The sequence below is a fragment of the Lissotriton helveticus genome, chromosome 10 (assembly GCF_964261635.1).
Source record: "Lissotriton helveticus chromosome 10, aLisHel1.1, whole genome shotgun sequence".
Lineage (NCBI taxonomy): Eukaryota > Metazoa > Chordata > Amphibia > Caudata > Salamandridae > Lissotriton > Lissotriton helveticus.
The window spans coordinates 996,026,627-996,314,984 of record NC_136071.1 but is presented as its reverse complement, the minus strand read 5'-3'; positions in this window follow the sequence as shown (position 1 = coordinate 996,314,984).

The following is a 288,358-nucleotide window of genomic DNA, read 5'->3' as shown; positions in this document are numbered from 1 at the left end:
TCCATGTTTTTTGACATTCTTTTCATTGAAACTTCCACTGCAGTCTCCACAGAATTATTAATAAACTTATTCAAATCTTTCCTGAAGGACTGGGAGTCCTGAGCAGGAACTTCTTCAGAGGAACTATCGAGTTCCATTAGGAGGCTGAGACAGCAAGAACAAAGGAGGTAGGCGAGGGTTAAAATGTGAGCAGGGGCGTGTGAGGGGGCGGGCCGAGCAGAAGCGTCAGGAGAAGGCTTCACACGCAGGTTAGACAGAGCACCAGAGCTGAAAATATCGAAGCGCAGAGGAGCCGGGAACCAGAGGAGCCCTGAAGAGGTGAGGAAGGTCGGGGAAGACGCGCGAAGCAGCGCGCGCAAGGAAGGAACCAAGCGAGGCCCAAAACGGGGGGGGGGAGCGGGGGAACAGCGCACCGGAGCCGGCCAGAAATACACGCGGAGAGCGTGAAAGCAGTAGCGCGAGGTCGCGCTTTACCAATAAACAGATATGAGAAGAAAACGGGCACAATAAATGTAAAAGCAATAAATATAAATAACTGTGAGCAAAGATAGACACTTATCTGACTGCGAGCAGCAAGAAAAGAGGAAGCTGCGCAGTCAGTTAGGGTGTTTATCTAATAGGTCTACTGTGATTGGTTACTGTATTCTCGTTATTTCTCGTTCCCATGGCCCAGTGTGTTCCTGGCCCTCTGGGAACTGTAGTTTTTTTACTTATCTTGGCTGCTGTTAAAATAAATGCAAGATAAGAAAGCATAATAGGAGCCTCCGGTCTTGCCATAAAATTTAGCTGCACTTACATACATACCTCTGAATAAGTACACAACAGTACCTCTGTAGTTAGCATAATTTAATAGTTATGAAGCAGACAGACAGACAAGCATCTCATGTGACTCTTTCTTTATTCCCAGATCATGTTGTAAATTCACATGATGGTGATGGGGGGCAATCCTCACAAGAACATATTACAGCCTCAGAAGAAGTAAATGTCAATGATGAGCATGAATCATTGTCTTTTGTGAGAAGAAAAAGAAAAGCAGTTGCTCAACTGCAACCTTTTGAAGAATCTGATGATGAACCTGAGGGATCAACAAATAGCATACATGTGTCAGAACAGGAAGTTATACATCTTGACACAGTTACTGATTCTGCTGCAAGAAGAACATATTCTATTAATAGTACCAGAAGAAGCAGGGGAGAAGTCACAGAGACAGCAAATGTTTTTGCTGGTTTGGAAAACAACATGCTTTCAGTGCAAGAAAAACAACATAAAGCATTAAGGTAAATTAATGCCCAACTGCATAAATTAAATAAGAGTAACAGTAAGGTGGGTGATGGTATGAGGCGCATGGCTGACTCCATGGACAGACTTTGTGTAGCATTTGAAAGATCAGAGTCAAACAGAGTGAGAGATTCTCGCAGTCATAACATCAGACTACAGAAGTACTATTCAGCAATAAATAGACTGTGCACTGTGACAGCACAGAGTAATAGGCGTAGCATTGCCATGCAACGCATGGTTGGTGAATGCACTAGAAATGTTGCCAAAGGGCTGGATAAAGTATCCAATTCTTTTGAATTATTAAAAACTTGTCAGAAAGGGGCAAGTGCGTTCTTTGAGGCCATTGAGTCTGAGGACACTGGCAGTAGAACCAGCAGTAACCCTACGCCCACTTTGGACACCCCTGAAATGAAGAGTGGGAGCCTTGGGAGCCTTGGGAGCCCACACACATCTGTGAGGAGAAGTGGGCCAGGCCAACGCAGGAGTAGCAGAAGGGGAAAAAATTAAAAAGATATTTCCACATATATTTTAAGAAAAGTGAATGTCACTGTGAGCAAACATTCTCAGATGTATGTCATGTGGATTAACAGGTTTCAGATTTCTGTTACCCTTGCAAGTTTAAATAATTAAAGGTTTACATAATCAAAATACAGTTGTTGTGTTTTTATTTCTTACCTAGAAATAATTGTTTGTAATTTCTGCACGCCTTTGTCGACCAGCCACAGCTCCTAAACCTGTAGCACATCTTCTTGGTGGTGGGACATCATCATTGTCTGAAGATTCAGGGTCACTAACTTCACATTCTGTTCCTTTTCTAATAGCCATGTTATAAAGCATAGCACAACTTGTAATTATTTTGCAACACAATGATGGTTTATATTGCAAGGATCCTCCACTTTTATGGATTCTTCTGAACCTCCTTTTCAAAATTCCAAAAGTTCTTTCAATAACTCCACGTGTAGAACGGTGTGCCTTATTGTACCTCCTTTCATGAATGTTGCTTGGATTTAGATAGGGGGTCAAAATGAAATCACGAACTGCATAGGCACTGTCTCCTAAATGGTAATTTAAGAAATGTGACAGTTTTAAAAATAGATGACAATAGAACTTATTAATTGGATTTTGAACTAGCACTTACCAAGCAGAAATCCATCTCCAAATTCACCAGCACTCAAACGTCCATGTAATCCACTGTGTCTAAATGTATGAATCATGAGTGCTTCCTGGAAATTTTGCAACAATGTCAGTAATAATATACTTAGCATTACACACCATTTGAATGTTTAAAGAGTGGTAACTTTTCCTATTCCTATAAACATGTTCAGTTGCAGCTGGAGGAGTAATGGCAATGTGTGTCCCATCTATACATCCAATAACATGTGGAAAATGAGCAATTTGATAAAAATCAAACTTTGAAATTTGGATATCTTGAGGTGTGCTGGAGAAGTAAATATGATGTTGCAACCTGTTCATCATTGCATCCAAAAACACCCTAAAAAACCTTGAAAAAGCACTCTGAGATACTCCTCCCACCTCTGCAATCACTCTTTGAAAAGATCCTGAGGCAAGAAGGTGCAGGGAACATAAGACCTGCACATGAGTTGGTATAGAATATGTCCTGTGTGTCTCATGCTCCAAAAAAGGCTTCAACTCCTCAATTAGGTCCAAAATGGTATGTGGATGCAGTCTATAGTTCTCAAAAATGTCTTCTTCAGTCTGTTGAAATAAGGTAATCCTCAGTTTGAAAATCCTTTCCTGCCTCTGTCTCATCTGTGCAAGAGCTTGGATGCGCAGTCTCCTAGCTATCAGGTAAAGTCCAGCCATGGTTCTGTTGAAGAAATCAGTTGGGGCTGACTTTTAAAGATTCAAAAAAAATTACACCTGATGTGAGTTAGTGTTAAATGCAAATTCTTATTTTGCGATTTGCCGTTTTTCGCTAATTGCGATTCATTCATACATTTTACAGCGACTTCTTAACATGCGATCATGCTAAATAGAGAATCGCAAAAAAATATTTGCAGAAAAATGAAATACGCAAATAAGGAAACGCAAAAAATTGCGAATTCTTATTTTGCGCAGCGAGAAAACACATACATCCCGAAATATGCAAAATGTTCATTAGCGATTCGTTATGGTCAAAATTCTGCGAATTTCGGCCATAACGATTCGCAAAATGCTTGATACATCTAGGCCATGGTAAAGTAAGCCTGAATCCGATTAGCATTCCTTGGGCATTACTTGTGCTTATTTTATGATGGTATAGTTTATGGATAAAATCTGTTGCTTTCTGGTCATACAAATACACTGTCATACTTCCACTTCATCTTTTGAATTTTATATTCTGAGCTACATTCCATACCCTTTTTAACAGTGAGTCTTTCTTTTACTTGTTTGTATAGTCTTAGATATTTTATTCATGTTAACTGGAACTGTTATGTATTTATGGTCTCTTTGTAAGTCTTTGTATTTATAAAGGTCTTTGGTATAACTGTTTTTACTTGCGTGCTTTTATTGCCTTAACTGGCCGAATAAAGAATCTTTTGATTTATTGATTGAGCTGGTGTAATGATGGAGGTATGTCCTTCTATATGGAAACCTGCCAGGTTTCCTCCAGGCATACTAATTGACATTTTTTTTATCATATCTAACCATTCTGCATTCCTCAGTTTATTTTTATTACCATCAATATTCCATGACCTAATGACTAGTTTTTTTCTCATATGGGTGCTGCAAGGTGGCTCGGTTTGAACCACTAATAGGGGTTTTGTATCCTTGTTTACGCTGGCATTCTGCCCTAGAATGGAAATCTCCGGTAGTCAGTCCTGCTCTCTACAACTTCTAAGTGGTTCACATTTATTAGAAATTGGAAGGGATGTGTGCACTCTAGGTTTAGATAGAGAATGTCTAGAGGCAGGTATATTTTGGATGATGTTGTTCAAGGGCATTTTATAGATAAAAGCTGAATGGTACAGCTGTAATTGCCCAAATTAGGTTGCCTCCAAGGTGTTGCCTGAGACAATGATCAAATAGGAGAGATTTTACCACAGAGGGGGAACACAAATTTGCACCAATACTTTATCCCTGGCACAGTTTTCTAGTAGAACCAACCCAATTTACCCTTCTCACCATTATTATTTCATGATATAAAAAGTTTGTGTCACAGATCTGGTTTGAAATCCAAACTACAACCTTATTTCTTAAGTCTCTCTAGGTCTCAGACACATATGAATTTAATTTTGGTACAACTTTCAAAATGATAACATATGGAGTAGCATACAGGAATAGATGCAAAGAGGACTCCAATCCAGGTGTGCAGGTGCTGTCTCCTGTGTTTTTGGGCAAGGGGTAAACATTACTCTAGCATTTTCAATAGGAGTGGTGCTAATTATCTTGCAACATGGTGGACCAACTGCTATCTGATCATTGATTCCTGAGCCCCTAAGTTGGATAATAGAGCCTAAGGTAGTCGGTAACTTAATTTGGGGTTCATTAACATTCTTATATAGAGCTAAGAGAGCATTTTTTTTTTGAAGACCTTTATTGCACTTATTACAAGAACACAGCGTTTGGCCTACAACCCGACAATAGGGCCGGCCGCAAAGCATTTCGTGTACATACCTCAATTATCGTAAGAATCGCAACAGTGGAGATCATAGGCAATGTGTACGGCATGCCAAATTGATGAACCTGAGTCTTGTATATTATTATGCAGATTATAAGCAGTCTCAGTTTTAGATATACTACAATAACAGTTTAATACTTCAACATCCCCCCACCCAAACACCCCAGGGATCAGATCATGTCAACGTTGAATGTTACATAAAAGCATAAGGTAAGCGAGGTATACGGAATACGTAATGTATCGCAGCCTTGGTTGATGGTTTGGTTAGGCCATGCATACTGCAGAAGGCTGTCCTATTGAGAAAAACCGTGCCACAGACAGATGGATGCTAGGTCAAGGGTCTACCCACATATATCCTATAATAAATATTCATATAGTGAGGAGAAGAACATCAGCACCATAGTCACATCCCAGAGGTGAACAACTGCTCAGCCAATACTAACCAGGGACCCCCTTGTCCGCCACTGGCGTCTTATGTTATTCTATATATCAATCATCATCAAGCTTAGACAACATATACGCTGTGTATGGGCCCCAGACATCACGTGGCCTCGAGGTAATAGGCAGTTCCTCATAATAACAGGTCAGCTGATCCCGACAAAATGCCATGTCTTGCAACCATACTTTAACATCTGGCGCTCGCTTCCCCCCCCACGAAACAGCCACTCTACGCTTAGCAAGCTGTAGTGCCATCACTACCAATCGTCTCATTTTGGCAGGCACTCCAGAGGCTATGCCCAGCAAGCACAGGCGCGGATCAGCAGCAATTTCAAGTGATGTCATTTCAGAGAGCGCTGCAGTCACAGCAACCCAAAACGCATACACTCGGTCACACCCCCATGCCAAGTGAATAAAATCAGCACCCTCTACTCCACAACGCACACAATTGGACATGTCACGAAGACCATACTTAGCTAACTGTGCAGGCATGTAATACCATTGTTGTAAGAATTTATAGTGACTGAGTCGGAAATTTCCATTAGCCGCAAATCCACCAGTCATGGAACAGCACTCAGACCATTCATCATCAGTCAGCGGTTCCGGTAAACATGCATCCCACCTAGCTCTAGGTATCACACTGCCTCCTCCCTTATCCTCCTGTGAAGCCCGGTATAATCGCGAGATCAATTTCACTCGATTTGTCGTTGTATATAGTAGCTGTAAGGCGCCCAACACCGGTGGTTCGTCCGGGAAGGAAGGATATAAAGCATGTATTGCAGCGCGGAGCCTGACATAAATAAACGTGGCCATAGTGGTATTAGTCGTCTGTTCCAACAAGTTCTGCAACGGTATGAAACTGGCATTCGGAAATACATCTCCCATAGCGTTAATCCCTGCACCCTGCAGCAACTGTACCGAGATCTCGGCATGATACAGCAATGGCATACCTGGGGCATATAATGGCAATCTGTTCGATCGTTTGCCTAACTCCCGCCAAGCTCTGGAAGTACAGTGCACCGTATCCACTTCACCCTTGTTAAATATTGAGTGTGGATTCACTATTATCGCCTTGAGGGGCAGCGGAAGTACTGCGCTTGCCTCAAGTGCCACGTGTGGCGTATATGGTGGGGCTGTTATCCAGTAAGTAGCAAAATGAGCCTGAGCACAGAGATAGTACAGTCTCATGTCCGGTACAGCGAAACCTCCCAACTCGTAAGGTTTTGTCAATACATCCCACTTCACTCGTGGTTTCTTCCCGGCCCAGGCTAATGTAATTAACAATGATTGCAGTTGTGCAAAAAAATGGGACGTCAGGACAAGTGGTACGTTAACAAAATAGTACAAAAATTTAGGAAGAACCACCATTTTGATCAGAGATCCCCGATCAGCAAACGAGAGTGGCAGCCGAATCCAACGTGTGACCTGATCTTCCAATTTCGAAATAGTGACTCCGTAGTTAGCTCGAATTGTTTCCTGGCAATCCCTGTGCACCCAGATCCCCAGGTAACGTACTGGCTCCGTCGCCCACGCCAATGGAAATTCCAATGGGAAAGGCAGCGTGGTGTCCGTGAGGGGTAACAATATGGATGTATCCCAGATCATGGATAAGCCCGAAAAGCACCCAAATCTAATGAATTCCCGTAATACTTTTTCCAAATTTTGAGCAGGTTCCCTTATGTACAGAACCATATCATCGGCATGCATGGATACCACCAGGGACCTGAGAGGGAATCGTAATGCCGTGTCTGCATATCTCTGTCGCAGAATACATGCTAGGGGCTCCAACATGACAGCAAATAGTAAAGGTGAAAGGGGACAACCTTGCCTAGTCCCCCTCTGTATGGGGAACGGCACCGACACATGACCGTTAACCCGCACTCTCGCTATCGAGTTTGTGTAGAGCAGAGTGATTAAGGACTTAAAGAAAAACGGCACTCCCATGCGATGCAGCACTGCTATCATGTATCGCCAGGCCACGGAATCGAATGCTTTCGCAGCATCCAAAAGCACCGCCACCGCAGCAAGAGCTGGCTTGAGAAGATGCAGAACTGCGAACAGAGCTCTCAAATTATGAGTCGTGGATCTGAGTGGGATACAACCGGACTGATCCGGCAGAACCATAACCGGCAATATCAGTCGCAACCGTGTTGCTAGCACCTTGGCAATGATCTTAACTCTATATTCATCAGGGATAGAGGCCGATATGACTCGCATTGATTCCGTGGCTTGCCCGGTTTCGGCAAAGCAACCAACAATGCCTCCCTCATCGTTGCCGGTAATTGTCCCCGCTCTAACGCTTCTTCCAGAACCATCGCCAAGGGTGGCAAGAGCAAATCTACATACTCTTTATAAAATTCAGGTGGCAAACCGTCTGTCCCGGCCGCCTTGCCATTCGGCAGAGCCGCATTTGCATCTCGAAACTCCCCCTCAGTAATGCAATGCATTAGGAAATCTTGTTGTCCCTTCGAAAGCCAGACCAATGCTATGTCCTCTAAATATTGCGCTAATTCTTCCTCCCCTGCCGTCTCCCTATGCCCATACATCTGCTCATAGTATTGTACAAAACAATCCAAGACACTAGTCACGGTGGCGTCCCCATCCACAATCTCCCGTACTCCACAGTGCCTAGCCCATGGTTCTTTAATTCTGTCTGCCAGCTCACGTCCCGCGCGCCCCCCCCTCACTGTAATACCGTGCCCTGGTGTGTTTGGACAAGAATTTAACCTCTTGGTCTGCTAGCTCATTGTACTCAGTGACTTTCATCCGGATTTCAGCCAATAGGGACTCCTCAAGTAGTAGCTCTTGCCGGCGCTCTAAAGATAACAATTCGCCCTCCAGTTTGTCCATGGAATCCCTCAGCGACTTAAGCACTCCCGATTGCAGTCCTATACACGCTCCCCGTATCGTCACCTTAAAGGCTTCCCACACTGTACCCATGTTCTCAACAGAACCAACATTTTTGTCAAAGAATTCTTAAATAATTGTCCTCAGTTCTTCACGGAATACCAGATCTGTCAAAGTACCCGGTGACAAACGCCATGAAAAGGGAGCAGGAGCATGCGACGGCAACCCCACCTCCATGATCACAGGAGCATGATCGGAGAGCGTTCAGGGTAAGTGGCACGCTTTCATGACCCAGCCGCTAACATCCCGTGTCACCAACCAATAGTCCAGCCTCGACCACTTGTCATGCGCTGATGTATAGCAAGTACCTTCTCTCACTCCCGGATGCCCCAGCCGCCACACATCCACCAATCCAAGCCCATTCATACCATCACGCACCGCATCAGCTGCCCTCCTGTGCATATAGGGTCTATCATCCTTCCTATTTAGCGCAAAATCCAGTGTCACATTCAAATCCCCTCCACAGATTTTTGCCAAGGGTGGCAGAGCATATACCTTGTTCCATAGAGTGACATAAAATTCAGGATCATCAATATTTGTGTGGTAAATAAATAAATAATACCTCTCTTTTTGAATGCATAAATGAATAACAGATAGCTCAATAAATAAGAGTCAAGATTCGAGGTAGTAGGAGTTTTGCAGGTTTAATACAGCATAAAGGACAGGAACAGGACAACCTGCACGGGAACAGAATGGTAAGCCCTGGCAGCGCTGCCAGGATCTGGACAAGAAGGCTAGGAAGGGATAACTTTTATTAACAGTACATGAGCATATATACATAGCGCAAGCACATAGCATTACATTGCAATAGGCGTAGCAGTGGGTGGAGCAATAGGTGTGACGCGTAGCAGTCGCGAAAGATAAGGGTGAAAAGAGGTGCAACAGGGCGTATACATAGACATGTGATGCAAACGTAACAGAATATGTCATGAATGGGGCGGAAACCATGGAGGGGGCTACCTGAGGAGCCGGGACCTCTAACCTGATGGTGCGCGCCAACTGGCAATGACGTGTTACTAGGAGAAGCTGGGGGCTATGAACTCTGTGCTAGGAGCAGAGACTGAAGTCTGGAGAGTCAGGGCGACATGTACCTAAACCCTATCTAGTATCTGATGTTTAGGGAACATGTTGATATAAACTAGAAGTCAGGAGGGGAAAAAGCTAACAGACTCTAAGACTGGAGCATGCATTATTCTACATGTAGTGCGTGATGAAGAATATTAAATGACCATTAAATGCAATATTTCTCTTACATGGAGACGTAAAGGCTAGACAATGACGGAAACTATTGATGAGATTCAGTAGCTTTAGGAATGCAGAGGAGGAGGACTGAACTGATAACTGGAATCATAACATACTCTTGGCAGACTCAGAGGCAGAGCCAGGCTGAACCGGGCACTGCGAGGCAGGAAGTAAGTGAAGGGTCGAGGATACAGGTGGGGGCTGTATCGCTCCTCAGCGAGGCTTCAGGAGACAGGAGCCGAATCTGGTGTCCAGGCCCTTTTGAGGCCTAGAAACGGGGACTTTACAATGGAATAACGTGCACACTGAGAAACGTGGCAACGTAGCTTTACATAGGCCTGATATTCGTAGTATTCACGAGAACTGGAAACTGGCATACTAGAGGTGGACACAACTATAATTGCGTCTTTAATCGAACATGGGGAATAACATATGCATATTAATCATGCACAGATAACATATGATGGAGGACGCGTAGGGACACAGAACATGGCAAAATTTACTTTTCCACATTCCCTCCTTGTCACTACGTTTCCATCAGGAAACATCAATATTCATGATACCATCTACTATTTCATACAGTATCATTTGCTCGTCTCGAATTTTCTTGGAACGGGTTTTAGAACGGGGCTTGGGACTAGGAATACATGATGTAGCACAAATGCCGCAAATCGCAGGGCCACATTGTATACAGAGGCAGCAGCTAAATATGATCGCTACTGCAATACCTAGAAAGGACAAGACTTTCCATCCCCAGGCGGAAATTATATTCCAGAACCAACCGGACCATGTCCAGGTGCCTGGATTTTGATGTAACAGATGGGCAATTTTATGGAGTCTGGTTATAGCTGAATAAACAGACGGCGCGTTATTTGGAATGAAAATGCAGCAACTAGATCCGATGACTCTACAGGCCCCGCCCCTATCGGCCAATATGACGTCAAGGACGAGACGATTCTGGAGCACGACAATTCTCATAAAGGATTGTTCTTCGGTTAAATTACTTAGAGCAGAAGTAGTCTCAATTACTACTGCTTCAAGGGTTCTGGTTAATCTACGTATCAGTTTACTATTCACGACTGTACCTAAATAAGGGAAGACACCTTTATTGATATCTATATATTGTTCTAGAGCAGTTTCAGTATAATCGACAATCGGGAGGTTTCTCTTGTGTCTTGTATGTACTAGGTGGGAATTCCTATGGTAGTCGGGTGGGGCTAGAAAAACAGGTGGCAGTAGGAAGGCAATGTAACAGGTTCCCTCCCAATCGAGGGGCAGACGAACATATGCGGTTTGACCACAAATAAAATAAGAATGACGTGAAGCTTTGAAAATAGATTTCCCACTGTCACTATACTTGACAATAGTAGTACAATCGCTATGTCCTACGTGTACGGAACCATTATTTCGGACACATAATTCGCCTTTGACTGGTAGTACTGAAATAGCAGGTAAGTCTGGAGTGGAATCAGACTGAACATTCAGGACCATGAAATTCGAAGAATAATTACCTAAATTGTACACTTCATTTTCTAGATCTGACCCTGTTCTGTGGGGGAGACCTTGCTTGTCTGGAAAACATGTACTGTTAAGAAAAGACATATCTGTTGAGGATGACGTTAACGTGGACCATGCTCCACACGAACCATTATGTGAAAAAGGGTAAGGAAAGAGTGGCAGAACTCCCTTCGGTGTCTGGAAAGGGGGGAGTCGACCACACACCCAACAATTAGTGGCATTGCTGGTCTGGTGTGAATAATGTAACATGCGGATGAAAGAATTATTTCGCATAGCGAGGCGGTAAGAGAGTTCATGAGGAGGCAGATCACTAAACGTATGCTCTACTGTAGCATTGGCAGGCTTATTTACATGAGAAACTGGAAAATACAAGTAGAATGCATAACTGGTGCAGGAAATCATAATACTGAGAAATAATATGAAACATAGAAAAACGATACATCGGATTGAGTTTTGACTAACTCTCTCACTATGGGGGTCTATTTTATACATGTCAGAAACAGTCTAACCGTTTCACCTAGGGGAGGACTTAGACAATCAAACTGGCTGACTTATTTTACTAGACCGGAGTTTCAACTTATACTCCTGTTGCGGAGTTTTCTCTAACGGGGAGGGTGCAGTATCATTGTTCTTTGCGGGACAGTCCTTGAGAATAGTACTTTGGTAATCCTTCAAATCCTGGGAAATGTTCTTTGAGACGGGTTTCAGTCCATAAAATTTCTTTACGTGCGAAAGATGCACCCAGCCTTTGCGACCCTCCAACTTCACGGCTGTACGGGTGGCGAGGAGGACCTGTCGGGGTTCCTTCCAGCGAGGCTCTAGCGGACTTGAGCGGTCAAAATTGCGAACCAGGACCATGGATCCGGGAACGATTTCATGCGGTGCCACCTCGGTATTGTCTGGAAATGCGGCGGCAACCTGTGAACGACAAGAGTTGAGGGCAGACATCAAGGAAGCTAGGTAATCTGTCAGCATATTACTTGAAACATCGGTAATACTTTGGGGTCTAGGAGTACCCCACATGTTAGGGGGGTGGCCGAAAACGACCTCATACGGGGACAGACCTGATCTGGAATGTGCGACCATGCGCATATAGAACAAAGCGACTGGCAGAGCTACTAGCCAGTCCACACCTTTCTCCTTACATACTTTGGCGATGCGGATTTTCAGGGTCTGGTTATGTCTCTCTACGAGACCTGCTGCTTCAGGGTGGCGTACACAATGGAACTTCCACTGGTACCCTAACAAAAGGGAAACATGCTTCATTAACTCTGATGAGAATGGCTGGCCGTTATCAGAATATACGACCCTAGGGAGTCCATAACGGGGGAAGAACTCACGAACCAACTGCTTGGCAGTGGTCGTGTCTGTGTAATCTGGGACTGGATATGCTTCTGTCCACCTGGACAAAGCGCATACAACTACAAGGACATACTTGAAACCTCGACATCGCTCCATCTGAATATAATCCATCTGGAGGACTTCAAAAGGGTGGTCAGGAGGTTGGAATCCCCCTTGTTCCACCGGGACACTTTTACCTGGATTAAACTGACAACATATCATACAGGTACGGACTTTCTGCTTGGCTGCAGCTCGTAAATGCTTGTTGAACCAAATGTTCTGGATACTGTCTAACATAGCTTTTTCTCCTAAATGTGCTGGACTATGTGCGGTATTGATAATGACTTGAACCATAGAGTCGGGGAGAAACCAAGTGGCTCTTCCTTTCGTTAACCATCCTTGATCTGTCTGGACCCCTCCTTGTTCGGACCATTTCTTGATTTCATCGGGAGTAGCATGTAACTGGATATCTATGACATCTTGAGTAGGGTCCTTAACTGTCATACATGTAGTCGGATCTGGAGTGTGTATCATGTTAGCTGGAATGTCTGGAATCTGAGCTGTGAACTTGGCTGTGCGATCTGCTAGATCATTACCCTGGGAAATAATGTCAGTAACTTTCGTATGTGCTTTGCATTTCATGATAGCAATGGATGTCGGTAAATGTATTGCATCTAACAGAGCTTGAATAAGGAGACCATGCTGAATCTTGGTTCCATGAGAAGTCATGAAACCTCTCTCTTGCCAGAGCACTCCAAAGTCGTGTACGACTCCAAATGCGTAGCGTGAATCTGTGTAAACATTAACTTTCCGGTTCTTAGCGTGTATGCAGGCTTGTGTCAGAGCAACTAGCTCTGCTGCTTGAGCGGACAGGGTGTCAATACGGTGTGTCTCAATAACTTCGGTGTCGGTAGTCACTGCATACGCGGCGACTAGTTCTCCTGTACTTGTTCTCATACATGAACCATCCACATAAAGTGTCAGGTCGGGATCTGGTAATGGAATATCTGTCAGATCTTGTCTTGGCTTGGTCGTGATGTTGACTACTTCCACACAGTCATGTGTGGCAGGATTTGGATTAGCTGATGGTAACAGTGTAGCAGGATTGAGAACGTTGCAGCGTCTGATTTCTATGTGTGGCTGAAACAGTGTCAATTCATAACCTGTTAAACGTGCAATTGTCAAGTGCTGGGTCTGTGTTCGGTTTAAAAGAACTTCCACGGAGTGTGGGACTTGTACTGTCAAGGAATGTCCTAATACTATGGAATCACTTTGTCTGATAGCTAGTGCTGTGGCTGCAACTGACTTGAGGCACGCAGGCAGAGCCTGGGCTACAGGATCTAATGTGCTCGAAAAATAAGCACATGGCTTGTATTGTCCTGCTTGATCTTGTGTGAGAACAGATAATGCTGTACCTTCGCGTTCTGTGACGAAAAGTGTAAAAGGCTTACTGTAGTTTGGTGTAGCTAGAACTGGAGCTTGGCATAAAGCTTTCTTTAACTCATTGAAGCTAAGTGTATGTTCAGATGTCCAAGGGAGGACAGTCGGTACGGCTGCCTCCTGTGTCGTTAACTGTATCAGTGGCTTGGCTAGAAATGCATACTGAGGAATCCATTGTCTACAATAAGAAGTAAGGCCGATAAAAGCACGTACCTCCTTCTGGGTCCTGGGCTGAGGAAGACTCGCTATTAACTGAATACGGTCTGGTGTCAACTGCCTACCCCTCTTGGACAGTAAGTGTCCTAAGTATACCACTTGCTGGACACAGAATTGAAGCTTAGAAGGGGACACCTTGTGCCCCATCTCGGCTAGGAAATACAGAACTGTGAGGGATGCTCGCTCGCAAGCACATTCAGAACGGGCTGTGATCAGTAGATCATCGACATACTGGAGCAGGGCAGTGTCAGTTGGCATGTGAATGTTGTCTAGTTGTCTCTTGAGTGCTTGACTGTAAATACTAGGACTTTCTGTGAAACCTTGAGGAGCGCGTGTGAACATATAGCTCCTTCCATTTAAACAAAATCCGAAAAGGAACTGGCTGTCTGGATGAATGGGAACACTGAAAAATGCGTTCTTGAGGTCGATTACAGTAAAGAACGTGGCTTCGGAATCAATGGCTGTCAATAGGGAAGAGATATCTGGGACAACTGGGTACTGAGGAATAATACATTTATTAAGTTCTCGTAGGTCAATCACTAATCGATATACTGGGGGTGCATTTGGATCAGTACGTTTCATGACTGGAATGATCGGAGAATTGCATACATTGGAGTCAGTTTCTACAACCACTCCTTGAGCGATGAGCTCGTCAATAATTTTGGATAAGGCTGCTACAGCCTCAGGTGGCAATCTGTACTGTCTGATTCGTGGTAACACTACACCTGGCTTGAGAGTCACACGATGGGGTGTGATTTGCATATAACCAACATCAGTTGGACCTTGCGCCCATAAATGCTGCGGAACATTAGACAATCTAGGATCAAAATCTCGTAATACATAGTGACCCTTGAAGTCACGTAGGAACAATCGTATTCCCTCTGGGGAACAGCATATAACTGCACCTAATTCTTTCAGTGTTTTAATGCCTAATAGATTTTCTGGACATGACTTAGTAAGTAACAGATCAGTAGTACGGGACAATGGACCTACTTCTAGAGTAACTGGCTTTGATATTTCATTTACAATGGGTTTTCCTGAAAATCCAAGGGAAACATTTCTTGAGCCTGAGAGCGGAGCCCCTGGAACTTCGGCGTGACTTATTGTGGTCCTACTTGCCCCTGTATCAATCAAAAACTTTCTGTCTTTCCCTAATACTTGACTGTGAACATAGGGACCTTCTTGATCTACAGGTATCTCGATGAGAGGCAAGCCTACCTCCCTCTCTAGGCTGTTTCATGAATACTGCTGGTACTCTGGATACTCAGACTGTGCATACTGATACATTTGCTGTGTAACATGCTGTGTTGCAGCGATGGGCTGCGGTGCTGTAACTGTCTGTGGTGCATTCTGAGACTGAGGAGTCTGTGAAACTTGTTCTTGTCTAGGTGTACGTGGTCTTTCTTTAGTCTTACCAGTAGCTATGTTGTGTTTCAGAACTGCACACTCGTTTATAAAATGACCTGGCTGTTTACAATAATTGCAGTTCCCTTTAACGGGAGCTGCAGGATGACTGGCTTGATTCGGACCCCTCTTCTGACTGTCTTGAGGAACAGATTGTGCAACTAGTACTTTCATTTTCGTGTCTTTCATACGCTTTCTCTCATGATCTTGCTCTTCTCTGATTCTATTCTGGTGGTATTGGAGCATCTGTAACATCTGGGACGGGGTATTAGCTTGCCAGGTACTTTCGACTTTCAAAACTCGATTTTTAATTGGTGGACTTGAATTCTCGACTAATTTAGTAACAAAAAGATGAGGGTATGACTCACTACTTGTCTTGAGGCCACTGTTGATGCTAAAACATTTCTCAAATCTAGAATAAAAATCACTAATATCTTCATCTTGTTTCTGTTTACAGGCTGAGATTGCATCCCAGTCTTCCTTTTTCGTTGTTAACAATCTGGGTAAAACTTGAATCAATAATTCAGGTAATTCTTTACATTTCGCTCCAAGACCGGTACCTGGTACTCGTGCCTTATCTTCAGCTTCTAGAACTGCCCAATCGATCTTTTTCTCTCCCACCTCCCATTCTTTTTCCTTGAGCTTTTCATACACCCCTGCAGGCAACAGAACCTTTAACATTTTAATTATATCTGGATACGTGTATTCTCCCATACGGAGCATGTCTTTTAATTCTCGATGGAACCCTGCTGGATCTTTATCATGACAGGGGATTAATTTTTTCATCTCTAAGAGTTCCATCTTTGTAATCGGAGTGTAAACAAACACTCGTTCTAGTTCGCCACCCGTTCCTCTAACTGGGTGGACTTCTCGTAACGGATTCTGTCTCTCCATGTAAAATGGTTTACTTTCTGGGGGTGAGACATGAACAAAATGCGGGTTCAAAAACGCTCTATATTTGTGACGCTGTTCCAGAATGACACTAATTAAATCGGTACCTAAACCTTTCCATCTATACTGGAGTAACTCGTTCAGGATATCATGTAACGGGCCTGGATCAGAGTGCTGACCCTCATACAATGTAATGAGGTGCTGAATCATATACATACCCGCCAGTCGTTGCTCGGCTGGGGGCATCTTCAGAAACATTTGTGCCACTATTTCGTCTGGAAAAGTGGTAGAATCAGTAGTCCATCGGACTGCTGATCGGGCTAGTTCTTGTTCATGCATAGTACTTAACTCACCGTAACCGATTCGTGATTTCAGAATGTGATCGGTAGCTTGAAACACTTGTTCTAGAGAACCTTGTTCTGGTGCTGGATGATGGAAAGTAGACTTGTGTTCTAGGCGTAAATGGCGATCTGGAAATCTAGATTTTCCTACATACGCTATTCTGGCGGGATTCTCGTCGTCTACCTCTTCAGTATCAGAGTTACTTTCTTTCTCGCTTACTTGTGCTGCTTTACGCTGTTCGTGTACCCTTATTATTTCTTTACGGATTTTCCTGTACATACTCTCCATAGCACCGACGGTCTTGTGCTTACCCTCGGCTATATTATCACTCCACCTTGTCAGGGTTCTCATTTCGGCTTGATCTTTGGTCGGATAATCTTGTTCTCTTATTAAACAATTAATCAAAAACTTTAGTATCATGAGCTGGATCTCGGCTTTCCTTTGAGACATGACTTCGCCAATGCTTTCTGGATCATCCCCTGTACGGATGAAACGATATATTCTGTCTAGGTCTTCTTTCATATTCGGTAGGGTGACTAGATACTCGGCCACCTTTCTTACGCGGAATGAATATAAAACCATATTATCCTCGCCTGGGACTGGATCATAGCCGCATTCATTAAGGGCTTTTCTTATTTCTGCTACGGACTGATGTCTGGGCGTACGCTGTGACGCTTGTGCATGTAATTCGGCTGACGTTAAACGCTTATGTGGTGGCGGGGTCTGAGGAGTACCTCCTCCTGCGGCCCCTAAACTAGAATCGTCGACTGATCCTCTTCGTACTAGTGTGGCAGGAAATTGAAATGCGGGCTGAACTGGTATGGCGGGCTGGACCGGGGGGACCGTAACAGGTACTGCAAGGGGTACCCCGGTGTCTGGAGGAACGGGAAGTGCCTGATTTACAGGGACTGGCGGAGCGCGAACAGGATTTGCATATTCTGGGACTGTGTCGTCCAAATAGGACGAAATAAAAATATCAGCTGCGGTCGGTTTGTGACGTAGCTTGGTCGGAACTAATGGTGGCGGGAAATTACTGGATGCCTCCGGGGTCGCTTTTGGCAGGCCCTCGGCAAGAAGAGGATACATACCCTTAATAAGAGCATGCCTCTGTCTGTCTGACTGTTCGGTTTTAACTCGTTCACCAATCTCGATTAATTCTTTTTCATGTGCTCGTTCTAAGGATTCTCTACTTAATTCAGACTTTCTGATTTCTTTTTCGGTTCTTTTATGAGATTCTTTGCGCCATAACTCGATGGCATCTTTCTGTGACTGTCTGGCTTTCTTTTTCCATAATGCTTCTTCTACTCGCATGATGCACTCGGCATCCCACGTACCTGATACGGGCCATCTATACTTTTCTTCTAACTGTTTGGTATACTCTACCCATAAATCTAGATACAATATGGCGCTTATGCCATGCTTCTGATACATAAAATGACCTGGACTGTCCCTAGGCGGGACAGGAACTGCTGCTTCCAGCAGACCCTTTCTAGTTTTTAACTGACGTAACTTAGAAAACAAGGGCATGACTGAACTGTAACTGAGACACAATACGTAATTACACAATAAACACGATAACTACTTCACACTCATACCACAACATCAAAATACATGAAGAACATTTAGAATAACAGTTCGAACAGAATACAACCTGGAATACGGAACACAGAATACATGAATTTTCTCGAGAACAGAACTGACTAGAACAGAAACTAGATGCACTGCTGAAACAGTACGAAACTTACCGGTCTCATAAAGAGACACGTCAGGACCCGCATCCACCGAAGTGGACACTTCGTTTGTGGGTCTGTGTACCACCAACCCACGGACCAGAGTCAATTAAATTGACCCTGTCTAGATACTACCCCAGTAACGGTACTCACCGGGCAGCAAGAACGGAAGGCCTCGGACTGGACTGGACTGCTACGACGACGGACGACGAACTTCGGACTTCAGTTACGGGTGGACCTCCGGATACCTCGGACCTTGGACTCTCGGCTTGGGCTCTGGTCGGGACTCGCCGCGTTCCTCCACCGCCTCGTCTGGATGCTGGACCGCCTCCTCCGTCTCCTCCGTGGGCCTGAGGGATACTTGAAGCAGAAATATCTGCACGAGCACGGTATGGTTCCGTCACGGCTGCAGAGGGTCAGGGGGCCGGCGTGGCTTCACCGGCGCGTGGGGAAAGGGCAAGTCCCTGTTCGGGCGCCATTATGTGGTAAATAAATAAATAATACCTCTCTTTTTGAATGCATAAATGAATAACAGATAGCTCAATAAATAAGAGTCAAGATTCGAGGTAGTAGGAGTTTTGCAGGTTTAATACAGAATAAAGGACAGGAACAGGACAACCTGCACGGGAACAGAATGGTAAGCCCTGGCAGCGCTGCCAGGATCTGGACAAGAAGGCTAGGAAGGGATAACTTTTATTAACAGTACATGAGCATATATACATAGCGCAAGCACATAGCATTACATTGCAATAGGCGTAGCAGTGGGTGGAGCAATAGGTGTGACGCGTAGCAGTCGCGAAAGATAAGGGTGAAAAGAGGTGCAACAGGGCGTATACATAGACATGTGATGCAAACGTAACAGAATATGTCATGAATGGGGCGGAAACCATGGAGGGGGCTACCTGAGGAGCCGGGACCTCTAACCTGATGGTGCGCGCAAACTGGCAATGACGTGTTACTAGGAGAAGCTGGGGGCTATGAACTCTGTGCTAGGAGCAGAGACTGAAGTCTGGAGAGTCAGGGCGACATGTACCTAAACCCTATCTAGTATCTGACGTTTATGGAACATGTTGATATAAACTAGAAGTCAGGAGGGGAAAAAGCTAACAGACTCTAAGACTGGAGCATGCATTATTCTACATGTAGTGCGTGATGAAGAATATTAAATGACCATTAAATGCAATATTTCTCTTACATGGAGACGTAAAGGCTAGACAATGACGGAAACTATTGATGAGATTCAGTAGCTTTAGGAATGCAGAGGAGGAGGACTGAACTGATAACTGGAATCATAACATACTCTTGGCAGACTCAGAGGCAGAGCCAGGCTGAACCGGGCACTGCGAGGCAGGAAGTAAGTGAAGGGTCGAGGTTACAGGTGGGGGCTGTATCGCTCCTCAGCGAGGCTTCAGGAGACAGGAGCCGAATCTGGTGTCCAGGCCCTTTTGAGGCCTAGAAACGGGGACTTTACAATGGAATAACGTGCACACTGAGAAACGTGGCAACGTAGCTTTACATAGGCCTGATATTCGTAGTATTCACGAGAACTGGAAACTGGCATACTAGAGGTGGACACAACTATAATTGCGTCTTTAATCGAACATGGGGAATAACATATGCATATTAATCATGCACAGATAACATATGATGGAGGACGCGTAGGGACACAGAACATGGCAAAATTTACTTTTCCACATTTGGACCATAGACATTGACCATCGTTATCAGCGTACCACACAGCTTCCCGTGCAATATAATATATCTACCTTCTTTGTCAATTTCCTCATGTATTGAAACAAACGGTACATTTTTCTTAATCAAGATCTTAACCCCACGAGCATATGAGGAGTAGTTTGATGCTAATCGGGTGCCCGCCCATTGCCTAGCCACTGTCTCCACCGCCCTTCCTTTAAGATGTGTCTCCTGAAGGAAGACCACCTGTACCCCATGCCTGTTAAAAAAGGCCAACATCTGTCTCGTCTTCTGTGGTCGGTTCAGTCCCCTTACATTCCATGTGATCCAACTAATCTTGTCCCCCTTATCCATATGGTCTTTTCTCCATTGAATCCTGAAACATATAGAGGGAGCCCGCCGCCCAGCATCAATAGCTGAATACAAGGCAACAAACCAAATACCCATCTGCAGGAATCGTCTGAAAAGCAAAGTGGCATGTCAACCAATAGATCCTATTCCCATTGTCCGCCCCTCCCGACCTCCCACCCATGAAAATTGAGTAAACTACCCAGATCTGAAATCCCTGGTAACCATTTGCCCTCCCCCCACCCACTTCAGCACCCCCAACCTGCCAAAGCCTTCCCCAACCCCCCAGACTCCAAACTCTTAACTCTGCACCAAATATTTTGTGGGGAACTCCCATATGCGGGGGCGTAGGGGCGCCCATCTCCCGCCAGTGAACTAAGCAGAAGAGGACCGAGCTATTTATATGAACATCCAACCCCCGCCACCCCAGCGCTGCGGCCTACCTCATAGCGTTCCTGTATTTCGCAAATTGAGAGGCAATATTCCGACCATCGTCCTGTGCCGCGCCATCATGCAACCATTAAAACGCCAAAAACATTGCAGCAAATGACATTCCCAGCAAACAGCCAACCCCTAGACCATATCTTCCCGTTAGTCTTTTCCCTTACATCAAAAAGTGGTCCCGGAAGGTCAGCTGCATGACCTCAACAGTGTTCAACTCAATCAGTGCATAAGTCGTGAAACAGTAGCCGGGGTACGTGCATTACCGTTGAATTGCAAAGATGCACAAGCCCACCTCCCACCAGCTTAAGTGATATATTGCTGAATCGTCAATTATGAGAGTGGACCGTCCAGGAGCAGCAGCACCCCATTGATGATGAACAAGAATTACTGAGTTGCTGGAAGAGTCCAAAGGCTCATGCAACTTCGTCTTGTAGGTCTTCCTCCCTATCCTGCGCTGTATTTGAGTCTCGTTTTCTCTTTTTCTGCTTTTTTGCATAGTCCATGGCTGCCTTAGTAGAGGTAAAGATTTTGTTATCTGATGGTGCCCCAATCCGGAGACGGGCCGGGTACAGCATGGCATACGATATATCCTCCGCTCGGAGAAGTTGCTTTACTACATTAAATTCTTTCCGCGCTGTTTGCACTGCCATCGTGAAATCGGGGTAAAACTCAAGTTTGTTGCCCTGATATTCTATGGCGCCCTTCTCCCGTGCCAGACACAAGATCACATCTCTGTCCTTATAATTAAGTATGCGGGCAATGATGGGACGGGGCGACGCTCCAGGCACTTGCCGTTACGCTAAGGAGCGATGTGCTCGTTCCACTATGAATACTCGGGACAGCTGTTCCGTCCCAAAGATGTCAATCAATAATCGTTCCATGAATTCTTCCATTCTGCCAACATTTGTGGATTCCGGCAGCCCCGTGACGCGGATGTTGTTGCGTCGGGACCGCCCTTCCAACTCGTCGTTTTTGGCCTGGATAACCGCCAAAACACGTTCCATGTTGAAAACTTTATTAGTCACGGTGGCTAGACCATCCTCTGTGGCAGATACCCTTTGCTCAACTTCTCCCATCCGTTCATACTGTCTGTCGAATTGTGTAGCCATATGGTCAAGTCTGTGATTAACTGCTTCCATGGTGCCTTCAACGGACTGCAATGTCTTTTGCATAGCCACGAGCGTGGCCTCTAAATTCGGCGTCCCCCCCGATGCCCCGGCAGAATCAGCGTCCGTTGGCGCCTGCGATGAGGACATTGCGGTTTTTCTAGTGTCAAAGTTTAATTTGGGCTGATTTCTCTCAGGCCTGTCCATGCTGCCACCAGTTCGTTATAACCAATATCACCGGCAGCAGTGCGCAAGTCAATAGGGATTAGGCAATGCCAGCAGGCCAGACCCAGAGCCAAATCAAAGAGTGTGATCAGTTCCAGCTCCCAAGGAGAGGAAGCTCCAAGAGCCACATGAGCACCACCACCGGACTATAAACAGAGTCTAAGCTAGGCCCATTCCAGGCCCCCTCAGGACGCCGACCTCTCCCTCTCAATGTGCCATCGAGCCCAGCAACAGTTCCCAGCCATAGTCGTGTGCACTGCCCTAGGCACCACAGAACCGCCAGTCCGCTATGCCCAATAGCACTGGTAGTAGTGTGCGATCTTGCAAGGATTAGGCAATGTCAGCAGGCTAGACCAGTATCCGTATCCAAAGGTGCAATCAGATCCAGCTTCGGGGGGGAAAGCTCCAGGCGCCACACGGGCACCACCACCAGCCAACAAGCAGCGACGAAGTTAGGCCCAGGCCATACCCCTTTTAGATCGCCGAGCTCCCTTGCTCAGTCCACTATCGAGCCCATCACCAGCTTCATAACATAGTTATCGGCAATGCCCCAGGCACCACGGAGCCTCCATCATGCTGCTGTCTCCTCGCCTTCACCCCCATCCGCGCCCCGCCCCCGCCGGCCGCAGTGCGCGCAGAGCGGCCCGGTGCGGCCTAGTGCCACCTCCGCAGCCCCGGGCTTTCCTAGGCCGCTACCCCACTCACTGCCACCAGCAGAGACCGGCGCCAGCCCTGAAGACGTCCGCTCGCCACTGCTACAGACCGGAACTCCCCCGCTGGCCTCGACGATCCTCTCCGGTCGCTCTCACTGCCCCTATCTCAATGCCAGGTGTCGCAGGGGTCCACCACAGCCGCCAGGCTCCAGTCGCAGCGATCGGTCCCGAACACCACGATGCCGAGTCCCAGCGAGAAGGCCAACTGCCAGTATCCACCTCCGAAGAAGGGTCGGAAATCCAGAAACAACGCCAATCAGCACCGCATCGCTTCACTCACGCATAGCCACCACGCTGGTAAGCTGCAAAGGCAGGATGTGCAGGATTTTGGAAGGATTTTAGCTCGATCTGGCGGAGCCTCACATTCGTGCGGCCATCTTGCCTGGCGCCCTCTAGCGCCCCCCCAGAGCTAAGAGATCATTAACAGAGTTCTGTAGTATAGAAACTCTCTCCTTTGTCTCTTTCATCTCGAGGTATGCATATAAATCTAAACACAAAATGCCTCCTGAAGGAGTAATTTAACAACAAGATGCTTCATTATTATGTGAGTGGTGCTCACAGTTCCCAATCACTGTTGGCATTAGACAATCCAAACAAGCTTTTGCTATGTTTGAAGAGGCATACTCAATTATATAAGTAGATCTTCAATTTATTTAATATTAGTTAATTTACAGAGAAACAAAGATCTGCTGACCCAATAGACACAACAGATCCATTTGAAGTACAATGAATAGTGACTGTAGTCAGCCAGAGAATCCACTTAACCAATCCAAAAAGTATTTGAAATCCATATTCACTATCCTTGTAAGCATATGCAATTTGGTCTGTTGAAGAAGAGTTGTAGTGGATATGATTTCAAAGTGTTGATCCCTGTTGTCAGCATGAAGTACATGAGACCATCCTCAGGACACAGTGTTCACAATCAGTTATTATTGCTACGTCTGAATCTAAATAAACACATCGAAAAAGGTGCCTCACAAATAGACATACTGGTCTAACATTTTCTGTCCTTTGGAAAGTGAAACAGCTCTTCTTGAGGCCATCTTTCATTTCAGTTAATCACTGTTGATTTGATGACCAATAAAATGACATTAAACAAAAAATGATAAGCAAATATAAAAATGTAATTTATAAGTAAAACTCACAAAAAACATGTTTATCATATTAATAATTTTAAACTAAGTTTCTAAACTTTCAAAAAATAAACAATAAATAAACATTCAATTTCCAATTTTTTTTACTTTTGTTCAGAAATATAACATTATTCATGTCAAATGTTTAAAAACAATAACATGTAACAACTAATAAATAAAATATAATACATTATATTTATAACATTAACAGAAAAATAAAATGTTGAATATGTAAAAACATTGCAATTTAAAATGTAATAGCAATGATTAGTAAATATTTCTTGATTAAAATATACATTTAAAATGTGTGAATAGAATGCACCAAATTTTGAATACAAAAGAAAAAGAAAATTAACATAAAACATTAATGAAAAATAACAGAAACATTTAAAACAACCCAATTCACTTACCAACCCAACAAACCCATATATAAAATATTAACAATCCAAAATCACATGAATATTTAAAAAAGTTAAATCAAAAAAATATACAATCACTTACATAAATGTTAATAAAAGCATAGTATAAACAATATTTTATGCAATAGTATTTAAAACAAGACATTGACTCAAACAATTAAAAAAAATAATAAAAAAAATAATATTTGTACCGGTGATAAAATCTCCCACGATATCAATGAGATCATATTAGTACTGTAGCTATATCAAATGCTGACAATGTTTTTGACACAATCTTGAAGTAGAGCACTTTGTCACATGGAGGTAAATGGGCCCAGTTAAGAAACGCCATCTTTACATGCTTACGTTCTTAAGTTGCCTTCTCTCCCCTTAAACACAATGGCATTTGACACACATTCAGTCGTTTCCTTGCAAACATAGGATAACATTCCTCGAACTCAGTTTGCTTGCAATACTACTTTGTAGGCACTCTATCAGAACACCTTGAACTTTCTGTACAAGGGCTAAGTTCAGCACGTAGGATGCTATTTGTTTTGGGGCACGCAGCTATAGAACTATCACAATAGAATAAACAAAAGTGGCCTGACTGGGACTTCGGCAGGGTAACATGGAGGATGTTATTACATATAGAACATCAAGCCTTTGTTTATTTAAAGGAGCATTTTGCTGGCACTGAGAGGTCGGTCCATGCTGGTATTCCAGCTCAGCTGATTCCTGTCACCTCATGCAAGGGATGCTGTTCAACTCTACACCAAGATGGGCAACTTGCTGACACTTACCCACAGTTAATGGGGAGTTAAACCACCCAACCTGGATTTGGAAGATCCACTCACCTTAGTCACATAGGCAAACATATAGTAGTCTGTAATCAGCAAAATGGTTCAATTGTTCATCTTTTTTAACATTCTTGTAATGCTAATCACTTTATTCTGTTTCCTTATATTAATCAAGCATTGCAGTATTTTACTCAAGAACCACAATGTTCAAATAAATGTCGACTGTTGGGGTCAACTTGTTTTTATATCCATCAATAAATATTGAAACTGCATAATGTGTATTTCTTGTGTATTGCTTTGGGTGTATATAAGTGGCTGAGCGAAATTATTCAAGATCTGTTACTACAATTTCCTTGGGGGATCAGGGTTGTCATGTTCCGAGGATTCATATCCATTTGTTACCCTGTAAGGGTAGGCGTAAAGGTGGTGTAAAGTGAGCCAGCAGGACTGCAGTCCAACATATCCTGAGGGGTGCTCAAAATCAGTCTCAAACCAGTTCAACGTTTATGTTGTCCAACAAATGCATAGTTTTACTTGAGGAAGTATAAGCTATACGACAATTTCAGCATGAGCGTGCCAGCAAACTAAGCTGTTGGCACATATGTTTATTCTGTAGCAGAAGAAGGGAGTTTTCTCATATTACAAAGGGCTTGTATGTTTGACTAGTTTCTGAAGGATAAACTTCAGGCCCTGATGGGTGGACTAAAGTCTCTTGGCGTTGAACTTCGAAGTACTGCACTATGATCCCATGCATACTTCTGAACCTTTTTATTTATTAACCTTTCTAGTGTTAAAAAGGGACTTCTATAACATTGACCCTAATTTGACAGCTCTAAGGACTTAAAAGGTCACACCTTTATTATAGGAAGGGTGTATAAGAGACTCTGGCAAAAGTACGAGCCATACGTGTGTTTTCCGACAGACTCGTACAGCTGTACAAGTGAGCAAGTACCATGCGAGAAACGCGAAATTGCCAACCGAATCGTTTCCGGGTCCGACCCACTCTGTACATCTCATCCATAGCAAACCATGCCCTGCAATGGAGGCGTTTTCAGACTGAGCCAGTATGATGCATGATTCCGCTTGGGTGGGGAGCCCAGGGAAGGGGGCCACCAGGAGTCGTCCCAGGCGGAAGTGGACGGGCCGAGGATGAGAACTTCCATCTTGTCTGAGTTCAGTTTCAGACGGTTGAGCTTCATCCAGTCTGCGATGTCTTTCAAGCCGTCCTGAAAGCTGGCTTTGGCGGAGGCGGGGTCATTGGTGAGGGAGAGGATCAGCTGGGTATCATCGGCGTACGAGATGATGTTGAGGTTGTGCTTGCGTGCGATGGCTGCGAGGGGGCTCATGTAGACATTGAAGAGGGTGGGGCTGAGCGAGGAGCCTTGCCGTACGCCGCAGATGATCTTGGTGGCTTCTGCGCGGTACGGCGGGAGACGAACTCTTTGGGTTCTGTCGGCAAGGAAGGAGGTGATCCATTCCAGGGCCTTTCCATGGACCCCGGCGTGGTGGAGGCGGGTTGCTAGGGTGCGGTGGCAGACCGTGTCGAAAGCAGCCGAGAGGTCGAGGAGGATGAGGGCGGCAGTTTCTCCGTTGTCAAGCAGGGTCCTGATGTTGTCGGTGGCTGCGATGAGGGCGGTCTCTGTGCTGTGGTTCGCTCGGAATCCGGATTGCGTTGGGTCGAGGGAGCCAGTCGTCTCGAGGAAGGCTGTCAGATGTGTGTTGACGATTTTCTCGATGACTTTAGCGGGGAAGGGGAGAAGCGAGATGGGGCGGAAGTTCTTGAGGTCTGTGGGGTCTGCGGTGGATTTCTTCAGGAGGGCGCTGATCTCTGCATGCTTCCAGCTCTCCGGGAAGGTGGCGGATGCGAAGGAGTTGTTGATGATGTCCCGGAGTTTGGGTGCGATGATGGAGTTGGCCTTGTTGAAGATGTGGTGTGGGCAGGGGTCGGTAGGGGAGCCCGAGTGGATGGAGTTCATCGTGTGGGTGGTGTCTTCCGTGCTGACCTGGGTCCAGGTGCAAAGGGTAGTGGTGGGGGGCGTAGGTTCGGTGACAGGGTGAGGGTTCTGGGCACCGAAGCTGTCGTGTATGTCGATGATATTACGGTGGAAAAACGTGGCGAGAGAGTTGCAGAGGTCTTGCTTTGGCGTGATGTCGTTGTTGCTGGCGTTGAGGTTGGAGAGCTCTTTCACAATGGCACGGTAGGATTTCTTGGAGTCTTTGAGATCGTTGGTGAACCATGCGACTTTCTTGCTGTCGGGATTTTTTGGAGGGTTCTTCAGTGGAGCAAGGGCATCCACGCAGTCGGTGATCCATTGTGTGAGGTTGCGGGCTGCTTCGTTGGGGTCCGTGGTGTTGGAGGGCGGGTTTTTGCTCAAGGAGGTGGTGAGTTGGTCGGTGGTTATCTTGCTCCAGTACCTTCGGGGAGTTTGTTGCGGGCGGTAGTCGGTCGTTGTTTTTCTGAAGTTGAAATGTACGCAGCTGTGATCGGTTCAGTGGAGCTCGGTGGTGTGGCTGAAGGAGATGTGGTTGCTGGAGGAGAAGACGGGGTCGAGTGTGTGGCCGGCGTAGTGGGTGGGGGTGTTCACTAATTGCTTGAGTCCGAGGTTGGCGAGGTTGTCTAGTAGGGTGGTGGTGTTGTTGTCCTTGTCGTTCTCCAGGTGGAAGTTGAGGTCTCCTAGGAGGATGTAGTCAGGGGAGGCGAGGGCGAGTGGGCTGATGAAGTCTGCGATGGCTTCACTGAAATGTGGGCGGGGTCCCGGGGGTCTACAGATGAGGGTCCCTCTGAGGGTGGTCTTGGGGTCGGTGTGTATCTGGAAGTGAAGGTGCTCTGCGGCGGTGAGGGTGTCGTTGGTGTTGGTCGTGATGCGGATGGTGTTTCTGTGGACAATGGCGATGCCGCCTCCGGTTTGGTTGACGTGGTCCTTCCGGGTGATCTTGTAGCCGCCCGGGATGGCTATGGCGATGTCGGGGGCTGAGGTGGCGTTCATCCAGGTTTCCGTGAGGAAGGCGACGTCTGGTGCTGTTTTGTCCAGGAGGTCCCAGAGTTCGACGGCGTGTTTGTGGACGGAGCGGGTGTTGAGCAGGATACATTTGAGGTGGTTGTTGCTGGAGGTTGTTCTGGCTAGCGCGGTGCAGGATCGAGTGCAGGTGAAGTTGCAGGCATGGCAGGTGAAGGCTCCATGGGTGCATTTCGGGGTGGCTTGGTAGCAGGCTGGCTGTCGGCCGGTGTTGAGTGCGTGGAGGTTGGCGGCGTCGTATTTCCGTCGGGTTGGCTGGCTCCGGCGAGGTCCAGGGGTTCTGCCGCTGGGCGCAGTCTAGGCGCGGACGGGCGTAGACGGGCTTGCCTTTGGTGCGCATTTGGCGCACTCGCTGCACGTGACCGCTGCACGTACGCGCAGTCCCCGCCATATATGGCGAAGTGGGAAGGGGCGGGGCCGCAGGGGAGCAGCGGCGGGGAGCGAGGGGGAGAAAAGGGCGGGAAAACCAGACGCGGGGGAAGCGGCAAGGGGGCAAGCCTGAGGGCAGAGGCCCAAGCAGCACCTGCAGCCCACAGGGGGGAAAGGCAGCAGGAGAGGCGGCAGAAGGCAGCAGCGGTGACCAGGGCACCCGGGGGCCGTACGGTGAGTGGAGTGAACGGGTCAAAGGTCACAACTCACTGCCGCGCGGTTCCCGCAATATATGGCCAAGTGGGAAGGGGGCGGGGCCGCAGGGGAGCAGCGGCGGGGAGCGTGGGGGAGACAAGGGCGGGAAAACCAGACGCGGGGGAAGCGGCAAGGGGGCAAGCCTGAGGGCAGAGGCCCAAGCAGCACCTGCAGGCCACAGGGGGGAAAGGCAGCAGGAGAGGCGGCAGCAGAAGGCAGCAGCAGTGACCAGGGCACCCGGGGCCGTACGGTGAGTGGAGTGACCGGGTCAAGGGTCACAACTCACTGCCGCGCGGTTCCCGCAATATATGGCCAAGTGGGAAGTGGGCGGGGCTGCAGGGGAGCAGCGGCAGGGAGCAGGGGGAGACAAGGGCGGGAAAACCAGATGCAGGGGAAGCGGCGAGGGGGCATGCCTGAGGGCAGAGGCCCAAGCAGCACCTGCAGCCCACAGGGGGCAAGGCAGCAGGAGAGGTGGCAGAAGGCAGCAGCGGTGACCAGGGTACCCGGGGGCCGTGCGGTGAGTGGAGTGACCGGGTCGAGGGTCACAACTCACTGCCGCTCGGTTCCCGCAATATATGGCCAAGTGGGAAGGGGGCGGGGCCGCAGGGGAGCAGCGGCGGGGAGCGGGGGAGACAAGGGCGGGAAAACCAGATGCGGGGGAAGCTGCGAGGGGGCAAGCCTGAGGGCAGAGGCCCAAGCAGCGCCTGCAGCCCACAGGGGGGAAGGCAGCAGGAGAGGCGGCAGAAGGCAGCAGCGGTTCCTGCATTTGCTATATCGTGTATCCACTTTCTCTTCCTTAGCTGTAATGTGGTGTAAAACACGATATTGAAGTCCTTGTTTTTGAGGTCAATTTTCTACTCAGCTGCCTCTATCTCCGATTCTGTGGTGATAACGGCCACCATTTTGTATGATGGCGTGAATGTCCATTGTTATTCATTGGTCTATTACCAAGTTTATTTTGTTTGGTGGCTATTGCTGGCATAATCGATTCCTAATGCATTCAGCATATCACGTGTCCACTTTTCTTGAATTTCCAGCAGTGTGATGTAAAACGTGATGTATCCAAGCTTTAATGAATGGCAATTCTGTCTTCAGCCACTTCTGCACTCCAACAGTGATATCACCCGTCGCTATCTTGAGTTTCTGACTTAAATGCTTGTTGTTACCATTATGAAGTTTCTGTTACTCTGTTTGACACGCAAATGATATGGAGTATACTTTGAATGGTACTTATTTCTGACTATTGCTCCAATACACTTTGGAAGATATGTGACTGATCATTATTTCCTTTGTTAGGCAATCAGATTATACTACTTGGTCTCTCAGCTTTCCGTCCCTGTTTGCCTCCTGTCCTTCCTGTACTTACATCGTACTTACGCCTACTTATCTATTCTGCGTTTTTTGGGGATTTGTTTTGGACAAGACTGATTGTGCCAATACTTTCAATTGAAGATTTAAGCATGTCTCATGAATCTGGCAATTCGAAGCATTCTGTCACTGGAACTAAAGTAAAGAGACCAAAAAATGACCCTCCGTCTCCCACTTCTTCAAATCCTGTCCGGGATTCTATCTTAGAAGAAGTCCGTGGTCTTCAACCATTTATGTCTGCTACAAATGTCAAACTTAATCAAATTGAAGCAAAACTGGCTTTTATGGATGGTAAAGTTCTAGAGTTGGAACAGCGTGTTAGTGATATCCAAGATGTCTCCTCCAAGATCCCTTTATTAGAACAAGAGATTCACAAACTGAAACTCCACACTGAGGACCTTGAAAATCGTAATTGGAGGAATAACCTACGCCTTTATGGTCTTCCAGAAAATGTTGAGGGTCTGACATGGTGTCTTTTGTACAGAAATTCCTGATGGACCTTCTAGAGCTTCAACCTACGGCACATCCTCTTAATATCCAGAAAGCCCATCGTTTAGGTCGCCTTCAACCTAATGCTTCTAAACCCTGCGGTATTATTATGCTTTTTCTTGGATTTACTGAATTAATGACTGTGTTGAAGGCTGCTAAACTTAAACGACGTCTTATATGGTCTGGTCACAATATTTTTATCTCTCAAGATCTCTCTACTGCAACGAATGCTCGACGCAAAGAATTTTTGAATCTTCGTCCTCAGATGAGACAATTGAATATCCAGTATGGCATCCTTCATCCATGCTATTGTAAAATTACGCATAATGGTTGTACTCGCTCATTTGATGACCCGCAGAAACTCCAGTCATTTTTGCAGAATTTGTCACCTTCCGGCGTGGACACTAATGATTAATATTTCTTTTTCATTGTTGTCACCTTTCCGGTCTGGACAGTCATGAGTTCTGTGTTCTATATTTTCCTCTACACTTCTTTCTTCTTCTGTACTCTCTGTTTTCTTGAGGTTCTGATTCCCCTTTTACCCTCTGTGCTGCTCGTGGGGGTTCGCTTCCTCCTTGGCGTATCCATGCTCCTCCTACTTCGGTGTTTCTCTCCTCCTCAGACCAGGCTCTCTTGCCTTGATCTGTTCACTTTTATCTTGCTATTCTTCTATTCTTTCTTACTTCTTTTTCTTTTCTCTCTCCCTTTCCTTTCTACCTCTCCTATCATTCTTATTCTCTTTTTGTGTGCCTCTCCTCAATTGGTGTGTCTCTTTACTGGTTGGACTTTTCTTACGTGTATTTTTTCTTGTCCTGCAATGTAATTCTTTTTTAGATATTTCATGGAATTTTTGGAAGTTTTGGTATTCTTTGTAATAATAATTGTCTATCCTCTCTTTACGTGGTTTGTTTTTTCTTTCAGATGTTTTCCTGAAGTGTTTCACATCCCTTCGTGTACTACCTTCCTTACTCTCCATTATGTGTAAACTTGTTACATGGAATGTTCGTGGTCTTGGGAACCCGATTAAGCGTCAAAAGGTACTGTCTCATCTATCCAAAATTAATTCCCATATTGTTTTCCTTCAAGAAACGCATTGTACTGAATCTGAATCTCTTAAGTTAAAGAGACAATGGGTTGGTCGGGTTGTACACTCCTCTACTTCCATCAAAAAAGGTGGTGTTGCCGTATTATTTTGTAAATCTTTGTCTGTGCAAATTTTATCTACTCAAGCTGATGAAAATGGTCAATGGGTGATGGCAAAGATTGTCTTAAACAATAAAACCTTTGTTTTATTGCATATTTATGGCCCGGTTAAACCTGACCCTCAATTTTGGAATAATATCAAAATTTTACTTTCCTCACTTGATTGTCCTAATGGGATTGTTGCCGGTGATTTTAATCAATGGTTAGACCCCTTTTCTGACAGGTTATCAAAATCTAAATTTATCCCAGACAAAACACACAAAGCCTTTCAGTCTGCCATCACCTCTCGTCCTTTATATGATGTTTGGAAGACCTGTAATCCTGATTTGCTTGAATATACCTTTTATTCCAATGTGCATCACACGAGGTCTAGAATTGATTATATTCTTTGTAGTAAATCTTTGTTGCCGTCTATTCTAACCTCTGATATAGGCTCTATTTTTATTTCTGACCATGCCCCTGTTCATGCCGTATTTGATTTTTTCCTTACTTCCTCTCAATTTAGTCGGTGGAAATTAAACACTTTCTTATTATCTGACCCTGTTTTTGTTAAAGAGGCTACCGCTCATATTAATGAATTCTTTACTTTCAACAACCCTATAGATACTAATATTCCTAATAATTGGGATGCCTTCAAGGCTTCTTTCCGTGCTTTTACCATCTCTTATGTCTCTCATAAAAAGAAGGCGACACTGAAAAAATATGAGGTTCAACTTAGTCATATTAAGTCCTTGGAACATACTTTTTTACTTCTAAATCGTCATCAGCCCTTCATCAGTCGATCAAAGCTAAGTCGGTTCTCAATAAATTAGCTATGACTGAAGCTTGTAACATTCTTCTTAAAATCAAATCCAAATACCATGGTGGTCAAAATAAAGCCGGTCGTATGCTAGCCAATTATCTAAAGATCAAATCAGAACGTAAAACGATCGGTCCTATCCTAAATGAATCCTCTAATAAAATGGTCTCATTGGATGAAGATGTTGCTGATGTTTTTCATAAATACTACCAATCTCTTTATTCGGATGATACCTTCCCCTCTACTCAAAATGTACATAATTTTTTTTCTGGCCTTCCTTCTCCATCTTCCCTGCCCGACGAATTTAATGCTTTAGAAGTTGATATCTCTTCTCAAGAGATACTCAATGCAATAAAATCACTAAAAAAATCCAAGGCTCCGGGTCCTGATAGACTTACCACTGAGTTTTACACTACTTTTTCCTCCATTTTTGTCCCACAACTTCTTGCGTTGTTTAATTCTTTTATTTCTGATGCTAAGGCCTCATCCCTAAACCGGACAGAGACCACTCTTACTGTAAGAATTATCGTCCAATTTCTTTAATAAATTATGATTGTAAAATGTTTGCAAAAATTCTTGCCACCCGTCTAGAGAATATAATTCCTCTATTAATTAAAACTGATCAAGTAGGCTTTGTCAAAGGTAGATTGGCATCAGATAATGCAATAATGTTCGCTAATGTTATTTCTTTTGCCAAAAAAGATAAATCTCCCCTTGCCGCCCTCTCTTTAGATGCCGAGAAGGCCTTTGACCGTATCAACTGGTAATTCATGTTTGCTACTCTCCAGTGGTTTGGTTTCGGGCCCTCCTTTATCTATTTTGGTAAACTATTTTACTCTTGTCCCAGAGCTAGTATTTTTGTTAATAATCACTTTTCCAAATTCTTTCCTTTATCAAGAGGTACCAGACAAGGTTGACCTCTCTCCCCTTTACTTTTTATCCTCTGCCTTGAACCTTTTTTAGAACATATTCGTGTTAATGCACAAATTAAAGGTTTTCAGCATAAATCCCATGAAACAAAAATGTCTGCCTATGCTGATGATATATTAATTTCAATGTCTAATCCCATTAACTCCCTTCCTCCTTTTTTGAATGAAGTGCGGCTTTACTCCAGCATTTCTGGTTATAAATTGAATCTCTCCAAAACTCAAGTGCTACCCTGGAACTCCTCTTGCTACCAGTTTATGTTTGATGATTCTGAATTTGCATGGTGTCCCTCCAAAATTAAATATCTTGGCATCTGGTTCGCCCCTCCTTACATGATACCCTTAAGCTCACATTCACTGCACTCATCTCCAAACTTAAGTTACTCTTACTTTATTGGTCTCCCTTATTTTTATCATGGTGGGGTAGGTTAGACACCATAAAAATGATGATCTCTCCTCATGTTTTGTACACACTTTCCATGCTCCCTGTTAAAATTCTCCTTTCTTACTTTTCTCAACTCAATTCTATATGTTCAAAATTCCTGTGGAACAACAAGCACCCTCGTATTGCCATTGCCAAGCTTAGTCGTCCTAAGGGAGAAGGTGGGGTACGTTTTCCTAATTTCAAATTGTATCATTCTGCTTTTTTACTTAAACAATCTTTTGCATTAGCTTATGATTTTGGGGATATTCCCATTCCAACCTGGATTGTTTATGAACGCTCCCTCCTTAAGGATTTTTCTTTCCAGGATGTAGTCTTCATGTCCAACAGTACCTTTATGTCCACAACCCCTATCTTAAAATACTCCAAATACCTGTTATATAATGCCTTTTCTGTTGGTTTTACACCACTTCAATGTTTTCTATATTCGTCTTTATGGTTTAATAAATTCCTTAAATATAAGGGTAAATCTTTCTATTTCAAGTATTGGAAAGAAAAGGGTATCCTCTACGTACATCAACTGGTACATCTTGGTTCTCTTATCCCTTTTCATACCCTTCAGGCTACCTATCATATACCAGACTCTTTCCTTGCTCAATATACCATTATTTCCAATGCTTTACATTCTCATCTAGCCACCATTGTTATACCTGATGATACACCCTCTCTTACTCCTTCTTCTCCTTTATTCTAGCTTTTCCCAACTCATAGACCTAAGGCTGCTCTTGTTTAGTTAGTTATTGCTGTCTAATGTTGATGAACGACCTAAATCCCTATTGAACTTGCCTGGGAAACTGATTTAGCTATTTCCTTTTCTATTTTCACATGGGATAAGTTGTGGTCTAAATTGTTCAAAATTTCTCCTGCTGCACGTATTACGCAGTCCATGTATTTTATTTATAATAGAGCCATTATTACTGTTTGTATTTCTAAATTTTCCCCTTCTTCTTCCCAGCTGTGTTGGTCATGTTCTACTGTTCTACTGTTCTACTGTTAAAGGTACACTACTGCATCAATTATATGAATGTTCTCATGTTGCCTCGTTCTGGAAATCAGTTTGGGATATTTGTATGAAAGTTTTTCATTGTGCTATTCCATTGTCATTTCAAAATGTTTTTTTAGGATCTCTATCATCTGATATCAATGCCACATCTCCTATTTCCTTGTTATTTGACCTTTTTATTGCACTTGCTTTTAAAGTTATTCTATCTTCTTGGAAAGATACTTCAAACATTTCTATAGTAACTTGGTGGAATTTTGTTTGTGATGAACATAGGATTTCTACTGTCTCTTCTCTTTCCCTCTCTAACAAAATTAAATCTGACCTTCTTTGGTTACCTTTTACTGCATATCTTTCTAATTCTACCCCTGTTTTCTAGCTGCCTTTCTTTTGTTATCTTCAAGTTTCCTCTTCTCCTTTTTTCTTTTCCGTTTTTTCTTTCCTTTTCCCTCTTCTCTATCTTCTTTTCTCTTTCTCCCTCTCTCCTCTCTTCAAAATATTTTTCTTTCTTTCTTCATCTCATCATTTTAGTATTCAGTTGGTCCTCTTTAGTCTTTACTTAATCTCTGACTATATTTTGAATTTTTTGCTTTCAATTAGTATTTGTATTCCATTGTACTATTTCTTGTAAAACTTTAATAAAACTCTCTTAAACAAAAAAAAGGTATATCTTGGAGCAGGCTGTCCTGGTTTGTGTACAAACCATAGGCCTTTAAGCCCAAGTAACATTAGGAACATTAGACATCTGTTTCTGGCCAGGCAGTAGGGGGAAAGGGAGGGCAGGGAACTTGCTAAGCCTTTTGTGAGAAAATGTATCAGACTAAGTTCAAGCCCACAGGTGCAGCCCTAATTGTTAATGCCCACCATTACTTCCTGCTAGTCAGATTTAGATTTAACCTCACACACTGGTTATTAGCCTCCCCTAAAGGCTTCCCGAAGCCTGGTGCTTCAAAGCCATGTCCATGTGACAACTTCTCTGATCAGGACACTCTGCATTTTAGATTCTTTTGCGAATTCTGTGACCTTCTGCAGAAAAAAATCATCCTTTTGCTCCTTAGATCTGGCCAATCTGTTCAAGTAAGACTAGCATTATTGTATTTACAAATGCTTTCCTCCCCTATGGTTTGCTTTGGGGTCACACATTTCTTTTGAGAAGCCTTAAGGCTCAGGAAGAAGAAGATCATGGTAAAGTAAGCCTGAATCCGATTAGCATTCCTTGGGCATTACTTGTGCTTATTTTATGATGGTATAGTGTATGGATAAAATCTGTTGCTTTCTGGTCATACAAATACACTGTCATACTTCCACTTCATCTTTTGAATTTTATATTCTGAGCTACCTTCCATACCCTTTTTAACAGTGAGTCTTTCTTTTACTTGTTTGTATAGTCTTAGATATTTTATTCATGTTAACTGGAACTGTTATGTATTTATGGTCTCTTTGTAAGTCTTTGTATTTATAAAGGTCTTTGGTATAACTGTTTTTACTTGCGTGCTTTTATTGCCTTAACTGGCCGAATAAAGAATCTTTTGATTTATTGATTGAGCTGGTGTAATGATGGAGGTATGTCCTTCTATATGGAAACCTGCCAGGTTTCCTCCAGGCATACTAATTGACATTTTTTTTATCATATCTAACCATTCTGCATTCCTCAGTTTATTTTTATTACCATCAATATTCCATGACCTAATGACTAGTTTTTTTCTCATATGGGTGCTACAAGGTGGCTCGGTTTGAACCACTAATAGGGGTTTTGTATCCTTGTTTACGCTGGCATTCTGCCCTAGAATGAAAATCCCCGGTAGTCAGTCCTGCTCTCTACAACTTCTAAGTGGTTCACATTTATTAGAAATTGGAAGGGATGTGTGCACTCTAGGTTTAGATAGAGAATGTCTAGAGGCAGGTATATTTTGGATGATGTTGTTCACGGGCATTTTATAGATAAAAGCTGAATGGTACAGCTGTAATTGCCCAAATTAGGTTGCCTCTAAGGTGTTGCCTGAGACAATGATCAAATAGGAGAGATTTTACCACAGAGGGGGAACACAAATTCGCACCAATACTTTATCCCTGGCCCAGTTTTCTAGTAGAACCAACCCAATTTACCCTTCTCACCATTATTATTTCATGATATAAAAAGTTTGTGTCACAGATCTGGTTTGAAATCCAAACTACAACCTTATTTCTTAAGTCTCTCTAGGTCTCAGACACATATGAATTTAATTTTGGTACAACTTTCAAAATGATAACATATGGAGTAGCATACAGGAATAGATGCAAAGAGGACTCCAATCCCGGTGTGCAGGTGCTGTCTCCTGTGTTTTTGGGCAAGGGGTAAACATTACTCTAGCATTTTCAATAGGAGTGGTGCTAATTATCTTGCAACATGGTGGACCAACAGCTATCTGATCATTGATTCCTGAGCCCCTAAGTTGGATAATAGAGCCTAAGGTAGCCGGTAACTTAATTTGGGGTTCATTAACATTCTTATATAGAACTAAGAGAGAGAAGACCTTTATTGCACTTATTACAAGAACACAGCGTTTGGCCTACAACCCGACAATAGGGCCGGCCGCAAAGCATTTCGTGGACATACCTCAATTATCGTAAGAATCGCAACAGTGGAGATCATAGGCAATGTGTACAGCATGCCAAATTGATGAACCTGAGTCTTGTATATTATTATGCAGATTATAAGCAGTCTCAGTTTTAGATATACTACAATAACAGTTTAATACTTCAACATCCCCCCACCCAAACTCCCCAGGGATCAGATCATGTCAACGTTGAATGTTACATAAAAGCATAAGGTAAGCGAGGTATACGGAATACGTAATGTATCGCAGCCTTGGTTGATGGTTTGGTTAGGCCATGCATACTGCAGAAGGCTGTCCCATTGAGAAAAACCGTGCCACAGACAGATGGATGCTAGGTCAAGGGTCTACCCACATATATCCTATAATAAATATTCATATAGTGAGGAGAAGAACATCAGCACCATAGTCACATCCCAGCGGTGAACAACTGCTCAGCCAATACTAACCAGGGACACCCTCGTCCGCCACTGGCGTCTTATGGTATGCTATATATCAATCATCATCAAGCTTAGACAACATATACGCTGTGTATGGGCCCCAGACATCAAGTGGCCTCGAGGTAACAGGCAGTTCCTCATAATAACAGGTCAGCTGATCCCGACAATATGCCATGTCTTGCAACCATACTTTAACATCTGGCGCTCGCTTCCCCCCCCCACGAAACAGCCACTCTACGCTTAGCAAGCTGTAGTGCCATCACTACCAATCGTCTCATTTTGGCAGGCACTCCAGAGGCTATGCCCAGCAAGCACAGGCGCAGATCAGCAGCAATTTCAAGTGATGTCATTTCAGAGAGCGCTGCAGTCACAGCAACCCAAAACGCATACACTCGGTCACACCCCCATGCCAAGTGAATAAAATCAGCACCCTCAACTCCACAACGCACACAATTGGACATGTCACGAAAACCATACTTAGCTAACTGTGCAGGCATGTAATATCATTGTTGTAAGAATTTATAGTGACTGAGTCGGAAATTTCCATTAGCCGCAAATCCACCAGTCATGGAACAGCACTCAGACCATTCATCATCAGTCAGCGGTTCCGGTAAACATGCATCCCACCTAGCTCTAGGTATCACACCGCCTCCTCCCTTATCCTCCTGTGAAGCCCGGTATAATCGCGAGATCAATTTCACTCGATTTGTCGTTGTATATAGTAGCTGTAAGGCCCCCAACACCGGTGGTTCGTCCGGGAAGGAAGGATATAAAGCATGTATCGCAGCGCGGAGCCTGACATAAATAAACGTGGCCATAGTGGTATTAGTCGTCTGTTCCAACAAGTTCTGCAACGGTATGAAACTGGCATTCGGAAATACATCCCCCATAGCGTTAATCCCTGCACCCTGCAGCAACTGTACGGAGATCTCGGCATGATACAGCAATGGCATACCTGGGGCATATAATGGCAATCTGTTCGATCGTTTGCCTAACTCCCGCCAAGCTCTGGAAGTACAGTGCACCGTATCCACTTCACCCTTGTTAAATATTGAGTGTGGATTCACTATTATCGCCTTGAGGGGCAGCGGAAGTACTGCGCTTGCCTCAAGTGCCACGTGTGGCGTATATGGTGGGGCTGTTAGCCAGTAAGTAGCAAAATGAGCCTGAGCACAGAGATAGTACAGTCTCATGTCCGGTACAGCGAAACCTCCCAACTCGTAAGGTTTTGTCAATACATCTCACTTCACTCGTGGTTTCTTCCCGGCCCAGGCTAATGTAATTAACAATGATTGCAGTTGTGCAAAAAAAGGGACGTCAGGACAAGTGGTACGTTAACAAAATAGTACAAAAATTTAGGAAGAACCATCATTTTGATCAGAGATACCCGATCAGCAAACGAGAGTGGCAGCCGAATCCAACGTGTGACCTGATCTTCCAATTTCGAAATAGCCACTCCGTAGTTAGCTCGAATTGTTTCCTGGCAATCCCTGTGCACCCAGATCCCCAGGTAACGTACTGGCTCCGTCGCCCACGCCAATGGAAATTCCAATGGGAAAGGCAGCGTGGTGTCCGTGAGGGGTAACAATATGGATGTATCCCAGTTGATGGATAAGCCCGAAAAGCACCCAAATCTAATGAATTCCCGTAATACTTTTTCCAAACTTTGAGCAGGTTCCCTTATGTACAGAACCATATCATTGGCATGCATGGATACCATCAGGGACCTGAGAGGGAATCGTAATGCCGTGTCTGCATATCTCTGTCGCAGAATACATGCTAGGGGCTCCAACATGACAGCAAATAGTAAAGGTGAAAGGGGACAACCTTGCCTAGTCCCCCTCTGTATGGGGAACGGCGCCGACACATGACCGTTAACCCGCACTCTCGCTATCGGGTTTGTGTAGAGCAGAGTGATTAAGGACGTAAAGAAAAACGGCACTCCCATGCGATGCAGCACTGCTATCATGTATCGCCAGGCCACGGAATCGAATGCTTTTGCAGCATCCAAAAGCACCGCCACCGCAGCAAGAGCTGGCTTGAGAAGATGCAGAACTGCCAACAGAGCTCTCAAATTATGAGTCGTGGATCTGAGTGGGATAAAACCGGACTGATCCGGCAGAACCATAACCGGCAATATCAGTCGCAACCGTGTTGCTAGCACCTTGGCAAGGATCTTAACTCTGTATTCATCAGGGATAGAGGCCGATATGACTCGCATTGATTCCTTGGCTTGCCCGGTTTCGGCAAAGCAACCAACAATGCCTCCCTCATCGTTGCCGGTAATTGTCCCCGCTCTAACGCTTCTTCCAGAACCATCGCCAAGTGTGGCAAGAGCAAATCTACATACTCTTTATAAAATTCAGATGGCAAACCGTCTGTACCGGCCGCCTTGCCATTCGGCAGAGCCGCATTTGCATCTCGAAACTCCCACTCAGTAATGCAATGCATTAGGAAATCTTGTTGTCCCTTCGAAAGCCAGACCAATGCTATGTCCTCCAAATATTGCGCTAATTCTTCCTCCCCTGCCGTCTCCCTATGCCCATACATCTGCTCATAGTATTGTACAAAACAATCCAAGACACCAGTCGCGCTAGTCACGGTGGCGTCCCCATCCACAATCTCCCGTACTCCACAGTGCCTAGCCCATGGTTCTTTAATTCTGTCTGCCAGCTCACGTCCCGCGCCCCCCATTCACTGTAATACCGCGCCCTGGTGCGTTTGGACAAGAATGTAACCTCTTGGTCTGCTAGCCTATTGTACTCAGTGACTTTCATCCGGATTTCAGCCAATAGGGACTCCTCCGGTAGTAGCTCTTGCCGGCGCTCTAAAGATAACAATTCGCCCTCCAGTTTGTCCATGGAATCCCTCAGCGACTTAAGCACTCCCGATTGCAGTCCTATACACGCTCCCCGTATCGTCACCTTAAAGGCTTCCCACACTGTACCCATGTTCTCAACAGAACCAACATTTTTGTCAAAGATTTCTTAAATAATTGTCCTCAGTTCTTCACGGAATACCAGATCTGTCAAAGTACCCGGTGACAAACGCCATGAAAAGGGAGCAGGAGCATGCGAAGGCAACCCCACCTGCATGAGCACAGGAGCATGATCGGAGAGCATTCAGGGTAAGTGGCACGCTTTCATGACCCAGCCGCTAACATCCCGTGTCACCAACCAATAGTCCAGCCTCGACCACTTGTCATGCGCTGATGTATAGCAAGTACCTTCTCTCACTCCCGGATGCCCCAGCCGCCACAAATCCACCAATCCAAGTCCATTCATACCATCAGGCACCGCATCAGCTGCCCTCCTGTGCATATAGGGTCTATCATCCTTCCTATCTAGCGCAAAATCCAGTGTCACATTCAAATCCCCTCCACAGATTTTTGCCAAGGGTGGCAGAGCATATACCTTGTTCCATAGAGTGACATAAAATTCAGGATCATCAATATTTGGACCATAGACATTGACCATCGTTATCAGCGTACCACACAGCTTCCCGTGCAATATAATATATCTACCATCTTTGTCAATTTCCTCATGTAGTGAAACAAACGGTACATTTTTCTTAATCAAGATCTTAACCCCACAAGTATATGAGGAGTAGTTTGATGCTAATCGGGTGCCCGCCCATTGCCTAGCCACTGTCTCCACCGCATTTCCTTTAAGATGTGTCTCCTGAAGGAAGACCACCTGTACCCCATGCCTGTTAAAAAAGGCTACCATCTGTCTCGTCTTCTGTGGTCGGTTCAGTCCCCTTACATTCCATGTGATCCAACTAATCTTGCCCCCCTTATCCATAAGGTCTTCCCTCCATTGAATCCTGAAACATATAGAGGGAGCCCGCCGCCCAGCACCAATAGCTGAATACAAGGGAACAAACCAAATACCCATCTGCAGGAATCGTCTGAAAAGCAAAGTGGCATGTCAACCAATAGATCCTATTCCCATTGTCCGCCCCTCCCGACCTCCCACCCATGAAAATTGAATAAACTACCCAGATCTGAAATCCCTGGTAACCATTTGTCCTCCCCCCACCCACTTCAGCACCCCCAACCTGCCAAAGCCTTCCCCAACCCCCCAGACTCCAAACTCTTAACTCTGCACCAAATATTTTGTGGGGAACTCCCATATGGGGGGCGTAGGGGCGCCCATCTCCCGCCAGTGAACTAAGCAGGAGAGGACCGAGCTATTTGTATGAACATCCAACCCCCGCCACCCCAGCACTGCGGCCTACCTCATAGCGTTCCTGTACTTCGCAAATTGAGAGGCAATATTCCGACCATCGTCCTGTGCCGCGCCATCATGCAACCATTAAAACACCAAAAACATTGCAGCAAATAACATTCCCAGCAAACAGCCAACCCCTAGACCATATCTTCCCGTTAGTCTTATCCCTTACATCAAAAAGTGGTCCCGGAAGGTCAGCTGCATGACCTCAACAGTGTTCAACTCAATCAGTGCATAAGTCGTGAAACAGTAGCCGGGGTACGTGCATTACCGTTGAATTGCAAAGATGCACAAGCCCACCACCCACCAGCTTAAGTGATATATTGCTGAATCGTCAATTATGAGAGTGGACCGTCCAGGAGCAGCAGCACCCCATTGATGATGAACAAGAATTACTGAGTTGCTGGAAGAGTCCAAAGGCTCATGCAACTTCGTCTTGTAGGTCTTCCTCCCTATCCTGCGCTGTATTTGAGTCTCGTTTTCTCTTTTTCTGCCTTTTTGCATAGTCCATGGCTGCCTTAGTAGAGGTAAAGATTTTGTTATCTGATGGTGCCCCATACCGGAGACGGGCCGGGTACAGCATGGCATACGGTATATCCTCCGCTCAGAGAAGTTGCTTTACTACATTAAATTCTTTCCGCGCTGTTTGCACTGCCATCGTGAAATCGGGGTAAAACTCAAGTTTGTTGCCCTGATATTCTATGGCACCCTTCTCCCGTGCCAGACGCAAGATCATGTCTCTGTCCTTATAATTAAGTATGCGGGCAATGATGGGACGGGGCGACGCTCCAGGCACTGGCCGTTTCGCTAAGGAGCGATGTGCTCGTTCCACTATGAATACTCGGGACAGCTGTTCCGTCCCAAAGATGTCAATCAATAATCGTTCCATGAATTCTTCCATTCTGCCAACATTTGTGGATTCCGGCAGCCCCGTGACGCGGATGTTGTTGCGTCGGGACCGCCCTTCCAACTCGTCGTTTTTGTCCTGGATAACCGCCAAAACACGTTCCATGTTGAAAACTTTATTAGTCACGGTGGCTAGACCATCCTCTGTGGCAGATACCCTTTGCTCAACTTCTCCCATCCGTTCATTCTGTCTGTCGAATTGTGTAGCCATATGGTCAAGTCTGTGATTAACTGCTTCCATGGTGCCTTCAATGGACTGCAATGTCTTTTGCATAGCCACGAGCGTGGCCTCTAAATTCGGCGTCCCCCCGATGCCCCGGCAGAATGAGCGTCCGTTGGCGCCTGCGATGAGGACATTGCGGTTTTTCTAGTGTCAAAGTTTAATTTGGGCTGATTTCTCTGGGGCCTGTCCATGCTGCCACCAGTCCGTTATAACCAATATCACCGGCAGCAGTGCGCAAGTCAATAGGGATTAGGCAATGCCAGCAGGCCAGACCCGGAGCCAAATCAAAGAGTGTGATCAGTTCCAGCTCCCAAGGAGAGGAAGCTCCAAGAGCCACATGAGCACCACCACCGGACTATAAACAGAGTCTAAGCTAGGCCCATTCCATGCCCCCTCAGGACGCCGACCTCTCCCTCTCAATGTGCCATCGAGCCCAGCAACAGTTCCCAGCCATAGTCGTGTGCACTGCCCTAGGCACCACAGAACCGCCAGTCCGCTATGCCCAATAGCACTGGTAGTAGTGTGCGATCTTGCAAGGATTAGGCAATGTCAGCAGGCTAGACCAGTATCCGTATCCAAAGGTGCAATCAGATCCAGCTTCGGGGGGGGAAAAGCTCCAGGCGCTACACGGGCACCACCACCAGCCAACAAGCAGCGACGAAGTTAGGCCCAGGCCATGCCCCTTTTAGATCGCCGAGCTCCCTTGCTCAGTCCACTATCGAGCCCATCACCAGCTTCATAACATAGTTATCGGCAATGCCCCAGGCACCACGGAGCCTCCATCATGCTGCTGTCTCCTCGCCTTCGCCCCCGTCCGCGCCCCGCCCCCGCCGGCCGCAGTGCGCGCCTAGCGGCCCGGTGCGGCCTAGTGCCACCTCCACAGCCCCGGGCTTTCCTAGGCCGCTACCCCACTCACCGCCACCTGCAGAGACCGGCGCCAGCACCAAAGACGTCCGCTCGCCACTGCTACAGACCGGAACTCCCCCGCTGGCCTCGACGATCCTCTCCGGTCGCTCTCACTGCCCCCGATCTCAATGCCAGGTGTCGCAGGGGTCCACCACAGCCGCCAGGCTCCAGTCGCAGCGATCGGTCCCGAACACCACGATGCCGAGTCCCAGCGAGAAGGCCAACTGCCAGTATCCACCTCCGAAGAAGGGTCGGAAATCCAGAAACAATGCCAATCAGCACCGCATCGCTTCACTCACGCATAGCCACCACGCTGGTAAGCTGCAAAGGCAGGATGTGCAGGATTTTGGAAGGATTTTAGCTCGATCTGGCGGAGCCTCACATTCGTGCGGCCATCTTGCCTGGCGCCCTCTAGCGCCCCCCCCAGAGCTAAGAGATCATTAACAGAGTTCTGTAGTATAGAAACTCTCTCCTTTGTCTCTTTCATCTCGAGGTATGCATATAAATCTAAACACAAAATGCCCCCTGAAGGAGTAATTTAACAACAAGATGCTTCATTATTATGTGAGTGGTGCTCACAGTTCCCAATCACTGTTGGCATTAGACAATCCAAACAAGCTTTTGCTATGTTTGAAGAGGCATACTCAATTATATAAGTAGATCTTCAATTTATTTAATATTAGTTAATTTACAGAGAAAAAAAGATCTGCTGACCCAATAGACACAACAGATCCATTTGAAGTACAAAGAATAGTGACTGTAGTCAGCCAGAGAATCCACTTAACCAATCCAAAAAGTATTTGAAATCCATATTCACTATCCTTGTAAGCATATGCAATTTGGTCTGTTGAAGAAGAGTTGTAGTGGATATGATTTCAAAGTGTTGATCCCTGTTATAGAACTATCACAATAGAATAAACAAAAGTGGCCTGACTGGGACTTCGGCAGGGTAACATGGAGGATGTTATTACATATAGAACATCAAGCCTTTGTTTATTTAAAGGAGCATAAAGGAGCATTTTGCTGGCACTGAGAGGTCGGTCCATGCTGGTATTCCAGCTCAGCTGATTCCTGTCACCTCATGCAAGGGATGCTGTTCAACTCTACACCAAGATGGGCAACTTGCTGACACTTACCCACAGTTAATGGGGAGTTAAACCACCCAACCTGGATTTGGAAGATCCACTCACCTTAGTCACATATGCAAACATATAGTAGTCTGTAATCAGCAAAATGGTTCAATTGTTCATCTTTTTTAACATTCTTGTAATGCTAATCACTTTATTCTGTTTCCTTATATTAATCAAGCATTGCAGTATTTTACTCAAGAACCTCAATGTTCAAATAAATGTCGACTGTTGGGGTCAACTTGTTTTTATATCCATCAATAAATATTGAAACTGCATAATGTGTATTTCTTGTGTATTGCTTTGGGTGTATATAAGTGGCTGAGCGAAATGATTCTAGATCTGTTACTACAATTTCCTTGGGGGATCAGGGTTGTCATGTTCCGAGGTTTCAAATCCATTTGTTACCCTGTAAGGGTAGGCGTAAAGGTGGTGTAAAGTGAGCCAGCAGGACTGCTGTCCAACATTTCCTGAGGGGTGCTCAAAATCAGTCTCACACCAGTTCAACGTTTATGTTGTCCAACAAATGCATAGTTTTACTTGTGGAAGTATAAGCTATACGACAATTTCAGCATGAGCGTGCCAGCAAACTAAGCTGTTGGCACATATGTTTATTCTGTAGCAGAAGAAGGGAGTTTTCTCATATTACAAAGGGCTTGTATGTTTGACTAGTTTCTGAAGGATAAACTTCAGGCCCTGATGGGTGGACTAAAGTCTCTTGGCGTTGAACTTCGAAGTACTGCACTATGATCCCATGCATACTTCTGAACCTTTTTATTTATTAACCTTTCTAGTGTTAAAAAGGGACTTCTATAACATTGACCCTAATTTGACAGCTCTAAGGACTTAAAAGGTCACACCTTTATTCTAGGAAGGGTGTATGAGAGACTCTGGCAAAAGTACGAGCCATACGTGTGTTTTCCGACAGACTCATACAGCTGTACAAGCGAGCAAGTACGATGCGAGAAACGCGAAATTGCCAACCGAATCGTTTCCGGGTCCGACCCACTCTGTACATCTCGTCCATAGCAAACCATGCCCTGCAATGGAGGCGTTTTCAGACTGAGCCAGTATGATGCATGATTCCGCTTGGGTGGGGAGCCCAGGGAAGGGGGCCACCAGGAGTCATCCCAGGCGGAGGTGAACTGGCCGAGGATGAGAACTTCCATCTTGTCTGAGTTCAGTTTCAGACGGTTGAGCTTCATCCAGTCTGCGATGTCTTTCATGCCGTCCTGAAAGCTGGCTTTGGCGGAGGCGGGGTCGTTGGTGAGGGAGAGGATCAGCTGGGTATCATCGGCGTACGAGATGATGTTGAGGTTGTGCTTGCGTGCGATGGCTGCGAGGGGGCTCATGTAGACATTGAAGAGGGTGGGGCTGAGCGAGGAGCCTTGCCGTACGCCGCAGATGATCTTGGTGGCTTCTGCGAGGTAGGGCGGGAGACGTACTCTTTGGGTTCTGTCGGCAAGGAAGGAGGTGATCCATTCCAGGGCCTTTCCATGGATCCCGGCGTGGTGGAGGCGGGTTGCTAGGGTGCGGTGGCAGACCGTGTCGAAAGCAGCCGAGAGGTCGAGGAGGATGAGGGCGGCAGTTTCTCCGTTGTCAAGCAGGGTCCTGATGTTGTCGGTGGCTGCGATGAGGGCGGTCTCTGTGCTGTGGTTCGCTCGGAATCCGGATTGCGTTGGGTCGAGGGAGCCGGTCGTCTCGAGGACGGCTGTCAGATGTGTGTTGACGCTGCTTCGTTGGGGTCCGTGGTGTTGGAGGGCGGGTTTTTGCTCAAGGACGTGGTGAGTTAGTAGGTGGTTATCTTGCTCCAGTATCTTCGGGGGGTTTGTTGCGGGCGGTAGTCGGTCGTTGTTTTTCTGAAGTTGAAATGTACGCAGCTGTGATCGGTCCAGTGGAGCTCGTGGTGTGGCTGAAGGAGACGTGGTTGCTGGAGGAGAAGACGGGGTCGAGTGTGTGGCCGGCGTAGTGGGTGGGGGTGTTCACTAATTGCTTGAGTCCGAGGTTGGCGAGGTTGTCTAGTAGGGTGGTGGTGTTGTTGTCCTTGTCGTTCTCCAGGTGGAAGTTGAGGTCTCCTAGGAGGATGTAGTCAGGGGAGGCGAGGGCGAGTGGGCTGATGAAGTCTGCGATGGCTTTGCTGAAATGTGGGCGTGGTCCCGGGGGTCTGCAGATGAGGGTCCCTCTGAGGGTGGTCTTGGGGTCGGTGTGTATCTGGAAGTGAAGGTGCTCTGCGGCGGTGAGGGTGTCGTTGGTGTTGGTCGTGATGCGGATGGTGTTTCTGTGGACAATGGCAATGCCGCCTCCGGTTTGGTTGACGTGGTCCTTCCGGGTGATCTTGTAGCCGCCGGGGGCTGAGGTGACGTTCATCCAGGTTTCCGTGAGGAAGGCGACGTCCGGTGCTGTTTTGTCCAGGAGGTCCCAGAGTTCGACGGCGTGTTTGTGGACGGAGCGGGTGTTGAGCAGGATACATTTGAGGTGGTTGTTGCTGGAGGTTGTTCTGGCTAGCGCGGTGCAGGATCGAGTGCAGGTGAAGTTGCAGGCATGGCAGGTGAAGGCTCCATGGGTGCATTTCGGGGTGGCTTGGTAGCAGGCTGGCTGTCGGCTGGTGTTGAGTGCGTGGAGGTTGGCGGCGTCGTATTTCCGTCGAGTTGGCTGGCTCGGGCGAGGTCCAGGGGTTCTGCCGCTGGGCGCGGTCTAGGCGCGGACGGGCGTAGACGGGCTTGCCGTACGCGCGGTCCCCGCCATATATGGCGAAGTGGGAAGGGGCGGGCCGCAGGCGAGCAGCGGCGGGGAGCGAGGGGGAGACAAGGGCGGGAAAACCAGACACGGGGAAGCGGCAAGGGGGCAAGCCTGAGGGCAGAGGCCCAAGCAGCACCTGCAGCCCACAGGGGGGAAAGGCAGCAGGAGAGGCGGCAGAAGGCAGCAGCGGTGACCAGGGCACCCGGGGGCCGTAAGGTGAGTGGAGTGACCGGGTCAAGGGTCACAACTCACTGCCGCGCGGTTCCCGCAATATATGGCCAAGTGGGAAGGGGGCGGGGCCGCAGGGGAGCAGCGGCGGGGAGCGTGGGGGAGACAAGGGCGGGAAAACCAGATGCGGGGGAAGCGGCGAGGGGGTAAGCCTGAGGGCAGAGGCCCAAGCAGCACCTGCAGGCCACAGGGGGGAAAGGCAGCAGGAGAGGCGGCAGCAGAAGGCAGCAGCAGTGATCAGGGCACCCGGGGCCGTACGGTGAGTGGAGTGACCGGGTCAAGGGTCACAACTCACTGCCGCGCGGTTCCCGCAATATATGGCCAAGTGGGAAGGGGGCGGGGCTGCAGGGGAGCAGCGGCGGGGAGCAGGGGGAGACAAGGGCGGGAAAACCAGATGCAGGGGAAGCGGCGAGGGGGCATGCCTGAGGGCAGAGGCCCAAGCAGCACCTGCAGCCCACAGGGGGGAAGGCAGCAGGAGAGGTGGCAGAAGGCAGCAGCGGTGACCAGGGCACCCGGGGGCCGTGCGGTGAGTGGAGTGACCGGGTCGAGGGTCACAACTCACTGCCGCACGGTTCCCGCAATATATGGCCAAGTGGGAAGGGGGCGGGGCCGCAGGGGAGCAGCGGCAGGGAGCGGGGGGAGACAAGGGCGGGAAAACCAGACGCGGGGGAAGCTGCGAGGGGGCAAGCCTGAGGGCAGAGGCCCAAGCAGCGCCTGTAGCCCACGGGGGGAAGGCAGCAGGAGAGGCGGCAGAAGGCAGCAGCGATGACCAGGGTACCCGGGGGCCGTGCGGTGAGTGGAGTGACCGGGTCAAGGGTCACAACTCACTGCCGCGCCGTTCCTGCAATATAGGGCCAAGTGGAAAGGGGGCAGGCCGCAGGGAGCAGCGGCGGGGAGTGGGGGGGAGACAAGGGCGGGAAAACCAGACGCGGGTGAAGCGGCGAGGGGGCAAGCCTGAGGGCAGAGGCCCAAGCAACACCTGCAGCCTACGGGGGGGAAAGGCAGAAGGAGAGGCGGCAGAAGGCAGCAGCGGTGACTAGGGCACCCGGGGCCCGTGCGGTGAGTGGAGTGACCGGGTCAAGGGTCAACACAAAGGCACAGGTTCTCCCATTTCCACCAGTAAAATTCCAGTAAATATCTTGCGGCGCTAATCAAAGAAATCTGATTGACTCATTGCTGAATTCTATAAGAAAATGATTGAGACTGTCTCCAAATAAGTATTACACAATTGTTTGGGAGTTCTTTTGTAAATTATAAAAATCTAGATGTCTCTCTATCTTCATCAATTTATAGAGACTCAATCATTACTCAAGGTTTTCCTCGATATGTTGGTATGCAATAGGCTGCATTAAATATCTGATACTCATGACTCCAATTGCTTGATTTGAAATTGATCAAGCGCAGCAATTACCCAAGGCCATCAAGGTGCTGTCCAGAAGAGGTCCACTGGTACACCAGCTTCAGAAGGAACATTACACAGAAAATAGCAATGTCTTAAGAACCTTCCTAACGGGCAGGAGCTGAGGGATGGCCCTTATATTTAGTGGAAGGGTGCTCCAAAGTTTGCTCGCAGCCGTCGCTTCCCTTAGATGATGTTCTATGAGAAATGCTATATTAAACATCAGTACAAGGTGTGGCCATCCATAAAAGACATCAATATGGGGCCACATCATTGATAAAAAGTGTTTCATAAATACTCAAATGCAACATAGTACAATATGTATGTATGTATGTGGTAAGGTTCACGGACAGAATATCGAGTGGTAATATCAAAGTACCATAATATCGAGTTTTAAATTTTGTGGCACAAGAATATCGACTGGAAGAATATCTTGGTACAGAATATTGACAAGTAAGCTAGAAATATCATTTTTTTAAATTTAGAAGGCAGTAATATTGTATGTAAAAATATCATTGTTAATAATATCGATTTTTATATTTGTGTTATTTATTTTAGTATGTATTTTTAAAAGTATGTGATCTAACTTTTTTTAAGTATTGCTTTTTTTAATGTATGTGTAAAATATTCAGAAGTTAATAATTTTATGTTAAATACATTTTGCATTTTTTAGTTCTGTAGCAGGTTTTGGGTTTATAGGAGAATGGGGTGGGAAGTAATTTAATTATAATAAAGTAATTCATCATTTGTTTTTATTAGTATTTATATATAATTGTTTAATTAATTAATTATTAATTGGTTATTAATGTTTACTAATTAATTAATTGATAACTAAGTGAATTATGTTATTTTTTTTAAGAGTGGGTTGTGGGTCTATAGGGGAGTAGGGTGGGAAGTAATTTAATTGTAATGAATTAATTAATATTTTGTATGTATTCGTATTTATAAATATTGTCTTAATAATTATTTATTAATTGGTTATTAATTTGTATTAATTTATGAATTGATAGTTAAGTTAATATTGTTATTTGTTTAGGAGTGGGTTGTGGGTTTATAGGGGAATAGGGTGGGAAGTAATTTAATTTTAATAAAGTAATTACTTTTTCATTATTTGTATTCATTTTATAGAGTTATTTGTGGTAATTCATTTATTAATAATTATTTATTAATTGGTTGGTAATTATTATTAATGTATTGGTAATTCTGTTAATTGTGTCAATTATGTAGGAGTGGTTTGTGGGTTTATAGGGGAATAGGGTGGGAAGTAATGTATTTAAAATAATTAATAATTAATTGTTGATTAATGGTAATTCATTAATTAAAAATTAAATATGGAAATTGTGTAATTGTGGGGTTTATAGTGGTAAAGGGTGGGAACTAAATTAATGTCATTAATTAAAAAAAATGTTAATTGATAATTTAATAATGCGAAATTATTTTTGGAAAATGTGTAATTATTTGTACGTGTATGTTGTGGTGTTTGTTGGGGTAGAGGGTGGAAAATATTTAAAGTTTTATGAATTAATAAATCACTAATAATTAGCAAATACATTTTTAGGGTAAATGTTTTTGTTTATTTTGTGTGGGGAATTTGATGTTTAGGGGTAATGTTTGGTGAGTAAAATAATTTGTATATGTTTTAAATTGATTTATAATTAATAATAATTGTTTATTTGATAATTAATTATATTATTTATGGAGGTACACTTTTATAGAAATGTAGATGTGTGTTGTGAAATGTGTGTTATAGGGTAGGAAATACAAAGTATTGTTTTTATTTAATAATTCATGTTTTGATGATACTTAATTTATATAAAATATAGGTATTTATTGTAAAAAAGATATTTGTTAAAATGAATGTTTGTAGTTGTATTCTTAAATTTGTTAACATTATAATATGTTTCTAGCGGTTGTAATTTTAAAAAATGTTGATATTTAAAATGTTTGTGTTATTGACAAGTGTTGTATTGTAGTTAATCATTTGTTTGTTTTCTAAGTTTAATTTATTTTTGGGGAAATAATAATTTTAACCCTTTGCTATCCAACACTTTCCCTACTGTTGCACTCACTAGAATGGTAATAGTAATGTTTCACCCCTACCCTATCCAACACTGTCCCTACTGTTGCACTCTCTGGAGTGTGAATAGTAATTTGTACCTCTCCACTATCCAACACTTCTCCTACTATTGCACTCTCTGGAGTGGGAATAGTAATTCTTACTGTTCGCTATCCAACATTGTCCCTGCTATTGCACTCACTGGAGTGGGAATAATAAATTTTTCACTTACGCTATCCAACACTTTCCCTTCTGTTGCACTCTCTGGAGTGGGAATAATAATTTTTACCCCTCCGCTATCCAGCAATTTCCCTACTGTTGCACTCACAGGAGGGGGAATAGTAATTTTTACCTGTCCGCTATCCAAAACTTTCCCTAGTGTTGCACTCTCTGGAATGGAAGTAGTAATTTTTACTCCTACGCTATCCAATTTTCTCCACTGTTGCACTCATTGCAGTGAGAATAGTAATTTTTACACCAGCTCTATCCAACTCTTTCTCTACTGTTGTACTCCCTGGAGTGGGAATGGTAATTTTTACCCCTACGCTATCCAACTCTTTCCCTACTGTTGCTCTTAATGTAGTGTAAAATGTAGTATTAAAAATGAATAATTATTTTAATATTTTAATTTATTATACATATATATTTTGTTATGTTAGAGGTGTATGTATGTATATATGTATTTATAATGTTTAATATAATTCTAACATTTTATAATGAATTACAATTATTACTTACAATATCCAACACTTTCCCTACTGTTGCACTCACTGGAGTGGGAATTGTGATTTTTCCCTTACGCTATCCAACACTATCCCTACTTTTACACTCTCTGGAGCGGGAATAATAATGTTTACCCTTCGCTATCCAACACTTTACCAACTGTTGCACTTACTGGAGTTGGAATAGTAATTTTTCCCTCACGCTATCCAACAATTTTCCTACTGTTGCACACACTGGAGTGGGAAAAGTTATTTTTACCCCTCCGCTATCCAACACTTTCCCTACTGTTGCACTCTCTGGAGTGGGAATAGTAATTTTTACTCATTGCTGTCCAACACTTTCCCTACTGTTGCCATTACTGGAGTTGCAATAGTAATTTTTCCCTTACGCTATCCAACACTTTCCCTAGCGTTGCACTCTCTAGAGGGGGAATAGTAATTTTTACTCCTACGCTATCCAATTTTCCCTACTGTTGCATTCATTGGAGTGGGAATTGTAATTTTTACCCATCGCTATCCAACACTTTCCCTACTGTTGCCATTACTGGAGTTGCAATAGTAATTTTTCCCTTACGCTATCCAGCACTTTCCCTACTGTTGTACTCACTGTAGTGGGAAAAGTTATTTTTACTCCTCCACTATCAAATAATTTCCCTACTGTTGCACTCACTAGAATAGGAATAGTAATTTTGAACCCCTACCCTATCCAACACTGTCTCTAATGTTGCACTCTCTGGAGTGGGAATAGTAATTTTTACTCCTCCGCTATCCAATACTTTCCCTACTGTTGCACTCTCTGGAGTCTGAATAGTTATTTTTCACTCCTCCGCTATCAAACACATCCCCTACTGTTGCAATCCCTGGAGTGGGAATAGTAATTTGAACCTCTCCCCTATCCAACACTTCTCCTACTATTGCACTCACTGGAGTGGGAATAGTAAATTTTTCTCTTACGCTATCCAACACTTTCCCTACTTTTGCACTCTCTGGAGCTGGAATAATAATTTTTACCCTTTGCTATCCAACACTTTCCCTACTGTTGCACTTACGGGAGTAGGAATAGTAATTTTTCCCTTACGCTATCCAGCACTTTCCCTACTGTTGTACTCACTGGAGTGGGAAAAGTTGTTTTTACCCCTCCGCTATCCAGCAATTTCCCTACTGTTGCACTCCCAGGAGGGGGAATAGTAATTTTTACCTGTCAGCTATCCAAAACTTTCCCCAGTGTTGCACTCTCTGGAGTGGAAGTAGTAATTTTTACTCCTACGCTATCCAATTTTCTCTACTGTTGCACTCATTGCAGTGGGAATAGTAATGTTTACACCAGCTCTATCCAACTCTTTCTCTACTGTTGTACTCCCTGGAGTGGGAATGGTAATTTTTACCCCTACGCTATCCAACTCTTTCCCTACTGCTGCTCTTACTGTAGTGTAAAATGTAGTATTAAAAATGAATAATTATTTTAATATTTTAATTTATTAGATATATATATTTTGTTATGTTAGAGGTGTATGTATGTATAAATGTATTTATATTGTTCAATATAATTCTAACATTTTATAATTTATTACAATTATTATTTATTAATTATTATTAAGTAAATATATATATTACATTTTATATATGTATGTTTAATTTATTTTTACATTACATTTATTATTCATAATTTTTAACATTTTCTAATAATTATCAAAAAAATAAGTTATATGTATTATTTAATTTATTTTACGTTATTTTTTATGCATTAAAAAAACATATTTTGTACTTCGATATTTCTAACAACTATATTTTTTGCCGATATTTTTTTACATACCATGATGTAGGTAGGATGTCGATATTCTTGACATCGATAGTTATGTTCCGATATTGTGGCCGTCGATATTCTGTCAGTGCTGACCTAGCTCAGACCTGAGCAATGTAGATATTCAAAGGTAAACACACAGTCAACGAGTGAGAGGAGAGGTAGGTGGATTATGGAAGCAGAGGTGTGAATCTGAGCAAGACAAGTTTATCTCAGTAGAAGTGCTGCACCATGCACACACATAACTGCAATAGTATCAAAATAAAATATTAACAGGTGTATTGCTGGATGCTGAAAAAACAATCAAGTCTTTTGACAATTGCTATGCAGTATGACAAAAATGGGGGTCCTGTCTCATCTTTGTGGGCTGCATATTAACACTCATGAAGTCCGGCATGATCAAATATGTGGACTGGGTGAGGCTTTCTGTTTTCATAATGAGCTGTGTGAGAGGCATTGCTGCCCACTCTTAACAGCCTCTGCTAACCTTACACTATATTAGAAGAAGAAAACAATTGAGCAAGAGAGGTCAAATCAAATCAATATCCTTGCTTAATGCTCTCATCATACTGACATCGGCTCTTGCAAATGTGAGCTATCTAAAGAATTGCTGAGTAGCTTGGCTGTCATTCAAGAAAGAATTGAACAAAGGCAAAACTGCTGCAGTCATCTCACAAGGTAAAAAGGCCTCCTCGCTTTTGATTTAGGAAAAGGCTCCGTACCTGAGAGTTACACCACACTCTAAAATATAAAATAAGTCTACTGGTATATGATTCTCTAACACAAGAAACAACAAAGACTGAATTAGCAGCTGTGTTTCCTTTTATTTATAATCGGTACAATTGCACCTTCTTTCTGGTGTCATTCTAAATAGGCTTGGTTTTACTTGTGCAACAAGATTGAGGTCATGAACCCCGAGCTCTGGGGAGTGATGGAAGTACAATCTGAGCCCTAGTGTGTCCCTACAGGATCTTTCGGAAAATATTTCGGCAATGGTGTGGTGTGCATCCAACTTGCTGTCATGGTATACTGTGAACCAGCATTAGAACTCATTTTATTAACAGGAGGATACTCCCTCTTTGTACCGGTCCTATAATGCTTGACTTGTACAGTTACCTACCTAACCGTTTCCATAAGTCAAGTACCCTAAGCTGAACTCACAAGTAGAAGACAAATTGAGGCCTTTTCTTCTGAGAGAATGCCTTCAGTTCCAAACATGGCTGGCTAGTAGATAGTTACCCAAACAACACAGTAACTGTTGTGCAGGTGTGAGTTGGTTACATCTTGCATAGTGCGAACTCTAAGGGGCCTATTCTGATGTCGGACGGACCTAAGTCCGTCCGACATCGGCCGGGGCTGTAACCGACCGATCTGCTGTCGTCGACAGCCCTGGTTGTACCATACAATGCAAGCATGCTTTCCGACCGGAAAGCATGCTTGCATTGCTGAAAGCAGGGGTGCAGTTCATCCCTGCACCCTGTGGCCGGCACCCCAAGGTACCTGCCACTGGGTGCAGGGATCTACGGAGGGCACCATAGGTGCCCCCAGGCTGCCAACAGGCGGACTCACACCCATGGGGGCCCTGCTGGGGGCCCCCAGAGAAAGCTTCTCTCTGTCCGGCACGAAAAGGCAGTGAAAAGCTGCCATTGTACTCCCTCGGTCGCATAGAGGTGACCGGGGGAGTACCGGAGGATTTCCAGACTGTGGACAGGCTCTCCGAGCCTGTCGTTCGTAATCTGGAAATCCTAGTCGGATTCCTACCCGACCAAGCCTATCGGAATGGCTCGGTTGGGAACATGGTTCAGAGCCCTTCCGGCTGAAATCGGAATCGGCCCCTTAGTAGAGATAACCGAAGCTTGTGAAAATGATCAGATGTTTATATTTCACAGACTTGAAATATCATTAATAAAAAAAAAGGCACATCAACCAACCTGTCCAATAATACAGTTTGGAATGTATAAATCCCCCTCCATTTGCACTGTTACCTCCTTTCCTTTCTTCAATAAACAGCACTAACAATTGCTTTAAAGCTGCTAATTTTTCTGCCTCCGACATTTAGCTCCCCACCCACCTTTAAGTTGCTTTAATGCCATTTAACTGCACCTGACCAAACCCTCCAGTAGGCTGGCAGATTGTCTTCTTAATTATCCACTTTAAAGACTGTTTCAGCTGAGATCGCTACTACTAGCTCATGAGCTTCACTATGACATCATTCATCAAATAGGCTTTTGTTGTATATTGCCTTTGATCTATTTATACTAAACATGCTAGAGTTCTGTGTTTCTTGTATTCCTTAATATATTTTGCCTACTTAGCACAAAAGCATTGTGGTTGATTTCAAAAACATACGTTGCAGCATGGGAAGTAGTAGTACTACAGCTGTACTATTTTATGCACTGCTACATGCCATTGTGAATCGGCCAGTTATGTCCAACTCTGTTAGTAAAAGTGCAAAGAGGGAACAGTCCTATTTGCACAATTTGTATATAAATATTCCCTGAATGTTCCCATTTCATTCCCATTTAGTTTGAGGGCCAATTCGTAAAAGTGGGTAAAAGAATACACCAGGCATGCTCCATCACACACTCTTATGAATCATCCTCATTGTATATGTATAGGAATTTTGACTGGTGCTATGTCATATCTTTGGTGGTAAGTTAAGGCTCTGCTTGCTCCAATTACCTTTTACCACTGCATTATGAAAGAAGGATTCTGGGAGTGGTGTAACATAAAGGTTTGTATGCATTTGTTGAGTGGCATTTTGTTGTGGCAGTGATCTGTTCTGTTGTTTTTTTTGTGCTGTGGTAGTGCTCCTTTTTGACAGTTTTTTTGTGATCTGCCATTTTGGGCCCTACCATGATGTCAAGCAGACACAACACCATATCAGCATGGGAACCGCCCGACCATTGGTTGGTGGTTCCGCATAACGAATTACAATGCAACTGCACAGGGCGCGGTTGCAAACTCCCTTTTCCCCACAGGAGCTTGTGTTGCGGCCATAGCCATGTAGCACAAGCTCCTATAGAGTAATGGGAGTTTGTGTGAATCCCTGCACCTCATGGTGCCTGCCACATGGTGCATGGATTCACAGGGGGCATCATATGTGCCTTCTAGGCCCCCAACAGCAGGCTGCAGGGTGAAGGGGGCCCTGCTAGGGGCCCCAAAATTGCTTTCCAAAAGGTTTTCCATGTCGGAAAGCCCAGCATGGAAAGAAAGTTGGAAACCAACATCATAATCCCAAAAGCAGAAACGCCGTACGCAGGGATTACGTTGTGGTCTCCAACTGTCCAACGGGTTTCCTGGAGCCTGTTGGAATCCAGTCGAAATGACCGGCCAGTTTCACTTTCGACCACCATAATCGTAATACGGCGGTTGAAAGTGAACCGACGATGAGACTTGGAAAGCATCCAACTTCAGGTCGGAGGCTTTCCGTGTTTCATTGTAATTGGGCCCTTTATGTTTGAATTGTGTTATGTAATTTTGTATGTGTATGTTCTACCGTTGTATTGAGATAAATCAACAGATGCTGCTGCTTTTCCAGCCTAAGGAACACTTGCTTAGAAAATTCTTCTTACAAGCAACATATTTACCACTGTCTCGGTTAATAAAATTGTGCTGATCTAGCTCTCTAACCTCAGAAGACACCAGTCAGTGCCCAAAGAAATGGCGAGACAGAACACAAAACATTTTTTAAAGCTGCTAATAAGGTAGTGCTATAGTAGCCATTTGTTGAAAAAGAGCATTCTGCGCCAGTTGGCCCCTCTCAATACACTAAAGTTTAATTTATTTAACGTTTTCCAAGTGTTCAAAGATATATTATGTTTCTCATGTTCCTGCCATTTTTTGATTGCTTTTATACTGAGGTCTTTCTCAATACTTTGTGCGAGACAACGTTTCCATTCCCCCGGCTTTCTAGATAGTGAGGTTACAAAGAGGTCAATCCATATCATGTTCATGGTTTTGCAATAAATCCATGTCCTCTACAGGCTATGAAGAGAGGACAATATGGGACAGGTGGAGAAAATGTATTGTACGGCCAACACACACAACAAGATGTTGGGAAACTAGTTTCATATTTTCCATAGTTAGGTGGAGGCAGTGAGGAAACTCTTAGTCCCAAATATAGTGAGCCCTAGAGTAGTCTGGCTCAAGAAAAAATGGCCCGACGGGAAGCTGCCATTGACAAAGTACATCTCTGTTTTCAATATTGAAGGGGAGTGGGCTGGGGGATGTATTTCATAGTAATCAAGGAAAATCACCCACCGTCATACACCCACTGCAGATGCTTATTTTTGCGAGGTGTGGCAAGTGTTTGTGAGCCTGAGACGAGGGCCCAGCTGGGCGCTGCTGCTCAAAAAATACAATTATGATTGTTCATACTTAGTGAGGAGTGAGCTTTAGTGATAAAAGACATGCACCTCCTTCAAATATTGTTAAGCACATAGTATGGCATGCTTTATTTGTGCATGAGGAAAGCACTTCCCCGGATGATTCCGGACTACTAAAAATTACCCCTTAGTTCTGAAGGGAAACGACACATGGCGCCTAGTAGCGTCAGAAGACCAACAGGCTACACACCATGAGCATACATGTCCGTGATCAACACAAGTAGTGCTTCCGTTGTACTAAAATGTTGTTAAACATGCACCCAAATAGGTACGCCTAGAGCCCACTCTCACCACCAGACCACGCTCATCAGTCCAAAGGCGATCTATCAGCGGTACTCCCACCTCCACACACACATTTTCCTGACTAGGAACATGCATAGACCACTTACTACATCAAAATTAACATCGTGCCAGGGCACCTAAATCAGGCCCCTCTCCGCTGCTGGTACAACAATCAGAAGGCAAGCAACTAAATTTAAGGAGAGGCTGGCTGCCAGTGAGACCCAGCTTCCGGCGACTGGCAGAAGTGAGGCCTCATGACCTCATTCCTGGGGATTGTGGGAAATGAAGTCACAGAGGGCATTCAATTCCTGAACGGTCTCACAGCCACTCGATTTTGCCTAACTAAAACCGGGGTAGTGGAGGGGACCTATATGGAAATGAATAGGGCTATTCTTGCCACAAATAATCTGTAGAAGAATGGCATAATCACTTGTGAATAATGAAAATAATTGCTACATATGCTGTATAGGACATCAAGGAAGGAGGGTATCTAGTGAGGCATATAAGCACTTTTAAGGAAAGATACTATTGTCGAGAGTGCACAGCTGACATGGGGAGAAGTCACGTCACCACCAAACGAGGGCATATAAAAAAACAACTTTTATGAAGGTTGCATTTGAGGTGTGCGCTTATTTGTTTGTGGGGGTGATAATCAAATTCTGGAGGGACACCGTATATACGGGGACATATATATATCAGAGTTATAGTGGGGGACCGTTATCGCCTCACACTACTCCACAAAATCTCATTATTCAGCCCAGGCAGTCAGTTCGAAGTCTGTAAATCCTTCATTGTTTGAAAAACAACAGATGTCCAGACAGATAAGTGCATGATTTATTCAGTTATTCAAGCACAACCCACTCCATCCCATTCTCCACGTGACCTTTCTCTATGTAGTGCCTCATGAATTTTTTTGCGTCATGTCTACATCTGATAGAGCTCCGATGCTCGGTGATACGAGTGTGGTCATAATGATGTACATTAAGTTGCATGGGCATCTGATCATGTAGATGACATCCTTGGTATTGTAGTTGGTCAAATTGTTCATATGCATCGGTTCTGCTGGGACCACAGTTGAGCTGGTAGTGCACCACCAGGCCAGCTTAAAAGGTTCCAGGACTGGGGTGCCACCACTTGGGAGGGTAGGTCCCACATCTAGCAGAGTCTAGGTACAGGGTTCAAGATGGGAGAAGCCTGTTCTGTCACTGAGACTTCTGATCAGGGGGCCAGCAAACTAGCCCTTAGGGCGACTTTGGTGGTCCTAGGTTCAAGATGCAGGGCCATGTATTGCTTCACCTTCCCAGACAACAGAAAATATTGCCCTCTCACACATAGACTTAAACACGACGAAGCAATAAAAACAAAACACCACCTGGAAAGGAATTTCACATTTATAAAAGGAGAAACAAAAACACTGTTTTCAGAATAAGGCCTGAGGTTTTAATATGAAACACTCTCTAACAAAAAGGCTTTCCCAGATGTCAAATGAACAACATCTCAATGTATATCTATAGACTCATGAAGGGTGCTGCGTCAGCTGAAACACGTATCTATGCTGGGTCGGAGGAGGCTTATTTAATAAAAAGGCCTTAACCCAAATGGTCCTGGTGTGCATGCTCTGTTCCTGATGGGGAGTAGAGGTTTTCCTGTTTGATATATATATATATAACAGAGGACCCGCCTCACAAGTGGCCAGCAAGTAGTAAAGGCAGCGTGGCAGTCGGCATCAAGGGATTGATAGACTGCTGGCCCACCAAGGGAGCTTTGTGGACAAGTAGGCTGCTGCTACATGCAGTCTGTCATTGACAGGGACGCTGGCTCACTGCAGCACACCATCACGGCCCTGCCTGCAAGAGCGCCTGGGGTGGAGGCGTTGGGGACCCGAGGTGATCGTTGTCACCAGGATTGCTGGGAATCTCTGGGCGCATACCTGCCCTACCCTCGGTGAATATGGTACAGCAGCACGCATTGAAGCGCTACATTGCTCCGCTTTTTGGATCACCGGAAAATGCATGCTGGGATGTTGAGTCCAGGGAACAATAGGACCGCAGCTGCAATTAATAAAAGGCGGAGCTTGCTACACTCCAACCATTTGGAGCACCATGTGACTTCTTCTAAGAGGGACATAGTGAATTCTGGCGCAGCTAAAGGCATCTGAGGAAGGCGAAAAATGCCAAAATGCATCATGCCTGCTCTGTGGTGAAATAAATGATTACCTGGTACCCCCGCTGTCTCCTTTGGTCCTTTCGGCGAAAGGACTTAGGCAAATGCAACTGTTAACCCCTTGCATGCTGCGCAAATTTTCGCGCTGTGCGGATGATTTAAATAGTGGGCGGGATTCGAATGGCCCCTCGCCGTCCTCCGCACATGCCCACCATGACATCGGATGGTCGGGGGCTGTCCGAAGCATGTAAGGGGTTCAATGATACGCAAGCAGGCTAGATGACAGAATTCAAGATGGCATGAGGGCATGTCTTAGCCAATAGTAAGAACTTCATACTACCTCCCAATGTTCAACAAAATGCACATTTGTGCACCATTGCCTATAGCATCACACACTTCATTTCCCAATGTACAAGATAATGTACATTTGAGAACCACTGCATATAGCATTGCAATTCGCGACCAAGAAGTTAATTCAACATCTCTCTCTCTCTCATGCTTTCAAATGCACATCCCACTCGTTCGGTTCCTGGCAAGGCTGTCCTAGACTGTGAAAGCTCCCACTCTAAAACTACAAAGAGACATGAAAGAAATCCTCAAAGGAATGTGCACGTGCAGGACATTCAAGCTAGGATAATGCAAAACACCAAAAGTGAATTAAAACAATGGTAGTCAAAGGTCATCAAATGGTTTCAATACATAGGAGTGCCTCTAGCACTACAGGCCAATCCTTCTCAATCAGGCAGGAGGGCAGCAGGGCAGGAGGGCAGCAAAGCAGGGCAAGAGAGTAGAAGTCCTTCTCGCAGCAAGCAAGGAATCCAATATTTATACCAGGCACCCACTTTGAATTAGGAGAAGCTTCTTGAGGTTTTCCACCCCCGCAGACAGGGTTTGAATTTCCTGCCACCTTGCCCAGGCCCCAGGCCCCAGACTAGTGTCAAACACCTTTGTTAGAGGTCTCAGGCAGGGCCTTTGTGATGTGCAAGTGTGGTAGGTGACAGCTCTCCCCCTCGTTAACTCAGAGTAGACCATCCTGCCAACACTTATCTTCTCTTTGTCTCTCTTTCTGGGAGCAATACTCAAAGACTAACTGCCAGTTACACCTAGTCATACAACCCAGAAACAGGCTGCTGGCACCAAATGGTTGGGACAGGAAAAATACAACTTTCTCAAAAGTGAAAATTTCAGAATAGTGATTAAAAAACCAATTTTACCACTGAAGAGGGCTTTTAGTTACCCATTCCATAGACACCAAATGCGACTTGTCTACCTGCTCCCAATTGCACATTAGCACTTAATAAATGTAATCAGGTAGCCCAATGTTATCCTATGGGAGAGATAGGCCTTTCAGTGGTGAAAACAAGTTTAAGAGTTTTATACTGCCAAGACATGCAAATCTTAAAAGTAGGCATCCAACTTATTAAATGCAATTCACCCTGTCCTCTGGGCTGTCCTGAACCTACCTTGGGGGAGACTTATATGTATTAAAAAAGGAAGGGTTGGGCTTGGCAATAGATTTATTTTGCCAGTTCCAAAGGGCAGTTTAATACTGAGAACACAAGATGTAATGGTAAGCCTGAGACATGTTTAAATGTTTAAATGTCTATGCAAGTGGCTGGCACAATCAGTGCTGCAGGCCCATTGTAGCATTTGATTTATAGGCCCTGGACACATTTACTAGGGACTTACAGGTAAATTAAATTTGACAGTTGGGTGTAAACCAATACTACCATGTTTAGAGGAGAGAACACATGCATTTTAGCACTAGTTAACAGTGGTAAAGGGTACAGAGTACTAAGGCCACAAAACAGCAAAAAAGTGGAGGATAAGGACAAAATGTTTGGGGGTGATCCTGCGGCGAAGGCCACGTCCAACAGCTACCTAAATGGGTAACACAATCAGTGGTGGAGGCCCACTACTTGATTACAGGTAGTAGCACTTTACTAGGGACTTACAAGTAAAGTAAATGTATCAATTGGGTGTAAGTCAATTCTACCATGTTTAAAGGAGAGAGGAAAAGAACTTTAGCACTGATTAGCAGTGACTAAGTGTGCAGTCATAAAGACCAACCAAAACGATTTCAGAAAACAGAAGGGTGAAAGGAAAAAGTTTGGAGATAACCCTGCAGAAAGGGCGAAGTCCAACAATCTTTATACCTCCTAATTGCAGAATCCTGTACATGTATGCACCCTTGCCAGAGGTAGCACCCTTGCCAGAGGTAGCACGCACTCCTTTCAGAGCTTTGTGAAAGCAAAAGAAGAAACATGGGAAGAAAGGTCTGTTTCCTGGAAATGAGTAGGTGAGAGCAGAATTAAAGAGGGTGAATGTGCACGGCGTCCTGCCCTGAGACCTGGGAGAGGGTCCTTGTGAAATGCAAGCTGTTTTCAGACTGACTTTCTCTACCAGAAGGTGAACAGAATGAAGCTCGCGAGGAGCCCGGAAATTATAGCTTGTATTTAATGACGGGGGAGCCTTGCAACTAGCCCTCACGTTTTCTTTTCACTCATGCTCACTGTAGAATTATTGCTTCATTCTTAAAAATGTAAAATGGTGTATGGGGAGAAACCTTTAGCATTCTTTAAATCGTCAACCATTATTGACAAAATACGAAAAAAACACTCACCCAGAATAAAGCCTTATTACTGTGAAATTTCAGCTTTCGAGATTGACTCAAAGAAAAAGAGATGCACAAGCATGTGATGGATATGCATGTGCTACACATCACTGCTCTGCAGTAAAAGTACAGGCCACTGATGCCACAAATTTGTGTTATTGAATATACATGGTGTACACACTCTATTATGTGCTGGTTTAATAATATTGGCACGTATGTACTATCGCACTTTCCCATTGACACACATGGGAAAAATAATACTTTCCCACATCAGGCCAATTGTGCCTGTCTTTGACAGCCGATTGGGCACAGAATTTGTAATTGTTTATTTGTTTTTTTATTTTGCAGTTTTATGTAACTGTATTAAATCACTTTACATGCAAACATTGCAGTCTATAGTTTACATTAGAACAAATTGCATAGGTTGCACACATTTTACATTAGAGTAGTTAATACACACACATATAAACTGACCACAATATCAATAACTGATTAATGTGCAATAATCAATATTTCAGAATGATGAAGGGACAACAGATCAGTTTAGTCGTCTTAGTAACACTCACAATCATTAAGTGCATCATTATTGAAGAAAACAACAAATGGTTCCAAACCAAACAGTGCTCCGGATCTTGCGGACTTTTTCCTGAGAGACAGAAAAATTGTGACTGAAAACAGCATTCTAATTGTAGGATCGTCTAAAGGACAAAGATGGCTGAATCCTGTGGGTTGCTGGTTGGTGATCCGCCTATTGCATGGCTGTATCTGAACTCCATTAATGAAAGCAGGGGGGTTATTAGGGTCTCAGGGAATTTGTTTAACGACCGCTCACCACTATACTCCCCGGGGGTAACCAAGCTAAATACAAATAATAGTGGTGGGTCAAGAGGGAATTTCTATGTACTCGACTATGTGTAGAAAAGAATATTCAGTGGCAATAGTCCACTAGCCAGGACACCTCATTCATGATTGATGAAAATACCCATCAGTAGCTGTTCCTGGGCGCCCTTTTCATCATGTGGGTTCCTTCAAACCATGAAGGATGGTTGTTTTACTCCAATGTGATTAATTTTTACTGGACAAGGCCCAATGATAGTCTAGCTGGGTCTCAGGAAGCTACTGTAAAGCAGTGCGTGGGGTGTGGTTAAGTGCAAACAGTGCAGGATTGTGATTAACGTGAGTATAAAATTAGATAATCATGAGGAAAAATTATTTATTACAGACCTCAATGTTTCTAAGGATTAAAAGAGTATTGCGAAATTGGTAGTTTTAACTAATAACTACCAACAGGTTTCGGTCGACATGTTTCAGCAGATTTAGGGATCACAAGGGTATCCACTGCATTCCTCAGGACCTGTGTCGCTACTGCTTGTGATGCGTGAAAATAAAAAGGAAATTTTTCACCTGGGTTCTATTGAAGAATCATTCTCCCGGCATTTAATGCAGGAGAGTACCGCCTCACCTCACCTGGCTCACAGCGCAGGTAATTGAAGCACCGCTCTGTCCGTCGGTACTTCCAGCGTCCCTCTGGCTGTATGGGGAGGTGTCTGAACTCCATCATCATGGAGCGAAGGGTAATCGCATTATGGAATCCATAACCAGGGGTATCCAAATATTCAGCGGAATCCAGCAATTGAACCTATCTGCCCTGCCAGGGAGGGGCGCTCACACCGGCGCTCCTGTCACACATGGTCCCATCAGCGGGTGGATTTTGGGGTGGTGTTTGAGTCAAGCCCCCATCATATCAGAGCCACTCACCTCACTCCGCGGCCGATCTGAGCTTCCAAAAGTATGGAAGAGCTGTGGGGCACCCAGGGAAAAATGCAGTGATATGTGGTGGGGAGTGCCTTAATCATCTGCGTAACCCTTCAGCACAATTTTAGAAGGGCCACCCACATGTATCAGGGGCCCTCCATCTTTCTGCATGTCTTCCCAATATACCAGCAATAGTGGGGTGCTGTAGGTAGGCGACAGGCAGCCTCTGGTTGAGTCCAGGCTGAGTAGCTCTGTATAGTCCCTCTTGTACCTGCCATCTTGAACAGCGAACATGTCCCTCACCATGATGCTGACCTAGAAGAGAAAAATGAGTGAATGAATTGTTCTACCTGGATGGGCTGGGATGGGAATGGGGCTGGATGGAAGTGCGATCGTTAGAGCAGCTACACAAGTACGTCCACATGCATCAACGATATTTGCATTCGCAAACGGTGCGATTCGCTAAAATCGGCCGTTTGCGAATGCAATATTATGTTTTGGGATGCATCAATTTTGTAGTCATTTCGCAATTTTAGGAATCGCAGATATGGTTTGCGAATTCCTAAAATATTCGCATATTTTAAGGTATCGCATTTTCAAGGTGCAAAACTGCATGCATCAAAATTCGCAATTTGCGATTCCTTAAGATATCGCAAATTGCATTTCTTATATTTAGAAGCACTGTGACCAGGTGGTATTTTTTTTAACAAACAGGAAATGAGGTGAAACTAATTTCTAGTGTATAAAAGGTGTTTGACAATGCAGGTTACACTTTTTCACAATGGCTGCTGTCATTGCATTTGCATGTCGGAGGAGGTTGAGAGCTGCTGCAAGGGGGAGAAGGATGATCAATGACAGGATTTTTAGAGTGCGCATTACTTTGTTTGGGCAGACTGAGGCAGAAATGTATAGCAAATATAGGCTTAATGGGGATTCTATTTTGGAACTGATAGCAGATTTGGAACCATTACTGCAAAGACAAACCCTTAGAACCCAAGCCATTCCCACTCATGTCCAAGTACTGTGTTCCCTTCACCTTCTTGCCTCAGAGTCTTTTCAGGGTGTCATTGCTATTGCTGGTGGAGTCTCCCGGAGTTCCCTATCTAGATTTGTCATTAACTTTTTAAATGCCATGTTACATAGGTTCAGGCATTACATTTCTTTTCCAAGTACACAACAAGAATTACTGCAAACTGCCTGGTCACACGGGAGGAACATGGCGGCAGCGGGCTAGCTGCCGCGGTACTCTGCCCCTAGCCTCAGCAGAGTGAGGAGCCAGCACTTCAGCGATTCTCCGTTTCTGCATTAGTAACAATGCAGTATGAAATGCAGGCAGGACCGCTTTTCTCATGAGCAAAAGTTTCTTTCTTCCCCTACTTGCCCTCACCCTCTACATTTTGCTGGAATAGCAGGTTTTCTGGCTTTTTCTTCGGCGTCCGCGGTTCTTCTTCTTTCCCCCATGTGCCTCCCCTCTGGGGGCGTTGAACGACCTGGGCCGGCGGTTCCTGGCTGGCTACTGCTGCAGACGGGTCTACGTCCTTGGAGCGGGGCCACCCTGGAGCCTTCTTTGGGATCCACGAGCCGCAGCTCGAGGAGCGGCCGCTTACACTAACACGTCTGTTAGCGCCTTGGTGGCGGCGGCTACAGCGGCGGCACCGGTTGGAGCAACAACGCGAGCAGCAGCAGCAGCACTCAAGGAGGAGGTGAAAGGGAAGGAGGTGGGCGGCAAACCCAGCGAAGTCACAGGGGCTGTGGCGAAGTTTGGAGGTCCTTTGGGGTCCTTTAGCCCAGCGACTACCAGCCAGTGGTCAGGGGGGACAGGGGAGGTGGTTTCTCTTGGACATACAACCGAGCCCCTTGCAGTATTTGTAGAGCGACCCCTTACGTTGTCACACATTTCAGACACGCCTGGGTCCACAAGCCAGGGGGAGCTGGGGAGGGCAGTAAGAGGGGGCCAGAGTCGAAAAAAGAAGGGGGTAGCAGGGGCTTGATGCTGTACCAGCCTGCTTATATCTCGGCGCAAGGTGGCGTTCCACATGGCAAGTTTGTACCCCAAGAAGGTCATACCCCCATCAAAACCTCTTCCTTTCTTTCCAACGAGGTGAAGGCTAAACGGGCGAAAAAGGGCAATAAGGCTGCTAAGTCTGTGAAGCTTATACACAACTCTGGTTCTAGGATAACGCCTTCCCTGCGCTCGTACTTCAAAGCTGTCCCCCAGGTACTTAAGCTGGACCTAAATTCCACCCCTCTAACCCCTCAAGTAGGTGACCTTCCAGTGCCTGGCTCTTTGGGTAGCCCAGATTGCTCTGCGGACTTGGGCTGTGAAATGTGATGTAAATGTACAGGAATTTATATAGCGCAAATCACCAAGCGGTTTCTAAGCGCTTGCTTAGGGAACCCGTCCTGGTATTCCCCTGTGAGATAACCCCGGCAGGGTATCCGCAAGGTGAAAGCCAGGCATCCCGCCGCGAGGGGCCGTTGTGGAGATTAAGCAAGCTATTGCCCAGAGTCGCAGAGTGTGAACCCGTGAATCGAGTAGGCACCGGAGCGAGAATTGTCGAGTCCATGGACATTTTAGGACTCAAGACCCCGCCGAGCCGGGAATTGAACCCTGGTCCCGGGCTGACCTCTGCTTCCAGGTCTGCCTCCTCTAACCAGTGAGCCACACTTCTCCACTAGATTCTACTAACACTGTGACACCTCTGTGCCCTTCGGTGGTTTTTCAAACAAGTCCATCTTCAAGTTCTCCTTTAACTCTTCCTCTTGAGGAAGGTATGGAGGAGGCCGTACTTGCCATTTCCGCTACAGTGGGCGGTGAGGGGGGAGTGCCTGGTTCTACCTTGAGCCCAACGGTACAGGGCAGTGGTTCCGCATTGCCAACACAGGTATTAACATTACTTCCGGGACTGAACGAAGAAACATCCTTAGTAGGGGTCTTACGGGATTCCTTGCCTGAAGAAGTGGGCGATGCGGACTGCCCTATCAGCTCCGGTGGTGGTCACATATCTCCGACTGTCTTAGTCACCACCCTTGATCCGCGTAATATGGAAGTTTCGGAGCAGCAAATAACTAATCAGAGGGGTAAGGTCCAGCCCCAGACTCAGGTTCAGGAAGAATGTATTCAAAATAGTACACAGCAAGTCTCCCTTGTTTCTCCCCCTGTGCTAGAGGACAGTTCTCTTTTCAGCACTGCAGCGGGCACTCCTGCCTCCTCTCTACATCAAATGTTTTTGACTTTGTCAGCTGACATTAAAAGGGGGTTTGAAGAATCTGCGGTAACTCAGAGAGAGATCAAGAGTTATTGCGAGGCCTTGGGCAATAAGATAGATGGACTCACCTCAAGAACAGGTATACTGAAAGAGACCGTGGGTTTGCTATCTATGCAGTTAGATAACGCAAGGGAAGATATTTCGAAACTTAAGAAGGAAGACATTGCAATAACGGAAAGGATGGAGATTTTGGAAAATCACGCCAGGCGCAGCAACATCCGAATCCTCGATGTACCAGAGGGCAGCGAAGAATCTTATTTAATCAGATATTACGGGAGGGGGCCTTTCCACCATCTTCTTGGAATAGTGCATCCATTACACTTATAATAAAACCGAATAAACCTGCTTCTAACTGTGGTTCCTACCGCCCCATATCAATACTAAATGCCGATCACAAAATCTTCGCATCTCTATTGGCAAAGAGGTTGGGCCTGGTTGTTCCTGAAATCTTACATCCTAACCAGAAGGGTTTTGTCAAGGGTCGCCAACTTTTTGAGTTAACCTACGATTTAATAGGCGCCATTGATATGGCGACCTCAGACGCTGCCCCGTTGGCCATTCTAACGTTGGACGCCACCAAGGCCTTCGACAGGGTCAACTGGTTGTATCTGTTGAGGGCCTTGGCTAAGTTTGGTGTGGATGAGGGTTTTCGTAGAGCTGTGAAATTGCTATATCACAGTCCAACTGCATGTGTACTTGTTAATTGGGGTTTGTCCGAACCGATCGCTGTTACTAGAGGAACTCGACAGGGTTGCCCTTTATCTCCCCTGCTTTTCCACATCTATATTGAGCCTTTTGCTCAAAAACTACGAGAGGATAACAACATCAAGCATTTTATATATAGAGATTGGGAGAAGAAGGTTGCGCTGTATGCGGACGATGTCATGATCTTAACATCTGAGATCAGCTCTGCGTTTCCGGCAGCTATTAGGTTGGCAGAGGAATTTGGAGAAGTTTCCGGATACGAAGTAAATGCTTCAAAGACAGAAATAATGGTATGGAATGATGAGGCCAGTGGCCTCAATGAACAACTTAGTACCAGCTTGCGTTACTTAGGGCTGAACATTCTTAAAGATATCAATCTGATTGCGTCTTCCAACTTTTCTTTAGTAGCGAAAGAATGTCGAAAATTAATGGGAGCTTGGATGCATCTTCCCCTTTCCTTACTGGGCAGAGTAAATCTGGTGAAAATGTCCATCCTACCGAAGGTTTCTTTTTTATTTAATACAATCCCCCTTTGTTTTGACTCCTCCTTGTTAGCCAAGTTACAGGGTGAGATAACCTCATTTATCTGGAAAAATAAAAATCCAAGGATAGCTTGGAAAAAGATTAGACTCAGTAGGGAGAAGGGGGGCTTGGCCGGTCCAGACTTGCAGATCTACGCGTGGGCATTCCAGATATCCCATGCGCGTATGCTCCTAAAAACACCTACAGGAGAGGGCATTGGGAGTATGTTTGAAGCACTATTGAAGGGCAAAGGAATCGGCCAGTCAGGATTCTTGTTTAAGTTTGGCGACCCCAAATTCTTTAAAAAGGTGAAATTGAAGGTGCTACAGGGCTTGGCAAAAACTTGGGCTAAGATAAGATCTTCAACACAACTGGGGTATTACTCTAGTAGAGCACCATTTTGGGATCTTCCGGGGGCCCCAGGTTGGGTGGGGGATACCTTGGCAGTCCCACTCAGAGAAGCTGGGATAGTAGTTTGGGGAGATATCTTTGTGGAAGGGACTCTGCTCCCCAGGGAAGATTTAGCTTGTAAAACTGGGCCCAACCTTTCAAGATTTAAATATCTACAAATATCTAGTTGGGCTCAAGCATCAACAACACAAGCTACACGCTTTAATAAGTTTCCAATAGGGAGAGGTAGTTATTTTGAATCTCTTCTAGTAGATCAACCACCTGTAAAAAAAGAGATCTCTCTCTGGTATACACTAATAATGGATGAAATAGATGGGGAACTTTATCTCTCAAATCAATTGTGGGGCTCCTTGACCTCAGATCTTAATGCAAACGATCTCTGGTCTATGTCCTTCAAGATATTGTGGGACTTAGTTAAGCCAGCTTGGCTTCGTAGGAACCATCTGTTCACTCTATATAGGGCCTACTACTCTCCACAAAGGATTTCTAAATTCTCACTAGGGGCCCCAGTGGCTTGTGCACGTTGTGGTCTCTTAGAAGCCCCGGATACAAATATGTTTTTTGAGTGCCCTCAGTTAACTTCTTTCTGGGATTCAATAAGCAGCAAGCTCTCAACTGCTATGGGATGCACAGTAGTGATAGATCTGCGTCTTGTATTTTTGGAATAATGGACCTGACTCGCAGCACTACGAAGAATCTCCTGTTCTATTCCATTCTGGTGGCCCGTAGAGAAATATGCAAATGATGGAAAGAGTCTTCTGCGCCTACATTTCATGATTGGTACACTGCGCTTCTACAGATCTCAAAATTAGATCTTGCCAGGGCAGGGAAACAAGATAAGAGAGCCTTTTGGCACCTACTAGACTGGTCTCATTGAAAGAACTGTTTTTTTTTTATCCCCAGTTCCAATGATTATGTTGCCATGGTACAACCTCCCTGCTACTTCACCTGGCCGCTCTCCCTCTTCCGCTCGGTACATGGTCTGTTGTTAGCAATCGAGGCAACCAGAGATTGGTCAACATCTGGCAACTGGACAATAGGGGTCAAACTAAGGGGGAGCCAGTCGTTGTTGTTGGGATCGGGCACCCACAATTCGTCCTCCCTACCAGTCTTGACTGAGGCAGCACGGTGGCACCCTTTTTCTTCTCTCTCCTGTCTAAGTTGTCAGTAGTTTGGAACCATGGCGATAAATGAGGATAAAAAACAAAAAAATTACTGCAAACTAAGTTAGACTTCTACAATATTGCTAACTTCCCTCATGTAATTGGCTGTATAGATGGCACTCATATTCCCATATGCCCACCCTATGAAAATGAGTATATATTTCGCAATAGAAAATGCTACCATTCCATGAACATACAAGCAGTGTGTAATGCCAAAACAATTTTCACAGATATAGTGGCTAGCTACCCTGGTAGTGCCCATGACTCTTATATTTTCAGACATAGTGCCATCCATAGGCGATTGATTGCTGGAGAGTTTCAAGATGGATATTTGCTTGGTAAGTAAATCAAATTTTTCTCACATAAGAACATAGCAAGTTACTATAGGGTCATAATCATGCATTTTGTTTTCTGTTGCTTAAACCCAAAGGTGACAGTGCATATGGAGTGAGATCATTCATACTTACACCCTTTCTAAATCCATCTACCCGCAAAGAGCAGCAGTATAACTATGCCCATATTGCCACTCGTAATGTCATAGAGAGGGCTTTTGGTGTCATGAAATCCAGATTTCGCATTCTACATAAAACAGGAGGAGCATTGCAATATAGACCAGATGTATGCTGTAAGATTATTGCAACATGTGCCATGCTTCACAATGTAGCTACCAAGAGAGGCCTGGATCTTGATATTGAGGAAGATTTGCCCAACATTAACAATCAACCACAGCAACCTCTAGCAAGAGCACATGGACCAGACGCAGCAGAGGGTAGGAGGAGGAGGGCGGAGATCACACAACATTATTTTTAGCAGAGGTATGACGCTTGCAATGTTTACAGTGTGCTTAAATGTTTTGTTTATTAAGTTCATAAACAAAAGTAATTTTTGAAAAAATGTTAACATTTGTTTTGTTTCTCCACAAACCAAATTATAAAGCATTACTTTTTAAATTGTCAGGAATTCATTACTTCTCATTCAGTTATCAAATGAACTGGAAAGTTCAGAAATTTCATTTTTTTCTACCACGCACCCCTAAAGCCTTAGATGTTGTAGTAGCTGTGCCAATGTCTTTAGAAATTGCTGTGTCACATTTTCTATTGCTACGACGTTCCCCAACTTTACAGGTACTTCCTTCAGAAATATTGCTTGCATTTGAGTCAATGAGAGAACCTTCCTTGAACAATCTTTTAGAATTCCAAAGTTGCATGTCATTTGCAATTGTTTCAAGTGCATTCATTCCTCTGGATATGACCCCACAGCACTGTGACACATCCTTGTGCATGTCCAGGATTTGTTTAATGAGCTGAGCATTGGTGCGGCACATCATATTCATTGACCTACAGCATGCCTGATTACTTATCAGTGACCTAATACATCTTTTGGCATTTGCAATTTGCTGAGCCTGCATTGTGTTTGCACATTGCTTCCATGGCAACTGCCATGCGGTCCAGTTTGTCTGATGACACCAAATGTGCTTTTTCAAATACCTTGGTCATGTGAGAGAGACTACTGCTAATGGCACTGATGTCCTGAGTGACCTGATTAAATTTACCCTTTATCACCCTTAGGTCTTTACCCTGCAGACGTTGAACTTTTAGCAGCTTCAGCTCAACTATACTGGCACTTCTGTCTCCATCTGTGGCTGTTCTGCGCATTGAAGGACGTGCCCTCCGCCTCACAAATTTCTGGATCCTATGTCGCCTGCCAAGTTGACTTTGAACAGGAGCTGGGGTTTCTGATGAGTTTTGCACTTCAACTGGGACATTAGTATCCTCATCACTATCTGACTCTTGAATATGACGCACTCTGCGCTGTGAAGTTGTAGGCTGCACTGTGGGTGAAGGTGATCCTGAATTCATTCCTGCAGAGTTCAGTAAATTCTGAGTAAATGACTCAGCGTACTCAATGAAATCAGTGTCCACTTCTGCATCTAAGATTTAAAAGAGTTGACATTTTTCAAATTACTAAAGTGTTGCACTTGTGTTGTTATTTAAAATAAAAAACCTTTAATTAACAAACTTTTGTGTCAAGCCTAATGATTTTTTACAAATCAATCATGTATGATTAATGTTTTTGATGTTTTAGAAAGAAGCATTTCTGTCAGGTTATTTTAATGAAAACTACAACTCCCATGATGCACTACTTCTAGCACTACAAAAAACATTAAATAAACAGAAATCCTGTGAAAAGCACAACTGCAGCACAGTTTTTAAATATTAAAAATTTACAGAACATGTGTGTCATACAAACATCAAACACACTTTAAAAATTGGCATTTTCTTACCTTGAGATGGTCCAGGTTGATCTGAAGTATCAATGTCTATAACTCCAATGACCGCTTCAGTGGAAAGGGTTCCTTCTACCAGGTCCTCCAGAGGGGTGTTTGGTCTGTCCCTGGGGGTTCAACCTCCAGTTTTCTTTGAAGACTTGATGCGTGTCGCAAGTTTTTTCTTTGGCACGACTTCGCAGGTCATACCATTGCTTTTGAAGGTTGTTAATGTCTCTGTGTGCAACACCAACTGCATTTACTTTTGATGTATGCCAAGCCAAAGTTTCCTTTTTACCCCTTCAGGAACCTTCAGGGACTGCTTCCCAAAAAGCTGTTCATTGTGCGCAGTCACCTCTTCAATCAGAATCTCCAGCTCTTGCTCACTAAATTTCACTTTCCTTTTCCTACCATGTGCTCCTCTAAAAGATTTTTTGCCATTTCTCAACACACCCTCACAGAGAGCCTCTTACTACTCCAGCAGACTGAGAACAAACTGACAAAAGCCACTCCAGCAATTCAAACTGGGCCTCAGGTGGGTCTAATTGGTTTATTTATTTATTTATTTATTTATTGTAAAGTTTTGTATAGCGCGAACAAGACCCGTGGGTATCAGAGCGCTTTACATCAGAATAGTTAATCAACATCAGTGTTGACATTAAAAGAAACAAACGGATATGAGATATATAATAAAATGAATATGATTATAAGACAACATGTGTGCAGACAAAACACATGTGCAATTTGCATTAATATGTGGGGTAAGGCTAAGCTTAAATCATATGCCCATATTCCCCGCCAAGGTGAGGTAGGCGATGGTACGCGTTTGGCATAGCAAAGTGTTAACTTTTCTATGGACAAAGCCGTTATGAGGTAGATAATAGTAAGGCTATGATTGTGTGAGACAATATATATGAGAAACAGATACCATGCAATTCGTATTAAGATGTGGGGTAAGGCTAAAATTTATATCCTATGCCATATACCCTGTCAAGAGTGAGGTAGGAGAGGGGAAGGTTTAGGCTGAGCGAAAAGGATATATTAACACATTGTCCTTCAGTACATTAGGAAAGAGTACCTCTGAGTCTCTATCTATCGCCAGTCTTGCGACAGTAATTAGCTTCAATATTATTCAGGTTGGAGCTTCTCCTTCTGAGAGCAGCATTAGATCAGGGCGGCGTATCTATGCAAGGTATTTGCTCATCATGAGACTCTTCACTTCCTGCTTAAATGATGCAATATTGCGAATCTTCCTAATGCATGGAGGAAGAGAATTCCAGATTCTAGGGGCAGCTCCAGAAAATGCTCTGTCGTAAGTCTTTTTCTTTTGGAATCTGGCTGGCCGCAATAGCAGTTCTTCGGCGCTCCGAGCTGGTCTGTCACCGCCCGATATCTTAATTTTCTTGGCTAGATATCTAGGCGTGTTGAAGTGAAGCGCTTTATGGGTGATGCATGCTAACTTCATTTGGATTCTGGCTTCATAAGGTAGCCAGTTTAATGCTTTCAAGTGTGGGGATATGTGGTCAAATTTCCTTGATCCTGTGATCAGTCTTGCCGCTGCGTGGAGGCAGGCTTTTAGCGGAGCCGTTGACATTTTTGGTAAACCTGCTAAGGTTGAGTAGCCGTATTCAATCCTAGAGATAACAAGAGATTGGATAGATAACTTTAGATCAGCTTCAGAGATGTAGGGTTTCATTTTCCTTAAGTAGTTAAGGTGGAAGCGGGCACTTTTAGCCATTGCATTAATGTGAGCTTTCATGTCGAGGTTCTCGTCTACGGTGATTCCAAGCGATTTAGCTGATTCGACTAAGGTTGGGGTGCAGTTTAGTGCAGTCACTAGTTTGGTCCATTCCCTTATTTCCAACTGGCACCTTGGTGGCGAAATTAGTAAGAACTCTGTTTTGTGAGCATTTAGCTTCAAGTGATTGGAGGATAACCATTGCAGTGCCCTTCCTAAGGACTCGTTCATCCGATCGATGTCTTCAACGGAGGCGACCTTTATGTAAATGTGCGTATCATCTGCATACATGTGGTAGGATATCTGTGCTTCTCGGAGAATTTCTGTGAGTGGTTCAACATACAAGTTAAACAGGTCTGGAGAAAGTGTCGATCCTTGTGGGACTCCTATTGTGTTAGGACATGGAGTTGAGGTGGAATGATTGACCAGGAATCTTTGTGTCTTGTTCTTTAAGAAAGAGTCGAACCATTACAGCACAATTCCAGTTAAACCCATCCTATCTCGAAGTCTGGACAGTAAGGCTTCGTGATTTACCGTGTCAAATGCAGATGACAGGTCCAGGAGAATCAGTAGGCAAGCTCGATTTTGGTCTAGGGCTTGTAGCGCGTCATCTACAATATGTAGTATAGCCGTTTCCGTGCTATGTCCTGCTCTGAATCCTGATTGGCAGTCGTCAAGTAAGGAAAATTTGGTGATATGTTGGCTTAATTGATCCTGCACACATTTCTCGATTAGTTTGGCTAGAAGAGGGATGTTAGTCACTGGGCGAAAGTTATTCGGATCTGTTGCATCCGCTGTAGGCTTTTTGATTATGGGAACCACTTGACCTGTTTTCAGGCAGTCAGGGAGGATCCCTTGGGATAGTGATGCATTTATTATATTAGTCCATATTGGAACCAGAATGTGGTTAATATCTCTTACGCATTTTCCGGGAAGAGGGTCTTGGTAGTGGTTATTAGGTTTAATTTCTGACAGCGTTTTGGCGATCTTATACTGGTCGTATAGTTTGAATGTGTCCCAGTTTGCCTCGTTTTTGGTCTTGGTACATTCTAATGACTGGATGTCATCGTTCGGGGGCAAAGGATGTATAGTGGTTGCCGCATTTGTGAGCTCTTCTTCTAGCGCTTTAGCCTTCTCTGTAAAAAATGTGGAGAATTCTTCACAGCCTAACGGAGTAATTGTGTTCTCCTGGGAGGATTTAGCTAATTTGTTTGATTGCTGTTTAAGGAGTTCAAAGAGTTTTCGCGGTCTGTTTTTGGCATTGTCCAGTTCTGATCGGATAAATTCCTTTTTGGAAGTGATGATCTTTTTGTTATACTGGCTTCTGACTTTTCTGAGAGCTTTCAGCTCCGGGGATGAGGGGTGTTGTCTCCATTTCCTTTCGGCCATTCTCAGTTTCCTTCTGTCTTCATTCAGTGATCCACTAAACCAAGGATTTTTTGTCTTCTCTGTGACTCTTTTCAGTTTTAGTGGCATGGTGTTGTTGACGATATTTTCGATTGACGTAATGTAGTGATCTGTAAGCTCATTTACATTCTGTAGATGGTTAGGTGGCTTTAAGTCTCTCTCACACATCTTTCAACCAGTAGCTCAATATTAGCCTCTTTCGTGTCGCGAGTCCATTTTTTGAACTTGGAGGGTTGCACTGTCGTTCCCTTCCTCACTGTGGGTATCGCAAATGATATTGCATGATGATCAGACCAATCGCAGGGGTCTATAGAACGGATCGAAGCATTTTTGTCTCTTGCAATAATCCAATCTAAGGTCGATCCTTTCAGGTGTGTAGGAAGCGAGCATGCTTGAATTAGGTTTAACTCGTCAAGGAAATCTTTAAGCTTATTAACCAGTTTATCATTGTGGTCGTTCCAATGTAGATTGAAATCGCCTAGGAATATGTTATTGACATCAGTACTGTGGTAGGCAGTTATGATCTCCATTACCTGCTCTGTGAACTTTACGTTGTCACCTGGTGGATGGTAAAATGCATGCAAGTTGCATGTTTGATTGCTTGCCGCTTTAATATTAAGCCCTAGGTATTCACATGATTCTAAGGGGTCAGCTTGAATTTCTTTGATCTCAATCTCCGATCGGTGAATGCAGGCTATACCTCCTCCTGTTTTTCTTGGTCTGTCTCGTCTCACAATATTATATTGAGGTGGTACTAACATATCCATGATTGGAGCAGATGATTCCGTTAACCACGTTTCCGTTAGGATTGCCAGATCAATTTCCTTATTGATGATGAGGGCTGCTATATCTGATGCATGATTTGTTGCTGATCGACAATTGAGTAGAAGGCATGACAGAGGTTTCTCAGAGTTACTGAGGTCCCTATCAGTAGATTCAGTTGTTGTTAACTGGACTTGTTGTAGATTGAGGAGGTTGGGTTTTCTGTTGTTCTTTCTGGATGTTCTGTTGGGATCGATTGCTACTGTTTTGATTATCTCCTCACTCCTGGGGTCAGAATGTTCGTATGTTTGGAGTAAACCAAGTATTTCCTCTTGCGTCAAGGATTTCGTCCTATGTGGTTGATTCAATTTGTTAGCTAGTGCCAAGGCCCTCCCATTGAACATTATATTTGAGGAGTGTAGGACATGCTGGATATTCGCGATCTTAGAGTGGGTGTTTGCCGTTATCTCGAGGATTCTTCTAATTGCTTGGGAGGTGTTACTAGTTTCTAGTGCTAGGTTGCTAACCAGATTCTGAAGCTCTTTAATATCTTTCTGATTTCGTGCCGATTTCTTCGGTATGTTTGTCCTGGATATCCGGGGTTTGCATTCAGTTCTTCTCTGTTTTGGATCAGTACTCCTAACCACAGTCCTTTTCTTTCTCTCTCTTGATATATTGTTAGTTCCGAGATTATATGGGTTGACAAGAGTGGTATCAAGTTTCTGTGAAGCCCGTGGCGGTATTTTTGTTGGGGAGCGTCTACGACCTTCCATTACTGTGCTTGGTATATGTGGCAGAGTGATGGTTTCTTCTATTTCCTTCAGTTCCTGGTTCACATAGAGTGCATCCCTCTGGGTTAATGGACAATCTAGCCGTGATGTCTCATCCTTTGATGGTGAATCCAGAGGTGATGTTTTAGTTGAATCGAATCTACAAACCTCCAGTATTGTGCTTGAGGTATGTGGCAGAGTGTTGGTTTCTTCTGTTTTCTTCAATTCCCGGTTCACATGACGTGAGACACTCTGGGTCAGTGGATGCTCTAGACGTGATGTTTCATCTTTTGGTGGTGGCGTTTGTTCTTCCCTTCGGTGTTGGTCTTGCTCAACAATTGCATGATTAATGGTTCCTTCTGTCCCTTCAGCCTCATTCTCAGATACACTCGAGTCACATTCGATAATATCTCTCTGGCTATTGATTTGTTCGTGGAGGCCTACATAACTATTGGCGTCCTCGATCGTATTAAAGGCGTTATTGTCCCGGGTGTCTCCTACTGGAGACTGGTGTTGTGGATATCTTGGCCCCTCCAGGGATTCTTTAACCATTTGAAATATCTTTTCAAACTTCTTTAGTTCGTTGTTCCCAGCTTGTATTAGCACTATTCCAGTTTTGTAGATGGTTATGCATTGGTCTGCTCTGCATCTTAATGACGATGCGGTCATTATTTTTGTGCCATGTGGGATGTTTTTCGTAGATTTTATGATGAGTATTTTTGTAATGGCATTACGCCATTGGGCCGATTTCTTAGTGTAGAATATCAGGTCGTTCAATATTATGCCTTTGGCTATATTAAAATAAGGGTTGTAAAACAGTTTGTCCGGATTTTTTCTTAGGGTGTTGTGTTTGAATTTTTTTGCAGCACCTTTGGACATTTTAGAGGGGTATTCTATGTTCAAGGCATTGGAGCCAGCTTCAGCTAAGTGCCTTTCCTCCATCTTAATTCCGAGTTAAGTGGTCTTAAATGCTCCCGTGGAGGTAGTGATAGTTATCCTCCTTTTGGTAATTATTTCCTTCAGTTATTCTTTCAATAATAATGGTGTTTCCTACTAATGGTCGTTAAATTAATTCTCTTGATAACCTGTGTCTTAGGTATTTTGATAAAACTTTAGTTATTTCAATATGTCCACTGATTTCTATTGTCCTATCTCTATTTCCCTTAATTATAATTATAAGCTTCAATAGTCCTTTCTCTATTTTCCTCAATTCTCAGCTTCCCTTTCCTCCTCCAATAAGGGACTGGGACATTCCTTTCTCTGTTTTGTTGTCTTTCTGTGGTAGTCTCCAGTTGCCAGTTCGCTGTTCGTCACTTTTTGTCCGATCTGGCCGCCATCTTAGGGTCAGGCAAGTCGTGGCAATCTCATAGCTTCGGTTTTTATAGGCATATTCCCCTGCAGCCGTGTGTAATCAGATCAGATGGGGACCTTTCCTGTCCTGCCCCCCATTCAGCTGGAATACGGACTGGGAGATCCAGAGCCTATATAGTGGCTCTTTTCTCTCACCTCGCCATCGCTTGTCCGTCCTTTATGTTCATGCTCCTCTCCGGTGCTAGATTCCCGGTATCGCAGCCTGTATTACTCACGTCGTACCAATGGCGCAATCGCGGTTCCTCGCGCCGCTCCCCTGCACCTACGCCTGTTCCCGCACAGCCGGTCCAGTGACGAGCCCAGCTTCAGGTCCCCCGTCGCGGCACTCTCATGCTGTAATTCCCCCTACTGATAGACTGATCTTTTTCTGATCTGGTTGCAGAGCAGGCAGGCTGCAATTTAGATGAGATGCATCATGTGCGTCAAATCGCAAATTGCAAATTCGCAATATGCAAATTCGCAGTTAAGAATTCGCATTTTTCCTGCGATTCGGTAAAAAATGCGATTTTTACCGAATCGCAAAAAAATGCGAAAAAGTTGATGCATAGCTTTTAGCGATTTGTTATTTGCGATTCCTTATTTATCGCAAATAACGATTTGCAAAAAAGAACAATGATGCATGTGGCCGGTACAGTGCTAACTGCACTCACGGAATGTTTCAGGCACTGGTTTTGTGAGAATGAACCACATACAAAGATAATAGGGAGGAAACATTGGCCACTGCTGATCAAGTATTGAGTACAGGAAGCGATTCACTTTGTACTAAAACATACTAAGTAATACTAGCAAAAAAATATTAGTTTAAGATTGTTCTCAAGTCGTATTTTTCACAAAAATTCTGTGCTCTCTACGTTTAATTTAGTGTTCATTTACACACAAACACACATTGAAAAAGTAGCGCCTGTGAAATGTTATACTGCAAATACACACTTATCTAGAGCTAAGATTTTGTTGCTTTTAGTGTGTGACTCCTTCTAGCACTCCAGAAAACCCCGACATCTTTCAGTCATGCAGTCTGACTCATCCATAATATCTCAAGCAGGCAATGTATGTAGGCAACTTACTTGGAATCACGTATTGGCATTCTCGTTCCTTGTATGAACCAAAGAGAAATAACTAGTGTGTTGCTTTGACCAATGCATGCAAGAATTCTTCCCACACGAGATAAACTATGTAAAAAAATATTTTTGTGCTCCTTTGCTTTCTGCCAATCTTAACATTACATAAAGAACATGTCTGTAAGGCGAGGCAAGATGGCCGCGGGTGGGTTGTGGTGAGCAGTCGCACCAGAACCTCTCTCCTATCTGGCATGCTAGCTTGAGAAAGTTGGCGCTGGCGCTGGAACGATAGTATTAGCCCCCCTCGGATGGCTCTGATCTTTAGACTTTGTTCCTAACTCTGCACGGGACAGGAATGCAAGGCTGGATCCCATTAATCAAGGTGATGGGATGCTAGAGACTGCACGGACAGATATCAGGTACCCGGGCGACCTCGGAGACCTGGTGGCAGCCGAGCTTGGGAGGCTGGCAAGGAGATTAACGTGGAGATTGAGAGTTTTCGCAGCCAGCCTGCTCAAGCGAGCAGTGAATAGCGCAGTGAATAGCGCGGTGAATAGAGCAGCGCTGAGAGTTAAAGAGTGGAACGATTTGTACACAATGCCGCCAAAACCTGTAAAGCCTGATAAGAAGAAAGCGAAAGATCCCAGCGAGGCGAGCAATCTAACTCCCGCCGCTGCAGCGACTCCTAACATGCTGAAATCGCAGTTACCGGCAAAGAACCCTGGCGCCATAAGGAAGGTGATCGAGCCCGCTGTCAGAAAGAAGACGGATTTAAAAGGAAATCAGCTGGGCAGAGAGGAGAGCGCTACGGCGAGAGAGCGCACCAAAAGGAATGAAAAGCCTGGGATGTCTAAAAACAAAGGGACCCCTTCCAGACAGCCCACCTTACCAGAATCTTTCACCCGCCCAGGCAATCCAGGCAACCCAGAAGGATTCACCAGCAGAAGTCCATGCGTCTCCGGTGCCCGCAGTGTTACAGGAGCAGAAGGAGAGCCTGAGGTTGTAGGATGTCAACAGAACGTCCTCGTGGACGCAACAGCAGCGCCAGCAGCGGAGGCAGGAACAGGAGCTGAGAGCGTGAGGGACGCTGAGGCAGTGGTTGCCAAGCGACCGGTCGGGCTGACTTCTCCGCTTCCCACGAGCCCCGTGCAGGACGCCAGCAGAAGCAACCAGGAGGCAGCAGATGGAGTGGAGATGGGCGCTGGAAAGAGGGGATTAAAGGAAATGTCTCTGAGGGGTCTGCCCACAGAAAAGACTATCACGGACAGTGAAAACGGTAAGAATGTGCAAAAAGCGACAAGTGGGGCGAAAGGGCAAGAAAATGCCGACATGCTACAGTCTATAATGCAGGTGGAGGCAGAACTAAGGGCTAAATCCCCTAATCCCACATGGGGGAGCTCGGTTAGCTTGGTGGCAGACAACTTAACATTTGATCACCCCACGGAGAAAGAGAGGGAAGATCTATGCTCGGTGGAGGGGGAACGCTTCTTTTCAGTGGGCGAGGACTCTGACTCCACTCAGCAGGAGAGGGAGATATCAGATTCAGAGGAGGAAGGAGAGGCGGAGAAGGAGGAGGTTGAAGAAGAGGAGGAGGATGAATCTTGGGCGGCCTCTACCTCTTCTGAGACTGACATAGACAAAGACAAAGAGTCTACATTAAAAAAGAAACAGTCTTTGCGACGAAGGCACGAAAGAGGTGCTGAGAGGAAGCTGGACTGGGATTATTCGGCGACATCACAGACGTACCAAGAGGAGTCAGAATCAGGTCTAAATCAGGATGATGCTTTGGGGAAAGTATTTAGTATGCTGAAACAAATACAATCCGAAGCAAGATCCACAAGTCGTAAAACGAGACAAGACTTCAAGAAAATTCAAACGACGCTTAGGAAGACAAATAAACTGTATGAAGGTCTGGCTGGGAGAGTTTCTGAGGTGGAGGAGAGAACAGGCAAGATTGAGGATGACTTTCGCAGTTTTAGTGAATTCAAAATACAACAGGAAAAAAAGGCGGATGATATCCTCTGGAAGATGGAGAATTTCGAAAATCGCCAGCGGCGCAATAACGTTCGAATTTTGGGAGTGGCAGAAGGGCTGGAAGGGCAAGATCCAAGGGGTTTTGTGGTCAAGCTACTAAGGGGTGCTTTCCCGGAGTCCCAGTGGCAGTGGGAGGCAGAGGTACAGAGGGCACATAGGTTCCCCTTTGTCCAGCGAAAACCATATGGAGCTGAAGGAGGGTCTAAAGTGCCACTCCCCCGAGCAATACTAGTGAACGTTGGAAACTTTCTACTCCGAGAGGAACTTATCCAGAAAGCCAGACCAGACAGCAGAAGAACGGCGGAGGGTGTTACTTTTTTTACTAGGCCTGACTTTTGTCACGTGACGGTAGAAAGGAGGTGGAGGCTGAGGAAAATGATTTCAGAGTTTCAGGCTTTAGGATCTGAGGCGTATTTGTTATTCCCAGCCAGGTTGAAGGTTGTCGCAAAGGGCAGGGTCAGGATGTTTATGTCAGAAGTGAAAGCACAGGAGTTTATTCAGGAATTAAGAAGGGCGAAGAAAGAGGGGCACTGAGGGGAAAGGCATTGCTATGCGATTTGAAAGTTATTAGGTTGTAGAGAGGGGGGGCACACTGGAGATGATGGGAGAGGGGTGCGACTAACACAACCAGGAAGCGTCCACACATAGGTCATTGCTGACCTATTTGCCTGCAGGGGGAAGGGAGGGGGGGGAAGACAGGGGAGGGGGGAGAGGGGGAAGGGGGGAACCAAAAAGCAGCTGAAATGTATGGTTTGGATATGGCAGTTAGCACACATTGATTATCTATTTTTTTCATTGACTATATTTCTGAGTAAAGGAAGAGGGAGAAAGTTCGGAGGGGGGGAGAGAAGGAGCGAAGGAACAGTTGGGTTAGGAAGGGATGGTTTTGTTTTCTTTAATACACAATGTCATGTAGGTTAGTCTCTATAAATGTATGTGGGCTGAATGATTCGAGGAAAAGGGCGAATGTAGCAGCTTATATAAAAACCTTGCAAGTGGACCTAGTATGCCTACAAGAAACGCATATAGAGGAAAAGCAGATTTACCTGATGAATCAACTAGGGTTTGATGTACTTGCTGCCAGCAGGCAAGGATCTAGGACAAGAGGTGTTGCGATACTGGGGAGGAGAAGGGATGTGAGGGTTAGAAGAAAGAAAGAGGACCGGTGGGGGAGATGGGCTATGGTGGAGTTAAGTATTAAAGGCCTCAATGTAACATTAGTAAATGTATATGGTTCCACCGAGGATGATCCGGAGATATGGCAGTTTTTAGATACAGAACTACCACAATGGCCCGAATCAGTAATATGTTGTGGTGATTTTAATATGCATGACCCTACAAGCTCATTTACGGGTACAGGAGTGGCATATAATGGCAGGAAAAGAAAAGTAAATAGGGCTATTGCAAACATGGTTAAAAATAATCTCTTGGAAGACCCCTGTATAATGCAGCACCCACTGTTAGATGGGAGCACTTTCTTTTCGGCACCTCATCAGGTGTTGGTGAGATTAGATTATTTTTTAGTCTCAAGGTCTTTGGTTTTGGGGACACAGATTGTAAAGCAGCCAAGGATTATTTCTGACCACAGTCCGCTAATACTGACAGTTAAGGTCCCACAAGTACAGAGTAAGAGGCCCACTTGGACATTTGAGAGGAGTCTTCTTCAAGACCTCGAGTATAGGAAACACATGGAAGGGTGGATCAGGTCCTTTTGGGAGATCAATCACGGAACTGCGTCTGTAGGGCAAACCTGGGATTGCTTTAAAGCAGGTGTCAGAGGGGAGACATTGAGCTATGTGTTGACCAGACACGAGAAAGAGAGGGTAAAGAATGAAGCTATCCGACAAAGGATAATTACTGAGGAAGCAAAACTAGTTGCTGCAGTGCAATCCAAATCTAGCTTGGAAAACATATTATTAGCACTAGTAGAATTGAGGGCAGACGCAGTAGAAAGTTTCTCGAAAAAACTTGCGGAAAAATACCTGGCTAAGAAGGAAGAGGCCTTTGAGTGCAGTGAGAAAGTGGGCCACATACTTGCGGTTAAAGTTAGACAACAGAGGGCAGCTGCGGAGATAAAAGAGATAATGGATCCAATGGGTGTCATTGTCACAGGCTCAGATAAGATCAGAGATGTCTTTAGAAGTTTTTACGAAAAATTGTATATACAGGAAGATACAGAGGGAATAGTGGAAATAAGGAAGAACATGTCTGTAAACATATTACTGGTTAATGTGATGGTATAAAGTGATAATAGTAGCTAAGTGGTGTGAAGCCAGGATGGCCCATCAGGAGTTAGCTATTCCTACATGGCTCAGGATAATCCAAATTAACTAACTACATACTACCTATATGACCCCCCATGTGTCCTCATCAAGTTGGCAGAATTTCTCTGGCCAATTGCTTTTGATGCTTCTCACCGGATGCCAGTTTCTTTCATCTGACCTGGTCCTGTGTCTGAGGGTGGTTCCTGAATCGGACCCTGGGTTTCCCTGCTGGGGTTGGTGGAGGATGTGGGTGGGTACGGAATGGAGCGTGTCTATATTGGGGTTGCAACATTGGTCGCCAAGCATGAGATTACACGCAAATGGAGATCTCTGGACCCTCCCACAGTGACGGATGGAGGAGGGTAGGCTGGTGCGCTCCGCAGGAGCATCCCATAAATGGAACATAGAGCTACCAATGGAACCACAAGTAGATATGGGGCAAATGGTGGAACTATCGCGGGCTCAATGCAGGGAATACTTAATCCCCAAATATACACTGTGACTTCCTGTTAATCACAACAGGGGCAGCCAAACCGACCCAGGATCAGGATCATTGAAATCTATATGAACAACAACGGTTCCAAGTAAGGAATAACTGTTACACAGTCAATAAATCCGAAATATACCACAAAAATCATAATATATTGAATGTTATTATTTTAAGTAACATAAATAAGATATAAAAAATGGAAAATTGTGGGCTTTAATCCCTTCCAAATTGTAAGAAGCATTGACGTTGTTTCAACCCCAAAAGTGAAGGGGAAATTTGAGCAAACCATAAAATCTGCAAAAAATAATATACAAGGGGCACCTTAGTAAGTATGAAACGTAAAGAAAAGTAAAGAGACCAATATTGAAAATGGGAAAGTTGCTGCTTACATCCAAACAATCTTAGAGTGAGCTTATTAAATTAGAAAAAACAAACTGCCACACTAAAAAATGCCACCTACACAGCTTCACGAAATGGCCCTTAAGAAAAGATCATGGCGCCAAACAGTCAATGTGCATATCTCCTCAAAAGGGGAAATGCTATTTAAATGTAAGATGTTAAATTGCAACTCTTAGATAATGTGGTCACAAGGCCTTCACAAAAACCTTTACTCCACCTGGGGCCGTATTATACAAGTGCTCCGGTGACGTAACGGGCGGTTGCGTCGGATTTGTACACCCCCGGGGCCCTTTGTATTTCAGAAGGAGCCGCAGACGCTTGTGCGTCCCCTTCTGTAATACAGGTAGTGCTGGTGCACTCAAAGCGCCAGCGCTATCTTCAGAGGGTGTTGTCTCATTTGCATGGGGTCTTGCCCCATGCAAATGAGGGCATCACTTTGACTCTGTGCCCGCACTGTATTACAGACATGAGCGCAGATGCGAAGAAGCTCTCAGGTGCCGCACTGTCAGTGCGCCCGCTGATTACAGCCCTCTGGCGGGGGAAAGGGGGGCCCTATGGACCCTCCAGATATCCCCTAAAAGTGCAGGCAGGTGCAGTCATCACTGCACCCTCCTGCAAGGGGATCTCTAATTTGCTAAACGTGCAGGCAGGTTGCAGCCTTCACTGTGAAAAAATAGAGCAGCTTTAACATGTTGCGTGCTGCCGTCAGCCATTGGCCGACGCGGCTCCGCCCACCTTTTAGAGCACCCGCACTGCGCCTAAATAACAGCCGCAGTTAAGGCGTTAGAGCAGCTCCTCCATTTCTCACATGAATGAGCCGCCCCAGGGCAGCACGAGTTTACGGCTACACTAGGTACAGTGCATTCATCATAATTCATCGCATTTTCCTGGATTGCGCTGGGCGCACCTTATGAAAGGTGCTCCCAGCGACATACAGGAAAATGTGCTGTATCCATAATATGGCCCCTGGTAGCACCATGAATGCGCTATCCACATTGTCCACTCCTGATTGAGAATTGCTTCGGTGACACGAAGCATGCTTGCTGGGTGTCCCTAAATAAGGGTGTGATGGGCGGCACTGGCAATAGTAAACAAAAATCAAAAATGCTTCCAAAATTAGAAGAGTCATACAGCTTTGCATCGTAGCAAACCGGTGATAGCAGTAGTAAACATGAAAGAAATACAATATTACCAAGTTAGAATAGTACCAGAGCAATGGGCCATAGCAATACATGAAAATGCGCCTTTCTCAAAGATGCCATACCCGAAATTATCCCGACCTAACAACGTCTGCCCAGGCAGGAAATCCACCTTCAAAAATTTGTGAATTATCATGCTCCATCATGGTGATTAACGAAAAAGAGAAGAAGAAATTTGAATGGAAAGAACATTTTACTATGAAGATGTTCTAAGCATCAAAACAGAAATTTCACATTTCGTACATCCTCTTTCAACAATCAACATTCATGTTAAAATTAAAGCTGAAGTCATGCAGCAAGACAGAAAAATATAGCTTAGTGTCACAACCGCATATATTCAAATTAGATGCAAATATGTAAAACATATAAACACCTTAGCAGCATCAAAAACTCACAGTCCTGCAGAGTAATAACAATATAAATATTCATATTGGAACTAAGGTCATTCGGTGAATACCACTACCTGAATGAATATACCATAAACCAATAATAATATATGACTTAATGTAAAGCCTTCATGCAATAATAGACAGAGGTATGGACATTTATATTCATCATAGCAGCATCATAGAATTACATTTCCTGCAGTAAAAGGACTCAATGCAGAGGTGAAAGTATGTTAAAGTATATGAATCAAGGCAGCATCACATAATTATTTTCCTCCATTGTATTAAGTCCCTTTAGAATGCTGTCACACCTCAGGATCCAGCAACATTCAGCCAGATTGAGAATAGCCTGGGTGTCACCACCACATGGGGGTCTCTTAATCAGTTCCATGATTTGCTATTTGATGTCATTGACAGAATTATTTAGTTCCACAAAATGGGAAACCAACGGGGCCGTAATGACCTTGGAGCCAATTCAGCATTTATGTTGTGATAGACATGATTTCATCTTCTGTGTGGTTTCTTCAATATAAATCAAATAACACGGACACCAAATAGCATATACAAAATGTTGTGAGTTACAATTGGTGTGATTTTCAAATGTATGTGATATCACAATGAATAAACTGTTTGGTATTGTTAGTCGATGCACACATTAGACAATTACCATACTTAAAATGGCCCACAACTTTATTCTGGACCCACATTGAGGCTAGTTCAGATGATGATACTTTGGGAATATCAGAATGGACCAAATGACCCCAAATGCCCTCTCATATTCTTCCCTTCCGTAAGGGAAAACAAGAGTATGTCATCGGTAATACAAATTAATCTAGTCTGTGGCCAATGTTTTTTCACGATCCTGGTAATAGTATCGCTCTGAGTACAGAAAGTAGTAACACATACAATTGTATCCATACTTTTATTGGCCTTGGGGTTCAATAGGAATTCCCTATGGTAGTATCAAGTGCGTTCAGGGTGCACTTTATCAATCTGATGGTATGAACTTGAGCCTCTACTTTTTCAGCGAAAATGTTGGCTTCACTGAAGTAGTCATCCTTAAATTACCAATTCCGTCAGATGCAGAGATATTGACCAAATTGAAAGCTACCTTTAAGGCCTCCTGGGTGATGCCTAGTGGACTGAGTAAGGTGTTACGAGCAGTAAGTTTGGTGTTTAACCTCGTGGCTATTTTACCTTCATAGGTAACAATAGTAAGGTCCAGAAAGTCAATGGAGCTGTTGCTGAAATGTGATGTAAATTTAAGGGCCAACGACAAAGAGTTTAGACAATGTACGAAATCAATAACAAGGAAAAAAAATGGATGACAATCAAAATAAAGAAAATATCATGCATGTAATGTTTCCAAAGATGTATATTATCAAAAAAGTGATTTTTGTCTGGATCATAGTTGTGTCTCCTCTCAAAATCAATAACAAACAGAATTGCATAGTTGGGGTGAAAAGAAGCCCCTACAGAATTGCTCTTTATCTGCATACAAAGCAGCCAATCAAATTCAAAATAGTTGTGCGTGAGGGAAACATTTAGCATGTCAATTATAAATTCCGTAGGGACAATCACCAGGCCAGGGCGGCTATCCAGTGTATCTCTTATCACCCTGAAACCGTCCGTGGAATGTTGGTATGTAAAGATGCAATATCAAAGCAAGCCAACAAATATTTATCAGGATTGAAACCTCTGCCCTCTATTTGATTAATCATGTCACCACTGTCATAAACATAGCTCTTGTTATGTTCAACAAACTTCTTGATGAGAAAATCAATATATTTGCCCTGGGGCTCAAGAACAGAGCTGCACCCACACACAACAGGTAGTCCAGGTGTACGTTGCTGATCCTTATGGATTTTTAAAAGAGTGAACAAAATCAACGACCTAGGATATTTTGAGTTGAGACAGTGGAACTCATGAGGACTTACAAGCCGCCATCTATTCCTTTGAAAGTGATATCTTTTATTCTTTTATGAATATCTGACAAGGGACTGCCCCTAGGAAGAAAGTAGTTGTTAGGGTTAGCTAGTTGGTGTTGTATCTCCTCTTTATGTGCAGCCACTTTCTGGATGACTATACTCCCACCCTTATCGGCCGGTTTTATTTTTAGGATTGTGTTCTCCCTCAGAACCAACAATGCCTGCCTCCCCTCCCAAGTGATGTTATATGGAATATAATTGAAGTTGGTTGTTAAAAAAAGTGTCCCTTCTTTATGTACAAAGCTCAGACACTTGCTTAATAAAGAGACTTCAACAGAACATAAAACATGATCTGACAAACTATAAATGGAAATAAGCTCAAAAGAATTATCTTTAATTAATGGGGAGGTCCCCATTGGTAGAACCTACTTCTTGTTTGTCTCTCCCCTGGCTGAAAATTCCAATGTTGGGCCCGAAGCCTCCCCTCCCCTCACTTGATTGCCTGAAATACAAGGGAATTCGGGTGTCTGCTGTTGACCAGTGCTAGTGCTAGTGCCCTCTCCGAGATCAAAATCCTCCATAGAGCTTCAGGAGGATTCAGATAAAGTGATTGCTTTCTGTTGATTAAATCTACCCTACAGACAAGGGTTGTCGAAGTATTGTTGTTTGGGTTGGATGTAGAATTTGTCCAGCAAGTAGGGGTGAGCCTTTTCCTGGCTAAATTATTGATGGCCTTCTGAATTTTGTTTATCTTTCAATGTCGGTCTATTGTCTCAAACTCTGAAATAATCTTGCTCATTTTCTCACTCGCAGATTTAGCATCAGCGTTTCCATTGCCTTCCAACATTTTGTTTTTTAATTCAGCAATAATCTCTATTTTCTTCTTTCTATCTTCCAGTGATGTGCTATTGTTTAAAACTAGCCAGTGACGGTAGCATGTGACAGCAATATGACTAAAACCTTTGAAGAACCTGAGGTCATTGTTGAAAACCCCAGGTGCATTACGTAAATGTTTAAAATCCGCAATTTTCCATTTTCATTTATGGATTACCCAAAAAGGTCACTGTCGCAATGCCATTGTTTGTTTACCTGTAAAACATATTGTCTAAAGAGTCTTTGTTGTGCAATAAGGTGAGAACTAATTATTTATGTATCCATTGTTTATGTCTTGTTTATTATGTTGTATTTAATTTTGCTTACAATAATAACTTACAATCATTTTTGGATTTTTCTTTTGGCACTTTATTGTTGTTATTTTTGTGGTATCTTTAACATTTATTGACTGTGTAACAGTAATTCCTTAACTGAAACTGTTTTTGTTCAAAGTGTGACTTCGTGTGGCACAACTTGGTGGGCTGTGGTCTTGTATTTGCTGTGTTTGTGAATGCACTTAAAAAACAATAACAACTGTTTATCAAAAAAATGATAATAATAACTTATCGCTACCTTTTTAGAACACATACATCCTCCTACCTTTTTAAAAAAAAAATGCAATCAGCCTTAAGTGACATTGTTTGGGAGCTAGAAGATACTGCTATGTTCAAGGACCGTGGTTTTCACCTTGTTAGCAGCAGCATTCCCAATTCCCAGGAACACTGAACTCATACCACCACAAGGTCACTGAAAGAGAGAATTACTTCCACTGGGGAACGAGTTGAAAAGGATTGTAAAGGGTTCAAACAAGTTAAGAAAAAGTGACTGAGAATCCACATCTGTCTGTTTAACATAGACTAGGGTTACTGTAAAGCACTTGTTCTCATTGTCATACTCCTAACACTGCCATCTACAATCATTTCACCACCTGAGTTTCATAATTTTACTGTAACCTCTGACTTCCTAGGACAAGCTTCATATAGGCCTCTATGGAGAAGCATCTGCAAAATTGGAATACTTACACAGATCAGGAGTGTTTTTCATACTGATCTATTGTTTGACATCTAAAACATTAACCTTTGCAGTGATAAGATGTAAACAGTTAAACTGTTCAATCTGTTTGTTTGGGCCATGTTTTTCATAGGTGCATTTTCACAAGAAAACTCAAGCTCAAAGTTTAATTTAAGCTCTTGAACATATGTGTGAAAATATCTCTAACTTTAATATGTCAAATGGCACTCCTTATGACTCTTCACCATGTAAGCAAGCCAGTGTCTTTCCTATATGTCTTTGGGGGAAACCTTATGGAAAATAAGCTGTTCTGTGATTTGTATATATGCTTGTGAAGGAAACATAAATGTCAAAAGATTTCCACCTATTCTTTTATTGGCTTGATATAGATGTCAAATGATTTGGTTTGATATACCATCTGTTTCCCAAACATGTCTAGTTATAAGATGATTTACAGCAGGACTTTCATTTTACTACTCTCTCCACCAAATATTTCCACAAGGAAGTACTTCAAACTATATTATCCCCATCTGCACAAAATAATGCTCCACTTCAAAACCCACTAAGTGACTTCCTATGCATGTTGCTCTTCTGTAAACATGCTGACCATTAACTCATCAAACACTGAGTCCATTGTAAAGTTGGTAGCTGAATCCTACCATGAGCCAACCGTGCTATAAACCTTAGTCTCCTTTAGCAATTGCTGGTAAAACTAGTGCAAAACCCATCATGTAAGTCAAATCCCACCTACAAACAATTTCACAACTCAATAATCCATAAAGCATTCAATAACCCTTGTTCCGCACCAACCATCATTGACCATAAAAGTTTCTTATAACCCTATTTTTCCCATCTGCGTGGGACATCCCCTGTTGAATTCCACCACCTACTAATATGATTAATTGCCGACACCAGTCTAGGCTCCCCTCTTGTGTCACCATTATCAAGCCTTCTAAGTCTAAGAGACCGTTGCTCAATTCATGGAAAGCTACCATGACAATATTTCCAATTGCCAGTCCATCCTCGATGCACAATTTTTTAGAAGAAAACCTCACCAAAATCAGGGCATTCTCACACTTCAATTCAACATTTACTAAAGCTGGGTCTGCATCCCAGCAACAATACTGAAACTGCATATATGCATGTAGATGTTATACATATCACAGGTAACCAAACGGTTTCTCTCAATGTTGGACGTGCAATCAGCTTTGACATCATATACCACCTGGCATGCCTAGACAAAACCATCAAATATATTTACATCACTCCACTTGCTCGGAGGGTACATCTCATTTTTCTCTGGTTCACAGCAGATCAATCAAAAAAGAGCTTGCGATACCCCTACACACTCAAACAACTGTGGATTTCAGCAGGCCTACCGCCTGACACCAATATTATTTGATGTTGAAATTAAATGTGTTGGGGCTTCCATGACCAAAAAGAGCTTAAAGCTTCATTATTCTTTGATATGTGGATGAACCCTACATATATCCTAATGTGTCATTGCTACACTTCCTCCACTACATGGAGTTGTAGATCTCCCTCTACCAGTTACGGATGCTGCAAAGTAAAATCAAAAATGAAACAATTCAAGGAGTGCAGTTGAAAAGATATTGGGCCATATTATCGAGAAAGGGCGATAAGCAGGAAACTGCCGCTAAAGCGGCGATAGGGGGCTGGTGGGAAGGACATCAAACCTGGGCTTCTATTGGAATTCTCTAGGGCATATTATCAAGCCCCTTATCGCTGCTTTAGCGGCAGTTTCCTGCCCTTAAGGGGCGATAATGTTACGCCTGTTCTTGATAATATGGCCCCATGACAGTCTTTATGCACATTGTGACTGATCACTGACATTTAAGCTACTTTCTGCGTACAAGGAGGCAGTCTGAAAGTTAAACCAGATTCAATAATTGGAAGCTTAGGTAGCAACGTTGAACTGGCCTATGGGCAATCAGGCAGCACTTGCAGGCTGGTTTGACAGATGAGTGTATGGTATGATTTTTTGCCTGTTTATGAGCATGCTGGGCTGGTTTTTACTATTGATTTCCCTGATAATAAAACAAACATTGCCTACAGTAAGCTCAAACACATGCAATCTTTCATACCTTGTAACACACTTATACAGCATGCCTTTGCTACTTCAAACCTGCCCCACTTTGCAAACATGGTACACTTCTTTAGCTATTTATTTCACTAATGGGACTACTGTTACTTTGTGACTGGTCCTATTTTCTGTCCCAGTCGGACACCGATACTATACATAGGCTGGCCAGAACAAAACATCAAATCTTTGCAGAAATGTTTGTAAGATATATTTGTAACATATGTAATGAGGCAACAATACAAATAGATAAATAAATGAATGCACTTATTAAAGGTTTAAGTAGAATTTAGAAAAAATAGAATTACATGTCGTAAACATTGAAAAGGCTGGATAAGATGTTCTAATGTTATTGAACCCAAACTAACTGTTCCAGGATGAACAATGTGAAAGATTTTTATAGTAAAAGTCAGTTAAAGCAGTAAAACTTCAGTAGGGACTGTAGTACGTCAAGAGCACGTAGGGAGCAACTAATACAAACCTGTGAGTGCATGTGTCTGGCGGAATTTGGTATTTTGTTTTAGTAAAATTTGACTTTCTGGCTTTAGAATCCTTTCATGAATATGTCTGGAAGTTGAATCTAAGGGTCTGTGTCTAACGAGGACTTTTTAAATGCATAAGAATGTCTTCTAATGGGCTGTAGACGTAGATAGGGTCAAGAGGGAGACCTCTAGCATGTTGGGCTGTCTTTCCACATCTGAGGTCATTAAAGCGATCCAACACTTTAAGTTGTTTTCATTTTCAAAGTTACATTCAGCAGGTGCTGCAAATAGCCTACAGGTAATATACAGGTGAACCAGGTTCCAAAATGTCAGATTGTAGTTATCGAAACTTCCACTGGGAAGTTTAACATAGATGAAAATTCTCATAGGAATACAAGGTGCATCTAAATATGGCGAGGTTGTACGTTTTCAAAACCAGTGCCCCAGTGTTCCCTTGGTCATCTAATAGATGTCTACAAACTTATCAAAATTTTACAGCTAGTAATAAAATATTAAAAATATGATAATGGCAGCTTTACTGGTTTGAGCTACTGGTGATTCTTTGAGAGAGACTCTAACATTTAGTATAGCGAAGTGATCCCTTTTTAGGTCGAGCATTCTTTAGTATATACTTATATCTGTATGCACTTTGTGGGCTCTGGAGATCAGCCCTAGGACTTGTCTTCTTCCGTTTAGGGATTTTTTTTCTGTTCAACTGCCTCTATTTAACTGTTTTGATAGAAAACGACCAACAGAGGTCAGTAAAATACCAGAATTGCTTTGTGCTTGTTCAACTGTCTAGATTTAACTGTCTTGATAGAAAACGACCAGTAGAGGTCAGTAAAATACCAGAATTGTTCTCTGCTGAGGGACTTTCTTTTTTTATGTTTCTGACACCAGCCTCTATTTAACTTTCTTGATAGAAAACGACCAGCAGAGGTCAGTAAAATACCAGAATCCCTTTAGCATTCTCTAGATTCCAGTCCATAGAAATTGTCTTCCACGATCACCCGTAGACAATAATAGTTTGTTTCAAATTTTGTAGTTTCAGTGATACAACCACTAAAGGCCCTGATTGTATATGGAATACATAGCTTTGGACTATACCATTTCCTGCTGAAAGGTTATTATATCTCTCCACGTGTTCCCATACCTGACGTGTCATGCAGTTTGGTGCTTACTTTCCCTCCATCTTAAAGAACAGTAGATGTTTCAACACCCAGGCTAATGTGCTGCACAGCTAAATACATATAAGGCCCCAAAGGCGAGACTGATTGCATTGCAAATACTTGCTCTTCTCTCTGCCACAATGACTGTGTGCGTGCAGTAGCATAGCCCGTGTCATGGGCCCTAGGATAAGGGTAAAATAGTCCCCTGGCTGCAGTTTGGGTCCAGGGACCACTGCACATACTGCACCAATGGCAGCTACACCCCTGTATACACATTATCCAAGATGACTTCTTTCGTTGCATTTCCAGAAGCAAGATAGAACAACTCTGTTTTGTAAGAGTGAGTACCAAATTCGACTAATGCCACTCAGTCGCAGCCACTGCTTGCATGGTCTCAGCACATAGACTGCTTCTCTGAGAGGTAACGGTATCATTTTCAAATTGGGAGCAACTCGAATGGAGGTAGGGACGATTTCCGCATGGATGAGCTCCTGCACCAGGTTACTATGGATGTTGTGGAAGTAACAGGACAATAGGTATTTTTTACTATTTGGTGTGGAAGGGTAATGTATTGATGAGACTGTTGGGGAACTTGGCTGGATATTATGATTTTAGGGGGCGTTCTATGGTTGGTATGAAGGTTTTTTCAAGGGGGAGCATCAGGGAGATGGAAATGGAGTGAAGATGGGAATTTATGTTGTTTCTACTGTGGTAGTTTTCATGGGGGAGCCATGCACAACCTGATACATTTGGCCTCAGCTACATTGGGTACAATCTAGAAAGCTCTCCGTTACCTCAACTTTCAAGGCATTCCCATTTGTCCCAAGACATCTTCTGTATAGTATTGAGCCCGCTTTTCTTCTTTCCCTATCTGCCTTAATGTAGAAAAGTTGACTGTGTGCAAGGTGCTGTAGAAGGTAAACGAACAAACATTAATGCATTAATGTCTCCTTCGATTCTATTTAAGGATTGTGAGGAAGAGAGGGAGACACAAAAAAAAAAACTAGTCGGGAGGAGATTGCCTTCCTGTGGGAAAGAGGGCCGGTGCCAACAATGTTACTATGTACATTTAGTGGGGTTGAGAAGGGTGGCAGAAAATATTCCAAAGGCAGAAATCTCCCAGAAGGTGTAAATAGGATGAGGAACAATATTTTGTAGTTAGCTCCTTACAAGGAGGTCTAACGGAGACTACACATGTCCATAAATTATCGAAATGCAAATTTCAAAAGTAGGGAGTCTAAACCTAAGGTTTTCAAAGGAAAATACAGTCTGCTTGAGAATTGCTCTTATTGTCTATTAGATGTACTTATCTGCAAAAACATTTCCGTGGGTCGTGTGGGTAAAACAGAAATGTAAGTAAATAACTATGGAAAGTAAATTAAAGTGTCATAGGTTTAGAAACGTAGAAGTCAGAGTTGAGACGATTTATCAACAGCAATCTTTATAATTATGAAATGCACTTTGGAACAAGCAAAGTAACTGTCTGTGTGAGGAGACAGCTTGATGCCACGGTAAGAAAGAGAGTTGTAAAATTTAGATGTCGTTTTCTCAAGAACATTGAATTAATTTCAGAACCTCTTGTTTTCATGAAAGATTTTGTAGATGAATACATGAATACATGAGTATGTGATAAATAGAATGATTAATAAGAAGACAAGCAAGGCGAAAGAAGAGAACAGGTATAAAAACAGAATGGAAATATGAAACAAGGTAAAAGATGAAATATTGTTGTCCTCTTCTAGTAAGTTTATTAATCGTCAATAAAATCAAATTTATTGGACACCTGTTTAGAATACCTAATCACATTCTTTTGAATGTTTTTATTGCTACATAATATTGATGTTGGACAATTTTGAGAAATCTAGAAATCCTTTATGCTTATAGTATCCCAAATATGTTACAGTTAGTAATGTACGGTGTATCTCTCATAGTTACAAATTGGGTTTCAAACTATGGGGCTCATTAGGATGGCGGGCAGAGGCAAAATGTCATTTTCCGCACTCCAGCAGCAGTCCTCACGGCCGCCATATTACAATGGGCAAACATACGCCCATTTCCCATCCACCGCGGTGTGTCGTGGCCCACCAGAAAAATGCTCCCGCCACCGCGGTGGTGGGGTCCAATGTAGACCCACCGCCGTGTGGAATGATGTCCCGTCCGCCATAAAAATCAGGATGCCCCAAACAGCCCGTCACACTGCAGCAGAGAAACCACCCAACAGGAGACGGCGGAAGCACGACAGCGGAGCACCAAACCAGACTCCCGGTCCCCTCCACACGGTCCGTACCGCAATGGATCCAGCTTTACAAGCCTTTCTGGTGCTGTACCTAATCCACTACCAGCAAATAATGGACCGTCGCGGACAATGCCACAGGTACGCAATCACACAACTCCGCACACAAACACAACACACAACTCCTGACCTGATATATGGTTCATGTCCACATCAGACACTCTGGTGGGCACAGGAACACTTATCCAAGTGTACCCACACATGTTCTACCTGTCATAAAGACATCCCTCCGCATCCGGGTCACCCATCAACCGCGAAATCACTGCAATCTCCCGGTCACATCACCGCTGCGGTGCAGACGCGGGAAAACCTGAAAACAATGTAGTAGGCATGGGCAGCACAAGGCATGGACAGTCCACAAATATTCACAGTGCCCCACCTCCACCCATCACACACTACGTCCCCCACAGCCACATGGGGACATGCTGTGTGCTCCTCCTGTGCCCCCCTGTGCAATTAACCAGCCAGGTGTACCCAGACCCTACACCAAACAACCAGGGAGCCTATCTCAGAAGTTGGAGGTGAAGAGGGAAACCCTGCACAGAAGCGCAGTGGCAGGGCATTCCTCATTCCCCACCAACCCTCCACCCATGTCAAGCAAACTGAGTCCAATCACAAAATGAAGACTCACACTGCATGTGAACAACCACTGAACTGTCCACACTGCCTGTAAAGTGACACACAAACACCCAACCCTGACACCCAGACACATACTCATACCATAGGGCAGCAGCAATGGAGGTCAATAAATGGGCTAGACCAAAGTGAAGTGGATAGTGCTGGAAAGCTAAGGAGCAAGCCATAAAGCATCTGTACATCACATGCAAGAGAAGGAACATACCATACCACCCTGTAGTGTAGTTCCTATATTCCCAATAGGCTCTGCGCATTGGAATAATATATCCTGTAGAAAGGACGTAGGTCAGTAGGTCTCTACCGAATATACTAAACTTAATTGTGAGTGCCAGCTAGCTCAGAGGTCACTAGAAACTTTCTCGAATACACAAGAAGGGATTCGTTTCTTACAACCGTATAAACATGACAACTTTGTTTCCCTAGGACTGGAAAATATCTTCAGAGTCGTACAAACAATAGATGACTATTTTAATCAGTCAATCGTGCATGCTTGGTTTCTACAGAAGGTGCACAGGAATAGAGAGACGGTGTAGCAGGGTTTCCTATCTCCCACAGAACTGTGCATAGAGATTTGGAACCTCGGCGAATTAGGGTGACCCAAAACTCACCTCAGTACCCAAAACCCCTTACCAGGCTAGCTATAGTGTCTCATTGGTCATAACAGACTTCCAATGATTTAGACAAACCAGAACATGAACTTACGATACCTCAGGTCACGTGGAACACATGAGCACTCTTTCGTTATACAATCATTTCAAACCAGAACGTGGAGTAAATGAGGACACATGCACATTTGAAATATTTATTTACTAATGCCGTTTTCTCAATCACAATATCTTAGATAATACAAGGAAACATATTATCAAAAGCAAAGTTATCAGCATAGTTACTAGTCCATAGAAAGCAAAAGGTGACAGCATGTTATTATGCTGAAATGAATAAGCGTTAACAACACCTACTTCTCACTCTCCCTTACTAGCATATTATATTAATATCTAAGAAGGTCTCTTTGGGTTTTAGCAGCGCGGGCCCATACCTCAAGTATGAAGAAATCACATCTGCTTCCACCAGCTCTCTGCATGCGAACCACATCAAGTGTGTATGTGTGCTCTAAGCAAAGCAATATAAAACGCGCCTAAAGCCAGAATTTGACAGGAACTGCACTTATGTTATGTCTATGAAGGTGCGGAGATCAGTTCTCACAACAATTCTGTGTCGTGTTATCCTTGTAGCGCAGCACTCACTGTACAGACATAGTTTATTAAGCAAAGCTGATATGCGAGCAATAACATATTATTCTCATGTAAATCACGACGCACCTCTAGGTTGAAAGCTAAATCAACAATTATGTATCGTGTGCAGAAGCAGCAAAAGGAAAAATGGCGTTTAAACATTTAATAAGCCCATGCTAACTTAACACAGTATTTGGATAAGCAGTAGCTATATGATACCCCCCCATGATCCGAGCACGGACAAGATAAGACAAGATAAGGGCCTCCTCATGATAGCAGAGTTCAAGAACGATGAGCAAAGTTCCTAATTTAAAACCTTTGGGTAAAAAATTATATGACTCAATGAAACAAATTGAAAAAGTCAAGTTTTTGTTCATTTTTGCTCAAGCCAATAGGTCAGGGAAGGTAAAAAGTCTTTACAAAAATTACCATAATTATGTCAGCTGAAAGCAAAATGGCGGGATTTGAAACATGAAAAAGATTTCAGGGCAAGACCGAATATGCAAAATATGCAGCAACAGCCCCCAACATGAAATCACCGTCTTAATCCGAAAACAGTTCAGCCATCCAATTCAAAAGTGGAAAAGAACATATACGTGTTCCTCTAGTACCGGAGCCTCTATCACCATCAGAGGACAATTCGGTGGGTTCTCAAGGAAGCTCAGTGCCAAGAAATGTTGCACTGCTGCGAGTATGTTCCACAGACCCATTAGTCCATGTATCGCTGCTAAGGCCATAATCCTTTCGCCAGTACAAACCAACTCGTGAGAAACGACGGGACCCATCAGCTGATTAAAATCGACGTCAGGAGAAACCGGTCGGCAGAGACACAAATCAATGGCCCAGCCAAAATCACAGCTCAGGCAATGAAACACAGGCTGGACACAGGTGAAGTAGGAAAATCGAAATGATAATCCATATGCCGTGCTTAAAGTCGCAAGCGGCAGTGTGCCATAGTATTCAAGCATCCGGTTGCGAAACAGCGCCAGAAGGGGCTGAGCGGCTTCTTGCACATGAAGGGCATCCATATTTAATGAAACAAAAAATCACCAGAACGCCTGCCGCTAGTGCCAGTAAAACCGGGAATCCACCAAACAGACTCGAAAAAATAGAATGGAAGAAAGCAGGAATGACTCCAAATATTTTCTCAAATGAAGTCACGAGACCGCTGCTAACTATTTTAAAAAAGTGCGCCAGCCCAGTTGTGGAGGATGCGTTAAAGATAGAATGAACCAGCTCGCTGAAATGCAACGGTAAATCAGTATTTAAAAGGGCCTGAACCTCTGTACGGGTGTTAGCTATGTGAAGCACGAATGTTTCTCGAGCCGAACTCAAGGCCACTTCTTTTTGGGACAATAGAGCTCTTATTCTGCTCATGCCATTGAACTCCGTTGTCAAGGTTGGGATGCGTGGCCAGATGGTAGCATCCCCGTTCCCATGCGTGGGTGGGTAAAGTACATTTCTGCAACACACTACACGTTCAGTTACAGTTACCACATAAGCAACATCTTTAATTAACCCGCAACAATCTTCATTATTTAAAAGCAAATAACTTCCGTTCCCCAGTAAGGTAAAAGTTGGGATGATTGCAGGAACTGGCGTCCCTTTTAAAACACAGGCTAAATTTGGCCGGTCCTGGTTACAAGAACCATGCAATTGTATGTGCCTACACATTAATGAGTGATCTGGTGTCTCCGTACACTCCTCCCCATTCAGATAAACTTCCTGTTCGTCTTTTAAACATCTGTAAGTAAATGGGAGGGACCAGACTTCATGGTGAAACGCACTACCTAATGGTTCATATCGACCTATTGCAACATATCGCATACAATTTGTGCATTTATACAAAGCAAAAGGCAACGTTATTAAACTGTGGATAAGCCACGTTGCAGCAGTGGCCTCTGCCACAGAAAAAGGAAAGGACTCTAATCTCTCAATATGTAACATTGAAAAAGATGCATCACGCATGGAAAGCAAGCGCTGCTTGTCAGTCAAATTAAAAGGGGCAAAGAGAGATGAAACGTTCATGTAGGTCCATGGCACCTTGCCAGCTTTCAACGTCTGTAGTGTCCATGCAAATTGAATGGTTGAACGCAATTGATTTTGACCATGGTATAATGCAGACACTTCATCTTGTACAATATCCACAACAGAGGACACAATATTATCTAACGTGTAAATGCGGGAAGAAAGCATGTTAATACTATTATCAACTACTGCAAGCACTTTCTCAAGATTAGCTTGATCAATTGCCCTAAGGCGTGTCGCCGCCGCAACCTGTGATGTTTTCCAGATTTCATTGTAAATAGCATATATCCATCTTTTTGATCTACCACTAGCCAGGCCTTTTATGAAATCATTTAAATCTACATCTTCATTCAGTTTCGAAAGATGAAGTTTAACTGCAGCCAATGTAGAATGTTTCAGCCAATTCCGACATAACTTGCCCACTGAATAAGTCGTGACAGAATGTACAATGTCAAAACGGGGATCAGGTCTGACCTTTTTAAAGCCATCAGATAAACCCAGAAAACGGTGCTGGCATGAATCAGCACTCCGGTGCCCCATCAGCCAACCTTTTGGATCCATACTGGATATGTTAAAGGATGAATTAAGCAAAGGGGTCTGCAAATCCCTAATGGAATACTGAGTAAAATTACTCCAGCCAGAATATTCCTCCAATTCAGGTATTGTAGGAGCATTTAATTTTTTAGAAGTAGCCAATCCAAAGCATATTGTTTGCGAAATTGATGCATTCAAAAACAACATATGATTCGGGATGAGACATGCACGGTGCAAAGCCTCAGTGCCTTGCACCTGCCAGGCTTTCGAACCCCAAACAGATTTAAGGTCAATAGTTTCCTTCCACAATTCGTAGCCTTCAATAGCTAACTGATCAAGGAAGGACTTTGAGTACAACAATTTGGTATCGGTAAGTCTAATCTTGGACATCGGCTTCTGTGACATATTAAAATAAAAAGACTCGGGATTGTACTGATTGAAGTCAGTGAAATAAGTGTACTTTTTCAAAAAGGTATTTGAACTGCCTTGTTTAGGAGCTGGGCAATGCTCCCATTGTGTAAAATTAACAGCATTCCTTCTGGAGGAAGTTTTATGTAAGAAGTGATTGCCAAAATGTTGGAAGCAAAACAAATCACCATAATTAGCAGATTCTAAATACAAATCCTCAGCATCAAAGGCAGCATAGTATTTCAAATCAGAAAACAAACTCTCCACGGCCTGAACATCCCAATCATCAGAACGAATGTTTTGTTTCACCACATCCCCCATGTTAACTCTAAGGACATTGGGGACATTAACAACCTCTGTAGGGCCACGAATTTGAAATCTAACTGCATCCCACACAAGTCCATCAAGGACTGGCCAGGCAGTGATGTTAACAAATATCAAGTCTCTTTTCAATCTGTGTGCAGAATGTGATGAGGAAAGGGGGGCCAAAGTTCCATGGAGATGTGGAATGCATGTTCTTTCCTCGACATAGTGTCCATTGATGAGTCGAAAAAAATAAAACACAAAACCAATTGACATAAAAAGGTAAATCGAAAAAAGTACCAGCGAAATATATGTCCAAGGGGGAATCAAAAAATGTTTTTTAAATAAAGTGGCATAAACTGCAAACTGCGAGGGTTTCTTCGAGGCAATGGAAACAGTGTCAAATGAAAACCTTGATTCAGTGGCCAAACGGGTTTGTAGGTCAGGCATAGATAAGTCAGTTGGGTAAGTGTAATCGATATCATCATGGTCCGTACCAGGCAAAGTACTTAATAAAGGACTGGAAAGTGCAGGTAATTCGATGGCCACTTCAGGTTCAGGATTAGATGTAGTGGCCAAAACTGAATTTCTCACAATGGAAGGACAGGATACCGCTGGTGTCATACTAAGAAGAATCGGCCACTCTGTGTACCCTGACATTGTCAATGGAGATAAACCTGTTTTCCTTTCGACCTGGAAGAGGGGGTAGAATGACTGTTCTTGTGCCTTTCAAGCCAAGGACTGGGACCGGAGCTCGATAGGAAGGTCCAAATTCTTTCTTGTTATCGATCTTCTCTCGAACCAGTTCTCCAACTTGGGGTAGCCAGCCAACTACCGGGATCTGCAACGCAACATCCGATGTGGAGGGCAAATGTTCCTTAGCAAGACTGTCTCTGGTCTTTTGTAGATCCTGTAAAACATTGCAATGTTCATCTGCGTCAAAGGTTGTGGCGCGAACCACCCAGTCTAGACCATCAAGGTCAGGGACGTACATCTTGATGCCAAAGAGCATTTCGCATGGGGTCCGCCCACCCAGAGACCTTCTAGGGAGATTATTAAGAGCACGCTGCACGCCATTGAGGTGGGCCAGCCAGTTTCTGCTAGTGCCTATAACTCGAGCTGTCAAAGATTGCTTTAAGTCACGGTTCATTCGCTCTACTACACTATTACCCTCAGGTCTGTAGGGAGACGAAAACTTGACTTGGACCCCCATCGAAGTCATGGCATCCTTGTACGCCTTAGAGGCGAAAGCCGGACCCTGATCCGAATGGAAGGTACCACAGGCAAAAATTCCCACAAAGACACGCAAATCTCTAATGACAGTCCGTGAATCAGCGCTGCGATGGGGCCAAACCCATACAAAGCGTGTGTATGAATCAACTGCTACTAAGATGTACTTATACGCAGTATCAGAGGAAAAAGGACCGCAGTGATCTAAATAAACACAACCTAGTGGTTTATTCGATTTGTACAACTGTGTCTGCGGCGGACACGCAGCAGTCGAAGGCTTAATCTGCTGGCAAATGTTACATTGAAGGACATAGTCGCGCGTCTGTTTGTACAGCCCCCGCCACCAGAAACGCTGTTGTAATTGAGTTACAGTGACCGAGACGCCCGCATGCGCAGACGCCACACCTTCATGAGCCGCTGTAATCAAGTCAGACCTGCGATCCGAGTTGGGAATTAAACGTTCGCCAACTTCAGGTATTTTCACAAAAGGAACCTTTTCGGGACTTAAGTGGTATGTGTACTTCGAAGGGAACCCCGCAGGATGTTTACCTCCCTTCTCAGTGGTAGCAACAGCCGCCAAGATGTTATCATCAATCTTAATTTTGGACCGTGTAACTGCTGCAACTAAATACTTAGACACTGCTGACTTCGCTGCTTCATCAGCAAGCGAATTACCGACAGCGTGAACTCCCACACGCTGATGGTCGAGAGTATGAATCACAAAAACAAGTGGCAGATTAGCCTTAAGCTCAGCCACTCGAACCCAGATCATCTTGTGTTTTATTGTGCTACCCTTGGAATCACGAAAGTCATTCTGAAACCAAAAGAACAAGTTCTCATTGTAAGACTGTACACACTAGTAAGAATCACTCACAATAAGAGTCGTCACACTAGGATCTGCGTACTCCAACGCTAGTAAAAGAGCACAAAGCTCCGCCAATTGTGCAGTGCAGTCCCCTAGAGTCTGCGAATGTACGACTCTGGACTTGAACTCATCGTTCACCATGGCACCGACCACAATGGCGCATGCGGAATCGTAGGCGTGTTTTGAGCCATGCGCAACCTGCGCCGAACCATCAGTGTAAATGATGCAATGGAAGTCCTCCAAAGGTCGCATTGCTAGAGGAGCAGGGTAAACGAATTCATACTGCAAGTACTCCTGCGACCGTAATGAGGCATCAAAAATAAACGTGACATCCGTGGACGTCAAGGAAGCAGCCCATTGAATCCACCGAGGGTTTAGAATTTGGTACACTGGCTTTTGTAACTGCCTCTAAATGAGGGCAGGGTGTAACAAGCAATATGCGTTTTCCCTGTGACAGAGCACGTTCCTTAAGAATTGCCATCTGCACAGCTGTTAAAACCTTCTCCACAGTGGAAAACCGCATTTCAGCCGAAGTGTACAAGTGTGACTTGTAAGCAATAGGTACTGTGTCTCCTTCATTAAAAGTTAGGTACGTGAAACCCACCGTCCCAGGAATGATTCTTATCACCAGGTTAGTGTGGTTATCACGAGTCAGTAAGAATTTAGACGCGAGCAGATCAGCCTGCAAGGATTACAAGATGACTGAGTGCTCAGGCAGCCAGCATGATTTGGTAAAAGTAGGTTGTATCAAAGCATACAAAGGCTTGATACGCAGGGCATATTCCGGAATGTATGTTCTCCCGAAATTTAGAAAACCCAGTAAAGACTGTAATTTTTTCAGTGTTGTCGGAGCGCGCAGTTGTGCGCATTTCTCCAGGAAGTGAGGAGCCAAACCTCTACCCTCATTGTTGAGCTCATAGCCCAGAAACAACACTGTGTACTCTGCAATGTGCGATTTCGCAAAGTTAAATTTGTAACCCATGTCTGCAAAGTTACAAATAATGTTATTGACTCGACACAGATGCTCCCAAAGTTCGTCGTCCGTGAGATAAATGTCATCCACATACGAGCAAGCATCCTGATCGAACCTCTCTGAAAGAGAGACTATGCGGGCAGTGAAAATCCCAGGACTATTCTTATAGCCCATCGGGAGACGCCGAAAGTGTTTTTGAACCCCGGCTGAAGTAAAACTGGTCCATTGGGAACTAAGACAATCTAATCTATGGGCATAAAAACCGTTGGAAATGTCAAGCGTGGTTTTGAAACGCTTACGCACAAGACTATCCACTAAGGCAGAGCCGTGAGTATTCTGTACTGCACAGTTACGGCAATCCGTGTTTAAATGCCTGTAATCCAAAACCAAACGATACGTTCCGTCTGGCTTGTTCACAGTAAAAAGGGGATTATTCATTGGAGACACACATGTTTCAATCACTCCCTGATATTCCAATTGTTCAAGGATAGCCGCGACGGAAGCCTTGGCTTCTCGCCGAATGGGATATTGAGGTTGAGGCTGTGGCTGAGACCGCAAAGGAATCTCGTGGCTTGGGGACAAGTTATCTCAACCACACTGGTTGCGGTACAGAGCCGGCGCTAGAGCCTTAGCCCACTCTTCTGCAAAATGTTGCGCATGCTCTCTCGAGACAGTGTTCGCGAAACTGGGGAGGATTACCTCGTCCCCTCGCGGCGCTGCGAGGACAAAAGGTGGGGGCCAGTCAGCCTCCGAAAGCAAAATGTCATACGTAGACGTAAGATTTTCCCAAAATACCCCTTTTACAGTACGTTGTATGTCTCCTTCGATTAACAGGACAATTTGAAAAAGTCTATCAGGGGTAGCAACTCTAGTATCCGCTGTTTCTATCACAACATAAACATCAGTCGCTGTCACCTTCAGTAGTGGACGCAGGGCCTCTCTCACAATGCTAATCTCCGCCGCGCTGTCCAGCAAGGTCAGAGCCCACGTCAGATTCCGAAGCCGCGTTCTCACTATCTGTGGCATATCGATGCGCTGTCAAAGCTGCGACTTTCTTTTTGGCAAACTGCGGTCTTTTCGGCGTTGAGTCCTCCTGCTTCCCTGCACTGTCTGTCTGGCGGGGTTGGTCACGTCCTTGCTGACCACTCCGACCTCTTCCGCCTCCTCCACCACCGGTCTTCGGGGCCGATGAGTCCTGATAGGAACGAGGAGAGCGTTGATCAGAAACCTGAAATCTATCAGGTGATTTAATCGTTGCGCGATCGCACAAGTCATAAACACGCTCAGTCTGTGCAGGCATTGGATTCGCAGGATAAGATTCTTGAGTCTGCTGTTGTTGCTTACCCTGTTTCTGTTTTTTAGGCCAATTTTGTTTTTTGGACTTGGGCTGAACTTCTGTCTCAGAAGACTGCCCCTGTGGTTGTTTTTTCTCCTTGACTGAAAAAGGCTTTAGACCCTTACTTGTGCGACCCACTGTTTTATAAGCAGCCACAACAATCCTCGCTAACTGACAGGGTTTTTCGGCATCGGGGATAGCAGCCAAAGCATTAGCCACCTGAAAGTTCACTGCCTCCCCCTTGACATTAGCAAGTATGAGATCGCAAACTATCTCAAAAGAGCCACATAGGCGCATACCCAATTCAACCGCTGCTTCCGGTCCGTGATCATCTTGAACACGTTTTATGATCGTAGGCAGTACAGCCATAGATGGGGTTCCATAACACCTCGCATAAACAGCCGCAAAAGTTTTACCCCAGGTCTCACAGTCAACGAGTTCGGGTGCTAAATCCTTTGGTAAACTAATCGTCAAGATTCTATGTTTATCACCAGGAGTCGTATTAGGAAACACTGCTTCCAGCTGGTCAAATTTCTCGGCAAGCCAGAAAGTAAAGTCATCCTTTTCATCGGGGCGCTTACCAAATACATCATTGACCATAACCGAACTGAGCTTCAAACCGCCCTGTCCCGCTGGAAGAGCCGGACCCCCCGGGGGCCCACCCGGGAGATGACGACCTATGTATTGCACTAATGCACGAATTACGGCAATTGAAACTACATGCAGTCTGCGAACCTCCGCTAGGGTACAATTGCCGTGTTGAGGATGAGGAGAAAATCAAGCTAAAACAGGCCAATTTGCGCCTGGAAGGGACTAAGGACCTAACCTCGGAGCGGTTATGGAATGGGGCAGGGCGCCACCAAACCAAACGCGATGCTGCCAATGATCAATAGGTATCTCCAGTGCCCTGTACGGAGTATATTCATTCGGTACGGGAAAGGCAGTGTAGTTGTGGAACACACCATAATTAGCGTCCACTGCCGGAAACGTTACCCACGAATAAAACAGTTCATAAGGGTAAGCTGCATCCGCACTCACCACCAAAATCACAGCCAAGCCTTCAAATGGGACTTGGAAAGTCTGTAAATGGTTGCGCACCACAATGCGACTATCCTGCGGAATGTCCACAGGCTGGGCCATGATTACACAGGAACTTAGAAAAACAAAGTAAACTTTGTAGCACAACTGGGTAGTAATTCAAGGAAACCGTTTTAGAGAGATTCAAGCTTGAAAAGACCTATTTCAAAAATAGGTATGTTTGTCCGACACCACCGTTTTCCGGAAACGACAGTGAAGGGGTTAAGGTTTGAATGATATACCCTGAGTGTCATGATATAAGACCACCAACGTATGGGCACCATGTAGCAGGGTTTCCGTTCTCCCACAGAACTGTGCATAGAGATTTGAAACCTCGGCGAATTAGGGTGACCCAAAACTCACCTCAGTACCCAAAACCCCTTACCAGGCTAGCTACAGTGTCTCATTGGTCATAACAGACTTCCAATGACTTAGACAAACCAGAACATGAACTTACAATACCTCAGGTCACGTGGAACACATGAGCACTCTTTCGTTATACAATCATTTCAAACCAGAACGTGGAGTAAATGAGGACACGTGCACATTTGAAATATTTATTTACTAATGCCGTTTTCTCAAGCGCAGTATCTTAGATAATACAAGGAAACATATTATCAAAAGCAAAGTTATCAGCATAGTTACTAGTCCATAGAAAGCAAAAGGTGACAGCATGTTATTATGCTGAAATGAATAAGCGTTAACAACACCTACTTCTCACTCTCCCTTACTAGCATATTATATTAATATCTAAGAAGGTCTCTTTGGGTTTTAGCAGGGCGGGCCCATACCTCAAGATCCTAGTATGAAGAGATCACATCTGCTTCCACCAGCTCTCTGAATGCGAACCGCATCAAGTGTGTATGTGTGCTCTAAGCAAAGCAATATAAAACGCGCCTAAAGCCAGAATTTGGCAGGAGCTGCACTTATGTTATGTCTATGAAGGTGCGGAGATCAGTTCTCACAACAATTCTGTGTCGTGTTATCTTTGTAGCTTCAGCACTCACTGTACAGACATAGTTTATTAAGCAAAGCTGATATGCGAGCAATAACATATTATTCTCATGTAAATCACGACGCTCCTCTAGGTTGAAAGCTAAATCAACAATTATGTATCGTGTGCAGAAGCAGCAATAGGAAAAATGGCGTTTAAACATTTAATAAGCCCATGCTAACTTAACACAGTATTTGGATAAGCAGTAGCTATATGACAACGGGTGTTTCAATAAAAGGGTTTATTAAACAGTCTTCTTTCTCATGCAAGAGAGGTGAACTGCTACAATCGTTAGACAGAATGCAAAGTATAATGCGTACAGCAAGAATAGTATTATAAAATAATAATGTAATAGAATTGTATAGTTTCTAAGCCATATAAAAATACATACATAAGTAACACAGGCTAAAATACTTAACTGGTGCTTCTAAAATACGCCTACCCCAGTGTACCTAACCTAGGTCTAGTAAGAGGGAAGAAGTAAATATTGTTTAGCATAAGTTTTTAGTTCTGCCAAGAATTGCCAAATGTTTCTCTAGGTTCTAATCAGCTCCATACCTTAGAATGAAGGAGGTTGGTATCTCTGTCTCGGGACTCGATTTCCCAACACCCCGCAAGGGGAGTCAGAAAACCTGGAGCTGGTTTTCTCTGCAAAGGAGGGCAGCTTCCTGATCAGTGCGTCAGCTTGGAGAGTCGGCTTCCTTCGGCACTTGCTGTAGCAAGCTGCGTCAGGCAAGTATGTCCTCGAACTGCATCGAGCCACCGTGCTTTGCTATAGCAAGTGAAGGTATATTTATACCTTGAAGGTGTTTAGGAATGTCAGCTTTGACGTAAAATCGGGCATATGAACGTCATGGATGAACCCCTAAGGAATAGATGTTCATGCATAATAATGAGTTTCTTAGAAAATTCAATATCCAGGTTAGGGGAAGTCCTTTCTGCTTAAGAGTCTGGTTTTCCACGAAATCGTTGTGACGTTTGATGAACGGATGGAAGTATCCATGGCTGTATTTGGGTAGCATGGGCTATGCCTAAATAAGGGCATGAGTTCTATACCTATATAGGGCAACGCAAATTGTACCTACATAAGGGTATGAATCGGGAAAATGTATACGGAATTTAAACGCCACACAACGCCCACTCCACTTTCTTATATTCGACATTACTGAGTTGTGAACACGTTAAACATATCTAAACATGATGTATTAAAACCCACCCAAAACACATAAAAATGCAATGGTACTGGTTGTACACAAAAGCGCATTGGTGCTGTATGCATTAAAAGCAATGTTTCATTCTATGCATATAGTTTACTTTTTGATGCTAAATGAATGAATCATGAAAATATACATTTATGAAATGGCTCGTTAATACAGAATAAATAAAGGTCCGAAACCATTTCAAGTCATATTACATGAAACTGTTTGTGTATGTGGATATGTTCAAATATTGTAAGTCCAAGTCCGGTGCTCACGTATCAAAATGTCAGGTTCTAGTGTCAGAAACCAATGAGTGGGATAAGATTCATGCAGACAACATAATGAAGGTCAAAATCCAGAGTTACGTAGGGAATATGTTTATAATACAATCTTGATCAGTACAAGTGAAAACCAGCCGACACGTGTTTCGTCATATCGTGTAGAGGATGTGACTCTTCAGGGCTGCGAAGGACATAACATGAAAATAATAAATAATAAGTGACGGAAAAAATAAAATGCATCTAATGATCACTGAGATTGAACCGTATTTGACTGGTGATAAGGTGAAAACTGGAAGCCACCTGGTAGACTGTGGAAACCCTATAGTGTGAAATGACATGGTAAAGTGACATCAAAGATGTAGACAGACCAATTATTGTGTGGTTGATGTAACGTGTCGAAAATATCAAACGGAAAATTCAAACGCGAACAAAAGTCTTGACACAAGTAAATGAATAATCAGTACACAATTGCAAGTGATCCAGGGCTTGCTCTAAGAGAAAACAAAATGAAATATGCAGACACATGGGCAATTCGTGGCAGAATGCTGGGTTACAGAGCAGTGAACACTTGCGAAGGAATAAAACTGAATACAAAAATGATTTTAGGAAAAAAACTCCACAATAGATAGCTCTATGTAGTGATACCAAAAGGGGGAATCGATGTGACGAAACACGTGTCAGCTGGTTTTCACTTGTACTGATCAAGATTGATTAATAAACATATTCTCTACGTAACTCTGGATTTTGACCTTCATTATGTTGTCTGCATGAATCTTATCCTACTCATTGGTTTCTGACACTAGAACCCGACATTTTGATACATGTGCACAGGACTTGGACTTACTTGTACGGTGAGGGACTTGTCCTCCACTTTCACAGGGGCTGTTTCATGTTTGGGTTTGTTGCCCCTGACCTGTTGGCACCGTGTAACTTGAAAATACCAATCTAACTAATAATCGTATCCGCTAGAGCGCCAGAAATTCCTGTCCTTTAACTCAAACCCATCCTTCTCACCCACATGGACAAATATTGTCTCTGGACGTTTTCAAAGAATTCTTGTTTTCTATGAATAGTTCTACTTTAAGCAGATTACTTTGTGCCAAAAAGGGGAAAAAATACAAATTAATCATAGGAAAAAGAGTCCCAAAGTTAGAACTTTGTTTTGAAAAATGAAGGTCGAATTCAAAGTCTCTCAGAACACTGTGTGCCAAATCAAAAGTCAGTGTTATTGTTTGGAGAAAACATTAAATCTTCTAAGTCTGTAAAAAAGTCATCTATCATTGTAGGTGAAAGTTGGATTACCTCGTGTAGAAGATTAACGGCACATAGATGTGAAGCATCGCTGTCAGTATTGGTAGCATTAGCAATGTTCGTAGTGGATGATACCTGTGTGCTTGTTTCCTCTCGTACCTCCATGTCAGCATTTGACGTCTGTGAGATCTCAATGAATGTCCTCATCAGAATTGGTAACCGCTGGGGACAACACAGACTATGGGCCGTTACTGGTTCAAGCAAAGTATCAACATCTGTTGGCTTGACTGATGGGAGTGTGAGACATAAATCTAACACGCATTCTTCTCTGCAAAGCAGGCAGCGTAGAACAGGTAAGATGCAATCTTGACAAATTGGTCTGAATGATAGAAACCATGTGGTATTCAATTCTCTAAGATAAGGTAGTCCCAAAATTTGGACGATGCGCTCACGACACTTCAGCGCCAGTAGAGTTGTCACCGTGGAGAACTGGGTGTCGCTGGTGAATTGGCTTGCCATATCGCAGCAGTAGGAGCAAAAATAGTATCCCTGCACCGAGTCCCAACATGAGAGGCAGTCCACCAAACACTGAGTGCACGAAGTTTGGAAATATTCCCAGGGCTGCTTCAAACGGTCCAGAAAATACGGTCTTAAATACATGTACAATACTGCTCGTATCAGACATGTTTAAGATACGACTTAACATTTCTGAGAAATGTACAGGGCAGTTTGTAGTTAGGGGGGCTTGTATTTCGGCAAAAGTCCTTGCGACTTGCAGATAGGTCTCTTTGGCCGAGGTGAGTGGCACAGTTTTTTGCAAAAGAATGGCTTTCATTCTGCTTAAAGTATCAATTCGTATAGAAGAGATGTTCAGTAAAGGCCATAACGGCGACTCCCTGTCTGACTTGGTCTGTGGAAACAATACTTGCATACAGCAAGTGACACAGTTACTAGATAGGGTAAACCTGGCAACATGCCACAGCAGCTGTGATCGTTCAACATGAGGTAAGTTCCAGTGGAAAGTTGTCCAAAAATTGGATCAATCACCGCAGCTGGTGAACCTTGCAGGATAAGTTGGTAGAAGAACCATCGCAGGCCCCGTGTAAGTTTATACCCTGACAAAGGAGAGAACCGCTTAGTGCGTTTTCACAATTTTTACCACTAAGAAACACTTCTCTTCCCCCACTCCAACATCTGTGTGTGTATGGTAATTCCCAGGATGTCTTGATGTATTCTTTACCCAACCTTTCATATGTGCCTACTGGTATATGTTTAAAGCAATACTGAAAATGGAAAATTGTAACAGGCAGAGTGATTGTTCCATGTATAATCCATTCAGTGGCTGGCTTTTCAGCGACTGTAAATGGAAATCTTTCCAGTTTTTCAATGCTCAGCACCATATAGTCTGCTCCCCTTTGTGCCAGTTTGGTCTGTTTATCAATGAGATTGAATTTTGAAAACAGTGACGTAGTATTGATTAAACTGCAAGACACAAAGCCCGAATGTAGGTTTTGTAACGTCCAGCCTAATAGCATGATAGAAAGTAATTGCGACTGACCATGTTGCAACATGACCAAGTCCTGTTCCATGATGTCTATGGCAGAAGATACTATGCTGTCCAAAGAATATATCCTGGACGACAGAGTTGTTGATCCATTGTCAACCACAGAGAGAGTTTTCTCTAAATATATACAATCAATTTCTCGTATTCTTTCTGCAGTCTCTGCTTGCGTAATCTTCCATGCTTCATTATAAGCAGCATAGATACCGGCATATATAAAACGTTTATGACGCGATGTCCTTGGTCCTATCAAGAATTCCCTAAGATCAGCGCCATCTTTAAGTAAAGATAAGTGTTTCTTTACATCCTTAATCATAGATCTATGTAGCCAATCAAGGCACAGTTTCCCTACACTGTATTTGTTACTATTCCTGGATGCTGTCTTTGTACATATCTTGGATCTGGCCTAGTGAATGTGAAACCCTGTGTCTTATTTAGGAATCTATCTTGACAATTGTTTGTGTCTATGGGCCAGATCAACCATTTTTTACAATCTGGATCTGTTCTGTTGTGATGCAAAATAGTATGTACGTCGACCTCCCCCTCTGAAGTGTTATCACTAGCAGGTGTAGATGTATTGGTATGGTAGAATTGTGCAGGTCTTTTATCTTGGACAGTGTCATTCAAAAACATAATTTGCTCAGGGATGAGACAGGCTGTAAACATAGCTTCTATCCCCTGTGCCTGCCAATCTTTTGTGCCCCAGACAGTTTCTGTGTAAATTTTTTCTTTCCAAAAGTCTTAACCTAGTTTAGACAATTGAGCATAAAAGGTTGCAGAATAAATTTGTTTTGTATTGGTCAACATACTTTTCATTCCTGTTTTGTTTACATTTTTAAAGTAAAATGATTCTGGATTGGATACATTAAAACCTGAATAGTATGGAAACTTATTGGCAAACGTTTTTTAGCTACCCTTTGGTGGTGTAGGACAATGTTCCCATTGATTATACATAAATAGATTTCTAGGCATTGTCGATTTGTGCAAGAAATGGTGACCATAATGATTATAACAATACATTTGTTCACAATCTGATGAACCTTCTAAGTAGTCATGATTTGTAAAAACAGCAGACTTTTCTAAGTCTGACATCATATTATTAACAGTCTCGAAGTCCCAATCATCAGAAAAGGTACTAGATGAAACAAAGTAATTCAAGGAAATCTTGAACATGGGGCCCTATTATGATGGCGGACGGACTTGCGTCCGTCCGCCACCCCTGCGTAAGAGGGACCGTCCGCAAGGGCAGCGGCGGTCCCTCCATGGCAATTAGGATGTGACCGCCACCCTGGCGGTCACATCCTGTATTTTTTACATTGCGGCGGGTGCTGCTTGAAGCTGCATCCCCCGCAATGTAAAAAATGAAAGCAGTGAATTTGCATGCACATAGCGACAGGCACCGCGCGGTGCCTGCCGCTTCGTACACGCAAAGGCAGGGGCCATATGCACCCCTCACCCCCTTCACCCAGGGGGCCCGATACGGGCCCCCGAGGGGAAGATCCACATGCTTTTCTTCGGCGGAGAATCCGCCGTGGAAAAGCATGTTTGCACAGCCATCCTAATATGTCTGGCGGTGTCTGAGAGACACCGCCACCATATTAGGCCTTTTCCGCCGCGGTTGTAAGCCAACCGCGGCCGAAAAGCGGTGGACAGAAACCAGGACCCTTCAGCCATCCTAATGTGGCGGTGCATCTTTGGTGGGTCCGCAGAGGATTTTCCGCATCCTCCGGGCCAGCGGTGGCTTCCGCCGGCCCGAAGGATGCGGAAAATCCTCCATCGTAATGTGCCCCATGGTGTGGAATCTTTAACAGCTCTGCAGGGCCAAAAATGTCATAGTCAGTTCTGTCCCAAGCTATACCCCCAGGTTAATGTTAATGTTAATGTTAGGCTGCATTTATAAAGCGCACTGACACCGGAGGTTTCCTGGCGCTAAGATTGAAATTAGGGTAGGAAAGAGAGCTAGTGGGAGTTCGAGAAGAGCCAGGTCTTTAGGCTCTTTCTGAAACTCAGCAGGGTGTCAGAGGTTTTGATGTGTAGAGAGTTCCACAGCTTGGGTGCCAGGAAGCTGAATCTCCGGCCACCCAGTTTTTTTAACTTGATCGTTGGGGAGGTGAGCAGGTGGAGATGGGCAGATCGGAGGTTGCGGGTCGGGCAGTGTGGGTTAATGAGGGATTTCAGGAAAGCCGGGCATTTGGTATGCCGTGCTTTGTAGATTAGGCATCCAATTTTGAAGGCAGCCCTTTGTTCAATGGGCAGCCAGTGCAGCTTGGCCAGGAGGGGTCTAGCAGATTGCCATTTGGGGACTTTACAAATGAGTCTTGCTGCCTGGTTCTGCTTCATCTGGAGGCGGTGGAGCAGGGACCTGGGTAGGCCCCAGTAAAGGGAGTTGGAGAAGTCGAGGCGGGAGAGGACAAGGGAAATAACAATTTGCACCAAGGCCTCGTGGGAAAGCAGGTGAGAAATTTTTCGAATTTTGCGTAGCTGGAACATGCTAGCAGAGATGATGGCTCCGACATGGGATTTCAGGGAGAGGTCCTTGTCAATGGTGACACCCAGACTTTTTACTGCACTCGACGGAGTAGGGGCAGTGCCCAGCTCGGCTGGCCAAAATTGGGGTCCCCAGTGTGCAGAGCTAGTGCAAGGCAGGATGAGTTCCGTTTTTTCCGGATTTAATTTGAGCTGATTAGAAATCATCCATTGTTGGATGTGCAGCATTACTGCCTGGAAATTAGATGCCGCATCCGGGGTGTCTAAAGGAAAGATGATCTGCATGTCATCTGCGTAGTTGAGGACAGTGCAGTTCCAGTTGCTGAGTGAGTGAATTAATGGGCAAAGGTATAAATTAAAAAGTAGAGGTGAGAGGGAGGATCCCTGGGGGACTCCACAGGTGGTGGGTACCTGGGTTGCAGTGAAGGGGCCTAGATGGACTGTTTGCACTCTGCCAGAAAGGAAGGACTTAATCCAATCCTGTGCAGGGCCCTGGATGCCTGCTTGTCCGACACGGTGGAGGAGGATGTCATGGTCCACCTTATCGAACGCGGCCGAAAGATCCAGAAGGATAAGTGCCTGAGGGGACCCTCTATCGGCATTCTCCCGAAGAGTATCGATGACTTTTAGAATAACTGCCTCGGTCGAGTGAGCTGGCCTGAAGCCTGCTTGATTAGATACTAGAAAGCCAGAGTTCTCTATGAACGCCGACAGACAAGTTGTCACATGGGCCTCCAACAGTTTAGAAGAATAAGGTAAGAGGGAGATGGGCCTGTAATTGGCGGGGTTGGCAGGGTCGGCTCCGGCTTTTTTTAGGAGGGGAACCAGTATGGCCTGTTTGAACACAGAGGGGACCGTACCAGTACTTAGGGAGGTGTTCAGGAGGGGGAGAATACTGTCGGGTAAAGCTGAGAAAACTGCCCTGAGGACCGGGGGGGACAACAGTCCTTGGGAGAACCTGATTTAATACGGGTTGTAAGCTCGGTAAGGGTACTGGGAGTAATAGCTGGGAACTGAGTGAAAGTGAATGGGTTGAGAGGGGAGGAGTCTGAGGAACTAGAGGGGATAGACGGAGAGATGGCGTTCTTGATGTCAGCGATTTTCTGGACAAAATAAGTATTGAGCGCATTGCAAGTGTCTTGAGTTGGAGCCTGGGAGGGGAGGATTCTTTGATCAGAGGAGAAATCATTCATGATTTTAAAGATTTCTTTGGATTTGTTAGAGGCTTAATTGATTCTTTCGGAGATATGTGAAGCCTTAGCTTTTATGATAGCACTTTTGTATTCATTGCGGGCTTTCACGTACTCCGCGCGGTCCTCCGTGGAGTAACCCCGTCTCCATTTGCGTTCAAGGAGGCGTAACTTCAATTTTTGAGCATTAAGTTCCTCAGAAAACCAGCGTTGGGAATTGCCACACCTCGTGTGAGCGAAACTAGTAAGAGGGGCGAATTTGTCGCTGGCCGCTTGCAGCCAGGTGGTAATTACACCTTCCATAGAGTCGGTACCAGATGCTAGGTTAATGATGGGGCAGGTGTTGGCTGCAAAGTCGAGAAACCCCTGGGCGTCATAGGAGTTCCATTTTCGACATTGTCCACCAGGAAGGGTAGGGGCCTTGAAGCTCCCTTTAATGGTGATGGTAACCTCTATCAGGTGATGATCTGACCAGAGACAGGGGGAAATGTTGGGGCGGGACAGGGCAAGGTTATGGGTCCAGACATGATCAAGAATATGGCCTTTGGAGTGGGTAGGTGAGGTAATATGTTGAGTAAGGTTCAGACTGGTCAGGGTTTCAAAAAGCTCCATAGCATGAGGCCCTGCAAAATAGGTGTCGTACCAATAATTGAAATCGCCAAATATGGCGATTCTTGAGTTGTGCGTGAGCAGGTCAGCTACCTGTTCACTCAAGGATAAAGGAAAAGATGGCATCGACAGGGGGGGACGATAGAGAAGTACCAGTGCAAGGGCACCACCTGTGGTTTCCAGAGTGATGACTATGTTATCGGTCCCAGGCAGAGTGAGTGAGGCGGAGGTTAGAAATCTGAACTTTTTAAGAATGATAGCCGCTACTCCGCCTCCAGGGCGGTTCAAAGGGCGGTTGACATTGAGGATGTAATAGTCTGGAGGGAGGGCAGCTAAGATATCAGGATGGGAGTCCAGAGTGAGCCATGTCTCGGTGAGTAGCAATACATCAGGTCTATCCGTGGTGAGCAAAAGGAATAGGTCAAGCTGATGTTTCACCATGGAGCGAGTATTGAGATAGAATATTAGGAGGTGAGTATCAGTACTTGATACCAGTGGGGGCGCTGTAGAGTGGGAGTAGCTGGTACTATGGTCAGTTCGGGTATGAGGGCCCGATGGATGTTTAGAGATGTCGAGGAGCGCAGCGCGTTCAGACACTCCTGGTGGGACCGGGGGGTAGGAAGCTGCAGTTCCCTAAGTGCAGTTGCTGAGTAGGTGATAAGTTGGCCAGGGTTCCTGGCCCCTGGGCCCGGGCGGGCGCGGACGGGCGAAGACGGGCTCGCGGCGCGCCCGCTGCGCCCGTCCGCGGCGCCTCCGGGATATGAGCTCCATTTTGTAGGTATAGGAACGGTTGTGATGTTCACTGATGACAAGTCTCTTTGAGATGATTTGTGTGGTTTAAGGAGTAAGTTGATGTTCATGCTGTGTCCTTTTTTACATATCTTCCATTTATCAGCATTCCCAAAGTTATCACCAGAGTCAACCAAAGTAGAAGAAAAAGCACACCCAACACAATCCAAAGTTCAATCCATGGTGAAACCAGATAAGCCTTTTCCAGGTGATGAAAAAGGTCAGTAGCTTGTTCTTTGAAAGTTCTTTTTACTGGCGTTGTTTCAGGTTCGCTTGGATCCTCAGAAAACATATCAAAGTTAATGAAGTATCCAGAGGCATTTCTGTCAATTGTAGGGATCACCTCAGGATTCGTTTAAATTGCCGGAAACACAGGATCACTTGTTACATTTGTGTAGACAGATGCTACTTTGTTGTAGACAAGTGTTTCTTGACGAACTGTTATTTGGGTCTCAAGAAGTACAAGTTCCATAGCTTTGTTGCTTAGTCCTTCATTTTGCACTGCAAATTCTTCAAAGGTGATGAGTCTCTCAGTTTGAACCTCTCTGATAGTAGCTAGAGCAGGGCATCTGCTACAATGACGGAATCCACTTGGCCTACTGCTTATGGTAAGCCAATGATGTGGTTTAACCAGGTCGATGGACACAAACCTGTTCTCCTTTTTACCAGCAAGGGGCGGCAGTAATACTCTTCTTGATCCGTGGATTGCTAGGACAGGTACTGGTTGTCTGTAAGAAGGCCCAAATTCCTTTTTGTCCACGATCTTCTTTCTGACTAGATCCCCAAGCTTAGTAATCCAGACAGGCCTTGCTGGGATGGTTGGTTTCTCTTCAGTGGTGGCTGGTTTCAGGAATACATTACTTTGTTTTGTTCTTATTTTATTTAAGTCCTGTAAAATAGCCAAACAGTCTTTGATATCAAATGGTTTTTGGTCTACCACTGAAGTCTGACAATCGAGGTCCGTTACTAACATTCTGGTCCCAAAAAGGACTTCATATGGAGTGATACCCCCTTCTTGGCAGATTGTTAAAACTATGTTGGACACTTATTAGATGTTTGACCCACCCGTCACCCGAGCCTAATACCCTAGCTGTTATAGATTGCTTTGGATGTATGACGTTACAACGCATACTTTTACCACTCATACCTTTACAACGCGGTATTTACAACGAATACCGTTACAACGCATAGCGCTTAGAGGTGCTGGATAGTGGTAAGTATAATTTTCTATTCCAACTCCAGTGGACTCTAGGGAAGGTGTTGGATAGAAAATTAAACTTATTACTTACCCTAGAGCGCCCCCCAGCGCAATGCGTTGTAATGGTATGCGTGGTAATACCTGCGTTGTAATGGTAGTCCGTTGTAAAAATTTTGTTGTAAAGGTTGCATACCGATTGCTTTAGGTCCTGGTTTTTTCTCCTCACTACCGAATTTCCCTCAGGATCAATCATTGGATTTGTAAAGCGCACTACTTACCCGTGAGGGTCTCAAGGCGCTGAGGGGAGGGGGTGTTGCTACTGCTCAAAGAGCCAGGTCTTGAGGAGCTTCCTGAAGGTGAGCAGGTCATGGGTCCGCCGCAGATGGGTGAGGAGGGTGTTCCAGGTCTTGGCGGCGAAGAAGGAGAATGATCTGCCGCCGGAGGTTGTTCATTGGATGTGTGGAACGGCGGCGAGGGCGAGGCTGGTGGAGCGGAGTGGGATGTGGAAGTTGAGTCTGTTGTTTAGGTAGGCTGGTCTGGTGTTGTGGAGTGCTTTGTGTGCGTGGGTGAGGAACTTGAAGGTGATCCTCTTGTTGACGGGGAGCCAGTGCAGGTTTCTTAGGTGGGAGGTGATAAGGGAGCGTGGAGGGATGTTGAGGATCAGGCGGGCGGAGGCGTTCTGGATGCGCTGCAGCCGTAGTAGGTATTTGGTCGGGATTCCTGCGTAGAGTGCGTTGCCGTAGTCCAGCCTGCTGCTAACGAGGGCTGAGGGATGAGCCCTGGGGTATGCCGCAGATGATGTCAGTTGCTTCGGATCGGAAGGGTGGGAGTCAGACTCTCTGTGTTCTGCCGGAGAGGAAAGACGTGGTTCAGTCTAGGGCCTTCTTCTGGATTCTGGCTTCTTGGAGGCGTGATCTTAGTTTGCGGTGGCAGACCGCGTCGAAGGCGGCTGACAGGTCCAGGAGGATGAGGGCTGAAGTTTCGCCGTCGTCTAGTTGGCGCCGGATGTCGTCTGTGGCGGCGATGAGGATTGAATGGTCTAGAGTACCGCAATGCAACTCCCAATTTGGCCATGGCCTCCTTTTTAGCTCGAGAACTAAACGCAGGACCCTGGTCAGAATGTAGCCTGCTGACTGAGTATGTGTCGATAAAGACTTGCAAATCTTTTGTAACAGTTCAAGCGTAAGCCGAGCGCTAAGGCCACATCGAAATGAACCGTGTCTTAATATTTGTGGGACTGCATTTGTCCAGAGGGATGTCTGTGTGTAGAAAGTCTAATGCTGTCTAACAATGGTGTCTATACTGGGCTGGCTATGCTATAGTCAGGAATCTGGTGGCGTTCTGTGCTGCGATCTCTATTGCAATAAATTCCCTTCAACGTGAACGCCATCACGTTGAGGACTCAGCGGATGTATCACGTGAGTGTTTTGTAGTCCTTGTCTTAACTGAACTACTTGTTCCCAAAGCAGTTTATGCTTGATTGTGCCACCTTTTGCATCTTTGTAACCGTTATGAATCCAGTTCTGCAAGTATTCATTGTAAGATTGAACACAATAATACGAATCGCACACTATGAGTGTGAGGAATTCGCGATCTGTATTTTCAAATGCCAACTTGAATGCTTGTAGTTCAGCTCGCTGAGCAGTACAATCTCCTAGAGGTTGAGATTTTGTGACCATTGGTCGGAATTTGCCATCGCGCCAGCGCCCTTTAATGATCGCAAGCGCCGCACTATAGGCTTGTTTCCCCCCCCGTAGCGGGTTGAGCCAATCCGTCAGTATAAATTATACATTCATACTGCTCTAGAGGCAGAATTTAGTGTAGTTGCTATATTCCCAATAGTCTCTGCGCATTAGAATAATATATCCTATTGATTAGACGTAGGACTGAGGTTAACTAGGTCTCTATCAAATATATTAGACTTAATTGTGAGTGCCAGCTAGCTCAGAGGTCACTAGAAGGGATTAGTTTCTGACAACCACATAAATATGACAACTTTGTTTCCCCAAGATAAAACTGATCATCAGAGTCGTGGAAACAATAGATAGATATTTCACTCAGTCAATCGTGCATGCTTCGTTTCACCAGAGGTGCAGAGAAAGAGATAGACGGGCGTTTTCAAGAAAAAGGTTTTATTAAACAGTCTTCTTTCCCAAGCATAAGAAATTAACTGCTACAATCGTAAAACTGGTTGTAAAATATAATGCGTAGAATAAAATAATACTGTAAGAGCATTGTATGGTTCCTAAACCATAGATAAATACATACATAAATAACAGAGTCCAAAAGTACTCAACTGGTGCTTCTAAAATACGCCTACCCCGGTGTACCTAACCTAAGCTTAGTACGAGGGAAGAAGTAAGTGAGGTGTAGAATAAATATAGAATTCTTTTGCCAAGAATCCGTCCAAGATTTCCCTTAGGGTCTAATCAGCTCCGTACCTTAGTTAGAATGAAGAAGTTCAGTCTCAGGACTCGATTTCCCAGCAACCCGCAAGGGTAGCTTGGAAACACTGGAGCTGGATTTCTCGGCAGGAGAAAAGACAGCGTCTCTCTCAGTGCGTCTGCTGGAGGGTCGGCTTCCTTTGGCACTTGCTGTAGCAGGATGCATCGTGCAAGTAGATAGTCGAACTGCTCCAAACCACTGTGTGTCTGCTAAGGCAAGTGTGGGCATCTTTATACCTTGAAGTTGCAGAGTTTGACGTAAAGGTGGAAATAATAACGTCATTAAAGACTCTCAGTTCTTTGAAAACTCCATGAGTTCTTGGACAAGTCAGTTCTCGAGCAAGGGAAAGTCCCTAGCTGCTGAAGCCGAGTTTTCCAAGAAATTGTTGTAGAATTTCTGAACTAGTGGAAGTAGCCCTGCCGTACTTGGACTGCATGAGCTATGACTCAATATGGTTATGATTCTTATGCCTATATAAGGACATAGTGATTTATACCTATATAAGGGCATGAATCAGGAAATTTACAATAGTGTCCTAAAATGGTTTACAACAAGTAGGCAGAGGACATTCTTGTTCATATTGTAGAATTGCTTGTGTCTTCAAATATGGTTCAAAAACATATTCAACGTCTGTTGCAGCAAGAGAATTAACCCATTGTATCCATCTCGGATGTGAAGCTTTTGCATTTGAAATGCTCACTTTTATCACTGCCTCTAAGGCAGGTACAGGAGTTACAACCATTATGTGTTTCCCCTGTGCGAGGGCTCTCTCTTTTGCTACTGCAATTTGAACCGCTGTCAGAAATTTCTCTGTTGAAGTGAATAACATTTCTCCTTGTGTGTACAAGTGTGATTTGTAAGCTATTGGTACTTTTTCACCTTTGTTAAAAGTTAAGTACGTGAATCCGCATTGTCCTGGAATGATTTGGATCACTAAGTTGCGTACGTTTACACGTGTTTGCAAATGTTAAGTTGTTAACATATCTGTTTGCAATGAACACAATATTTCTGTGTGTTTTTGTGTGCAATTAACTGTTTTGAAATAAGGTTTGATTAGTTTGTAGAGAGGTTTAACCCTTTCTGAGTAATTTAGAATGTATGTTCTTCCAAAATTTAGGCATTTTTGGAGGTTGGAGCAGCGCACATTTCTCTAGAAAGTTTGCTGCCATGGTTTTGCCTTCACTTGAAAGTTCATATCCCAGAAAGAACACGTTTAAATGGGTAATTCTAGATTTTTTTTAGATTGAATTTGTACCCTTCAGAGGCGAATCCCAATATAACTGTATTCACCCTGTTTCAAGTGCCTATCCAAGTCATCGTCTGTTAGATAGATGCCATCGACATATGACAATGCTTTTCGTCATCATAAGTTTGTAGTAACTCTGTTACCCTCGCTGAGAATAACCCAGGATTATTCTTGAATCCCTGTGGGAGACGACCGAAGTGGCCCTGCGTCCCCATAATTGAGAAAGCGGTCAAATACATACTTTCTGGTGCAATGTTTTGACAGAAGAAACCGTTAGAAATATCTAATGTGGTATTATATTTTTTAGGCACAATGTTATTCATTAATGCTGCACTATGTGCATTTTGTACTGCATAGTGTTTTGCAACAAGAGTTTAGATTTCTGTAGTCCAAAACCAGACAATATGTATTGTGTGGTTTCGAGAAAGGAAACAAAGGATTGTTCATGGATGAAGTGCATGTTTCAATCAATGTGGAGAAGTGTTGCTCACTGGTTAGAGGAGGCAGACCTGGAAGCAGAGGTCAGTCCGGGACCAGGGTTCAATTCCCAGCTCGGCTGGGTCTTGAGTCCTAAAATGTCCATGGACTCGACAATTCTCGCTCCGGTGCCTACTCGATTCACGGGTTCACACTCTGCGACTCTGGGCAATAGCTTGCTTAATCTCCACAACGGCCCCTCGCGGCGGGATGCCTGGCTTTCACCTTGCGGATACCCTGCCGGGGTTATCTCACAGGGGAATACCAGGACGGGTTCCCTAAGCAAGCGCTTAGAAACCGCTTGGTGATTTGCGCTATATAAATTCCTGTACATTTACATTTTACATTTACATTTACAATCACCCCCTGATATTCAAGTTGATCTAATATCTCCCTGACCTGTTTTTTAGCTTCTTGCTAAACTGGGTACTGCCTTTGTGCAGTTGGTTGATTTTTTAACTGAATTTTATGGTGAGGAGAATCCTCATCCCGTCCTACATGATTTTTATATAATGCAGGAGCCTGGGCTACTGCCCATTTCCTCGCATAGGTACATTTGAAATGAATTGGAATGTGGTTGGAGAAGGCTGGCATAATGATTTCTTCACCATGTGGGCACTCCCTGACAAATTCTGATGGCCAGTCTTGTTCAGCTAGAAGAATGTCATAACCCTTAGAAAGTCGCTCCCAAAAGAGTGCTCTCACTTTTCTTGGTATGTCTTCCTCCATATATTACTTCATATAAAATATGTGGAGAACTAACCCTGGTATCTGCAGTTTCACCTTGAATACATTCAACCCTTAGGCCATCAAATCTGACATGGGTGGCACAGTGAGTGAAATTATACCAAAGGGACCTCTGTGCAACAACACAGGGATACATCAAGGCAAGCCATGCCCAGCCACAGGAATGATAGGAAGTGTCTGAAGTCAAATAGTGAGCAGCTACACATCTGTCTCAACTTAATTAACATGTGTATGCCATCATCACAACACACATGGCTCATTGTCACACTCTCTGATTGTCAAACAGAAGTTGGATGGTTCACACATACCCCTCCTCTACCCAACTTACACCTACAGCACTCAACACAAGTGTTAAGCATACAGAATGGTGCAAATGATGTCCTGTCAGTACACTAACAACCAATCAAACTCCACGGGGTGCATCAACAAACATCACACATACACTCAGGGATGCCTGAAACAATGCTGACACAAAAACAAAAGCCAAACACAAACCTCACAAACAACATACACAGAAGGACAACAAGCTCACATATGGCCAGCCAAATAGTGGAAAGGCAATGGGACCCCAGACAGAACAGGAGTACACAACATTTTCACTCAGGACCAATGCACAGACACCTTACTGCAACACAAACAAGAATTGCATCATCTCAAATCAACCATGAATACAAACGGGCATCAATGGGACAACAAGCTAACACAGACAAAAACACCACACCACCCATAAAGTCAACATGGTGTCATAGTGTACCACAAGCATACACGTGCACAATCCTGACAAGTGACAGGTCAAGGATAGGAGGACATAGCACTAGTGTGCACTCAAAAGAAGTCCAATAACAAGAACACACCTTGCTACATGTGACAGAAACACAAGTAATACACACTACACTTGCAACACTCATCAGAATGTAACACAATGCACAAACTACTAACACACAATATCATGCAAATAGAACACCACACACAGATCATCTGTCAGCAGAAAGAGTCAACACAGGCCAAACACTGCATACATCAACAACAAAAACACAACAGATGCACATGCCAATCCATCACATTGCAAACTCAGCTGGACATCAGGGGGATGCACACCAGGCAAGTACAAGGCAACTTGCTCTCACAGCACTGCATGCAGGCCAAGCAGTGTGTGCACGTGAACCAAATCAGTAGCACACACATCTCATTTCCACAACATATACCGCGACAACGCAAATCAGCACAGCACACAGACAACATCACACCCAGGTAGGGTAGCAATATCTCAGCAAATACACATACAGCTAACCCAACACTCACAGATGCACAACTCAGGGACACCCAGGTGCAAACAACATGACCAGACAACTGTGCTGCCCAACAGTTGCACTGCACATGAGCAACCATTACTGCAAACCAGTACAAGAAAATCACACATAACTAATTGGGAAACTGTCCTGAGTGGCACATTGGTCAAGTGCACAGATCAGCATCACAAAGCATAGTGGAACAAAAGAAGTGGTGGGGAGGCTCACACACTGGAAACCCAAGGGGTAGTTGACATGAGATTGAAGTGGTTTGTACATCAGTAGTGGACAGGTCAGGGGTGTATTGTACACAAACATATGGAGGAGTCACTCACAATGGGTAGGTATCAGAATACATACCATACTTAAGCCAAAAATGGCTCAAGTGACAGCAATGCATGAGAAAACTCATCAACAATGTCAGTGTGGCTGAGCAGGTGTGCACAGTGAGCACAAACAGTTACAAGACACATGGCTGATCAACAAAACACAACACAGACTTGGCAGTCATACACTCTCCATACTCACAACTGGCAGCAGCAACAAGTAGGTGTCCCCCAGGAGTGCAAGGACACGCCAAGACACTGCACAGTGCACAACCTACAACTCCTAGATGAGCCCACAATCTCAAGCATATGGCAGACAATTCAAACGAACAGGCACCCAGCTCCTGGGTCATACATTTGTGCAGTTGGCATTGCAGGGGCACACACCTATCAACTCTACTGACAAAGTCACTCCTTCACACTTCATGACCACTCCAGTGCACACATTCAAATGTACCCATGTGACTAAGAAGACAGGCAATCACAAGATGACCATACAACACGACTGTTCACACATCAAGAAAGATCACACAGACGACATGATGGACACTGGCCAGCCTGCCTGTAATCCTGTGGATAGAATGTCCCTCCCTTGCTGGCAGTGCATCCCAACGTGACATGTGTACAATTTAGGAAACCTGCCCATAGCATGATTAGGGTAACAGTAGATCATCACGAACAACCATCTTTGCACCCCCAAGCCTCAGAGTCAAGAAGAACAGAAGTGCCTGTCACCTCTGGCAGGCTCTATAAAAGTAAAACAAGCAACTGGCAAAATCAAAGTGGCATACAGAGCACATGTCACATGAAACCATACCCATGCGGACAAGTTTTTATTTAGCAAGGACACTGACAAAGCAGACAACAGGAGTAACTGTCTTTATTACAAATTACCCACATAGGCATCAACAGTGGACAACAGCAAGGCCAGTGGTCAGTATATAATTCAAAGTAGGCACATTTGTGCATGAGAACCTGCACAGGGAATGGGCATCCTAAGTGATAAACAGAAAGGCCATTGGCCAGTACAAAGTAGAACAAAGTACATGTGTGCATGATAAACTGCACAGGTAATGGGCATCCAGAGTAACCAACAGCAAGGCCAGTGGCCAGTACAAAGTGCAAAGTAGGCACAAGTGTGCTTGAGAACCTGAACTGGGAATGGACATCCTAAGTGATAAACAGCAAGGCTAGTGGTCAGTACAAAGTGCAAAGAAGGCATATGTGTGTTTGAGAAACTGCACAGGCAATGGGCATCCTAAGTGATAGACAGCAAGGCATCCAGAGTACCCAACAGCAAGGCCACAGGCCAGTACAAAGTAAAATAAAGTACACATGGGCTTGAGAAACTGCCCAGGGAAGGGGCATCCAAAGTGTTAAACAGCAAGGCCAGTGGCCAGTCCATAGTTCAAAGTAGGAACATGTGTGCATGAGAACCTGCACAGGGAATGGGCATTCGTAGTAACCAACAGCAAGGCCAGTGGCCAGTCCATAGTTAAAAGTATACAAAATCAACAATTAAACAACAAACAATAAATCCTTAAAAATAGAGAAATGAAGAAGCCTATGCACACACATTAATAGATTTACAAAAACAATTATAATTTATTAAGGATATACTTTTTAAAAAAAGGTTCCTAGAGAGAACAATCACGATCAAAAAAGGGAGATGTTGGCAAAACAAAAACAAACAATTCAAATGCCAAAGAAGTGGCTGACATACAGACATAAAAGGTACAAAAAGGAACAGCAAAATAAATTATATGTCCTTTCACAAATTATAGCCACAAATAGCGTCGACGGCGTTTCAACCGCTGGTTAACTGTGCGGTCATCTTCAGGACAACAAGTACTTTTGAGCGTACAATTTCTGTGTAATAAAAATTCATAAAATTACAATGCATATACAGAGTAGGCTTCTTCAAAGGAAAAGGCTAGGTGAAAAGACCACCAAGTGAAAGTAATTGGAAATGAGAAACAGAGAAAACTGGCACCACACCACTTGTGATACCAACCACCACCAAAATTAGAAAAATAATAATAATCACCTGAATATAAAACAAGCCAGTCAAGAATGAAATGGCATAGAGATAAGGCTTCCACAATCTATAAATAAAACAAATATGTATTGAATGACAGATCGCCAGTGTATCAAAACGATACTGTGTATAGATGATTGAATTACTACACTTACTGCGAATAGTAAACACCACAGCAAAATCATCCAATTTGGGTCAGGGCGTATAGATACTGCCTTCTGGTTTATCCAAGAAAAAGGATTTGGTAGGTGGCCAATAATATTGCCAACCAATCTGCTCAATTAATGAGCTCTAAAACACAAAAGAAAAAGAAAACTTGGCTAAGTGACTAATCACGTAAATACCCGCTGGCAGGTCATCACACTAGCCACATTCATGCCTCATCTGTATGTAGGTAACAAGAGGACTAAGAATACTGTACTGCACTCTCAATGATGGTAAATAAAAGTGAAAATTAGCATTGCCGATAACGGGGAGGTTACAATATAATTGTAGCCAACAAAAAACCACAGCGTTTCAACCATCCTCGAGTATCCATGAAACACAATAATATACAAGTCACCAAAATCATATACAATGTAAAACACAAAAAAAACTAGCCAATCCATGCCGCAGTGCAGGTGCTCCCAATGTAAAGTGTATGTACAATTGATTTCCACGATTGGCTTATTTGGTTTACTGTCAGTCCCCAGTATCGTGCACGAGGAGTGCCGGGGCTTGTAGATACAAATGCTGCTAGTGGGCCTGCAGCGCTGGTTGCGCCACCCACAGAAGCGGCCTCGTAAGACCTGACTCGGGTCCGCCATTGCAGACCCCGCGTACAGTCCCGTACTGTCACGCTGACTGCGCAAGTGCCCACACTTGCCAGTCCCTGAACCTTCCCTAACCTCCATATCAGTCGCCCCTATGGTCGGCCTACGGGCAGGGTGCATTGAAGCGTAAGGTAGGACAAGCCTAGAGTGTGGCATGTCCTCGTAGTGAATTACCGCCCTTTTCGTTCTTCACTATGGAAGGGCTACCGGTTCCCTTAGGCCAAGATGAGCTGTCGGAACTATTACACGCTATAGTCACGTCAGACTCAAGGAACACGGTGGCATGTCGAGTTTAGTATGCCTGAACTCAGAATAATAAAATACTTCCTTTAGAAGGGTTTATTTTAATATCCTGTGTTTGCAAATGCTACTTTTAGAAAGATAGCCTTTGCGCGCCTAACTATTTAGCCCGCCTCTGCCAGGATGTGTATCGGTTGTCTGGGTTTGTGTGAGTGACAGGGCTGGGAGATTCCCGGGGACAGTTGGAACCCCCAGGTGGTGAATAGGGTACTTGCACCAGGATGGTTGGGTGGAGTAGTCCTTGACTCTGAGTAGGATTGTACTCCACCACCACAATGCTGGCTCCACCCCCCTGCGGAGCGTCTGATGTCCCTGCCCGCACTCTGAAAGAAGACGGCAGCTTCCTGTAAACAGAGTACTCCAGAACCGGGTTGAACTAGGCTCAGGCCCCCTGGCCTGCAAAGACAAAAGAATCGCAGTATAAATACAGGAGCTCCGCTCCTTACAAATCAGATCCAGTTTTGACCACGATGAACCTCTGCCTGACTAGAAGGACCAAGAGAAGCTGAAGGACGGAAACCGGTCTGAATCCTGTAAGACTGGCCTGCAGTGGTGCCTTGCTGAGAACGGAGAGGAAAGGACCAGAAAGGACTTTGTAGACTTGTGCCTTAAACGATCTCCAAGGGCTTGATCGAGAGCTTGCCCCCTGAACAGAACCCCAGGACCATTGGGTCCTATATGCTTGTGCCCGTCTGCTGTTGGGCCTTAGTTCTTATTCCCTCACCGGAGTTGTGACTCGGGTGCCTTCGTCCCCTCCCAGGTCGTGACAGCTCGGATCGTGGTCGCCCCGCCGTAGAGAGCCCGCTCATCCCTGAGTCGCTCTCCGCTTCAGTGCCGGGCCGCCTGCTCTCCTGTCACCTCACCGCTAACGGAGCGCGTTGTGCACCTCTCATCTCCTCCCGCCGGAATCTGCACGGAGCGCATTCCATAGCCTCGGACGGTCCGTACGTCGTAACGTACCCGACTGTCTCGCTTTGCCCTCCTGCATACCAAGACCCGTGCAGTACCTCAAGAAAGGCCTCTCCGTACAGTGGTACCGGAAGCCTGGTGTTGCACCCGTCTGCCCGAGAACGCGACGCCCCTCACAGATCCACGAGTACGACCCGGCGTAGAAGTAGTACATCCCACAGGCCTGAACGGCGCCTCACCCCGTGAGCTGCATCGACCCCGAATCGCCGCAAGCCTCCACAGTCTAGCTCCTCCACCTCGCTCCTCGAGGGGGACCTGAGCCGGAGAGATCCTCTGGAGAACCGTCGGCCTCGTTCGGAGTCCGCCCTCACCAGCCGCGCCTGAAACGCCTCGGACTTCCACAAGCAAGGTACACGTGAACTCCGTCCCGAGTTGACATCGGATCCAGGGTCCGCAATGTTCTTATTTCCCTGTCATCGTACCTTGCTGAACAACGATCATTGAAAGACTAACTCTTGCCTATTATAATCTGGTGGCCTTGAATCGTTACATGTTACATGGTCTTGTGATAATCCTGCTTGAACAGATCTTTTATATAGAGTGTATGTATTTTTGATACAACCATTTGACTGGTGTCCATTTGTGGTGGGTCAGTGGGTTTACTGTGTGTGATCATAAATGCTTAACTTACTATCACCCTGAGGATTAGCCTTGTCTGCTCGCGCCACACTACCTAGAGGGTGAGCAGGGGTTATTCGAAGGAGTAGTTCCCTTGCCCTGACTTGGAGCTCAGGGTCCCTGCTTGTCACAAGTACCTACCTGTGCCAACCAGAGACCTTCGGGTTCCAACATTGGTACCAGCGGTGAGAATTTCGGATTTGCATTTATGATTTACGTACAGTGAATACTGATCACCACGTAGGGAGAGCAGACCAAGTAACGAGCCACAGATGACGTTCTTGCCGAAAGATCTCCAATCTCCCAACCATGCCTGGTTCACCCTCTGTTGTACTCTCTGCGATCTCTGGAATCAACGATGTTGACTGGGAAGGGCTAGAGAATTGCCGAGCCGAGCAATTGAAAGCTCTATGTGAAAAGTTTCGAGTTTCCCAGGCGGGCTGCAAAACCAGAGTCCAACGCATCACGGCACTTAGAGCCTGGAAAGAGTCCAGAGAGCCAGCAAATCGGGTGGTGGTGGATCCACCTGATAGCCTCATCCTAGGGCAGGGAGGCCCGTCGTCAGAAGAGCTGGCGGACAGGGCCGCAACCAGAGCGCATGAAGTGGAGATGGCCAGAATGAAAGGTCAGATGGCCATGGAGGAGAAAAGGCTCCAGCTGGAGCATGAGATACGCATAAAAGAATTGGAGCTGAAAGCAAAGAGCTTGGACGCAGCTCCTGGTGGCAGCACAACGCCAGCCCAGGTAGAGTCAAGGGTCTACGTACCGAAAGATGTGGTGAAGGAGTACTTTAAGGGAGATGACATAGGGCAGTGGTTCCGGGCCTATGAGGTAGCCATGTCTTCCCACAGGGTCCCTGAGAAGGATTGGGGAGCGGGGTTGTGGGGACGGTTCTTGACCGAGGGGTGGGATACCCTGTTAGATCTCCCTTCCGAAGAGTCCAATTCCTACCCACGTATGAAAGAAGCCCTGATGAATCGGTTTGGTTTAACTCCTGAAATGTACCGACAGCGGTTTAGGAAATGTGTGAAGATTCAGGGGGGTACGTATGTGGAGTATGTGACCTTTTTCTGCAGAGCGCTGGATGGTTGGGTGAAGGGTAGTAAGGTAAATGATTTTCAAGGGCTGCTTGATTTGATAGCATGGGAGCACTTGTCGGATAATTGTTTTCCTGAGTTACGCCAGCACCTGATCGATAGCAAGCTGTCCAACCCGAGGAAGCTTGCTGAGGAAGCGGACCGCTGGCTCAGCACCAGGGTCCACAAAGGTCCAGTGGGAGATTCAGCCAAAGGTGGGCAGGGTCCCCAGCAGAAGAGTGGGGGGGACAGGGGAAAACAGAAAGGGTTCCAAAAAGGCCCCCAAAGTAATCCCCAAGGGAACCAAGGGAAAGGTTCTCAGCCTCCTCCACCCCCGAAATCACCCGGGGCCCCGACAGGTAAACCTGTTCAAAGAGGGCCCATCGCCTGTTTCAGGTGTGGCGACCTGGGTCACATTGCCTCTGACCCTAAGTGTCGCTTGTTCGCAAAACCCGCACCCACTGGTGCTCCACCCCGGCAACTAGCTAATGTTAACTTTGGGGAGGAAGTAGCCGTCCAACTTGGTGGGGATCCCGTTCAGATGACCCTGGTCTCGCTAGGAGACAGTGAGATGGTCCCCGAAAACTACCTGCCCAATAACACTAAAAAATATGCGCAGGTAGTGACCATCAACGGTAAGAAGGCGGAGGCTCTTCGAGATACAGGAGCCAGTGTGACTGCAGTGAGGCAGCACCTGGTGTCCCAGGAGCAGGTAGTACCGCACGCCTACTGTAGGGTTGTCAACGCTGACAATTCTGAGAGCCAGTGTCCGATGGCTCAGGTTCCCTTTGAGTGGGGGGGGGGGTCTCTGGTACTCTGCAAGTCGCTGTGAGGACCTCCATGCCTGTAGAGTGTCTGCTAGGGAACTATTTGGAGAACTCCCCTTGGGGAAAGGTGGAGAAAATGACTCATCTGCGGATGGTGGGTCTACCCGACTAGGCGTGCGTGACCACACGATCCATGGCAGCCAGTAGGGGTGTCAAAGAGGTCCTGGAGCCTGAAGGAGAGGCCCAGGAACCGGCCTTAGAGAGAAGGCGTAGGGGGCGCGGACAGCCAGCTCCCGAAGTTCCCACGGCCCAGGAGGAAGCAGACCTCGAGGGGGATGCCCTGGAGCCTACCGGGGAACGGATAGCCGAACTGGGAGACCTGCCTGAGCTGACCCATTGGCAGCAGGAGGGGGTCCTTCCAGGGAGGAATTCTGCAAGGAGCAGAGAGAGTGCCCTTCTCTCGTGGGGATGCGGCAGCAGGCTGCAGACCAGGCCAATGGTGTTCAGTCCGGGAAACACTTGGTCTACTGGGAGAACGATCTCCTGTATTCAGAGCCTAAGGCTGCTGAACCTGGGTCAGCCCGTGTGCTGGTGGTACCCCAGAAGTTCAAAGCCTTCCTACTGGGTTTGGCTCACGATGTGCCATTAGCAGGACATCTGGGAATGGACAAGACCTATGACAGGCTTGTCACCCACTTTTACTGGCCCCAGATGCACAGGAGCTCAGATGCTCACTGTAGGACATGCCCGACTTGCCAAGTGGTAAGTGTGGAGGGAAGAACAAGGCTCCCCTCCAACCATTTCCCGTCATCAGTACCCCATTCCAACGAGTGGGAATTGACATTTTTGGGCCTCTGGACCCCAAGACAGCCATGGGCAACAGGTTCATCCTGGTCTTGGTGGACCATGCCACCCGGTACCCTGAAGCCATCCCTCTGAGAACAGTGACGGCCCCCGTGGTGGGACGAGCGCTGATGGGGATTTTCTCTCGAGTAGGATTCCCTCTAGAGGTGGTGTCTGACAGAGGTACCAGCTTCATATCGAAGTATATGAAGTCCCTTTGGCAAGAGTGTGGTGTAACGTACAAGTTCACCACCCCTTACCATCCCCAAGGAAACGGGTTGGTTGAGAGATTCAACCGAACCTTGAAAGGCATGATCATGGGCCTAGAAGGACCGATGAGGAGTAAGTGGGACGTCCTCTTGCCATGCCTACTGTTTGCGTACCGAGAGGTGCCACAGAAGTCGCTCTGGTTCAGTCCCTTCGAGCTTCTGTACGGTCACCCGGTCCGAGGACCTCTGAGTCTGGTTCGGGAAGGCTGGGAGCAATCTCCCAGGAAACCTCCCCAGAATGTATATAGCTACATGCTGGCCTTCCGAAACCAGATCAGGCGATTCAGGAAACTTGCGGAGGCAAACCTGGAAGCCAGCCAGGAGGAGATGAAGCGGCGGTACGACCAGAATGCCACTCTGGTGGAGCTTCAACCTGGACAAAAGGTATGGGTCTTGGCCCCAGTGGAGCCCTGTGCACTTCAGGATAAGTGGACGGGGCCATTTGAGGTTGTGGAGCGCAAAAGTCCTGTCACCTACCTGGTGAACTTGCAAACTCCCAGGAACCCTTTGAGGGTCCTACATGTTAACCGCCTTAAGCCCCACTTGGAGAGGTCCGAAGTGGGCATGCTGTTGGCAACCGATGACGGAATGGAGGAGGAGACCGAGCCTCTTCCGGACCTCTTGGTGGCCTCCGAGCGAGACGGGTCAGCGGATGGAGTTAACCTCTCACCCTCCCTGACCCCTGAGCAGCAGAGTGATTGCCGCCAGCTGCTGGGGCAATTCTCTGACTTGTTCTCCCTGGTTCCGGGTATCACAGATTGGTGCGTCCATGATGTGGACATGGGAGACAGCTTGCCGGTGAAGCACAAGGCTTACCGCGTGACTGACAGGGTCCGAGCTTGCATCAAGGAGGAAGTCTCGAAGATGTTTGCTCTTGGGGTGATTGAGTCCTCCAGCAGTCCTTGGGGCAGCCCAGTGGTCTTGGTCCCGAAGGCTGCGACGTCGGGAGCCACCCCGAACTACGGTTCTGTGTGGACTATCGAGGACTCAATTCAGTCACGAAGACCGACGCGCAACCCATCCCCCGAGCTGATGAGCTCATCGATCGGTTGGGGGCTGCCCGGTACCTCAGTACATTTGACTTAATGTCTGGGTACTGGCAGATCGCCTTGACTGATGGGGCCAAGGAGATGTCCGCGTTTTCAACCCCAGATGGACACTACCAATTCCGGGTTATGCCCTTCGGGATGAAAAACGCCCCTGCCACCTTCCAGAGGTTGGTCAACCAGGTGTTGGTTGGGCTGGACGCGTTCAGTGCCTCCTACCTGGACGACATCGCAGTGTTCAGCAGTACGTGGGAGGAACACTTGCGACACCTGTGGGAATTGTTGACTGCGCTGCGCAAGGCAGGCCTCACGTTCAAGGCCAGCAAGTGTCAGATCGGGCAGGGTTCGGTGGTGTATTTGGGACACCAAGTTGGGAGCGGCATGGTGGCGCCCCTGCAACCCAAAATTCAGACCATCCTGGCTTGGGAAGCCCCCAAGATCCAAACGGAGGTGAGGGCCTTCCTCGGACTCACCGGGTACTACAGGAGGTTCGTCAAGGGATACAGCACCATCGTTGCCCCCTTGACCGAGCTGACTTCGAAGAAGCAGCCCCGGAAAGTGATCTGGACTGACGCCTGTCAGGTAGCATTCGACACCCTGAAAACGGCCATGTGCATGGCGCCCGTGCTCCTGGCTCCTGATTTCTCCAAAGAATTCTTAGTGCAGACAGACGCTTCAGAGCATGGGATTGGGGCTGTCCTTTCACAGACGACTGAGGAGGGCTGGGACCACCATGTGGCCTTCATCAGTCGGAGGTTACTTCCACGGGAATAGAAGTGGAGTGCGATTGAGCGAGAAGCTTTTGCTGTGGTCTGGGCCCTGAAGAAGCTAAGACCCTACTTGTTTGGGTCTCACTTCCGAGTTCAGACGGACCACAGGCCCCTCAGATGGTTGATGCAAATGAGGGGTGAGAACCCAAAACTGTTGAGGTGGTCCATTTCTCTACAGAGTATGGACTTTACGGTGGAAAACCGCCCTGGCATAGACCACGCCAACGCTGACGGTTTGTCAAGGTTTTTCCGCCTTAGTGAGGAGGAACTCCCTGGGCAAGGGTAGTTCTCCCCACATTTCAGCTGGAGGGGACACGTGTTAGACCTGGCACCTTGGCGTGAGTCTCCCTTCCTCTTTTTGCTGATGTGCCTCCGATGTTTTGCTGGTGTTCGACGCTCAGGGCACTGCGCCACGGCCAATCCGTGCCGCAGTGCAGGTGCTCCCAATGTAAAGTGTATGTACAATTGATTTCCACGATTGGCTTATTTGGTTTACTGTCAGTCCCCAGTATCGTGCACGGGGAGTGCCGGGGCTTGTAGATACAAATGCTGCTAGTGGGCCTGCAGCGCTGGTTGCGCCACCCACAGAAGCGGCCTCGTAAGACATGACTCGGGTCCGCTATTGCAGACCCCGCGTACAGTCCCGTACTGTCACGCTGACTGCGCAAGTGCCCACACTTGCCAGTCCTTGAACCTTCCCTAACCTCCATATCAGTCGCCCCTATGGTAGGCCTACGGGCAGGGGGCATTGAAGCGTAATGTAGGACAAGCCTAGAGTGTGGCATGTCCTCGTAGTGAATTACCGCCCTTTTCGTTCTTCGCTATGGAAGGGCTACCGGTTCCCTTAGGCCAAGATGAGCTGTCGGACCTATTACATGCTATAGTCACGGCAGACTCAAGGAAAACGGTGGCATGTCGAGTTTAGTATGCCTGAACTCAGAATAATAAAATACTTCCTTTAGAAGGGTTTATTTTAATATCCTGTGTTTGCAAATGCTACTTTTAGAAAGATAGCCTTTGCGCGCCTAACTATTTAGCCCGCCTCTGCCAGGATGTGTATCGGTTGTCTGGGTTTGTGTGAGTGACAGGGCTGGGAGATTCCCGGGGACAGTTGGAACCCCCAGGTGGTGAATAGGGTACTTGCACCAGGATGGGTGGGCGGAGTAGTCCTTGACTCTGAGTAGGGTTGTGCTCCACCACCACAATGCTGGCTCCACACCCCTGCGGAGTGTCTGATGTCCCTGCCCGCACTCTGAAAGAAGACGGCAGCTTCCTGTAAACAGAGTACTCCAGAACCGGGTTGAACTAGGCTCAGGCCCCCTGGCCTGCAAAGACAAAAGAATCGCAGTATAAATATAGGAGCTCCGCTCCTTACAAATCAGATCCACTTTTGACCACGACGAACCTCTGCCTGACTAGAAGGACCAAGAGAAGCTGAAGGACGGAAACCGGTCTGAATCCTGTAAGACTGGCCTGCAGTGGTGCCTTGCTGAGAACGGAGAGGAAAGGACCAGAAAGGACTTTGTAGACTTGTGCCTGAAACGATCTCCAAGGGCTTGATCGAGAGCTTGCCCCCTGAACGGAACCCCAGGACCATTGGGTTCTATCTGCTTGTGCCCGTCTGCTGTTGGGCCTTAGTTCTTATTCCCTCGCCGGAGTTGTGACTCGGGTGCCTACTGCCCCTCCCAGGTCGTGACAGCTCAGAGCCTGGTTGCCCCGCCGTAGAGAGCCCGCTCATCCCTGAGTCGCTCTCCGCTTCAGTGCCGGGCCGCCTGCTCTCCTGTCACCTCGCCGCTAACGGAGCGCGTTGTGCACCTCTCATCTCCTCCCGTCCGGAATCTGCACAGAGCGCATTCCATAGCCTCGGACGGTCCGTACGTCGTAACGTACCCGACTGTCTTGTTTTGCCCTCCTGCATACCAAGACCCGTGCCGCACCTCAAGAAAGGCCTCTCCGTACAGTGGTACCGGAAGCCTGGTGTTGCACCCGTCTGCCCGAGAACGCGACGCCCCTCACAGATCCACTAGTACGACCCGGCGTGCTAAGAAGTAGTACGTCCCGCAGGCCTGAACGGCGCCTCGCCCCATGAGCTGCATCGACCCCGGATCGCCGCAACCCTCCACAGTCTAGCTCCTCCACCTCGCTCCTCGAGGGGGACCTGAGCTGGAGAGATCCTCTGGAGAACCGTCAGCCTCATTCGGACTCCGCCCTCACCAGCCGCGCCTGAAACGCCTCGGACTTCCACAAGCAAGGTACACGTGAACTCCGTCCCGAGTTCACATCGGATCCAGGGTCCGCAACGTTCTTATTTCCCTGTCATCGTACCTTGCTGAACAACGAACATTGAAAGACTAACTCTTGCCTATTATAATCTGGTGGCCTCGAATCGTTACATGTTACATGGTCTTGTGATAATCCTGCTTGAACAGATCTTTCATATAAAGTATACGTATTTTTGATACAACCATTTGACTGGTGTCCATTTGTGGTGGGTCAGTGGGTTTACTGTGTGTGATCATAAATGCTTAACTTACTATCGCCCTGAGGATTAGCCTTTTCTGCTCGCACCACACTACCTAGAGGGTGAGCAGGGGTTATTCGAAGGAGTAGTTCCCTTGCCCTGACTTGGAGCTCAGGGTCCCTGCTTGTCACAAGTACCAACCTGTGCCAACCAGAGACCTTCGGGTTCCAACAGCAATATTATTGGCCACCTACCAAATCCTTTTTCTTGGATAGACCAGAAGGCAGTATCCATACGCCCTGACCCAAATTGGATGATTTTGCTGTGGTATTTACTATTCGCAGTAAGTGTAGTAATTCTATCATCTATACACAGTATCGATTTGATACACTGGCGGTCTGTCATTCAATACATATCTGTCATTCAATACATATTTGTTTTATTTATAGATTGTGGAAGCCTTATCTCTATGCCATTTCATTCTTCACTGGCTTGTTTTATATTCAGGTGATTATTATTATTTTTCTTATTTTGGTGGTGGTTGGTATCACAAGTGGTGTGGTGCCAGTTTTCTCTGTTTCTCATTTCCAATTACTTTCACTTGGTGGTCTTTTCCCCTAGCCTTTTCCTTTGAAGAAGCCTACTCCGTATATGCATTGTAATTTTATGAATATTTATTACACAGAAATTGTACCCTCAAAAGTACTTGTTGTCCTGAAGATGACCACACAGTTAACCAGTGGTTGAAAAGCCGTCGACGTTATTTGTGGCTATAATTTGTGAAAGGACATATAATTTATTTTGCTGTTCCTTTTTGTACCTTTTATGTCTGTATGTCAGCCACTTGTTTGGCATTTGAATTGTTTGTTTTTGTTTTGCCAACATCCCCTTTTTTGAGCGTGATTGTTCTCTCTAGGAACGTTTTTTTTAAAAGTATATCCTTAAAAAATTAAAATTGTTTTTGTAAATCTATTAATGTGTGTGCATAGGCTTCTTCATTTCTCTATTTTTAACAATTTATTGTTTATTTTTTAATTGTTGATTTTGTATTTTTTCACCTGAACCAATTGTTGGGTGTAATAATATATTGTCCCTGGTTCAGGGGTGTCGGACAGCCCCTGTAGTTTGTTAATGATAGTTGAAAGTAGGCACATGTGTGCATGAGGACCTGCACAGTGAATGGGTGACACCGTACAGTTCCATGGGAAGCAACACAGCCAGGGGTACAACAATGAGCAGTCCAGGCACCACTGTTGGAGAGATAGGTGTGGGAGGGAGACTTAGCCTCAGACTTGGCTGTCAGTCGGACTGGGAGGTGTCTGATTGTCAGGGCCAGTTGGAGGACTAGACCTGTCAGAGAGAGGGCCACCTGAGGTAGAGGTATCAGTATCTATTGGAGCTGGAGGACTGCTTGGACAGGGTGGTGTGGTGGCATGCGGAGGTGGAGACCTCCTGCCCTGAGACACCGTATGGGTGGGTGAATGTGGAGGGGTGCCTTTCCACGTCTTGGGGATTCGATAGGGAACACTTGTCTTGGGTGGAGTGGTAAGTAGGGCGGGCACCTCAGGGGCTGCAGTCCCTGGGGGATGGACACTCTACCCTTCCCAGGGCTGTGGATATGGGCAGCACTAGTGGAAATAGCAGTGAGGGTGGGAACTGAACAATGTGTGGTGGAAGAGGAGGCATATTTCCCACTCCCTGTGCCTGCCAACATCGACGAGTCACTGCTGGAGTCAGATGACATTGAGGTTGGTGTTTCTGGATGTGATTGCTCAAGGACACTCCAGTCCCCCTCCGAGGCGCAGGTCACATCAGTGCCAGTGAGCTCGTGTGACGCAGTCGTGCAAGATACCTCACCACTGGTATCCATCCCCTGTCCCTCTGTGCCCTCGGCAGATGCTGCAAGAGACAGAGATGTAGGTTCAGTTTAGTGCCATAAACACAAACATCATATGCAAAAAAAGCACAAAACAAGATGATGATACCGCGAAGTTGCACCCCACCCTGTGCAGTCACATTGTGAAACCTTAATTCTAAACTCAAAAGATGCATGGTAACATGCACACTTAGCATGATTGACCAATGTGATGTCCACACAACCAAACAGCTTGCCCGTGCCTCCGTGTAACCTGACATGCAGATCCCTGTGAGCATACCTAGGTCCCTGTGGGTGTAAAAGATGCACATCACAACATGTTGTCACAGTCACATATGGAGTCAACATAAGGGGACAACACAGGTACAGACTCCAAAATGTAATTTAGCAATGGCCCTGAGCTCCTGCTATCCACCATGTCATGCTTTGCTGCACAACTACAGTTGCAGATTGATGTCAGATGTGTAGGTCTCACTATTTCGAGCTCGGGCACTGCACACATTGATGATAGAACACTCAGATGAGGCACACTGCCGTTTACTGCCATGGGATGTCCCTGACTCCCCTAATGCAGCCAATGCTATAAGGCCACAACTCTGAATGCAACGTCAAAGGCCATTACATCAATGACAGGAAAAAGCACATGTAGCGAAAATGCATGACAGTTGCACCAAACAGAGAGGCCACTTACAAGCCATTGCATCACACTAGCAAAATCAGAGAGCTCAGCACTGGCTCAGGGTTGGAATACATGCAGTCACTCACAACAAAAGTCACCCTTCCCAGAGTAATCACCCCCAGCTTGCTGCTGATGGGCCCTGAAATGTTCATCCAGCTCTGCTGTGTCACAGCCAAGATACGGGCCATTAGTGGTATTATGCTCCTGCGCGCCAACCTGCCAGTCCGAGGGAGCATCCCCCGCGTCATCTCTGCCATGTTTTTGCTCAGCCTGCAGATGTCATCCCACCTCTTGTGACAGTGTGTGTGCCTTCGGTTGGAGACACCCAGAGCCAGCACCTTGCGTGCAATGGCCCTCCATATGGCCTTACGCTAGTGTACTTTGAGCCGCAGGCATGGGAGACAAGGAGAGCAAATGTCAGTTACACTGGGTTATGTACCACAGTGTTTCAGTACAGGAGCATGCACACTCAGCACAGCTATTCAGATATGTTTAGCAGAGACAATACAGCGTGACACATAGTACATCATCATGAGATAATCATACCTAGATGCATGCAGGTATGAGTATGGAACACAGTACCTGGCCATCTCATACACATGCAGAATGTCAGCACAGAAAGCAAGGCTAAGTTGGCCCACATCTGCAGTGCAATATTTGAGGGAGCAAGACATACATTACATTTGAAATGTTGTATTGGGGCTGACTCACTGTGTCCAACGCTGCACACCCCACAATGTTCTTGGCCTGTGAATGGCTAGCTGTGTCATGGACGTCAGATATAGGGACATGATCTCACAATCTCATGCCCTCATTACAAGGTATGTCTTGTGCAATACACAGGCGTAAGATAGCTAATTGATCAATAGGGTACCAGACAACCCATATGTCTCACTCTGTCCATTCAGTGATGGGTCCCTGACAAATTGGGCAGTAACTGTGCAGGTCAGGGGGGCTTACACTGTGTTCTAACCTGGGCCATCAGAACTGTCACAGGCATGTACAATATGTGAGGGAAAACTATGCCTACACATGTGAGTCAGTACACATTTGGAAGAAAATGGAAGGGGGATGTCTCAAAAGTACAACAATCTGCTGTGTCTTTGGTGATTTTCCAACAACAGTGTCACCCTCAGGCATTTCACTCTTGTGCATAATGCTGACATACCCATGGTGGCAATATAAAGTCAAACACACTTCCATCAGTACCCTCTAGACATACACTCTTTGTAATGTCATGGATGAGCCTGTGGAGAACCTCATGGACCCAAACATCAATTAGCACAGGTAATTTCTGTCCTGACTCCCAATTACCAAACTTGCAGTGTCACTGTATGGCTGCAAACACACTGCATGTCCCTCCCATCCTGATAAGCGGTTGGGGAAAAGTGTAAAAAAGGCTACAGACCCTTTTCCCCTGAAGTCAGCATGCTAGGCAGTGTATCACACAAACCCTCACTCATAGGCACATAAGACAGCAGATCCACTTCATTTGGCCACCCCCTGCCCTCCCCTACTTTCACTCTGAAACACTTACCATGACATCACGAGTACCATATAGCCTCCCATACTGTGTGATCACCTCATTGGTGGAATGTAATGGCTGCCACATGCTTCTTGGTAGAGTGGGGTGGGTGCTCCGCCTTGCTGAACTGTGGGACATGGGGGTCTGTTGGGAGTTGTTGTGCAGGCTTCCCACCCACCAACACCCCTCCCTGTTAGGATAGCTGCCTAATTGTTAATTTGAAGTGAGCAATGCTATGGCTGCCACATGCTTCTGGGTGGGTTGGAATGCTCCATCCTGCTCAGGGGTGGGACATGGGGGCCTGTTTGGAGTTGAAATACTGGCCTCCCACCCACCAACGTCCATCCCTGTGAAGATAGCTACCTATCTGTGAGTTTGGTTGTGGAGGTATAATGGCTGCCACATGCTTCTGGGTGGGGTGGAGTGCTCCATTTTGCTGAGCTGTGGTACAGGGGTCCTGGTGGGAGTTGTAGTGCTGACCTCCCATCCACCAACAACCCTACCTGTTAAGATGGCTACCTACCAGTTAGGTAAAGGTGAGCAATGCATTGGCTGCTACTTGGTTTAGGGTGTGGGGAGTGCTCCATCCTGCTGAGCTGTGGAACAAGGGTGCCTGGTGTGAGTTGTAGTGCTGGCCTCTGACCCACAAGCAACCCTCCTTGTTAAGATGGCTACCCACTTGTAAGTTTGGTTGTTGGAATGTAATAGCTGCCACATGCTTCAGGGTGGGGTGGGGTGGGTGCTCCACCTTGCTGAACTGTGCGGCATGGGGGCTTGTTGGGAGTTGTGGTACAGGCATCTCATCCACCAACACCCTTCCCGGTTAAGATGGCTACCTACCTTTTAGTTTGAAGTGAGCAATGCTATGGCTGCCACCTGCTTCTGGGTGAGGTGGAGTGTTCCATCCTGCTCAGGGGTGGGCCATGAAGGCCTTTTGGGAGTTAAAGTGCTAGCCTCCCACCCACCAACATCCATTCCTGTGAAGATGGCTGCCTACCTGTGAGTTTGGTTGAGGAGGTACAATGACTGCCACATGCTTCTGGTGGGGTGGAGTGCTCCATCTTGCAGAGCCGTGGTACAGGGGGCTTGGTGGGAGTTGTAGTGCTGGCCTCCCACCTTCAAACACCCCTCCCTCTTAAGATGGCTACCTGCCTGTAAGTTTGGTTGGTGAGATATAATGGCTGCCACATGCTTCTGGCTGGTGTGGAAGTGCTACATCTTGCTGAGCTGTGGGACAATGGTGCCTGGTGGGAGATGTAGTGCTGGCTGCCTGTACACATGCCACCCAGGGAAGGTTGCTAGCTACCTTCGGGGTGAATGAGAGGGAGTGAATGTTAGATCTGTGAGACGTGTTGGGGAGTGTGTGGTGCACATGGGTCCATTTGGACCTAGGAGGTGTAGATTTGTAGTTGTGCAAGACAGTACATAGCAGTGTGATGGTAGACTTTTGTTAGCACATACCAGCCTCCACTCCCCCAGCTATTCCTGTGAGTCTCTCTGGATGCAGTATGGCAAGCACCTTCTCCTCCCATGCAGTGAATGTTCTCAGTGGAATGGGAGGGCCACCGCCAGTCATCTGAGCCAGCTGATGGTTCGTGTTGTTCTTCTCCTTCACCTGCCTCTTCAGGTCATGCTACCGCTTCATAATCTCCTTCTTGGTGCGCGGGGTGGTCCCAACTGCATTAACCTTGTTGACTATCCTTTCCCACATTTGTGCTCTGGTGGCTAATGGTGTCTGTTGGACCAGGTGAGCAAACAATTGTGGTTCTACTCTGATTATCTAATCTGCCATGACTGACAACTCATTGTCAGTGAATGTGGGCATTTTCTTTTATGCCATGATGTGTGGTGTGCAAGTGTTCAGGTGCAGGTGTGAGGCTGGTGGGGGTGGTGTAGGTGGTGTGTGTGTGTGTGTGTGTGTGTGTGTTATGCTGATGAGATGTCTGGTATTTTGCCTATCCAATGTTCCTTCAGGGCTGAAGTAGTGCAAAGGATTCTGGCCAGGGAAGGGGCAGGTTTTATACTCAGCTATGTGGGTGAGTCAAAAAGGTGTATTGCTGTCAGGTGTGTTGTGTGGGTTGTCCTGGGATTTTTCTTTTTTAGCTGCCCTGGGCGTTTGTCCTTCGGGTGTGTTAGGCGTTTTTGTGGGCGGATTTAGTTTGATGTGTACACTTGGTGGTCTTGTTGAGTTATTTTTATTTTCAACTGCCATAATAGTTGCGGAGCGGCTCCTGTGGTGGGTATGCAACAGCACTTCCGCCAGCTCTCCCTTTCATCACTTTTGGCTATTGCGGCAGTCAGAAACAGTGGATCTTTCCGCTGTCACCTCAATGGTATCCTAATTGTGCGTGCAGTGATTCCGCTGGCCTAGTCGCGGGTTTGGCTTTTTCCGCCGCGAATACGACCAGCGTTGATGGATTATCACCTGCTCCGCCCACTACCGGTGGTCTTTTGTGGCATTGTTCCGCTTCGGTCTTATTTTTCTGGCAGTTGATCCTAATCTGACCACCCGTTTTGCTACCATGGCGGTCAGAATGGTTTTCCGACTGCCATCCTAATCGACCCCTAAGTTCGGGTTTTGATTTCAATGCAAACTGGTTACTGGTGCCTGGAATCAATGCTACTATTTGTGTGGCCTCTTTTTCCCTGAAGCCTTATGTTTCTGCTTCATTTGCATTTTGTGGGCTTACCTCTACAGGCAGATACATCTAATTTTTAATTCTCTTTATTGAGGTACTGTTTTAGTAGGTTTAGTCTAAAGAGATTTCTTTCTTCTGTTAGGACACTAGATTTGTTGAAGAACTTGTAAAACATGACTAAAGATAATACATTAAATGGGCCCTATGGTATAAAACACATATGTCGAGAAATTAAATAGTGGTGGGGTGAAGTATGCTATGCTTAAGCCTAGTTTGCTGTGGCGTGGAAAGGGTGCCCACGCCCTTATGCACTTAAAAGAAATGGGCTCCTAACCACCGCCATCTGGGTAGTAAAATACAGCCATAATTGTGGTACACTTGGCACATCACACCCCTGCCACAGTGCCAGTGCAGCTGCTGCAATATAGACAGCTACAAGTCTGTTGGTTTTGTTATTACTACTTGCCTGTGGCAATAGTGTTATACATTTAGACTCCAATATTTTAAGTACCTACATTGAACTTACATGCACAAGTAGCTTAATTTTCATTTTTGATACTCGCAAACAGGTTTACTCACACCCAAAGTCACACTAGTCGGATGTGATTTTATGTGTATCCAAACGTTCTGACAGTCAGGGAAAATGTGATCCATGGCATGGACTCATGCTTTTCCAACTTCTTCCAAAGAGAAAAGCTGAGAAAAAGCACAATTTTAAACTGTGTATTCAGGTCATTTTGATTTCTTTTCATAGAATTCAAAATGCTACTAAAATGTATTAACGTATTAGTAAATCAACATTCACATAATTTTACTTTCTTAAGTCACTAAGTTATGTTGACTACACAACAGTATATCATGTACATGGTTTATAAGCTAAATGGTGTCTGCTTTTCACCTTGAGGATTACTAGCGATGGCATTTTTCTTTTAATCTCATTATTCAGGAACTGTGCCAGAGGCTATGAAACCAAGATTTTCTGCTGCTTCTAAACATAATGGAATTAATAAAAACATGGTGACATTATGAGTTAAAACTTTGAAAATAAAAAACGGTGGATTATACTGTTGTGGGTGTTAATGTTTTCGCCTTAGGGAATGACCTATTTTTAATTTGTAAAGTAACTTATTTAACCCAAGTGACATTTTTTCTGACTTTACTTCAGTCCTATACTCTGGGTCACCTTAAAGTTGTTTTAGTCAAATGGAAATATAATACTGGGAGATAGTCTGATGCTGACAGTGCATGTGCCGTGTCCTCCTCTACAATGAAACAATTTCAGTTTGACCCTGGCTTCATCACAAGAGTCCTTGGATAATTCAGCGCACAATAACTCTTTCCGTAAACCAATCTACTTTGGAAACTGCAAAGTTACCCAGTATTTTTTTCTCTGTTTCTAAATTAAAGACTTAGATAATCATTACACTTTTAAATTGACTAATCATGTTCTTTCAAATAACTTTTATTGAAATACAAATAAGGCATGGCGCTAGCCATTGACAAGTACACCAAAAAGCGAAAGTAATGTGCATTAACTATTTGTTATGTTATGGAGTTATAATATGGATCAATGATTACTCTTTCAAATGGCCCCTTGGAGCTGTTTAGATGTTAGTCACCACAAAGAACATGATTTGGCGAGGCATTTTGTCTTGTGACTCATTGCCTGTATCCGACTCTAATAGAGGTAAATTCAGCTGCAAACCTAGGTTTACAGACAGATTTACCTCAGTTACCTCTGGTAGGAATTTACACATGGATTCCTGACAGACGTAAGTCCATTGAAATGTATGGAAATCCCTGCGACAAGCACTGTGACATTCAAACATGTAAGTCCCAAACAAGGGAGGTAGGTTTGAGATAATTCCAAGGCGTGGTTACCAATAGAACTCTGTGAAAGGGAGAAAACTAGTCATACATACATTACATACATACTTATTTATATATATATATATTCCACAGTCGTTCCGTTTCTTGAAACAGACGTACTCGGACACCAAAGTTGCTTGTGCAAAAGAGTGTTTAATGGCATTAAGCACTCTTTTGCACGAGCAACTTCGGTGTTCGAGTATGTCTGTTTCAAGAAACGGAACGACTGTGGAATGTTTTGGGCAGCCGGTAGCCCCAACTCGGACCGCCTGTGAGTCAGCCAGGCGTGTTCCTTTAACCAGAGATGCTGTGTTGGATATATATATATATATATCTATATCTATATATCTATATATATCTATATCTTTATCTATATATATATATATTCACTGAAAAAACCATAGGTTATAGACCATATATAGTTAGGAATTAGCATTTAAAAAACCTTATTTTACTCACACAAAACCATTGAAATTCCATATATAGTTAGTTGCACTAACTATATATCGCGCACCCGCAATCCACTGCTGATCATGTCACATATTACATCATTCATGACATGGTCAGTGACATCACTGATGACATCACTGATGACATCTCAAATGACATCACTGATGACATCACTGATGACAACATCCAGTGACTGTATGTTTCTGTAAAGTTAAAATATGTCTTACATATTGAAGAATGAGTGGATGTATAAGTGTCTGGATGAAGGATTTAGTAGGTGCATGACTGACTGTATGAGTGAGTGATTAAATGTGTCTCACTGAGTGCATGGGTTAGTGACTAAACTGTCTTAATTTGTGCATCATTATGTCTGTTGTTCTGTAAACTGCTGCATGTGTTGATCAGTAGCTATATGAGTAACTATATGGGTTATTGATTGGTTGCCCAAGTATTTGTATGGGAGACTGAGTGTGTGTGTGGGTGGCTGGGAGGTGTATGACTCTGTGCATAGATGTGTGAGCAGTTGATTCACTAGATGTATGGGTTCAAAAGTGCATGTGGAAACAGCTGTATGGGCGGTTGACTGTGTGCATGAGTGTATTGGTGAGTGAATGGATATCTCAGTGCTACATGTCAAAGTAAGTACATATGTAAAACACAGTACATGTGAAAGTTGACATATATAAATAACTGTGCATAAGAGCCAGTGAATGTGTGAGTGGCTGTATGGATCATTGTGAACTTGTATCAGGGATTGTATAAGAAGGTAAATATGTGTTAGTATATGTTTGAATAAGTAAGGTGTGCATAACTATATAGTTGAGGAAATGGAGGTGTGATTGATTCTTTGCATGACTGACTAGGTGTATGAGTAACTCCATGGATGAGTGACAGTCTGTGAGTGTCTGTTTACACTGAGTGTATCTAAGGTTATATTAGAGTCTGAAGAGGTTCATCGTATTATCACATGAATGATGTCAACAGTGATGTGATCAGTAATGTCAAATGAGATGTCATCAGTGATGTGATCAGTAATGTCAAATGAGATGTCATCAGTGATGTCATCAGTGATGTCATTTGAGATGTCATCAGTGATGTCATCAGTGATGTCATTTGAGATGTCATCAGTGATGTCATCAGTGATGTCACTGACCATGTCATGAATGATGTAATATGTGACATGATCAGCAGTGGATTGCGGGTGCGCGATATATAGTTAGTGCAACTAACTATATATGGAATTTCAATGGTTTTGTGTGAGTAAAATAAGGTTTTTTAAATGCTAATTCCTAACTATATATGGTCTATAACCTATGGTTTTTTCAGTGAATTTTCAAGGTTTTGTAAATGCTAATTCCTAACTATATATGGTCTATAACCTATGGTTTTTTCAGTGAATTTCATTGGTTTTTTAACAGCTAATATCTGTACCTGTAAAAAGTATTCTTCTTTAAATCCAAAAATATATTTTATATGTTTATTAATAACTTTTTTTAAAAATATTTTTTTTTCTTCGTTCCCGCTTCGCGAATCGGGAAGCTTCCCGTTAGCTGACCTTGATGCCGCGAAATAGACCACGAGCCGGTAAACGTTTCTTTACCGCAACTGCCGCGTTAGAAAACAACATCGTGACGCCTCCCGTCCGCATGACGTTTCGCGTTGTCGCGTGATACGTCATATGACGTGCTACGTTAGCGAACTCGTACGCTTACCGAGTCGCAAAGCACAGGTTTCTGGAAGCAAACCGGGAGGCCCTGCAAAGCGCGTAACATACACACAGCAGGTCATGTGACTTGGTAATAACACTTTTCATTGGTTCATTTCACTTTCGGTTTCCTAATGATGTAAGACTAGGTCATATGATCTAAAATGAACACTTTTCATTGGTTGAGAACTATTTTTTTTCCCAAATGGTGAAAATCCCTCCTTCTTTCCTCACTCTGACTTTCATCATTGTGAGAGAAAGACCCTTTGTTACCAGTGAGCAATGGCTTCTTTACTAGCTTCAGCTGGTGCTTCCCCACCACCTCCACCACATCCAAGGAAGAGTGGACCACCTGCTAAAGTTATAATTCAGCAAGAAGACGAAGAAGAGGAACAGGACGACCTAGATAATCTCCCTATTATGGCCAGAAGATCTGTTGTACCGGAAGTAACGGGACCAGAGGGCAGGGAGATGGTGCCAAATATACAAACGAGATTTCGTGAAGTAAAACAAGTCTGCCTACATTGCAGTGGATTCATTTGCTACGCAGAAAGTAGCATCACTCTGATCAACAGAGCTATTGACAATCATGCTCATGTTTGTCCGAAACTCCCCAAACAATAAATTCTTTTTTTTTGTTTTCTTGCTCCTGTTGAGCCCTTTACAATGAATCGTTTTCGTTGCCCCCTCCGAAAAAAAAACAAAAAAATTATAAAACTGTTCAGAAAAATTCAAAAAAAGTAAAAAAATGTTCAGAAAAATAATAAAAAAAATATAAAACAACAAAAACAATTTAAAAAAAAGTTCTTTTCAGAACTACCTCCCCGTTATTAAAAAATTGGTACAATATTTGCAACTGTGCCAACCTCTATTTCTCTTAGTTCGCTTCCCAGTTCGCTCCCCGGTACGCGAACCGGAAGCGAACCCAAAAATTTTTTTTTAAAAAAAGAACAGTAAGTATAAGGGAAGGAAACAGACACTTATGTTAAAAGAAAGACAGCTATAAGGGAGTAAACTAGAGATACTATTACCCGTAATCCACTGCTGATGATGTCACATATTACATCATTCATGACATGCTCAGTGACATCATCAGCAGAGGATTGCGGGTAACAGTATCCCTAGTTTATTCCCTATAGCTGTGTTTCTTTTAACATAACTGTCTGTTTCCTTCCCTTATACTTACTGTTCTTTTTTAAAAAATTTTTTTAGATCAGTCAGAAACAGTGAAAGTAATGAAATATAAAAGACTACGTAGAATATGAGGACTGTATGCAACAACTTTGACACTTACAGAAGCCTCACCTTCTCCATGCCTCCTACACAGTTCTACATGTACATCATAAATGCAAACAGAACAGAATTAATTATACATGTTAAATGGTTTATTTTTGCTGTTCTCAGAATGTATCAAATTTCACTAAAACAGTGACTTGAAGGTATTCATCATATAACAGCGGGGAAAAAAAAACACAATCAAAATGATTGTGTTTAAAAAACCCATACAACATTAAAAATCAGAATTCAGAACTCCTTAAAGTTAACTTACTTTCCATGACGGCCAAGGATGTCCTATGAACAGCTTACACTCTGTTGTGCTGTTATTACTTTCAACCCGCCACTTTCTGAAAGAAAACCTCCATCGTTTTCAAAAACATGTTACATACAATAAATGACTTCTTGCTCTCTACCACAAGATTCCACAAGGCCAAATCTTGTCAGAGCCATGTATAACTCTTGGATTTCTTGTTAGCCAATCCCGTCTTTTCGCATTTCCACAACTTTCAGAATTAAAATGTTGAAGATCATTTACACAATCCTGGACTAGTAATATCTTCCCCTTCTTCCTCAATCATGTTCTACATTTCCTATCACACTGATACTGCTTACTATGAAGCAGACTTACACTACCTTTATGACTAGTACAATTATTTAATTCTCTACATCACTTTTAATCACAAAGCAATGTAAAACAGTAGACAGCATTGCAGACTTACATTCCCTCTACTCCATGTTTTGATTGGCTGCTTCAATTAGCTTATAAAAAGAAACAGTTTTTCTGAACTCATTCAAAGTGCACGTATTTCTCCATAAAGTCCAGTGTTATGGTAAGAAGTTATGTCTCTGTACTACACTTATCCTCAAGGCCAAATCGTGTAGGAGCCATGAGAACTTCTTGAAATTCCTCAGAGCACATCCCGAGATTCTTTCCCTAAAATTTTGGTTTTAAAAACACCAGGTAAGAGTTTTTAAGGTCAAACGGCAATTTTTTTTTGAAAATTAAAACAGAATCATTGCAGAATGACCAGCCATTTCTACACTTTAAATAAGCTGTATAATGTCCTGATGTTATTGAAGGACCATCATGATATATAATTGCTACAGTTACAAAAGTCCTTCCTGATATTGACAACTGTGAAGCCACAAAATTTTTAATTAAAGTTGTCAATTTTGTTCCATCAGGCCTACATCGTTGGAACATTAAAATGACATACTGGCCATATGTTCGTATAAATAATGTGGACATCATTTCAGATTTACATTGGCTACACTCCATGTTGTGATCAGCTGCTTTTACTAGCTTATTAAAAGAGACTGATTTACTGTCTGGCAAAGTTAAATATATAAATCTTTCTGAGTCTACACTAGTAGTACTTGATACCCTACAGTTCTCGCAGTCATGCTGCCATTGATAAGAAAGCCCAAACAGGTGATCTACATCTACACCTTCATCATGCAATACATCAAGCATGTACATTAAAAACTCCTGACAATCTTGCTGACTATTTTGAGAGAATTGTGTTTGGCCTGAACATCTGTCTAACAGATTTCGAATTTCAGACACACTTTCTATGTTTGTTCTATCAGTGCTACATTTCTCTATCACAGAATTTAACAAACTGCAAAATCTTTGATCAGAATTGACCACAATCTCTTCTTTTACATTTTCTAGAGAAAACAAAACATTAACTACTACATTAGCATAGCAGTTGACACCAGAACTGTTTTCAAATTGAAAACCAACAACATCTTCAACAGAATCCTTTTTGTTTCTGCTTGTAATTTCAGGTTCATCGACTTTTCGTCTTTTTGCTACAACCTCCCCAGTATTGGTCACATTTCTTCGTTTCCGGCCTACCACACGTTTCTCAAACAAAGGATACTGAGGAAAATGTGGCGCATACTCTCTTCTCAACCTATTGTATTCCTTAACACAATCTAGATCCGCACAAATGTTTGTGACATCACACTCAATCAAGTACAATCCCGATAAAGTCCTAACTCGTGACAATGCCACATATGCCATACCCTCCTTGAACACAGAACTGCCAATATTCACCAATGCACAGTCTACACTTAAACCTTGCGATTTATGAATTGTCACCGCATATGCCAAGCAAACAGGAAACTGCTTACGACGAACATATAAGTCTTTTACAAGCAAAAATCTAGCAGAACAACGAGCAATTAGCTGTACTTCCTCAATGCCATCAAATTTAATTTTTAAAAATTCAATTCCATCTCTATTTCTGTATTTCACAAAATCAACAACATTACCCATTGATCCATTTACCAGACCTCTTTCAACATGTAAATTCCTTCTTAAAATTATACGGCAGTTCAAGCACACATTCAGAGTCTTTTCAAAACCCGCAGTTTTAGATATACTCTTCTCTAATGAATCCAATTTTGTTTTCAGATTCTCAGACAAAATAATTGTTGATCCCATATGCTCTACTCTGTCAATAGCTTCCAATTTTACAATCTCTTGCTTTTCTAAATGCAACATTTTGTTGTTGAATTTGGCACATTCTGCAAAAGTTGGCATCAAACATATTCCAGATTTTTTCTCAGTAACTTTCTGAAAAATATTCTCAGGCACAACATCTTCGTCTGGATATAAATTTGTCAGTAATCGTGCATGTAAAGCTTCTTTCCCATGCTCGGTCACTTTTCCAATTCTAACATCTTGTAGAATAGTCTTGTAAACTTCATCCTTTGCCTGACGCATATTTTCATGCAGTTCAGCATAATTGAAGTTTAACCATATATTGACGTTGCCAATACTCCCTAAGCACTTCCTGGTATCTTCATGCGTGAGCATTTTGAACACAGGTTGCCCTTTCACTGGTGTCAGCTGCAGAAGATCTCCGAAAACAATGATGTGTTTGCCACCAAATAACACATCATACTCTGTTTTGAGAACTTCTTGCATTCTCAAATGCACAAAGGCAAGCATGACATTGGAAACCATGCTTACTCCGTCAATGATAAGAAGTTTCATTTTCCTCAAGACTCTTGAAACTTCAAAACAAGCATCTCCAGATAGCTTGTGATATTCTAATTTGTTGTCATGCTCCACTGGCAGCATCAGTAAACGATGTAAAGTAATCCCTTTAATGTTATGTGCTGCCAGTCCAGTTGGAGCGGTGACAACACAAGACAGCGATGACTCTGTCCTTTCCTGCAAATAACATGAAATTGCTTTAATAAGGAAACTTTTTCCAGTTCCCGCTTCTCCACTCACGTACAGTCGGACAGGCTTCAACTACGTACATGAGCACTCTTTCTTGTCATGACTTAATCCATGATCAATTTGCATGGTAAGTTCGTCATATATTTTCCTCTGCTCAACGTTGAGTTGTCTTTCCAACTCTTCTAAGTTAACCGCATCCTCCTGAGCATGTGCCATGGCTCTTTCCACTTCATTCATAGCAGTGGCAGCTTCATTTTCGATAAGAGGTCCTCCTAGTGGATCCTGACTCAATGAAGCAGAACTCTGACTGTCCTGAGAACTGTCTCTGGCAATCTCGGCTGCAATCGTTGCTTCCTGCTCAATTTCCACATTCAACATTTCTACATATTTGGGAAAAGCAGGACATTCTATGGTCTCCTTGGCAGCATTGAATGAGTCTTCGTAACAAAGGAAATCTCCAAGCAGTTCCTCTTCTGCACGCCAAGGCTTAAAAAGTTGCAAAAGTGCTAAATAGAAAAACTCCTTTTTTTCAGGAGATTCGCCACTCAATTTTCGATGGTTTATCAAGTGGCATTTTCTTTGCTTGACCAGACATCCCTCACTTCCTATTACAGCATACACTCCTTTCTCAGTATCTTCTTTGATGTTCCTCTTGAATATGTAATTTTGCAGAACCTCATACAGACAAACATTCTCGAGGTGACTGCTTCGATTTGGATAATATGTATCCAACATGTTGCTCTTCAAAATGTCGGTACTGTTTGGCTCCTTTTCCGCCAAATACTCAATTTCCCGCACAGGTTTCAGAACTCGATTACGCGTTGCAGCAAGACCAACACTCGCCCAAACGATACTCCTGGACTTGGCATAGAGACTTGCTGAAGACAACCGGTCAGAACATTCGTAAGCTCCGATTTCTCGATGCGACAACATCTTCAGACTGAAACTGTACAACTTCTTGCTGAGGCTCTTTTCATGGGAAATGTCCTCCCACATATCCTTCAATTCTGTCTTCTCTTTTTTGGTGATGTAAGATGTCACATACCGAGCCACAGCCATACAGTTATCAGCCACAAACTGTATATCCATGTTAGCATTCCACATGGACAAAATCACCGGGTTGTAGTCGTTAATGTACTTAGACTCTTCGTTCCTCTTCAAATTGTATGTGTTTTTAGGTGATTTCTTCATCAGATTATGTCGCAGCGAAGACATCAAACTGTTCACTCTTCCTTTAGAAATCACCGGTCGTGGAAAGCCGAAACGACATTTGGTGTAGAACTTGTCTTTGTTCCGGAATTTACGACGACAGTACTTTCCACATCGATGGCTTTGGAAACGTAGAACTTTTTCTCGTAGGCTTTTTTTCTCCTTTGCGTTTGGAACAGCACACGTAGAATACTGTTCTATGAAACTCATCACTGAGTCTTCTGCATCCGTTCCAAATTTAGGTGCATCCTTGATCCACAGCAACATATGTATATGAGGAGCACCTCTTGCTTGGTACTCCTTCCTCCAGAAGAAATCCAACACCTCTCCAAGAGGTGGATTCTTCTTATTCATGATGAAAGACATCATACCTTCAAATCTATGATTGAAGTACCTACATACATTGACTGGATCCAAAGAGCACAGTTCTCCGAGTGTCTTGAATTCGAAGTTTTCAACGTTAGCATTTGCCTCTCGTAGAAATTCAAGTAAGTCTTCCCAGCCATACTCAGCACAGCTCAAAGTGAGGAACCATGTGGGAGTTCCTAAGTTCCTTAGCATACATTTTAAATCACCCTGACGACGGTACCAGTACTCATTAGTACCACGCTGACACGCCATGAGATTAATCAGGTGAGAATCCAAAATACTGTCTTGGACATTGACTTTATCCATAAAGTCACTTGCCGAGATGTTTTGCATGTGTATACCACTTTTCAAGATGTGGTTCACTGCATATGACAGTCCAGACAGATCGCTTTCAAACAGGAGATGAAACAAATAAGGAATGCATTGTCGAAACCTAGGATCTCCTGCATACAATCGCAAAGTCCGGTATTCAGAAGCAGGAATTTGATGAGGTCGCTCATCATATCTTCCTCCCAGACCTGTTGGAAAAAGCTGTGGGAAACACCGAGCTTCCAAACTTTCCTCCCAAACACTAATGGGACTCCCTTTCGCTTGTTTCATTTGAAACAACTCAATAGCATTCCCCATGACTTCTTTGGAATGCAAAGGATGAACACTATAATGTTCATATATTTCTTCACTAGTACAGGGTTCTACTTTCTCAATTTGACCAGCACACAAATCGTTATCCTCTTCCTCACTTACTTCCTCTTCTGCAACATATACATTTTTATAGTACTTATTATATTTTTTCAAATACAATGTTGCCCTTTTGACTTTCCTAACATCTACTAAATCTTGCCATATTTTCTTATTCTTTGTCGGAACCCCATTAACTAAGATAACAAGAGGTTCCTCTTCCACTTTTTCTACTCCAATTGTGTTAATGTTTTTCTTCAAATCTAGAGGCAAATAAACAACTCTTCCCTTTAATCCTCTCTGTAAATCTGATGGAGGCAATTTCCCTGTCTTTGGCTCCATTCTTACAATAGCCTGAAAGGGATGGATACTTTGAATCAAAATAGATTCATAAGTATTTAAATCCTTCAATTCAGAAGGAATCTCAACCAATTCCAGATTATTATGAACTGCTCTAGCAGGCATCTGGTTTTGATTTAATTTGTTACAACAATAAGTACACACACGTTGATCCAATCCCAAATCAAAACAATTTTCTACCATCAAGTATGTTGTAAAATCCTTCCATTCACTATTATTTTCCCTTTCACTTTTTCCATATAAATCCACTAACTTAGTCTGATTCTTATAATAAGTGCGTCGACAACACACACAAGTGAAATTTGGCCTCTCACTTGATTTCACCTCAAACGTCGCAATTTCCCTCTGGAAATTATCTGTACTGGAACCTGTACACTATCTTCCACATTACTCTCTTCTTCTTGGTCAATTTCAACATTCTCCTCTTTACTTCCAAAGTAACAAAACTCAATTTCTTCACATATATTCTTCACATCTATTTCAGAACCATGCAAAAGAGCAGCGCATAATTGTTTAAGCATAATTGCTGGACTCTTAGCATAATACAACATTCTAACTAATTTCCTCACTTTATTATGATGCACTGCTAGCATCCTGAAATGATGAAAAACACTCTGGCATACTCTCCTGGAAAGACAAGCCAGTGAATGACCATGCAAACCTATCACTTCTCTCACTCTGCAAGGATCTAATTCTTGCAACAACTTCATTTTCTGCTTCAAACTGTTCTTACTAAATGACCGTATAAAATCACAAAGCAAATTGATGGAATCCTGTCGTACACTGCAAATACTACTACACTTCCAGGTGTACACAGGACCCTTAGGACGTCTCCCTAAAACCTCATTACCTAACACCTCTTCTATCTCTGTTGTCACAAGTTTTTCTTTTTCAACTGGACAACCATCTTTCACTTCATAAGCTCGACCACTGGTGTCAACTGCATGCACCAAATCATTATCCTGGAAATAACTCTCCTCATTAAAAAATGCCTCAGAGCTTGAACTATGCATCGATTCTCCAGAAAAAACTTCACAAAAATTACTACGATTAACTATTCTCTTCCATCTACTATTTCTTTTGAAATCATAAATTACCTTGTTTAGCTTCCGAATTCTATTGATTGTCAAAATAAATAACTTACGTTTAATTTCAAATGCCTGATCAATAACTTTCTCAACAATTTTTTTTCTCTTATAAAAAACCACTTTCTGCTGACCTTTCTTAATATTTTTTAACAAATTCCCAATTATCCTGTTGCGGAACATTCGTTTACGAATATCCCTAAACTCTTGTTTCCTTCTACTTTCATGCATAGAGTTATCTCTTACTCTAGCAGTAACATTTCTCATTGGCCTTTCCTTACCATTTGATTTCTGTCTCCTTTTCTGGACTGAAACATTTTCTGTAGTAATATTTTTTTTACTACACATATTTCTTATGACTGTTTTTCGACTCTTACCCGGTGCTTTCTTGGTGACTTGACAAATCTTTTTGTTAGAGGACTGCTGCATTCTTCCATGGTCCTGCTGTCTTTGACGTTTTGCAGCCTTTCTTACTCTTTCTTTGCTAGGCATCCTAAAATCTTGAAATAATCTGCAGTTGAATCTGTGGTAAAATATAATAAAAAATGTTATTAACCACTATTACCCAACAGTAAATTAATAACAGTCATCAAAAACTTAACACACTACTTAAGTATATAATATACTGAAGCCTATCTCCAATTTTTCACTGAACAGGACTCATCTCTTCTTAACCTTGGATAAACCTCACCTACTCTGTGTCCCCTGCACATAATTAAATGTAAAGGGGCAGATTTATATTAACTAGCACATCCCCAGGGATGCACCAGTTAACGTGCACCGCTGCTCTGCCACCCACGGTGTGCCGCATTTACAATCAGATAGGACAAAGCTACATCAAAACCCTGCGCCTGCTTGAAGCAGGCATAGATCTTGACGCAGGTAGGCTGAAAGCTAAAGCAACAACTAAGTATCGTGTGCAGAAGTTACAAAAAAGGAAAAATGGCGTTTAAACCAGTAATGAGCCCATGCTAACGTAACACAGTGTAAAAATATCCAGGATCTACATCAGTTTGGGGTTCACGAACCTGGCAGGTACAAGGCACTGAGGCTTTCCACCGTGCATGTCTCATCCCAAATCATATGTTGTTTGTGAATGAAACAATTTCCCAGACCAAATGCTTTGGATTGGCTACTTCTAAAAAATTAAACACCCCTATTATCCCGGAGTTAGAGGAATATGATGGTTGGAGTAATTTTACTCGTTGTCCATTAAAGATTTACAGGCCCTACTCCGTAATTCTTCCTTTAACATTTCCAGTATAAATCCAAAAGGTTCACTGCTTTGGCAACGTGCCTTATCCACGGTTTAATAACGCTGCCTTTTGCTTTATATAAGTTTTCAAATTGTATGAAATATATACCAATAGGTCGTTATTAACCTTTAGGTAGTGGTTTTCTTCATGAGGTCTGGTCGCTTCCATACACATACAGATTTTCAAAGATGATCAAGACCTTTATCTGAATGGAGAGGAATGCACTGAGACGCCAGATCATTCACTAATGTGTAGGCACATACAGTTACACGGTTCATGCAACAAACACCGACCAAATATGGCTTGCGTGTTGCAAGGCACGCCAGTTCCTGCTATCATCCCCACGTTCAAGTTCTTGGAAAATGGTAGTTATTTGATGCTCAATAATGAAGATTGTTCTGGGTTAATTAAAAGTATTCATTTTATCGTAACAGTAAATGAACGGGTTATTTGCTGCAGAAATGTTCTATTTCCTCCCACACATGAACATAGGGAGTTTTCAATCTTGCCACAAATACCAACCTTGGGAGCACATTTCAACAGCATGGCAAGAATAAGAGCTCTTTTGTCTCAGAGAGAGGTGGCCTTGAGTTCGGCCCGTGAAACTTTCGTGCTTCACATAGCGAACACCCGTACAGAGGTGCAGACCCTTTTAAATACAGATTCGACTTTGCATTTCAGCAAGATTACCCATTCATTTCCATGCAGCAGGAGGCCCATAGGAATGAAGGTGCAATTTGCGATTAGCAATTACCTCATCGCAAATTACGAATTTTTCCGACGGTGCAGGGGTGTCTCAAGAACACCCTGCTGCACCCCTGAAAAAAAAATTTGGGGTCATATGGCGCACATAAATTTTGAAAACATTCCTTTACCTCAAAAACGATTTTCAACTCATAATTTGAAAACACTGCACATGGGGAAATGACTTAAAATGTCCTTAAGACACATAAAAGCATTTTTTGATTGCCTTTGCAGCATGTTTCAGTCACCTTTAACATGCCTATGTAACGGAAACATTCAAAATCTAAATTTGCCATGCACAGGTGGGAGCATATTTACAAGCAATTTGCTCCACAGACAAACTTCTTACATTGAAATGGGAAAAATAACATCAGAGACTCTCAATTACCTTATAAAGAAGCAGACACCATTATGTCCTTCTCATCAATATTAAAACCATTGCTTTTTCTCAAAAACGATTTACAAGTCATAATTTGAAAACACTCCACAGCTCCTATGCACATAAAAGCCCTGTCAGTACTAATACTTCACATGTTCTCCAATTACAATTTCTCAAAGAAACAAAATCTATTTCTGAAACACTTGAGACAAAGCAACATTTGAAAAACACAACTTTCTTCATAATTTTCTCCTTAAAGCACACTATTTTCTATCTAAATTAAAGAAATTTTTTCTCACCTTAGCAAATACTTTGAGTTTCAAAACAGTCTCAGAAACACACCAATTTGTCTTCAGCAGAGCAAAAGGTATGCACTCCAGAGTCTGCAGCTATCAAAAGCACAGAAATGCTGTAATTCCTCACACAGATCTCTCATGTCACCCAATCAAAACTCTTCCCTCACTTTTTTTCAAAGCAAAACCCTTCCCCCCTCTGCCCCCTCTCTGCTTTTTCTGCATAGCAACCACCTCTTGCAAGACCTCTCACACAACAATGTTGCAATTGAACTCTGAACTCTCAGTGCACCTGCATATCCAAAGCATTCTTTCATTTAATGATTTTTTCTTCGCCACTCAAAATACATCTTTCAACGAACTCATCCATGCACACTAACTTTCTGTTTTCAGCAATCAAAATCCACCAATCACTCTTACTGCTTCATTAACACAGAAACTCCTCAGTCTTTTTCATTTTACACTCTCATTTTTTCAACTGCCATTTCATTGCCACACTTCATCTGACTGCAGGAGAACCTTCTCTCGCCATGTTTTCTGTCTGGATTGTTGGACATAGCTACATCTATTGGGCTCAAAGGTACGCTGAAAACAGGAATTTACCTAACCTCAATTTACAAGATGTGGAAATTAAGTGGTTTGGCCACAGAGGATTAAAATGTCACCAATTGATACCATTGGTGAAAACCTTTATGCATTTGCCAAAACCTGACCTGTTAATTGTGCACTGTGGAGGTAATGATTTGGGCACTTTGACTGGGGTAGGTCTGGAAATGCTTTTAAAGGACACCTTTGAGCAATTGATGGCACTTTTTCCTCAGACTGCCTTGGTATATTCAAATATATGCCAAAGACAGAAATGGAGGTGGTCGAACCAATTTTGTCCACAAATTGAGAAATCGAGGAAGCATGTAAACAAATCTGTTTCAGCTTACATGAGAGACCATGGAATGGGCTCCCTGTACAACAATAACTTGCGTTACTACATGCAAGATATCTACAGAGCAGATGGAGTTCACTTCTCAGATGAGGGCAACAGAGTTTTCACTCTGAATTTAAGACTGTGCATTGGTACCTACTTATAAGTACCTAAATGTACCATAAACCCAAAAGCTCTTCTCAGAGCTACCCTACATCTGATCACTCACAATTATTATTTTACTCTAACTTTTTTCACTAATTTTCAAGAAAGTACGCTCCCCAGACCGCTTCCCGGTTCGCGAACCGGGCGCACTCCACGCAAAAAAACTAAAAAAACGGTATATTTTTTTTTTGCCCTGCGAGACCCTTTCAAAGCCTCCACATCAAACCTAGGGGGTCAGGGAGGATCTACTATGCCCCCTTATGGTCATTTGCCCCTTCGCTTTGGCCTCCTCTTGTCTCTCGATCCTACCGAGAGACAAGATGGCGGCCGCTACGGACTGTTTGGAATGTTTACAGACGCCGAAAAACCAATCAGCTTCGCAAACCTCCGTAACGCGAAAAGTACGAGAAGCGGAGCGCTGTTACAGATATATATCTTTTTTTGAACGTTAATTTCTCAAAATCCACTAGAGCACATATATTGAGACCTAGCAAAGGCACATCGGGCTACCAGTCCCTACAATTTTGCCAAGTTTCGTGCAAATCCATTCAGCCGTTCGATTATTATTATTATTATTTTTTTTGCCCCGCGGTGCCCTTTTAAAACCTCCACATCAAACGTAGGGGGTCACCGACGATCTACTATTCCCCCTTATGGTCATTTGCCCCTTCGCTTTGGCCTCCTCTTGTCTCTTGATCCTACCGAGAGACAAGATGGCGGCCGCTACGGACTGTTTGGAATGTTTACAGACGCCGGAGAGCCAATCAGCTTCGCTTCGCAAAGCTCCGTAACGCGAAAAGTACGCGAAGCGGTGCGCTGTTACAGATATATATCTTTTTTTGAACGTTAATTTCTCAAAATCCACTGGAGCACATATATTGAGATCTAGCAAAGGCACATCGGGCTACCAGTCCCTACAATTTTGCCAACTTTCGTGCAAATCCATTCAGCTGTTCGATTATTATTATTTTTATTTTTTTTTGCCCCACGGGGCCCTTTTAAAACCTCCACATCAAACCTAGGGGGTGAGCGACAATGTACTATGCCCCCTTATGGTCATTTGCCCCTTCGCTTCGGCCTCCTCTTGTCTCTCGATCCTACCGAGAGACAAGATGGCGGCCGCTACGGACTGTTTGGAATGTTGACAGACGCCGGAGAACCAATCAGCTTCGCTTCACAAAGCTCCGTTGCGCGAAAAGTCCGCGAACCAGAGCGCTGCCCGGTCCGCTGTTACAGATATATATATTTTTTTAAACGTTAATTTCTCAAAATCCACTGGAGCACATATATTGAGACCTACAAAAGGCACATCGGGCTACCAGTCCCTACAATTTTGCCAAGTTTCGTGCAAATCCATTCAGCCGTTCGGGCTAAAAGTGAGGCCAACCGCCCTATGGAAAACTCAATGTTAAAAACACGTTTTGGGACCCCCCTTTTTTCTCGGCCCCCCCTTGACGAACCCCCCCAAAATTTTCAGGGGCTGCTCAGAAACAAAATGTGCCATTTTCCTGAAAATTTCAACCAATTCCGTCCACAAACGCCAAAGTTATTAGACATAGAATTTTCAAAAAACCCATAGAGAAAAAATCCTAACTATATATACCTACTGGCGACCGCCAGTAGGTAATATCTATATATATATATATATATATATATCTACTAGCAGCCCGTCCCGACCTTGTCTGGGAGCAATCAGGCTTCCCCGACCCCCGCCCGCCCTGACATTGTCCAGCAGCCAGGGACCCCGCCCGCCCCGACATTGTCCAGCAGCCCAGGCCCCCGCCCGCCCTGTCCCCCGCCTGCCCCGTCCCCCGCCTGCCCCGTCCCCTGCCTGCCCCGTCCCCCGTCTGCCCGACCCCCGCCTGCCCCGACATTGTCTGTGGGTCCCCCGAAGCCTTACCTCAGCCGCCGCTGCTCCCCGCGCTCCTCAGTTCACCGCTCCGCCGCTCCTCGCCGCTCATCACCGCTCCTCCCGCCTGTCCGCCGGTCCTCACCGCTTGTCCGCCGCTCGTCACCGCTCCTCCCCCGCGCCATGTCCGCCGCTCCTGGACGCCGCTCCTCCCCGCGCTCCTGACGTCAGCACGCAGGTCGCGGCCGGCGCTACTTCGAAGGGACTACTTTTTTTTTAAGGTACATTTTTTAAATAACGCATATTTTTATAGTTTATATAGCCTATGTCCATCTGCACACCCTGACAATTACAATGATGTATCGGGTGTGTGGATTGGCGCTGTGGTTCCCGAGTTTACCCGCCTCAAAGGTTCAAAGTTCTTGCTTTATAATAGTAGTATAGATATATATATTCACTGAAAAAACCATAGGTTTTACACCAGTTATAGTTAGCTGGAAGTTTTACTCGCATAAAACCATTGAAATTCCCACGTTATAGTTAGTTGGACTCACTATAACTTGCGCGTGCAATGCACTGCTGATGACGTTACATATTACATCACTCATGACATGGTCAGTGACATCACTCATGACATCACTGATGACACCATCCAGTGAATGTCTGTCTTTCTGAAAAATAAATATTAGTGAGTAATGTTTAAATATTTAAATATATGTATTAGTGTTTCACTTTGTGTTTTAGTGGCTGCATGGGTTGGTGAGTAGCTACATGTGTATGTATATGGGTTATTAGATGTTTTTCTTAGTATCAATATGAGTGTTTGTATGGTTTGGTGGGGGTATTACTTAGCACATAGATGCATGAATGACTGACTCTCTCTTTGTATGTGTTTTGAAGACAGCATATGTGCAGGACTGTATGGGTGGATGAGTGTGTATATGTGTGTGTTAGTGAGTGAATGACTGTCTCACTAGTGTCTTTATCAGTAACTACATATGTTTTAATTTAATATATGTGAATATTGATGTATATAAATGAGTATATGTGAGAGTGAGGGATTGTAAGAGTTCCTGTTTAAATAAGTATGTTTTTCTATAAGTGATTGTTTAACAGAGTAAATATGTGTATGTTTTCTTAGAAGTAAGGTGGTAGTGTGTGTATAGCTGTATATGCAAATAAATGGATGTTCAATAGTTTATTTGCATGTGTGAGTATGTGTGTGAGTAACTTTTGGATGACTGTCGTTGTGTAACAGGATATATAGGTGTATCACTATATATGATGACTGAGTATATGTATGAGTGACTACACAGAACTGTTGGTGAATGAGTGGATGTGTATATAGATGGTGGAATTACTGAATTGGTTGTTGTAACTGGTATGGGTATCTCGATTTTTTTGAAAATGTTAGTTTCTATTTTTGAATATGTGTTTCAAAGGTTACATTACAGTGAAAGGAGGTCTGTCACTCTGTCACAAGGATGGTGTCATCAGTGATGTCATGAGTGATGTCACTGACCATGTCATGAGTGATGTAATATGTGACGTCATCAGCAGTGCATTGCACGCGCAAGTTATAGTGAGTCCAACTAACTATAACGTGGGAATTTCAATGGTTTTATGCGAGTAAAACTTCCAGCTAACTATAACTGGTGTAAAACCTATGTTTTTTTCAGTGAATTTCATAGGTTTTTTAAATGCTACTTCCTAACTATAACGTGTGTAAAACCTATGGTTTTTTCAGTGAATTTCATAGGTTTTTTAAAGGCTACTTCCTAACTATAACATGTATAAAACCTATGGTTTTTTCAGTGAATTTCATAGGTTTTTTAAATGCTACTTCCTAACTATAACATGTGTAAAAGCTATGTTTTTTTCTGTGAATTTCAAAGGTTTTTTAAATGCGAATTATTAACTATATTTTCAATGTATTCTATAGTTTTATCAAAGTATTTCGAGAAATGTTTTCATAGGATTACAAACTTTTCTTCACTGTCAGAATTGTTTAGGGACTCCTTATAAATCTTTAGAGGTTTACAAAGTCTTTACCTTACCTTCTTTTTAACGTTTTCAGACTTCTCACTAAATGTTGGAAAACGTACTGTGGTGCGCGACCGCGTGCGCGCACCCCGGTATTTTTAAAGATCAAAAAAAGGATGTATACTTTGTCGGTATTGTTCTTGGGACCCCATATGAAGGTATACAACATCAGAGAATGTCTACCTTTCCTCCTTTTCACATTTTAAAACTTCATTAAATTAGACCGATACTTCCAAATGACGTACGTGTCCGGATTCCGTCACCACGTATACGTCCTAAAACGCGCATGTCAAATCATGTGACTTGAAAAGAACACTTCCTATTGGTTCATACTAGTTTCTATTCTGCAATTTTCCAGAAACCACCAACTTCCCTCACTATCTATTTGGCGCTGAAGGGAGAAGAACCTTTTTCATCTTTCCGGAGACTTTGCTGAAATGGCTGCCGCACGCAATTCATCCTCGGAATCTGAAGAAAATGTTCGTGTACCTTTAAAAAAAAAAAAGAATCTTTCATCTGGCAATTTTTAACCTATCCTCAGGATCAAAAAAAAGTAAATGCTCCGAAAGTAACTTGCACAATTTGTGACACAGTACTTTCAAGAGGAAATGTTTCAAAAAAATATTCCTTTTCGATTCATACCATGAAGAGACATGTGAGCCAAGTCCATCCTGTGCAATATGCACAGGCAGCGACAAGAGCTCTGGCAACAGAACTACCACCAGCTGTGGCCAGTACTTCATCGAGAGGACGACCTACATCTCCATCTACTGCACAGTTGGAGTTGAAACCATTTTTGTCGAAAGTGCATATTAAATGCAACCAGTGTGATGGATTGATTGTGTACAGGGAGCAGAGCCTCACTCTTGTAGAAAGAAGATTTAATGACCATAAAAGATTCGAATGTATCTAATTTTTTAACAACTTCTTATGTTCCTGTTTTACAGTTCAAAAATTCGGCTCCAGTTTAACAAATTATAAAGAATAAAAAACTTGTCCAAAAATAAAAAAAAGTAAAAAAACTACAAAACTCCAAAAAAAAGTTCTTTTCAGAACTACCTCATTGTACCAAAAAGAGCTCTATTCATAAGCTAAAGTATCGCCGCATTTTCAGAACAATTTTTAAAGAATGCGGCAATACTTGGGGCATATTATGAAGAAGACGTGATAAATTATCGTCGCTTTTAGCGGCAGAACGCTGCTCTAAAAATGACGATAATCACCTTCATAATATGGGCCATATTATCAAGGACGGGCGATACAATATCGCCGCTTTTATCGGCAGGAAACTGCCGATAAAGCGGCGATAATGGACTTGATAATATACTGTATGGAATACCTATCGAAGCCCATGTGAGATGTTTTCACATCTCACATGGGCTTCGATAGGATTTCCATAGGGCATATTATCAAGCCCATTAACGCCGCTTTATCGGCAATTTCTTGTCGATAAAAGCGGCAAAAATGTAACGACCGTCCTTGATAATATGCCCCTATGTTCTACAAATTCCAATCGAAACGTATGTTACATGTCTTTATATCTAACATTACGTTCGACTGCAATTTATAAAGCATATTATGAACGCCGTTTTTGCCCCTATATCGGCAACTTCCTGCCTGTCGGGCCCAGTTAGTGGTTGCGCAGCGCCTCCGTCGCTGCGCATAAATAACAGGACCCAAGGACACACTGCATGGTCTCCGCGTGGTCCGGACTAGCTCCGTGACCACGCCTTCTTTATTTATACATCACGCGGCCGTGATACGTCACGGCCGCGTGATGTATAAATAAAGAAGGCGTGGTCACGGAGCTAGTGACCACGCCTTCTTTATTTATACATCACGCGGCCGTGACGTATCACGGCCGCGCTAACGCACGGCTGCGTGCGTAACAACTAGACTGCCGCCGGCAGTCTTTAAACATTACACTGCCATTAAAGGCGGCGACAATGTCTTCCGTATCCTTGTAAATGTTCCTGAACACCTTTGTGACAACGTCATAACACCGCCTGCGGTAAGAGTACTTTGCATGTGTGCCGCACAAACAGTTAATGACATGCATAGTAGGCGTACGTTAAACCACAAGCAAAATGTGTTTGGAGACGAAAATACTATCACAAACACGGCTAATTGTTAGAAAAACAGTTTAAATAAACTTCTTTATCGTACGAGTGCCACGGCCTGCTTTGATGAAGCATTTGGCAGCGTTAACATGGAGGTGTGGAAAATAAAACTAAATCAACCCCCTCTCCTAATTACAAAGCACACATTAGTGCATAAAAACAACGCTTGTTTTCACGCGGTAATGTTAACTGCCGCTGCCTGTTACAGGGGTACTATCACATATATATTTAAATTAATAATGACGTAGTTACACTGCGGAAAACTCTGGCGATACTTCTAAAACTTGTGATTCCCAAACTGTGCACCGCGGCTCCCCAGTCCGCCGTAATGAAGTGCCAAGGGCACAACGCACACTAGGGTGGCCAACCGTCCATAAATTCCACGGACGTCACTACCCTGTTATGTGTAACTGTATCCATCTCAGAGAGCTGCGCGCTCCTCCCCTGTGAGAAGGCTGACAGCCCCTGCTGGAACGGCCTTGGATTTCACTGCTACAGGAGCACCCCTCCCACACATTGAAATTCTCTATGGAACTTATTGGCACTTACTGAATGAGAATATGGCAGTCAAGGTTTTTTAAAGCAGATAGCGCTCTTCCTGCCTCTACGAACAGAAGGCATTATCTTAGATAAAAAAAATAAAACCACCAGCATGCCATATTAGAAAACACTTCCTTTAAAGAAGGCTATGAAAGAAAATTAAAAAAACAGATTAACGTTCTTTCATTCTCTCATGATTTTTAAATAGCAGTATTTTCATTAATATATTCAACAATGCCATGGTTACTGCTTTTGTACTTAAAGAAACTAGCACCCATTGTCAAAGCCAATAGTCTTTGCTTGTTCTTTGTGTAAAGATAGTTGCTGTTCTACATATCTGCATGCAATCAGACATACAACATAACACCAGTGGAGCACAACACTGTGCTACACGCATATTTGTAGCTTAGGTGTTTTAAAGTGCCCTCGGAATTACATCCAACACATCCTTTGAAAAAACCCTTCCATTTTTTTTTAACAGTGCATAAAGCCATGGAAACAACACCATTTTACAGTAACCTCACATCCTGTTACTGGACATCATGTATAACTGATAACTTCTACCTTTTCAGTCTGCCTATGTACGGAGGCATTGTAAACTCTCACCCACCGCACCCCACCCCTTGCTGTAGTTTGTTCTTCACAGGCCACTTCTCCCTACAACTCTGCAGAGAAAGACTCAGGTCATAAAGTACAAAGCAGAGTGAGTAAATAAATTTGGAATGTCTAAATGGCTGGATCGATTACTGAAAGAATGAATGGATGAATGAAAAGAGAATTGTTACATAATCAAAGAAAACATGGATGAATAAATGAATGAGTGTAAGTATAGATGAGAGAAAAGATAAATAGATGGATGTATGGCTGGAAGGTTGCATAAATGGCTAGAAGAATGGATAGATATGTTAAAGGATGGATGCATGAGTAAAAGAGCACCTGATGCATCAGTGATTTAGTGGATGGATGTGTGAAAGGAAAGATAGATAAAAAAGTGAACGGGTAGATGATGGGCAAGTAAATGCGTGGATAGATTGATTGTGTACAGGGAGCAGAGCCTCACTCTTGTAGAAAGAAGATTTAATGACCATAAAAGATTCAAATGTATCTAATTTTTTAACAACTTCTTATGTTCCTGTTTTACAGTTAAAAAATTCGGCTCCAGTTTAACAAATTATAAAGAATAAAAAACTTGTCCAAAAATAAAAAAAAGTAAAAAAACTACAAAACTCCAAAAAAAAAGTTCTTTTCAGAACTACCTCATTGTACCAAAAAGAGCTCTATTCATAAGCTAAAGTATCGCCGCATTTTCAGAACAATTTTTAAAGAATGCGGCAATACTTGGGGCATATTATGAAGAAGACGTGATAAATTATCGTCGCTTTTAGCGGCAGAACGCTGCTCTAAAAATGACGATAATCACCTTCATAATATGGGCCATATTATCAAGGACGGGCGATACAATATCGGCGCTTTTATCGGCAGGAAACTGCCGATAAAGCGGCGATAATGGACTTGATAATATACTGTATGGAATTCCTATCGAAGCCCATGTGAGATGTTTTCACATCTCACATGGGCTTCGATAGGATTTCCATAGGGCATATTATCAAGCCCATTAACGCCGCTTTATCGGCAATTTCTTGTCGATAAAAGCGGCAAAAATGTAACGACCGTCCTTGATAATATGCCCCTATGTTCTACAAATTCCAATCGAAACGTATGTTACATGTCTTTATATCTAACATTACGTTCGACTGCAATTTATAAAGCATATTATGAACGCCGTTTTTGCCCCTATATCGGCAACTTCCGCCTGTCGGGCCCAGTTAGTGGTTGCGCAGCGCCTCCGTCGCTGCGCATAAATAACAGAACCCAAGGACACACTGCATGGTCTCCGCGTGGTCCGGACTAGCTCCGTGACCACGCCTTCTTTATTTATACATCACGCGGCCGTGATACGTCACGGCCGCGTGATGTATAAATAAAGAAGAAAAACCAAAGGTGATGATGGACGGAGCGTTGACAATACAAACACTCACCCCCAGTCAACTGATCTGGGTTTAATCCATCACCGTTCTTTAGCTCACTCCGCCACCCCAGCTAGCCGGGCTGAAGAGAGGTGTTACCTCGAAACCGGTCCGGTCCTCGGATGCTTGATTCCGGTCTGGGAAAGATATGGCTGTTGTAGTTCGGACTGGACTGTTCCCATGGGGCAACAGGGTCAGAGCTGATTTGCATAAAGCCATTATCTGACCCAGGGTGGTGTGGAGTGCAAAAAAACGATGGATTTGGGCCCAGATCTTTTGACTGGGGGAGTGTGTGACATTAATCCACATTCAGTCCATCACTTGTTGTTTTTTGCAATTGCCGCCCTAAGTGCGCTGGGGATGCCCAGACGTGGGTCCCAGGCACTCCACACCACTTGGAGTCAAGCTAGCCGGGCTGAAGAGAGGTGTTACCTCGAAACCGGTCCGGTCCTCGGATGCTTGATTCCGGTCTGGGAAAGATATGGCTGTTGTAGTTCGGACTGGACTGTTCCCATGGGGCAACAGGGTCAGAGCTGATTTGCATAAAGCCATTATCTGACCCAGGGTGGTGTGGAGTGCAAAAAAACGATGGATTTGGGCCCAGATCTTTTGACTGGGGGAGTGTGTGACATTGATCCACATTCAGTCCATCACTTGTTGTTTTTTGCAATTGCCGCCCTAAGTGCGCTGGGGATGCCCAGACGTGGGTCCCAGGCACTCCACACCACTTGGAGTCAAGCTAGCCGGGCTGAAGAGAGGTGTTACCTCGAAACCGGTCCGGTCCTCGGATGCTTGATTCCGGTCTGGGAAAGATATGGCTGTTGTAGTTCGGACTGGACTGTTCCCATGGGGCAACAGGGTCAGAGCTGATTTGCATAAAGCCATTATCTGACCCAGGGTGGTGTGGAGTGCAAAAAAACGATGGATTTGGGCCCAGATCTTTTGACTGGGGGAGTGTGTGACATTGATCCACATTCAGTCCATCACTTGTTGTTTTTTGTATAAATAAAGAAGGCGTGGTCACGGAGCTAGTGACCACGCCTTCTTTATTTATACATCACGCGGCCGTGACGTATCACGGCCGCGCTAACGCACGGCTGCGTACGTAACAACTAGACTGCCGCCGGCAGTCTTTAAACATTACACTGCCATTAAAGGCGGCGACAATGTCTTCCGTATCCTTGTAAATGTTCCTGAACACCTTTGTGACAACGTCATAACACCGCCTGCGGTAAGAGTACTTTGCATGTGTGCCGCACAAACAGTTAATGACATGCATAGTAGGCGTACGTTAAACCACAAGCAAAATGTGTTTGGAGACGAAAATACTATCACAAACACGGCTAATTGTTAGAAAAACAGTTTAAATAAACTTCTTTATCGTACGAGTGCCACGGCCTGCTTTGATGAAGCATTTGGCAGCGTTAACATGGAGGTGTGGAAAATAAAACTAAATCAACCCCCTCTCCTAATTACAAAGCACACATTAGTGCATAAAAACAACGCTTGTTTTCACGCGGTAATGTTAACTGCCGCTGCCTGTTACAGGGGTACTATCACATATATATTTAAATTAATAATGACGTAGTTACACTGCGGAAAACTCTGGCGATACTTCTAAAACTTGTGATTCCCAAACTGTGCACCGCGGCTCCCCAGTCCGCCGTAATGAAGTGCCAAGGGCACAATGCACACTAGGGTGGCCAACCGTCCATAAATTCCACGGACGTCACTACCCTGTTATGTGTAACTGTATCCATCTCAGAGAGCTGCGCGCTCCTCCCCTGTGAGAAGGCTGACAGCCCCTGCTGGAACGGCCTTGGATTTCACTGCTACAGGAGCACCCCTCCCACACATTGAAATTCTCTATGGAACTTATTGGCACTTACTGAATGAGAATATGGCAGTCAAGGTTTTTTAAAGCAGATAGCGCTCTTCCTGCCTCTACGAACAGAAGGCATTATCTTAGATAAAAAAAATAAAACCACCAGCATGCCATATTAGAAAACACTTCCTTTAAAGAAGGCTATGAAAGAAAATTAAAAAAACAGATTAACGTTCTTTCATTCTCTCATGATTTTTAAATAGCAGTATTTTCATTAATATATTCAACAATGCCATGGTTACTGCTTTTGTACTTAAAGAAACTAGCACCCATTGTCAAAGCCAATAGTCTTTGCTTGTTCTTTGTGTAAAGATAGTTGCTGTTCTACATATCTGCATGCAATCAGACATACAACATAACACCAGTGGAGCACAACACTGTGCTACACGCATATTTGTAGCTTAGGTGTTTTAAAGTGCCCTCGGAATTACATCCAACACATCCTTTGAAAAAACCCTTCCATTTTTTTTTAACAGTGCATAAAGCCATGGAAACAACACAATTTTACAGTAACCTCACATCCTGTTACTGGACATCATGTATAACTGATAACTTCTACCTTTTCAGTCTGCCTATGTACGGAGGCATTGTAAACTCTCACCCACCGCACCCCACCCCTTGCTGTAGTTTGTTCTTCACAGGCCACTTCTCCCTACAACTCTGCAGAGAAAGACTCAGGTCATAAAGTACAAAGCAGAGTGAGTAAATAAATTTGGAATGTCTAAATGGCTGGATCGATTACTGAAAGAATGAATGGATGAATGAGAAGAGAATTGTTACATAATCAAAGAAAACATGGATGAATAAATGAATGAGTGTAAGTATAGATGAGAGAAAAGATAAATAGATGGATGTATGGCTGGAAGGTTGCATAAATGGCTAGAAGAATGGATAGATATGTTAAAGGATGGATGCATGAGTAAAAGAGCACCTGATGCATCAGTGATTTAGTGGATGGATGTGTGAAAGGAAAGATAGATAAAAAAGTGAACGGGTAGATGATGGGCAAGTAAATGCGTGGATAGATAAAATGATAAGTGAAAAAGTAAAAGAATGGATAACTGAAAGGGTCATTATAAAGATTAATTAGTAAGTCAAAGGGGGTAGATGGACAAAAGCATGGATACATCAGTGAAGTAAAAGGGTGGATGGTTAAGGGAGCGGATGGCTGGATCAGTGAACGGATGATTGGATGAGTGAAAGAATGTGTCCCAATTACTTTAAGAAAGGTAACAGAACGTACATACCACCTACCAACCGTTAAATAAAATGGTGAGGAACCAATGTAAACTGCTGAGTAGGTCAAGGAAACCACAGGTGAACATTGTTTACGAACCACTGTCCTAAGTGATAAAAATTGGTCCAAATACATAAATATTGTTGTGAAGTCAGCAATATTCATCCATTACCGAGCTATTGGTCTTAGTCATGTTATCTACCTACCATTACATGACATAGCTAAGAAGTGCTCAGGGGCAGCTATTAGATTTTGGACATTTTCGACCATAGCACAAATATCTTCAAAAGTGGGTAAAAGGAGATAGCAATGTTAGGAACTGTTTCCAGTCCTCTTGCAATACTAACTTTGCATGTCAACAATAATAAATTTCACAGACAAACAAAGCGAATTACAAGATACTCATTATCTGTTATTAGATGTCGCTAACTGGTGTTAGTATCACCTGCATACTAGAGAGATAATTTTATCTCCGCTTTCTTGGCTTTTAAAGCCAAAAAAGCAGAATAAAACCCCCTTCAAAATATGCTCCAAAGTTCTTTAACACATATCATTTACCTGCAATGTTTTGACACATCCGCATTAGTGAACTGACTCACTGAAATGTTGCTGATTTCTTAAATTAATTTTTAAAAGACTCCTTGTGACTGTACAGCCAATCCTCCATGAAAGTGCTCACATAAAACACAACACTGGTATGACCAGGATACTCAAAAAAATGACACAGTGATGAAAAAGTATTTTTTATACTTACCTAAGAAATAGTAATAAAGAAAAACTTAAAATCTTTAAAAAAACATGGTATCTGTTGAAAAAAATAAAAATAAGGTTATAGTGTCATTTTATAAAACAAAAAAAAGTAGAAGTGATTGAAACAGAAAGTGAAAGAAAAGAAGACTGAGGGACAGAAAAAGACCGAGACAGAATTATTTGAAAGAAATAATAGCACTTAAAGAATGACTGTCTAAAGGAAAGTAAAGTGAGAGACAAAATGAGAGTATAATCAGTGATAATACACGAAACAAACAGTCTGTAAAATAAACAGACTAAGAATACTGAAATATCTTAAAGAGATAGATAAAATAAAGGAACAACACTAAGAGAAACAGAGTGAAAAAGAATGAGTAACAGAAGATCAATGGAATAGAAACAGATATGGAGTGTAAGAGAGACAGATAGAGAAATGAAGTAGGGTGAGAGAACTAAACTATAGATTTAAGCTTTGAAATTGAGCATAATTAATGAAAGCAGAGTAAGGAAACAAATTGTAAGGAACAGTAAAACAAAGAAATTAAGATTCAGGAAACAAAGGTGATAAAGGGTCAATAAAGGTGACTCAGTATAAAACAACGTAAGTAACAAACTGAAGAGTTAGATAGACTGAATAGAATATTAACAGAAAAGATGTAAGAGAAACAGCATAGAAAATTTAAAAATGTGCATGAGTTAAAGGGAATAAACATGTCTAAACACCACTAACAAAGGAAGTGGATGAAAGAAATAAGGATAAGAGAGAGTTACACGAAACTCTCAGATATGATTAGTTGTACTTACCTTAAAAATGTAATATCTGTGGAAGACAATAAAGAAATCTGTTATAATACATATTTCTAAATCCAATGTAACAAAATAACTTAGACGAAATATTAAAAGGTTTATTTTTGCTGTCCTCAGATAAATTGATTTTCACTATAAACAGTGATTTCAATAGTAATCATCATGTAACAGCGGGGAAAAAAACCCACAATCAAAATGATTGTGTTTAAAAAACCCGTACAAGATCTCTATACATACTATAAATACCTAGAAAAAAACATGTCTTAAATGTTTTTCTCTAATTCGCAATTTCTTGAGTAAGCACACCACATACTCCACAATTACAAACTAATTAAAGTATACCAGTAACTTTTAATTTCCTCTCAACAAATAACCGTGCAACTATGTTCTTAAAACATTTATCTCAAGTCAACATTTTGATATCTCATTTTTTTCCGCGTGGCCAAATAGTTAATTCGTTATTTTTTGAGTACCTCTCAACAAACTTGCGAGTAAGTATGTTCTGGAAACATTTATCTCAAGTCCACATTTAGATATCTCATACTTTTCCGCGTGGCCAAATAGTATGAGTTAATTCATTTTTTTTAAAACCTCTCTACAAACGTCCGAGTAAGTATGTTCTAAAAACATTTATCTCAATTCCACATTTTGATTTCTCATTGTTTTCCACATGGCCAAATAGTATGAGTTAATTCCAACATGTCCTGTACCATAAACATTAAGGAAACCTTACCTGATACTATCACTTTGACATATAAAAGTTTCATTTCTAGATTTGAACACTCTCAATCACATGATATTTCTAAACAACACAGTTTCATATCTATACAGTATTACTCTGACTAGACTAAGTAATTTCACTGAAATTTTGGTTCCAAAAATATCAGATAAGAATTTCTTAACTCAGAAGGCAAACGTTTCTTAAAACTTAATTGACTATCATTGCAGAGCATCCAACCAGTTGGACACTTCAAATAAGCTATGTAATGTCCTGATGATATTGATGGCCCTTCATGAAAAATAATTGCTACAGTTACAAATGTTCTTCTACAAATAGATATTTGAGAAGCCACAACATTTTTAATTGAAGTTGACAATTTACTTCCATCAGCTCTGCATCGTTGAAGCATTAAAATTACATACTGTCCGTATCTGTGGATAAATAAGGTTGATAACATTTCTAAGTTACATTGAGAGCAGACCATGTTCTGATACGCATCTTTAACTAGTTTATTAAAGGACACTGTTTTACAATTTGGTAATGTTAAATATATAAATCTTTCTGTGTGTATGTCAGTACTACTTGTAAATGAACAATTATTGCAAATATGTTCCCATTTATAAGATAGGCCAAAAAGACTATCAATACCTACACCTTCTTCTTCCAAAACTGTAAGCATATACATAATAAATTCCTGACAATCTTGCTGAATATTCTGAGAAAATTGATTTAGTCCTGCACATATGTCTAAAACATTCCTTACCTCTGAAACACTTGCTACTTCACTATTACCACTGGTGCATTTTTCAAACACAGAATTTAAAGAACAACAAAATGTTTGCTCCTGATTTTCTCTAATCTGTTGCTGTAAACTTTTTAGAAAAAAAAACACATTAACCACTACATTTGCATAGCAGTTGACACCAGACCTATTTTCAAATTTAAATCCAACAATCTCTGTAGTACTAACCTTTTTCTTACTCCTACCAATGACAGTCTCATCTTTTTTTCTTCGTTTCTCTACTACTTCAGTACATTGTTCCTCATTTCTCCTTTTCTGACCAACTATACTCTTTTTAATTAAAGGATATTGAGGTAAACTTGGAGCATATTCTCTTCTTAACCTATTATACTCCTTCACACATTTTAAATCTGCACTAATCTTTGTCTCATCAAAATCAATTAGATAAAGTCCAGATAAAGTTCTAACTCATGATAAAGCAACATATCCCATACCCTCTTTGAATACACTATTTCCAATATTTACCAAAGCACAATCTACACTTAAACCTTGAGATTTGTGAATAGTCACTGCATATGCCAAACAAATTGGAAATTGTTTCCGACGGACATACAAGTCTTTCACAAGTAAAAAACGACTTGAACAGCGACTAAATTGTTGAACTTCCTCAATTCCATCAAATTTTATTCGTAAAAATTCAATCTCATCTCCATTTGGGTAATTTACAAAACCAACAATATTACCCATTGCTCCATTCACCAAACCTCTTTCTACAAGTAAATTTCGCCGTAAAATAATCCGACAATTTAAACATACATACAGATTCTTCTCTAAGCCAGCAGTTTTAGATATAGATTTCTGAAGAGTATCCAATTTTAACTTTAATTTTTCAGACAAAACAATAGTACTTCCTTCATGCTCTATTTTATCTTTAGCTTCCAGTTTCTTAATTTCTTGATTTTCCAACTTCAACATTTTCTCATTGAAAACTGAGCATTCTTTTAGAGTTGGCATCAAGCATATGACTGACTTATCTTTTACCTCTTTACTATATATTTTCTCAGGTACATTATCTTCATTAGGAAACAACTTACAAAGTAATCGAGTTCATAGAGTTTCTTTTGCATCTTCAGTTAGTTTTCCAATCCTTATATCTTGAAGAATATTTCCATATTTAGTATCCTTTGCCTGTCGCATATTTTGAATCAGTTCAGTATATTTGAAATGTGACCATATATTAACATTTCCAATACTGCCAAGACACTTTCTGGTGTCTTCATGCGTAACAGTTTCAAATACAGATTGTCCTTTCACAGGAGTTAGTTGCAGTAGATCTCCAAAAACTATGACATGGTTCCCTCCAAATAAAACATCATAGTCAGTTTTAAGTATCTGCTGCATTCTTAAATGTACAAAAGCAAGCATTAAATTGGATACCATGCTTACCTCATCAATAATGAGAAGTTTCATTTCTTTAAGAACTCTAGAAACTTCATAACAAGCGTCTCCAGATAGCTTGTGATATTGTAATTTATTTTCATGTTCAACTGGCAGCATCATTAAGCGATGTAAAGTAATACCTTTAATATTATGTGCTGCCAATCCAGTTGGAGCAGTAACAACACAAGACAGCGGTGACTGAGTTATTTGCTGTAGATATGTAGTAATTCCTTTTATAAGAAAACTTTTCCCTGTTCCAGCTTCTCCACTTACATATAGTCGAATAGGTTAAAATGACATACATGAGCATTCTTTTTTGTCATGACGAAAACCATGCTCAATGTGCTCTGTCACTTCGTCATATATCTGTCTTTGCTCAAGATTAAATTCCATCTCCAATTCTTCCAAGTTTATTTATTTATGTCCTCTTGAGCTTGCTGCATTGCTCTTTCCACCTCATCCATGGCAGTGGCTGCTTCATTTCGGATAATTGGTTCTCCCAGTGGATCCTGACTCAACGATGCAGAACTTTGAGTGTCTTGTGAACTTTCTCTAGCAATCTCTGCTGCAATTGTTGCTTCTTGCTCTATTTCATCGTTCAACATTTTGAGATAATTACTAAAAACAGGACATTCTATACTACTTTTTGATGCGTTAAAGGAATCTTCATAACTAACGAAGTCTCCAAGTAGTTCCTCTTCAGTACGCCATGGTTTAAAGAGAGCTAAATAGTAAAATTCTCTTTTGTCTGGATTTTCGCAACTCAGTTTTCGGTGATTAATCAAGTGTCCTTTTCTTTGTTTCACCAGACATCCTTCCTGTCCAATCACAGCGTATATACCTTTTTCAACATTCTCTCTAATATTCCTTTCAAAAGTGTATTTTTCAAGTACTTCATACAGACAAATGTTTTTAAGCAGAGTACTTCTATTTGGATAGTATGTATCCAACATATTTGTTTTCAGAATGTCTGTACTGTCTGGTTCTTTCTGTGCTAAATATTCAATTTCTTGCACAGTTTTCAAAACACGGCTTCGTGTTCCTGCAAGACCTAAACTCACCCACAGGATACTTCGAGATTTCGTATAAAGATTTGCTGATGATAATCGATCGCAACATTCATATGCTCCAATTTCTCGATGAGATAACATCTTCAAACTGTACGTATACAATTTCTTGCTTAGGCTCTTTTCATGAGAAATATCTTCCCACATCTCCTTCAGTTCCGTCTTTTCAGATTTCGTGATGTAAGACGTTACATATCGAGCCACAGCAATAGAGTTGTCCGCAACATATTGTATATCCATGTTAGCATTCCACATGGTCAAAATGACAGGGTTGTAGTCATTTATATATTTGGACTCTTCACCTCTTCTTAAATTGTATGTATTTTTGGGTGATCTTCTTCTGATATTATGTCGCAAAGTTGATATCAAATTGTTGACTCTTCCTTTTGAAAGCACCGGTCGTGCAAATCCAAAACGACATTTAGTATAGAATTTATCCTTTGATTTGAATTTTCGCAGACAATATTTTCCACAACGATGTCTTTGAAACCGTAACACTTTTCCTCTTAAGTCCTTATCAGTTGTACTGTTAGGTATGTCACAAGTGGCATATTGTTCAATAAAAGACAGTACAGTGTCATCGGAGTCTTTTCCAAATTTGGGAGCATCCTTGATCCATAGTAACATGGGAATATGAGGAGCACCTCTTGCTTGATACTCTTTTCTCCAGAAGAAATCCAGAACTTCACCAAGCGGAGGATTTTTCTTGTTTGTAATAAAAGACATCATAGCTTCAAATCTATGATTAACATATCTGCAAACATTAACCGGATCCAACGAACACAATTCTCCTGGTGTCTTGTAGTTTATATTTTCAATATTTACATTCGCCTCTCGGAGAAAATCAAGTAAATCTTCCCAGGCATACTCTGCACAGCTAAGAGTTAAAAACCATGTTGGTGCTCCCAAGTTTCTTAGCATGCATTTTAAATCTCCATGACGACAGTACCAATACTCATTAGTACCACGCTGACATGCCATTAAATTAATTAGGTGAGATATGGTTTACTGCATAAGAAAGACCAGATAAGTCACTCTCAAACAGAAGATGAAACAAAAATGGAATACATTGACGAAATCTAGGATCTTCTGCATATAATCTTGTTGTCCGATACCCAGATGCAGGAATCTGCATAGGTCGATCATCATATCGCGCACCTTCACCTGTTGGGAATAACTGTGGGAAACAACGACCTTCCAAACTTTTTTCCCATACACTAATAGGACTTCCTTCTGCTTTTTTCATCTGAAATAACTCAATAGCATTCCCCATTGCTTCTTTCGAATACAGTGGATGAACACTGTAATGTTCATAAATTTCTTCCGTTCTGGACAAGTCGACTTTTTCAATTTGTCCAAAAGACAAATCATTATCCTCTTCTTCACTTACATCCTCTTCTTCTACATACACATTTTTATAGTATTTATTATTTTTGACTAAATACAACGTTGCCTTTTTCACTTTCCTAACATCCACTAAATCTTGCCAGATTTTCTTACTCTTTGGATGTACACCATTAACTAGAATAACTAGAGGTTCCTCTTCTACATTTTCAATACCAATTGTCTCCATATTTTTTTTTTAAATCAAGTGGCAAATATACAACTCTACCCTTTAATCCTCTTTGTAAATCTGTAGGATTTAATTTCCCAGTCTTAGGCTCCATACGAACAATAGCCTGAAAAGGATGTACACATTGAATCAGAATAGTCTCATAAGTATTTAAATCCTTCAGTTCCGATGGAATATTTATCAACTCAAGATTATTATATACAGCTCTAGCAGGCATTCTATTTTCATTTAATTTATTATAACAATATTTACAAATACGTTGCTCAAAACCCAAATCAAAATAGTTTTCTACCAGCAAATAAGTCGCAAACTCTCCCCACTGAGTATTATCTTCATTTTCACTTTTTAAATATAAATCAACTAACCTAGTTTGACTTTTGTAATGAATGCGTCGACAACACACACAAGTTAAATTTGGTTTTTCACCTGCAATCACCTTAAACTTTGTTATTTCCTGTTCAAATTCTTCAGTATTAAAATGTGCAACATTTTCTAACACATTTCCTTCTATAACTATATCAGTTTCTACATTCTCTTCATCTCGAGCAAAATAACTTACCTCAATTTCTGCACAAATATTCTTCACATCTAATACACATCCATGCAAAAGAGCACTATTTAACTCTTTAAGTTTAAGTGCTGGACTTTTTGTATAATACATCTTTCTAACTAATTTTCTCATTTTGGTATGATGCACTGCTAACATCCTGAAGTGATGAAAAACACTCTGGCATATTTTTTTAGAAAGACAAGCCAGAGAATGGCCCTGCAAACCTATTTTTTCTCTCACTCTGCAACGATCTATTTCTTGCAACATTACAATTTTTTTTTTAGACTTTCCTTAGTGTACTTACGTAAGAAATTGCGAAATAAATCAATTGAATCCTGTCGTACACTTCAAATACTGCTACAATTCCAACTATAAACAGGAGCATGAACACGTCCCTGTAAAACTTCTCCTCCTATTTCCCCTTCTGGATTTCTGACCTCAATTTTCTCTTTCTCAATAGGACAGCCATCCTTCACTTCATACGCTCGACCACTGGTGTCAACTGCATGCAACAAGTCGTTACTTTGAAAGTAACTCTTCATTAAAAAATGGCTCAGAATTTGAAGTATGCATCCATTTACCAGAAAAGATTTTACAAAAATTAGTTCTATTTATGTGTCTCTTCCATTTACTCTTAGCTTTTAAAACTCTGATTGCCGTATTTAGTGTATTTATTCTTTTAAGCACTAAAATAAACAATTTTTTTTGTCTCGAACGCATCATCCACAACTTCCTCTATATATTTTTTCTTCTTATAAAAAGCAGATTTCCTTTTAGAAACTTTTTCCTTTTTCAATAAATTCAAAACTACTCTCTTATGAAACATACGTTTCCTTATTTCCGCAAACTGATTAGTACGTCTTTTACTGCACATACTTTCCTCACCACTGATTTCAGACACAATTTTCTTTTTTCTTCCATTTCTCCTTGTAGATACTGAAAACTGTTTTTCCTTTTCAACATTATCCAATTGACTTTTCCTTTGACACAATTTTTTCAAAAAATCCTTGCTGCTCTTGCCAGGAGCACTCTTGTTTTTCTCCGTCCTTTGTTGATTAGATAAATCTTGTGCTTCTTTCCTCTTTAAATGGTATGTCTTTTTATACAGCTTTTTTTTTCATTTCTGGTCGGCATAGTGATTGATGTTTGTGATATAAATGACAATCTGTTTGGAAAAAAGTTAAAAAATATTATAGACCCCTACTACCATATAAATTACAAATAATAACCACTGCTTGATTTTATAACTACAATAAAGACAAAGAAACAGTCTCTGATCAGAGTAGGAAATCCTATAGTGAATATTGTTTCTAAATTTATGACACTCCATACCTGTGTTATCATTATACATGTATTTTATGAATGTCATTTTTCAGGCATATAAGTACAATACTAATTTTCAAGCATTGTAGGTGTTCCAATGCTTTTAATTTTTTTTACTTTAATCAATTACACACCTCATCAAAACTTTTACTATCATTCTCAAAAAAGAGAATACTGATGAATAGTACAACAATAATGTTTTCCAGCTTTTTTTTTAAACAAAAATAATTGTATTGATTTAATAATTCGTATTCCAGAAGCACTTGTAGCATCATTTCATCAGATACTTCATTAATATTATTTTCTTCTTGCAAATTCTCTTCTTCTTCCCCTTCCACCATTTCTAAGTATGAACTATCAAAACTGCAGTCCCAAAAGTCCTCATTTTCTGTTCCATTTTCGTCTTCAAATATTCCTTGTAATAATTCTTCAATAAGTTCAGTTGCCATTTCAAAATGGACATTTATATTTTCTGAAGATTGTTCCATTTTACTACTTCTTTTCTATCTTCTGTGTCCTTTTAAGAAAATATAAAGACTAAATTATATCTTTCTTATGATTAGATGACCAAAAATTACCTTGACTAATCTTTAAACTATATACATTTTCATCCTTTTTAAGACATTAACTACATAGATTAAGATAGCACCTTCCTCTTTATTTTAGAAAGAAACTGACACTTTGATCCTACACATTAACACTATTCCTTTTAATTTTTCTAATTGAAATCGTGCTGTAAAAACACATTTCAGTGTGAAATTTGTTTTCAGGATTTGGGTGCTGTAGAACTATTTAAACACTTTCTAATTTATTTGTAGGGATCTATTTTCTGAGTTCACCACTACAAACTATGATTCAAACTGTATGCAAACTGAAGGAGTGACTCACAATATACCAATTAAAACATTCACTAAACAGATTGCTACTTCCCACAAAGGCTGTTGCTTTTACCATTAAACAGCATACTCAACATGTAAATTTCATCTAATGTAAAATATTTCATCATAACCATATGAAACCACATTCATCCGCGACTCGTGGAGGGAATTATGTTGGGGCAGGGAGACAAGGAGGAGGAGGTGTAGGGTGGAGGGACCTAAAAACCTGGATATAGATAATTTCTACTAAATACATAATTTAATTATTGAAATCAATTTTGTAGTGCGCACTGCATTGCAAAATACAATGCTGTGTACACTACAAAATTTGTTTTATTAATTGAATTGTATACTTACCTGCAATTATCTATATCCCAGATTTTAGATCTCTCCACCCTACAACTCCCCCTCCCTCCCTCCCTGCCCCACCGTAAGTCCCTCCATGGCCTCCGACTGACCACATCATAATACACCTGTGCAAATGCATATAATAGAGTGCAAATAGATAGTAAAGTCACAGAAATGCATCAGAAATGGCCATCACGCCAACAGCCATATCATAATAGACCTCTATAAATCAAGAAAAATGACAGTACACAAATGATACAGCATAAGTTAGAGAGATAATGATGACTTAGCAAAAATTAATGCATGTAAACAGCAAACTCTTACAATCAAAGAATAGATGAACCCAAACTACATAGAAAATAACACATGAACCCGGCCCATAAAAAGATAGTACCAACAAACAATGGAACCGTATTTCAAAATACATATGTACTGCAAGCAGGTACAGACATGTTTAAAATAGAAATTAAAATCCTACTGCAAAAGAGAAGCAGTGCAAATATTCTTAAAAATATTGCTTATTATGGTAATCTGCACACAAATAAATTGTCATTTAAAAAATTTCAACTCACCTGTAAAAAAGAATTTGGGCGTTGTATACTCTCACGTTCACTTCAGGTTGTTGCTTTTCAGCACCAAACACTCTTAAAAAAAAATAAACAACTACATTTTAGTTAACATATTACAGACATATTTATTAGACAACATACACCCATTCTGCCAAATTTCATGCCTAACAGATACATTCCCTAATTTTCTATCCAATATATATCCTAAAGCCTAAGTTTAATATTTCTTTGTGAAACACATTTAATTACTAAATTTTTCACACACAATTTTTTTAAATCAATCACCATTTACAGTATAATCTACCACACATTGCCAGGATACTACATGCAATATTTATGATATGCACTGCTACACAACCTTACTTAGTTTATTTGTTTCCTAAATACATGTACATTATGTGCAGGGTGTTTTTTAACAAAATGGCGGTCAACACTTCCTGATTTCCTCCGAATCGAATCTTTACAGACGTTAATCAGCAAATCACAATGCCGCTCACGCACAGCCGCATAAGTGACTGAAAGGGGAAAAGTGTCTACGCATTGAATGTGGAAAACCGAGAAACAATCGTGTGTGATGAAAAGGAAACGTGGTTTGTAAATAAAATTTAATGGTGCAAAGGGAGAGGAGACATGAAGATAGTTTCAGGACTTTAAGTTTTGTAATTTTGCCTTTTTTTCAAAATTGCAAAAATTTACAGTTTGTGGAATTGTGATTTGCTACTTAACGTCTACCAACATTCGAATCGGAGGAAACCAGGAAGTGTTGACCGCCATTTTGTTAGTGCGAGTGAATATATTCTACAGAACAATGGGTTAGAACATGGAAAGGGGAGAAGGTACAGATTATCTAACCGGGTAGGTTTTCTCAGGAGGTGCAGTATACACCCTGAACGCGAAAACAAATTTTTTTTTCTTTGAAAAAAGTTACAGGGTGCGTGCACTCGATCGCGCACCCTTATTTACAAGACTGAAGACTACGTGGTTTGTAAATAAAATTTAATGGTGCAAACGGAGAGGAGACTTGAAGATAGTTTCAGGTCTTTAAGTTTTGTAATTTTGCCTATTTTTCAAAATTGAAAACATTTACAGTTTGCGGAATTGTGATTTGCTATTTAACGTCTGTCAACATTCGAATCGGAGGAAATCAGGAAGTGTTGACCGCCATTTTGTTAGTGCGAGTGAATATTCTTCTAGTGAACAAAGGGTTAGAACATGGAAAGGGGAGAAGGTACAGATTATCTAACCGGGTAGGTTTTCTCAGGGAGTGCAGTATAGACCCTGAACGCGAAAAGACCATTTTTTTTGGGTGAAAAAAGTTGCGGGGTGCGCGCACTCGATCGCGCACCCCTATTTACTAGACTGAGAACTATTGCCTTTCACACAGATTAATAACTGCACAAGTTAAATAAACCTTATTTTACTCCTCTCAATAATGTTTATCAAACTTCAACTTACAGTCCCGCTGACACTACAACAATATTCTCATACCTAAGTTTCTTAAAAATTAAAAAGTATTCCACACTAAATGTAACTCTCTTTAAAGGTTTTCCGTTCCGTTACTACACTACACTCACCTAACATCATCTCATTGCGTCACTTCTCCACTACTCATAAGTACACAGTGTCAAAAATATCAATACCGCACATAATCGTTCACATCCAGGCACTACCAATTGCATGACTTATTTAACAGGAAGCGCTGTAATGTTGCATGTGTTTTCAAAGGTACACCGGTACCTCCTATAATGCCGAATTTTACCTTAATACTCAGCAGTGATTATTTATTTTCAAGCAATGTGAATTACTTTGAGTTTTTAAATGACAAGCCTTACTCTATAATAGTCACTCTGCATATATCTCTCTGTAAAAATGTAGTTTATCCACCCCCGCATGAGAACCTTGATGTTTCCATCTGGCCGCGAAATCCGGCCTTGAACTGAAAGTTCCATCCCCAGACTTGAACAACAGCCTTATTGTCACAAAATCAAGCTACCCGAGCATCTGTTCACAAACATATCTCATTCACTTAGCTAACACTCGCAGAAAATTGCATACCTTATTAAATAGTGACCTTCCTTTACAATTTTCTGAGGTGACTCTCATAATCTTTAACGCTCCTCCACTTCCCAGCTGGGCTATTTTTTTTGCAACTACTAACCAATGGTTTGGTGATTTTTTTGCACCAAATTATTTAAAGGCATTCTGCTACTCTTCACTCCATACTCTCTGTTCTATGTTTCTGAACTTCCTCATCTACTACCAGCAGCTGCAACTTTTGTATTCCTATTTTCTTTATTACAAAATGGAGGTCCGTCCTGTCTTCGCAAACGAGCTGGAGCACTTAGAACTGTTTCGCCACAAAATGCTTGAGTACTATGGCATCCTACCACTCGCGACTTTGAGTGCATCATATGGATTATCATTTCGATTTTCCTATTTCACCTGTGTGCAGCCTGTATTTCATTGCCTGAGCTGTGATTTCATGTGGGCCCTGGACTTATGTCTCTGCAACTCAGTACCTCCTGAAGTGAATTACAATCATCTCATGAATCCGTTACTTGATCATGAACAGCTTTGTTCCGACGGAGGGATTATGGCCTTTGCAGCGATACATGGAGGTCTGGGTCATTGGAATATATTCGCAGCGGCGTAAGATTTCTTGGCACACAGCTACATTGAAAATTTACCAAGTTGTCCTCTGATGGTACTAGAGGCTCCGGTAATTAATGACCATGTATGTTCATTTCCTCTTTTCAATTGGATGGCTGACTTGTTTTCGGACGATAACAATGACTTTCTTTTAGAAGCGGTTGCCACTTACTTTGCCTACTCAATCGAAGCATAACTCTTATGCAAGCCATTGATATCTTGACTGTTTTTTCCCTTCCTTATTTTTCTTATTATTTTTATGTTTTATATAAACAGACCTATTGGCTTTACTAACATTGGATATTGCAATTTCCTGCTGGTGAGATTTTTTTATTTTATGTGGAGTTATTTTTTTTTCAACACCTACTCGATTTTGTTCAAAACATTTCATGATGCTCTAATTTCAACAAATCACTAGCTTATGTTATCTTATCTGATTTGAAATATTCTCGAAGCAAGGCTGCGTAAAATATGGTTAAATGTGCCCTGATAAATGTGTATAGTTACAATGACTTTTTATATCGTTTATCACCATTTTCCCTTTCTACTCCAATTTCCGCCGTACACACATATGTGCTGTTTTTGTTTTATGCCTATTGAAAGATTTTTGATTCATAACTGAAAAGTATATGATTACACTGATATTACCCTTGCTTATCAACCTGTATGTCACATCGAGTACTGAAACCTTTCAAAAAATTATCTCAATACAGTAGTTGTTCTGAGTACTGATTTTCGAACGTCCCTGCAGATAACATACATGCACCTCCAGCCAAGTTCTCGCTTTTGGCGCGTTTTTCATTTCCTTTCACAATACCATACAACAAGCTTGTTAGTGCTTCGTATGCAGAAAACTAATTGTTAATGAGGTGATGTTTAACCACTAGCATTTTCATATATGATTACTGAACTTAAAATCAAAAGACACCTTCTTGCATGCAATATAATTTAATATATTTGATTGCAGGGCTGTACAATATGTTTTTTAAACGTTATTCATTTTGCATCATACTACATTTCCATCATTTGTGTTGTATGGACTAGTAACTATGCACACTACTTTCTTTATAATATCTTTACTTGTATTAGATTAAAAACTTCGCTTCAAAGCACTGCATCAGTGAATAAATATTTCAAATATATACGTTTCCTCTTTTAACCCATATTCACAACTGAAATAATGTATACTAAAACTGTATTCATGTGTTTGACGTAATCTCAGCTGTACTCAATTCATGTTTTCTTTTGTCAACCTGAATTATTCATAGTTCAACCCACTGGCCTGCGACGGTCAGTCAAGCCTTTCTTTGCGGGTTGTGAACCATAGCATCAATCGTACCTCTGGCAAAAAAATAATTTATTACTGTAACGAAGCACCGCCGCAGTTGTGGTTCACTCAGACTGTTAATCACTGCTCCCCCGCTTCCACAGAGCACACGCTATGTCGTATTTCAGTACTTATCACCCTTTCATCTCCACTATAACAAACACTTCTTTGCCAGCCATCAGACAACAAAGTGAAAAACCAAAGGGACTAAGAAGTGAAACACAACAAATCCTCAGCTCTGTGGTGCCGACCGAGCGGTAATTCTGAAACTCGACATACACTGACTAACGCTTCCAAAAACCATCTCAATTATATAAATAATATTTTCGAAACCTGCCAAGTACTCTGATGCGACTATCTGTGTCTGCCTGCAGAACAAACTTCCTCAGCCCTGACTGAACGCACACACACACACATACACACACTAAGATAACACAAAGCAACTGATAAGGAAAGCAGGAGTGAGATGAAAATACAGTCACACGGCGGAACACAGAAACCTCTATATATATTCGGTCTTCTACATCAATTTATGAAGGCATATACTCCACGAACCTGTGTACAACCTCATGGTCACAATTTTTCATTTGATTGTACTGGGACACCTCTCCTTCTCACCCCACCCCCACCAGTGCATCCCTCGGCCGCAAACCACACTGTAATTTTTTCCTCAAACTTAAAGTTTAAAATACCTAAAGCATTCCCACTTTTTGTCGACGATATCACATATAATCTACCATTTCTCTCTCTACCTTCATTATCTGTGTCTCTGCTAATTCCTTTTTTTTTATCTGTAACCAACTTTACAAATTATGTGCAAACGCTCCCAAATCTCAATTAATTTCTGTCTATTTTATTACATTTTATATTCCGTTTATTCAGTATACCACAAATACATTCAAAACTATAATTCACACTTCAAAGAAAGTGAAAAACCGGCGCACAACCCCTATTAACTGCACACAACTTCACCCCCTCCCCCCCTCACTCACGTCTGCTGTGGAAGCCCAAGATAACATACATCCCAGATACACACAGAGCCGCACCTGAACGTTTCACATCTCTATAAAGAACCATTTGAATGTTAATTAGGCCTTGCACTTGTTTTACCCATTCTAAGAGCCCCTCCAGCTTTACTCTACCTACTGATTACACGTTCATGTCCCCCTAGAAAAAATCATTTTTTTTCGTCCCCCCCCCCAAATTTCGTTGCAGATCCGTCTCTAACTGACATTTAATTCATAGACCTAACAGTAGTGGATAGCATAAAAACATGATTAAAGTCCACTAACCTTCCTCAAATTTATTAATCGTAATTTTAAACTAATAATTACAAAGAAACAATGTTTAAAAACAGTGATGTAATAAAATGGAACAGCAGTTGAAAACATATAAAACCGTAACAAAGTCAAAAATGTGGTTGCTTAGACACTGTAAGTCAAATAATCAAATATAGTGATCAAACCACATTTAACGGTACATCATAAAACAAACAGTTATACACTCACCTTTACCAATGCTTTATAAGATGTAGAACAATGATAGTAGCAAAACGATAGCCGTTTGACGGAGCTCTCAATAATACTTCTATCACTACAACCAAAGAATAATGGCACAGATTTCCTGTCAATACACACTCATATATGTCTCTCCAACCAATCATATTTGTTCCCGCACAATTTCATAATCAAATTAACATTTCAGTTGGTTATCCTTTCAATATTTTCAAAGTCACATAACTGTCACCCTTCACCCTCTGCCTTCTCTGGCTGTTACCATAGTAACAGCTCATTCTGCACCTGGCTGAAGGCACAGGTCAAAAGTTCATATCTCAACGTTCTAAATCAAAGCAATAAGGCGCAATTCCCTGCAAACACACCTGCCAATCCACTGTTTTTTTACATTTCTTCTTTTCCACAACCAATAGAACATTTCGTTTTAAAAAAACAGTAACATACAACGTAGTCTTCAATCTTGAGGTATAACAATCAACCAATCATTTTCAGTTTTTCATCAACACGACACCTCATACACTTTTTTATCTTGACTTTCACCATCTACTTGCCATTCCACTTCAAGAACCCATCGGAGTACTACTGCATCTGCCTTGAAAATGAAGGTTTGGCTTGTAGGACACAGTTATATTCACTGGAGTGAAAAATATGCTGCAAACAGACGAATTTCTAACCTTGACTTACCAAATGTGCAAATTACGTGGATTGGCCAAAGAGGATTAAGATGTAACCAATTGATACCATTGGTGAAAACTTTTATGCATCTCCCTGAACCTGACCTGATAATTGTGCACTGTGGTGGGAATGATCTAGGCACATTAACAGGGGTAGGTCTGGAAATGCTTCTAAAAGACACCTTTCGTCAATTGATGTCACTTTTTCCTCGAACTGTCTTGGTGTATTCAAATATATGCCAAAGACAAAAATGGAATTGGTCCAATCAACGTTGTCCACAGATTGAGAAAGCAAGGAAACATGTAAATAAATCTGTTTCTGCTTTCCTCAGAGAATATAACATGGGTTCTATATACAACAACAACCTGCGTTTCAACATGGAAGGCATCTATCGGAGAGATGGTGTTCATTTCACGGATGAGGGAAATTGAATTTTCCTCTGTAACATGAGACTCTGCATCGGAACTTACTTATAAGTGCAGAAAAAACTCAATTAACACAAGGGCTCTTTTAAGAGCCACCTTAGATCTAAACACTCAAACTTGTAATTTATCTCCATCTTTCTTTTTGTTTTTTGATCGCCGTGCGCGACCAAGTGCGCGCACCACGTCACTTTTTTGCAAAAAAAAGCTACTTTTATACTTTCGGCATCCTTAATAAACCCCTCAAGAAACCTACGAAATCAAACAGTCTCCACCCTGCTCCCTTTGCATTCTCTCCACTATAGTTTTTCACAGTCTTGTAAATAGGGGTACGCGACGGGGTGCGCGCACCCCGCAACTTTTTTCACCAAAAAAAAATATCTTTTCGCGTTCAGGGTCCATACTGCACCCCCTGAGAAAACCTACCCGGCCAGACAATCTGTACCTTCTCCCCTTTCCATGTACTAACCCTTTGTTCTGTATTATATATTCACTCGCACTAACAAAATGGCGGACAACACTTCCTGATTTCCTCCGAATCGAATGTTGACAGACGTTAAACAGCAAATCACAATGCCGCTCGCGCATACCCGCATAGGTGCGCGCACCCGTGCGCTCCTACAGATATATAACTGATTTCAACTTTAATTTTCTCAGCAACTACTGAACGGATTTACACCATTTAAACAAAAGCGTGATCTGCAACCCACACTCTACCTTTCTACCAAATTTCTTATAAATCCATTCAGCCGTTCAAGCTGTAGCCGTGTCTAAACGTCCTATGGAAAATAACATGGGAAAAACATGTTTTGGGACCCCCTTTTATCTCAGCCCCCACTTCACGATTCCCCCCAAAACTTTCACAGAATGAGCGCAGTGGACCTAGCCATCTTCTTTGAGAAATTCGCAAACATTCGTCAACCAGGGCCAAAGTTATTCCCAATAGAATGTTGCGGATTTCCTATGGAAACTAGGTCCTAACTATAACTACCTACTGGCGACCGCCAGTGGGTAATATCTATATATATATATATATATATATATATATATATATATATATATATCCAAGTACGGTTCCTGACCGCCAGTTGCGAGGTGGATCTGTGCAGGTGTGGACTAAGCATGGGCGGATTTTGCGGATCCACGATTCACGAATTTGCGGATTCACGGATCGTGGATCCGCAAAATCCGCGGATTTAGCGGATCGGCGGATTTGGGGGCGTGGCTTCCATGCCAGGAGTGGACCATCATGCCAGATTGAACCCTGCCCTTCGTATTTATTCAAGAAGACGCCACCGTTTTGTGCCATACCTCTACTCAACTGGAGTACTTTCTACTGGATGATCAGTAAGTGCTACCTCGTTGGGTAAATGTATAGTGCTTTTACTACACTACAGCTGCTTAAAGTGGCAGAGAGTTGTCTACAGCGGCCAGGTGTGTGGTACTATGCAATCGCGCCGAAGGGCGCAGGGGTCCCTTGAGTGATCTGCCCATCATAGTGGGTAAATGGCGGGAAGACGGTGCACACCGCGAGTGTGTGGGCGGGGCCAAATGGACGGCGCTTCCATGCGAGTGCACATGGCTCTTGTGTGTATACAAGGTCAGAGACTGATCAGAGCAGCAGATGTAGAGACAGAAGCCCCTGGCCACATAACAGCACGGGGATTGCGCTCGTGAAGGTCAAAGATGCAAAGGCCTTTGTCCAGCGTCACAGCTGATTTTCGACGGTATATTTGGGAAGAAGGCACACCTGCCCAGCCTCCACAACGGTATAATTCCATTCCTGGTCTGTAGTAATTAATTTACGATGGCGCCGGCAAGCTGCCAGCGCCATCCTAAGATAGTTACAAAATTAGCTTCAACAGGAAGCTCTAATAGATTAAATAAAGCAGGCGCTCGATGACCTGCTTTATCTTATCTATTAGAGCTTCCTGTTGAAGCTAATTTAGTAGCTATCTTAGGATGGCGCTGGCAGCTTGCCGGCGCCATCGTAAATTAGTTACAACAGACCAGGAATGGTTGAACTTTTGCCCCCGGAATCCGCCGCTCGCAGATTGCGAATTTTTGGCAAATTCGCGAGAGTTCGCGGATCGCGAATTTACCGAAAATTCGCAAAATCCGCGATCGGAGCGGATTTAGCGCTCATGCTTAGTGTGGACCACTACCCAAGAGTCCTTCGTTCAGTAACGAGCCACTACACAAAAGGTTCGTGCAAGCAGTGTGCTTTCTTTAATTAAGCATTTTCAGACAAATGTCTCCCATGACGCGTTTCACTCCGTAAAGGAGCTTGATCACATAACGCGCCCCAACAGGCATTGCAAATTTAAAGTGCTTTAAAAGCCCAAACAGCCCAAAAAATAGACTGAATGGCGTAAAGTGTGCAAAATAAACATAATGACAAACCATGGCAATAAAATAGAATACTGAAATGGTGGTTTACATAATGGTGCCAATTAAAAACTGGTTTTACAAGAATAAAGCTGCCGCAAAAAAGAAACCAAACTAACACACGGTAATGTTAATTCTGGCAAGTGTCATGATAATAACAAGAATAGTATAAGGAGGAACAAATCTAAGCCAGCAGCAGATATTTATCGACATAGTCACAAACGGAGACTCTTAGATTTAAGATATGGATTGTAAGCCAAGGCTAATATATTAAAATACTCAGCCAGATAATTGCTGTAAAGTCTCCCAATAAAGTGTCAATGCTTAGAAAAAACAATATTCGTTTGGAAACCATTATATTGCACAAATCTCCTCATAGTAGTCGATGGTACCTAGATATGAAGCCATTAACTTGAATTAGTAATTTATGAACAGTTCTGGCTATATCAGTGTTTTAAATAAAGTGCAAGTGCATATATAAAAAACTCTTAAATGGATAAGTGCTATATATCCATCCAAATAAAGTGCAAGTGCACATGGCAGGGAAGAAATGTAATCTCAAAAAACCACCTGAGATGTAGATAAAAAAATGCCACGTTGATGCTACATTATGCCACAGTAGTCATTAACGTGCAAAAAAAGTGTTGTGCCATATAATCAATATTAATAAACATACAAGATACAACTAGCAGCAAAACAGAGGCTCAATGTGTGTGAACCTTAGAATAGTAAACATTTCTGAAAAAACAGCGATGAAACTAGGACTCAATACATAACGGTTGAATAGATGATGAAACATAGTATGAATCACATCACAGTCAAAGGGCACCATAATTACAAAAATTATGCAAGTCTTCATTAATATTCAATCCATTAGGAACTCTGGTATCTAAAGAGAGAACGAAATGAGTTTCCTTTTGTCTAAGTAATTTGTCACGATTCCCGCCCCGTCCGGGGTTAGGGACTGAACTTAGAACAGTGTACTTCAAGTCTCTAAGCTTGTTATCATGTATGGACTTAAAGTGTCTGGCTACCGGATAGTTACTATCGGAATGATGGCCCTTATGTGCTGCAAAATGCATTTGTTTACGGGAAGCTTAGTGCTTCCGATGTATTTCAGATCGCAGGTGCACCTAAGTTTGTAAATTACATATTCTGACCTGCAGGTCAGATATTTGCGAATTGCGATCTGTTTTTCACTGAAGGCAGTTCTATAATGAGTGCCATTCTTTGCAAACGTGCAAGCACGACAAGACGTGCATTTGAAGAAACCTATTTTGGATAACCAGGTTTTCTTCGGTGGAACTTCTGCCATGAATCTATCAAGGGCATCCCTCATAGAGGGCGCCCGTCTAAAAGTGATTGCAGGCTGGCTTGGCATGATGGGACCTAAAATGTTGTCTGTCATAACAATGGGCCATTCCAAGCAAATAATGCGTCGAATGTTTTTTTCCTGGGTACAAAAGGTGGTGATTAGGCGTACTGGGCAAGCTGTTTTGTGGTCTGTAGACACAACAGCACTAGGATTGAGCAAGTCATCCCTCAATCTAGTTTTTGCTTTCAAAAGTGCCTGGTCTGATACTTTCTTTTTATATCCTCTTTGGATGAATCTCTGGACAGATTCAGCTAGGCACATGTCAGATGTCACTTCATCGCTACAAATCCGACGGATGCGAATAAATTCTCCGTACGGGATACTTTTAATAGTATGACTAGGATGTGAACTTTGGGCGTGAAGAATCGAATTGCCCGCTGTGGACTTCCTATGTAGCTTAGTATGAAGAATACCAGCCTCAATATACAGTTGGACATCTAAAAACTCAGCTGAATTGTTGGTAACAGATGCGGTAAACTTAAGATTAAGGTCATTGATTTTAATTGCATTAACAAAAGCAATAGCTTCCTCCTTGGACCCTTTCCAGATAATGCATACGTCGTCAATATAACGCAAATAGTGAACAATATTTGTCCACCATTGGCGATGGGTGACTCCGAGTACGTGCTTCTCCCACCAGTCGACATGCAAGCACGAATAGCTGGGGGAGAAGCACAAACCCATTGCTACCCAACGCTGATTTCTGGGCAAAAAGACGAGCCACACCAGGTCTGCAGGTAAAAGTTCCACGGGTTTATTCAGGCAAACAGATTACGGCGCGTTTCGATCTCGACTGAGATCTTGGTCACATGACCATTCGAAAATTCCCACATTATTTAAAGGTACAGTGTAATGCCCATCGCAGCGGGCATAGACATAAAAGAAATAAGTGAAATAAAATAAAATAAATTGTTTTGCCATTTCATGTGATTTCAAGACATATATGTACAACATTGTGAAGTATTAATTTCATACTTATGTGACAATGGTAATTTACACCATTTATATTATAATCAGTGAAGGGAAAGAGTGCACATTGTATTCCTATTTATAGGATTGCGCGAGTGTCTAGTACACCTATTGATGTGTAGTTCTGGTGATGGTTTGAAGGTTCGAGCAGGGGCGTAAAAGTTGGCATGTTGTCACGGTGGTGTGGCTTATGATAGTGGGGATATCACAGGAGGGGAATTGTAGGTGTAGTACCGAGAGAGGTCCGAGTGAGGTCCGAGTGAGGTCCTCATATGGAGGGGCATTTGTGAAATGAGTGAGAGGTCATAAAGTGATGTTATGGTGTTGGGTTGACAGTTAACCAGTCAGCGGACCACGTAGCTGTAGTACGTCTATAGTAGAGATGGCCATGTGAGACAGGCTGGATCTCATGTGCTCCCATAAATATACTTGTGATAATTCTTCCATCCTGGCCTGGGTGGTATTTTCTGTTAAAATACAAACAAAGTAGGCCAGTGGACAGCATAATATGTGTTTCGTCATACCACAATAATTGCATCGACATTAAACCCATCATTTCACATTAATTGTAGAGAAGCTTCTCCATGGTAGTGATGAGTGGTAAATTACATTTATTTCTCACTGTAGTATCCCCCAGATTACACTACCTCTCCATTACAGAACTACCCTATTGATACTGTGCAAACTGACAAATGATTTGGCATGAATTCTAGGCAAGGTGAGTTAAAATTAACAGTGAACATTCTGTTAACATATGCATGGAACTTTGTTACTGGGAGGTTAGAAGCATAAAACTTAAATAATTAAAGGTGCACATATAATTCTTCATCATTGTTCATGCCGTTAGGGAACATGCTGCTAGCCAGCAGTATCAGTCTGGATTCTAACCTGCGAAGGGTTTGTACTCTGTTACCACCCCTTGGATTCTTAGGCATGGTGGCTAAACCAAAGAATTTGCCTTTAGTCCAGTCTCCCTCATGTGTTTCGCTAAAATGTCTGGCAGTGCTGTAACTGAAGTCACGGTTGGTCACCGCTCTCCAGTGCTCAAGGATCCTCTTTTTTACAGGGAAGGTCGTCGACCCTATATACCATTTGTCACACGGACAAGTTATTGCATAAACTACAAAGTCTGTGTTGCAGTTTATGTGTTTGGTGATCCGCCACTTTCTCTTAGCTCTTCTCAGTGAGACTTCACTAACATTTTGACTGTGACTGCAGGCCTTGCATTTACTGCATTTGTAGAACCCTCCTTTCTTATCTAGCCAAGTTTTCTTTGTTTTGGGTTGAAGGTGACTGTTCACTAACATATCTTTCAGTGAGGTGGTTTTCCTGAATATTATCGAGTGTGATTTACCCAATTTGTCTTTCAATAGGGGGTCCTGTGTGAGGATGTGCCATCTCTTTTTCAAGATGTTCCTAAGCTGGTTAGCTTGGGGGTTGTAGGTGGTGATGAACCTGACTGGTGTTTCTGAGTTATCCACTGTGTTGATGCGCCTGGCTGGTGAGTAAAGTGCATCGTGGTGACTGATGGAATCAGCTTTGGTTCCCCCTTTCTGTAACAGTTTACAAGGGTAGCCCCTGTTTCTGAATCTTTGCATCATATCTTGTCTGTTCTTCTGGTATGTGATCTTTGTGTTGCAGTTTCTCTTGGCGCGTAGGAACTCACTGTAGGGCTCGCTCCATCTGAAATTAGGTGGATGGCAGCTTGCTGAGTGTAAGATGGAGTTGCCAGCTGTTTTTTTCCTATATAGGTCAGTAGTGAGTTTCCCTTCCTCAATAGTGAGCCTAATGTCCAGAAAGTCAATGCTGTGTTGACTATGTTGCATGGTGAACTTCAGGTTCATCAAATTCCCGTTCAGTCTCTTGATAAAATCAAGCCATTCACTCTCACCTCCCTCCCATACAAAGAAAATATCGTCGATGTACCTGAGCCATAGTCCGATGTTACTGGACCATGGTTCTAATTCTTCACCCCAGAGTACCTGCTCCTCCCACCAGCCGACCGCCAGGTTCGCATAACTAGGAGAGAAGCAGGTACCCATCGAAGTGCCTTGCAGTTGTTTATACCATCTCCCATTAAACATAAATACATTTTCAGGGAGACAGATCTCAATCATTTGAAGTAGCATTCGTGTGTGGTCAAGTAGTTTGATGTCTCTAGCTCTAAGGAAGTACTGGCAGGCTCTGAGTCCATCTGCATGTTTTATGCTCATGTAGAGGCTTTCTACATCTAAAGCTACCATCCAGTAGTTGTTTTCCCAGTTATGTTATGTATTTTTTGCAGGAAGTCCTTAGTGTCCCTGAGATGTGAGTTCAGGTCCCTGACGTAAGGGAAGAGAAAATGGTCTACGTACTCGGATGTTTTTTCCAGTAAGCTGTTCTTGGATAAAACAATTGGCCATCCTGGGGGGTTGATAGGGTCTTTGTGCACTTCGGGAAGTAAATAGAATGTTGGTGTGGTAGGTGTCTCGTTAAGTAGAAATGTATTTTCGTCCCAACTAATCAGTTTACTATCTGACCAGTACTGAAGATGTTTGTGGTATCTGGTTTTGTAGGTTAGTTAGGTAGCTTAGGTTGACCCTCTCATAACAGGTAGTGTTGTTGAGTTGCCTGAGTGCCTCCTCTATGTATTTTTCCCTGTCCATTATTACAATGTTGCCTCCTTTGTCGGAGATTTTGATGACAATATTGTCATCTTTCTGTAGGTTGGAAATGGCATCCCAGTGTTCTCTTTTCCTGTGTTTGTTCTTAGGTTTAGCGTCCATGAGCTTAAGTATGTCGTTGCTGACGGTTTCGTGAAATAGGTCTATGTTGTCTTTGGGTGTCTGAGGTACTTATCTGGATGGGGCTCTAAACTGTGTCAGGCTCATTGTGTTAGTAGGTAGTCCTAGGGAGCGAAGTGTTATGTCATCCCCCTCTGGTTGGAGCGGGTCTGGTGCTAGGTTGGATGTGGGGTATTGGTCTAGTAAATCCTGTAAATCTATTATGGCAGGTATGTCGGCTATCTCTAAAGTAGGTACGGTGGTTATGTCCTGAATCTGTGTATTGTCATGAATGGGCAACGTGTTAGGTCGTGAGCTGTGTAATTTATACAACTTAACCTTCCGTACAAATGTCTAAAGGTCAACTCTACTGTCAGCATAATCAGCACCATTATCAGGACAAAAGGACAAACCAAATTTTAAAACCTCTTCTTCTGCATTAGTCATAGATCTACATGATAAATTCATTACCGTAAGCTGATGGGTGTTGTCAGCCATTATTTCATCCTCACATCCTGGCTTCTCGTTCCCATGCCAGTGTTGCTGCCAGTGTTGTTGCTTCTTTCTTCTCCTCCGCCATCTTTTTTCACTTTTGTGCTGGCACCTCTGCCTCTCCCGCCTGGTTTTCCTCTGTATGATTGTTCCTGGTTCATTTGCATGAGATGTACCTCCTCGCAAAAATAGGAACGTTCCCCCTGGTTAGAGGCAGTGCTGTCAATTGATTCCAAGGAAGAGCTTGTTTCTGTTGCAGAGCCACTGATTCCTTTGTCCACGATTCCCAAATCTCTGTCTCTCGCCATGTTTGCTCTGATCTTGTCAAATTTGCGCGCAAATGTCAGCATTCTGCCGCTTTTGTAGTCTATTTCATCTCTGGAAAATTTTAGTTCTTTCCTTTCAATCACTCTTTTCTCAAAGCTTGTAATCCTGTCATCAATTAATTTGAGTGTGTTACTCACTTCACTTTGGTCAGTACATTTGGAGAATTCTGTCATTAGAGCCTCTATTTGTTCAGTGAGCTCCTTGTGTTCCTCCCAGGCATTCTTTATTAACATGTGGAGCATGTTCTTAGAGCAGGTATTTGTGTTATTTGTCCAGTCTTTTAACAGTTGGGGTTTGGGGCAGTTCAGGGTAGGGATAATGAAAATTCGTAGACCTCGGGGGATTCTGCCGACCTTCAGGTAGTTTTGCAGTGAGGTGGCCTCCCACCACCGGCTAGTTTCTTTCTTCCTTAATTTTTCTAATTAGCTGCCCATCTGTTTTATGTTGCATTTCTCCGGGGCTGCTTCTGCTGACTGGTTGTTAGCATTGGTGATAGTTCCGCCATTAATCTTTTTAAAAATCAAGTTAGCAGATGCTTCTCTGCCTTTTATCCATTTGGCCGCCATCCTTAAACTCCGTTGTCGTTTCCTTGCAGTCTGCGCCGTGAAGAAATCTCCCAGGTGGGCTCTGGGTTCACTCTGGTGTCAGCGCTCTTGTATGCGAGCATACGCGAGCAGGAGTTTTGAATATGCCAGTACCTCGCGGAGGGGAGCAGGCGTGTCACGGGCACTTGCGGAAAAGTTCCAACTCACGTTTCCTCACCACGTTGGTCACTTGCTCTCGTTCATCCCTCGGTGTGTGGCTTGTTTGTTGTGCGGAGCAGCCTCTCCTTCTTGATCGGTTGTTCTAGAAGAGTTACTGCCGGCGGGCGTGCTCTCTGGGGTTCCAGACGTTAGGTTTGGCGGAGAAAGGCACTTCCCATCCAGATGAGCCGGGGCTCGTGAAGCGTACACCGCCGCTGTTACATTCCACAGAGATTTCGCCGATTTGTGGGCAAAAAGACGAGCCACACCAGGTGTGCAGGTAAAAGTTCCACGGGTTTATTCAGGCAAACAGATTACGACGCGTTTCGATCTCGGCTGAGATCTTGGTCACATGACCATTCGAAAATTCCCACATTATTTAAAGGTACAGTGTAATGCACGTCACAGCGTGCATAGACATAAAAGAAATAAGTGAAATAAAATAAAATACATTTTTTGCCATTTCATGTGATTCCAAGACATATATTTACAACATTGTGAAGTATTAATTTCATACTTATGTGACAATGGTAATTTACAACAATTATATTATATTCAGTGAAGGGTAACAGTGCACATTGTATTCCTATTTATAGAATTGCGGGAGTGTCTAGTACACCTATTGATGTGTAGTTCTGGTGATGGTTTGGAGGTTCGAGCAGGGGCGTAAAAGTTGGCATGTTGCCACGGTGGTGTAGCTCATGATAGTGGGGATATCACAGGAGGTGAATTGTAGGTGTAGTACCTAGAGAGGTCCGAGTGAGGTCCTCATATGGAGGGACATTTGTGAAATGAGTGAGAGGTCATAAAGTGATGTTATGCTGTTGGGTTGACAGTTAACCAGTCAGCGGACCACATAGCTGTAGTGTGTCTATATATATATATGTATATATATATATGTGTGTATATATAGATATATATATATATATGCAACAATGTTCCTGCTCACCACTCCACGGTGAGGAAAACCAGGTAAGGTCCTCTTAAACGTGACTTCGTCAGAAGAAATAAACAAGAGAAGGCAGAAAAACTCTCTCCAGTGAAAGCAGGATATTTATTTCACACAAATGAAATTAAGAGACATGGTGTCAACCATGACGCGCTTCACTCCTAAAAAGAGCTTGTTCACATAACGCGCCCCGAAGTTCAACCACAATTTATAGATCGTACACAGGTGATTTGATTAAAGACATGTAAAAAAATAAAAATAAAGAACAGACTAGAGTGAGCGTCATATTGCATGAGTCACAATAATACAATGCCTAAACTGATTTACAATATTGGACTAGACCTTACTTTGTAACGATTTGTTCAATGTCAAAAACGTTGCAACAAAGATGTTTGGATAAATATATACAATATATACAATAATTCATGTGAACATGAATAAATGTAAACAATAATCAACAAGTGTCTTAGTCAATACATTATAAAAAATGAAGGGCAAAAAATGACAAGTGTCTAAATCTTATCCATAATTGGAAACGTCCTTCATTTATAAAATTCAATGAGATCCGAATTTGATATGGTCCAAAAAAAAATTCCATTCAGAATATATGGAGGGACATTTGTGAAATGAGTGAGAGGTCATAAAGTGATGTTATGCTGTTGGGTTGACAGTTAACCAGTCAGCGGACCACGTAGCTGTAGTGTGTCTATATATATATATATATATATATATATATGTATATATATATATATATATATGTGTATATTACCTACTGGCGGTCGCCAGTAGGTAGTTATAGTTAGGATTGATTTCCATAGGGAAATCGCAACATTCTATTGGGAATAACTTTGGCGTTGGTTGAGGAATCTGCCTGAATCTTTCCTCAACTTTGCCTGGCAGCTCTCCGCTCCTTCCCTGAAAGTTTTGGGGGGGATTCGTCAATCGGGGGCCGAGATAAAAGGGGGGTCCCAAAACGTGTTTTCCCCATGTTAATTTCCATAGGGCGGTCGAACTCACTTTTAGCTCGAACGGCTGAATGGATTTTCACCAAACTTGGCAAAATTGTAGGGACTGGTAGCCCGATGTGTCTTTGCTATGTCTCAAGATATGTGCTCCAGAGGATTTTGAGTAATTTGGGTTCAAAAAAATATATATATCTATAGCCGCACCCCAGTACGCGCACCGGGGAGCGCTCCAGGCGCGCCACGCGACTTGCGCACGGAAAGCTGATTGGCTCTCGGGTGTCTGTAAACATTCCAAACAGTCCGGAGCGGCCGCCATCTTGTGTTTCGGTAGGATCGAGACACAAGAGGTGGCAAAAAACAAAGGGGGAAATGACTTTCACGGGGGGGGCGCCCGGGGAGCGTACTGGGGAGACGTAGCATGGGGAAAACCCCGTTCATTCACTGCGTCACCTCTACGACCCTTTCTTGCATCAATACACCCCTTTTGCATACATTACACCTGACGTAGGTATAATGTGGCTCAGGGGTTTACAAAGTGACGCATCTACCTAGATGCGTCACTTTGTAAATATGACTCAATAAGGTGCATTTTTAACAGCACTGGTGCGTCACAAAAAGTGACGCACCGGTGGCATAAAAGTGACGCATGGCCTCATAAATGAGGCCTTCAGTCTTCTACTCATGCGTCATATTAAATATATGACGTATTATGTCGCAAGTACTTTTAGATACGTCAGTATTTCAGACGTATCTGTAAGCGCAAAAGTGATGCATTGCTGGAGTCTGTCACAAAAATGATGCAACTCCAGGAATGCATCCTTTCACATGGGGCCAGGCCCCCTGTGAAAGGGCCTGCATCAGTCTTACGCCTGCTGTGAAACAGGCGCAAGATTTGGACGCAACAGCGTCATAAAAGCGACGTAGTGATATCTCATAGATTTTACTGCATCACCTCTACGACCCTTTCTTGCGTCAATACGTACCTTTTGCATACATTACACCTGACGTAGGTATAATGTGGCGCAGGGGTTTACAAAGTGATGCATCTACCTAGATGTGTCACTTTGTAAATATGACTGAATAAGGTGCATTTTTAACAGCACTGGTGCGTCACAAAAAATGACGCACCGGTGGCGTAAAAGTGACGCATGGCCTCATAAATGAGGCCTTCAGTCTTCTAGTCATGCGTCATATTAAATATATGACGTATTATGTCGCACGTACTTACAGATACGTCAGTATTTCAGACGTATCTGTAAGCGCAAAAGTGATGCATTGCTGGAGTGTGTCACAAAAATGATGCAACTCCAGCAATGCATCTTTTCTTACCCTTCCACACCCCCGTTCCTTTTCTACATTTTGTTTGAATAACCACATTCCCTATGTTCACTCTCCTTCTCCTTACTTTCGTTCCCAACACTCACCTTCTTTCAGTCCCCCTACTTCACTTCTTTTCTCCTCTCATACTTTTCTGTTCTTTCTTACTCATTTTCCTTTCCTTTATCAATGCACTCCACTTCACTTACTCTTTTTCATTTTTTTAAGAATATAGCTCTTTGATGAGAATTGGAGGTAGTTCTGAAACAAACTTTTTTTTTCTTCTTTTTTCTTTTTTTAGAACAAAAACAGGGAATGGAAACTGCTCAACAGGAGCAAAAAAAAATAATAAATAAATTAGGGCTGGGAACGGCAGCAATGGTTCTCCAATGCTCGAACCATGAGCAGAACACTTTGCTCCCCACAGGAAAGTAGCTGATCACAGTCTTTGCATTTAAGGACGCCTTTGTTAAATGCAGGCTGGATGTTCGGAACCAGCTCTTGTGATCTCCCCCTCACCGATGGTGTTCGTCCTCCGGTTGATGTAGAGGCCCCATCACTGGGAACCTCTTGTGCCAGAGCCCTGACACTTTCCCGGGCAAAATTCTGGGGGTGCCTTCTCTCCACATGGCGAATCATTGTGGAGTTCCCAAAAGAATATTTTTTAGTGTGGTCACCCCGTGACAGGACTGTGTGACAGATCCTGCACTCCACTTTTGGAGCATTTACCTTCTTCTGGTGAACAGGTATGGAAAAAAAATTCCAGATGAAATGTTCTTTGTATTTTGGCTGAGGAGGCTCTTCATCGATGAATTCATTGGAGTCATCTTCACTGCTGGATGGTCTGGCAGCCATGATAATCCAAGATATCCAACAAAGAACCGAGAGCAAAACAGGCAGGTCTTTCAGTCACAAAAGTGAAAGAAGAAGTGAAGGAAATGGGTGGGGATTTCATTCTTTATAAAAAAAATATGTTAGCAACCAAAGAAAAGTGTTATTTTCAGGTCACATGACCCGACACGCTTATGCTGCGCGCCCCGGGGGCGCTTACGCTGCGCGTTCGTATGCGCGTGGGTGCTTCCGGGTGCACTTACGCCATGCCTATGACGCGGCTACGCGATACGTTACGATGTTGTTTTCGTTCGCGGCAATAGCGCTAACGGGACGCTCACCGGTACGCGCCCCGGGGCGCGCCGTAACACTGCGCTTACCGGTGAGCGCATCAGTACGCGCCCCGGGAGCGCTCCGGAAAAAAAAAAAAAAAAAAAAACTATTACATAATTATACAATATAAAATTCAATTCAATATCACATTTCATACCTATAGAGATTTGCTATTAAAAAAACCTATGAAATTCACTGAAAAAACCATAGGTTTCACACCAGTTATAGTTAGGAATTAGCATTTTAAAAACCTATTAAATTCACTGAAAAAACCATAGGTTTCACACCAGTTATAGTTAGCTGGAAGTTTTACTCGCATAAAACCATTGAATTCCCACGTTATAGTTAGTTGGACTCACTATAACTTGCGCCTGCAATGCACTGCTGATGACGTCACATATGACATCACTCATGACATGGTCAGTGACATCACTCATGACATCACTGATGACACTATCCTTGTGACAGAGTAACAGACCTCCTTTGACTGTAATGTAACCTTTGAAACACATATTCAAAAATAGAAAGTAAAATTTTCAAAAAAATTGACATACCCATACCAGTTACAACAACCAATTCAGTAATTCCACCATCTATATACACATTCACTCATTCACCAACAGTTCTGTGTAGTCACTCATACATATACTCACTCATCATATATAGTGATACACCTATATATCCTGTTACACAATGACAGTCATCCAAAAGTTACTCATACACATACACACACATGCAAATAAACTATTGAACATCCATTTATTTGCATATACAGCTATACACACACTACCACCTTACTTCTAAGAAAACATACACATATTTACTCTGTTAAACAATCACTTATAGAAAAACATACTTATTTAAACAGGAACTCTTACAATCCCTCACTCTCACATATACTTACATATATACATTAATATTCACATATACTACATTAAAAGATATGTAGTTACTGATAAAGACACTAGTGAGACAGTCATTCACTCACTAACACACACATATACACACTCATCCACCCATACAGTCCTGCACATATGCTGTCTTCAAAACACATACAAACAGAGAGTCAGTCATTCATGCATCTATGTGCTAAGTAATACCCTCACCAATCCATATAGACACTCATACTGATATTAAAAAAAACATCTAATAACCCATATACATACACATGTAGCTACTCACCAACCCATTTAGCCACTTATACACAAAGTGAAACACTAATACATATATTTAAATATTTAAACATTACTCACTAATATTTATTTTTCAGAAAGACACACATTCACTGGATGGTGTCATCAGTGATGTCATGAGTGATGTCACTGACCATGTCATGAGAGATGTAATATGTGACGTCATCAGCAGTGCATTGCAGGCGCAAGTTATAGTGAGTCCATCTAACTATAACGTGGGAATTTCAATGGTTTTATGCGAGTAAAACTTCCAGCTAACTATAACTGGTGTGAAACCTATGTTTTTTTCAGTGAATTTAATAGGTTTTTTAAAAATGCTAATTCCTAACTATAACTGGTGTGAAACCTATGGTTTTTTCAGTGAATATATTACCTACTGGCGGTCGCCAGTAGGTATATATAGTTAGGATTTTTTCTCTATGGTTTTTTGAATATTCTATGTCTAATAACTTTGGCGTTTGTGGACGGAATTGGCTGAAATTTTCAGGAAAATGGCACATTTTGTTTCTGAGCAGCCCTTGAAAATTTGGGGGGGGTTCGTCAAGGGGGGGCCGAGAAAAAAGGGGGGTCCCAAAACGTGTTTTTAACATTGAGTTTTCCATAGGGCGGTTGGCCTCACTTTTAGCCCGAACGGCTGAATGGATTTGCACGAAACTTGGCAAAATTGTAGGGACTGGTAGCCCGATGTGCCTTTTGTAGGTCTCAATATATGTGCTCCAGTGGATTTTGAGAAATTAACGTTTAAAAAAAGATATATATCTGTAACAGCGGACCTAGCAGCGTCCCAGGACGCGTACTTTACGCGCAACGGAGCTTTGTGAAGCGAAGCTGATTGGTTCTCCGGCGTCTGTCAACATTCCAAAAAGTCCATAGCGGCCGCCATCTTGTCTCTCGGTAGGATAGAGAGACAAGAGGAGGTCAAAACAAAGGGGGAAATAACTATAAGGGGGCATAGTAGATCCTCGCTGACCCCCTAGGTTTGATGTGGAGGTTTTAAAAGGGCCCCGCGGGGCAAAAAAAAATAATAATAATAATAATCGAACGGCTGAATGGATTTGCACGAAACTTGGCAAAATATTAGGGACTGGTAGCCCGATGTGCCTTTGCTAGGTCTCAATATATGTGCTCCAGTGGATTTTGAGAAATTAACGTTCAAAAAAAGATATATATCTGTAACAGCGCTCCGCTTCGCGTAACGGAGGTTTGCGAAGCTGATTGGTCATTCTGTCACTGGGCTATAGTTGGCCTACATCTGGCTGATATTTGGCCTACATTTGTTTTTTGTGTGTCTGGCGGCCATCTTTGGGCTACATTGGGCTACATTGGGCTTCATTGGGCTACATTGGGCTACATTTGGGCTCCAACATATATATAGGCCAATGTAGCCCAATATATATTTTTCAAAGTTAATTTTCGTAAAAACCACTGGAGCATATATCTTGAGACATAGCAAAGGCACATCGGGCTACCAGTCCCTACAATTTTGCCAAGTTTCGTGGAAATCCATTCAGCCGTTCGAGCTAAAAGTGAGTCCAACCGCCCTATGGAAATGAAGGAAATGAATGGGTAATTTGTAATTAGCAAATAGCTAATCGCAAACTAGGAATGGTAAAGAATCGCTATTTATTCCTTAAAGTTCGCTATTTAGGAAATGCAAAAAACTTTGATGATACATATGGCGGTTCATCTCTAACAAGATAAGAAGCATAGGGATACATTTATGATGACTGGCGCATCACCAGGGATGTGTTAGTCATTCTGTGCCGCTGTTCCGTCACCTATGGTGTGCTGCATTTACAATGCGGCGCATCATGGGGCAAAAACAGCACAGATGCGTGATGTATCTGTGCCGTAAAGGTGGCGCATTGCTGGAGTTGTATCGCAAGTGTGATGAAGCTCCAGCAAGGGTCGGGGGTGCCCCTGTCGCAGGGTTTCTGTTCTCACACAGAACTGTGGACAGAGGATTGGAACCTCAGCGAATTAGGGTGTCCCAAAACTCACGTTAGTAATCAAAAACTCCTTAGCAAGCTAGGTACAGTGTCACATTGGATATAACAAACTCTCAATGTTTAGACAATCCAGAATATGAACTTATAGTACCTCAGGATACGTGGAACTCATGAACAGTCGGTCGTTATATATTTCTTAGAAACCAGAACATGGAGTTAAGAAGAACACATGTGTATTTGAAATGTTTATTTACTAATGCCGTCTTCTCAGGCGTAGTATCTTAGATAATAGAAGTACACATATTATCAGTAGCAAAATTACCAGCATAGTTACTAGTACATAAAAAGCGAATGGTGACAGTATGTTAACATGCTGTAAATGAATAAGAGTTAGCAACACTTATAAGCAGCCGCGGGCCGTGGAGGGAGTTACGGTGGGGCAGGGAGGCGGGGAGGGGGAGGGGCAAGGTAGAGAGGGCTCCACCCTGCTTCTCCCCCTCCCCGCCTCCCTGCCTCACCGTAACTCCCTCCACGGCCCGCGGCTGCTTATATCTCACCCTCCCTAATACACATATTATATTATTTGCTAAGAAGGTCTCTTTGTGTTGGTTTAGGGCGTGCCCATACTTTAGTGTCTTAGATTTGAAGGAATCACATCAGCATACACCAGCTCTCTCTTCATGTGAACCGCATCAACTGTTGTGTATGTGTGTTCGGCAAAGCAATATAAAACCCGCCTCATGCCCAGAATTGGCAGAAGTTGCACTTATGTTATGAGTATGAAGTCGTGGAGATCAGACCTCATAACAATTCTGTATCGTGTTGTTCTTGAAACTTTAGCACTCGCTGTACAGATATAGTTTAACAAGCAAAGCAGATAGTAGAGCAATAACATATTATTCTCATGTAAACCACGATGAACTACTAGGTGGAAAGCTAAAGCAACAACTAAGTGTCGTGTGCAGAAGTTGCAAAAAAGGAAAAATGGCGTTTAAACCGGTAATAAGCCCATGCTAACTTAACACGGTGTAAAGATATCCAGGACCTAGATGACACCTCCCCATGATCCGGAAACGAACTGAATAAGATAATAGAAGTGCCATCTCATGAGAGCAGATTGCAAGTTTATATGTGGACGGTCCGCAAGGTAAAGCATTAAAAACTAGGAAAATGTAATGCTAAAGAAAAATAAAACAGCCAAGTACTTTATCGAGTCTTAAGCCAATAGGCAAGGTAAATAATAAAAACTTGACAAATAAGTCAATGAATTGTCAATGAAATGCTAGTACTCAGCATATCAAACATGAAAAAGGTCTATGACATAACTGTGCATGCAAAATAAGCTGCAACAGCCTCCAATAGGAAGTCACCGTCTTCATCCGAAAACAGTTCAGCCATCCAATTTAAAAGCGGAAAAGAACATACGTGCTCTCCCAGCACCGGATCCTCTATCACCATCAGAGGACAGCTCGGTGGGTTTTCAAGAAAGCTCTGTTCCAAGAAAGACTGTGCTGCCGCCAGTAAATTCCAGGGACCAAGTAGTCCATGCATCAATGCCACAGCCATAATCCTTTCGCCAGGACAAACCAACTCGTGAGTAATGATAGGAGTCATCAGCTGATTAAAGTCGACGTCAGGAGAAACCGGTCCGCAGAGACACAAATCAATGGCCCAATCGAAATCACAGGTCAGGCAGTGAAATACAGGCTGGACACAGGTGAAGTAGGAGAATCGAAAAGATAATCCATATGCCGTGCTTAATATCGCCAACGGCATTGTGCCATAATATTCTAGCATGCGATTGCGGAACAGTGTCAGCAGCTGCAGGGTGGGAGGTTGCATAGGAGGGACATCCATATTTAAAAATGTAAAAAAGCACAAGAGCGTCCGCTGGTAATGCAAGTAAAAATGCCAATCCACGAACCGGAGTGGAGAAAATAGAATGAAAGGAAGCAGGGATGACTCCAAAGATTTTCTCAAATGAAGTCACGAGACCACTGGTAACAACTTTAAAAAAGTGCGCCAGGGTCTTTGTGGAGGATGCGTTAAAGATAGTCGGAACCATCTTGCTGAAATTGAAAGGCAAATCTGAATTAAAAGTATTCCTTTTATCGTAACAGTAAGTGAACGGGTTATTTGCTGCAGAAATGTTCTATTTCCTCCCACACATGAACATAGGTAGTTTTCAATCTGGCCACAAATACCAACCTTGGGACAGATTTCAACGGCATGGCAAGAATAATAGCTCTTTTGTCTCAGAGAGAGGTGGCCTTGAGTTCGGCCCGTGAAACTTTCGTGCTTCACATAGCGAACACCCGTACAGAGGTGCAGACCCTTTTCAATTAACTCAGAACAATCTTCATTATTGAGCATCAAATAACTACCATTTTCCAACAACTTGAACGTGGGGATGATAGCAGGAACTGGCGTGCCTTGCAACACGCAAGCCATATTTGGTCGGTGTTTGTTGCATGAACCGTGTAACTGTATGTGCCTACACATTAGTGAATGATCTGGCGTCTCAGTGCATTCCTCTCCATTCAGATAAACTTCTTGATCATCTTTGAAACATCTGTATGTGTATGGAAGCGACCAGACCTCATGAAGAAAAGCACTACCTAAAGGTTCATAACGACCTATTGGTATATATTTCATACAATTTGAAAACTTATATAAAGCAAAAGGCAGCGTTATTAAACCGTGGATAAGGCACGTTGCCAAAAAACCCGCAATCCTCTGCTGATGATGTCACTGAGCATGTCATGAATGATGTAATATGTGACATCATCAGCAGTGGATTACGGGTAATAGTATCTCTAGTTTACTCCCCTATAGCTGTCTTTCTTTTAACATAAGTGTCTGTTTCCTTCCCTTATACTTACTGTTTTTGGTTCGCTTCTAGTTCGCGTACCGGCGAGCGAACTGGGAAGCGAACTAAGAGAAATAGAGGTTGGCACAGTTCCAAATATTGTACCAATTTTTTAATAACGGGGAGGTAGTTCTGAAAAGAACTTTTTTTTTAATTGTTTTTGTTGTTTTATATTTTTTTTATTTTTTTTCGGAACATTTTTTTACTTTTTTTGAATTTTTCTGAAGTTTTATATTTTTTTGGGTTTTTCTTGGAGGGGGCAATGAAAACGATTCATTGTAAAGGGCTCAACAGGAGCAACAAAACAAAAAAAGAAGTATTTATTATTTTGGGCGTTTCGTACAAACTTGCATATGATAGTCAATAGCTCTGTTGATCAGAGTGATGCTTTTTTCTCCGTAGGAAATGAATCCATCGCAAAATACGCAGGTGTGTTTTACTTCACCAAATTTAATTTGTATATTTGGCACCATCTCCCTGCCCTCTGGTCCCGTTACTTCCGGTACAACAGATCTTCTGGCCATAATAGGGAGATTATCTAGGTCGTTCCGAAACTGTGCAGCACTGTAGTTGTTAGGATGCCACCTAGTCATATGGCGATGCATTGTGTAGTTTCCGAAACTGTATTTTTTCTCGGTTCCTCTGGACAGTCTATCTTGACATATAAGGCAAGTTACGTATCTTGCATTTACTTTTTTCTGACCTTTGGGAATTTTAAAAAATTGCCAAATGAAGTTTTCTTTCCGGTGAGACGTCCTGGGCTGCTCAGGCAAAAACTGCCTCTCTTCGTGCTCGTCGTCCTGTTCCTCTTCTTCTTCTTCTTGTTGAATTATAACTTGAGCAGGTGGTCCACTCTTCCTTGGATGTGGTGGAGGTGGTGGGGAAGCACCAGCTGAAGCTACTAAAGAAGCCATTGCTCAGTGATCACAAAGGGTCTTTCTCTCACAATGATGAAAGTCAGAGTGAGGAAAGAAGGAGGGATTTTCATCATTTGGGAAAAACAAGAGTTCTCAACCAATCAAAAGTGTTCATTTTAGATTATATGACCTAGTCTTACATCATTAGGAAACCAAAAGTGAAATGAACCAATGAAAAGTGTTATTACCAAGTCACATGACTTGCTGTGTTTACGTTAAGCGCTTTGCAGGGCCTCCCGGTTTGCTTCCAGAAACCTGCGCTTTGCGACTCGCTTCGCGTACCAGTTCGCTAACGTAGCACGTCATATGACGTATCACGCGACAACGTGAAACGTCATGCGGACGGGAGGCGTCACGATGTTGTTTTCTAACGCGGCACTTGCGGTAAAGAAACGTTTACCGGCTCGCGGTCTATTTCGCGGCATCAAGGTCAGCTAACGGGAAGCTTCCCGATTCGCGAAGCGGGAACGAAGAAAAAAAAATATAAAAAAAAAAAATTATTCATAAACATATAAAATATATTTTTGGATTTAAAGAAGAATACATTTTACAGCTACAGATATTAGCTGTTAAAAAAACCAATGAAATTCACAGAAAAAAACATAGGTTATAGACCATATATAGTTAGGAATTAGCATTTACAAAACCTTGAAAATTCACTGAAAAAACCACAGGTTATAGACCATATATAGTTAGGAATTAGCATTTAGAAAACCTTATTTTACTCACACAAAACCATTGAAATTCCATATATAGTTAGTTGCACTAACTATATATCGTGCACCCGCAATCCACTGCTGATGATGTCACATATTACATCATTCATGACATGGTCAGTGACATCACTGATGACATCACTGATGACATCTCAAATGACATCACTGATGACATCACTGATGACATCTCATTTGACATCAATGACCACATCACTGATGATATCATTCATGTGACAATACAATGCATCTCCTCACATTTTAATATAACCTCTGTTTCACCCAGTGTTAAAAAGAGAGTATAATTTTTGAAACCATTGACACACCAATACTAGTTACTACATACGCACTCACTGATTGCTACGTCTACACACACCTTCACTCATTCACCCATACAATCATTCATACATACAATCACTCATCTTTACAACACTATCATATGCACTCATACACCTATACAGACACTCACAGTCTGCCACTCATCCATGGAGTTACTCACACACCTAGTCAGTCCTGTAAAGAATCAATGACACTTCCATTTTCTTGTCTATACAGTTAAACATAGAGCACCTTACATTTTCAAACATATACTAACACATACTTACCTTCTTATACAATCATTGATACAAGTACAGATTGATCTGCACAGAGTCACACACCTCCCAGCTAGCCACACACACACTCAGTCTCCCATACAAATACTTGGGCAATCAATCAATAACCCATATAGTTACTCATATAGCTACTGATCAACACATGCAGCAGTTTACAGAACAACAGACATAATGATGCACAAATTAAGACAGTTTAGTCACTAACCCATGCAGTCAGTGAGACACATTTAATCACTCACTCATACAGTCAGTCATGCACCTACTAAATCCTTCGTCCAGACACTTACACATCCACTCATTCTTCAATATGTAAGACATATTTAAACTTTATAGAAACAAAAAATCACTGGATGTTGTTATCAGTGATGTCATCAGTGATGTCATTTGAGATGTCATCAGTGATGTCATCAGTGATGTCACTGACCATGTCATGAATGATGTAATATGTGACATCATCAGCAGTGGATTGCGGGTGCACGATATATAGTTAGTGCAACTAACTATATATGGAATTTCAATGGTTTTGTGTGAGTAAAATAAGGTTTTCTAAATGCTAATTCCTAACTATATATGGTCTATAACCTGTGGTTTTTTCAGTGAATTTTCAAGGTTTTGTAAATGCTAATTCCTAACTATATATGGTCTATAACCTATGGTTTTTTCTGTGAATATATATATATATATATATATATATATATTCACTGAAAAAACCAACCAATTTTATATATATATATATATATATTCACAGAAAAAACCATAGGTTATAGACCATATATAGTTAGGAATTAGCATTTACAAAACCTTGAAATTTCACTGAAAAAACCACAGGTTATAGACCATATATAGTTAGGAATTAGCATTTAGAAAACCTTATTTTACTCACACAAAACCATTGAAATTCCATATATAGTTAGTTGCACTAACTATATATCGTGCACCCGCAATCCACTGCTGATGATGTCACATATTACATCATTCATGACATGGTCAGTGACATCACTGATGACATCACTGATGACATCTCAAATGACATCACTGATGACATCTCAAATGACATCACTGATGACATCATCTAGTGTCTGTGTGTTTTTGTAAAGTTTAAATATGTTTTACATATTGAAGAATGAGTGGATGTATAAGTGTCTGGATGAAGGATTTAGTAGGTGCGTGACTGACTGTATGAGTGAGTGATTAAATGTGTCTCACTGAATGCATGGGTTAGTGACTAAACTGTCTTAATTTGTGCATCATTATGTCTGTTGTTCTGTAAACTGCTGCATGTGTTGATCATTAGCTATACGAGAGGCTATATGTGTTATTAATTGGTTGCCCAAGTATTTCTATGGGAGATTGAGTTTGTGTAGGGGTGGCTGGAAGGTGTGTGACTCTATGCATAGATGTGTGAGCAGTTTATTCACTAGGTGTATGAGTTCAAGAGTGCATGTGGAAACAGCTACATGGGCAGTTGACTGTGTGCATGAGTGTATTGATGAGTGAATGGATATCTCAATGCTACATGTCATAGTAAGTACATATGTAAAACACAGTACATGTGAGAGTTGGCATATATAAATAACTGTGCATGAGAGCCACTGAATGAGTGAGTAGTTGTATCGATCATTGTGAACTTGTATCAGGGATTGTATAAGAGAGTAAATATGTGTTAGTATATGTTTCAATAAGTAAGGTGTGTTTAACTGTATAGTTGAAGAAATGGAGGTGAGATTGTTTCTTTGCATGACTGACTGGGTGTGTGAGTAACTCCATGGATGAGTGGCAGTGTGTGAGTGTCTGTATACACTGAGTGTATCTAAGGTTATATTAGAGTCTGAAGAGGTTTATCGTATTAGCACAAGAATGATGTCAAATGAGATGTCATCAGTGATGTCATCAGTGATGTCATTTGAGATGTCATCAGTGATGTCATCAGTGATGTCACTGACCATGTCATGAATGATGTAATATGTGACATGATCAGCAGTGGATTGCGGGTGCGCGATATATAGTTAGTGCAACTAACTATATATGGAATTTCAATGGTTTTGTGTGAGTAAAATAAGGTTTTTTAAATGCTAATTCCTAACTATATATGGTCTATAACCTATGGTTTTTTCAGTGAATTTTCAAGGTTTTGTAAATGCTAATTCCTAACTATATATGGTCTATAACCTATGGTTTTTTCAGTGAATTTCAATGGTTTTTTAATAGCAAATATCATAAGCTGTCGAATGTCAAGTACGTGGTAAGTGAAAACATTTTCGTGTTTATGCACACTGATCTGCTTTGAATGGTGCCCCCCCCCCTCATTTCTATTAGGAGTACTCTCTCTTTGCAGATAGTGAAAGGTAGTTAACGCAGGCCTTTGCCCCCGTTGTAATCCGCCGTGCCTGCTTCTCTCTCCATTTGATTGATTGTTATCCAAGTATTTACTGTTTTAGAATTAGTTCTCTTTGGTTCATTCTCTATTTACAAACAAACACAGAGTCGCAATACTCTGTTTAGTCTTTGCAGATAACGAAAAATCGTGTAAAAAAAAAAGAAAAGGAATCGAGCAAAATCAGTAGGCCACTAATGGGATCTCTTTTTGACCTCGCTAAAATAGAAACATTAGGAACAACCCCTCATGACAAATACAAAACTAGTGAGATGAACTGAACTCCACACAATGATGGCTGCAAAACAGCTCGGCTCCGCCACCCACCCCACCCAAAATAACGATAAAGAACGGCTGCCATGATTGGTTGCGGAATGACCACGACGGAGCTACGAAATGGTGCTGCTCTCATGCTAACCCCAGCTTCAGTCTGAAACATCCAGAAACACTGTAGACTACCAATTCGATCAGTTCCGGTAGCGCCCCAATGTAACCCGGTAGAGAAGAACTAGCCCTCTCTCTTTGACTGATGGTTCTTGTTGCCTGTCCCTTCTGTTGTCATTTAACAGAACTATTTAGCCTGCTGAAAGGGGTTGTGTTCCGACCGCTGGTTGGTGGAGACATTTTGACTATATTCTGTACCTGCGTTGTCGCGTAATGCGTCATATGACGCGCCGCGTTAGCGCATCCGGAAGTCATCCGGGGCGCGCAGCGCGTAACGTAAGCATAACAAGTCATGTGACTTGTTAATAAAACTTTTCATTGGTTCATTTTACTTTTCTTATTGTAATGATGAAAGGCTTGGTCATATGACCTAAAAATTACGCTTTTCATTACTTCCGAACATTATTTTTTCTTAAATATATGTTATAATGTTCCAGGCTAATGTACTTTCCCGGAAATTTTACAACTGTCCTGCAAGTAAAATATATTCTTTTTTCGATAAAAAGAGCGTTTCTTCGTCCCATGACGGAGCCGTTGAGCAAAAGAGGGTCGACCTGCTGTCTTAGTCGCCGATACGCCTGAATATGAGATTCTTATCGATCACTTTATGTTGCAGGAATAGAAAACACAACAGCCCTTGACCATTTATCTTTACTGCGTTCCTTCGTATTATACCTTTTACCCTTCATGTAATTGGTCTGCTTTATTTCACTTGCCTTTTAATGATTCTAAAACAGTCACTATTATTAAAAACTTTACCAATGTATATACTACTACCATGTTTTCTTTTAAAAACCTTTATTGTGAAAATTTCATTATACAAATACGAGCCTATAACCACGTGGGCCTGCCACAGAGCAAACTGTAATCGTATATGATGAATAGACATTTACACTGTAGAGGAACGTAACGGGCGGGCCATTAGGTTGCAAGAACTAAGGTGTCTAACAGTTACGGAATCGGTGGACGTACATTTTATAATTAAAATACGACAGGGCCAGTTACAATAAAATTATCTAGATATACATTTGCGGGCAAGTACCATGGGTGACGTTAATTCGAACTTTCAACAGTACAGTAATCAATAACACATCAGAACTTAATATCAATAGGGATGTCGAAATATTCAATCAATTCTCGTCCCCGCCCGCCATGTGCTTCAAAACTGCATACGTATCTCGTGATTTCAAGGTTCTGCAACCAGTACACAACAAGGAGTTACGAGTCCCATTTATTCCGGCGCCATTTTGGGCGAGGACGGGCAGGTCCAGGATATAGTCAAAATGTCTCTATCAACCATCGACTATGATGATGTTCATATGCTGTATTTATTAGAGTAACACTCATCTGTCCACATGAAATTAATTTGCCACAATCTAAACATGTCATTTTAATCTTTCCAAAGTTCTTCTAAATATTTGGGACCGTTTCCCTTGCCTCTGAAGCTCTCAGTGCCACTTCTTTGATGAATGTACTAGCAGGTCAGGGGTTCTCCTCCAAATCTCTCTTTTATGCAGTACTATAATTAATTGGTGCCACCTCTCCATATGACGATGCATGGTATAGTTACCACAACTATATTTTTTTTCGGTTCCTCTGGAGAGTTCATCGTGGCAGATGAAGCGTGTAACGTACCGGGCATTTACCTTTTTTTGCATGTACAGGAAAGGAAAAAAAAATCGAGCGTCCGAGTTCTAAGGTGTCCCAGGGCCATTTTAGTGGACCAGGCCCAAATCCAAAGAACAGGCCGCCATTTTGAGAGTCCTCTTGCAGCCGCCTGTCGCTGTAGCATCAAGAGCAGCCGAAACTCAGCTGAATGGCAACTGAAACGGTAAAGGGGCGCCCCACTACAGCAGACGAGCCTCCACCTAGGAAGGCCCATTCACGCCGGCTCCCCCCCCCTTCGGGCACCCCACGCCGTTATTCGGAGCAGTATTGTAGGATGGCCACACCAGTGCGGCAACTTGCTAGACATCACCTCGGTGGTAACCGAAACCTCAACGCCTTGTGGTGTCTCCTATTCAGAAAACATTGTTATGCTGCCTTCGACCTATTCGCCGCAAGTGCGCACACAACTCAACTGCATAGCTTGCTAGACACCACCTCGGTGCCATCCGGATCTTGGAATGTCAGCACCTTTTGGTGTCTTCTCTTCAGAAAATATTGTTGCGCTGCCTTTGGCCCCATTCGCACATCGGTCCGCTACTGACGCCATCTCACAGGCTAATGGGGCGCCCCACGCCGAGTTTCAGCATTGTAGAATAACCACACCAGTACAGCAACTTGCTAGACATCACCTCGGTGCCATCCGGATCTCGGCGCCCCACTGCAGATGAAGTGCCTCTCAACTATGAAACCACCACGGTGACATCCGGATCTTGGCGCGTTGTGCTGCCTTCGGCCTATTCGCACATCGGTCCGCTACTGACGCCATCTCACAGGCTAATGGGGCGACCCACGCCGAGTTTCAGCATTGTAGGATGACCACACCAGTACAGCAACTTGCTAGACATCACCTCGGTGCCATCCGGATCTCGGCGCCCCACTGCAGATGAAGTGCCTCTCAACTATGAAACCACCACGGTGACATCCGGATCTTGGCGCGTTGTGCTGCCTTCGGCCTATTCGCACATCGGTCCGCTACTGACGCCATCTCACAGGCTAATGGGGCGACCCACGCCGAGTTTCAGCATTGTAGGATGACCACACCAACTTGCTAGACATCACCTCAGTGCCATCCGAATCTTGGCATCTCAACGCCTAGTGGTATCTTCCATACAAAAAATATTGTTACGCTGCCTTTGGCCCCATTCGCACATCAGTCCGCAACTTAGACATCACCTCGGTGCCATCCGGATCTTGGCATCTCAGCGCCTTGTGGTGTCAGTCAGAAAATATTGTTGCGCTGCCTTTGGCCCCATTCGCACATCGGTCCGCTACTGACGCCATCTCACAGGCCAACGGGGCGCCCCACGCCGACTTTCAACATTGTAGGATGGCCACAGAAGTGCGACAACTTACTAGACACCACCTCGGTGCCATCCGGATCTTGGCGCGTTGTGCTGCCTTCGGCCTATTCGCACATCGGTCCGCTACTGACGCAAACTCACAGGCCAACGGGGCGCCCCACGCCGACTTTCAGCATTGTAGGATGGCCACACCAGTGCTGCAACTTGCTGGACACCACCTCGGTGCCATCCGGATCTTGGCGCGTTGTATTGCCTTCGGCCTATTCGCGCATCGGTCCGCTACTGACGCCGCCTCACGTGCCAACGTATTTTCTCCGCATTTTATACCCTATGCCGCATAACAGGTCATGTGACTTGTTTATAAAACTTTTCATTGGTTCATTTTACTTTTGGTTTCCTAATGATGGAAGGCTTGATCATATGACCTAAAAACAACACTTTTCATTGGATGAAAACTTTTTTTTTCCCCCAAACGATGAAAGCCCCACCTTGTTTCTGGATGTTTCAGACTAAACTGGCGTCAGCATGAGAGCACCACCATCTCGTAGCTCCGTCGTGGTCATTCCGCGAGCAATCATGGCAGCCGCTCCCCACCAGAAGCCTGCAGGAGTCGGGGCCCCCAAAACTTTTGATGAATTCTCAAGGCGGAGGGGACGCTTTCGAGAATGGGGTCCAAGACCTAGCAGACAAGCGTCCGATTTCCAAGGTGTCCCAGGGCCATTTCAGTGGACCACGCCCAAAAAGGAAAGAGCCTGCCGCCATTTTGAGAGTCCTGTGGCAGCCGCCTATCGCTGCACCGCAAGAGTGGGCGCAACTCAGCTGAATGGTGGATTTTGACACAGTGGACCAAAAGCGGACGGAATGGCAACTGAAACGGTAAAGGGGCGCCCCACTAAAACAGATGAGACTCCACCTGGAGAGGCCCGTTCACGCCGCCTCCCCCGGGGCGCCCCACGCCGTTATTCGGAGCAGCATTGTAGGATACCAAAACCAGTGCGGCAACTTACTGGACATCACCTTGGTGCCATCGTTCTGCTGCCTTGGAACTATTCGCACAACAGTTTGCTACTGATGACCCACCCCCCGCGACGCCCCACGCCGTTATTTGCTGGGTGGCAACTTACTAGACATCACTTTCGTGTCATCTAGATTTCGGCGCGTTCTGCTGCCTTGGAACTATTCGCACAACAGTTTGCTACTGATGACCCACCCCCCGCGACGCCCCACGCCGGAAATCTGGACGTTGTGCTGCGTTGGGACTATTCGCACAGCCGACCGCTACTTCGTTGTTTTTCCCTAAAAATGTTTATATGTTATTACTATTTTTGTTTTCTTGTATATATTTATAAATTATTAAAGTTTTATAATCTTACTACTTTGTCGGAGTGCTATATATTTTTAATGTGACACATAATTGTAAAAACTTTGATGTACAAAGAGTCATCCCTGGAATCTTCCGCTTCACGCTCGGTCCCCTCCCCAATCACAATACAGGATGGTTTTCAGATAATAGCAACGCTTCTGCTGTGACGGATCTCATCGAGTGTGGGCCTTGATCTACTATAACTCCTTTGAAGAGGGGTGATTCTTTACAGCTGTGGCCATAAACTACATCTGCAGGGCTAGCTGATAGCCTAGGACCGGCCTGGACAATCGGACACAGAGGAAAAGGAGTGTCAGAGGGTGCGGTAGTGAATAGGGCGAAAGTGAGGTGTCGGGCGGGCACAGGGTGTGATTCTCAGGGAAGAGCAGCGCAGATGGGGGGAGGTTTATTACCCATGCATAAGACAGAGAGCGGGGGTGACCACTGCCTGGGTGAGATGCTTGCGAGGGTGGGGAGCCATGCTAAGGATCGACAGCGTGCACAGAGTGGGTCTGGTCAAGGCATCTAAAATGGCTGCCGTGCACGACAAAAGTGTGGCATTTGAAAAAAGACAAGATGGCGCACACAATGTTTTTCAACAATTCCTGATTTCCTTCGAATCGAACGTTAACAGACGTTGGGGCATATTACCAAAGTTAAGCGATATTTATCCCTAACGATGCATTGCAAAGATTTTTTTACCGTCAGAAATTATCGCAGATAAACCTTGCTATTATCAAGGTTTATCGCAAATACGATAAAAAACGACCGCAATGCATTAATATCGCTGAAAACTCAGCGATATTCATGCATTACCGAGCTAATGCTCTTAGCCATGTTATCCACCTCCCATTGGATAACATGGCTAAGAACTGCTCAGGGCAGCTGTTACTTTTTGGAGATATTCGCGCTTATCTCGAATATTTCCAAAAGTTGATAATAGGAGATAGCGATGTTAGCGACTGTTTCCAGTCGCTAACATCTTGGCATGCCCACTTTGCATGTCATTAGTGATAAATATCACTCACATGCAAAGTGGGACCCAAGATGGTCGCTATCTCCTACTAGCCGTCGCTAACTGGTGTTCGCAACAGCTAGGTAATACAGATATAATTTTATCTCCGCGAAGCGGAGCGCTGTTACAGATATATATCTTGTTTTTGAACGTTAATTTCTCAAAATGCACTGAAGCACATATATTGAGACATAGCAAAGGCACATCGGGCTACCAGTCCCTAGGAGATAGCGATGTTAGCGACTGTTTCCAGTCGCTAACATCTTGGCATGCCCACTTTGCATGTCATTAGTGATAAATATCACTCACATGCAAAGTGGGACCCAAGATGGTCGCTATCTCCTACTAGCCGTCGCTAACTGGTGTTAGCAACAGCTAGGTAATACAGATATAATTTTATCTCCGCGAAGCGGAGCGCTGTTACAGATATATATCTTGTTTTTGAACGTTAATTTCTCAAAATGCACTGAAGCACATATATTGAGACATAGCAAAGGCACATCGGGCTACCAGTCCCTAATATTTTACCAAGTTTCGTGCAAATCCATTCAGCCGTTCGATTATTATTATTATTTTTTTTTTTTTGCCCCGCGGGGCCCTTTTAAAACCTCCACATCAAACCTAGGGGGTCAGCGAGGATCTACTATGCCCCCTTATGGTCATTTGCCCCTTCGCTTTGGCCTCCTCTTGTCTCTCGATCCTACCGAGAGACAAGATGGCGGCCGCTACGTACTGTTTGGAATGTTTACAGACACCGGAGAGCCAATCAGCTTCGCTTCGCAAAGCTCCGTAACGCGAAAAGTACGCGAAGCGGTGCGCTGTTACAGATATATATCTTTTTTTGAACGTTAATTTCTCAAAATCCACTGAAGCACATATATTGAGACCTAGCAAAGGCACATCGGGCTACCAGTCCCTACAATTTTGCCAAGTTTCATGCAAATCCATTCAGCCGTTCGATTATTATTATTATTTTTTTTTTTTGCCCCGCGGGGCCCTTTTAAAACCTCCACATCAAACCTAGGGGGTCAGCGAGGATCTACTATGCCCCCTTATAGTTATTTCCCCCTTTGTTTTGACCTCCTCTTGTCTCTCGATCCTACCGAGAGACAAGATGGCGGCCGCTACGGACTGTTTGGAATGTTGACAGACGCCGGAGAACCAATCAGCTTCGCTTCACAAAGCTCCGTTGCGCGAAAAGTACGCGTCCTGGGCCGCTGCCCAGTCCGCTGTTACAGATATATATCTTTTTTTAAACGTTAATTTCTCAAAATCCACTGGAGCACATATATTGAGACCTACAAAAGGCACATCGGGCTACCAGTCCCTACAATTTTGCCAAGTTTCGTGCAAATCCATTCAGCCGTTCGGGCTAAAAGTGAGGCCAACCGCCCTATGGAAATTAACATGGGAAAAACGCGTTTTGGGACCCCCCTTTTTTCTCGGCCCCCACTGGACGAACCCCCCCCAAATTTTCAGGGGCTGCTCAGAAACAAAATGTGCCATTTTCCTGAAAATTTCAGCCAATTCCGTCCACAAACGCCAAAGTTATTAGACATAGAATTTTCAAAAAACCCATAGAGAAAAAATCCTAACTATATATACCTACTGGCGACCGCCAGTAGGTAATATATATATATATATATATATATATATATATTGTCACAGAACTCCTCCCAGCAAAGAAAAGCAGAGACCCAGGGGAACATTTGGAGGCTCTTTAATGAACAAAATTGGCGGATGCATTTCTAGCCAGTATTTGGCCGTCGTCAGCGCCAAAAGCCTCCATGGATGAGATACACTCCGCTGGTGAACAACGCCTTTTCAGAACTCGTTGTGGTGAGTCCGCACCGCCCCCTTCACAATGCAGCACACCTGTGCAGTGTCCTGTGCGTTAAAGGAAACTGCAAGCCCCAGAATCCTGTATGGTAGGTCCCAGGGGGTGTTGCTCGGGGGGAGGGATCGATGATTAAAAATCCACTGTGCTTGTAGCAGAGTTTCAGCAAAGTGTGCCCAAAAACGAGAAAAAAACCCCACAAAAAAACCAAAGTGTGACGGTTTAATTTCTTCAGCTTTGTAGTCCATCAAGTGTCCTCCTCAGCTCCCCAATACCACCTCAGCCTCGGATTCCAGGGGGTACTTGTGGCGGGGACTACACTGAGTGCAGGCAGCCCAGCGCGAGGTTTGTGTAACCTCGTCACCACCAACTTAATTCCCCGGGCTCCAAGGCGGACTTATGAACCATTCAAATAGCTTTGAAGATAAGTTCTTGTGGCAGAAAACTGCTACAGTTCGTGCCAGTGACGTCCAAGCCCAAACGAAGCAGGGATCCCTGTAATGCGTCTCTGGCTGACGCATAATATATTGCCACAGAACTCCTCCCAGCAAAGAAGAGCAGAGACCCAGGGGAACATTTGGAGGCTCTTTAATGAACAAAATTGGCGGATGCATTTCTAGCCGGTATTTGGCCGTCATCAGCGCCAAAAGCCTCCATGGATGAGATACACTCCGCTGGTGAACAACGCCTTTTCAGAACTCGTTGTGGTGAGTCCGCACCGCCCCCTTCACAATGCAGCACACCTGTGCAGTGTCCTGTGCGTTAAAGGAAACTGCAAGCCCCAGAATCCTGTATGGTAGGTCCCAGGGGGTGTTGCTCGGGGGTAGGGATCGATGATTAAAAATCCACTGTGCTTGTAGCAGAGTTTCAGCAAAGTGTGCCCAAAAACGAGAAAAAAAAAACCACAAAAAAAACAAAGTGTGACGGTTTAATTTCTTCAGCTTTGTAGTCCATCAAGTGTCCTCCTCAGCTCCCCAATACCACCTCAGCCTCGGATTCCAGGGGGTACTTGTGGCGGGGACTACACTGAGTGCAGGCAGCCCAGCGCGAGGTTTGTGTAACCTCGTCACCACCAACTTAATTCCCCGGGCTCCAAGGCGGACTTATGAACCATTCAAATAGCTTTGAAGATAAGTTCTTGTGGCAGAAAACTGCTACAGTTCGTGCCAGTGACGTCCAAGCCCAAACGAAGCAGGGATCCCTGTAATGCGTCTCTGGCTGACGCATAATAGATTGCCACAGAACTCCTCCCAGCAAAGAAGAGCAGAGACCCAGGGGAACATTTGGAGGCTCTTTAATGAACAAAATTGGCGGATGCATTTCTAGCCGGTATTTGGCCGTCATCAGCGCCAAAAGCCTCCATGGATGAGATACACTCCGCTGGTGAACAACGCCTTTTCAGAACTCGTTGTGGTGAGTCCGCACCGCCCCCTTCACAATGCAGCACACCTGTGCAGTGTCCTGTGCGTTAAAGGAAACTGCAAGCCCCAGAATCCTGTGTGGTAGGTCCCAGGGGGTGTTGCTGGGGGGGAGGGATCGATGAATAAAAATCCACTGTGCTAGTAGCAGAGTTTCAGCAAAGTGTGCCCAAAAACGAGAAAAAAACAAAAAACAAAGTGTGACGGTTTAATTTCTTCAGCTTTGTAGTCCATCAAGTGTCCTCCTCAGCTCCCCAATACCACCTCAGCCTCGGATTCCAGGGGGTACTTGCGGCGGGGACTACACTGAGTGCAGGCAGCCCAGCCCGAGGTTTGTGTAACCTCGTCACCACCAACTTAATTCCCCGGGCTCCAAGGCGGACTTATGAACCATTCAAATAGCTTTGAAGATAAGTTCTTGTGGCAGAAAACTGCTACAGTTCGTGCCAGTGACGTCCAAGCCCAAACGAAGCAGGGATCCCTGTAATGCGTCTCTGGCTGACGCATAATAGATTGCCACAGAACTCCTCGCAGCAAAGAAGAGCAGAGACCCAGGGGAACATTTGGAGGCTCTTTAATGAACAAAATTGGCGGATGCAATTCTAGCCGGTATTTGGCCGTCGTCAGCGCCAAAAGCCTCCATGGATGAGATACACTCCGCTGGTGGACAACGCCTTTTCAGAACTCGTTGTGGTGAGTCCGCACCGCCCCATTCACAATGCAGCACACCTGTGCAGTGTCCTGCGCGTTAAAGGAAACTGCAAGCCCCAGAATCCTGTGTGGTAGGTCCCAGGGGGTGTTGCTCGGGGGGAGGGATCGATGAATAAAAATGCACTGTGCTTGTAGCAGAGTTTCAGCAAAGTGTGCCCAAAAACGAGAAAAAAACAAAAACAAAGTGTGACGGTTTAATTTCTTCAGCTTTGTAGTCCATCAAGTGTCCTCCTCAGCTCCCCAATACCACCTCAGCCTCGGATTCCAGGGGGTACTTGCGGCGGGGACTACACTGACAGTGCAGGCAGCCCAGCGCGAGGTTTGTGTAACCTCGTCACCACCAACTTAATTCCCCGGGCTCCAAGGCGGACTTATGAACCATTCAAATAGCTTTGAAGATAAGTTCTTGTGGCAGGAAACGGCCACAGTTCGTGCCAGTGACGTCCAAGCCCAAACGAAGCAGGGATCCCTGTAATGCGTCTCTGGCTGACGCATAATAGATTGCCACAGAACTCCTCCCAGCAAAGAAGAGCAGAGACCCTGGGGAACATTTGGAGGCTCTTTAATGAACAAAATTAGCGGATGCATTTCTAGCCGGTATTTGGCCGTCGTCAGAGCCAAAAGCCTCCATGGATGAGATACACTCCGCTGGTGAACAACGCCTTTTCAGAACTCGTTGTGGTGAGTCCGCACTGCCCCTTCACAATGCAGCACACCTGTGCAGTGTCCTGTGCATTAAAGGAAACTGCAAGCCCCAGAATCCTGTGTGGTAGGTCCCAGGGGGTGTTGCTCGGGGGGAGGGATCGATGAATAAAAATCCACTGTGCTTGTAGCAGAGTTTCAGCAAAGTGTGCCCAAAAACGAGAAAAAAATAAAAAAAACAAAGTGTGACGGTTTAATTTCTTCAGCTTTGTAGTCCATCAAGTGTCCTCCTCAGCTCCCCAATAACACCTCAGCCTCGGATTCCAGGGGGTACTTGCGGCGGGGACTACACTGACAGTGCAGGCAGCCCAGCGCGAGGTTTGTGTAACCTCGTCACCACCAACTTAATTCCCCGGGCTCCAAGGCGGACTTATGAACCATTCAAATAGCTTTGAAGATAAGTTCTTGTGGCAGAAAACTGCCACAGTTCGTGCCAGTGACGTCCAAGCCCAAACGAAGCAGGGATCCCTTTAATATATATATATATTCCATAAAGAGCTGAGCACTCAGGGCCAGATGTAGGTAGCCCTTTACCGGTCGGTTACCGACGAAAATCAGTATTTTAGGCCGTTACCGACCGGTATTGAGCGATCGGTATGTAGGTGATAGAAATTAGGCCGAATCGGTAAATTAACCGAATCGTAAAATTTACCGATTCGGTAAAATACCGAATCGGAATATTTACTGAATCGGAAAATTTACCGAATCGGTAATTAAGAATAGGTAAAATTGAAGATTGAGATGTAGGGAGGCTCTGAAATGGCGATTTTGCTTCAAATTCGGTATTTAAGAGTCGGTATTTACCATGGATTCAAATCAGGTGGTAACCAGGTGCAGCCTATAAAAATGTACCCAAAATGCAATTCTGTTTGCACAATGGCGGCATTTTATGTCATCGCAAGACGGCTACGGCTACAGGAGGAAGGAGAGAGGGAATGGCTGAGACAGGAGCAGGTCTACAGGCAGAGGGTGACCCTGTTCATGCTCACAGAGGAAGAGATACTGCAGAGGTACAGGTTGGCTCCAGACACCATCTTGGAGCTCATCAGGGACCTACAACCACTGTTGCAGCACACCACCCTAAGGGCACATGCAATTCCACACCATGTACAGGTGCTGTGCAGCCTCCACCTGCTCGCGTCGGGGAGCTACTAGAGCGTGGTTGCTGTGGTGGGTGGGGTGACCCAGAGCAGCCTCTCAAGGTTTTTTCACAAATTCCTTGACGCCATGTTGCAGAGGATGGAGCATTACATTTCTTTTCCATCCACCCATGCTGAACTGGTTCAAACCAAATCTGAGTTCTACCAGATGGCTAGATTTCCCCATATCATCGGCTGCATTGATGGCACGCACATCCCCATTTGTCCCCCTGCTGCCACAGAATACATCTACAGAAATAGGAAGTCCACCCACACCATCAATGTACAGGTGATTTGCAATGCAAAGTTCGTCATCACAGACCTTGTTGCGAAATTCCCTGGGAGTGCCCACGACTCCTATTTTTTTCAGAAGAGCGGCATCTATGCACGTCTGTCTGCAGGGGAATTTGGCGAAGGATACCTCCTAGGTAAGACACAGTGTGCGACCCCTTCAACACTATTGCAGTAAGAATTACAAGTATGCATGTGAGTAATGTATTCCCATTTCCCTTCTAGGAGACAGTGCATATGCCCTACGTTCATTTATCCTCACTCCCTACCTCAACCCCTCCACACCCAGCCAAAGGAGGTATAACCGGGCCCACAAAAGTACACAGAATGTGGTAGGTCCGGACCTTTGGCATCTGGAAGAGCAGATTTAGATGCCTTCACAAGAGTGGAGGTGCAAGGCAGTATACCCCCATCACCTGCTGCAAGATAATTGCTGCCTGTGCCATGTTGCACAACTTGGCTGTGAGGAAGGGTACTGAGGTGGAGTTGTCTGACTACGAGGATCATGACAACGACAATGCTGTGCCTGACAGACAACCTTCTGGAGTGTCAACACCAAGTGATGGCAGATACAGACGTGAGGAAATAACACAAAACTATTTCTGAGTGAGTGATGAGACTGAGACATATATTGAAAGCACGATAATTTGTTTTATTTAGTATATTTCTAGGTATGTTAACGAACTAAAGTGCAACAGTAAGCATTTCACAGCAATGCTCACAGTGAGCAAACACACACAGACAGGTGTTGAATGCACCCACCTTAGTTGTATATTGTCACTAGGCAGGTTTAAATGGCACAAATGTGCAACAAAAACATTTTTAACTATAAATTGAATGTCCTATGGCAGTAGGCCATAGTATTGCCTGTTCATTTGCGGCCACGCTTTGCACTGGCAGGTGTATGTGGCTCACCCTGTTCAATGGGCGTTTGGCTTGTAGCCTCACCCTGTTGCCTGCTGCTCCTCCTTGTCTCTACGACATGGGGGCTTGCTGTGCTGCTCCTACTGGTGCTACCTCCAGTGTCCGGCACGTCAATAGCAGCAGTTTGTGCACTTTGAGCATTGAGTAGAGCCTCCAGCGCACCGGTGTTCCGGCTATGCCCCTTGTCAGCTGATTGCTGTTTTGAGTCAGGACTTCCTGACTATTCATGCTACGCCTGCATAGCAGGGATGTGGCTGTTGCCAGGCGGTGGATAGATTTCTCTGCGCGCTGCTTCTCCCTGCGCCTTGATGAAATTTCAGAGTCCAGTTTTGTGCACAGTTGCTGCATGGATTGGGTCATGTCATGTATGCCTGTTGCCATGCTCTTGTTAACTTCCACCAGCTCCCTGATGCCCTTACCAATTTCCTGCATGTTGATGTTTAGGTTTCGCATTTGTCTCTGACAGGACATGATGCCCTTGCCCTGCATCCTCTGAATCCTGACCATGGATCCCTCCAGGACCTGGAAGACACTGGACCCCTCCCCACGTGCACCTACACTCCTTCCTTGTACTGTGCGCCGTCTACTTGTACTTGTAAAAGGCTCTGTGCTGGACTGCAGTGTGGCAGAGATGGCATCTTGAGACAAGTTCTGTGAGCCTTCACCCACCATTTCACCAGCAGCTGTCTCCATTTCCAGCAGTGGGGAAACGACATGCCTCCTGGTAGGGTGTGCAGCAGGTGTTTCTATTGCAAAGGATGCTGGCATTTCGGGTGACGAAACAAATAGTGGTGACTGTGAAGGTATTGGGAGTCCTGCATTTGTTCACTGATGTCAGGTTCTTGGGAGGGTGGCTGCCCACTCGGAACTCCTGTGTCCTGTGATGCACTGGGCCCTTGCTCCTGACTGTCATCCCTCTCGGGTGCCGTGCCTTCTGCCTCCTCAGACTGCCTTCTGGATGTGTGACCTGTGGACATATGAGCACATATCAGCTAGGTGCAAATGTCTCACAGCCACTACAATTAAACATATGACATTGCACTTTGTACATGCTGCCTGCCCTTCATTTTGTCTGCATTCATTTGAATAACTTGGTGGTTACAGTGCTGTGTGACATGCTCTTTCATTAACTGCCTACGTGTACCATGATGCATTGCTACAGTTTTGCACAGACACCCTGGGACTGGGGTAACTTAGCTGCAAGGGGTGAGGGATGGATGGGGGTGTTAGGGGGATTACAGTGCATGCATCTTACCTTTTTTAGTTGCAGCTTTCGCCGAGCTGTCCACTTCTCCCAGTCCATGGACGCTTTCAGGCTCCAGGGTGTGGCTACCATCTCCTCCAGGTTGGTGAGGGAGGGTGCAGTGTTCTTTCCTCCACCTGTTTGCGAGGCCTGTTTGTGGTGGTCAGCCAATTTTTTTTTGTGAGGCTCCTTAGGTCATAGAACCTCTTTTTTAAATCTTCAGTGACTCTGGTGGTCACTCCCACTGCATTTACTTTCTCTAAGATTTCCAGCCAAATCTTCCTTTTTGCTGATTCTGGCACAGTAAGGGACTGCTTTACAAAAAGTCTGTGGTGTACCTTTACCACCTCCTCAACAAGGACCTGTAGCTCCATGCTGCTGAATTTTAGCTTTCTTTTCCTTTCAGTCTGCTCTGTGTCCCTGCTGCTTGCCATGTTAAAGTTTTCAAAAAACACAAACTCTGTCTGCTGCTGCTGCTCCCAGTCTCTCTGCTCCAACTGCCTCTCCAGAACCTTCTAATTAGTTGCAGCTGCCTGTGTAGCCACTTCCTGGTAGGAAGGGGGATGGTGGTTGCACCTGATTGGCTGTTGTGTTAAGTTTCACTTTTGTTTGCTGTCCGATTCGGTATTTACCGAATCGGTATTTACCGACCGGTATTTACCGATTCGCTATTTCCAATGCATTCCTATGGGCCTTTTGGCCCATAGGGATGAATGGGAAATACCGATCCGGTAAATACCATTCGGTAAATACCGATTCAATAATTTCCGAAAGTCCGATACCGATTTTTTACCTACATCTCATTTACCGATTTTTGAATACAGAATCGGTAAAATTCGGTATTTAAGAATCGGTAAAATCAGATTACCTACATCTAGCCCCAAGTGGGTTAAAAATGTAACTTTATAGCCCAAACCGATGCGCTTCGGCATCCTCACCATTACCAATGTTTGTTTGGCTTAATGGTGTCACATTCCAACTTTTAAAGCGGTTTGGCTTACTCCTATTGGATGAGGCATTTTTATCTACAAAGAAAGGGCAATTAGTTCTCCTTAAACAGTTCAGATAATCTGCTGCCATCTTTACCTGTGGTTTTAACATTGATTTTAAATTTAACATTGCCTCACATATGATCAATCAAATAAGTAGGTATTCCTTCACAGGTTGTGGAATACATTAATCAGTTCTTCAACACTCCTGATGAAGTCAGTTGCTGCACAGTAGACATCATTTTATAACCCTCGTTCTGTCGTATATTCCCTTTCATTTGTCACCTACCCGCAGATACCCCAGTTAAGACCCGGAGGTTGTATCTGCTATCATTTAGATCTTTAAACTTGAATGCATTCCACCTGCCACCTGTGGTGCAGAAGTCTGGGGCTTTACGAAATGTGGTAGCATCCAGGGGGAAGAGAACAGGTTTTGACGTAAAATCCTGGGTGCTCCTAACTCCTCTTCACAGTACACCTGCCATAGTGAACTTAATTTGCCATACATTGAAGATTATATCAAGGCTCATCCCGCACTATTTTGACTCACAGTCTGGAAGAATCCTGCGGCGCAACTTACCAGGGAGATTATATCAGACTGCTTAAAATGTGATAGGGGTATGGAAATACCCTGGCTAGCCGCTGTTCATAAAAGCTTAACAAGCATGAACTATAAGTATTTATTTTTAAACCCAACTGATTTCGGTAGTATACGTAAGAAAACCCTTCAGCATGCTTTACATGTATTATACAGAAAAGCTAGATATGACAAAGAGATTCAGAAAACCTCATTTGCTAGATATATGCATATTGAGAACATTTCCCACGTTCCTTCTAGCTATCTCCTAAAACCCGTTGGTCATTGGGAAAGGTGTTTGCTTTTTCGGCTGAGTATTGATACAATGAAATATTTGCTTTGCTTTTCCTGTGGGGTACAACTCTAACCTTGATTATTTGCCATGCCCCTGTAATAGCCGATACAAACAATCTATGCTGCATTTTTTATTCTTTTGTAGTTACTATTTAAAATACTCCAAAAGGGTTTTGATACCATATTTTAAGGCTATACCTACAATTGATTATAAGGCAGCCTATGGGAAGGTTATTGCCTTGGAAGATGAAGAGCTAACCTTTCGGGTCGGATCCTTTTTGAAAGTTGCAGTGCGAACTCGTAACTCAATGTGTACTCCTTGAAGTCTGTTTACTTTTGCTGTGGCTTTTTAATTGTATTTTAACTTTGATAACCAAACTTGTTGGTGATTTTTGTCTTGCATCTGTATCTTTGTAATGTGTATTGTATTACTGGAGGACCTGTTTATACTGGAAACTTTTTTAAAGCTGTTTTTCTATTTATTTGTATTTCCTCTATTATCGGATTTTTCTCATTGTATTATGCTGTTAATATGCAGTTATTTGACTGTACTTTTATGGCTATATTCTTTCTTGTATCCAATTAAAGGTTTTGGGGCAGATTTACAAGCCCCTTGCGCCACTTTTGCATCACTTTTCCCATGTTAGAAATTATGCAAAAGTGGCGCATGGGGCTTGTAAATCTGCCCCTTTGAATCTGAATTTCTAGACCCAGTCATATGCAAATCAGTCTTGACCCTGCTCCTCATGGGAACAGTCCTGCCTGAAGTGCCAATCCAGGTCCTCCCTGGACCAGAAACAAGCATCCTGGGACCGGTTTTGGGGTATCACCTCATATCAGCCAGACTAGCTTGAATCCAGTGGCACAGTGAGCCTGGGAGTTGGAGAGGGCAGAGTGGGTCCCTCGATGGAGATTTTTGATGTACCTGAGACCTCCAAAGGAACAGGGGGAAAGCTCCCAAAGCCCTTGGAGGGCACACTTCAGGGTGACACACAGCATCAGGTAGTCGGCCCAGGCCAGCCACTATTCAGGAAGGGCATGCGATCCCTTTTAATGACAGTAATCTTCCTTGTGCACAACAGAGTCCTCTGGCAATGTTCACCAAACGGTTCCTGGTTCTCCGGTCCCACGTCCCCACAAGCGTATCTCACCCTTTGCTGCAGGAAGGCACAAGTAGTTATAGTGGAGTGTGCCTTTGAAGTTGAGAGTGGTTCAAAGGTGTTCCTTTGAACCACAGATGTCTCCCCTAAATTTCAGTCCTGTCTGCCATGAGGTTGTGGAATGCAGATTGTAATCTTTAGTGGTGCTGTGAGCTGGCTCTGGAGGCGAAGTGCCAAAACCTCCTCCTACAGTCTCTGCAGCCAGGACCATAAATGGCAGACATCTTTCAATCACAATTGAATGCACAGTGTTGTATAGCTGTTGCTGGGGAATGCCCAGATGCGCCCACTCAAGCACCAAGGTACATAACGAATTTAAGAGCATAGAAATGCCGACTTTGTCGTAGTGGGATTTCTACCTGAATCCTGATAGTGCCACATTGACCACTGGCAAGGGGATGCTGCTGGAAATCCATAGATAGGAAACATCTTGAGACTGCTCCACTGCAATCAATTATTGTAGCCTGAAATAATATCAGCCATTACCCCATGTTAGCTTATGGGAAGAGCAGACCTGGCTATTCCTCACTACTGGCGAAATGGAAGACTGGACAAGAATTTAAGGCCACCGTCCATGCAAAGTGCCTCCCAGCCTGCAATGGCAGGGTGGACACATATGAAAGAGCATCATTGGTGTGAGTGCGCACACAAGCCTGCAATGGCAGGCCAGACACGACTTTACGAGCAACATCTGCACAAGTGTGCACACCAGCCTGCAATTGCAGGCCAGCGCTGTGTTTTGAAGCACCATCGGTGCGAGTGAGCACACCAGCCTGCCTTGGCAGGCCTGTAACATATTTACCAGCACCGTCAGTGTGGAGCGGACACCAGCCTGCACTGGCAGACTGGAGCCCGGTCTTAAAACACACAAGGTGTGAATGAGCACCTACTGGCTGGCCATTGCAGACCTGACTGACACTTTAAAAAACACAGGTGAGCACCCCTTCTTAACATGCTTAAGAAGGACATGCACACTTTCACACTGCACTTACAGTGGAAAAGTGCCCCAGGCCCTAAGGCGTTAACCAGAGAATGGGGCAAGAGGAAATGTCCCATAAGAAGAGCCTACCCAATTAGGTAGGAAAGACCCACATGGGGTTTAATTCCTACCCAGGAAGCACACAAGCACACACATAGATGTACGTACCCTGCCCTTTACCTACCTGAGTTTGGTGGTAGTGAACAACCCCCTCAGGGCTTCGGAGTGAGACTGGCAAACCTAAGTATAAAACATTTTTGACAGGCTATTCCGGTGGGTGGCACACTCTGTGCAGCTTCTCCCTGTGTTTGTGGTGTACCTTTTTACAGGGCAGTCTCAGGTACGACACATAACTCAATCAAGTAAGCACCCTCTCCTGACATGTGCAGAGTGCACATAGTTTCCTGCTGTAGTATAGAGGGAAAGTGCACAGAGTCCTACGGTCAGGAAAAGAGCGTTGGCAAAAACCCGGAGGACAAAAGGCAAAACATTTTCTGGAAATCCAGCTAAGAATGGCCATGTCCAACAACTTCTCATGAGACTGTTTCACTGTCTGCAAACAGTGTGGTACAGAGTAAACTCCCTCCATAGAGTAAACAGTTTTAACAGTACCCACTTTTCTACTTATGTCCACTTCATTTCTCAGTGTAGGTTCAGTTACTGTCAGAGGCTTTATTTTTGCCAGTGAATTTCTATGTTTTTTTAATGTAAAGTAATATTTTATTACCAAATATAAAGGCACCCCCTACCACGCATGGCCAAAGGTGGTGGTTGGCCACGTGGCTCTACATTTTTCAAAGGGGATAGGGGCCCCGGGACCCACCCTCCCAGGGCTTTATAAGGTCCCAGGGACCCCATTCCAGCTTCCCTTTGCCCCTGCAACTTCGCTCCAGCTTTGGTTTTATACACTGTGGTTTAAACGGTCTAGTGCTGTTTTTACTATTATTGTTTATTTTCTGCTGTATCTGACTTTCTGTTGTTTTTCCTTCTGTGTTCACTTCCTCTCCACCTGCTCACCTTCCCGTCGTTTTTTCTTTTCCCTTTCTTTCCCTCCCGCTTCCTACAGCTAGTAGAGCCCGGCCTAACCTAGGTCCTACTTATGGAGGCTGAAGTGCAGCTCCAGTAGCAGGTCCATGTGCCAGTTGCCCGTCCCTTCTGTGACTTAGCTCCAACATTTGTTTTATACACTGTGGTTAACATTGTCTTACTGCTGGCTTTACTAATATTGTTTATTTTCTGCTGTATCTGCCTTTCTACTGTTTTTCCTTCTGTTTTCCCCACTGCCCTGCCCATTAAACTTCTTCTGGTTTTGTCCCCTGCTCTTTCCCTCACACTTCCCACAGATAGCAGAGCGCAGCCCACCATCTAGGACCTACTTGTGGAGGCTGCTGCGCTGCACCAGAAGCCGATCCCCATGCCAGCTCCCTGTCGCTGCTGTGACTTAACACCAGCCTGTGGTTTACATTGTTTTAGTGCTGTTTTTACTATTACTGTTTATTTTCCACTGTATCTGTCTTTCTGTGATTTTTCCTTCTGTTTTCATCGCCACTTCACCGACTTGCATTCCTGCCATTTTATGCTTCCCTGCTCTTTTCATACCACTTCCTGCCGCTAGCAGAGTTCCACCCACTGCCTAGAACCTACTTATGGAGGCCACACATGACTACAACACAGCACTCCAATTGCATCACCGAAGCAACCAACAACACCAGAGACAGCACAAACATGAATGCATCCACCAAGCTGACGGACACCATCACAACACAAATCTAGTTAATTCTACTCAACTCATGATTGCTCTGCAAACATGGCACAGAGATCTGGGGCACAATCTCACCCCACGTCCCAGATGTCATCTTCCTCACAGTGACCTGGCTGAACTCCACCTCCGCACTAGACATCGCCATTGCCACCCTCAAAGGCTACAAGATAACACACTGGGACCAAAGGAACAAACACAGAGATGGAATTGCCATAATTTACAAGGACACCATCTCCTGCACGACTTCCCCGGATGACTCAACCCTGATAATGGAGCATCTTGACTTCCAAATGCACACAGATGGAAAAAGCACCATCAAAGGCACCCTCACCTAAAGGCCACTAGGACCATTCCCTAGTCACTGCAATGCCATCCTTGACCTCATCTCCGCGATCGGCATTGACTCAGTGCATTATATCTTCTTGAAGAATCATAACTTCCAACTTGACAACCTCAGCAACACCAACACAACCAATTTCCTGGAAAACATGAGCAACATCGGCCTCAAGCAACTTGTCACCGACCCTACCCACATTGTAGAACACGTGCTTGGCCCCATTTTCACGTCCTGGGACAGAATCAAGTACAACCTGTGACATAGCCCACCTGGACCGACCACTACAGCATCCACTTCACCACCTCAGGACCTACAAATACTGGCACCCTGTCCCCATCTTTATAGGTAGAGACTGGAAAAAGATATCAGAAGACTGGTGGAACAATGCTATCAACTACCACCTCCCAGACACAACATTCAACCCAGAAAAGGCTACAAAGAATTTCTCCCCGTGGATCACAGAATGTGGTGAAACAATCACTCCCACCAAGCCAGCCAAATCCAGAGGACCTGCCAGAAGACCCAGCTCGTTCACCGCAGAGTTGAAATCCACCAAATTCAACTGCAGGTAACTAGAAAGACAAGGGTGCACCAGCAAAGAGACAGAAGACCTTACCACCTTCAAGGCGGCATTCAACCAGTACCACCGCCTCCTGAAAGAAACAAAGAAGAGCATAAACCACATCAAGGAGCTATTCACCATTGTGAAAGAGTTATTCAACCCAACAGCCACTGAGAAGGACATCACCCCTTCCCAGGAACAATGTGATACCCTAGCAGACTTCTTCCATGACAAGATCTCAGTCATCTATGAAAACTTCAAACCCCCCAACTCCCACCACCGACAGCATCAGTCTGCCCATACCCATCAACACAAAACCCAAACACCTGCTCACCAATGGGGAACCTTTCACAACCCAAACAACAATCTCCATCATGAACTCCATGCTCTTGGGAGCACCTACTGACCCCTGTCACCATCATGTCTTCATTCTCAGGAGCAAGAGGATTGGCGATAAGCTCAAGAAAGTTCTGAACACCTCCATCACCTTTGGCCACCTTCCCTGAGGACTGGAAACACACTGGCACCTACTGACCCCTGTCACCATCATATTTTCATTCTCAGGAGCAAGATGATTGGCGATGAGCTCAAGAAAGTCATGAACACCTCAATCTCCTTTGTCCACCTTCCCTGAGGACTGGAAACACACTGAAGTTTGGCCCCTTCTGAAGAAACCACCCGGTGACCCAGCACAACTGAAGAACAACAAGCTCATCTCCCTCCTCCCCTTTTCTGGACCCCACTCAATCCATATTCCAAGCAAACACAGCACCGAGGCAGCCCTAATCACAAACACCAATGACATCAAGGCCCAATAGGACCACAGCGAAATGGCAGCCCTCATCCTACTGGACATGTCAGCCACTTCGGCCACATTTTGATCAACAGACTCCACTACATTGGAATCCAGGGAGACAACCTCAAAAAGATTGCCTCATATCTCACTGGAAGAACCAAGAGAATCCTCTTCCACCGTTCACCTCAGAACTCAAGAAGATCATCTGCAGTGTCCCCCAAGGATCGTCCCTCAATACTGCCCTCTTCAACATGGAGATGACCCCCTTGGCCAACATGCCCGGATCGCAAAGACCCAACAACATCTCTTAGGCCGATGACACCCAGTTCATTCTCTAGCTGCCAGAAGAACCCTCCACCATCAGAGCCAACTTCCACTTATGTATGATTAACATTGGTGACTGAATGAGGGACAACCATCTCAAGATCAACATGGACAGGACGGGAGTCTTCATCTTTGCGTACATCACCTTGCTATGGATTGATGCATGGTTGCCTGCTAAACTCAGCCAATCCCCGACAGACCATGCCCACAACCTCAGCAGCCGCTCTTTCTCACACCTGGCAGCCAAAGCTTGGAACTACATTCCCCCGCACCTGAGAACAGCCTCATCCCTCCAGCAATTCAGGAAAGGACCTGTCTGTTTCATTGCACAGATCACCACAGAGCAGCTAGCAAATCCAGTGCCTTTAGACTATCATGGATGATTTGTAGTACTTTATAAATGATTGATTGATTGATAGATAGACGGATCCTCCATGCCTTTTTTTTAAAGGGCAGGGTGGACAATCTCCATCTCCCAGGGCCACTACTATGATCGAAGAGTCAGGGGTCGATATGGCCCCATCTCTGAGCCTTTTTATCCCCCTGGGAACCCATCCCTTAGGGTAACTACTAAAATTAAAGGGGAGTAAGGCAACGCGGCTCCGCTCCTGGGCCTTTTCTGGTCCGAGGACTCCATGCCACTGGCCCCACACTATTAAAGGGGGTGCCTGGTAGAGCACCCACCATACACTTGGTAAGAGCCATAGGGGGGAGCACTAGGACCCCTGTGGCCCAAACCGCTCCCAACATACTGTGCATAGCAGCATTGCTCCTGCCCTCATGGAGCAGCTACTAATGCTGCTCCCTCGAAACAGGAGCAATATTTGATGTGTTTACCTGCCTGCATCAGTGGAAGTGTGGGAACAGATCAAACGTCTGGTCCTAGCCAACAGGAGTATTTTTAAATCTCCTGACAGCTGGGACATGACTTTGTGTTTGCTCCCACATGGAAGGAGATACCAAAATACCCCTTTCAAGCGTGAGCAAACACAGGTTTCCCTCGCTGCACTGGTGTGGGCAGGGAAACTGCTTTGTCCCAGGGGTGGACTCCCTGAGACATAGCTAGTGAGTTGGCCCTGGGGATGGGATCTTCAGGGCCATTATTAAAGTCCACATTTGTAAAGCGCACAATCACCCGTAAGGGTCTATAGGCGCTGGGGCCGTCAGGAAGATTAAGCTAGCTATTGCCCAGAGTCACATGGTGCTGGGCTAACCTGCCGCCGGAGCCGGGGATCGAACCGTGGTCCCCAGATTCCAGCGTCAGTCGCCCTGGCCGCGACGCCACACCTCTCCCAATTATTGGGAGAGGTGTGGCGCCTCTCCCAATATTATCCCAATTATCTCTCCATTATTGGCTCAGGGAGGAACCACCAGGTGGCCCCCTTTCTAATGTAAAGTAATGGGCCCCTTGGGTGGGCTCTCAGGTACCTTTAATGGCTTAGGGAGGGGGCAACATGACCGCCCCCCCTTATATGCAACTTTCAGCCCTTAGGGTATGCTCCTGGGGGCCTTTAATGGCTCCGTGAAGGGGCCACATACTTTCCTTCCCTTATTGAATGTGTCCCTGGGTAGGGGCTCCCAAAGCCTCTATTTATTGAATGCGTCCCAGCTGCCATTTTTTTTTTCAGCCCCACAAGAGTCCCAAGGGATCATTGTGATTTTACCAGAATTGTTTGGGTTTTTCTGGCCCCAGAGGGCCTAGCAAGTCAGGGTATACCTACTTTGCCCCCTTATATTAAGTTTCTTTTTTTACTTCAGGACAGGGGAATGAGTCCCTGAGTCCAGTAATGGTTGCCAGCAACATTTTTCTCCCGTTGCTGGCAGCCAATCAGAGTGCTCGCTTGGAGGCGAGATGGCCCAACAAAATATAACTCTCTGAGCCAACCAGAGCACTCCAGATATATAATAATTTTTTAACCTTCATTTCTCAAAAACTACTGAACTGATTTACACCAAATCATAAACAGCACAATCTGCGTACCAAGATCTAGCTTCCTGCCAAATTTGGTGCAATTCTGTTCAGCAGTCTATGGAAAATCCATGGGGACTTTGCATTTTGGTTCCCTCTTTTTTCTCACCCCTGCTTGACGATCACCCTGAAACAATTACATTTTATGCAAACAGTAGTCAAAAAGTGCCACCTTTCTTGAATGTTTCATGGATATTCATCAAGGGGGGCCATGGTTATTAGTAACGCAAAAACACTTTTCCTATGGAACTGCTGACCTAATTATAACAACCCAGTGGGGAAAACCGGTGCCTTTCGACATGCCCAAAGGTGTGTACAGTGCTAAGGCACGTTTGTGTACTTAATTTAACAATACGGAATATTATGTGTTTTAAATACAGAATAGGTGTCTGTGTTTTCCTTTTTTGTGTTTTCCTAGCTTTCCCATTCATCTGTTCTAGTGTCCATTAATCCCACACTACTGCTTTTGTTTACTTTTACCTTTGCTTTCCTTTCCTTAGCCTACTTCCTTATGTCTCCATTTTGTTTCCTTTTCTGAACCCCTTTATCCTTACTGTGAGAGCAAACGTTACTTAACACCTCTTTTAGTTTTCTACTCTTACTTACTTTCTTCTCCTTCCCATAGTCATTGTAAAAAGTAATAAAAAATATTTAAAATTGATTCTTTGGCTAGCAATAATTTCAAAACATTTATTGTTTTACTTGTGCAATTAGTGCAGTTGATAGTGGTATTATCAACTAAGTGTCTTCTATGTTTTAGAGCCTGCCAAGGTGGGTTTGGAGGACCAGGGATAGGGGGACAGAGAAAATAGCTGGTGGGGCTTTTGGTAAGTAAAGTTCTTTCTGATGACAACTGCTAAATGTTTTAAGGTTGTATTTCCTTGCTCCTAACCCCAGAAAGCGGATCAATCCTTTTTATATGTAACCTCCTTATTAATTGGTTTTGCCTCTGCCTCTCCATCAATTAGTTTAGTGGAAGAGATTTTCTACCAAGTACACACCTATACATACCACATCTCTTGTGATGGTCAGTGGCTTAAAAAAAGTCCAGCAGCTCCCAGGGTGCGCGGGGGGAAAGCTCCAGAGGCTCACTTTCAGCACTGTGCATTGACCTGAAAGCTCCTTACTGGGTCTGGAGTGTGGGGGTCCCTCTACATATACTTTGCAGGGGGCCCTCTCACGTTTCGTTATGCCAGTGGTCATGGTACGTGGCAAATTTCTCCCATACTTTCTTCCATATGATTCTTCTTAGGCTATCCCTTACCTTTGTACATCTTCTAACTTCCATTAACCACCTGACCTAACCCATCCATAATGAAACCTAACCCTTTCCCAAGCCTTGGTCTAAAGTTATTCTTACCTAGCACAGTAACTTCCTTGCTCCCTATGCCAAGAACATTTGCTGTACAGTTAACGAATTAGGAGAAGTGTGAGAGTTGTGGCCGGGAAGTTATGTAGGGGAAAAGTAAGCCCACTGGAATTATTACTATATGCAAACAGAGGTTCCGTACACATGCAGCCAGGATAGCTTAGCCAATATATTGATTGACAAATCCAACAAATAAAGCTTCCTAAATGAATGTGCCACATTTTTCTTTCGTACTACATCTTTGCAAACAACGATGGTTTGGAATACTGTTATCAGTGGTTAGACTTATTCAAGCAGCCCCCCATCAACTGTTGTGTGTTTCACGTACCACCCTAAGTGGCATGGGTAAGTCCAGATATGGGTCTTGTGCTTCCTGTGACACTGGAACCACGCTGTACCTGACTGATGAGCCCATACCTAGGGCAAAGCCGGTCTTGGGTTGCTTGTATTCTAGTTCAGGAAAAAACTGGCTTGGCAGCACGGGCTGGACTGCAGCCACGAGGAGCAGGGTCACGACTGATTTGCATATGGCTGGGTCTAAACTGAGGTGGCATTGTGAGCAAAAGAATGATAGTTTGGAGTGCTACCCCAAGTTATTGCCAGTGGTTACACTTATTGCAAGCAGACTCCCATCGCCTTTTGTGTGTACCTTTTCAGTTTTGTCTTTAAAAAAAAAAAAAAAAAACATGTTAATGTGCAATCTCATCTAAAAACAGTTTTTTAAAATAATTTTGCAGATGAAGATGATTTTTTTAATATAAAGTACTGCAAATTATAATTATGCATCAAAAATACCAGGAACGCAGAAACACATAATTTGAGTGGTCTTGCAGAACTTGCGCTTTTGTGATACTGACTATACAAACATGCTTGAAGAAGGTTCTACAGTTCATGCCCTTTTATTCTCTTCATTGACCATCCTGCTGCTTCAAATTGAGTCTAGAAGGAGGAGGAAGAAGACCTGTGAAGAACGACCCAGCTGGAGATATCCTCTTGGGTGCAACTAAAAAAATCCATGCAACTATGGTGGCATTCTGTCAGATAGAGGATTTTGAGGAGAGAAGGCAGCGGTTTAGGCAGCAGCTCTCTCTACATCCCTTCTATGTCAACACGTCATCATCGCTGTTCCAGGTAGCTGAGACACACCACCCCACAACAGCCAGCACCTCACCTCCACAACCATAGAGGTCCTCCTAAGCAAGGTCCTTGAGGTCATAGAGACTCTGAGTAGGGACAAAAATAATTACCAAGATAATGGGCAGTAGCAGGGGCAAATATAATAAACAGGAAAATGGACAAACTAAAGGGGTTTTTGATTTAGGAGGGGTTTAGCTCCATTACAGGTGATGTTGGTGACATGAGTTCGGAAAGAGGTGCTCTAGTTTTTGTTCTTTAGGGCTTTAGGAAGGGGAGTGCTTCTGTCATGGGTGGTATGAGTGGAGAAATGGTATGGTAGGTTTGTGTTTTTATGGTGTTTATGAAATGTGAGGTCGGTTTATTAAGCGAGGTGTATCTGGAAAGGGGCAGTTTTATGTGTTTAGGGCACTAGGGGGGCATGTGTTGCAGCTTATATCGATGGCTGGGTTTTCTTATAAATAAATATCTCTGGGTTATACCTAGTGATCTCTAATGTTATAGGATCAGCGGTTTGCTTTAAGGTTTACTGTTTAATCAACAGCATGCCAGTTAAATCTGAGAGATCCACATTCTTTCTGACAGAGACCAAGTCCCAAACTTAGCCTATTGTAAAGAACAAACAAATTAAATTTTCCTTTCTCTACGTGAGTTTCCTAGACAGGCTACTTTCAATGCAGGCGTCCATCTACATGAATGGGAAAACGGCCATGCCCATTCCATGAACCCTGCTTTGTGACTTGTTCTCACATGAGCCTCCTTCCACTAGTAATGGATGAGGCCCTTCCTCTGAAATCACCAATAAGTTGTAGTAAACATAGAATAGATACCACATAACTAACATGCTCCCCTCTCCCATCTCACCTGAGTATTGACTCAACTCCCCTGTGAGTTGCAGTATATGCAGGGTACTTGCCCAGGGTGACTACCTGCAGATAGCTCAAAAACTCCAATGAAGGAAACAGGCCAGAGGAAATGAAGAGATTTCTAAGTTGAGTGGAGCAGATGAACCAGAAAAAAGATTCTTCAACATGAGAGGAGTGTTTCAGCAGTAAATCCAAACCAGCATTAATCAACACTGGAGGCCAAGTAATTTTTACTAAATCAAGTATCCTATATTTTTCAAAGAAAAATATAAAATGTGAGAAATTGGGTTACTGGTTGAGGGGGGTGAAACTCTACTTAAGGGATAACTACAATCCTTGTCAAGGTGAGGCAGAAGCAAACCACAAACTAACCTGCGCTCAACTTCTAGTACCTTGGCACAGAGTTGTCAGGCTTAACTTAGAGGCAATGTGCAAAGTATTTATACAGCATTACAGCTGGCGATAAAGTAAAAGCAAAACGCAAGAAAAATCCCAACACCAATTTCTAAAATAGAGCAAAATATTATATTTATACCAAGAACAAATGACCAAAATCCAGTCAGAAGAACTGGAGATATGAAATTTTAAATATTTAAGTGAAAAAAAGCACCAGAAATCGAAAAACCCCACTTGCGGCTACCTGGTTGTGTAAGATTGAGGGAAAGCAGTGGTGTAGCAAGGGGGGGCCCGAGTTTTGGGAGCGATGGCCTCTTCCCCCCTGATCCTACGTGACTTTGCCATGGGGGCGGAATCATCGCCAGTACTCGACCCCCTTTAGTGTGGCTGTCACGGAGCAACAAAGGCAGGGTCCGCCACGAGCGGCTAAGTGCCTAGCTATGCTACTGAGGGAAAGTCACAAGTTCAGGGTGACCATGATGAAGAGCGGGTCGGATACAGGGACCAGCTTAATTCCACTAAAAAGTTACCCACTCAATCCAGCGCCAACAGTCCCATTAGAGGTGGAGGTCACCGAGAGGAGCAGGGAAGCATCACGGATGGTCACTGATGTAGCACGAAGAGCAGGCCTGACATCGCAGATGATCATCATTATAGAACCGTTCTCCATTTATTTCATTGTTACATAGTGGCCCATTCCCCCTTGGAGCCTCGATGGGACGATATGCTTCTTCACCTTTTCTGAGGCCTAGAACGCTCACATGCATCGGCCAGTCTAAGGAGTCACGTTCTGACTCCCCCACTTCTGCATGCATGTCTACGTGGAGATGTGCCTTTTCATTATCTATACTTGGCCGATCGGCATGCATTTTTAAATGCAGGTGCAAAGTTGTAGGAGCCGCCCGCATGTTGCAGGTAATCATCAATGGGTTTCTGGGTATATTTGATCTTTCATTTATCATCTTAAGGGCCCTTGGTCATCAATGTTTTTATTCTCACATTTTTTCCCTTGTCGCATGAGAAGCAGCTTTTACTAAGAAATCACTAACTCACTTGCGCATCACCTTGGTGAGTTTTTCTTCCATATACCTGTATTTTTAATCTCTTGTAGGAGTATTCAGTTGAGGTTATCCTTTTTTTTTTTCCTCTTAGGAGTTTGCCTGGATGTTATTTACAATGGGTTTAGTTGAAATTATTTTGCCACTCACTATTAAAGGAAATTTGTTCCCACTCAATTGTCTACACAGATAAAACTGTTTTACTGGTTTTATAATGACAATCTGGTCAGTCGCTTTTACTTATCTCTTGGCACCGCTGTATTTTTCTAGCACACAGGAGATGTTGAATTAGGTTTTTCTGATTTACAGTATGTTCCCATTATTCGTCCTGACGAAGACCCCTTTGTGATGCACTACTTTTCTTCTGGCGGGTAGAAATGTCGATGGAATCCCTGTGTATGCCTTTATCCTTAACGAAATCCTGTTGGTACAGATTTTATGAATGCAGTGCAAAGTCCAAGTTGCAGAGACTTTAATGAACTTGCTTTTGACCAGGTGATTGTGCTAAAATAATGTTTGTGTATTTGTATATAAACTCTTTTTTCTTCTTTTTGTATTATATACCAGCACTGCACAAGCACTTTTGTACTAACCACAATGCACCCTTCTCTATAAAACTGACATTGCTGTGTACTACTGAATGAGTGCGATCTTTTCCAAAATAAGTAGATAATGATGGCTCATTCTTCTGAATGCTGTTGACAGGAGATGAAGATCTACTTTTCTTTCTAAAAGAGACAGCTCTGAGGAGCATGTGCGGGAGTGGCACTAGATGGCCACCTGATCTCAGTCATCCCGGCTCCCTCAGAACTGCTTGATAGAGGGTTAGTGGACCGGCCTCACGTTGGTTGTATTGGAGGATTAAATCAGGTCGGGGGAGTGACAGAGAGTGGTGGGGTGGGTCTTTAGATTTATTTCATCGTCTGTATCACCCTTACCTGGCAACTGTTTGCGCCACCATTTTAATTACCACACACTTCACATGAGAGAGCTACTCTCCCACCTCCTTAACTCTATCTGGCATGAAGTGAATAATCTTTTCTTTCTCAAGAGGGCTTTCCTTAACATGCCCTCATAAGCCCATATATAGTCTATGAAACTTGATATTTTTATATTTTATTTCTCTCTATGGAACCTCTACAATGTTGTCACTTATACAACTTCTGAAGGCTGGGAACTTCACTGGCTACTCCCATATTTGAATAATTGTTTTGCTCAGGAGTATACTTTTTGCTTATTCCACATTCATAGTTCTATTTCCCTTCTTCTTGGCACCATCAGTGCAGGTGTTTTCAGCATTATCTTCAGACAATACACTAATCCAGTACTCATACCACAATGGATGCCTCAACTTCCTCCACCTCGAGACCTTTGACTTATCCTACCCCCTTCAACAACTCTCCCAAAGAAAACACTGGCAATGTCAACAAATGAGCTAAAAAGGACCCAACTTCTCCCATGAAGTCACCATTACCTCTAATATTGGAGGACATTATGAATGAGGTAAAATACATACAGACTATTGGGACTCAAGGATTGAAGATAAATGGTTTCATCTGGACTCCAGACTTAAAGAGGTCGTACAACAAGCTAGCAATGCACAATATGTAATTATTACACTGGTATCCTTGTTTAATGAGGTCACCACATTGCAGTAGCAGGAAGAGGACATAAAACAGCAATATAGGTTCACCAACTTAAAGATATAAGGCATTCCCGAGGGTTCGGTGGAGTCTGACATCATCTCCTTCCTGTAGGATAACAATCCCAAGATCATCGGTTTACAGACATCCTCTTTCCTCAACCTCCAGAGAGCTCATCAACTATGTCCTCCACATCCATCATCTGCAAGTTCAGCCAACTCAAGAGTAAAATTTGCCTATTGACTACTATTCTACAAACTCACACACATAATTTCTGCTGTTAAATAATGCAAACAAATATTTTGGTCTGGTTATAAGGTTTTCTTCTGTAAGATTATTGTTCTTTCCCTGTCAGTAAAAGTCTCTCATATTTTAATTTTATGGTCCTTGTTATTTCTCATGGCTTCTGTTATTCGCTTAAGTTCTAGTCTTTCTTCCATCAATTCATTTCTTGTAAGTTTTTAAGGAGAGCCGTCTGTTGAGGTTGGCTGGGCCGGTCTTGTGTAGTGCTTTGTGTGCGTGGATGAGGAGCTTGTAGGATATCCTCTTGTTGACAGGGAGCCAGTGCAGGTTTCTCAAGTGGGGGGTGATATGGACGTGTCGTGGAACATCAAGGATTAGTAATGCAGAGGCATTTGGATGCGTTGTAGTCGTTTGATGAGCTTGGTCGGGGCTCCCGCATAGAGGGAATTTCCGTAGTCGAGTCTGTTGCTGACGAGGGCCTGGGTGACTGTCTTTCTTGTATCTGTCAGGATCCATCTGTAGATCTTGCGGAGCATGCAGAGGGTGTTGAAGCAGGAGGAGGAGACGGCGTTGACTTGCTTGGTCATTGAGAGCGTTGAGTCGAGGATGATTCCCAGGTTGCGTGCATGGTCGGTGGGTGTCGGGACTGCCCCCGGTACTGTCAGCCACCAGGAGTCATTCCAGGCTGAAGGGTTGGAGCCAAGATTGAGGACCTCCGTCTTGTCCGAGTTCAGCTTCAGACGGCTGATCTTCATCCAGTCGGCGGCTGCCTTCATTCCTTCGTGGAGGTTGGCCTAGCTGAGGGAGAGGATCAGTTGAGTGTCGTCGGCGTAGGAGATTATGTTGAGGTCGTGCTATTGGGCGACGTGTGCGAGCGGGGCCATGTAAATGTTGAACAGTGTTGGGCTGAGGGAGGATCCCTGGGGTACCCCGCAGATGATCTCGGAGGCTTTGGAACGGAATGGGGGGAGGCGGACGCTCTGGGTTCTGCCGGAGAGGAAGGAGGTGGTCCATTCCAGAGCCTTGTCTCGGATCCCTGTGGCGTGGAGGCGTGTGCGTAGAGTGCAGTGGCAGACTGTGTCAAAGGCGGCAGAGGGGTCTAAGAGGATGAGCGCTGCGGTTTCACCATCATCCAACAGGGTCCTTATGTCGTCGGTGGCGGCGATGAGGGCAGCCTCGGTGCTGTGGTTGCTGCGTAACCCTGACTGTGAAGGGTCCAGGATTCTGTTTTCTTCGAGGTATTGAGTTAGCTGTCTGTTGACCATTTTCTCGATGGCCTTGGCTGGGAAGGGGAGCAGAGAGATGGGCAGGAAGATCTTGAGGTCTCTTGGGTCTGCCCTAGGTTTTTTGAGTAGGGCGTTGATCTCGGCGTGTTTCCAGCTCTCTGGGAAGGTTGCGGTCTCGAGGGAGAGATGGATGATGTTGTGCAGGTGGGGTGCGATGGAGCTGCTTGCTTTGTTGAAGACGTGGTGCGGGAATGGGTCTGACAGAGAGCCTGAGTGGATTGTGCTCATGGTCTTGATGGTGTCATCAATGCTCACTCTGGCCCAGGCTAACAGGGGGTCACGGTCAATGGTGTGCGGAGGGTATGTTGTTTACTTGTCTGTTGGGGCTGTATGAGTGTTGAAGCTGTCATGGATGTCTGCTATCTTGCAGAGGAAGAAGGTGGCGAGGGAGTCGCACAGGGCTTGCGACGGCGGGATGTCGTTGGTGTTGATGCTGGGGTTGGAGAGTTCCTTCACGATGTTGAATAGCTCCTTGCTATTTTGTGTGTTGTTGTCGAGGCGGTCTTTGAAGGAGGTCCTCTTGGCCACCCTGATGAGGTGGTGGTGGTTGGGGATGGCTTCCTTGTGTGCTGCCTGGCTGTCCGGAGTTTGTTCAGAGTGACCTCTGACCCTGCTCGCAGGTAGGTCGCTCCCCACGCCACCACACGGCCGCCAGCTGCCTCGTACCTGCTCCATGCCGCCCGCCTGTTTTCCTACCGTTTCCTGCTCCTTCCTGCCTCTGCATCCCTGCGGCCCCACCCCCTGCTCCCTATTGGCCACCCCGCTCCCACCTCCCAGCTGCTCCTCCCTCCCTTCCCCCTCTTATGGAGGCCGCGCAGCGGCCGGGCAGCGGGCGCGCCGCTGGCGCACCAAAGGCATGCCCGTCTGAGCCCGTACACGCCTGGTCCGCGCCCAGCGCCAGAACCCCTAGACCCCGCGAAAGCCACAACACCAGACTCCGCTACAACGCCAGCACCCTTTACGCACTCAACGCAGGCCAAAACCACACCTGCTTCCAAGCCGCCCCAATACAGACTCTCGGATCTTTCTCCTGCCTCACCTGCAGCTTCACCTGCGACAGAGCCAGCAAAACTCCAAGGACTGGACCCAACCACCTCCGCTGCATACTCCTCAACACCCGCTCCGCATGCAAGCACGCTGTTGAGCTCTTGGATCAGCTCGACACCTCTGCCCCAGACGTGGCCTTCCTGACCGAGACCTGGTGGAATGACTCCTCGGCGCCCGACATTGCCATAGCCATCCCGGACGGCTACAAGATCACCCGCAGGGATCCCGCCAACGGAATCAGAGGAGGAATACCCATCGGCCACAAGTCCACCCTCAAGGTCACCACCCATGCAGACGACACCCTCAACACCGCCGAACACCTGCACTTCCGGATCCACACCGACCCCAACACCACCCTCAGAGGAACACTCATCTACAGACCCCCCCGGACCACAAGCTCAATTCAGCGACTCCATCGCCGACCTCGCCAGCACCCACGCACTCGCCTCCATGGACTACAACCTCCTTGAGGACCTGAATTTCCACCTCAAGAACAACAACGACGCCAACTCCGCCACCCTGATTGACAACCTTGCCAACCTCGGCCTCAGACAACTCGTCACCGCATCCACCCACGCCGCCTGCCACACGCTGGACCCCGTCTTCTCCACAGGCACCCAAGTCACCTTCGACCAAACCACCAAACTCCACTGGACCGACCACCGCTGCATCCATTTCACCTTCGATAAACCAACTACGCACCACCGCACCCAACAGCTACCTTGCCGCTGCTGGAGCAAAGTCACCTAAGACCAGCTGATCAATACCCTCGCTCAAAACCCACCCACCGACCCCACCAACCCAGTCGCCGCAGCCTGCAACCCCAGACAGTGGATCGATGACTACGCCAACACCAACACCCTCGCCCCACTCAAGAAACCCTCCAATAACCACGCCAGCAAGAGAGCCACCTGGTTCACCGACGAGCTGCAGACCTCCAAACGTGCATGCCGCAAACTGGAGAAGATATGGCTCCAAGAACGCACTCCGGACAACCACGCAGCCCACAAGGACGCCACCCACAGACATCATCACCTCATCAGATTAGCCAAGAGATCCTCCTTTGAAGACCGCCTGTATAACAACGCACACGACAGCAAAGAGCTCTTCAGCATTGTAAAGGAACTCTCCAACCCCAGCGCCATCGGCAACGACATACCGACCTCACAAGAACTGTGCAACTCACTGGCCATCTTCTCCCACCGCAAGATTGCTGACATCCATGACAGCTTCAACACCATGACCGCCCCGACTATGCCAGACCCCACCTCCCCTGTGAACACCACCAGCGCCAACCGCCTGACCTCCTGGTCCAACATCAACGATGACGAGACACGCAAGGTCATGAACTCCATCCACTCAGGATCTCCGTCAGACCCGTGCCCACACCACGTATTCAACAAAGCAGACGCTGCCATCGCACCCCAACTATGGAAGGTCATCAACATCTCCTTCAAAACAGCGACATTCCCGGAAAGCTGGAAACACGCCAAAATCAATGCCCTCCTCAAGAAGCCCAAGGCGGACTCCAAGGACCTCAAGAACTTCCGGCCCATCTCCCTGCTCCCGTCATCGAGAAAATCGTTAAAATGCAACTGACCCGCCACCTGGAAGACAACAACATCTTGGACACGTCCCAGTCCGGGTTCAGATGAAACCACAGCACCGAGACAGCCCTCATCGCCACCACAGAAGACATCAGGCACCAACTAGACAATCACGAAACATCAGCCCTCATCCTCCTGGACCTGTCAGCCGCCTTCGACACGGTCTGCCATCGCACTCTAAAGACACGCCTCCTAGAAGCCGGAATCCAAGAGAAGGCCCTTGACTGGACCAAGTCCTTCCTCTCCGGCAGAACCCAGAGCATCCGCCTCCCGCCCTTCCAATCCGAGGCCACCAACAACATCTGTGGAGTCCCCCAGGGCTCATCCCTCAGCCCGATGCTGTTCAATGTCTACATGGCCCCCTTCGTACAAGTGGCCCGCCAACACGACCTCAACATCATCTCCTACACCCAGCTCATCCTCTCCCTCACCATGGACCCGCACAATGCCAAAACCAACCTCCATGACAGAATGAACGCCGTCGCCGACTGGATGAGGAACAGCCGTCTGAAGCTGAACTCGGACAAGACGGAGGTACTCATCCTCAGACCCACCCCCTCAGCCTGGGACAACTCCTGGTGGCCGACCATACTGGGAACAGCACCGACACCCACCGACCATGCACGCAACCTAGGATTCATCCTCAACTCCTCCCTCTCCATGTCTAAACAGGTCGATGCCGTCTCCTCCTCCTGCTACAACACCCTCAGCATGCTCCGCAGGATCTACAAGTGGATCCCGACCAAAACAAGAAGAATGGTGACACAGGCCCTCGTCAGCAGCAGACTGGACTACGGCAACGCACTCTACGCAGGAATCCCAGCCAAACACCTACGACGACTACAACGCATCCAAAACGCCTCCGCCCGACTGATCATCAACGTCCCCCTCCGCCGCAGCCACATCACCCCCCACCTGAGACACCTACACTGGCTCCCCGTCGACAAGAGGATCTCCTTCAAGTTCCTCACCCACGCACACAAAGCACTCCACAACGCCGGGCCAGCCTACCTGAACAGCAGACTCAGCTTCTACACCCCCACCAGCCTCGCCCCCGCCGCTGTCCCCCGCATCCAACGAACAACCTCCGGTGGCAGATCCTTCTCCTACCTCGCCGCCAAGACCTGGAACACCCTTCCTACCCACCTACGGCAGACCCAAGACCTACTTGCCTTCAGAGGGACTCCTCAAGACCTGGCTCTTTGGGCAGTAGCGGCACCCCTTCCCCTCAGCGCTTTGAGACCCTCACGGGTAAAGAGCGCGCTTTACAAGTACTCTGATTGATTGAGTGATTGATTCACTGTGCCATTCCTTCCCTAGTTTCCGGCAGGCTTGCTTGGAGGCAAGGAGTTCTGGGGTGAATCAGATGGCCCGCTTGATGGTGTCTCTGTGGGGGTGTTTCTTCATTGGGGCGAGGGTGTTGGCACAGTCCTCAATCCAGCGTCTGAGGCTGTGGGCAGCGTTGTCGGTGTTGGAGGGTTCGGTGGGTGGGCTGAGAGCGAGGTTTGCATGTAGTTGTTCTTCTGTGATTGTGCTCCAGCAGCAGCGGGGGATCTGTTGGGGGAGGTGGTGTGTGGTGGGTTTCTGGAAGGCAAAGTAGATGCAGCGGTGGTCGGTCCAGAGGAGTTTGGTGGTGTGGCTGACGGAGACGTGCACGCTTGAGGAGAAGACGGGGTCGAGCGTGTGGTCATAGGAGTGGGTGGGCGTGGTGTTGAGTTGCTTCAGTCCGAGGTTGGTGAGGTTATCGATCAGGGTTGTGGAGTTGTTGTTGTTCTCAAGGTGAAAGTTCAGGTCTCCGAGGAGGATGTAGTCGGTGGAGGTCAGGGCGTGCATGCTGATGAAGTCGGCAATGGAGTCGCTGAACTGGGGACGGGGTCCGGTGGTTCAGTAGACGAGGGTGCCTCTGAGGGTGGAGTTAGGGTCTGTGTGGATCTGGAAGTGCATGTGTTCGGCGGTGCTGAGCACGTCATCGGTGCTAGTCGCAACCATGATGCTGTTCTTGTGGACGATGGTGATTCCTCCTCCGACTCCATTGGTGCGGTCTCTGCGGGTGATCTTGTAGCTGTCTGGGATGGCTATGGTGATGTCGGGTGCGGAGGAGTTGTTCACCCAGGTCTCTGTCAGGAAAGCGACATCCGGGGATGTTATGTTGAGCTGGACCCAGAGCTCGACGGCTTGTTTGCATGCGGATCGGGTGTTCAGTAGTATGCATCGGAGGTGGTTGTGGTCTTTCTTGGTGGGTGGTTCGTTGGCTCTGAGGCTGGTGTAGCTGCAGTTCCGGAAGGGACCCTGTGTGAGTTTCGGGGCAGCCTTGAAGCAGGTGTGGGTCCGTCCGGAGTTGAGAGCGTGCAGAGTGCTGGCGTCATAGTGGCGGCGGTCGTCGTGGTGGGTGTGGGGGCCAGGCGTTCTGGCGCTGGGCACGGTCCAGGCGCAGACGGGCACAGATGGGTGCAGACGGGGGCGTAGACTGGCATGCCTTAGGCGTGCGGCCGGCATATAAGGGGAGGTGGGAGGAAGGAGGAGCTGCTGGGAGGTGGGAGGTGGGGGCAGCGAGTGGGCAGTCAGGGTGGCAGGGGCGCAGGGGACACAGCGGCAGGGGCGGTGAGTGACGATGAAGGGAACAGAAGGCAAAAGGGCACAAAAAACAAGGGAAAACAAGTGTCACAGAAGGCAAGAGGGCACGGAAATACAGGGAAAAAATGAGTGGCACAGAAGGCAAAAAGGCCACAGAAATACACGAAAATCGAGTGTCACAGAAGGCAAGAGGGCACAGAAATACAGGGAAAAAATGAGTGGCACAGAAGGCAAAAAGGGCACAGAAATACATGGAAAATGAATGTCACAGAAGGCAAGAGGGCACAGAAATACAGGGAAAAAACAAGTGGCACGGAAGGCAAAAAGGGCACAAGAATACAGGGGCAGCAGAGAAACAGAAGGCAAAAACAGGCAGAGAGGCACGGGGCAGCAAGGGTAAAAGAAGGGAAAACCGGGCTGAGACACACAGCGCAGCGAGGAGTACAGAAGGAAAAACCGGGCAGAGACACGGGGGCAGCAAGGGGTAGAGAAGGAAAAACCAGGCAGAGACACGGGGGCAGCGAGGGGTACAGAGGGAAGAAAACAGGCACGGACCTCGAACAGGCAGCGGGGTAAGACAGAACAACAGCAGTCACAGACACAACAATGAAATACAGGCAATACAATAAAACAATAAAGCAGAAGATGAACAAACCTACGGCCTGCCACTAGCCACCAGGGATGAGGCACAGGTGGTAGCCTGCAGGTGGTGGAGGGCCTCGAAATTCCTCAGCAGTGGCAACTGGGACAGGGACACACAAGCGGAGCTGTGTGGTGGGGGAGCGACCTACCACACCATATCAGTAGTCTGACAAAAAGTGGGGGGTTACTGCAACAGAATCCCAGATTCCTACAGTTCCCCCTTACTTACTAGAAGAAAGGGTCCCTACTTGAACAGGGGGCATACCACTGCAAACTAGAGATCCCCATTTCTAGCAATGACTTCAAACAAATAGTTTTATTTAGAGATGTTCACAGACTCAGGTTTTTCTCAGAATTCCAAGAATATTAATTGCTTAGGTATTCTATATTCTTATTCTATTTAAGATAGCATGTATGCTATTCATAATGCAGTCAAATAAAAAATAGCGACTATATCTGAGCTTTGGTCTCTGCTTTTTCTATCTTGGTGGGACAGACTTGCAACTATCAAAATGATGATGTTACCAATTGTTAATTTTTATTTACCCATGCTAATTGTTACTCTTCCGCAGTTATTTTTTAAATCTCCTATTACCTTATTAACATAATTTTTATGCAATAAACAGAATGCATCGATATCATTAGCCAAAGTACAATAGTCTGAAGATAATGGTGGGGTCAACTTTCCAAATTTTATGAAATGCCACTCTGCATTTTCACTTAAACAAATCTAGGCATCTCTTGCACAAGTATCACACTCTCTAACCACTCATTCTCCTTTTGAGATTTGATTTTCATTTCACAACCCCTAGAATGTTTTTGCACACCAGTATTGACTCATTCTATTAGATTGGCCAAACCCATACTGGTCAACTCGCCCTCCAAGTTAGTTAATTTTGCATCCTCTCTTATTTGGTATATATAACAAACATATCCAGCTAAACTACATAACTCTTATTTGTAAGGATTGGGTTTACAATGGATTATAACAATAGGTCAACTTTTCCTTGACGAGCCCTTCTCACAGTCCAAGACCTACAATCCAAATACTGACTTCCCTCTAATTAGGCCATTGATTACAAATGACTTATGGAGACTATCATATGCATTTCTTCTTCCCCTTTCAAAAAATCTGAACATCCCTAAACTTCTCCTGTTCTTAATTTCTCCTCAGAAGTTTCTGCCTCCTATATCTATATCACTTTGGACACCCAACATGCTGTCAGGCTAAAGACTAAAGTAGAACTTTGTTGGGAACATTACCTTCAACAGACCTTTTCCCTTCAAACATGGAACCACGTTTGGTCTAAAATACATTGCACTTCTCATTCAGCCAGTTTTACACAAACAGTAATATAATTTTTCTACAATAGACTGTTTGTAACCCCTACTTCTCTTAGCATATTCAAACTATCCACCAATAATCTTTGCTGGTCTTTTCAAAAAGATAATAAGACATCCTTCATATGTTCTTCAAATGTGCAAATGTCCATGGTTTTTGGTTACAGGTTAGGGGTAAGATATTCAATATGTTCTCTATAAATATATGGTTTGATAACTTATATAATATATATATATATATATATATATATATATATATATATATATATATATATATATATATATATATATATATATTACCGACTGGCGGTCAGTTAGGACCGATTTCCATAGGAAGTCCGCAACATTCTATTTGGAATAACTTTGGCGCCGGTTGACGAATCTTCGCGAAATTTTCAAAACTGGTGAGGCACTCCGGTCCGCTCCTTTCCTGGAAATTTGGAGGTGATTCGTCAATCGGGGGCAGAGAAAAAAGGGGGGTCCCAAAACGTGTTTCCCCATGCAATTTCCCTTTAGTCGCAGCTACATCCCGAACTGCTGAATGGAATTACACAAAATTTTGCAAAGAGGTAGTCCTTGGTTCACATCCATGCCTTTTGGTAAATAGTGTAAATCTGTTCAGTAGTTTTTTAGATATTAAAGGAAAAAAATACATATATATCTGGGCGGAGCCTAACGACACATCTCATCGTGAGATCTGAATGGCTGTCAGCACTTCATCCAAGAAGTGTTGGCTGCCATCTTGGGACCAATATACATTATAGCACCTCATTAAAAAGCATTGCAGTTAATAGAAGGTGTTAAGACTTTAGTTACATTATACATCATTTGTTGATGGTACCATACTCATTTTAGGAATTGTGGTGTGTTCTAAGGTGATTTCACCATGTGAAAAAGCCTTCTGCTAGGATATCATGAATTATGTTTGAGAGAAAACTATTTTCTTATGCTTTTCCCACAAAGGTTTGGAGGTTGATCTATAAGCTAAACTGAGAGCATATTTTCTGTAAATTCACGTTATCTTTGTCAGTCATGTGATAATGAAGTCTCACATTCTCAGTAAAACATGTACATCCAACAAGGGCAGAGACTGTCAGTTGATTCCTTTGTGTTCTACTGAAGCTTCCCAGAGTGTTCTAAAGAACAACTAGAGTGCTAACAGCCTTACTTATGACAAAAGTATAGCACACCTGAAGCCATCTTGATTGGAATAAAGTGGTAACTCTTAAAACATTTAATTTAAAAAGGAACAAAATGAGGGGGATCATTTTGCCATAGAAAGTATGATTAGTGCTGCAGAAAGAAAAATGAGGGCACATTTTGAGTGACTTCTCAATCCTTCTATTTCATTAAAACAAATTCTGACATGCAGATTGAAACATGTACTTTCCATACCAGCAGCAGACTTCCCTGGTAAGCAGTAGCTTTACTACAGTGATCAAATGAGCAACTAGAGTATAAAACACTGAAAGTATTTCCTACTGAGGAGACTGTATTAAATGAGGAAATTAGGAAACTTCATAACAAATAAGTCTTCCAAGATGACCGCCAGAGACAAAAGAAAAACTGGAACTGGTTGACTCGTATGTATATTTAGGGGAAGTTTTTTCCAAAACAGGTCGAGACTTGGAGCATAGTAAACATTGTGTTAGTAAAGCTGTCTCCCATGCAAGTGCATTAAACCGATTTTACAAAACTTGCGGGAGACGCCATTTTAGCCATTTCTTATCTGTCTTTAAGGTCAAAATCCCACCCTCGTTAATATATGCTGCCGAGGTGTTGGACATGAATTATTGGCTCTTGTTTGATAAGGCGGATGTGGCTACCCCACATGTTCTGCGCCTTGAATTTGGACTAGTATCGTCCTTCATCTTAGCCCAGGCAGCAGTTCTCGGGTGGGGTAACTCTCTGTTCTTGGGGAAAGAGGGTACACTTCGGGCATCCCTGAGAATAGAAATCTTTGGCACTCTAAAAGAACAATCAACGTTTTGTAAGTCTTTTTTATGTGCAAATGATACTTTTGCTCTTAGTTTAATTCCTGCTTCTCTTATGTCTAAATCTGGTTTGAAACAGTTTTTAAAGACATTTAGATCCCCTATCAGTTTGGCAAGAGACGCTGCTTTAAGCAAATCCAGGCCCAGTAACGTGGGGGTCAGTAGGAGCGCTCTGGGGAATAAACCACAGCCTTATTTTACCTGGAATATCCCTCACGGGATTAGAAGGCTGATACTCCTACTGAGACTCAATCTGCTGCCCTTAGGAGATGTTACTGGCATCTGGGATAAAACACCTAGAGAGAAGAGAATTTGTGAATTGTGCCAGTTGCAAATCCAAGATCTAAATCATGTCCTATTTGTATGTTCAAAGCTGCAAAGTGCCAGGCGAGTGTTTTTAAAATCAGTATTTATCAGATTTAATATTCACTCTGCTCAGGACGCTCGTTCTTTGGTCTTGTCCCCTCCAAATGAAATGGTTTGTTTTGAGATTTACCAATTTTTTAGAACATTTTTGCCTATTTATTAGAACATTGTCCAACAGTAGTACTCTGGTTACGATTTAATACCAATTGGCTGGCTATCTGATTGTTTCATGTATTCATAGCATTATTTGCACATTTCTTGGTATGTTTGATATAGGAATTTTTATCGGTCGGTTATGTGATTGTTTTATGTATTATAGCATTATTTGCACATATCTAAGTATGTCTGATATAATTTTATAGCAATGTTTAAGGAAGGAATTTTGTATTGTGTGTAATGTTTGTCCTTTTAATTGTTGGCGTGTTATTGTGGACCTCCGTAGGAGTTCCAAAACAAAATAAATAAATAAATAAATTAAAATTGCAGAGACAAAAGAGCCCAAATGTAGCACAAATATCACCCAGATGTAGCCCAAGTATAACCCAATGACAGAATGTCCCAGAGTGTTCTAAAGAACAACTAGAGCATTAACAGTCTTACTTATGACAAAACACCTGAAGCCATCTTGATTGGAATAAAGTGGTAACACTTAAAACATTTAATTTGCAAAGGAACAAAAGGAGGGGCTTCATTTTTCCATAGAAATTATGATTAGTGCAGCAGAAAGAAAAAATTAGGCCACATTTTGACTTCTCAAATCCTCTTCTATTTCATTAAAAAATTCAAACATGCAGGCTGAAACATGCACTTTGAATACAAGCAGCATACTTCCCTGGTGAGCAGTAGCTTTACTACAGTGATATAATGAGCAACAGAGCGACCACTGTGCCCTCGGCCTGGTTGCCCCCTCGCTCCCCGCCTGCTGCCTGCCACTTACCTGCTGCCTGCCTGCCTGCTGCCGATCCATCCCGGCGCCCCAGCCGCCGCAGGGCCGCCCGCCTTGATCGCCGATCCAGCCCGGCGCCCCAGCCGCCGCAGGGACGGCCGCCTGGATTTCGCGCCGGTTTTTGACGCGACCCCGCCCCCCCACCTACCGATAGGCCCACGCGCTCCCCGCCTCCCGCCTGACCCGCCCTCCCGGATCCCTTCTTATGACGCCCCCTCAGCGACCCCGCAGCGGACGCGCGCAGCAGGAGCACCGATTGAGCGCCGAAGGTGCGCCAAAGGTAAGCCCGTCTGCGCCCGTCCGCGCCTGGACCGCGCCCAGTGCCAGGACCCCTGGCCCCCGCAGATCCCAGCCCACCCGCCAGACGTACGACGCCGCCACCCTCATCGCACTCAACGACGGACGAGCCCCGGGATGCTACCGTGCCACCCCGAGGCGCTCCCATGGACCCTTCTGCTGCACCGCCTGCAAGTTCACCTGCATCCGGACCTGCCTCGCACCAGCACCCGCCAAGACGAACACCAGCACCAACCACCTCAAGTGCATCCTGCTCAACACCCGCTCAGTCCACAGACACGCCATCGAACTCTGGAACCTCATTGACACCACAGCTCCTGACGTTGCCTTCCTCACGGAGACCTGGATGAACGCCTCTTCAGCGCCCGACATCGCCATCGCCATCCCGGATGGCTACAAGATCATCCGGAGGGACCGCACCGCCAACCAGATGGGAGGAGGCATCGCCATCATCCACAGGGACACCATCCGCATCACGACCCACACCGACGACATCCTGACTACCGCCGAACACCTACACTTCCAGATCCACACCGACCCGAAGACCACCCTCAGAGGCACCCTGATCTACCGACCCCCGGGACCACGCACACAATTCAGCGAGGACATCGCCGACTTCGTCAGCCCGCATGCCCTCCCCTCCGCTGACTACATCCTCCTGGGGGACCTCAACTTCCTCCTGGAGAACAACAACGACCGCAACACCACCACCCTGCTCGACAACCTCGCCAACCTTGGACTCAAGCAGCTGGTGACCACCCCCACCCACCTCGCCGGACACACACTCGACGCCGTCTTCTCATCCTGCAAAGACATCGCCTTCAGCCACGCCACAGGACTCCACTGGACGGACCACAGCTGCGTCCACTTCACCTTCAGAAGAACGACGATCCACCACCACCAGCAACAGGTCGCCCGCAGAAACTGGAGCAAGATCACAGTCGACCAGCTCGCCGCTTCCCTGAGCCAGCATCCTCCCGCCAGCTCAGCGAACCCCAGCCAGGCCGCCGACAACCTCACAAAGTGGATCAGCAACTGCGCGGACGAACTCGCCCCACTGAAGACCCCGCCCAGCAGACCCGGCAGCAAGAAGGCCCCATGGTTCACCGACAAACTCAAGAGCTCCAAGAAGAACTGCCGAGCCCTCGAGAAAGCCTGGAGAAGGGAGCCAACACCGGACAACATGACTACCCTCAAGCTTGCCACCCGGAAGCACCACCAGCTGATCCGCGACACCAAGAAAACTGCATTCAAGGACCGACTGAACAACAACGCACACAACTGCAAGGAACTCTTCAACATCGTGAAAGAGCTCTCCAACCCCAACGCCGGAAACAACGACATCACCCCATCGCAAGAACTCTGCAACTCCCTCGCCTCCTACTTCCACAACAAGATCGCGGACATACACAACAGCTTCAGCACACAACCGACGAACGCCACGTCTGACTCAACCGAACCACCGCCCCCCACCACCACCCTCCGCGCCTGGACTACTATCAGCACCGAAGACACCGTCCGCACGATGAACTCCATCCACTCCGGATCTCCGACCGACCCTTGCCCTCACCACGTCTTCAACAAGGCCGACGCTGTCATCGCACCCCACCTGCGGGACGTCATCAACACCTCATTCGACACCGCCACCTTCCCTGAGAGCTGGAAGCACGCCGAACTCAGCGCTCTACTCAAGAAACCATCAGCGGACCCCACCGAACTGAAGAATTACCGCCCCATCTCGCTCCTCCCGTTTCCAGCCAAAGTCATCGAGAAGACCGTCAACAAGCAACTGGCCGCCTTCCTCGAGACGAACGGATCCCTCGACCCCTCACAGTCTGGCTTCCGAGCCAACCACAGCACCGAGACCGCCCTCATCGCTGCCACCGATGACATCCGAACCCTGATGGATAACGGAGAAACAGCGGCCCTCATCCTCCTAGACCTCTCCGCGGCCTTCGACACCGTCTGCCACAGCACCCTAGTGCAGCGCCTCTACAACGTCGGAATCCAGGAGAAGGCACTGGAATGGATCATCTCCTTCCTCGACGGAAGAACCCAGAGAGTCCGCCTACCTCCGTACAAATCAAAGGCCACCGAAGTCATCTGCGGCGTACCCCAAGGATCCTCGCTGAGCCCAACCCTCTTCAACGTCTACATGAGCCCCCTCGCGGCCATCGCACGCCAACACAACCTGAACATCATCTCCTACGCCGACGATACCCAGCTGATCCTCTCCCTTACCAACGACCCCGCCGCCGCCAGAGCCAACCTTCACGAAGGAATGAAAGAAGTAGCCGAGTGGATGTCGACCAGCCGCCTGAAGCTGAACTCGGACAAGACGGAAGTCCTCATCCTGGGATCCTCGCCCTCCGCCTGGGACGACTCCTGGTGGCCCCCCGCCCTGGGAACTGCACCCAAACCGACAGACCACGCACGTAACCTGGGCTTCATCCTGGACTCCTCCCTCTCCATGACCAAGCAAGTCAACGCAGTCTCCTCGTCGTGCTTCAACATCCTGCGCATGCTACGGAAAATCTTCCGGTGGATCCCCACCGAGACCAGGAAGACTGTCACCCAGGCCCTCGTCACCAGCCGACTGGACTACGGCAACGCCCTCTACGCCGGAACCACCGCCAAGCTCCAGAAGAGACTCCAACGGATCCAGAACGCCTCGGCCAGACTCATCCTCGACATCCCACGACACAGCCACATCTCCGGACACCTAAGAGACCTGCACTGGCTCCCGGTCAACAAGAGAATCACCTTCCGTCTCCTCACCCACGCACACAAAGCCCTACACGATCAAGGCCCGAGCTACCTCAACAACCGCATCAACTTCTACGCTCCCAAACGACACCTCCGATCAGCCAGCCACGCCCTCGCCGCCGTCCCCCGCATCCGAAGAACGACAACAGGAGGAAGGTCCTTCTCCTACCTGGCTGCCAAGACCTGGAACTCCCTCCCGACCGACCTGCGCCTGACCCAAGACCACCTCGCCTTCAGGAAGAAGCTCAAGACCTGGCTGTTCGGGCAGTAGCAGCACCCCCCCCCCCCTAGCGCCTTGAGACCCTCCGGGTAAGTAGAGCGCTCTATAAATGTCTATGATTGATTGATTGATTACTAACACTCAGAAGTTATGGCAAATGTGTGACACATCTAAATGCCCTCTTGATGGAACCAAAGTAAACAGGCATTGAAAATGCAATAGGTCTAGCCCTAGTTTAAGTTAAAGCAATTCTGTTTGTAATTAGGTGGCTTTTTAGCTTTGCTTTTATTAGTGTTTTTCAAACTTTCATGTACATAACATGCACATGTATGCATATATGTATATGTATGCATGCATTTATATTTTTATTTATATAGATATGCAGATTATATATGTATATATATATATATATACACATACATATAAATGCATATATATATATATATATATATGCATATGTGTGCATGTAGAGAGAGGTAGAGAGACGTAGAGAGGCTAGAGGTGTACAGGTATAGGTGTACAGGTAGAGAGGTAGAGAGTAGTGGAGAGAGAGGTAGAGAGAGGTAGAGAGTAGAGAGTAGAGAGTGAGAAATAGAGTAGAGAGTAGAGAGTGAGTTGTAGAGAGTAGTAGAGAGTAGGAGAGAGAGTAGCAGAGAGTGAGTAGTAGAGAGTAGTAGAGTGAGAAGCAGAGAGTCAGTAGTAGAGAATGAGTAGTAGAGAGTGAGTAGGAGAGAGTGGTAGAGAGCGAGTAGTAGAGAGTAGTAGAGAGTGAGTACTACAGTGAGTAGTAGAGAGTAGTAGAGAGTGAGTAGTAGAGAGTAGTAGAGAGTGAGTAGTAGAGAGTGAGTAGCAGAGAGAGAGTAGTAGAGAGTAGTAGAGAGTGAGTATGAGAGTGAGTAGTAGAGAGTAGTAGAGAGTGAGTAGTACAGTGAGTAGTAGAGAGTGAGTATTAGAGAGTAGTAGAGAGTGAGTAGTAGGGAATGAGTAGCAGAGATAGAGAGTAGTAGAGAGTAGTAGAGAGTGAGTATAAGAGTGAGTAGTAGAGAGTAGTATAGAGTGAGTAACAGAGAGAGAGTAGTAGTAGAGAGTGAATAGTAAAGTGAGTAGTAGAGAGGAGTAGAGAGAGACTAGTAGAGGAGCAGATAGTAGTAGAGAGTAGGTAGCAGAGAGTGAGAAGTAGAGTGATTAGAAGAGTGAGTAGTAGAGATTGAGTAGAAGAGAGTAGTAGAGAGTAGTAGAGAGAGTATGTCATGCCCCGAGAATCATGCCCCGAGAAGTACAATGTACTGTCCCTTTAAGACCAAGCCACTATAAATCAGCAGTGAGCCCTGGGAGCGACGCTTTACGTTCTTGCGTCTAGCTCCGTGTTCCAGTTCCGTCCTGTTCCTTGTGCCTGACTTCCGGTTTTGTTCTATTCCACTTGGTATTCATTCAGAAGGAAGTGTTCTGTCCTTCGTTTTCTGAACGCTGGTTACTAGGCTCCTACTTTGCCTCACTGTTGGAGCTCGGTTACTTGTTTTCCCTTTCTGATGCTCCGCCCGACGGCTGGGCTTAGTCTCCGTCGTCCGGCCGGGCACTGTTGCTCTGCTCCCACTCCCGTTTGCTGCTCCGCCCGACGGCCGGGCTTGGTCTCCGCCGTCCGGCCGGGGTACACATCCCTGCACTCCTCCAACCATTATTTTCTGCTCCGCCCGACGGCAGGGCTTGGTCTCCGCCGTCCGGTTGAGCAAGTGCTTCCCTGCCTTCTTTCGTCACCTCTCTGCTGCTCCGCCCGACGGCCGGGCTTGGTCTCCGCCGTCCGGCCGGGTGGCATGGGTGTCTCCCTCTATTTTGGTATTTAGGTTTTTGCACAGCGTACGCCCGTAGGCTGGGCTTGATCTCCGCCATTAGGCAAGACCACTTTATTTGTCCCTTCCTTTCCTTCCTTGACTGCATTACAGCTGGCCCCTTCCACATCCATCATCTGGGCCAGCTATAATCTGTATTTGGGGATACTTGCGTGGACTCCAATTGAGGTGCAAGATATCAAATACACGTCAAAGAATCACGGTAACAGCGCTGTGCGCTGCCTATTTGTTTATTCAAGGCATTTGATAATTATTGATTCTCATATATGTGTTTTGTTCTGTAGGTTTCCATTGCTCTGTGTTGGTGTTGGCATTGGATGACTGTCAAGTGTACTGTTGATTATCACATCCGTTGGACAGTCTTGTGCATCAAAACAAGTGAGAGTGTTTTGCTTAGGAACTTACAGTATATGTTCATTGTTAGAAGAGAGTTGTCGTTCACTCTTGTTCCATCACTCTAGTTTTAGCTCAAGACGACTTTCTACACATCCTATACACCTGTCCTGAGGCTCAGACTAAACGTTGGTGGTATGTCATGTCAATATAGAGAAACATAGAGTCTTATGTATATTAGAAGCTGTTGTTAAATAACATATATATTTCTTTCAGCCCATCGTCCTCCTGAATTCCTTACAGTAGGTTATCCAATCACGCAGAAGATTACAGTCAAGTCTTCTTTTGTTTCTTCCCCAACCTTTCCTTGTTTTGTCTCCCTGTTTTCCCCTGGCGAGCCTCTCGATACTCTAGTGTTTGATAGAGTCGGAAGGCCGTAGGGGAAGGCTGTGGAATTATCTTCGGATTCCTGACGCTCCTGCGGAACCTGCCTGGATACCATTACAGAGTAGTAGTCGAGTGAGTAGTAGAGAGTAGTAGAGAGTAAGTAGTAGAGAGTATTAGAGAGTGAGTAGAGAGAGAGAGTAGTAGAGAGTAGTAAAGTAGTAGAGAGTGAGTAGTTGAGATTAGTGGAGTAGTAGAGAGTGAGTAGTAGAGAGTAGTAGAGTGCCTGTCACGTGCATTGAAAAGCACAACATGCATTTTTTAGCACCGCAATGTCAGAAATGCGGGATGCGCCCACCAGTGTGGCGGACGCATCCTAATGGGATGTGCGGGACCGCCGCACCCATAGCGGGCGGTCCCATTTCCCACTGGTATGACGGGCGGACAAAGTCCACTCGCCATACTAATGAGCCCCTTAGTTTTTGAACTATTTAATGTGTTTTAATTGATATATTACTTTTATGTGTTACTTTAGTTTACATAAAGGTTATTTTTTTCAAATATAGCTTGTAATTTGAAGTGATGTTTGGGTTTATAGGGAGGGAAGTTAATTAGCTAATAATAATTATGAATTATTAAATAAGTTGTATTTAATTATATAATTGATATTTATTACCTATATTATGTATTATTGATTCATTTTCAATACATGTATTTTGTGGACTGTTAGGTTTGTAGGGGTATAGGGTGGGAAGTAAATTAAGACATAACTAATTAACAATTACTTTGATTACAGTGATTTTAATTTTGTAATATAGGGAATACTTATTTATTTGACTTATATTTTAGTTGCACCGGTTGCTAGGATTTTGGGAGTTCCAGGCTAGGAAGTTAATTAAGTAATAATTAAGTACTAATTAATTATTAATTGTCAGTTAATCATTTAATTGATTTTAAATATGTAAATATTGGAATATTTGTTTTTAGGTTGAGGTGGAAGATCTGTTGTATGTACTTTATGGGAACTGGAGATCAGCCCTAGGACCTGCCTGCTTCTGCCTTTGCTTAGGGACCTTTTTAACGGTCTTGATAGAAAACAACCAGTAGAGGTCAGTAAAATACCAGAATTGCTTTCTGCTTATGGACTTTCTTTTTTTACTTTTCTAGCAACTGCCTCTATTTAACTTTCTTGATAGAATAGGACCAGCAGAGGTCAGTAGAATCACTTTAGCATTCCCTAGATTCCAGGCAATAGAAACTTCTATTCAACGAGCAACCGTAGACAATATTTATTTCAAATTGGACCATACAATTTCCCGCTGATAGGCAGTATTTCACTCCATGTGTTCCCATATCGGGGGTGTGTACCGCAGTTTGCTCCTGACTTTCCCTCCATGTTAAAGAACAGTAGATGTTTCAGTGCCCAGGCCAATGTGCTGCATAGCTAAATACTTATAAGGTCCCAAAGGTGAGACCGATTGCATTGCAAATGCTTGTTTAAGTTGGTTTTAGGGGCAAGCAGCTAGGTTTGCAGGGGTTTAGGGTGTGAAGTTAATTAATTAACAATTGAATAAAAAAAATTGTATTAATTGATAACATTTTTAATCAATAGTAATTATGGAAACTGATCAATGTTTTACTTTGTATTAAATATATATATACATTTATGCACATTTATGCAAAAAAATCATTTTTATATTTAGTTTAAGATTTTTTTCTGCATTCATGGTGCTACTTTTATATCTAATGTGTTTGAAGTGAAGTACGTTCCTTGCTCTTGTTTAGACTTCAGTTGGAATAGTAAATTCACCCTTCTGAAATGCAACACTTTCCCTACTGTAGCACAGACCAGCGTGGGAATAGTACATTTCTCTTCTCTAAAATACAATGGTTTCCCTATTGTTGCATGGACCGGATTGGGAATAGTAAATTTCTCCCTTCCAAAACCCAACACTTCCCTTACTGTTGCACAGACTAGATTAGGAACAGTAATTTTTACCCATCTAAACTTAAATGCTTTCCTTACTGTTGCACAGACTGGAGTGGAAATAGTAAATATCACCCCTCCAAAATCCAACCCTTTCCCTACTGTTGCACAGACTGGATTAGGAATAAAAAATGTACTCCTCCAAAGTCCAACTATTTTCCTACTGGTGTGCTGTTTGGACTGGGAATAGTAAATTTCACCCCTCTGAAATCTAATGCTTTCCCCACTGTTGTACAGACTAAGGGGCTCATTAGGATGGCGGACGGAAACGGGTACCGTCCGCCATGGTCGCTGCAAAATCACTCCCGCCCGCACCGCGGAGAATCCGCGGTTGCGATTCGGATATTTATGTCGAGAAACTCCGACCGCGGTGGACGGAACACATCAAACACCGTCCGCGGCGGACGGAACACATCAAACACCGTCCGCGGCGGACGGAACCAAAAGAACAACTAAATCGACCACGGTCAATATTGGCACAGGCCGTCCGTGGCAACAGCTAAAATTCACAAATTGTAATAGTGAGAACACCATCTATCTCATTACATGCCCATGCTTAAAAAGATATGCGGCATGACCACAAGAAAAACAAGAACCCGCATTTGTGAGCACAAAAGTACAGTTCGCTGCCGCAAACAAGCGACGCGCCTTACAGCCCACTTTCTGGAAGTAGGCCATGGCCCCAATGATTTTACGTGGACTATATTAGAACAACCAACTATCCCTGATCATTGTCCTGATGTAGCTAAATTTCTTTTTAAAAAAGAACAAAAATGGGTATACAAGATGAATAGCGACAAGGAGGGGTTAAATGAACCTATTCCCTGGATGTCGCTTTAAATTGGTAACAGGATTGTATTGGTACTCTGTTCATGACATTGATCATTTCAATATATATTAATGCCATGGGAGTACTTGAAGTCATTGAATCAAATATTCTACCAATGAGTGATCTATCTGTATGATCCATAAACACCATCACTAATAATTCAGTGGACACTACAGGCTGACCTTTACTGCTCGCTAGTGCAAACATATATAAAGTCACAGCATCTTTGTTGAGGCACGTAAATATTCCATCATATTTGTGCGCCCCTTGCACTGCACTAATCACAATCATCTGCACCTATACGTTGTCTTCGCAAGGAATGCACATGGACTATTGACGCTTTAGCATGGTGCATAATGACAGCATCTTTTATGTGTTGAGCTGATGACATTTCACTACAATAACCATCATCCTTTGCGCTAACACGAGAGCGCTGAAAGGATGTGAGTCATCAAATATACCTCGCTTCCTCCTGTCGGTGCCTCCCCAAGTCCAGCGCAGAGGAACGCCTGGAGACACCGACGGAGAGGTAAGTGCCTTAGTATCGTCTTGAGCAGCAGCACGCTGTTAGTGCGCCTCGCGTCTCCGGCTGAAATACATGCCCTTTTCTTCACACGCACTGTTATGATGTTAAGATCCTGCCGAGGCAAGCGCTCCTTATTGCCCTACTAATCATGAAGGGGGCTGCATTAGTAAAATAGTAATCGCACGTAAACAGCCCGTGCTCTATCTTCCTGTCAAAAGCTCCGCTGAGCGCAATGATCTATTTAGAGGTCGCGCACCTCATCATTTTCCATCAAGCTCTGTTCAGAGGTCGCGCATAACATTATTTTGTGTTGGACACGGCCGGGGAACAATGTTCTCAAGCTCCCCGGGCCTAATTACTAAATATGAAACAGGGAATTATATTACTTGGCAAATACAGAAAAGTGATGACATCCCCGTTGTTACTAGCATTTGACACAAGTGACTACCATCCACAGTTGGAGTGAGCATGCAGAACGGGGGTTCCTTTTCTTTCCTTTTCTCTCTGAGATTAGGGCCAAAGTACAATTAATTTAGAGGGATATGCACCAGCATGTCTTTTTAACAAGAGACTGCTCATGGTAACCCCCGACCAATGACTTAGTTTTGATTTGATTTTTTATAATGTGGTACTCGTGGGGCTTAACAGGGATGGCTTATTTGTACGTATGTTTTTCCACAACAGAGCGGTGCTCCTCATTTACCTGAGCTGCAGCCAGGTGAGGTGAGGCGCTAACCCCACACTAATTGGGTGAGTGTGAATATGTTATTTAAATTGCACTGACAAGTCACTTCAATAAAACTATAGTCAAGTGTATTGTTTTTCAAGATTGACAATGCAATGTATCTTTTCACTCTTCTTTCTGTTGTCGTGATTTTATTTGTAGATTGTGGTGGAGCATTTGAACCTGAAAACCAGGTGACATTTTTCCTTTTATATTTATCACTATCATTCCAGCAGTAGCACCATCTAGGTCCTGATGAATGCATGGGTACTTCCCTAGATGCAGAAACATGTTGACCGCTCGCTGAGCAGATATTTTGTTAAATCTGCCTGTACACTTATTTTAGAGCTAGGAAGCTGAGAGAAACTATTTAAAAAAAATTCTTTCTTCTACTCAGTCTTACCTAATTTTATATTCTCACTTGTCATTTCTTTTGCACTGCTTTTTGCTACTGTGCCCGCCCAATCGATAAGAACTTTATGGGGCTCTTCACTTTTTACAGTCCTCTGTTACGTTTTGTGTGACTGTAATGGGCACTGACTCCTGGGTAAGGAGAACCCAAATGATGTGATAGTGGCGGTACAGTTAGACAACTGATGGGAAATTTTTCCACCTAGAATATGTGCCTCACGCGAATGTGTCATCTAGTCACGTGATGCAATTGATGAATGTAGTCTCCACCTGTCTCTTATTCTTTCATGCCAATAGTTGTTTGTGATTTGGTTTCACTTTGTTTTAGACTCCTAGATACCTCTTGTTGTATATTCAGGAACCAAAAGAACACCCACCGCCGCGGACGAACATGACCGCCGGAACAGGCCCAACCGCCGCCATACCTGCGGAGGGTCCGGCCGCGCGATTAGGATAATGCCACCATTCCAACGGAACTCACCGCCGTCCTCCACCGCCGCGGAAACGATACTTCGGAAAACGGACCATGACTGCGGAAGGACCACACAAACACCATCCCTGCCGTCAAACCGATTACAAACTGCCAGATGGAAGTAAATAGAAAACACACTAAACAGAACACCCAACCACCTGAAACACCCACCCCCAGCAACTACACGGCCCAATGACACACCCCAAGCACCTAAAAATGCACCTTAATCACCACACCCACAGAACACCTGATTGCCAACAACCATTGGGACACCACCAACACACAGAGTATAAAATGAATCCCTCCCACTACCACAGTCCTTTGCATCACAGCATAGCTGCAAGCAAGAGCCACATTACCACAAACAGCAGACACACACAAACACACATACAACCTGCACACAAACACACACACCACACAAACCAACACAACACCATTTCTACACACCACACACCTGCACATCCCACCCCACCACACCAACACCTTGCACATCACACACCATGGCACCAAAGAAAAATCCCAAATTCACTGACAGTGAGTTGAAGGTCATGGTGGATGAAATCATCCGTGTCGAACCACATCTCTTCGGCAACCTAGTCCAGCAGACAACCTTGGCAACCAAAAACCACATGTGGGACAGGATAGTGACCAGAGTGAATGTGTCAGGGACCGTGCTACACACAAAACACGAGATCCAGAGGCGGTGGCACGACCTCAAGGCAAGGGTGAAAGGCATCAGGGTGAAAAACCACCTGCGGGCACACCACACTGGCGGCGGCACTCCCCCGGATCCCATACCATTTTCTGAATGGGAGGAGAAGGTGCTGGGCATACTGCACCCTGAGAGCCTGGAAGGAATCGAGGAGGGACAAGAGGCTGGTAAGTAAAAACCAATGACCACGATCACCTTGCCATGGTCTGCCATGCACAACTGCCAACACACATCTCCCTGGCCCCAATCCATGCATGTGGACCACACAGTCAACCAAATGTGAAGTCCTGGCCTCAAATGCATACACCATGACCAAACACAAATGTTGCCACCTACCTTCTCAGCCTTGCATGTTGTCAAAACAGCCAGCACTACAACTCCCAACAGGCCCCCATGTCTACAGGGAGGGTAGCGGTGGGTGGGGGGTGTGTGCGAGAGGTGGGTGGGGGTGTAAAACACCAGCACTACAACTCCCAACAGGCCCCCATGTCTACAGGGAGGGTGGCGGTTGGTGGGGGGTGTGAGAGACCAGCACTACAACTCCCAACAGGCCCCCATGTCTACAGGGAGTGTGGCAGTGGGTGGGGGGTGTGTGTGAGAGGTGGGTGGGGGGGTGAGACAGCAGCACTACAACTCCCAACAGGCCCCCATGTCTACAGGGAGGGTGGCGGTGGGTGGGGGGTGTGAGACACCAGCACTACAACTCCCAACAGGCCCCCATGTCTACAGGGAGGGTGGCGGTGGGTGGGGGGTGTGTGCAAGAGGATGAGTCGGGGGTGTGAGAAACCAGCACTACAACTCCCAACAGGCCCCCATGTCTACAGGGAGGGTGGCAGTGGGTGGGGGGTGTGTGCGAGAGGTGGGTGGGGGTGTGAAACACCAGCACTACAACTCCCAGCAGGCCCCCATGTCTACAGGGAGGGTGGCGGTGGGTGGGGGGGGGGTGAGACACCAGCACTACAACTCCCAACAGGCCCCCATGTCTACAGGGAGGGTGGCGGTGGGTGGGCTGTGTGTGCAAGAGGTGGGTGGGGGGTGTGAGACACCAACACTAAAACTCCCAACAGGCCCCCATGTCTACAGGGAGGGTGGCGGTGGGTGAAGGGTGTGAGACACCAGCACTACAACTCCCAACAGGCCCCCATGTCTACAGGGAGGGTGGCAGTGGGTGGGGGGTGTGAGACACCAGCACTACAACTCCCAACTGGCCCCCATGTCTACAGGGAGGGTGGCGGTGGGTGGGGGTGTGAGACACCAGCACTACAACTCCCAACAGGCCCCCATGTCTACGGGGAGGGTGGCGGTGGGTGGGGGGTGTGTGCGAGAGGTGGGTGGGGTGTGTGAGAAAGGTTATTGATTTGTAATGTTGCTACCAAAAACATGTCATGTCCACACCATTGATCATGATAATCTTGTCCCTCAGGTGATCGCAACTTGACTGGCGAAAGCAGCAACCGCCAGCACCAGTCGCCCCGCTCACAGCACGGACTCTCTGGGGACGAGCCCATTGCCAGCTCAGGCGCAGAGGACGATGCGGGGCCAAGCAGACTTCCAGGGCCATCAGGCTCCCAGGAAATCACTGCCTCCACCACCTCGGCCTGTGTCACCACACCAACACCTGCCATTGTGAGCTGTGCAACCACCACCACCACCACCACTCCAGCCTGTGCCACCCTGCCTGACCCATCAGCCAATGATGGAACATCAACATCCCAGGCAAGCAGGGAGAGCGGACGTGAGAGGACACAGGTAAGGGCACAGCTCACAACCAGGAGTGCAGTTGTCCGGCGAGGTGGGGAAGGACACCCACCCCATCCTGGCACAGAAACCCTGGAAGCCATCGCCAGAGTCAATGCCTCCTATGAGCAGTCGCAGGCACAGGCCGATCATGCCCACCAAGACTCACAAGGGAGCAGTCATCTGTTGCGGTCAATTGATACCCGCATAGGCCAAATTGTGGACCTCATGGGCCAGCAAACTGTTCTGTGGAGGGACTGGCTACCCGTGCCACACCACCACCCCCACACCCTAGTGCCCAGCGGTACCGCTCCCCAACACCACCGCCACCCACACCTGAGCCCACAGACAGGGAAGTGGCCCCTGACCAACCTGCCCCCACAGCTGTCTCCGCTCTGGCTACAAGACGGAGGGACCGTCCGAGGCTGGATGCAGGTGAGAGCAGTGATGTTGCTCCTACTACCCGCTCTAAGAGGGGGCACCAATGACTTCACCCTTGTCTGAGCCTGCCATTCACCCTGCAAAATATCCTGTCCCACAATGCCAACCATTGCCACATGTCTGTTGGACTAGCTGGACATCACACATTGTGGTGTCCCCCCGGTGTTTTTATCTGCCATGACCTTCAACTCTCACTCCCCCACCAACCCTTCTTTGTAAATATGCACCAACATCAATTCTCAACCTGTAAATAAACATCACGTAAACACTCAATGATGTGTGGCCTCCATGTTTTAATCACATGATTGTCTTAGAATGTAACGTTACCAGGTGCAGGGATCAATGTAGTTGAGAATCATGCCTCTGTGGGAGTGACCTAGGGATAATGAGAGAACAACAAACACAGGTCAGGAAAGAGATTCACACCCATCACAACACACTGTACTGCAACATCCCACAAACCACACTCATCACCGGGGGGGGGAAGCACTTCTGTAAGAGCCTCCAGTCCACGCGCAAGTGAAGTGAAGATTCTCTGTTCACCTAGCCTAGCCTAGTTGAGCCTAAGCCGCGCCCAGCCAGACCAAGTGCATCGAACGACGAGCGGGAGCAGGAGCGAGAACGGACACGGTGGAAGCCCACGACCGAGGACGAGGTCGACTACGGACGCGGCAAGCGTTTCATTCAGACACCCTCCCCAGCCTCGGTACACCGCAGAGTCCTCGAGCCCTCGGGGTGAGACGAGGGGAGTGGGGAGCGGCGCGGGCCGGAGGACTCGTCAAGCGTCGTGAGACGCAGTGAAGTCGGGCAAAGGCTGAGCCCGCAGAGAAGAAGCAAACGCCAGAGACCGGCAGCCCCGGGCAGACCCGCGTAGGAACAAAAACGGGGAATAGTCGCAACCCCAGCGGAACCCCTGAGGAACCCCTGAGGAACGCCAGTTTCTAGGGGGGGGGCCAATACAGCTGATTCGGACATTTAGCTAAACAGGAAATCAGCAGAGTCAGCCAAGGATATAGATTAGTGCAAATTTCGGAGGCGCCTGAATGAGCGAGGGGCCAAGAAATAATAAGGGCATTTAAAGTCCCGGCTTCAAGAAGACTAAGCACCACGGAATTCTCTCTGGAAAAGTTGGTGAAAGAACACAACAGAGATTTATAAGCGTGGCAAGGCAAGCAGGCTGAAGGCAACAAGGCAGAACAGAGGTAAGTGAAAAATTTGTAAATAAGAGTAAAAAATTATATTAATTAATAAGAGATACCACCCGCAGCAGAACAACAGTTTTGGCGCTAAAAACCTAGAAATGGCACCCAAAAGAGGGCTAAAATCACGTACATTGGATGAACCAGGGAGGAGTGAATCAATGGAGGGCTCAAAATCCCTGGAAGAGAGTCAGGAAAGTCATGCATCCTCTGTGGATAACAGTAAGGGGAGACGCAAGAAAAGAAAAGTCAAAAGGGCAACGAAGAACGCCCAGAAGGCGAAAAGAGGTTGTAACCAAACAACTTTGAAACAGAAAGAGAACAAGGCAGCGTCAAAATCCATAAAGGAGTTTGTAGGGAAACACTGTAAATCATTAAATCCAGCGATAATATCGGATCTAGACGGAGAAATAGTGGAAATTGGTGGGGAGATTGGCGAAAATTCTGGCGCGACAGTAGAAAATCAAAGATGGTCAGATAAGGGAGAACCCCAGGAAGAAGTTAATCTCGACATAGTTGAAGAAAGGGAGAACCCCAAATCCATAAATCAGACACTCCAGACCCAAAACCACCATATTTCTGCGCCCCGACTATCATCCTCCCCAAAAATGTTCTCACTGCTGTCACCAGGGAACGAAGAACATAGGGGAAATGAAGGCCAGAACCAGAGGTACGTCTGGGGAGGCGCGCCAGATCAATTTCAGCAGCACTACACAATGCAAAAGTCCCCTCTACTTCAAGAGAGCATAAGGACTGGTCACCAGATAAACACAGTCAGAAACAATACACAGGATTCAGTGATCTCTGAAACCCCCACATCTTCGCTGATGGATTTAAACTTGTTGCTTCAGAAAGCCCTCCAAGGAATCCTGGAAGTAACACTCTCAAACAACGGAGTGATGAAAGCACAGAAACAACATTTAAAGAAAATAGAAGAAGAATTAGGGGAGATAAAGAGCCAAATGCCAAGTAGGTTAAGGCCAACCGACACAGCACCACCCATCGAGGAAAGTGCCAAGACAGAACTTGAAGAAGAAAGCATGGTAATCCTTGAAAGATCGCCCCAGCCCACAGAGACCTATGCTGATAAAAAGGCGTGGGGGATATGTAGCACCTGGGGCAAGGAACAGGGCAGAAAAATTTAGGCAACCAAAACCTGCAGGAAAGAGAAAAGGGAAGAAAACAACGGTGGGGGGTGCAGTCAGGATTAAATGCCTCAGCACTGACATTTATAACTCACAGTTGTATGCATGTAGAGGCAAATCCACCAAAGTCCCCGAGAGAACTAAGGAAAAAGCAGACACGCAAGGAGGCAACTGAGAAATCCCCTTCAACCCGCACTACGAAGCAGAAAGTAAGGACAATGGCTGAACGATCCAATTAACAAAGGTCAGTAAGCCCCCAGGCACAAAAACTACCTGGCATAAGAAAGAAAGGACGGCAAGCAGGGAGAACAATCGCCAGTCATCAGGTGCAGGAAAGAAAGATGAATTTACACGAGAGAGATAATAACAAATGGTTATTTCTGGATCTGTTACCAGCTGGGAAGAAGGAAAAGTTGGCAAGAAAAACAAGCCCCCTGAATAGGGCACTGATTTTGACTGCATTTGCAAAATGCAATAGTTTGAGGGGGATCGGTACAAAAGACCTTCAGCTTGTAGGCTTTGTAGAGAATAGGAACGGAAAGGAAATAACAAAAATCACCCTTTACTCAGACCTGGTAAAAAGGGCAATTCAGGAAGCCTCCAAGGAGATAAATCAACAGGGAATAAGGATTATTCCTGAGAGAGAAATAAAAACCACTAAAAACAATACCTTCTTAAAACAGCACGCCGGGCTACAGAATAGACAAGTGATTCTCTACAGAGAAACAGAAGGCGACCGGAGTTGTCTGAATGTTGTGATAGATAATACAGGGAATGAATCCTCATGGGTCACAGTAATCCAGTGGGAGAATCCAATGACAGTAATACGGTGGATACGGAAGAAGAGGGCGGTTTGAGTGACGTAGAATAGGTCGGGGGGGTCGCAGGAACTAGGTCTCCTAACCTGGAATGTGAATGGGCTAGGCAATGAGCAAAAACTGGAATATATAAAGGAAATCATAAATAAAGTGGACATTGCCTGCCTTCAAGAGACCTGGTTATGCGACGAAACCCCAACCTTTGAAGGATACTTACAGTTACATCATCCCGCCACAAAGAAAAACCTAGGACGGCCCTCGGGGGGTTTGTTGACACTGGTATCAACAAAAGTAATGAGGGAGGTAAAGCTGCTGAAAACAAAATGCAAATGGGTCCAATCAAGTAGAATAGAACTTCTGACGGTGGAATTGAACTATAAAATGTTGATTTTAATGAATGTATATATGCAGTGGGATAATGGGGAGGAGTATGGAAGGGAGATGAGGTGTTTTAAAGAGGATGTAGACAGTACTTTAGAAAAATATCCCGCTGATATAATAATAATAATGGGGGATTTCAACCATAAATTAAATCCAAAAAAGGCAGACCGGTGGAACAGGGAACAGTTAGAGGTGTACGGAATAAACCCTGCTAGGTTCCCAGGTGGGGAGATCTCGAAGCAGGACTCAGAACTAGTGCACGCCCTAGGAGGTAGGGGCCTTCACTGTGTAAATGGTAGAATAGAGACAGACTGCCCAGCAGGAAAGACATTTAATCTAGGGCGACAGAACTGCCCTATCGACTATATATTCTTGCAAGCCTGGAATTTCCCTCAGATTAGATGTTTCAAGATAGAACAAAAAGAGGTGAGTGATCACAAACTTCTCCACCTAACAATATCGGGGGGAAGGAAATCGCAGAGGGAAACGGTGATTATCCAGGAGGTCGAGTACCCCAAACGGGTGACGACACGACTAACTGATGAATATATGGAAAAACTGAAGGCCATGCAAATAAAAACGGTACCCGAAAAGTTTGAGAATAAAAACCTGGAATGGTTTATAGGTAAATTAGAAGAAGTGGTCCAGTGCCTAAGAATAGAATTAAATAGGGAGAAACTCACAAGGGTAAAACAGATAAACCGAGGTAAAGGGTTTTCTGTGGCGTGCCAATCCAAGAAAAAGGAGATACGAGCAGTACAAAGAAGGCAAAAAAAGAACTTCACACAAGAGAGACAGGAACTGTTAATCAAGCTGAAAAAAGAATTCAAATCTATGGTAAATAACACAAAAAGGATATATAAAGAGAAATGCTGGTTAGATCTATTAGAAGCCATAGAGGAAAAAAATTTAAGGCAATTTTGGAAATTAGTGAAGGCAGCAGCCGGAACAACAGATGGAGAATTAAACTGCGTGGTGAGTGAGGCCGCATGGGAAGAGTACATAAGGGAACTGTACGGGGTAAGAACTCCCAGAGAGGAGGTTGAGGCCAAAATATGGCAAGAAATCTCAGAAGACCTAATATCCAAATTTAACGAAGAACAAGTTGAGCTTACTATAAAAGAACTTAAGCTAACACGTGCAGCAGGTCCAGATAATGTCCCTGCAATAATACTGAAGTCGGAGGTTAAATGGTGGGCTAGATTTCTGGCCAAGATGTTCCATGTAGTTCTAAAAGAAGGCGAAATGCCACCTACCTGGAAGGGTGCCATAATTAGGCCAATCCACAAGAAAGGGAGCAAAGAGGCGCCACAAAACTACCGGCTGATCAACCTCCTAGATATAGGAGAGAAAGTATTTTCTAAAATTGTACTGAAACAATTGAATGCATGGGTTGAAGAGTTCCAAATTGTACCCACAGAACAGGGTGGATTTAGAGCGGGCCACTCTACAATAGATCATGGATTTGCTCTATGGGCCATGGCTAGGAAGTCGACGGAACAAAATGGCAAGCTATGCTGTTGTTTCGTCGACTTCAGAGCAGCCTTTGATTCAGTAGATCGGGCTTGCTTATGGGATACCCTAAAGAGGTTAAATATTCCCAAAGATCTCCTCACAATAATAAAGGAACTACATAGAGAAAATTGGGGGCAAGTTATCAAGGATACTGTGGGATCTCTGACCCCAAAAATACCCATTGCCAATGGATTAAGACAGGGCTCAGTGTTGGCCCCCCAGCTTTTCTCTATTTTTCTGTCTGATCTCCCGGCATATCTAGAGGTGGTGGGTAGTGCCAGCCCTAAAATGGATGGAAACAAGGTATCCTGTTTATTGTACGCGGATGATCTGGTAATAGTAGACCAGACCGAGAGGGGTCTCCAAAGAAAGCTTAATGCCTTTAATACATACTGTGCTAGTAAATTCCTAACTATCAATCTAGACAAAACTAAAACCGTATGCTTCGGGAAAAAGATAAGCAGGTACAGTTGGTACATAGGTGATCTCAAATTGGAGACAGTCAATGAGTATCGATACCTAGGTATATGGTTCGATAGGGCTCTAAATTGGAATACCCACCTGGAAACACAAAAAGCAAAGGCACTCTCTTCCATATGTGGTTTAAAAAGGTTTAATGGGGATTATGGAGAGATGTCACACCGACCAAGTCTTAGAGCTTTTGAGGCAATTATCCCCTCCCAAGTCCTGTACGGAGCAGAGATCCTTTATTTGAGCGGTAAGGGATCCTGGGACGTGTTAGAGGGGAAATGCATAAAAAGGCTCCTATCCCTTCCTCAATCTTCTATGATACAAGCCATAAGAACAGAAATAGGCACAAAGTCCTGGGTGATACATACTCAGATGGCTGTAATCAGATTTTGGAAGAGATTGGAAGATCCAGAAAGGCAAAAAGTAGCACACTGGTGTTGTAAAGAAATTCAGAAAAGTGAGCTAAAATGGGCAAAGGTGAGTAGGGAAAAATTGATGGGAATTTGTAAATTATTGAAGATTGATGTGGACCAGGAAACGTACCAAGTCCTTAGTACCAAAGGTGAGCTGAAGCAAAGGGGGAAAGAAGTTTCTAGACTGATTGATATAGAATATTTAGCAAAGAAAAAATCAGTAGCACATATGCTAAACGCTTGGTCAAAGGAAAACTGGTTCCCCTACCTTGACATTTTACCCAACCGCGGGTACAGGCAAGAGATCCTGAGGCTACGGATTGGGATTAACCCATGGTTAATAAACAGAGACCTTAAAACAAAAATGTTAGACCAGCAAGGTCTCTGTAGGTGTAAGTTGGGAACTAAAGGTGACCTGCTACATATCTTGCTAGACTGTCTGTCACTCTTAGATCAGAGAAAACTGTGGCTGCGCCCTGTATTTCTAAAACATGATATAAAAACAAGGACGCAGGCAGCTAGCTTCTTAACAGAAATCCCTTCCATTGATATTGTAATTGCCCTCGGTAAATTTTTAAAGGTGGCCCTGAGTGCATTAAGAATCCAGGAATAACCTGTAGTACTGTATGAAATTTTAGTTGAATGAATTTACTTGTAGTGGTAAGAAAATGAATAGGCTTTTAAAAATGTAAATATAAGTTTTAAGATAAAATGTAATTTTTATTGGTATTTTGTATTTTGGATAATGGTGTGTAGGATCTTTTTAACGCCTTAGCTGCGGCTGTTATTTCGGCGCAGTGCTGGGCGTTCCAAAGAGTGGGCCGGGCCGCGTCGGCCGTTGAACCTTCGCAGCACCAGCCAGGTAGTGCTCCGAACGTTCGGCGGCCGACGGCAGCAGCTATGAGGTTAACGGATTAATTTTTAAAAAAGGTTTATGAATTTACTGTGCATACTCCATTCTGTGTTATGTTCATTGCATTGTTTAAAGACTATGGTCATAATAAACATACATTTTGACTTGACTTGACACTCATCACCAATTAAGTGGATCACAGGTCACACATCAGGGAGCATTGCATGTACACCATCCAGCACACACATTTGCAAACAGAATATACCAGAACAGGCATCATTGACACACCACATCCACACTCCACCACCAAACATACATCACGCATTGTCTGGCTGCACAAGCGGTAGTTACTCACATTCAAGGGAAATAGCGATCAATTAGCTGACGCCTCTGGTCCACACCTTCTTTCTCACCACTATCCTCATCAGTCGACATGGGTAGGATGGGAGGCCGAGCAACCTGTTGGTCTTCAGGGTCCATGATCAGTTCAATTTTATTGCGCAAGGCCAGGTTGTGGAGCATGCAGCATGCAATCACGATTTTGCATACTTTGCCTGGTGAGTATGGCAGGGCCCCTCCGGTTTTGCCAAGGCAGCGAAACCTAGACTTCAGCAGTCCAAAAGTACGTTCTATCACTCGACGTGTCCTCCCATGGGCATCATTATAACGCAATTCACAAGGGGTAGTAGGATTCCTGATGGGGCTCAGCAGTAACGGACGGTTTGGGTACGCAGAGTCGCTAGGTGGGGTGATGACAGACACAAATTTCATTACCAGGATTTGTGGGAACACCATGCCACACATACAACACAATTGTCCTCACAACACACTGACAACACAATTGTCCTTTCAGCACCCTCACCTACAAGCCACGCACGTTCTGGACGCAGATTAGACATCAGTTGGGGGACAATGCTGCTCCGCATGATGTAAATGTAAATGTAAATGTAGGTGTACTTATATAGCGTAGACCTGTCACCCAAAGGGCATCCTGGCGCTTGCTTAGGGAACCCGTCCTGGTATTCCCCTGTGAGAAACCCCGGCAGGGTGTCCACAGGGTGAAAGCCAGGCATCCCGCCACGAGGGGCCGTAGTGGAGATTAAGCAAGCTATTGCCCAGAGTCGCAGAGTGTGACCCCGTGAGTCGAGTAGGCACCGGAGCGAGAATTGTCGAGACCGTGGAATTTATGAGCCCGAGACCCGCTGAGGCGGGGAATCGAACCCTGGTCCACGGTCGATCACAGCTTCCGGGTCTGCCGCCTCTAACCACTGAGCCATGCTTCTCCTGATGTGGGAGAAATGGGCAGAACTGGGAAATCTGGCACACACATGCGAGATGATGTTGTCATCCAGGCACACCACTTGCACGTTGATCGAATGGTAGTGCTTCCGATTCCTATATACAGCTTCACGTGCCTGGGGTGGTATGAGACCAAGATGTGTTCCATCAATGGTACCCACTACGTGTGGTAACTGGGCCAGGGCATAGAAGTCCTCTTTGACTGCTGCCAACTGTGCCGGGCGTGGAAAATGGATGTAATCATCCTTGTAAAGCATCATGGCATTCAGAACATCCCGCAGTACCATGCTGAACATGGATTGTGACATCCCTCCCGCATGACCAACTGTGTACTGGAAAGTGCCAGTGACAAAGAAATGAAGTGCCGCCATCACCTTTGCTGTGGGTGTGAACGCTCCAGGATATGTCCTGCGTGGCAGCAGATGAAGTGACAATTGTGTGACAAGCTCCTGCAATCTCAGTCGGTCATGCCGGTATTTGCGGATCACTTCCTCGTCAACCATGTCCCCCAGCACAGTGTATGGTCGATGCACGTTTGGAACCCTCCTGTGTGGGAGTAGATGGCAGCAGATGTCAAATTACCAACAACGCATAGTTGTGCAACACTATCACATCTTGAGCAACACAATGCTAATAAGACATGTTGCAGACAGTGATGATATGTGTGACCGGAACAATATATAAGGCAATAGAGCTGACTACACACACAATGTACAACCACAAAGAACATCCTGTGGGCTAACATGTACAATGTAAATCGCACACATGTTCAAACATCTTGCAACAACACATGACTGAGGGCCCATATGCGGACAAGCGTCCACACAGACACACATGTACGTGCACAAACAACATGGAATTGGAACACACCCTCCTTGTCTTCATGCACCCATGAACACGCCTACAATGCCCCCTCAGCTGACATGCATGGTCACACAACAACAGACACGCATACACAGAATGCATGTACACACACACCATTGATACTTGCATACACAAACCACACACTCACAACAGCTAATGAATGTGTGTACACACCCTTGCGGTACTGTGTAGATGTGTAGAAATGAAATGAAAACGTGTGTCCCCAAGACCAAGACGTCAACACGTCGCCATGCACATCTGACGCAACTTTGGCCCACATCACTAGCCTTTGTCAACCACAGTCTGAGCACACATGCAACAAATGGACAAGAATGTCGCACGTTGACACGGTCCATAGACTACACATCCATATTCTTCCAGCATTCCGGACATGTCCTGACACACACGTACAACTAAGAAGATTACATGTGTGCGTAGACATGCAGTGTGTGTACATACACCATCTGGGGACGCCTTCCACCAACACAGAAGATGACCGATTCCACAGCAATTAAGCATGACATATGGTGTATGGTCAATGACCATCCCGGTTACACCCCGTAAACTGCATGTGCACACTACCGCAACGGTGCATCATTTGAAATCAATCACTCACTGGCACCGCTATGGCGGTGCACGCATTCCGCGGTGGCGGTGCAGGCCAACACATACATCTGATGATGCAATCTGAAATGGCTGTTGAGAAAACCCCTTACAGTGTCATTGCCTCACCCACCGCCAGTCCCGGCCGGTCACCCACCACCAGTCCCGGCTGGGCACCCACCGCCAGTCCAGGACGGTCACCCACCGCCAGTCCTGGCCGGGCACCCACCGCCAGTCCAGGCCGGTCACCCACCGCCAGTCCCGGCTGGGCACCCACCGCCAGTCCCGGCCGGTCACCCACCGCCAGTCCAGGCCGGTCAACCACCACCAGTCCTGGCCGGGCACCCACCGCCAGTCCTGGCTGGGCACCCACCGCCAGTCCAGGCCGGTCACCCACCGCCAGTCCTGGCCGGGCACCTACCGCCAGTCCTGGCCGGTCACCCACCGCCAGTCCTGGCCGGGCACCCACCGCCAGTCCAGGCCGGTCACCCACTGCCAGTCCCGGCCGGGCACCCACCGCCAGTCCAGGCCGGTCACCCACCGCCAGTCCCGGCCAGGCACCCACCACCAGTCCCGGCCGGTCACCCACCGCCAGTCCCGGACGGGCACCCACCGCCAGTCCCGGCCAGGCACCTACCGCCAGTCCAGGCCGGTCACCCACCGCCAGTTCCGGCCGGGCACCCACCACCAGTCCAGGCCGGTCACCCACCGCCAGTCCAGGCCGGGCACCCACAGCCAGTCCAGGCCGGGCACCCTCCGCCAGTCCAGGCCGGGACTGGCGGTGGGTGACCGGCTGGGATTGGCGGTGGGTGACTGGCCGGGACTGGCGGTGGGTGCCCGGCCGGGACTGGCGGTGGGTGACCGGCCAGGACTGGCAGTGGGTGCCTGGCCGGGACTGGCGGTGGGTGACCGGCCGGGACTGGCGGTGTGTGCCTCAATAACACTGTAAGGGGGTTTCTCAACTGCCATTCCAGATTGCATCATCAAATGTATGTGTTGGTCTGCACCGCCCCCGCGGAATGCGTGCACTGCCATAGCGGTGCCAGTGAGTGATTATTTTCAAATGATGCACCGTCGCGGTAGCGCGCACATGCGGTTGCCGGTGTGTGAACGTGACGGTCCGTGCACATGTAGCCAATGATAACAGGTTACGCGTTGCGCGTAAGCGCATTCAATAATTGCGGAAGACGTGCACCGCCACACCAATGCGAGTCATTGGCTCTTTTTGAATGATGCATCCAGGGAAAACCAATTGCTGCAGACGTGTGCCACTGATATGAGCTCAGGGCCCTATATATGTGTGAAGATTTTCTGCACACATTCACTGCTTCCAGCCACTGCTGCCTGTGACCGTCACCTCCTTCCTGCTGCTCCAGAGCTATCCAACAACAGCTGCCTGCCACCGTCACCTCCACCTGCTGCTCCAGAGCTATCCAACAACTGCTGCCTGCGACCGTCACCTCCACCTGCTGCTCCAGAGCTATCCAACAACTGCTGCTGTAGTGCCACAGTCCTGGACCTTGCCATGTCGAGAGTGCGAGAGATCCGGCCTCGTCCCTTCACCGCAGCGGAGCTGGATGTCCTAGTGGACGGGGTGCTCAGCCACTATGAACGGCTCTACGGTGCCCCCGGACAGGTGGTAAGTGCAGTTGGTAACATGTTGGTTGGCATGAGGTGGTCACTGACTCCTTGCTTCTGCAAGCTTAGCGGTGTGCTGTGGGACCTTCACATGTGTTGTACTGCGCATGGCTGCATGAAGATACGTGTTTCTGCAATGTTTATGAATGTCAAACAGTCCACTGACGTTCCCCTCTTGTCTCCCATCCTGGTAGGTGAAGCTGCACTTTCGCAAGGCCGTGTGGAGGTCCTTTGCACGTGATGTACGGGCAGTGGGGGTGTGCAATAGACGACACACACACTGCCACAAGCGCTGGGACGACATATCAAGGCTCAGCAAGAATGTTGCAGAGATGACACTGGGGATCATTCCAAGAACAGGCCGCCTTGCCCGACGCACAATGACACCTCTAATGCACCACATAATTGCGGTGACACATCCTGACCTGTCCACCCGGCTGAGAGGGGATCAACAGCAAACTAGCGGTAAGCAGACTGTATGTGTATGTAACTTGTGAGTGCATGCATGTATTCGTGCTGAGACACAGTAGTGACATCCGTGGTGCCCATCTTTTGCATATATTGCATGTTGGTGTCATTAGCGGAGTGAGCGGTAGCCTCCATGTCCGCCAGGTGATCATACCAGTCGATTTGTTTTTGAGGGTTCCAGGACTTGCCGTTGAGGTCTGGTGTCCCATGGCATGACATGTGTTATGGTCTGCATGCACTTGCCCTGTTTGTATGATGTACATGTTTCACAGACACCCACGGATCTATGATGTGATGATGTGTGGTAGGGGTGGTTCGTGTACAGGATGGGTGCTACATGTTAATCGACTGTAAGGAACGGTGTGACTTTTTAACCTTCAGTACGTGAATGTGGCACTTAGGTTAACATCTCTTCTCTCTCTCTTCCAGCTTTGGCCGAGGGCACTGACACGCAGACGACGGAGATGAGTGGTGGTAATGCATCCGGATCCGAGATGACACACACGCAGACTGACACTGAAGAGGGCAGCCACGAAGAGGGGGACAGAACCGTCCCGGAGGACTCACATGTGGAGACACCATCGTCCTCATCCTCAGAAAGTGTTGGTGAGTCAGCACAGTTGTCACAGACAGGGAGTGGGCAATCAACACCTTCAGTCGGGACACAGCACACAGGGCCCAGACTGCCACCCACTGCAACATGTACTGCTCGTGCTCGCCAGAGGAGGGGGAGCAGAGTTGCCTTTGGTGCAGGCACCGTGGAGCCTGCCCCTGTGACACAAAGTGCACTTTGTGCAGAGGCTGTTGATCTGCTGCGACAGCTGTGTGTAGGGCAGACCAACATGATCAATGCATTCCAAGATCACGATAGGAATTTGGGGCAGGTGGTGGCATTCATGGAGGGGATGCATGGCGATGTTGCTGGTCTCCACAGAACAATTCAGTCATTGGCAAACACTGTGTCTTCAGCCATTTTACAGTCGTATAGACAGGGTGCTACTTCTGTACCACCATCCACACCACTTGATGTTACAGGGCAGAGTGAGTTATCAGACCAGGCCTCCTATTCAGGTTATTACACTCGGAGCAGCCACAGGCAGCAAGGCAAGGCACGGAGGGCACAGACACCATCCCCTAGGACTGGGATGTCTTTCTCCGAAGACGACGTGAGCTACACTGGAGTTGACACACAGGAACATCAAGGGGTGTTGGGGGAAATGGATTCACATGCTACACAGGCATCCCCCACAAAAGTAACTCCAGAGGCAAGGGCGCAGCCCAAGTCCAGGGACACTCCCAAGGACAAGGACACAACCAAGGCAAGGGCACCTCCCAAGAGCAGGGACACTCCCAAGGACAAGGACACTACCAAGGAAAGGGCACCTCCCAAGAGCAGGGACACTCCCAAGGACAAGGACACTACCAAGGAAAGGGTACCTCCCAAGAGCAGGGACACTCCCAAGGACAATGAAAGTACAAAGGAAAGGGAACCTCCCAAGAGCAGGGACACTCCCAAGGACAAGGACACTACAAAAGAAAGGGCACCTCCCAAGAGCAGGGACACTCCCAAGGACAAGGACACTACAAAGGAAAGGGCACCTTCCAAGAGCAGGGACACTCCCAAGGGCAAGGTAGCTTCAAAGGAGAGGGACACTACAATGGACAAGTCTGCACCCAGGGACAGGGCACCGCCCAGGGATCAGGGACATTCCAGGGACAGGACACCTCCTACGTCCAAGGCAAATCCCATGGCCAAGGGTTCTCCCATGGACACGAGCTCCATCAAGGACAGGCATATATCACCCCTGGCTGCACTGAGGATGATGTTTAAGGAACGTACAACACATGTGTCAGCGGTAGAGTCCCCCCATACCTTTACTCCCATCCACGCCCTGCAGAAACAGAGGAAGGAATACACTGTTGTTGTATCCCCCATTAGACATGATGCAGAGGGCAGAAGGCAGGCCCACAGCAAATGGCAGGCAGGGTCCAGCACGTCCCCAGAGAGCAGACCACCACAAGTACATGATCCACCTTTGATGTCTGATGATGCCACTCCACTTACCAGTCCAGACATGTCCAGTGTGCCCCTACATTTCACAAAAAAACGGAGACACACACCAGTGAGACCTGACCACCCCAATGTTGCTCCAGTACAGCTGTCCCCAGCTCCCAGAGCCACCCTGCCTCCTGGCCCATACAGCCCTGTGGCTAATCATTTCAGTGGTCCTAGTGGGTCAGCTGCAGTTCACTCTCATGTGTCAGATAGTGGCACTGTGTCTATTGTACGCTGTCATGCATCATGTAGTAGCACTGTGTCAGTTGTGGCCTCTCCTGTTACAGGTACTGGCACTGTGTGTGTCCGCCACCCTCATGTGTCAGATGCAGGCATGGTATTTGTTGGTCAGTGTACAGGGACATGCCCTGACAGTGTGTCTGGGTCTATGGCTCACGTGTCAGTCAGTAGATATGTGGCTGTGTCTCACACTCCTGTTTCTGGTGCTGGCGGTGTGTCTGGGTCTATGGCTCATGTGTCAGTCACTACAGCTGTGGCTGTGTCTCACACTCCTGTTGCTGGTGCTGGCGGTGTGTCTGGGTCTATGGTTCATGTGTCAGTCAGTAGATCGGTGGCTGTGTCTCACACTCCTGTTGCTGCTGCTGGTGGTGTGTCTGAGTCTATGGCTCATGTGTCAGTCAGTAGATCGGTGGCTGTGTCTCACACTCCTGTTGCTGCTGCTGACGGTGTGTCTGGGTCTATGGCTCATGTGTCAGTCAGTAGATCGGTGGCTGTGTCTCACACTCCTGTTGCTGGTGCTGGTGGTGTGTCTGGGTCTATGGCCCATGTGCCAGTCAGTAGATCGTGGCTGTGTCTCACACTCCTGTTGCTGGTGCTGGGGGTGTGTCTGGGTCTATGGCTCATGTGTCAGTCAGTAGATCGGTGGCTGTGTCTCACACTCCAGTTTCTGGTGCTGGAAGTGTGTCCGAGGCGAGTAGTTCAAGCACTCCACCAGATTCTGTGGTGTGAGGTTTAGTTGCCATCACTCACATATCATTTTACTTTGTGTGTAGATTGACGAACGTAACTACCCTGACATTATTATTGTCCTTGTGACGGGTCGCTTGACACACGTACTTGGGTAGCCAGTGATGTACCTGCTATGTTGGCCACAATGCCCTGTTGCTGTTCTGATACTGCATTCTGCCCTTTCATGTGCTGCCAATGATGTACCTGTTCAGTGCAATGGACTGTTGATGCACTTAGCCCCTCTCATTTGCTGCCTCTGATGTACCTGCTGTGTTGGCCACAATGCCCTGTTGCTGTTCTGATACTGCATTCTGCCCTCTCATGTGCTGCCAATGATGTACCTGTTCAGTGCAATGGACTGTTGATGCACTTAGCCCCTCTCATTTGCTGCCAGTGATGTACCTGTTCTGGGCAATGGACTGTTGATGCACTTAGCCCCTCTCATTTGCTTCCTCTGATGTACCTGCTGTGTTGGCCACAATGCCCTGTTGCTGTTCTGATACTGCATTCTGCCCTCTCATGTGCTGCCAATGATGTATCTGTTCTGGACAATGGACTGTTGCTGCACTTAGCCCCTCTCATTTGCTTCCTCTGATGTACCTGCTGTGTTGGCCACAATGCCCTGTTGCTGTTCTGATACTGCATTCTGCCCTCTCATGTGCTGCCAATAATGTATCTGTTCTGGACAATGGACTGTTGATGCACTTAGCCCCTCTCATTTGTTTCCTCTGATGTACCTGCTGTGTTGGCCACAATGCCCTTTTGCTGTTCTGATACTGCATTCTGCCCTCTCATGTGCTGCCAATGATGTATCTGTTCTGGACAATGGACTGTTGATGCACTTAGCCCCTCTCATTTGCTCCCTCTGATGTACCTGCTGTGTTGGCCACAATGCCCTGTTGCTGTTCTGATACTGCATTTTGCCCTCTCATTTGTTGCCTCTGATGTACCTGCTGTGTTGGCCACAATGCCCTGTTGCGGTTCTGGTACTGCATTCTGCCCTCTCATGTGCTGCCAATGATGTATCTGTTCTGGACAATGGACTGTTGATGCACTTACCCCCTCTCATTTGCTGCATCTGATGTACCTGCTGTGTTGGCCACAATGCCCTGTTGCTGTTCTGATAATGCATTCTGCCCTCTCACGTGCTGCCTGTGATGTACATGCTCTGTTGTACCCAGTGCCCATGCTCTTGAATACTCTGATATTATACAACTATTATGTTGAATAAAGCTAGTAAATCATGTTTTGTTGTTTGTCGTTGTCATTCCTGGTTGTGTACTTCAATTGTGTATATATTGGTGCGATCGTCAATGTAGTTTCTCTCACATGACACTCCCCCTTCCAACGTCACAGCCCTGGCAGGTACTTCCCTTTCGACAGTAATTGGTGGGTTGGCGTACCTGCGTCGTCGTCGATGATGGTCCATGACTTGCTGGTGGTGAAGCACGAAGAGTATCGGAAATGCGTGTAGCGCTGGGTCCATGACGGCAATCTGCTTGTGGTGTGTATCTCCGCTGTGGTTATTCCGCCGTGTTCAGGCAGGATGTTTTTTCGCAGCTATTTTATGTGTGTTTTCCGCCATCGTGATTTGGAGGACGGTCGGAGACATCATTCCGTACGGCGGTGTGTCTGGATTGGGTGCGTCCGCCGCGGGGTTGGTTGTACTTCCGCGGCGATGCGTGCTCTTCCGCCGCGTACGGAAATCTGACAGTGTTTCCCATCCTAATATGGCGGACGGAGTGTTCGCGGCAGGCGGACAGAAAAAAGCCTTTTTCCGCCTACTCCAGGACGGCGGTCGTCCTTTCGTCCGCCATCCTAATCGACCCCTTGATTGGGAATGCTAAATGTTAATCCTCCAAAGACCAACACGTTTCCTACTGTTCTGCTGTTTGGACTCAGAATTGTATATTCCACACCTCTGAAATCAAACTTTTTCCCGACTGTTGCACAGACTGGAGTGGGGATAGTAAATGTCAATTCTCCAAAATCCAAAGCTTTCCCTACTGTTGTACAGACTGGAAGGGCTATAGTAAATGTTACCCCTCCAAAGTCTATTATATTCATTACTGTTCTGCTGTTTGAAGTGGGAATAGTAAATTGCACCCCTCCAAAATCCAATGCTTTCCCCACCGTTGCATAAACTAGAGTTTAAATAGCATATTTAATATTCTTAGACTTCAATAGATTCAATAATGTTAGATAGAGTTTCTAGCATTTTTTTTATATTTTGCATTATTCTTTTTTATTTTAAAATTGGTTTTAATGTTAATAGTATTTGTTTGTAAATTGTTTCTGGAATTTTTCAATTTTTAACATTCTATTTATTGTGTACATTAATTAATATATATTATCTTATCAAATTGCTTATATTTAAGCTTCATTGCCTATGTATGTTTTATATATGTTTATATATATATATATATATATATGTATGTACATATATAATTATTCGAACAGAAATAAGAAAAACATTTGCTTTAATATTTTAATAATATTTTACATTTATTAGTACACATATATAGATAGATGGATATTTTCATACCAATACATTTTAAATAAAAAAATAATATAACGCAAAATAAATATATTTTTTTAAATACGATACACAATCTCTCTCTCTATATCTATATATATATATATATATATATATAACTATAAATATAAATAAAAAACACACATATATATATATATATATATGTGTGTTTATATAAGTATATATTTATATATAGTCATAAATATAAGTGGAATATATTTATTCATTAATACAAAATTACATTTTAAAACATTTAACATTTACTACTTTACTCTATAGTAAAAAATAGATATTTTTGTATATTTTTGGACGACATTACTAGCACCGATAATTTTCTTCTGATATGTTCCTGCTTACTATTATAAGTATAGGATCACGATATTATGGTAAATGCTATTTTTTTGCGATATTTGTGACAGTAATATTACTTACCAGGATATTGTGTCAGTGATCCCAAATTGAGCGATATTATGAACTGATTAATACATGATGCCTAATGCCAACTTTTTCGTGCCCTAACCTTTGCGCATTCCTCTATTTCACTCCCTCTGGAGGTTTACAAGTCGAGAAACTTAGAAGTCCTAACTAAGGGGTCGATTAGGATTACGGTGAATCGGCATCCTCCGGGCCGGCGGAAGCCACCGTCGGCCTGGAGGATGCGGATTCACCACCTTGGTGAGGGAAAACACCAACTGCCACATTACGATGGCGTTGGGATCAGCGGCGGACGGCAAGTCCGTCCGCCGCTGATCCGCGGTGGGTGTAAGCAAATATGGTGGCGGTGTCTACAACACCGCCAGCCATATTACGATGCAGGCGGAAACATGCTTTTCCACGGCGGCTTTTCCGCCATGGAAAAGCATGTGGTCTTTTGTTTTTGGGGGCCCGTTGCGAG